Raw genomic sequence first — 215,426 nt, 5'->3', positions numbered from 1 at the left:
TGGTGTCGATAGCCACCTTGGATGGCTTAGTAAAATCTGGGGTTGCAAGAATTGGCTCTTTTATCAAAATGGCCTTTAACTTCTCAAGTGCCATTTGACAATTCGAACGTCACATTTTCCCTTTAACAAATTTGTCAATGGAGTGACTACTGTGCTGAAATTAGGGACATATTTCCTGTAGAACCCACACATACCCAGAAATCATAACACCTTTTTTTCTTGTCTTGGATATAGGAAAATCTATTATCGCCAGAACCTTAGCCTCTTGCAGTAATACTTGACCTTGACCCATGGTATGTCCTAATTAAGCGACCTTGGCCTTGGCCATCTCACTTTTTGCCAGGTTTCTGATAAGGTTAGCTTTGGCCAACGGGTCAAATAGAGCTCTCAAATGTATGACATGATCATCCCAAGTGTCGCTGTACACCAAAAGGTCAACAATGTACACAAAACAATTATTCAACATGGCAATCACTTGATTGGTTAATCTTTGAAATGTAGCTGGTGCATTTTTCATACCAGATGGCATAACGTTATACTGGAACAGACTATCTAGTGTCACAAGAGCAGAAATTTCTTTGGCTTGGTCGGTCAAGGGGACTTACCAATATTCCTGAAGCAAATCAATCTTGCTAACAAAGGCCAAGTTCTCCACCCTTTCAATACAATCCTCAAGCCTTGGGATCAGATAGGAGCCCATCTTAGTTATGGCATTAATCTTTTGGTAATCAATACAGAATCTTTGAGAACCGTCTGGTTTTGGAACCAGAACAACAGAAAAACTCCAACTACTTTGACTGGGTTCAATTATAACATTATTTAACACATACTGAATCTCCTCCCTGACTTTGCCAATTTGCTGGGATTGAGTCTGTAGGGGTTTTGTTAATTGGTTTAGCATCCCCTACATCAATCTCATGAATAGCCGGAGAAGTACAACCTGGCTTATCTGTGCATACAGGCTTCTCTTGATCTGGGGTTTGCTCTGCCGACGTGCCTTTCATCCCACTCCACTATCACTAAGCTCCTGTTCCTCCTAGTGTCTGATTTTATCCCAGTTAATATTAGGGCAGTTGAAATCCCCTACAATTACTTCCCTCTTGTTTCTGCATTTCTCAGCAATTTGCCTACATATTTGCTCTTCTATCCGCCTCTGATTGTTTGCAGGTCTATTGTACACCCTAGCATTAACATCTCCTTTTGCTTTACACCATCATCCCTTTTGTTTTCACAGTGTTCAGCTCTGTTCACATTCTGATCATGCTAGCCTACAGCCAGACTTGAATTAATTACAGTATTGGACTGAAATGTGATAGGCAACATCTACACCAATTAAGTTCTAGATAATAATCATCTTGAATAAGAGAAAGCCCAGCATCTCCTCTTGACCCTCACAGGCACAATTACCGAGCCCCCACCATGAACATCTTATGGGTCACCATTGACTAGAAGCTGAACTGGAATAGCCAGAGCAACACTGTTATGACAAGAACAGGAGAGAGGCTAAGTACTCTTCTAAGTAACTCTCCTCCTATTTTCAAAGCCTCTCAACCATATGCAAGGTTCAAGTTTACAGCTCACCACCACCTTCTCAAGGGAATTAGGGATGAGCAAAAATGCTGGCATTGTCAGCGATGCCCACTTCCCATAAAAGAATTAAAAAATGTTAGAAGTGCAAAGGAATACTCACCATTGATCTATTACAGTGCAGTTTCAATAACACTCAAGAATTTCAACACCATTCTGAACAGAACAGTTCACTTAATGAGTGCTTTGGAAGTCAATATCCATCACCAGAACACTGAGGCTGCAATATATATAATCTACAGGATGCACTGTAGCAATTCATCAAGGGTACTTCGACAGCATCTCCTTCCCTGCAAACTCTATCACTGAGAAACACAAGAGTAGAAACATCATGCAAGCATCCATTACCCCAAGTTATCCTCCAAGCCACACACTATCTTGGCTTAAAACATATATCACCACTCCTTCATCATTACTGAGTCAGTGTCCTGGAAATCCCTATCTAACACCATTATGGGAGGCCCAATTACATAAGAACTGCAGTGGTTGAAGGAGAGGGCGCACCACCACCTTCGCAGAACATCAGGGATGGGCAACAAAGTAGATTTACCAGTGCCATGCAGATTTCAAGACAACATCTTAAGAATCTGCTAGTATAGATAAAATATATTTTACAAGAATCTCTCAATTTGTCATAAATAATACAATGCAATCTTTCTATAGTGATTGTTTTTCCTGCTGGGTTTTTTGTGCCTCAAAGGAATGTAAATTTGTTGCAAACTGTGTAATACTTCTTTAAATGCTCATCATTGCCTTTCTACTTTCTAATGTAGTCTCCCAATCTACCACAGCCAACTTGCCCCCATACCTTCATAGTTTCCTTTGTTTATATTTAAGACCCCAGTTTAGGATTGAACGACATCATTTTCAAACTTAAAGTAAAATTCTATCATATTATGGTCACTCTTCCCTAAATGCTCCTTTACAATGAGATTATTAATTAGCCCCTTTTAATTGTACAATACCATATCTAAAATAGCCCATTCTCTAGTTGGTTCCTCAACATACTGTTCTAGAAAACCATCTTATATACATTCCAGGAATTCAGCCTCCACAGCTTTAGTGCTAATTAAAGGCTTGCTCAGGTCTGCAAAGAAAAACCCGACCCTAGCCCGACAGAACCACATCTGACCCGAGCCCAACCCGGCCGGAGTCCTTCCATTTTTTTCCGTGCCCAACCCAACCCAATCGTAAGTTAACTTACCTTCCATTTTTCACTTTGTTGCTGATCTGCATAAGCTTAAAATAACTGTAACAAAACCACCTTTCAAGTCCAAAAATTAAATTAACAGTGGAGCCACTTACCTGTGATAGAGCATGTTCGACCCAGCCCGACCTGAGCCCAAATGCTGGACCTGGAAGTGCAACCTGACCCAACCTGAACCTGACACATGTTGTTGGGTCCCGTTGGGTTCGGGTCGGGGAGCAGGCCTTTAATGCTAATTCAGTTTCTCCAGTCTATATGTAGATTTAAGTGCCCCATGATTACCCTCGTAACGTGCAGCTCTAATTTCCTGATTTATACCATGTCCCACATTACCACTATTGTTTGGTGGCCTATAAACAACTCCTACCAATGTTTGCTGCCCCTTGCTGTTTCTTAGCTCTACACAAACTGATACCACATCTTGATCTTTCAATCTAAGATCCTCTCTCACTAATGTACTGATCTCAACTTTATTAACAGCACTATTCACCTCCATTAGCTTGCGTTGGTCAGTGATTGTGTCCCCTGATTTAGATTTGAGTGGGGTGATCTTCTTGATGGTTGGCCCAAAAGCTCTCTTAATGCCATCATACATTCCTCTGATGTTTCCGGTGTCAGAGGTCAGCTGAATATGACTGCATAGGTGTTGCCAGTAGTCATTTGCGCAGCGCCTGGCTGTTCTTTGTGCAGCGCTTCTGGCTGCTTTAAGTGCTACGGATGTTAACTCACTGGGGGCTTTCTTGTAGTTCAGCAGTGCAATGCGCTTAGCGGCTATGACAGGTTCCAGCTCTTCAAAGTGAGATTGAAACCAGTCTACATTCCGCTTCACACGTTTGCCAGGTGGTCATTGCTGAGTCATGGATGGCGTCTCTGACGTGGGCCCACTTGGTCTCTGCATCCCCTGTAGGAGTGTTTTGAAGGGTTTTTTCAAGTGAATTTAGAAACCAATGTAACAGCTGTGGATGAGAGATTCTGCTAGTGTTGGTGCGCGGGCGGACCTTCTGCTTGGAGTGATGCAGCTTCTTTGGTTTGAGTCGAACCTTGCTTCACACCAGGGACTGGTCGGTGTTGCAGTCCGCACTGTGGAAGCTGCGTGTGATCTGAACGCTGTTTAAAGAGGCTCGCCTTGTGACGATGAGGTCCAGCTGGTGCCAACGACGTGATCTTGGGTGCCTCCAAGAAACCTGGTGGCAGGGTTTAGTGTGAAAGAACGAGTTGGTGATGCAGAGGTTATGATAGGTACACAACTCAAGCAGTCTCTGTCCATTCTCATTCATCCTTCCAATGCCATAGCGCCCAAGGTAGGAGGGCCATGAGTCATGACCGGCCCTAACCCTGGCATTAAAGTCCCCCAGCAGGAACAGGTGTTCGGTATTGAGGATGCTACTAATGATATTATGGAGTTCCTCGTCGAGCTGGTCTTTAGCTTCATGTGGGGAGCAGAGTGTTGGAGCATAGATGCTGAGTAGGTGTACTGGACCAGAGGTGGTGAACAGTTGGATGGACAGTATGCGTTCCGAGCCATTTGAGGGTGGCTCTATCATGCTGAGCAAAGAGTTTCTGATGGCGAAGCCCACTCCATGCTGTCTTGGTTCTTCAAGATCCCTACCCTGCCAGAAGAAGGTGTAGTCTTGCTCTCTTAGAGATCCGCTCGCAGGGAGGTGTGTCTCCTGAAGTGCTGCAATGTCCACATTGAGTCTGCTGAACTCATTGTTAATGATGGAGGTCTTCCGAGAATCATTGATTTGTGTAAGGTCTACCGACAGGCCAGGACACATAGTTCTGACGTTCCAGCTTGCAAAACGAAGGGCTGACCAACGCAAGCAAATAGAACGCTGGGTGGAGCACTACCTAGAACTGTACTCCAGGAAAAATGTTGTCACTGAGACCGCCCTCAATGCAGCCCAGTCTCTGCCAGTCATGGATGAGCTGGACGTACAGCCAACAAAATTGGAACTCAGTAATGCCATTGATTCTCTAGCCAGCAGAAAAGCCCCTGGGAAGGACGGCATTACCCCTGAAATAATCAAGAGTACCAAGCCTGCTATACTTTCAGCACTCTACGAACTGCTTTGCCTGTGCTGGGACGAGGGAGCAGTACCACAGGACATGCGCGATGCCAATATCATCACCCTCTATAAGAACAAGGGTGACCGCGGTGACTGCAACAACTACCGTGGAATCTCCCTGCTCAGCATAGTGGGGAAAGTCTTCGCTTGAGTCGCTTTAAACAGGCTCAGAAGCTGGCTGAGCGTGTCTACCCTGAGGCACAGTGTGGCTTTCGAGCAGAGAGATCGACCATTGACATGCTGTTCTCCCTTCGCCAGCTACAGGATAAATGCTGTGAACAACAGATGCCCCTCTACATTGCTTTCATTGATCTCACCAAAGCCTTTGACCTCGTCAGCAGAAGTGGTCTCTTCAGACTACTAGAAAAGATCGGATGTCCACCAAAGCAACTAAGTATCATCACCTCATTCCATGATAATATGAAAGGCACAATTCAGCAAAGCAGCGCCTCATCAGACCTCTTTCCTATCCTGAGTGGCGTGAAACAGGGCTGTGTTCTTGCACCTACACTGTTTGGGGTCTTCTTCTCCCTGCTGCTCTCACATGCGTTCAAGTCTTCAGAAGAAGGAATTTTCCTCCACACAAGATCTAGTGGCAGGTTGTTCAACCTTGACCGTCTAAGAGCGAAGACCAAAGTACAGAAAGTCCTCATCAGGGAACTCCTCTTTGCTGACGATGCTGCATTAACATCTCACACTGAAGAGTGTCTGCAGAGACTCATCGACAGGTTTGCGGCTGCCTGCAACGAATTTGGCCCAACCATCAGCCTCAAGAAAATGAACATCACGGGACAGGACGTCAGAAATGCTCCATCCATCAATATTGGTGACCACACTCTGGAAGTGGTTCAAGGGTTCACCTACCTAGGCTCAACTATCACCAGTAACCTGTCTCTCGATGCAGAAATCAACAAGCACATGGGAAAGGCTTCCACTGCTATGTCCAGACTGGCCAAGAGAGTGTGGGAAAAGGGCGCACTGACACAGAACACAAAAGTCTGAGTGTATCAAGCCTGTGTCCTCAGTACCTTGCTCTACAGCAGCGAGGCCTGGACAACGTACGTCAGTCAAGAGCGACGTCTCAATTCATTCCATCTTCGCTGCCTCCAGAGAATCCTTGGTATCAGGTGGCAGGACTGTATCTCCAACACAGAAGTCCTCGAGGCGGCCAACATCCCCAGCATATACACCCTACTGAGCCAGTGGCGCTTGAGGTGGCTTGGCCATGTGAGCCGCATGGAAGATGGCAGGATCCCCAAGGACACATTGTACAGCAAGCTCGTCACTGGTACCAGATCCACCGGCCGTCCATGTCTCCGCTTTAAAGACGTGACATTGATCACAAGTCGTGGGAGTCAGTTGCCAGTGATCGCCAGAGCTGGCGGGCAACCATAAAGGCGGGGCTAAAACATGGCGAGTCGAAGAGACTTAGCAGTTGGCAGGAAAAAAGACAGAAGCGCAAAGAGAGAGCCAACTGTATATCAGCCCCGACAACCAATTTTATCTGCAGCACCTGTGGAAGAGTCTGTCACTCTAGAATTGGCCTTTATAGCCACTCCAGGCGCTGCTGCACAAACCACTGAACACCTCCAGGCGCTTACCCATTGTCTCTCGAGACAAGGAAGCCAAAGAAGAAAAAAAGTCCCCCCGTTTGAATGGCTTCCTGTACCATGGCCAGCTTGCTCATCTACCCTTCAGCCTTCGCTCTCATCCATATAAGCTGAAAGAATCTCAAACCTGTTGGACAATTGCAAGGCCTGAGGCTCCTCCACTTCTGCCTTCTTGACCCCTTACCTGCCTCACTTGCAGTCACATCCTCCTGTTCCTGACCACTGACCAAATCAGAAGATGCTATCCTAAGGGATGTGACTTCCTTCTGGAAAAAAAAGTGTCCAGGTAATTTTGCCCCTCCCTGATGCATCGCATTGTGTAGTTTGGCCTCCAGCTCATTGAGTCTGAGCCAAAGCTCCTTGAGTTGCAGACACTGCAGACGTGTTTGTCATGGATCACACCGTTGTCCACCAGCTCCCACATACTGCAGCTGAAACATATCACCTGCCCTGCCATTTTTATTATGTGTTTTCATTAATTTTTTATTAATTTATAATTAATAAACCCCACCATTACTAAGCCCCATTAACAAGCTTTACAACTGCTAGTAAGAGGTGCTCCTTTTCCAGCCTCCTATTACTATTACTAATAAAACCTTATTAATAAATTACCTGAGTCTCAGATGATTCTTATTCCTATTATTTCAATTAATGTTATACTAACTCCAATTAAAATTCCTTAGTTTAGATTAGACAGAAAGAGAAATTATTCACCAACCAATCGCTTACCTTCTTTGCTGTAATGTCACATGCCACTTTTCTTTGGAACGCTCTGATCCCATAGACTCACCACCCTAGCTCTTCCAACTCTCACCACTGTTTCTAGGTAACCCTCTATTCCTGGGAAGCAACTTACATCTCCTACAGCTAGCTACTGGAGGCTGGAAAAGGAGCATCTTTTTCCCCCTCTGCACCAAATTCCCACCTTCGCACTCTGACTACGTCTTACTCAGGCGAAGTCTCCTCTCTGTGTGCCCCTTAATTAAAAGCCTCAATTTTAAAATACTCATCCTTGTTTTCAAAAGCCTTCACTGTCATCCAGATGAGACATTAAACAGCTCTGTCAGGTGTGTGTAAAAGGTCCCAAGGCAGTATTTCAAAGAGGAGCAGGAGAGTTATCCTTGGTGTCCTGGTTAATATTCATCCCTCATTCAATGTCACTAAAAACAGATTATCTAATCATTATCATATTGTTCTTTGTGGGAGCTTGCGGAGTGCAAAATGGCTTTCCAGTCTCCTACATTACAACAGTGACAATTCAAAAGTATTTTATTAGTTGTAAAGTGCTTTGGGACATCTGGAGGTTATGAAATGTGCTATATAAATGCAAGTCTTTCTTTTCTTTTTGTAAGGCTTCACCCCTCCCTAACTCTGTTGCCTCTTCAAGCTCTAAGTCTTCCAGATTGCTGTGCTCTTCCAATTCTGGCCTTCTTGTGCACCCCTGATTTTAATCAACCCATCATTGGTGGAACACCTCCGTTCAGTCCACAAGCAGGACCCCGAGCTTCCGGTTGCTTGCCATTTCAACACTCCCCCCTGCTCTCATGCTCACATCTCTGTCCTGGGATTGCTGCAGTGTTCCAGTGAACATCAATGCAAGCTCGAGGAGCAGCATCTCATTTCCCGATTAGGCACACTGCAGCCTGCCGGACTGAACATAGAGTCCAATAATTTCAGAGCATGACGGGCCCCCCATTTTACTTCTATTTTTAGTTATTTTTTTCTTTTACCTTTTTAACAAAAAAATTTCTGTGTTTATTTTATTTCATCTTAGTTTGTTCAGTTTACTTACCCACTGTTTTTTTCATGTTTGTACTTGCGGCTGTTCAATTCTAGTCCGTTAACACCCTATCTGTACTAATGCTTTGTCTTTCAACACACCATTAACGTATTGTTTGCCTTTGCTCCACGACCTTCTGGTCATCTATTCTGTGACCTTGTCCTATTTACACCTTCTCCTTTGTTATCTCTTGCCCCACCCCCGCTTTACTTGCTTATAACCTTTTACATTTCTAATATTTTCTAACTCTGCTTCTCTCTCCACAGATGCTGCCAGACCTGCTGAGTATTTCCAGCATTTCTTGTTTTTATTCCATCATTGGTGGACATGCATTCAGTTGCCTAGGCCATAAACCCTGAAATGTCCTCCCTAACCTCTCCGCCTCGCTATCTCTCTCCTTTTTTAAGATGCTCTTTAAAACCTATATCTTTGTCCAAGCTTTTCATCATTTGTCCTAATAATGCCTTATGTGACTTGATGTCAAATTTTTGTCTGATAATCAGTCCTGTGAAGCACCTTAATGTTTTACTGTTATGTTGTTGTGGGTAGGGGTTTTTGTATTAGCAGCTGCTCACTTACCATTAGATAATGAGGGTGTGTCATGAACTGCTTTTACAGTTTCCTGAAATTTCCTCAATCATTTTTGCTTTTCTTGATAATTGTGGCATAATTACGAGGTTAGAAAGCTGGTGGTTGAGTGGGAGACTCCAGCGGAATTCAATGTCTGTTGAGAGCTAAGAAAAATTCCGATACTTAGAAACAAAGATTGGCAGGCAAAACTGTAATGGAACAATGGGCTGTCTTTAAAGAGGAAATGATTTGGGTGCAGTTGAGGTACATTCCCACGAGGAGGAAAGGTAGGGCAACCAAAGCCAGAGCTCCCTGGCTGACAAAGGAGATGTAGAGTAAGGTGAAGCAGAAAAAGGGCGTGTATGGCAGATGTCAGGTTGATAATCCATGTGAGAACCAGGCTGAATATAAAAATTTGAGAGGGGAAGTGAAAACAGAAATGAGAATCAAGGAGAGAGTATGAGGAGTATGAGAAGAGACCGGCAGCAAACATAAAAGGGAATCCAGAAGTCTTCTATATGCATATAAGTAGTAAAAGGCTAGGAAGGGGAGGGATGAGGCTGATTAGGGAATAAAAAGATGATTCATGCATGGAGGCATGGCTGAGATACTAAATGAGCATTTTGCATTGTCTTTAAAAGTCCTACTGAAAGAGGAGGTAGTGAAAAACTGGATGGGCTAACAATTGATAGAGAGGAGGTATTAGAAAGGCTGGTTGTACTTAAGTTGACAAGTCACCAGAACCAGATGGGATGAATCTGAGGATACATAACATAAGAAATAGGAGGAGTAGGCCATTCAGCCCCTCAAGCCTGTCCGGCCATTCAATAAGATCATGGCTGATCTGCCCCAGACCTCAACTCCGATATTTCAAAAACCTATCTACCTCCTCTTTAAATGTTTCAGTGTTATGTATCCTCAGATTCTAGGCTTTATAAATAGAAGCATAGAGTACAAAAGCAAGGACATTATGATAAACTTTAATAAAACATTGGTCTGGCCCCAACAGGAGTATTGTGTCCAATTCTAAGCACTGGACTTTAGGAAGGATGCAATGGCTTTAGAGTGGGTGCAGAAAAGATTTATGAGAATGGTTCCAAGGATGAAGGACTTCAGTTACGTGGATAGATTGGACAAGCTGGCATTTCAGAAACCCTCAATTCTTTTAAAAGGTACCTGGACATGCACCTGAAGTGCTGTAACTGGCAAGGCTTTGGACCAGGTGCTGGAAGGTGGGATTAGATTGGGCGGCTAGTTTTTTCAGCTGGCGAGGAAAAGGGCTGAATGGCCTCCTTTTGTGGGTGGCACAGTGGCGCAGTGGTTAGCACCGCAGCCTCACAGCTCCAGTGACCCGGGTTCGATTCTGGGTACTGCCTGTGCGGAGATTGCAAGTTCTCCCTGTGACCGCGTGGGTTTTCGCTGGGTGTTCCGGTTTCCTCCCACATGCCAAAGACTTGCAGGTGATAGATAAATTGGCTGTTGTAAATTGCCCCTAGTGTAGGTAGGTGGTAGGGAATATGGGATTACTGTAGGGTAAGTATAAATGGGTGGTTGCTGGTTGGCACAGACTCGGTGGGCCGAAGGGCCTGTTTCAGTGCTGTATCTCTAAATAAAATAAAAAACTTTCTATGGTTTTATGCTCTCCTTAGAGAAGAGGAGGGTGAGAGGAGATTTGATAGAGGTGGTCAAAATCATGAGCAGTCTAGACAGAGTAGTGAGAAACTGTTGCCATTGGCAGAAGGGTCAAGAACCGGAGGACACTGATTTAAAGTAATTGGCAAAAAAATATCGGTGATATGAGGAAAATCTTTTTTTTCCACACAGCGAGTGGTTAGGATCTGGAATGCACTGCCTGACTGTGTGGTGCAGGAAGATTCAATTGTGGCTTTCAATTGGATAAATAAAGAGAAAAAATTTGCATGGCTATGGGAAAAGGGGGGGGGGGGGGGGGGGAGTGGGACTAGCTGAGTTACTCTTGTAGAAATCTATCATGGACACAATGGGCTGAATATTACACCACAGAAGGAGACCATTCTATGATTCTTGATGCAGAATCCAGCAAACATAAACTGGGGGAAAAAAACCCAACCATACTGTATTCAAAAACTTGGAAAGGTTTTGGTGAATCCAAGTGTTGAATAATTTTGTCTCATAGTCAGCTCATACTTATCTAGAAAGCTGATGCCTGAAAGTATAAAATGTCTCATGCTACGTATGGGGATGGAGGAGAAAATTGTTTGTCAAATTATTTACAAAATAGTGGCATCTAGGTTTCCATTTTGACTACCTAATTACTTGTACTATGTGGAGTATACACTAATGGGAAAGAACTAGTCTAACATTTATTAGTTCATGAACAACAAATTGTTAAAAATGAAAGAATAAAATAGTTTTATCCTGTAACTTAATGGCTAAAATTTATTAAAATACAATCACAAGATTTGAATGGAAGTTTCCTGTTGATAGTGTCCACAGACAAACTTAACACAGTGGGACCCACTTACAGAAAATTCATACAGTAGGTCAATTTACACTGAAAAAATTCAACACCATAATTTATTTACAATGGAAATGAATGAACATGTAATCATTATTACAATGAATATGCACAGAAAATCCAAGCACCAATCTTCCATCATTCAGCCTATAAGTGGCAAAGTAGTTTTCCTCAGATCAATGGAAAATCAACGACTTCAGCCGAGTTTAATTTTGCTTTTCCGTTTAAAAAAATGTTTGCATTAGCTTAAATCAGAGGAGCCATTCATTGGATTGCAGTGTTTTGAAGAACTAAGTTTCACATCAGGATACTAACCCGAAGCATAATCTACCTTTTTGAAAGGTTTGATTCAGTGGGTCAGAACAGCAATCTCAACATTTCATCTTGGGATCTAGGTTTGATTCTAGGCCAGAGTCATGAAATTAAAATTTCCACTCTCTCTCGGCTGTAAAAGTCCCAAATAAGTATCTGTGTTGCTGGTATGTGTAACCACGGCACAAAAAAAATGCCCATTATTTGGCACTAATCTGTCAACATCACTCAAAGGCTATACAGACAGCTAGTGTGGGAAATGGAAAAATTTACACTGATGTATTTAAGGTTGGCATTAAGGCACTTTGTTTTGAGCACAATAGCATGACCTTTACTCTTAGTCAAACTATGCTGTACCTCATCTGGAAGTACATGAAACCAAAAGTGAAAGCTCCAACTTCAACACTAAATGCATCATATGCAAATATAAATGTTAAAAAGTCTCTTGTCTGTAACTAACTTATTTATTTCAGTGAAACAGCCACTCAATGTTGCAGACAGCAATAACCTGCCACAGCAAATATGATTTGTTTATAAAAGGATTCTATTGAACTGCAATATGATTGAGAAAAAGGCCTTTTGTTCACTATATTGCACCAGACATCTGCTGCTAATTACCACATTTCCAAGCAATTTAAAGCTTTCTTCTAAATTTAAAGAGTAAATTGTGTAATTCTAGATACAGTTCCTGTACAAAGTCCAATCTCAATAACATTTTAGCTAAAGGAGGAGGATGTTACTGGGCATTGTATTCAAGAATCTGCAGTGATACTTTTCCAATTTCGGGAGCCATGACCATTCCAAGCAACCTAAATAAATTGTACTTCAACATATTAACAAGTGTGAAACTATTCCATTAGATAGGCAGAGTAGTGAACAATACATGATATGGTCTTCCTTTCTCATTGAAACAACTTCAAATTGAGCACAGAAGTGAGACTGATTATTGCACATTATAGGGAAGGAGAATTATTTAGGGACAATGCCCTTTCAAGAAGTCCTAACCAAAGCATTGTTATTTTGGTCATGTACCTTCCACATTCCATTATAAGGTTTCAACTGAATCACAGCTAATGCTGTAGAGGAGGCAGAATTGAGATCTTGAGAAAAAAGTAAAAAAAAAGTGAAAGCAGGAGTAACCAGAAAACAAATCAAGACTATTTTGACTTTTGGAATCCAATGTTTCCTTTTATCCATTCAACTTGTAAATAGAAATATGAGTATGACAAAGCAGCATTGAAACTAGTGATGGCTGTAATTATCCCTCAAATATTCCAAGTGGTACTGCCCGGAGATGAGATCTCAAGGATACATATTTTCATGTAAAGGATATTAACCATAAAAATTGCAGATGAATTAGTCATTATTTTCCAAAGATGGTGAGATTCATGAATGGGACCTTTAGATTGGAAAATTGAGAATAGCGCTCCGTTATTTAAGGCTTGTTGGGGGTGGGGTGGGGGGAGCGAGAAACAGGAAAATACACACCTGTTAGTTTAATATCAATTGTGGGGAATTACTGGAATCGATCATCAGGATTAAGGATAGATCGACTGAGCATGTTGACAATTATCAGCTGATTGATAACTGAGCATGGATTTACGAAGGGTAGGTCATATCCAACTAACCTGACTGAATTTTCTTTTTGAGGGCAGTAGCAGAGCGGTTAGGAGAGTTTCTATGGATGTTGTTTATATGGACTTCCAGAAAGCATTTCTAGCAAAAACAAGAACAGAAGGAATCGGAGGTAACCTTCCGACATAAGTTGGTAACTGTTGGGAAATAGGAGACAGTACAGATAAAGGGAACATTTCCTAATTGGAACAATGTGGTAAGTTTTGTTTTTAAGGGATCTGCACTAAAGGCTGGAATTTTATGTTGGGCAGGAGGCCCCACCTACTGGCCAAAAGGTCAGGGGTGAGCCCGCCTCCGCCAGGCCTGGGGAGCCACGCTGGGATTTTTCGCTCCTCAGGCCCTTAATTGGCCTTGGGCGGGACTTCCACCTCCTTGAGGCAGGAAGTCCCGCCTAATGGAGCTGCTGACCAATCAGTGGGCTGGCAGCTGTTAATCCCAGCAGTGTCACCGAGAGCGGTGGCCACTGCTGGAACTACACCCAGCCATCGGAAACAAGAGGAAGGCTGGCCTCGGAACGACAGTACGTTTTTGGGACCTCGCTGGGGACAATCGGCCGGGCCCGGTGAGGTCGGCTCTCCATGGGGCACAGGGTGCCCGATCAGGAGGGCCTCCCCGCAAGCCTGCAAGAAGATAGTCACCAGGTATTAACTGGCGCCATTCTTGAGGCCTTTGCCATCCGGCCACGATGGGTAAAATAACAGCAGCAGCAGGAGGAGGCCCTTAAGTGGCAGTTAATTGGCCACTTAAGGGCCTTGATTGGCCTGGGACAGGCTGGCCATTTGTCATGCCGCCATGCATAAAATTGCAGCGGGGGAGGGAAGGCTTTGGGAACAGCCCCCCTTCCCACCAATCAGCTCACTGGTGAGGGGCTTCCGGCCAGAGTCTCAAATTTTCACTTTCTACACATTAATGACTTGAATGAAGGGAGAGAGTTGTACATTCAAGTTTGCTGACTATATCGAGTTAGGGGGCACAGTAAGTTGTGCAGATGGGAGATGGAAATTACATAACATAGGCAGACTAAGTGAGTGGTGCACTGGTTAGCACCGCAGCCTCACAGCTCCAGCGACCCGGTTTCGGTTCTGGGTATTGCCTGTGCGGAGTTTGCAAGTTCTCCCTGTGACCGCGTGGGTTTCTGCTGGGTGCTCCAGTTTCCTCCCACAGCCAAAGACTTGCAGATTGATAGGTAAATTGGCCATTGTAAATTGCCCCGAGTGTAGGTAGTGGTAGGGATATGATAGGGAATGTAGGATTAGTATAAATGGGTGGTTGATGGTTGGCACAGACTCGGTGGGCTGAATATGCTGTTTCACTCTGAGTGGACAAAACTAAAGCAGTTGGAGTTCAATGTGGGGTAAGTGCGAGATCATCCACCTTGGATCTGAGAAAGGCAAATCAGATTTTTTTTTTTAATGATGCAAAAGTAGGAACTGTGGAGGAGAAAAGGGATTTGTGACCATCTCTGAACATCACTAAAAGCTAATGCACTGGGACAAAAAAAAATCAAAAAAGGCTAATGGAGTGTTAGCCTTCATCTTCAGGGGGCTGGAATTCAAAGCTGAGGAAGTCATGCTTCAGTTGTACATAGCCGTAGTCAGACCCCATTTGGAGCACAGTATTCAGTTTTTGGCACTGAACCTCAATACAGGCCTTCAAGGGGTATAACAAATTGACCAGAATTATAATTATATTGGGATTAAATTACAAGGATAAGTTGCAAAATCTTGGTTTATATTCTGGAGTTTAGAAGATTGAGGGATGATCTAATCAAGATATTTAAAAATGATAAAAGGGATTGGATAGGGTAGATGCAGACAAACTATTTCCTCTAGCGGGGGAAATTTAGAACAAGAGGGCATTATCTTAAAATTAGAGCTAGACTATTTGGGAGTAAAATCAAGATGATTTTTTAATGCAAAGGATACTGGAAGTCAGGAACTGCCAAAAGATGGTGGATGCTGGGCCAATTGAAATTCAATACAGAAATTTGTAGGGTGAGGTATGAAGTGATATGGAACAAAACCAGGTAAACGGAGTTGAGGTACAGATCTGTCATGACCGAACTGAATGGTAGACAGGCTCGACTAGTTGAATATTCCTATGTTGCACGTGAAGATTGAGCTACAAAATCTCAAGAATGCTTTATGAAGCATCATAAAAATGTTTGGCACAATCAGTCCCATAATCCACCTGGAATGTTATCCTTAGAATTAAGGGATGAGGAAAGAAGCTGTGGCAATGAAACTACACTCCAAAAATGGGTTCTTTTCTTTTTATAAATACATAAAGAGCGAGAGGATAACTAAAGAATAGGGCCAATTAGGGACCATAAGGGTAACCTGTGTGTGGAGGTGGAGGACATGGGTATGATTCTCAATTAATACTTTGCGTGATTTCACAAGAGAGGGACGATACAGACATTGCAATCAGGGAGGAGGAATGTGAAATATTAGATGAAATTACTATAGTGAGAGAGGAAGTATTAAGGGGCGTAACATCTTTGAAAGCTGATCAAAGCCCCAGGTCCAAATGAAATGCATCCTAAGATGTTAAGGGAAGCAAGAGAAGAAATAGCAGAGGCTCTGACCATTATTTTCCAAACCTCTCTGTCCTATGGTGCCACACCAATAGCCAGACAACATTGTTTAAAAAGGGAAAAGGGATGGACCGAATAATTACAGGCCAGTCAGCTTAACCTCAGTGGTGGGAAAATTCTGAGTTCAGGATAAATCTCCATTTAGAAAGACACTGACTAAACAAAGATAGTCAGCATGGATTTAAGGGAAGGGCATGTCTGAATAACATTGAATTTTTTAAGGAGGTACCAAGGAGGATTGATAAGGATAGTGCATTTGACGTAGTCTGTATGGATTTTATTAAAGCATTTGATAAGGTCCCACATGGCAGACTGGTCACTAAGGTAAAAGCCCATGTGATCCAAGACAAAGTGGCAAGTTGGATCCAAAATTGGCTCAGAGGCAGGAAACAAAGGGTAACATTCGATTGGTGTTTTTGTGACTGGTAGGCAGTTTCCAGTGGGGTTCCGCAGGTCTCAGTACGAGGTCCCTTGCTGTTTGTGGTATATATCAAGTATTTGGACTTGGACATAGGGGGCATGATTAAGAAGTTTGCAGATGATACAAAAAGTAACCGTGTGGTTGACAATGTAGAAAGCTGAAGACTACAGGAAGTTATCAATGGACTAGTCAGGTGGGTGAACAGATGCAAATGGAGCTCAGAGAAGTGTGAAGTAATGCATTTGGGAAAGACTAACAAGGCAAGGGAATACACAATAAATGGTAGGATACTGAGAAATGTAGAAGATCAGAGGGACCTTGGAGTGCATGTCCACAGATCTCTGAAGGTGGCTGTACAAATAGATAAGGTGGTCAAAAAGGTAGATAGGATTCTTGCCTTTAGCATCGAACAGAAGAGCAGGGAGGTTATGCTGGAACTCTATAAAAGACTGGTTAGTCCACAGCTGGCGTACTGTGTACAGTTCTGGTCACTGCACTATAGGAAAGATGTGATTGCACTGGAGGGGGTACAAAGGAGATTTACTAGGATGTTGCCTAGACTGGAGAATTTTAGTTTTGAGGAATGATTGTTTTCTTTGGAACAGCAGAGGCTGAGGGGAGACCTAATTGAAGCATATAAAATTATGAGGGGTCTAGATAGAGTGGATAGGAAGGCCCTATTGCCCTTGGTTGAGAGGTTCATACCTGAGGTGGGGGGGGGGGGGGGGGGGGGGGGAGAAAGGGTTGGGGTTGTAGATTTAGGGTAAGAGGTAGGAGGTTTGGAGAAGATTCAAGGGGACATTTATTCATCCAGAGGGTGTTGGGGATCTGGAATTCTCTCCCTGAAAGGGCAGTAGAGGCAGAAACCCTTTGAACATTTAAAAATTACTTGGATATGTACTTGAAGTGCCATAACCTACAAGGCTACAGACCAAGAACCGGAAAGTAGGATTCGGCTGGATGGCTCCTTGTTGGCCGGCACAGACATGGGCCAAATGGCATCCTTCCTGTAAATATTTATGATTCTATAAATGTAGCGGCTGATCTGGAGTTTAGTAAATCTTAGCTTCTCCAAAGATTGAAGACATGTTGAACTATTGTCTTTACTCTTATTACTTAAGACAAACAGGTTTGTCTGCATGATAAGAAAGGTACATTTAGTGTAAAAGTCCTCTCTCTTGTAGGTCAGTCTCCTGGAATCCAAACTAAAACATTAATATAAAGCAATTTAATAGATGTGCAGGTACTCCATTCTGAGGCACACTGCCTAAACCAAAGACAAACACACAGCTTGGACAAGGCCAAATGGCAATGCATCCCTTCCACATTAAACTGCGGGTATCCCCTGTGCAGTTTTATGATTACTATATTAGGATATGGATATATGAATGCACGTCAATTTCCTGAGCAAACTATCGGGATAATTTTAGCACAAATTATCTTCTAAAATAAAACATTTTAGCATTCTTAATTTCAGTACACGCTAGCATTTTTCTCTATTCTTCTGACCTGGTGGTGCCCCTTCCATACCTCTGACACACTGCCTCCCATTGGGTAATGGCCCTACTGTCCACACAGGATGGTTATCCTGAAAAAATAAACATTATTGTTTGGGACATCCGATGAGGTCCCATTCACACAAAGCCTGACATTTCCAATGATATTTACTGTTGCAATGACGATCATTATTGGAGTGGGGACGATGGGGTGAAGGGGGGGGGGCTACATAATTTCTTCCTGACCATCTCTTCACTGCCAACTATGCAGATTCTGAAATCAAGGGTCCCTTAGCCTGAAAGTAGATCTTTTAACCTTATAAATATGATATAAATCAAATGTGGTTCTGCTGGATTAGATTAGATTATACAGCACTGAAACAGGCCCTTCGGCCCACCGAGTCTGTGCCGTACATCAACCACCCATTCATACTAATCCTACACTAATCCCATATTCCTACCAAACATCCCCACCTGTCCCTATATTTCCCTACCACCTACCTATACTAGTGATAATTTATAATGGCCAATTTACCTATCAACCTGCAAGTCTTTTGGCTTGTGGGAGGAAACCGGAGCACCCGGAGAAAACCCACGCAGACACAGGGAGAACTTGCAAACTCCACACAGGCAGTACCCGGAATCGAACCCGGGTCCCTGGAGCTGTGAGGCTGCAGTGCTAACCACTGCGCCGCCCTCTTAAGTGTCATGCCTCCATTCATACATGTACAGTGCCTTGTATGTAGACATTTCTAGTTCAGGTAGCAATTTTCTGATACTTTATATAAGCTGCTTCCTACAACTTTTCACCTAAAATACAACTTCAAAGTCTTAAACCAAGTACATAAGTATAAGCTCCTCAGTTGCCATTAAACTCTATAACACCTAACAGACTTTGAGGTCACTGGTTTAGTTTTCACAGAATAATGGTCATAGATTCACAGAATGCGATTTCTAAAACCCTAGTAAAAATCCCAGAATCCCATTTAATAAAATCATCGCAGGCCAGTAGCCCTATCAATCAGATTTCAAAGCAATGAGCATTGTCCAGTACATGTCCATCAATTCACAGAAGGGATGAGTTAAAACCCAATGAACATCTGACCTGTCAATACAAATACAAAATCTAGAATAGAATCCTTGTTAGTATCAGTATGTTCTGGGACCAGCAGTCCTAGTTGAGAAGCAATGTTGCCACCGAATTCACAAAAGAAATGCAGTGTAAATGGGGCAGTAGATAATGCTGGAGGGGCCTTCCCTAATGGCTCAGAGATAGACATCAATTCAGACCCATGAAGAGCAGGGATCCCCATTTCAAACCTTGGTCTGTGGTAAGGTAGCTGTTCTCAACCAGGATGGTGCTAGGGCCACCCAAGTGGGAATTGTAATCGGTTTGTGAACGTGGAAAGTGAATGTCAGCAGGCTATTAGACTTTGGGAAGGCTTAACAGAGCTAGATTGTCCCCATCAGCCATTCATACAAAAGCACTTCCACTGGGGTCACTGGTTAGTGATGAGGAATAGGAAACCTGGCCAATTAATTTTCTTCCCTTAGACACTGCCCTGCCCAGTTGCTGAGGTGATCTAACTCAGCACAGGCCCAAGAATTAAATTGGAAACACTCTGGTCTGTGCAGCTCAGCAGCACACCACAATTATCCTCTGAGCTACCATGGAATGGCTATGAATTTCTGAGACAGTGTTCCTGGGTGATTTTTTTTTCCTCTGTGGAATTACAACAGTTCCTACCTTTATTTACTGGCTGAAGGAAAGAGAAGAATGACATCATTCATCCTTGGGTTTTTAATTTTCATTTAAACTAGGAAGTCATTTAATTGAACACAGTAAGTAAAAGAACACACGTCTGATTTTAATAATTGTTTTAGGGAGCTATATACATATGACCATAGAAGACATCTGAATTACTGAATACCTCAAAGACAATTCTTTTCTGTAATTCTCAATGATGTAAAAATAGTTTTATGATATCCCCACCAAAACTTTATTAAATCGGCACAATTAAAACATATCTAGTTATACATTTCCCCCTCCAAGCACATAACAATGTAGTAGTGATTCAGGCAATGATCACCTTTTTCTTAAAAAATACTCAAAGATTCTTACTAAAAGAAATATATTCCCTCACTTTAAAACAACAATTTTACAACTCTCAAAAATGAATAGGCAAAATTTTGTAGCTAAGGAACCACTTACATGGCAGATCAACCACTAGATGTCACTGTTACTCACCTGACAACACTGTTAGCCTGGTTGAAGATCATTGCATACAGTAATGATTAAAGTGGTACCCGTTGTTATAAATAATACCATTTTCAATACTTCTGTTGATGTGAAATGGTTCATGAGGAAATCCTTCACAGCAATGAGCAACATGACAAATATAATAAACCAAAGCAAAAATACAAAAAACAGCCACTCGACATCGCTATGCTATTTTAAATAAAACAGATTAAAAAGTGCAAGGAAAGATTCAAAGTTTTTGTTTTAGGCACATCCATTTGCAAGCTCAAAAGAACAAATTCCAGTTCAATTTTAATAAGTTTTTTTTCCGGAAATTCTTGAAAAGACAAGTTTTCATTCTCTGTGATGTGGAATGCTTGTTTCGCTCCAGTGCATTAGGTGTGTCTCAGTCTGCCTCTCTTTGTTTTAGCAGGTTTTGGTTTTGGGATGTATTGATTATTGACCTGATATTCTAGCTCTTTACGGAAGTAGTCAATTGTTTTGTTTAGGCCTTCTTCCAGGGGAACCTGTTTAGAAAAAGAAAGTGGGAGATATGTGAAAAATAGTGATACATTTCTTCCATTTATGCTTCATAATGAAACCTCAGAAATATGTTTTAAACAGACATCATCAAAACCACATACCTGTTGCATGTTACATCATTAAGGAAAGTAACATTTCCATTTATCAGAATTGCACTTCCCTTCCTGAAATTAAAAGATGCAAGTACAGCATGTTTTCTTGGAGTAGTGCGGTCAGAGGTCTTCTAGGTGTATGCTGCTGGCAATGGGGGAATTTGGGAACATGATCGAGATTTGTGGTAACACTTTATGGACAGCCCCTTATTCCTGTCTTTATTCATTCAGAATATTTCTATTCAATATCACAAGTTTTCCTCAACTTTCAACTATAAAACTGTACTTAGCTTTCCATCTTAAACTCCAACTATATATAAGCAATTCAGCGTGGTGAGGTGTATGCTGTGTATGAGCAGTGGATTTCTTGTCTTAAATTAATTGTTTGACGGTACTTTAAAGCAAGATCTCTAGGTTTAAAGTGCTAGATACCAGGTTAGGTTAGCTAGCTAGATTAGGTTCTAGCTCTAAAAGTTGGCCTATTTATAATTTTACATTAATTTAATGCCACTTTTATGGCAAGTAAGTTGCAACTTAAGACCTATTTGTTTCTACCTACAGTGCTACATTCTCCAGCTCTGTACTATAAATAATTTATAAACCTTTTACAGTGCCTGTATAAACCAGTTACACCTGTGGGTTTTCAATGCCAAGGGTGTTAACATCGACTAACATCGCAGAAACAGAGCATTCGACCCAACAGGCCCATGTCAGTGTTTATGTTCTTTATGAACCTCCTTCCATCCTTCTTCATCCAACCCCTTCAATATATCCTTCTATTGCTTTCTCCCTCATGTGTTTATCTAGCTTCCCCTTAAATTCATCTATTTCCATTCACCTCAAATACTCCTCGTGCTAATGAGTTCAACTCTAATCACTCTCTGGGTAAAGAAGTTTCTCCTGAATTCCCCGTTGGATTTATTAGTAACCATCTAACATTCATGGTTCCTAGTTCCAGTCTTGCCCACAAGTGAAAAAAAATCTTCTCTATGGCTACCTTTATCAACCCATTTCATTACCTTCAAGACTTCTATTCGACCCCTCAGTCTGCTCTTTTCTAGAAAAAAAAAGAGTCCAAGCCTATTCAATCTTCCCTGATCGGTATTAATCGCTCAGTTGTAGAATACTAGCAATTTCTTTTTTCACCTTCTCCAGCCTTTATATCCTTTTTATAATATGAAGACTAGAACTATGCACAGTACTCCAAGTGTAGTTCAACCAACATTCTATACAGGTTTAACATAACTTCACTGCTTTTTAGTTCTATTCCACTAGAACACGGTTGTCCAACATATAGCCCATGGGCCAGGATCCAGCCCGCCAAAGGTATCCACCAACCTGCGGCTGTTCCTCATCCTTGCCAGGGCTCCATGAGTGGAGATAGGAAATTTCGCTTTGTCGTCCTGCAGAGTGGCCTTTTTAAAAACATCGCGCTGTCAGTTTCACAGATGACAGCTGCTGAAGCAGGAACGTACTTCCCAAAACCGGACAGATTCAGGGTTTTCTGCCTTCTTTTAAAAGCCTGCCAGAATACCCCGAATCTGTCCGATGCTTCAGCAGCTGCCATCTGTGAAACTGACAGTGTGCTGACAGTGTGATGTTTTTAAACAAACCAACTAACTACTAAGCTGCTGTGCTGAACACCCCTGCTCAGTGCAACTGTCAGAGGGGAGGGGGGTGGAACCGCAGAGAGGAGGAGGGGGGTGGAACCGCAGAGAGGAGGAGGGGGGTGGAACCGCAGAGGGGAGGGGGAACAAAGAGAAAGAGAGAGGGAGGGAGGGAGAGAGAGAAAGAAAGAGAAAGAGAGAGGGAGGGAGGGAGGGAGAGAAAGAAAGAGAAAGAGAGAGGGAGGGAGAGAGAGAAAGAAAGAGAAAGAGAGAGGGAGGGAGAGAGAGAAAGAAAGAGAAAGAGAGAGGGAGGGAGAGAGAGAAAGAAAGAGAAAGAGAGAGGGAGGGAGAGAGAGAGAGAAAGAGAAAGAGAGAGGGAGGGAGAGAGAGAAAGAAAGAGAAAGAGAGAGGGAGGGAGAGAGAGAAAGAAAGAGAAAGAGAGAGGGAGGGAGAGAGAGAAAGAGGGAGGGAGAGAGAAAGAAAGAGAAAGAGAGAGGGAGGGAGAGAGAAAGAAAGAGAAAGGGAGGGAGGGAGAAAGAGAAAGAGAAAGGGAGGGAGGGAGAAAGAGAAAGAGAAAGGGAGGGAGGGAGAAAGAGAAAGAGGGAGGGAGGGAGAGAGAGAAAGAAAGAGAAAGAGAGAGGGAGGGAGAGAGAAAGAAAGAGAAAGAGAGAGGGAGGGAGAGAGAAAGAAAGAGAAAGAGAGAGGGAGGGAGAGAGAAAGAAAGAGAAAGAGAGAGGGAGGGAGAGAGAAAGAGAAAGAGAGAGGGAGGGAGAGAGAAAGAGAAAGAGAGAGGGAGGGAGAGAGAAAGAAAGAAAGAGAAAGAGAGAGGGAGGGAGAGAGAAAGAGAAAGAGGGAGAGAGAAAGAGAAAGGGAGGGAGGGAGAAAGAGAAAGAGGGAGGGAGAAAGAGAAAGAGGGAGGGAGGGAGGGAGAAAGAGGGAGGGAGAGAGAAAGAAAGAGAAAAAGAGAGAGAGAAAGAAAGAGAAAGAGAAAGGGAGGGAGAGAGAAAGAAAGAGAAAGAGAGAGGGAGGGAGAGAGAAAGAAAGAGAAAGAGAGAGGGAGGGAGAGAGAAAGAGGGAAGAAGGAAAGAGATCTCACTCCTGAAAGATGGACTTCTATCCAGAATACTCTGCAGCGCTATATCAGAGATTGACTACTCATACAAGTAAAAACAATGCCAGGTATGTCACTAAACCAGTTTTCAATATAGTGACGAGAAAGTCAGTCAACGAATTAGTCTTCTCATTTGTTGTTTTTATTCGTAAGATAAATTTCTAGTGCCTCTATCTTACAAAATTTGCTCTCCGGCCCCCTGGTTCTCCTTGATGTCTCTCTATGGCCCTCATATCGATGACAGCATCGTTGTCCTTCTCCTCACCCTATTCAGTCATCCTTATCTGAGGATTGGTGTTCCACCTTTTCCTCTGCCTGCAGAATGTTGCCATATCTAATTGCAAGGTTGTGTCACACACAGCAGACAACGATTAATCGTGATATCCTCTGTGGCGCATACTGAAGAGCCCCTCTAGACCGGTCAAAGCAACGGAATTGCATTTTCAGCATGCCAATGGTGTGTTCACTGATGGCTCTGGTGGATGCCTTTGCAGCATTGTAGCTCTCTTCAGCACCGCTTTGGGGATGACATACTGGTTTCAACCATGTACAAAGCGGGTAGATCTCGTCACCCAGGATCCATCCGTCCACTTCGGTTGGTTCCTTGAAAACTGCCGACAGCTGGGAGTTCTTCAAAATGTAGGAATCATGACAGCTCCCCTGGAAATGTGCACAAACATGCATGATTCTTCTCCTGTGGTCACAAACTAGCTGTACGTTTAAAGAATGGAAGCCTTGGGTGATTGACAATGACAGCAGGCTTGTCCTCGGAGCTATAATGGCCCCATGAGTACAGTCGATCACCGCTTGTACCCTAGGGAACCCAACAATGGTGCCAAAGGCTGCAGACCTTGCTGCCTGGTTGTCCTCGTCTACAGGCAAGATGAAGAAATCATTGGCACGCCGAAAAAGGGCACTGGTCACCTCTTTGATGCACCTGTGGGTCACAGATTGTGAGATGCCACATATGTTGCCCATGGATCCCCAGAAGGAGCTGCTGGTAAAAAGGTTGAGTGCAGCATTAACTGAAGGCAACTGGCATGGGATTCCCACTGAAGCTGAGCGGCAGCAGGTAATGCTGCAGGATCCTTCAAATTTCTGTGACCATTTCACGTGACATCCTTAGGCATCTGACATTGCCTCTGACATTTGAAGGTAATTTGTCCTTGTCCTGAGGATGTGATGACGTGACAATGCCTGTCTTTGATAAGGCTGTTCCTCGATGTTATCATTCGGAGCATCCTCACCTTCCTATTCTGTCTGTTGCTGCCGCTCAGGCATCATTGGAGTTGAGAAGGATGAGAGGTGATCTTATTAAGATATACAAGATCTTGAGGGGACTTGACAGGGTTGATGTTGAAAGGTTGTTTCCCCTCGTGGAAGAGACTAAAACTAGGGGTCACAGTTTAAAAATAAGGGGCCTCCCATTTAAGACAGAGATGAAGAGCATTTTTTTCCTCTCAGAAGGCCGGGAGTCTGTGGAACTCTCTTCGCTGGAGAGTAGTGGATGGAGAGTCATTGAATGTCATTAAGGCAGAGGTAGGCAGATTCTTGACAAACAAGGGAGTCAAGGGGTATCTGGGGGTAGGCAGGAAAGTGGAGTTGTGTCCACAAACAGAGCAGCCATGATCTTATAGACTGGTGGAGCAGGCTCAAGGGGCCAAATAACCTACTCCTGCTCCTAGTTTGTATGTTTACACGTAGCATGAGTTGACAGAAAAGAGCCCTTCTTACTCTCTCTCTCTCTGGTTCTTTTTCCCGCAGTACTAGACAAATTGGGTGCATGAGACCCATGTCGCTGTGGCTTTTCTGAATAAAAGAGCTGAACGTGGCAATTCAGCCCTCTGTTGCTAGTGAGCTGAAATACGAGGCAATAAACAGCTCCCTTATATCTGCCTTCAAATTGCAGCCGGGTACAAGCACACCCACTATCATTTGCCTCCTCTTGCTCTCCTTGCAATCCTTGACTGGCCACATGGTTTCCATTATCATTGGAGAAGATGGTGCGCGTGGAATTCAGGGCAAGATCCCCACCTTCCAACCTCCTTCTGCAACCTTCCAGCTTAAACCCATCAACCTTGATCCACCCAATGTTACCGTTACCTTCCTTCCATAACCATTGAGCTTCCCCCCATTACTGTGCACAGTGAGATCAATGTATTTCTGTCATCCTTCCCCTGTTCCTATCGACATGCCGACTCTTATCCTTGAACCTCCTCACATCGAACTGACAATTGTTGCTGAGTCCCGTTCCCCTCCATATGAAGCAAATACCCACCCATTAGTCTTGATCTTCCCCCTTACAGAATGCATTTGCCCCCACTGACTGTGACCGTTCCCTCTGCTAGCCAGTACCCTCAATTTGCCCCACAACTCCATGACGTAGACAGCACTCATCCCTCCCTTTAGGCCCTTGCCAAATTTCTTCACAGTACTGATCTAATCCACCCCACCATCCCTGCAGCTGACAAAACGCATCTTCACCATCAACATCCACTATTCAACAACCTGGATGCTCCATCCCACCCTTCCCTGCTCCTCCACACACCCGATCAACCCCACCCTTCCCTCCCCGACTACCCTCTCCTGCTCCTCCATGTACCCGATCAGCCCTTCCCTGCTCCTCCGTGTAGCCCCTGCCCATGCTGTTGCTGCCATTCTCTGCAATAATTCACCCTTGCTGGTGCCGAGCCAGGAGGCAAACATCCATTCCAATGCTGTCGTTAGTTTAGTGGCTAAGTTAAAGAGAGAAGAGTACAGTCCTGAGACTCAACTGCACAAATCCGACTGTTGCACGTCATGTTGAAACATTCGGGAATCGGGTAGCATGGGAATGTCATTCGTCATTCACTTAATCTGACAGGTAGGACTAAATCATAACTATAAGTAGGATAACGAATATTCATGTTATTTAAATGAATACAAAGCTGCAATCCGCCACTGGGCTGGGGGAACCCTGGAACGCTGCAAACATGCCGCCAACTTAATGCTTCGAAAATATCCTGCCTTCAGGAATCCAAAAAAGCACCTCTCTCCTAATTATATCACCCCACATGCCACCAAATCTGCCGCGGCGGACAGCATAAAGTTTCCCCCATGATTGCAAGGTTACCATGGCTGGGACCTGAATATTGTTACGACCAAGGTGGGAGGAGTGCACCGTCTTTTCTAGTTCCACTTTTCCACAGGACACAACATATATATATATATATATATATATATATATACATACATATATATACATATATGTTTACTCAGTTACCGATATGGTCATAGACTTTGCTCTATATCCCAGAATAAAATACATCAACCAGGTTTCTTTAACAAACAACAAAAATATTACTTTATTATAAAACAAGACTTAACCAGTAACAAAGCAAAGCAGTAACAGAGTGAAATATGAAAGTTCCCTTTTTACCTTAGCCCTATACACACGAACACCCACTCACAAAAAGGTTAACCGAAAAATAGAGATTTTCTCTTTAGAGCTCTGTTACAAAAAAAGAAATACTTTGGCCAAATACTTGCTAATTCTTGAAGGAAAAAAAAGATATGGAAAGACGTCAGTTGTCCCTTTTTGGTTTGGCGTCCGAAATACACATAGCTGTCACTGGGAAAAGAATAAATAAGTCTTTGTAGGTTACATTCCTTATGGATGAAGTATTCTGATGTGGAAATAGTCAAAGGCCACTTGAAGTCTTCACAAGGATTTGATGCAGTAGTCTCTTCTTAACAGGCTTCCAAACTCTTTGGCTGCAGTAGGTATTCAACAGTTCTTTCAGCAATACAAATGGTTTCTTGAGAAAAGGTTCTTTCTTTCTTTCTTTAGGCCCGTAGCTCCCTGTAGAAATTTTGCTGAGAGAAATGACAGCCTTCTTCTCTTCAGTAGCACACCTCGCTGTAAAATCTCTCAAAACTAACTAGTTTTTGCCAGTTTTACACAGTTAAGTGGAAACATTGAACCATGTGACCTCTCTCTCCTGCTGTCGCCTAGGGTAACAAGTGCAGCTGCTGGCACACTGTGCCTTAGAAACTCCAGAACTTACTCCCCTTAAAGGCACACTGTTTTTAAATCAGAGGAGAAAATAAATACAAGTCCGTGACACTAGTGTTTTGAACTTAAATAAAGGAAATACAAGGGTATGAAGACAGAGTTGGCTAAAGTGAACTGGGAAATTAGGTTAAAAGATAGGACAATAGAGAAGCAGCGGCAGACATTTAAGGAGCTATTTCATAATTCTCAGGAAAGTTATATTCCAGTGAGAAAGAAAGACTCTAGGAGAAGAATGCATTATCTGTGGCTAAGGAAGTTAATGATAGTATCATATTGAAAAAAAAAGAGTGTACAATTCTGTGAAGATTAGTGGTAGATCAGACGATTGGACAGATTAAGGGAGAAATTAGAGTATAAGAGAAAGCTAGATAGAAATGTAAAAAAAAGTTTCTACAAGTATTTAAAAAGGTAAAGAGTAACTCAAGTGAGCATTGGTCCTCTAGAGAGTGAATGTTGGGAATTAATAATGGGTAACAAGGAAATGGCAGAAGCGTTGAACAGGTATTTTGTGTCAGTCTTCACTGTGGAAGACACAAAAAACATCCCAAAGATACTTGAAAAACAAGAGGCAAAAGGGAGGGAAGAACTTAAAACAATCACAATCACCAGGGGAAAAGGGACTGGGAAAACTATTAGAGCTAAAGGCATTGATTGCAATCTTCCAAAATTCCCTAGATTCTGGAAAGGTCCCACTGGATTGGAAAATAACTAATGTAACACCTCTAATCAAGAAAGGTGGGAGACAGAAAGCAGGAAACTATAGGCCAGTCAGCCTAACATTTGTCATAGGGAAAATGCTAGAATACATTATTAAGGAGGTTACAGCAGGGCATTTAGAAAATCAATGCAATGCAATAAGGCAGAGTCAACATGGTTTGTGAAAGGGAAATCGTGTTTAACTAATTTATTAGAGTTCTTTGAGAAAGTAACAAGCAACATGGATAAAGGAGAACCTGTAGATATGGTGTACTTGGATTGCCAAAAGGTATTCGATAAGGTGCCACATCAAGGGTTACTGCACAAAATAAGAGTTCATGGTGCAGGGGTAACATATGAGCATGAGGAAAGATAGGTTACCTAACAGGAAGCGATAAATGGGTCATTTTTGGGTGGCAGGATGCGTCTAGTGGAGTGCCACAATGATCAGTGCTGGGGCCTCAATGATTTACAATCTACATCAATGACTTGGATGAAGGGACCGAATGCATGGTAGCTAAATTTGCAGATGACACAAAGATAAGTAAGAAGGTAAGTTGTCAAGAGGACATAAATAGTTTACAAAAGGGATACAGATAGGTTAAGTAAGTTGGCAAAAATTTGGCAGATGGAGTATAATGCAGGAAAATGTGAATTTGTCCACTTTGGCAGGAATAGAAAAGCAGTATACTATTTAAATGGAGACTGCAGAAACCTGCTGTACTGTGGGATCTGGATGTCCTGGTACATGAATGACAAAGAGTTAGTATGCAGGTACAGCAAGTGATTAGGAAGACAAGTGGAATGTTGTCGCTTATTGCAAGGGGAATAGAATATATAAGTAGGGAAGTTTTGCTATATAGCTGTACAGGGTCTTAGTGAGACCACATCGGGAGTACTGTGTACAGTTTTAGCTTCCTTACTTAAAGAATAAAATTGCATTAGAAGTAGTTCAGAAAAAGTTCATTTGACTGATTCCTAGGATGAAGGGTTTAGCTTGTGAGGAAACGTTGAATAGGTTGGGCCTATACCCATTGGAGTTTAGAAGAACGAGGGGTGATCTTATTCAAACATATATGATCCTGAGATGACCTGACAGGTTGAATGCTCGAAAGATGTTTTCATTTATGGGTGAGACTAGGACTACCATTTAAGATGGAGATGAGGAGTAATTGTTTCTCTCAGAGGATCGTTAGTCTGTGGAATTCTCTTCCCCAGTGGAGGCTGCATTATTGGATATATTCAAAGCTGAGTTAGATAGATTTTTGATAGACAAGGGAGTCAAGTGTTATGGGGGGCAGACTGGAAAGCGGAGTTGAGATCACATTCAGATAGCCGCGATCTTATAAAATGGCACAGTATGCTTGAAGGCCCAAATGGCCTAGTCCTGCTCCTAATTTGTATGTTCTTCTTTACTCATACCCCAATCCCTTAGTAAAAAAAGCTAACATACCATTTGCCCACCCAATTGCTTGCTGTACCTGCATATTAACTTTGTGACCCACATGCCACTCTGAATCCAAACATTTTCCAGTCTCGCACCATTTAAAAAATATTCTGCTTTATTTTTCCGATCAAAGTGGATAACTTAACACTTTGACACATTGCATTCCAGCTGCTATGTTCTTGCCCACTCACCCAACCTCTCTATATCCCTCTGCAGCCTCTGTGCGTTCTCTTCCCCTTATTTTCCACCTAACCATGTTTCATCAGCAAACTTGGATACGTTGCGCTCAGTCCCCTAATCTAAGTCATGAATATAGATTGTAAACAACTGAGGCCCATATACTGATCCTTGGGGTACCGTTAGTTACGGCCAGTCAACCAGAAAATGTCCCATTTGTTCCTACTTTCGGTTTTTTGCCATGAACCAATCCTCAATCCATGTTAATATATTACCCCCAATTCATGATTCTTAATTTTGTGTAGTAACGTCTTGTGTGACACCTTATCGAATACTTTTTGAAAATCTAAATTCACTACATTCACTCGTTCCCCATTACACATCTTACTACAGCATCCTCAAAAAAATTCTCAGATTTCTCAGACAATTTATCTTCCATTGATCCATATGGACTCTGCTTAATCATATTATGATGTTCTAAGTGCCCTGTTACCATGTGCCTAATAACAGATTCTGGTATTGTGCCTCCTACAGACAGACCTAACTGGTCTATAATTCACAGTTTTCTCTCTTCCTACTTCCTCAAATAGCAGGGTTATGTTTGCTACCTTTCAATCCTTGGAAACTGTTCTAGAATCTAAGGAATCTTGAAGATCCAAACCAATGTATCCACTATCCTTGCAGCTATCTCTTAAAATCCTAGGATGCAGGTCATCAGGTTCAGGTGATCTGTCATCACTTAGTCCTATTAATTTCTCAAGTATTATTTCTTTAGTTATATGGATTTCTTTAAGTTCCTCATTCTCGCTAAACCCTGGATTCCCCGTTATTTCTGGAACCTTTTATGTGCCCATCGTGCAGACAGATACAAAACATTTGTTGAATGTCTTTGCCATTTCCTTATAATTTTACTTGTCTCTACCTCTAATGGGCTCACATTTATTTTTATTAATCTCATCCGATTTATATACCTCTAGAAACTTAGACAATGGGCTGGATTTAAGAGCCCCCAAAATTTAAACAGGTGGTGGGCCTGTTGCCAAGCAACCTTACCGGGGGCAGGATAGACAGACGACAGCCTTTCTGCCCAGAAGTCAACTGAGGCCCTTAAGTGGCCTACTAACGGCCAATTAAGGGCCTCTTCCTGTTGTTGCTGGGACCTCATCAGCGGCGGGAGTGCGTCCTCCTCCATGAGCAATCTGTGTCCCTATGGAGGACCCCTGCTGGAACCACTTCACCCCCTGGGACACCCCCCTTCCCTGGGACTGCATGATCCCAACCCCCACCCCCTCAACTGGGGCCTTCTGGACTGAACCCGGCAGCCTCGCCTCACCTACCTATGGTCTGGGGTTCCAGCACTGGGCTCTCCACCCACCGCCACCTGTCCAAGACCTCTGCAGTACTGGCAGTGACAACCACTCCCTGTGGCGCTGCCAATACTTTGAGCTGCTGGAATTCTGATTGGCTGGTAGCTCACTGAGTTGGGATCACTCTGGGGGAGGTGGGTGGGGGGGGGGGGTGCTGGGGGGAGAGCAGGAAAAGGCCGAGGTGGGGTTCCCCCACCATTTTGGCCCGGGAGCCCCGCCTCCTACACAAAATCCAGCCAAATATGTTTTTATGTCTCTAGTTAGTCTATTCATATACTCTTTTCTCTTTCCTTCTCAATTTCTTGGTCCTCCTTTGCTGAATTCTAAAATCCTCCCAACCCTTAGGCTTACTATTCTTTCTCACATTATAAGCCTCTTCCTTTCATTTGATACTACCTTTAACTCATTAGCCACAGTTGGACCACTTTTACTGGGAGTTTTTTGTGCCTTATAAAGGTAAATATATTTGCAAATTATTTTTACATCATTGCTTATCTACCATATCTGTTTTATTATTCTATCAGATGTGGGCGTTGGCGGCAAGGACAGCATTTGTTGCCCATCCCTAACTGCCCTCGAGAAGGTTGTGGTGAGCCACCTTCTCGAACCACTGCAGCCCATTTGGTGCGGGTACACCCACAGTGCTGTTAGGGAGTTCCAGGATTTTAACCCAGCGCCAGCAAAGGAATAGCAATATTGTTCTAAGTAAGGATAATGTGTGGCTTGGAGGGGAATTGCAGGTGAACTTTCAGGTGGTGATGTCCCCATGCGTATGCTGCCCTTGTCCTTCTAGGTGGTAAAGGTCGTGGGTTTGGAAGGTGTTGTCAAAGCAGCAGTGCATCTTGTAGATGGTACACACTGCTGCCACTGTGCGTCGGTGGTGGAAGGAGTAAATATTTAAGTTGGTGGATGGGATGCCGATCAAGCATACCGCTTTGTGCTGGATGGCGTACAGCTTCTTGAGTGTAGTTGGAGCTGCACTCATCCAGGCAAATGGAGAGTATTCCATCTCACTCCTGAATTGTGCCTTGTAGATGGTGGACAGGGTTGGGGAGACTGGAGGTGAGTTATGCACCGGAGAATTCCCAGTCTCTGACCTGCTCTGGTAGCCACAGTACTTATATGTCTGGTCCAATTCAGTTTCTGGTCAATGGTAACCCCTAGGATATTGGTAGTGGGGGATTCAGTGATGGTAATGTCATTGAATATCACGGGGAGATGGTTAGATTTTTTCTTGATGGAGATGGTCATTGCCTGGAACTTGTGTGGCATGAATGTGACTTGCCACTGATCAGCCCAAGCCTGAATATTGCCCAGGTGTTGCTGCATATGAACACGGACTGCTTCAGTATCTGAGGAGTTGCGAATGGTACTGAACATTGTGCAATTAGCAGACATCCCCACTTCTGACCTTATGATGAAGGGGAGGCCATTGATGAAGCAGCCGAAGATGTTTGGGTCTAGGATACTACCTTAAGAAACTCTTGCAGCAATGTCCTGGGACTGAAATGATTGGCCTCCAACAACCACAAACATCTTCCTTTGTGTTAGGCATTACTCCAACCAGTGGAGTTTTCACCCAGATTTACATTGACATTAATTTTGCCAGGACTCCTTGATGCCATAGTCAGTCAAATAATGTCTGCCTTGATGTCAAGGGCAGTCACTCTCAGCTCCCCTCGAGTTCAGCTCTTTTGTTCATATTTGGACCAAGGCTGTAAATAAGATCAGGAGCAGAGTGGCCCTGATGGAACCCAAACTGAGTATCAGTGAGCAGGTTAATACTGCATAATTGCTGCTTGATAGCACTGTCAATGACACCATCCATCATTTTGCTGATGATCGAGAGGAGGCTGAGTAATTACCTGCATTGGATTGGTCCTGCTTTTTGTGGATAGGATATACAATTTTCCACACTGCCAGGTAGATGCTTGTGTTGTAGCTGTACTGGAAAAGCTTGGCTAGGGGCACGGCTAGCTCTGGAGCACAAGTCTTCAGTACTATTGCCTGGAAGTTGGCAGGGCCCACAGTCTTTGCAGTATCCAGTGCCTTCAGCCCTTTCTTGATATCACGTGGAATGAATTGAATCGAATTGGCTTATGATAGGCATCTGAGAGACTGGGGACCTTAGCAGGAGGCAGAGATGGATCATCCACTTGGCACTTCTGGCTGAAGATGGTTGCGAATGCTTCAAGCCTCGTCTTCTGCACTGATGTGCTGGACTCCTCCATCGTTGGGGATGGGAATATTTATGGAGCCTCCTCCTTCTGTTAGTTGCTTAATTGTCCACCACCATTCACGACTGGCTGTGGCAGGACTGCAGAGATTTGATCTGATCCATTGGCTGTGGGATCGTTTAGCTCTGTCCATTGCACGCTGCTTCCACTGTTTGGCATGTCTTGTGTTGCAGCTTCACTGGGTTGACACCTCATTTTTAAGGATGCCTGGTGCTGCTCCTGGCATGCCTTCCTGCACACTTCATTGAACCAGGGCTGATCCCCCAGCTTGATGGTAATGGTAGAGCAAGGGATGTGACGGTCCTCGAGGTTAGATTGTGCTTGAATACAATTCTGTTGGTGCTGATGGCCCACTGCTGCTAGATGTGTTTTGAATTTATCCCATTTAGCACAGTGATAGTATCTCACAAAACGATGAAGAGTATGCTCAGAGTGAAGGTGGGACTTTATCTTCACAAGGACTGTGCGGTGCTCATTCCAACCTATACTGTTATTAACAGATGCATCTGCGACAGGTAGATTGGTGAGCGCAAGGTCTAGTAGGTTTTTCCCTCTTGTTGGTTCTCTCACCACCTGTTGTATGCCCAATCTGGCAGATATGACCTTCAGGACTCGACCAGCTCAGTCAGTAGTGGTGCTACTGAGCCACTCTTGGTAATGGATTTTGAAGACCCCACCCAGAGTACATTCTGTGCCCTTGCCACCCTCAGCGCTTCCTCCAAGTAGCATCAACATGGAGTAGTACTGATTCATAAGCTGAGGGAGGGCAGTAGGTGGTAATCAGGAGGAAGTTTCCTTGTTCCTGTTTGACCTGATGCCATGAGACATCATGGACTCCTGGGGCAATTCCTTGCCAACTGTATACCACTGTGCCATTGCCTCTGCTGGGTCTGTCCTGCCAGTGGGACAGGACATACCTAGGGATGGTGATGGTAGTGTCCGGGACATTGGCTGTAAAGGTATGATTCTGTGAGTACGCCTATGTCAGGCTGTTGCTTGACTAGTCTGTGGGACATCTCTTCCAATTTTGGCACAAGCTCCCAGATGTTAGTCAGGAGGACTACCTTAGCCAACTTGCCCCTCATACCTACATAGTTTGCTTTGTTTAGATTTAAGACCCAAGACCCTAATTTCAGACTTAACTAAATCATTTTCAAACATAATATAAAATTCCAGCATATTATGGTCACTCTTCCCTAGAGGCCCCTTTTCTACAGGTTAATAAATTACCCCTTTCTCATTGCATAATACTAGATCTAAAATAGCCTGTTCCCTAGTTAGTTTTCTAGATCAGTATTTCAAGGAACTATCTTGTATACATTCCATGAACTCGTCCTCTACACTTTACTGCAAAATTGCTTTATTCAGTCTATATGAAGATCAAAGTCCCCATTATTATTGTATTACCCTTGGTACATGGACCTTGAATTTCCTGACTTATAGTCTGCCCAACACTAGACTATTTAATGCATTTCTGGAAAAAGGCTGGAGGTGCTGTAGCTAATCCAGTCTAACAATTCAAATCTAGTAAGATATGTTTTGGAGCACTTTGCTCAGCCAATAAAATCAAAATACTTGACAAAGAAAACATCTACTTTGATGTTATGTAATTTGGCATTCTATCCCATTGTAAATGTTGAGGATATAGTATGTCCTTACCACAGGCTCCCATCTCAACAATAGCTTGGCTTTCCTGATATCTGGATTTCTTCGTTGGGGATCATCTTGTGCTTCTGGCAGAGACAGGATTTCACTTTTGCTCCCTGTTGGACAGAAGAAGAAAATAATCTTTAAAACTAAAACAGAGCATCAAAGGATACGATAGATTTTGGATTAATAGAGTAGACTAGTTAAATAACCAATGGGCAAGAAATAAGGGAGAAAATGTGTGTCATTTATGGAGATGATTCCTTTTTAAACTTCATGCTCAAATGTTCTAAAACATTTTACAACTTTCTGCTGTTTTTTATTCCAAATGGTTTCATTATCCAATACCTAAACTCCCCTCTCCAAATGCTTGACATAGCTTTTACTGAACTTGCCATTATGTACACAGCCTAAAGTACCAACGTAATTGTCCACAAGCAACATAAGTCAAAGTCCATAATGATTCCTCTGAAATTTGTATTTGTATAGAAATTGCAGTAAAACTTACCGTTCGTTGAGAGAGAAAACCCTACATAAAAAAATTCTGGTGAAGAGATCAATCATACACTAAATTAGAGCTTTTCTCCCACCTTACACTCCATCATTGGCACCTGTGCCTTTAGCTGTCTAAGTCCCATACTCTTTCTCAATCTTTCCACTTCTTTAAGACACTCCTTAAAACCAGGATTTTGATTACTCCTCTTAATATCCTCCTTTGGCTTGGCATTTATTTTTGTCTATTATACCTGTGGGATTTTTTTAAAAAAAAAGTAGAGGTTATATACATGCAAGTTATTGGTGCGTCTTTGTAGGAGTGCAAAGCAATACCAAAGGAGAGAGTCAATTGAAACTTGATACAGCTAAAAGTTGAATTCTGTCCCCTACAAGTCAAATTGCATGGCATTCCTTTGTTTTGTAATAATTATCTTATAATGTGGCTTCTCATACAAGTCATGTCAACTGTACCTTGTGTAAGACTCCCAAGATTGGAGCATGTTACATTTTTCCCAGTTGTCAAGGAAGTGTAGTTTTTTCTGTTTAAAACAATGCGCCTTTAAGACTCTGTTTAAAAAGTGTGCCTTTAAAAACTAAGAGGCACAGTGTGCCAGCTGCACCTGTTTCCGAGGCCACAGCAGGAGAGGGAAGGTCACATGGTGTACTATAACTTTTAACTGTGTAAAAACCGGCTAAAACCAGTTTGAACTGGAGAAAAGCGAAGCGTGCTGTATACGGAAAAGAAGCTGTCCACATCTCAGCAGAGAAAATCTACATTGAGCTCAGACTGTGTTCGCCTAAGGAGGGGAAAAAACCCTGAAAAAAGAACAATTTGCATTATTGGAGGTAGTAAAATTCTGTTTAACTTTGACATTTTAAGAAGTTTGTTACAGAAGTAACTCTCTCTATTGCCTATTTGTGTCTGCTGGAATTCTCAGTAAAGCTTTTACCAAAAGACTGCCGATTTTAAAATCCAAGTAAACCTATTGCTGTACTTCTCTTTGAAAGAGCTGTGTGACACTGCAGCTGAAATACTTTGAATATCTATCTATTAAAAACTGTTTCGTCGAATTTGCCTGGAGACTTCAAGTGGCATCTGGTTACTGTACTATGGGATACCTCATCACCAGGACTTACAACCCAGCTCCTTATTTTATCCCTAAGAAATACGGTTTATAAAACTGGTTAACTATTAGTTTTTGAATCTACGTGTGAGAGCATGAGGGTTAGGTTAAATAAGAAGTTATAAGACCTTTAGACAAATTTATCTTAATAGTGTTAAGATTTAGTTTATTAATCAATAGTTAATTTGTTATTGTTTAAAGATACTTGGTTTGGTGTATTTATTCTGGGGGTTAATAAAATGTTTAATTTGGCTGATTTCCGGTTAGGTGGGAAAATTTTAATAATATGCTACGACCTGTGGAGTATTGGGACTGAATTGACAGTGCATTGCTCCACCTCGGTCGTAATAGTACATTTAGATTCCCACTAGCATTCTCAATCATGCTCCAATGCAATTTCCACCTAAAGGTATCCAGAACCAGTGGGATAATAGAAGATATATGCAGGCCTTTTAGTAACACAGGCATTACAGGAGTATCGTCACCCACAGATAAACAGCCCTCCATCATTTCCAGGCCAGAGTGCTAATATCCTTGATTTGAAGAACCAGTGGTACCAATTTACAAAAATGTTGATCTATGTTTCTGCAGTAGGGGAATTGTGTGGCTGCGTATGGTGGGTGGGTGAAGAAGAATGAGCTTTGCTTCTAAAGTAGAACTGCATTGTATTTTATTTGAATCAGCAGAGGGGCGTTATTGCTTAGGTAGCACCAGTGATGGGATTCCAATTGTGATTTGATAATCAAGTCACTGCTACATTACATTTTGTACTGGTATTGATAGTCCAACAACAGCTTGCATTTATATACCATCTTTAACGCAGTAAAACATTCCAATGTGCTTAACAGGAGTGTTACCAGGCAAAATTTGACACTGCCACATAATAAGGAATGTGACCAAAAGCTTGGTCTAAGAGGTAGGTTTTAACTAGCATTGTAAAAGGAGGACAGAGAGGCTTCTGTCTTCCCAATATTTAATTAGATATTTCTGCTCATTCAATACTGAATGTCAGACAGGAATAACAATGGAGTAGAGAGGGGTTGTGGTGAGGTAGCATCAGCATGTATGTGGAATCTGACATGTTTTTGGACAATGTAGTTAAGGAGCAGATGTAAATGAGGAACTGGAGGCAGCCAAGGGTAGATCTTGGAGGGACTCTAGAGATAATGGTGAGGGAGTGGAAAGAGAAGCCATTGCAGGAGAACCTCTGGTAATGACTGGAAAAATAAGAATGGAAGCAAGTGAATTAATGGGCGTTTGATGGGAATATGTAATGACATAAATGTACATCATGCATGCGTATACATGAAGTAAGCAAATTCATTTCTGCAGTATTGATAACAGCTTAGTCAAATCATCAGTCATTTGCCAAACGATTTACAAAGATTTCTATTGACCAGAGGACCCAATGGTACAAATTTTAACGGCTCTGGGATCTGGATTTTAATTCAACCTAACTTAATGGGACAACTGCTCTCTGTTGTTGCAGAGTCCTAAACAAGGGTGAAATCTCGGCAGTTACTAGTTGTGTCAAAATGCTCACACTTTGGAGTGGGTGGGAGTAGAAAAGCTCACAGATGTTAAAGATTATTTTCCTCTGAGGTCAAGTTTAAAGCTATATTGGAGAAAGAAGAGGATGTCTACAGCACAGGAGGAAGCCATTCACTTCATTATGTTTATGCCAGTGCTTAGCTACAGCAGTCCAAAATTAATCTTGCTGCTTTAGTCTCTCCTCAGATTCTTGCATCTTATTCTGCTTCAAATATTAATTCAAATGTTCTCTCAAAGATGCAGTGGTCGCTACCTGAACCATTCCTTTGGCAAAACCCTTTCATAATTTTAAGAACCTTTATTAAATATCCTTGAAACTGGGAGCATCCAATATGGAGACTGGTAGCTCAATGTAGAAAAATATGCAAGCATAAAATGCAAATAAGGAAAGAAAAAAGATGGAACAGTAAGGTGGGAACATTAAAATATCTAGATATGACAATAATGGAAGATAACTAAATGGCAGAACCACAAAGTGAACATTTTACTTTGGTTTTCAAAGCAGAACAGGATGATGTAATTCGTGAAGTGGAGGAAATTACAGGCATCAATACAAACAGAAAAATTGCAACGGATAAACTAATGAGATTGAAGCCACACAAATTTCAAACCCAAAAGAAATAGTTGAGAAAATGTTGTCGCCATAAGTTGGAATTTTCAAATGCTCACTATATTTGAGGATAGAACTAGATGATTCAAGGCAGAAAATATCTTTTCAGGATTCAAAAGGAGGAAGCAGGCCTGATGGGCCAAATGGCCTACACCTGTTCCTAAAGAAGTACTTCATTCCCCAGGACTGAGATCCTTTCCCTTTCCAGTTTACCAAAGTAAAAGGAAATCTTACCAACAAGGCTCCGAATTAATTTGGCAAATTCTAGAATAGTGTGTTCTTCTGGGTTTCCCTGTGAAAAGTAAATGCAGTTGGTTGGTATTAAACAGAATGGATACATTTTTAAAAAGTGCAGACACTACTGGTGATTTAGATTTGTTACAATATCAAAATTTGACACAAGTGGGATGTTTTAATTACTTTTTCAGTATACTTTTAAAAATGTTTAAACAAACATTTAAAATTATTATAGGATACAGAATCACAGAAAGGCTACAGGGAGGCCATTCGGCACATCATGTCTGCACCAGCTCTCTGCAAGAGCAACTTTCCCACTCCACCAACTTATCTGAGTAGCCCTCAAATTTTCTCCCTTCAGGTAATTATCCAATTCCCTTTTCAAAGCCATGATTGAATCTACCTCCACCACACTCTCAGGCAGTGTATTTGTGATCCTAACCACTCGCGGCATTAAAAAGTTTTTCCTCTTGTTGCCGTTGCTTCTTTTGCCATTCACCTTAAATCGGTGTTCTCGGATTCTTGATTCTTCTGCCAATGGGAAGAGTTTCTCCCTAACTACTCTGTCCAGACCCATCATGATTGTGAACACCTCTATCAAATCTTCCTGGGGAACAGCCCCAGCTTCTCCAATCTATCCACGTAACTGAAGTTCCTCATTACTGGAACAATTCTCAGGAATTTTTTTCTGCACCCTCTCCAAGTCTTCTCATCGTTCCTAAAGCGTGGTGCCCAGAACTGGACACAATACTCCAGTTGAGGCCGAACCAGTGTTGTATACAGGTTTATCATCACTTCCTTTTGTACTCTATGCCCTTATTAATGAAGCCCATAAATATGAATTCATCTCGACTGTTGTACTTTGAAGCACTGGTCACAGAATTATATGCACATCTCCATGTGTTGCTGCTCTCGGTAAGTCATAGGACACGCAGTTTCTATGAATGGCAACATTACACCATGTAAAACACAAAATATAAGTATGCAAATAAAAAGTATATTGGGAAGACCAAAATGTACAATGAACTCAGGAAGATCAAAACCATCATTTTTGCCCAATACCATAATCATTCCTTGCTACAGACTCCATTGCCCTCCAGTTAGTTGCTTGAACTGAACGAGGCTGTGTACAACCTGTGTTACATTTGACTCAACAGTGGAGCTTCAAATCCAACTTCATATTTAAACACATGACGACTTATTTTCACCGTAACAATTGCCAATTTTTAATCTTTACTCTCGCCAAAATCCTCATTTTAAAATTTCTGAATATAAGCATCACTTCAGTCACAAATTTGTTTCATGCATTGTTATCTGTATTATATTAATTGCACCAATTACCTTTTTGTACTGGGGTCACTTAAATGAGTGAGTAGACTTATAAGAAGGGTAGAACAACTTAGATTTATACAACACCTTTAAATGTAAATACAAAAAGTCCAAAGGCACTTCGCAGTGACATAAGCAGATAGAAATTGATGTTGAGGCAAACAAGGCGATCAAAAGTTGGTCAAGGAGGTGAATTTTTAAGGAAGATCTTAAAGGTGTACATTGAGGTGCAGCGGTGTAAGGATTTAGTGAAGGGAATTTCAGACCCCAAGACCTAGTTGACTGATGGCACAACCACCAATGGTGGGGAGAAGAGAATGACGATGCACAAGAGGCCAGAGTCAGAGGAGTGTGTTCTTTGGAAGGGGAGGGGAGAGTTTGGGAGCTTGTAGGAGGTTAGCACTACCTTTCGAAAGTAGAGGAACCAATGCTGAAATATCCAAATTGGGGAAGGAAACAATTGGATAATTTTGTTTCATAGTCAGAGTTATACAGCACAGAAACAGGCCCTTCGGCCCATCATGTCCATGCCGGCCATCAAGCACCTAGCTATTCTAATCCCATTTTCCAGCACTTGGCCTGTAGCCTTGTATGCTATGATGTTTCAAGTGCTCATCTAAATACTTCTTAAATGTTGAGGGTTCCTGCCTCTACCACCCCTTCAGGCAGTGTGTTCCAGACTCCAACCACCCTCTGGGTGAAAATGTTTTTCCTCAAATCCACTCTAAACCTCCTGCCCCTTACCTTAAAACTATGCCCCCTGGTTATTGACACCTCCGCTAAGGGAAAAAGTTTCTTCCTATTTACCCTATCTATGCCCCTCAATTTTATATACTTCAATCAGGTTCCCCCCTCAGCCTTCTCTGCTCTAAGGAAAACAACCCTAGCCTATCCAGTCTCTCTTCATAGCTGAAATGCTCCAGCCCAGGCAACATCCTGGTGAATCTCGGTTGCACCTCTCAGTGCAATCACATCCTTCCTATAGTGTGGTGACCAGAACTGTACAGTTATCCAGCTGTGGCCTAACTAGCATTTTATACAGCTCCATCATAACCTCCCTGCTGTTCATATATTCTATGCCTCGGCTAATAACGGAAAGTAACCCATTGCCTTCCTAACCACCTTATCTACCTGTGCCACTGCCTTTTGTGATCTATGGACAAATATACCAAGGTCCCTCTGACCCTCTGTACTTCCTAGGGTACTACTATCTATTGTATATTCCCATGCTTTTTAATCCTCCCAAAATGCTTCACCTCACACTTCTCAGGATTAAATTCCATTTGCCACTGCTCTGCCCATCTATATCGTCCTGTAATCTAAGGCTTTCCTCCTCACTATTTATGACTCCACCAATTTTCGTGTCATCTGCGAACTTACTGATCATACCTCCTATATTCATGTCTAAATCATTAATGAACACTAGAACAGCAAAGGTCCCAGCACTGATCCCTGCAGTACACCACTGATCAAGGCCTCCAATCATAAAAACAACTCTCGACCATCAACCTCTGCCTCCTGCCACTAAGCTAATTTTGGATCCAATTTGCCAAATTGCCCTGGATCCCATGGGCTCGTACCTTCTTGATCAATCTCCCATGCGATACCTTATCAAAAGCCTTACTGAAGTCCATGTAGACTACATCAATTGCTTTACCCTCATCTACACACCTTTTCACCTCCTCAAAAAATTCAATCAAATTTGTTAGACATGATCTCCCCCTAACAAAGCCATGCTGACTATCCTTGATTAATCCCTGCCTTGCCAAGTGGAGATTAATCCTGTCCCTCGGAATTTTTTCCAATAGTTTCCCAACCACTGATGTTAGATTCACTGGCCTGTAATTTCCTGGTTAATCCCTGCAACCCTTCTTGAATAATGGTACCACATTCGCTGTCCTCCAGTCCTCTGGCACCTCTCCTGTGGACAGAGAGGATTTGAAAATTTGTGTCAGAGCCCCTGCTCTCTCCTCCCTTGCCTCACATAACAGTCTGGGATACATCTCATCTGGGCCAGGGGGATTTATCCACTTTTAAGCCCGCTAAAACCGCTAATACCTCCTCCCTTTCAATGCTAATTTGTTCCCCCTCCCTGATCTCTACACCTATATCATCCTTCTCCAGTGAACACAGATGAAAAGTAATCATTTAAAACCTCACTTAAGTCCTCCAGTTCCACACGCAGATTGCCACTTTGGTCCTTAATGGGTCCTGCTCTTTCCCTGGTTATCCTCTTGCTCTCAATATACTTATTAAATGCCTTGGGATTTTCCTTTATCTTGCCTGCTGGCTTTTTTTCATGCCCCTTCTTCACTCTCCTAATTACTTTTTTTTGTTTTAAGTACCCCCCTACACTTTCTATACTCCTCTAGGGCCTCCACTGTTTTCAGCCCTCTGAATCTGCCATAAACCTTTTTTTCCTTATCCAATCCTCTATATCCCTTGACATCCAGGGTTCCCTGGACTTGTTGGTCCTACCCTTCACCTTTATGGGAACATGTTGGCCCTGAACTCTATTTCCTTTTTGAATGACTCCCACTGGTCTGATGTCGACTTTCCTACAAGTAGCTGCTCCCAGTCCGCTTTGGCCAGATCCTGTTTCGAATCATTTCTTTTATAAATAGCAGACAGAAGCTGTTCAGCTTATCGAATCTATACTAGCTTTCTGAAAAAGCTCTCCACTTAGTCCTATTCCATTGCACTTGCCAGTTCTTTTTTCAAAGTTACCCTTAAGCTGCATCTGAATTCTGCATCCACAATAATTTTTGATCAGGCATTCCAAGTCTTAATAACCTTTTGTGTGGAAGAAAAATCCCCAGCCCTTCTCCATTCTTGATCTCATTTATACTGATTCACTGGCCAGTGAAAAGGTTTTCCTGTTTACCTTACCAAAACTCTTGATAATTTCAAATACTTGCATCAGATTTCCTCAACACCTTCTTGGTTCTAAGGAAAGTGATCTTCTAATTGCTTTCGACTTTCCTCCTAAGAAAAGCCTCTCATCCTTTGTTGAATCTTGCATATCCTCTCCATGGTCTAGTCATTCTTCCAAAAGTAGCGTATCCAAAACTGACCTCATACGAACTGCAGCCCAATCAATTTTTTTTAAAACAAGTTCTGATTTTGTATTTCATATCCTTACTTAGTAAACCTAGGATCACATATGCATTTATAAATTGCTTTATCAATTTGTTCTCACTTTTAAAGATCTGTGCATTTGAACTCTTGGGCTTCTCTGCTCTTCTACTCCTTTGAAAGCTTTACTACTTATTGCACATTTCGATCAACTGTTTCTCCCAAAATGTATGAGGTTACTTTTTCTGCATTAAAATTTTCCCAACTTCAATCTACCCAATCTAATAAACCTGTCCATATCCTCCTGTTATGTCCTCAAAGAACTCAAATCAGTCAGCCACAGCTAACCCTTCATCGATCATTAAATCATCCTGTATTTTGGCCTCCAGAAGCTTATCCACCAACAATGTTGGATTGACTGGTTCATATTAACCCATTTTATCTTTTTTTGAACAGGTGTTTCATTGGCAACCCTCCAGTACTTGATCAGTACTCCATATCCAAGGATTGTGCAGGACTGGTTACAGCCTCTACTATTTCCTTCTGACATACCTCAGCATTCTAAGATGCATGTCATCAGGGCAAGGTGTCTTTCTAGCATTTTTATTTCCCTTAACTATAGTTATCCTCACCTCCTCCTTTTGTATCCTTTCATTCCCACTACCGCAAACTTCTGTGAAAATCAAGACAAGTATTCATTGAGTATCTCTGCCAAGATTTCATTCTCTGGAAAAGATTTCTTTTTCATTTCTAACTGGTACTACCTGGGTGTCCATATGGTGGCAGTCACACAATGCAAGATCCTACTCCACTGTAATCAATTGATTGTGTAACATTATGCTTACAGCGTCACCTTCAGGTGCAATGATACTAAAAGGAGACCATTCATTGTTTTTAAATTATAAATTACAAAACTCCTTATCAAGCAACTATTCAGATTTACATTTATGACAATGCCAAACGTACATCTGATTTTAAGTGTACAGTTTGAGCAGGAATTGCTAAAACACAGGAAGTTTACATACCACATTCACAGGACTGCTGACATTACTGTTCATCAAAACCACTAATCCATTCACAAGGTCGCTACAAGGAAAGTTAAAATATTAAAAATGAACATGCATTACATTTTCATATTTGGTCTGTGTTAACGATCTGAAAATCTGCAGTGTTACCTTTCAGTACAAAAACACATTTAAATTGAACATAAAAGCATTATAAAATTAAAAAACCTTCCATTTATATAGCACCTTTCATGACCACTGGATGTTCAAAAGCACTTTACAGCCAATGAAGTAGATTGAGATGTAGTCACTATTGTAATGCAGGAAACTATGTAAACTTGTGATCACACTAGTAAGAGGCTAACCAAGAAATTCAACAAATTCCATAACTACTCAATTCAGTGTAAACATCATCTGGCTTATTAACTGTAAGTGTGTAGCGACAATATAACCCTCTGTGACAAAAGTAATTGAAACTTCAAAAGAAGGAATAAAATACTTTTATAGTATAGTTGAGCCATTGCTTTCATCAGTTTAATCTTTTCCAGGAATTTCTAGGTTTAATTAAAATGGTAAATTCAGGTGAAATTTTAAATATTGCAAAAACAATCCCATACTTATTCACTTTGTCTCTTACTGATTAATATATATTATATAACCTTACTTTTAGCAATATACGTCCTATTAATTGCCAGTTACTTCCTGTAACACTTCCCAATCACTACCAGTTACACTTCTATTAGTATAAAACAGTAAATCTTCTGGCTCACCATGAGCAATGCCACGGGAGGCCTGTTAATTATATATCTATTATAGATTTAACATGACAGAAGGGTCACAACATTCTATTTCAAAATACATTGAATAAGCTGATCCTATTAAAAAAGTTTAACATTTACTTGCAATACCTCTCAAACATGCAGGTGGCATTAGGATAGGGGTCCTCAATGTTAACCTTTGCTATTGTAAGTATATCACTTCATCGCAGGATTAAACCTGCAGCAATCAGTGCCTATTCAGTAAATGAGGAATTCTTGCCTGTACAGGTACGCCCTTAAAAAAACAATTGGGGGTTTATCATCCACCCACTCCAAGAGGAACTTTTACAACACCCAACTTCCTGCTGAGGGACTTATTCAACTCTTCCCAATTGAGCTAGGTAGGTTCCTCCAACCCCACTGAAGTACTTTCCAAATATCCAACTGAGCTACTCCTCCTACTCACCAGCAGCTGCCGAGGAACTTGTCCAAACCTCGCCAATGAGACATTTTTTCCACTCTACAAGGTACTTTTCCAAACTCAGTCTTCCAAATTAACTTCCCAACATGGAGATACTTTCTATTCCCAGTGCCCTCCTCCAACCTTCCCCTCTCAGCACCCACAACACTATCCTCATATTACTGTCATTACCTGTGCCCTCCCTCTCCCCTCCCTACACTACTCTCTCCCCTTTCTCCTCTCCCTTTTTCCTACAGTTCTCCCTCTTAGGCACCTTATAACTCTTGTTCCCAACCCATTCCACACCTCTGCTACAAAACAATATCTGCAACATCACAGCATGGTTATTTTTTCCTCTCCCAGATATTTTTTAAAATGTAGAATATACATTTTCTTCATAAAAATTTTTGAAATTTGTCCTCTTATTCAAGTTATTTGAAGCAGAGCTACTAAGCAGAAAGTACTAGAAGCCAAAGAATAAATTCCATCAGTTGGCTGAATGGTATGATGTATCCTGGAAAATTACATACACAATACATGCGCCAAATGCACAATATTAACTTTGCTCAGTCACAGCATGGGTTAAAAAAAAATCAAGTCCAAGCCTAGGCTTTTATGGAGAGGATGAGGCCTTCAAGTAAAAATTTGAGATAAATGTCATGATATTGTGATGTATGCAATTGTTTGAATTTTCCACATTGCTCATGTTCTTATTTTGGACATTAGAAATTTTAGTTACTGAGAAAAAAATATGTGCATGAAAAAATTGTTTCGAAAACATTCAAGTAATTGAATGATCTGATTCTGGTAGCCATTTTCTTGCAGAATAGCTTTGATGTGCCCTTTTTCGGCGTCAAGCTTGCACAGAGCAAATGGCCCGGGCCCTATTTACGAGATTACCGAGAATGCCAATCTTATAGTGCGTGGATCTGTAGGAATCCCAATGCGTATATTGACCAGTGAAGGTAGGCTTGCAGTAGACAGTAGTAGAGAACCCTGTGGTTAAATTGCACAAACAATGATGAATTTACATTGGCCAAACCCATGATAAATATGGTGTTCTGATCCTGTATTTTGTTTTCAGGAAGAATGCGGTGTGCCTTTCAGGCTGGAAAGGGAGCAGTACTGCTTTAAGGCAACAAGCTCCAGAAACTGAGTCAAAGAATGCATTCTCGTTGCCCCTCGATACAGCCATTCGGAGACTATGATTCAAAGTGTGCATTCTGGTTGCCCAGGATACAGCCACTCGGACTGAGCATCGAGAGATACATAGTTGCTGATTAACATTTGAAACGAAGTGAAAAGCTGGCTTTTAAGAGACAGTTAACAGACACAGATAGACAGCTGGACCAGCAGGAACGGAACAGAGATCTCTGATAATTGAAACTGAAGGAAGGGAAGTTAGACTGGGACAATATTTTATCCCTCAAAAACTCTAAAGCCAAATTGATTCATTAAAAAGTGTTTGCAAGTTGTTAATTGCTGAAATTTATCTCTGGAGAAGGAAAGCATCACTTACTGCTGAATTAGACTACGGACTGTTCTAACGTTGAGGAACCTTTTCTTTTTCCCCCTCAGACGGCTTTGAGGACTTCAAGCAACTTGGACCATTCCACATTGGAAGATTTCACTTTGGCAGGAGCGTAAATATGCAAGGACTCTAATTTTTCTATTTTAAATGTTGTTTATATCTTAGTAGTGTTTAAGAATTTAGTTTTTTTTTAAATTAAACAGTTAATTCGTTGATTTAAAGACACCTGGTTTGTTTAGCCTCATTTGGGGGGAGTGGGGGGGGGAGGTGGTGGGGGGCAGTTAATAGGTGGTACTATTTGGCTGAGACTTTCTTTAATTTGGAAAGTTTAAAATGATATGTTAGGTGATCTGTGGTGGGACAGGATTGAATTAACAGTGTGTCTCTCCCACCACAATCAGAATCGTATATTTTGCTTGGGGTCTTTGACTTGAGTGGTGGGTCATAACAATGGGTGCAGAGATCTATAATGAAAACAAGTTGACGAAGAGTGTGACAAAAATGTAACACGTTGTAATGTTGCACAAGCAGACTACCTATATGTAAGCTTTTGATGCATCCACTGTAGATAGTTTTGGGGAAGTTAGAATTAGCTTCACTTTATTCTTTAATTTGATACTAACATTAGTTAAAAGAGTCAGTTAATATTTTATATTTTACACTAAAGTATTAAAAGTGATCAGTCACAATTAATCTTAAAATCTTGATTGTGTTATGTGTTTTATATACATTAAATTGTGTATGTCTTAATCATGTAGATTTAATAATGAAAATTTTTAAAGAATAATTTTCTGTAACTCACTAATACAAATATGTCAGCACAAAGGCATTGTGAACTGATAACATTCAACAGCTTCAGGCTAACAAAGAACAAGTCTTTGTACAAATTATATACCGTCAGCACAAGGAGATAAAAACTAAAATGAATACAGCTTTTCATAGTTTTTATTTTTAAAAATTACTGGCAGGCATCCTATCACTTAAGTCCCTACTACTCGAGTAGGCTGGTAATTAACATCACAAGGTCTGAGCCAACCATCAGGCCAAACACAAGGTGGCCAGATGGCCAGATAGCGTTAAAAGTCAGGGTCTATGATGCCTCGTTGTGGAGATTCCCAAAAAGATCCACAAAAAGAGAACTCCAGCATGTAGTGAAGAGAGGACAAAAGAACTGAAATGGTCTTCACATCGTCTGTGACCAAAACTCCATCAAAAAGTGTAACTGTGAAAGCTGTAAAGTTGAGAAATCTGCTAATGGATTCTTTACTACTGTTTACTGCAAACCTACCTTCACTGGTCAATATACGCGTTGGGATTCATACAGCTCCACGCGCTATAAGATTGGCAATCATAAATAGTGCCCAGGCTATTTGCCCACCGTACAAGCCTGATGCTGAAAAAGGACGCATCAAAGCTATCCTGCAGGAAAATGGCTACCCCAATCAGGTCATTGCTCATTGTGTATTGCGCATACTCATGAATACGCCTCAGGCTACCACTTTTGGATCTGAGAAGTGCCCAGTCTACCTCAAATTACCCTCGAAGGGCAAGGTATCTCAAAACATTGAGCAACAGGTGAAGCTAGACGGCTCACACTGCGACTATGCAGTAGCAACACAAGTAATATTTCCCACGAACAGGTTGCTGCCGCCAATGAGACAGGATTAATTAATGACCTCATGGTGAAGGTGCCCTCAGGCAGCAGTGAACAGATGATTGTAAAATCCTGGACTGAATGTAAAATTCAAAGCTCCCAAAGTCGAGCTCCACGGTGGGATGGACGGAAGATCGTCCCGGCAGTGGCCCACCACGGTACCAGACCCCCTGAGGTCCGGGCCCAATCTTCCCGGCAGCAACGAGGCTCTGTAGTGACTCCCCCACTGCTGGGTAACGGGACCTGGATCACCATATTCAAATTAACACTATGCATACATGAAATGAATTGAAAAGAAATCTTACTGTTGGGCTATCATCTTCTGAGCAGCAGTTGGCACTCACGTGCCATCACTTTTCCATCTGGGGAAAGCAGGCGCCACAGTGGTGGGGAACGTAAGACTTTTAGTGCGCGGGGGGGGGGGGGGGGGGGTGGTGGGGGGGGGGGGGGGAGAAATGGGGTCAAATTTACATCATTAGTGTAGGGGATGGTGGGTGACCTGAGCACTTTGTTCAGTTGGTGAGGTTGGTGGGGAAGGAGCGGAGAGTTCAAGTGCAGAAGTGTTTGTGGGGCGGGGTGGTGGTGAGGAGGGCAGAGGGCAAATAATGAATTTTATTGTTATTGAGGATTGGGAAAGGGACGGCAGATTTTGGATCACAACAATCGGGGGGTATAACTTAAAAAATGTAAAGTAGCCAGCTGCCCTTTAAAAATGCACCAGTGCCTGCACACAGGCAGCTGACGCCATTGCCAGCATTGGAGAGCCCATCTTCTCCATGTGATTGGGGGGGGGGGGGGGGGGGCGGAGCGGTCTGACCGGATCATTAGCATCGGCCGTCAAGAGGATGATCACGGCGACATGGCAATGCAGGGCCCCCACGTGCAGGCTGTCATTTTTATCGCTCACTGCTGCTCCCGGTGGCGGGTGCATAAAATCCAGCCCTCAGTATGAGAGACAGAAGAGTGGATCAAAGTATTTTATTTTAAACTTAAATAAGGGCAATAATGAAGGCATGAAAGCACAGCTAGCTAAAGTGAACTGGCAAATTAGTTTAAGGGATAAGTCAACTGAGATGCAGTGGCAGACATTTAAGGGGATATTACAGAATACACAGAATAGATACATTCCAATGAGAAAGAACAATTCCAAGGGGAGGACCCACCATCCGTGGATAACTAAAAAATTTAAATATAGCATCAAACTTAAAGAAAAAGCATATAATTGTGCAAAGATGGACAGAATACAAAAATCAGCAATGAATGACAGAGATTAATAAGGAGGGAAAAGTTAGAGTACGAGAGAAATATAAAAACAGATAGTAAGAGTTTCTATAGATATTTAAAAAGTTAAAGTGAGCATTGGTCCTATAGAAAGTGAGTCTGGGGAATTAATAATGGAAAATAAGGAGATGGCAGGTGAATTGAACAGGTATTTTGCATCAGTCGTCACGATAGAGGATATAAGTAACATCCCAGAAATAGCTATAAATCAGGCAGTGGAGAAAGTTGATGTGTTGGTTTTAATTTTACACAATTGCCTAAATTCGGGGAAGGTTCCATTAGATTGGAAAAGAGCTAATGGATCTCCTTTATTCAAAAAAAGGAGAGACAGACAAAAAGCAGGAAACTACAGGCCAGACAGCTTAACATCTGTCTTAGGGAAAACGTTAGAGGAGTTGGGCACTTAGAAAAATTCAAGGTAATCAGGCAGAGTCAACATGGTTTTGTAAAAGGGAAATCATGTCTATCTGATTTATTGGAGTTCTTTGAAATAACGTGCTATGGATCAAGGGGAACCGATGGATGTACTGTACTTAGATTTCCAGAAGACATTTGATTAGGTGCCACATCAAAGATTATTGCAGAAAACAAAAGCTCGTGTTGTAGGGGGTAACATATTGGCATGGAGAGAAGATTGGCTAGCTAACAGGAAACAGAGTAGGCATAAATGGGTCATTTTCTGGTTGCCAAGATGTAACGAGTGGTGTGCCACAGGGATCAGTACTAGGACTGCAACTTTTTACAATTTATATAAATGACTTGGATGAAGGGACAAAGGCATGTTTGCTAAATTTGCTGATGATGCAAAGATAGGTAGGAAAGCCAATTGTGAAGAGGACATAAGGAAGCTACAAAGCGATAGGTTACGTAAGTGGGTGAAGATCTGTCAAATGGTGTATAATGTGGGAAAATATGAAACTGCCCATTTTGTTATTAAGAATAAAAAGCATATTATCTAAATGGTGAGAGATTGCAAAGCTCTGAGATGCAGAGAGATCTGGGTGTCCTAGTGCATGAATCGCAAAAGGTTAGTATGCAGATACTGCAAGTAATTAGGAAAGCTAATAGAATGTTATCGTTTTGCAAGGGGAATTGAATATAGAAGTAGGAGGTTATGCTTCAGTTATCCAGGGCATTGGTGAGACCACATCTGGAGTATCGTGTACAGTATTGGTCTCCTTATTTAAGGAAGGATGTAAATGCATTGGAAGCAGATCAGAGGTTTATTAGACTAATACCTGGAATGAGCGGGTTGTCTTACAAGGAAAGGTTGGACAGGCTAGGCTTATATGTGCTGGAGTTCAGAAGAGTAAGAGGCGACTTGTTTGAAACATGTAAGATCCTGAGGGGTTTTGACAGGGTGGATGTGGAAGGTGGTTTTCTCTTGTGGGAGAATCTAGAACTAGGGGTCACTGTTTAAAAATAAGGAGTCGCCCATTTAAGACAGAGATGTGGAGAAATATTTTCTCTCAATGGGTCGTGAGTCTTTGTAGCTCTCTTTCTCAAAGGGTGGTGGAAACAGAGTTTTTAAATATTTTTAAGACAGAGGTAGATAGATTCTTGATAAGCAAGGGGGTGAAAGGTTATTAGGGGTAGGCGGGAATGTGGAGTCGAGGTTACAATCAGATCAGCAATGATCTTGTTGAATGACGGAGCAGGCTTGAGGGGCCGAGTGGCCTACTCTTGCTCCTAATTCGTACGTTCATATGTATGTTCATATGTATGTTTGTAGGTCAAGCCAAAAAGACATCTATCTACGACACAAGTCGTAGTGCCAGTGCAATGGCAGATATGTAGGCTGTATGTCCCAATGACTGGCAAATCGTATCAAACAGCATGTCCCTTTGGCTGTTCGCAATAGGCAGAGTACTGACTGTACTCAACGAGTTTGTACCCGCAAAATTCAGAACACAATGCCCAATGCGATTCCACAATTGGATAGCACTTACTGAACAATCCCAAATGTGCTAAGAATTATACTAACAACCAATTGAAGATCAGTCGGGCTTGCAATGTGGTTCACTTACGCTCGCCAGAAGCTGCATATATTCATACACAGGGACCTGTCCTCTGAAGACAAAAGGAACATGTCCAGATGGTGCACCTTTTTTGAATTAAAGAAAAACATGGGGGAACAATAGTCCCCTGGTGCATTCTCCACGGTAATGCCTTTACCAGACTGGACTTGCCAACCAATCAGCACCCTTTTCTCATGCAGTATAAATTGTTGCTCCCTTTAAAATTTGCCATTCTTGCATCTGTCCTGATGAGTGCTAGACAAAAAGCTTCAACAGCATGACTCTTTTCTTCAGCAATAACTGAATTTTAAGTATAAATTATTTCTTAATAAAGTTTTCCTGAATTACTACACCATATTGGTCATAGCCTTGTCAGGACAAGAGTTAAAAGTGAGAATGACTCAATAAAAAGTGAAACATCACCTATACCACTAAATGTTACAAATGGCATGCAGTCTCCAGATGCTATTGGTAATGTACCAGTAGGTATTGCTGTTAAAATAATGGCCTGGATTTTGCAGTAGGAATTATGATGAAATTATCAGCATTCACTGTCATTACTTCTCTGAAACTGGCAACAACTTCTGGAGTCCAAACATGCTCAGTTAAATCTAGAAGTTGCTGCCAGTGATTCTATGCTTCTCCAGAAGGTGTGCTCAAGTCCCCGTAGACGCTAATCAATTATTATGCTGTTAGTCTCGCTGTGAAAAATCTTGGGGAAAAAAATTGCACCTTGTTGAATAAGCTGTAATTGCATTTTAATGGGGTGTACTAAATTCATTATTAATGCTGAACAATCTCCCTGACCCTGAAAAACTAATTTTATATTTGTGGAATATCAAATTTCTTCATTGTGATGAAAATTCCACTTTTATAAATTTGTTTTAAAGTTTGATATTTCAGCTTCTGCCTTAATCTCATGTGTATGTTCCAATCTTTATTGTGCTCTCAGTAAAATGATATTAAAAACTCAAGGATAATCAGTGCTTTTAACTTACTGGTTTGCTGTCTGAGAAGTCTTCAATGTGATTGGCTGCTTACCCTGCTTGATGACATCATTGTTGCTAGAGACCTAGAAATCTCCTTGACTTTGTGCCAGATTCAAATTAACTTCAGGAAATCAGAGATCGCTAGATCCTTGCCAGTAGCTTTCTTCGAGGTCAGAGGTAAGCGTTATGCTTCGCTGCTGACTGCGAAATCCAAGCCAATGTTGAAAATAGGAAATAAAAACAGAAAATGCTCAGCAGGTCTGGTGGCAGCTGTGGAGAGAGAAATGCAGTTAACATTTCAGGTTGATGACCTTTCATCAGAACTCATAATGGAAGGTGATCGACTTAAAATGTTACTTCTGTTTCTCTCTCGAAGGATGCTGCCAGACCTGCTGAGCAGTTCCAGAATTTTCCATTTTTATTTCAGATTTCCAGCATCTTCAGTATTTTGCTTTTGTAGTAGAGTTGAAAATGGGAAGCTGCCCAATATTAAATAACAGCCTCAAACTAAACCCAGAGTAACCTTAATGGCCTTTGAGTAACAAAATCAAAGAAGCAACCAAGCCCAAAATGCCCCTCTCCACTAAGAGATCCATCCAACAACCCTCCCTTAATGCTGCTTACAACAGATGGTTGGTAACCTGAATTGTGCCAGATTGTTAACGTCACTTGCTTCCCTATCGCTTCAACCAAAAACCTGCGATCACAGGAAAATTAATTCTCTGTATTGAATTGGACATTGCTAATGCTCTTGAAGGGTATACTCTCCTCTAGCTAACTTTGGTATCAGGACCTAAGTCCTGGTGCAGTTGTTAGCACCGCAGCCTCACAGCTCCAGCGACCCGGGTTCAATTCTGGGTACTGCCTGTGTGGAGTTTGCAAGTTCTCCCTGTGTCTACGTGGGTTTTCTCCGGGTGCTCCGGTTTCCTCCCACAAGCCAAAAGACTTGCAGGTTGGTAGGTAAATTGGCCATTATAAATTTCCCCTAGTATAGGTAGGTGGTAGGGAAATATAGGGACAGGTGGGGATGTGGTAGGAATATGGGATTAGTGTAGGATTAGTATAAATGGGTGGTTGATGGTCGGCACAGGCTCGGTGGGCCGAAGGGCCTGTTTCAGTGCTGTATCTCTAAAAAAAAAACTTCCTTGCGTAAAATTGAAGCTTGGGAGGGGCATTTGTTCCCTCTTCCCCTCTATTCATTGAGAACAAATGAGCGGCCAAGATTATGGATGGGGTGGTTCCCCAAATCTCTCCACTTGAGGACCATTACCTACATACATTAACCGCACCTACCCACCTCAAAACCCCTTCCCTTGCTGTGATAATATTTGGCAGATTTTTCCAGTCTTTCATGTTTTTCAGTCTTTGCTTCCCTCTCTTCTCTCAATTTCCCATTCTCCCTCACCTGGATCTAATTATCCTCCCATTTTTCTAGGCTTTCTTGACCCAAATACCACACTTGGACTTGACTGCTCAATGACTCCATGGAAGTTTTAAATATAATCTGCACAACATTCTGTAAAATAGGTTTCATATATTAACTAGCCTATTATAGATCCAGACAAAATAATCTGTTCATGAAGACAAAGCTAAGTGTGAGTGCATGTAGGAACATATCCAGTCACACATCTTACCTCACATATTGGAAAGACCTAGTCTGCGATCCTGAACCATAAACCTGTGAAGACAGATGAAGTAAATTTAAAAATATAACACATAAATTGTAAAGTACAGTAACCTGAAGGCATTTCACCAGCCAATAAGAATTTAGAAAATATGTTACTGCACTGTCATACCACAAAAAACCTTGGAACAATATTATCCTGGTACTTAATGTTATGTCTGAGATATTAGGAAGAATTATCCACTTCACACTCTGGAGAGGATGATGAGGGGAACTTGATAAAAACTCTAAGATTTATACAGATTAGAGAAATTAGACCCAGGAAAGTTAGTGCCAGGTACAGGAGTTGCGGACTAGGGGATACAATTTAAAAGTGTCAAAAGAAAATAGAAAATTTAAGCAAATCCTTCTTAAAAGGGTGACGGAATTGTAGCCTTTCATAACAAAAATCTTTTATGTCCGGTTAACCCCAGTGAAATCAAAAATGAAAGTGCGGGAATTGCACATAGCCTTTGACTTCAGTTGGAAATTGTTTGGAGGTTTGGAGACAGAGAATGGCGATAAAGAGTATGTACTCAAATTGCCAAGTGGTGTTCCTCAGGTACTTGTTCTGCTGCTTCAATTTTCACCATGGCTGGGATTTTTCCCTTGGCCTCCGCCTGGCCTGGGCATCCGATCTGCATTTTGTGGTTCCCAAGCCTTTAATTGGTCTGAGGCGGGACTTCCACCCACTTGAGGCAGGAAGACCTGCCTAAATGGAGCTGCTGGCCAATCAGCGGGCCAACAGCTCTTAGTCCCAGTAATGCCACTGGGAGAGGTGGCCATTGCTGGGACGGCAACACAGCTTTGCGATGAGGATGTCGGGGAGCCCGGAGAACTAAGGTAAGTTTTTGGTGCCTCACTGTGGTTGGGGGGGGGGGGGGGGGGGGGGGTGATCGGTCGGGCCCCGGCGAGACAAGGGTGGTCAATTGGGGGGACAGGGAGCGTGTTGGGTGCTGGGGGTGGTTGGGTCAGCAGGGGCGGCTTTCCGTTGGGCACAAGGTGCCCGATCGGGTCACCCTCCCCAGGCCGTCAGAAAGCTGCCTGCTTTTGTCAGCCGACTTCTCTCGCACTTGTGCTGCCTGATCAACCATGAGTAAAATCCCCGTGGCGGCGGGCGGAGGCCCTTAAGTGGCCTTCATTGGCCTAGGGCAGGCAGGCCGTCTTTCGCCGCCGCTGTCCTGTGTAAAGCGGCGGTGGAGGCGGGAGCGAGTCGGGAAGAGCACACCCCACCCCCACTTCGGCAGGAGGCGTAAACTTCCGGCCCTTATCTATTAATGACTTGGATGAAGGAATGGAGAATTGCATATCCAAATTTGCAGATGGTACTAAATTAGGAGGAACAGCAAGCAGTACAGATAGGAGGAGTAAGTTGCAAAGGGACACAGACTGTTTAAGTGTGTGGACAAAACTATAGCAGATGGAGATTAATGTGGGCAAATGTGAGGTCATCCAGTTCGGACCAAAGAAAGATAGACCGGAGTATTTTCTAAATGGTGAGGAATAGGAACTATGAAGGTGCAGAGTGATTTGGGAGTCCAAGTAAACAAATAACTTAAGGCTAATAGACAGGTACAAAAATAAATCACAAAGGCTAACGGAATGTTGGCCTTTATCTGAAGGAGGCTGGAAGAAGTTAAGCTTCAGTTATATACAGCCTTGCTCAGACCCCATCTGGAGTACTGCATTCAGTTTGAGTACCACACCAGTTGGACTGAATGGCTTATTTCTGTGGTGTAAATTCCATGAGCGGTGTGAAGTGAGGGTGGAATGGTTAATATTGTTGAAGGAAACATATAAGATAATTATGCAGAAGCAGAAACACAGTAAAAAAAAATTAGTACAATACTTGGTTGCACAATACACAAACCGTTCCAAAAATAAACCAAAATCCTGAATCTTCATAATTTTAAAGACCTCTAATAAGACACCCTTCAGCCTTTTTCCAGAGGAAAGGGCTCCAAGTCTGTTCAATCTTTCATGGTAGTTATAACTTCTCAGTTGTTCTAAAACTCTTGTAAGTCTTTTTTTTGCATCTTTCCCAGACTCTCTATATACTTTTTGAAATAAGGAGACCAGACCTATACACAGTACTCAAGCGTGGTCTAACTAAGGTTATTACAAGTTTAACGTAACTTCCCTCCTTGACCATTCTATTCCTCTTGAAATAAACACCAGAGCTTTGTTTATGATTTTTAAAAAAAATTACCTTTTGTTTCGGCGGACAAGGGGACTGCTGGGTAAGTAAACCTATACATTCGGGCAGTTTAAAATAACACCTTTTGTTGCAGCAGCTTTTTCTGAAGCAGCGATAGTGCGAGCGAGGGGTCAGCTGGGAAGGTGAGTTTCAGTTTAAAATAACTTACCTTTTGTTTCGGTGGACAAGGGGACTGCTGGGTAAGTAAACCTATATATTCGGGTAGTGGCTAAACCCGAAACACTACACGTGTAGTGTCTCCCACCCATCATCCTCCTCTAACCAAAAAAAAAGGACTCTTGTGTGGAGGGTTTGGTAAGGTAAGGTTTTCCTTTTTTTAAAAAAAATCTTTGTCAATTTAGTGCGGAGGGGATGGAAGCTAGGGCAGTTGCATGCTCCTCTTGCAGGATGTGGGAGGTGAGGGTCACCACTTGTGTCCCTGCTGACTTCACCTGTGAGAAGTGCACCCAGCTCCAGCTCCTCACAGACCGCGTTAGGGAACTGGAGCTGGATGAACTTCGGATCATTCAGGATGCTGAGGGGGTGATAGCGAGCAGTTATAGGGAAGTAGTGACACCTAAGTTACAGGATAAAGGTAGCTGGGTGACCGTCAGGGGAGGGAAAGGGAATAGGCGCACAGTGCAGGGATCCCCTGTAGCCGTTCCCCTCAATAATACGTATACCGTTTTGGATACGGTTGGGGGGGGCGGGACCTACCAGAGGAAAGCCACAGTGGCCAGGTCTCTGGCACTGAGCCTGGCTCAGAAGGGAAGGGGAGAGAATAGGAGAGCGATAGTGATAGGAGATTCAATGGTTAGAGGAACAGACAGGAGATTCTGTGGTCGCGAACGAGACGCCCGGATGGTATGTTGCCTCCCGGGTGCCAGGGTCAGGGATGTCTCGGATCGAATCCACAGGATTCTTAAGGGGGAGGGGGAGCAGCCAGAGGTCGTGGTACATATCGGTACCAATGACATAGCTAGGAAAAGGGATGAGGACCTGAAAAGCGAATATAGGGAGTTAGGTTGGAAGCTAAAAGGCAGGACGAGCAGAGTAGTAATCTCAGGATTGTTACTGGTGCCACGTGCTAGTGAGGCTAGAAACAGGGAGCGAGTGCAGCTGAACACGTGGCTACAGAACTGGTGTAGGAGGGAGGGATTCAGATATGTGGATCATTGGGATACTTTCTGGGGAAGGTGGGACCTGTACAAGAAGGACGGGTTGCATCTGAACTGGAGGGGCACCAATATCCTGGGCGGGAGGTTTGCTAGAGCTCTTCGGGAGGCTTTAAACTAGTTTGGCAGGGGGATGGGAACCGGAGCCACGGATCAGTGGATGGGGTAGCTGTTGAACAGGAAGATACAGAGTGCAGAGAGTCTGTGAGGAAGGTTAGACAGTTGACAGGGCAAAGTTGCAGCCAGTATGATGGGTTGAAGTGTGTCTATTTTAACGCAAGAAGTGTCAGGAATAAGGGTGATGAACTTAGAGCTTGGATCAGTACTTGGAGCTACGATGTTGTGGCCATTACGGAGACGTGGATATCACAGGGGCAGGGATGGATGTTGGATGTTCCGGGGTTTAGATGTTTCAAAAGGAATAGGGAGGGAGGGAAAAGAGGTGGGGGAGTGGCATTGTTAATCAGGGATAGTATCACAGCTGCAGAAAGGGAGGTCGCCGAGGAGGGTTTGTCTACTGAGTCAGTATGGGTGGAAGTCAGAAACAGGAAAGGAGCAGTCACTTTATGGGAGTTTTCTATAGACCCCCCCATAGCATCAGAGACATGGAGGAACAGATTGGGAGGCAGATTTTGGAAAGGTGCAGAAGTAACAGGGTTGTTGTCATGGGTGACTTCAACTTCCCTAATATTGATTGGAACCTCCTTAGTGCAAATAGCTTGGATGGAGCGGTTTTTGTCAGGTGTGTCCAGGAAGGTTTCCTGACTCAATATGTAGATAGGCCGACTAGAGGGGAGACTATGTTGGACTTGGTGCTTGGCAACGAACCAGGCCAGGTGGCAGATCTCTTGGTGGGAGAGCATTTCGGTGATAGTGATCACAACTCCCTGACCTTTACTATAGTCATGGAGAGGGACAGGAGCAGACGGGATGGGAAAATATTTAATTGGGGGAGGGGGAATTACAATGCTATTAGGCAGGAACTGGGGAGCATAAATTGGGAACAGATGTTCTTGGGGAAATGCACGACAGAAATGTGGAGGTTGTTTAGGGAGCACTTGCTGCGACTGCTGGATAGGTTTGTCCTGATGAGGCAGGGAAGGGATGGTAGGGTGAAGGAACCTTGGATGACAAGAGATGTGGAACAGCTAGTCAAGAGGAAGAAGGAAGCTTACTTAAAGTTGAGGAAGCAAGGATCAGACAGGGCTCTAGAGGGTCACAAGGTAGCCAGGAAGGAACTGAAGAATGGACTTAGGAGAACTAGAAGGGGACATGAAAAAGTCTTGGCGGGTAGGATTAAGGAAAATCCCAAAGCGTTCTACACTTATGTGAGGAACAAGATGATGGCCAGAGTGAGGGTAGGGCCGATCAGGGATAGTGGGGGGAACTTGTGCCTGGAGTCAGAGGAGGTAGGGGAGGTCCTAAATGAATACTTTGCTTCAGTATTAACTCGTGAGGGAGAGCTGGTCGTTTGTGAGGACAGAGTGGAACAGGCTGATATGTTCGAACAGGTTGAGGTTAAGAGGGAGGATGTGCTGGAAATTTTGAATGATATGAGGACAGATAAGTCCAGACGGGATATACCCAAGGATATTACGGGAAGCGAGGGAAGAGATCTTTGCGTCTTCACTGTCCACTGGAGTACCACCGGATGACTGGAGGGTGGCAAATGTTGCTCCCTGTTCAAGAAAGGGAATAGGGATAACCCTGGGAATTATAGACCAGTCAGTCTTAAGTCAGTAGTGGGCAAATTATTGGAGAGGATTCTGAGAGACAGGATTTATGATTATTTGGAAAAGCATGGTTTGATTAGAGACAGTCAGCATGGCTTTGTGAGGGGCAGGTTATGCCTCACAAGCCTTATTGAATTCTTTGAAGATGTGACAAAACACATTGATGAAGGAAGAGCAGTGGATGTGGTGTATATGGATTTTAGCAAGGCGTTTGATAAGGTTCCCCATGGTAGGCTCATTCAGAAAGTAAGGAGGCATGGGATTCAGGGAAAGTTGGCTGTCTGGATACAAAATTGGCTGGCCCATAAAAGTGGTAGTAGATGGAAAGTATTCAGCATGGAGCTCGGTGACCAGTGGTGTTCCACAAGGATCTGTTCTGGGACCTCTGCTCTTTGTGATTTTTATAAATGACTTGGATGAGGAAGTGGAAGGCTGGGTTAGCAAGTTTGCCGATGACACGAAGGTTGCTGGAGTTGTGGATAGTGTGGAAGGCTGTTGTAGGTTGCAACGGGACATTGACAGGATGCAGAGCTGGGCTGAGAAGTGGCAGATGGAGTTCAACCTGGAAAAGTGTGAAGTGATTCATTTTGGAAGGTCGAATTTGAATGCGGAATACAGGCTTAAAGACAGGATTCTTGGTAGTGTGGAGGAACAGAGGGATCTTGGGGTCCATGTCCATAAATCGCTCAAATTTGCCACCCAAGTTGATAGGGTTGTTAAGAAGGCGTATGGTGTGTTGACTTTCATTAACAGGGGGATTGAGTTTAAGAGCCGCGAGGTTATGCTGCAGCTCTATAAGGCCCTGGGTCGACCACACTTGGAATATTGTGTTCAGTTCTGGTCGCCTCATTATAGGAAGGATGTGGAAGCTTTAGAGAGGGTGCAGAGCAGATTTACCAGGATGCTGCCTAGACTGGAGGGCATGTCCTACGAAGAAAGATTGAGGGAGCTAGGGCTTTTCTCATTGGAGCGAAGAAGGATGAGAGGTGACTTGATCGAGGTGTACAAGATGATGAAAGGCATAGATAGAATGGATATTAAGAGACTTTTTCCCCAGGGTGGAAAGGGCCATCACCAGGGGGCATAATTTTAAGGTGATTGGAGGAAGGTTTCGGGGAGATGTCAGAGGTCGGTTCTTTGCACAGAGAGTGGTGGGTGCGTGGAATGCGCTGCCAGCGGTGGTAGTAGAAGCAGATACATTAGGGGCATTTAAGCTACTCTTGGATAGGTACATGGATGATAATAGAATGAAGGGTAGATAGTTAGTTTGATCTTAGAGTAGGTTAAAGGTTCGGCACAACATTGTGGGCCGAAGGGCCTGTACTGTGCTGTACTATGTTCTATGTTCAACTTGCATTGCTACTTTTAATAATTTGTGAATGTGTATCCCTAGATTCCTCCAACCCATATAGACTCTTATTTTCCCTGGATTATTCCTCCTACCAAAATGCATCACCTCACACTTACCTACATTGAAATTCATTTACCATTTATATACCCATTTTGCAAGTTTATTAACATCTTCTTGTATTTTATTACATTGTTCCACAGCACTAACTACACCATCCAATTTGGTGTCATCCCCGAATTTTGAAATTGTACTTCTGATTCCCAAGTGGTCCCAGCCCTGATCCCAATGGAACACCACTGCCTACATTCCATCAGTCTGAGTAACTCTCTTCCATAGATTACCCGCAATTGCTCATCCCTGTACTTGTTAACCTATATTGAGTCCTGGTCTAGCAACGCCATCAAGTTAAAATTCTCATCCTTGTGTTCAAATTGCTCCAAGGGCTTACCATTCCCCATTTCTGAAACCTCTTCCAGCCCAACAAGCCTCTGATATCTCTGCGCTCCTCTTACGCAACCCCAAATTCCAAAGCCATACCTTCAGCTGCCTCGGCCCCTAGTTCTGGAATTTCCTCCCTGAACCTCTCCATCTCCCCCTTTAAAATCCTCCTTAAATACTACCTCTTTGACCAAGCTTTTGTCCATCTGCTCTAATATCTCTGTGGCTCAGCGTCAAATTTTGTTTTTGTTTGCTAACACTCCTGTGAAGCACCTTGGAAGGTTTTACCGTGTTAAAGATGCTGTATAAATGCAAGCCGTTGTTGTCACAAAGATTGTTTTTGTACATCTCCAATATTGCCTGCCGCATCTTCTACCTCTTCTCCTCAGTCACTGCAATCCACTCTATGCTATTGTTACCTTGTGGCTAGACTTTACAATGTTCCTTTCTGGTCTCCACTCTTCCACCATTCATAAACCACAGTTATGCAGAATACATAATTCAATCCCCTCAGCAAGTTCCCAGTGTTTTAAGAATTTCATCCTCACCTTCAGAAACCCTTTGGCCTCACCATCCTCTCATCCATGGCCTCTGCTAGCCCTGTCATGGCACCTACCTGCCAGTCTTCCAACATCCGATGGATGTTGCCTGACCTGTCGGGTGCCTCCAGTGTTTTTTGCTTTTGTTTCAGATTTCCAGCATCCGTAGTATTGTGCTCTATATTCTGTTCAGAAGGTGAACAGCATGCTGAACTCTACTTGGAACTGTTCCTTCGATGAAATCTTGCTGTGCATGATTAAACTCAAATAATTTTTACTTTACAGGGTATTTCTACAATCCAGTGTTCAGACAATATACCTTGGATAAACAGCCCATGAATTTCCACTGGTTACTTTTTGGACATTTCCCCCACACTATCTTCCAACAGAAAGGATTGAGAAGTTATCAATTTTAAATGTGTCAATTTTAAATCAAGTTTATAATTAAGCATTGAGATGATAGGTGATTAAATTGTGAATCACATAAGCCATTTGATGTTTCCCCAAAGGTTCCAGAAAAGTAAGCTATTCATTCATCTGTCTCAGCAAGCAACAAACACTGCACACCATTGCATTGGAAAATTTCTGTTCCTTTCAGGCTGTTTTCTTTAAACCTCCCTCTGTTCACAATGACAGGTTTTGGAAACAGAAAGTGGCAAGGTCAAGCTTTGCTCAGGTCCAGAAAAAAAATCTCGGGAGATTTGTTAGGAATTATTTTGTTTAAGTCAACTAAGATGATCCACTGATGTGGGGAAGCATGGCAGGCACTATAAGGGCTCAGAAAGCTAAGGTTTACATTTTCAATCTCCAATAGCACATCAAATATATGTACAAGATCAATAAAACAGCCTATGAGAACAGGGAAGCGCTCCAATTTTCCAAGAACAAGGATCTGCAACCTGTGACTCCGGAGCATATGCAGTGGCTCCCAACCTTTCAGTTCATCACATCAACATGAAAAAAGCCTTAAAAAATTAAGTCAAGAAAAGTACTGTGTTTTATTGAGGGGATAAAAATTTAATCATTATGCTGCATTTTGTGGTTTCAAATGATTATTTTAACAAAAACATCACCGTGCTCTAAATAAACCTGTTCAAATGGTATAGCCATAGCATGGTTACAGATAATGCCTTTGGTTGGAGGAACAGGTTTTGTGGTTGCGATCATCATTGTTTCCAATAAAGCTGAATTGATACATTCTAAGTGTGCTTTTAGAAGCTGATCATCATGAGAAGCAACAGTAGAAATCTTTTAAAATTCTACTCATTTTAAATTAGTTTGTTTTAAAGACGACTATTGACAAAATTATAGTTAAGGTCAAAAAACATGATAATTCAAGGTTAAGTCTGTTTTAATTTCAATTTTCTCCCATTGATACATAAATTCGATACATGTATTCTATGTGCAAATTATGCATTCTACCAGAGACACTTGGAAATTTGCCAAGTATTCAGTTTAGCCGAATTTTCATCTTGTGGCACCCGATTGTCTTAAATAAAAACTATTTTATGTTTCTTTTAAAAACTCTTCAGGTAAAAGGTTGCTGACCCCCTGTCCTTGAACTAGAGGTTATGTAGAGAATTTGGGTGACTGAATACATAATAAACATAAACAAGAAATGCTGGTTTCACTCAGCAGGTCTGGCAGCATCTGTGGAAAGAGAAGCAGAGTTAACGTTTCGGGTCAGTGACCCTTCTTCGGGTCACTGACCCGAAACGTTAACTCTGCTTCTCTTTCCACAGATGCTGCCAGACCTGCTGAGTGAATCCAGCATTTCTTGTTTTTGTTTCAGATTTCCAGCATCTGCAGGATTTTGCTTTTACATAATAAACATAGTTTTTCTCCATACACCATACTTCTTTCTCACAAAGTAATACTCGAAGATATCTCTCAGACTCTCTAATGTACAATCTGGAGCTTAGAAATCATAGCTGCACTGCTGACATAGCACTGACAAGGGCCGAACAACACACACAGAATCGTTACAGTGCAGAAGGAGGCCATTCGGCCCATCGTGTCTGTACCGGCTCTCTGAAAGAGCAATTCACCTAGTGCTAATCCCCCACCTTCTCCCCGTAACCTTACAAATGCTTCCTTTTCAGATAACAGTCTAATTCCCTTTTGAAATCTTCAATTGAACCTGCCTTCAGCACACACTCAGGCACTGCATTCCAGATCTTAACCACTCGCTGCATGAAAAAGTTTTTCCACATGTCGCTTTTGCTTCTCTTACCCATTACTTTAAATCTGTGCCCTCTCATTCCTCAGAGCTCTGCTCACCAGTTGGTTTAATTGTCATGTTTGAATTGTTACGACCGAGGCGGGAGGAGTGCACTGTTTATTCTAGTCCCACTTCTCCACGGGTCACAACAAATATTTAAATTTTCCCACTTACCGATATAGCCAATCACATACTCTATTTTTCCCCAGAATAAAAACACACCAACCAGGTTTCTTCAACAAAAACAGAAATATCAGTTTATTATAAACCAATTCTTAACCAATAATGAAGTAAAACATACACACATACGAAATATTAAAACCCCTTATTTATCCTTGTCCCTCACACACAGACATACATACACACCAGTTAACCAGGGAAATAAAAGAGATTTTTGCTTAAAGCATAGAATAAAAAACAGAAGGAAAAAAAACCACAGGCTGAAAAGAAGGTATGGAAAGATGTCCTTTGTTTTGGTTTGGCGTCCCAAATGCGTATAGATGGCCGTCAATGGGATCTTCCTAGAACAGTTCTTTCCAGGTGATGTTGACCATCAGTTTGGGTAGGCTTTCCAAGAGGTGCAGCTACAGAGGCTCCAAATAGGTCTTACAGCAGGAATGCAGCAACAAAGGTTTGAGTTCCAGCACATCTGATGCAAAGATTCCTTCAAACATGTAGGGTTTCTTCAAATTCAGGAGGAAATAGGAATTTGAAACACTGGATGCAGGATTTCTTTTCAAGAGAGACAGCTGAGCTGTTTTTCTTCTGGCAGGCAAACATCAACTGGCTTTTTTTTTTTTAAAAACAGTTCAAATCGAAACTGAAAACATTCCAGAAGTCAAGTCTCCTGACATCCATAAATTTTGGCCTCTCACTCCTTTGTAAACATCTCAAGTCAAAAACAAACCCTCCTGGGTTTTTTGAAACCAGGTGCCTTCCAGTAACTGTTTGCAGTTCAAACTCAGTCCAAACCTTTTGGTGACCTCCCTTAAAAAAACACCCAAAGGTCCAGCATCTATGGAATCCTTTGCCGTTTTAAAACACAAATTCTCAAAATTTAACAAAAAAATGGAAACACGCGTAACAGAACAGAGGCGACTTTTTTGGGGAATGTGGTCCTTAAGAAGGGTGGTAAGGATAATCCAGGAAATTATAGGCCGGTGAGCCTTACGTCAGTGGTATTAGAGAGGATTCTTCGGGACAGGATTTACTCCCATTTGGAAACAAACAAACTTATTAGCGAGAGACAGCATGGTTTTGTGAAGGGGGGGGGGTCGTGTCTTACTAATTTGATTGAGTTTTTTGAGGAAGTGACGAAGATGATTGATGAGGGAAGGGCGGTGGATGTTGTCTATATGGACTTCAGTAAAGCCTTTGACAAGGTCCTGCATGGCAGACTGGTGCAAAAGGTGAAGTCACACGGGATCAGAGGTGAGCTGGCAAGATGGATACAGAACTGGCTCAGTCATAGAAGACAGAGGGTATCAGTGGATGGGTGTTTGTCTGAATGGAGGGATGTGACTAGTGGTGTTCCGCAGGGATCAGTGCTGGGACCTTTGCTGTTTGTAGTATATATAAATGATTTGGAGGAAAATGTAGCTGGTCTGATTAGTAAGTTTGCAGATGACACAAAGGTTGGTGGAGTTGCGGATAATGATGAGAATTGTCAGAGGATACAGCAGGATATAGATCGGTTGGAGACTTGGGCCGAGAAATGGCAGATGGAGTTTAATCCGGACAAATGAGAGGTAATGCATTTTGGAAGGTCTAATGCAGGTGGGAGGTATACAGTAAATGGCAGAACCCTTAGGAGTATTGACAGGCAGAGAGATCTGGGCGTACAGGTCCACAGGTCACTGAAAGTGGCAATTCAGGTGGATAAGGTAGTCAAGAAGGCATACGGCATGCTTGCCTTCATCGGTCGGGGCATAGAGTATAAAAATTGGCAAGTCATGTTGCAGCTGTACAGAACCTTAGTTAGGCCACACTTAGAATACTGTGTGCAATTCTGGTCGCCACACTACCAGAAGGACGTGGATTGTTTTCACTGGAACGACGGAGGTGGAGGGGCGACATGATAGAGGTTTACAAAGTTATGAGCGGCATGGGCAGAGTGGATAGTCAGAAGCTTTTTCCCAGGGTGGAAGAGTCAGTTACTAGGGGACATAGGTTTAAGGTGCGAGGGGCAAAGTTTAGAGGGGATGTGCGAGGCAAGTTTTTTTTTTTTTTACACAGAGGGTGGTGAGTGCCTGGAACTTGCTGCCAGGGGAGGTAGTGGAAGCAGATACGATAGCGACGTTTAAGAGACATCTTGACAAATATGTGAATAGGAAGGGAAGAGAGGGATATGGGCCCCGGAAGTGCAGAAGGTGTTAGTTTAGGCAGGCATCAAGATCGGCACAGGCTTGGAGGGCCGAATGGCCTGTTCCTGTGCTGTACTGTTCTTTGTTCTTATTCAGAAATGCAAAAATTCATACAATTGTCCCAAGGTAAAGATCAGAATTTGTACTCCAATCCAAAACAAATTATAATATGGCAGAGTGTATGTGGATTAATGCACATTTCAACTTTACAGGTATGATTAAAGGTTAACTCACATATTAACTATTGATCTGGTGTAATAGGTTAGCCTTCCCTGAAAACCTCATTTGTAGATTAAGACTGATAACTCTTAATAAATGCTGTCTGGAGGTAGCTGACGAGCACCTTGTTGCAGAAAGAAAAGAGAAGGCTAGATTTAGAAAGCTTTTGCCCTGTTCATCTAGTGGTTATGTTCCTGAGTAATGATCTATTGACATGAGTTCAAATTCCAGCACGGCAGCTGGGGAATTTAAATTCAGTTAATTAATTATATAAATTTGGAATAAAAGATGATGGTGACCAAGTAACTATCGGATTATCATAAACTATCTGGTACACAAATGTCCTTTAGGGAAAAAGAAATGTCAATCTTTACAAGGTCTATCCTATATGCAACTCCAGACCAACAGCAATGTGCCCTCTGAGATTCCCTAGCAAGCCATTCAATTGTACCAAAATGCCAAGACAAAGTATAAGAATAAAACTGGATGGACACCTGGCATTGATCTAAGCATCAGATTCGGACATGACAAAGGCATACCCTGCAAAGTCTTCCTCGCTAACGTCTGGGGACTTGCAATAAATTTGGGAGAGCTGCACTACAGACTAATCAAACAGCAGCCTGACTAGGTCATACTCACAGAATCATAGCTTTTAGCCAATATCTGGTCTCCAGCACAATCCCACCGTCAGGATAGACCCACCAGAGGTGGCGGCACAGTCAGAAGGGAGTGCTCTGGAACTCAACATCGACTCTAACCCCATGAAGTTTCATGGCATCAGGTCAAATATGGACAAGGGAACCTCCTGTTGATTACCATCTACCAATCTCCCTCTACTGATGAATTAGTACTCCTCCCTGTTTAGCACCACTTGGAAGGCGACCTGAGGGCACCAAGGGTACAGAAGGTACACTGGGTGGAGGACTTCAATGTCCATTACCAACAATAGCTTAGTAGCACCACTACTGACCGAGCTGGCCGAGACGTGAAGGGCACAGCTACCAGACTGGACTGGACCAGTGGCAGGTGGTGAGAGAATACACATGAGGAAAAAACCTACTTGACTTCAACCTCACCAATCTATTTGTTGCAGATGCAGATGTCCATGACAGTATTGGTAGGAATGACCAATGCACAGTCTTTGTGGAGACAAAGAACTGTCTTCACACTGATGATATTCTCCATTGTGTTTCTGGTATTACCACAGTGTTAAATGGGATAGATTCAGAACAGATCTAGCAGCTCAAAACTGGGCATCTATGAGGCGCTGTGAGTCAGCAGCAGCAGCAGAATTGCATTCCAGAACAATTTGTAAGCTCATGACCGGGCATATCCCTCACTCTACCATTGCCATCATGCCAGAGGATCAACACTAGTTTAATGAGAACTGCAGAGGAGCATGCTAGGAGTAGCACCTGAAGTAGCTAAAAATCAGTTGCTACCAGGTGAAGTTATAACACAGGACTACATCCATGCTAAAAGACAGAGCAAACATGCTATAGACAGAGCTAAGTGATCCCACAACCGATGGATCCGATCAAAGCTCTTCAGTCCTGTTATATACAGTCATTAATGGTGGTGGACAACTAAACAACTAACCAGAGGAGGAGGCTCGATGAATGTTCCCATCCTCAATGATGGCGGAGCTCAGCACCTGAGTGCTAAAGTCAAGGCTGATGTATTCACACCCATATTCAGTCAGAAGGGCCACATGGAAGATCGATGTTGGCCCACTCCCAAGGTCTCCATCATCTGAGAAACCAGTCTTTAGCCAATTCAATGCACTCCACATGATATCAAGCAAAGGCTACGGGGCCCCGACAACATGCCAGCTGCAGTAAAGACTTGTGCTTCAGAACTAGCTATGCCTTTAGCCAACCTGTTCCAATACAGCTACAACACTGGCATCCAACAAAGTGGAAAATTGCCCAGATGCTTCCTGTCAATAAAAAGCAGGACAAATGCAATTTGGCCAATTTCCACTGCATCAGTCTACTCTCAATCATCAGAAAAATGATGGAAGGGGTGTCATCAATTACCTGCTCGCCAACGCTCAGTTTGGGTTCCAGCAGGACCACTCGGCTCCGGAAAAACGTACATACCGATACGTACAGACGAATTAGGAGCAGGAGGAGGCCATTTGGCCCCTCGGGCCTGCTCTGCCATTTGATAAGATCATGGGTGATTTGATTGTGACCTCAACTCTACTCTCCTGTCTACCCAATATAACCTTTGACTCCCTTGTCAATCAAAAATCTATCTAACTCAGATGTCATTATAGCCTTGACTCAAACATGGACAGAAGAGGCCAATTATCTTAACCCCAGGACATCGGAGCAGGAGCCCCTTGGGCAGTGTCTGAGGTCCAACCATTTCAGCTGCTTCTTAAAAATGACCTTCCCTCCATTTTAAGGTCAGAAATGAGGATGTCTGCTGATGATTGCAGTGTGCAGTTCCATTCACAGCTCCTCAGATACTGAAGCAGTCTGTGCCTGCATATAGCAAGAACTGAACAACATTCAGGCTTGGACAGTTAAGTGGCAACTAACATTCACACCATACAAGTGCCAGGCAATGACTGTTTCCAACAAGAGTGTCTAACTACCTCCCCTCGACATTGAATGACATTACCATTGTTTAATCTCCCATCATCTTAGGGGTCATCACTGACCAGAAACTTAACTGGACTAGCCACATAATTACCGTGGCTACAAGAGCAGGTCAGAAGCTGGGTATTTTGTGGTGATGACTCACCTCCTAACTCCCCAAAGTCTTTCTACCATCTACAAGCTGCAAATCAAGAGTGATGGGATACTCTCCGCTTACCTGGATGAGTGCAGCTTCAATAACACTCAAATCTTGACACCATCCAGCACAAAGCACCACCTTAAACATTCACGCCCTCCACCAACGGTGCACTGTGGCTGCAACGTGCATCATCTACAGGATTCACTGCAACAACTCACCTAGCCTTCTTCGATAGTACCTCCAAAATCAGCACCCTCTACCACCTAGAAGGAAAAGGCAACAGGTGCATGGGAACACCACCACCTGCAAGTTCCCTCCAAGTCTCATGCCATCCAGACTTGGAAACATAGCGCCATTCCTTCATCAGCACTGGATCAAAATCCTGAAACTCCCTCCTAACAGTGCTGCAGGAGTACCTTCACTGCACGGACAACAGTGGCTCAAGGAGATGGCTCATCACCATGTTCTCAAGGACAATTAGGGATGGGCAATAACTGCTGGCCTTGCCAGTGATGCACACATCCGGTGAATGAATAAAAAAATTATATAATCATGTCCTTAAACTTTTTTTTGGCAATGGAAGGTACTGAGAGTGGTTCAAAACAGAGTGCATTGTAAACACAGTGCAAAAGTTGGGAATTTGGAGCCTTCTGCCTCCAACACTTATGGCCTTGTTACAGGCAAACATTTAATTTAATCTAACTATATTTTAAATAGGATCAAGTAATTTGTAGGTTTCCTCCCACAAGCCAAAAGACTTGCAGGTTGGTAGGTAAATTGGCCATTATAAATTGTCCCTAGTATAGTTAGGTGGTAGGGAAATATCGGGACAGGTGGGGATGTGATAGGAATATGGGATTAGTGTAGGATTAATATAAATGGTTGGTTGATGGTCGGCACAGACTCGGTGGGCCGAAGGGCCTGTTTCAGTGCTGTATCTCTAAACTAAAACTAAACTAATTAGTTAAAAAATAAGCTATGTTAATTACATGCATAAACTTTAAATAAATATAGCAAGTTTATATACGGACAGCAGTGCAGGTGGTGTGTTGCAGCTGTAGCATGTGGGAGCTTGGAGCTTATGGACAGTATTGCTATTCCAGACAATTACATCCGCAGTAAGTGCCTGCATCTCAAGGAATTTCATCTTAGAGTAGTAGAGCTGGAGTCTGAGGTGCAGACATTGTGGGTCATCAAGGAAAGGGGAGTTACCTGGACACTTTGATCCAGGAGGCAGACACACCCCTTAGGTTAGGAAATGGTACAGGCGGGTGTGACTGCGAGTCAGGAAGGTAAGGGGACCCCATGTGCAGTGCTGGAGAAGCCACAGCCCTTGCCATTATCCAATAGGTATGAGGTTCTCGCCGCCTGTGTGGATGAGGGAAAAGTCTGAAGGCTGGATGAGCAAACTACCACACACTGTGATACAGGAGGCCATTTAAATACAGGAACTGAAAAGGAATATGGTAATGGTAGGGAACAGCATAACCAGGGATAGATAATAGTCTCTGCAGTCGCAACAAGGAGTTCCGAAGGTTGTGTTGCCGACCCGGTGTCAGAGTTATGTCATCTCCTTGTGGCTGGAGAAGAACTTGGAGTAGGAGGTGAAGAACCAGTTGTCATGGCCCACATAGGAACCCAACGATATAGGTAGAATGAGGAATGACAGCTTGCTGAGGGAGTTTGAAGAACTAGGGTCCAAATTAAAAGCAGAACCTTCAAAAAATGATAACCTCTGGATTACTACCTGAACCACAAACAAATTAGCATGGGATTAAACAGATCAGACAGTTGAATGCGTAGCTCAAAAACAGTGGTGTGGAAGACAGGGTTTTGACTCAGGGAGCACTGGCAACTGTTCTGGGGAAAGGTGCTCTGCCACTGGGACAGACTCCACTTAAACCAGGCTGGGACCAGGCTAATCAAATAACTAGGGCTACAGATAGGGCTTTAAACCAAAAGTGGGGGCAGGGGGCAGGGGTTTGGTGGGGAGGTTCAGAACATTTATAAACCTAAAGAAAAGATTCAATGCCGCACAGCACTGGAGCGATTTAAGTAAAGATAAGTAGTGTGTGACAGGAAGTGATCGAGTTTAGTGGTAATAGTGCAACGAGAGGTCAAGTCAGGGAAAAATTGTAAAAAGTTAAAATTATATGTCCTTTACCTGAATACACAAAGTATTTGTAGCAAAATAGCCATTACAGAGACATGGAAGCATGGTGACCAAGGTTGGGAACTAAATATCCCAAGGTACTTGACATTTTTGAAAAAACAGAAAATAGAAAAGGGTGGGGGATTGGCCTGATAATAAAAGAGGACATAAAGATTACAATGAGGAAGATTAAGAAGTAGAATCAGTATGGGCAGAGATAAGAAACAAGGTGCAGAAAACACTGGTGGGAGCTAACAGATACCCTCACAGTAGTTATACTGTTGGGTAGAATATTAATTAAGAAATTAGAGGAGCTTGTAACAAATTCAATGCAATGATCGTAGGGGACTTTAATCTTTTTATAGACTGGATAAAACAAATTGGCATTCATGGAATGTGTTCAAGACGTTTTTCTACAATATTATGTTGAGACGATTTAAAGTACTTGGTAGGAGGATTAGAGGGGAACTGAGGAGTAATTTTTCACCAGAGGATGGTGGAGATCTGGAACTGACTGCCTGAAAGAGTAGTAGAGGCAGAAACCCTCATCACATTTGAAAAAACACGGATAGGCATTTGAGGTGCCATAATCGACAGGGTTATGGACCAAGAGCTAGAAGGAATTAGGCTGGATACTTTTTCAGCTGGCACTGAGACAATGTGTCATAAATCTTTTTATGTTTCTGTGTTAAGAGGCTATTTTAGATCACAGCTTGATTACTGAAACAGGATTAATAAGTAATCTCATAGAAAGGGATCTGCTGGGGAAGAGTGATCATAATATGAAGAATTTCGCATTGAATTCAACTTAGGTATGAAACTAGAGTATTAAACTTAAAGAAAGCCAATTACATAGGTGTGAGGGGCAGGTTGGCTAAGTTAGATTGGGAAATTAGATTAAAAGTTATGACAATAGATAAGCAATGGCTAACTTTAAGTGAAATATTTCATAATTCTCAACAAATGTACATTGTTGAGAAGTAAAATCTCCATAGGAAAAATGATCCATCATGCTTACTGAAGAGGTTAAGGATAGTATTAGATTAAGAGAGGCTGATAATGTTGCCAAAAATAGTAAGCCTGAGGATTGGGAGACTTTTAGAAACCAGCAAAGAATGGCCAAAACACATATGAAGAGACAGAAAATAGAATGAACACAAACTAGCAAGAAACACGAAAACAGATTGTAGGCGCTTCTGTAAGTATGTAAAAAGGAAGAGAGTAGCAAAAGTAAACATGGGTCTCTTAGAGGCTAAGAGGATACATTATAATGGGAATGAGGAAATGGCAAAGATATTGAACAAATATTTTGTGCCGTCTCCATAGTTGAATACACAAAAACCATACCAGAAACAGTGAGGAACCAAGGGTCTAATGAGAGAGAAGAACTTAAGAGTAATTAATATTGGTAAAGAAAACGTACTGGAGAAATGAATGGGACTAAAAGCTGCAAATCCCCTGGATCCGGTGGCTAACATCCAAGGGTTCTAAAAGAGGCGGCTGCAGAGATAGTGAATGCACTGGTTGTGATCTTCCAAAATTCCCTCGATTCTGGAATGGTTCCAGTGGATTGGAAGGTAGCAAATCTAAAACTGCTCTTTAATAGAGAAGGGAAAGAGAAAACAAGGAACTACAGGCCTACTAGCCTGACTTCAGTCATCAAAAAAATGCTGGAATCCCTTAAAAAGTGGTAATTAGCACTTAGAAATTCATAATATGATTAGGTGGAGTCAACATGGTTTTAAGAAAGGGAAATAGTGTTTAACAAATTTCTTAGTATTTTGAGGATGTAACTAGCAGCTAGATAAAGGGGGAACAAGTGATTGTTTGGATTTTCAAAAGGCATTTGATAAGATGTCACATGAAAAGTTGTTGCACAAGATTGGGTTGGAGGTATGAAGGACAAAAAAAAAGGGTCAATTTCAGGTTGGCAGACTGTTACTAGTGGGGTGCTGCAAGGATTAGTGCTGGGGCCTCAGCTATTTACAATTTACATTAACGACTTAGATGAAGCAACCGAGTTTAACATATTCAAGCTAGGTGGGAAAGCAAGTTGAGAGGAGGGCAAAAAGTGTCTGCAAAAGGGATATAGATAGGTTAAGTGAGTGGGCAAGGAGGTAGCAGATGGAGTATAATGTGGGGAAACTTGAGGCTATTCACTTTAGTAGGAAGAATAGAAAAACAGAATATTTTTAAATGGCGAGAAACTATTAAATGTTGGTGTGCAGATGGATTTGGGTGTCCCTGTACATGAAACAGGGACAGCAAGCAATTAGGAAGGCAAATGGTATGTTGGCCTTCATTGCAAGGGGGTTGGAGTACAAGAGTGAGGAAGTCTTGCTGCAATTGTACAGGGCTTTAGTGAGACCATATCTGGAGTATTGAGTAGTTTCGGTCTTCGTACCTAAGGAAGAATATATTTGCCTTAGAGGCAGTGCAATAAAGGCTCACTGGTCAATATCCTGGAATGCCCCAACTAACACTATCATGGGAGAACGACTACCTTAAGGACTTCAGTAGTTCAAGTATTTTGTGGATTTTCAGGGAAATGATAATAGGGTAATAAAAGTAGTCTCACAAGAGTTGCCTATATCCTGAGAATAAAATAAATGCCAACTTAAGGAATCTGGGAAGCAATAAATGCCAGCCTTGCCAGTGACACCCACATTCCAAGAATCAATAAAAAATGCTCCTCCAATGATAACTTTGAGGGTACAACACACCAACACAATGACCTGATTAAAACTGCCAGAACAATTTGAGATGGCATTCTAGTTTTTTTCCACTGTCCAGCCAACTGAATTGTCATTAACAGAAGACTAGCAAATACAAACATTTACTTCTCCATTGGCATTTCCACAACAGCTGCTAAAAACTGAAGGAGTATGTGATCGGAGCATTTATTAGTCCTTTAGCAGGTAGTTTAACATGTGTGTGACTTGCTCTTGCCTCAGCATTGTGCCACTGCTGACAGACTTGGCCTCAGCTGCGGGGATATATTTGCTCAATATACACAACAGGTTTGGGTTTGAGTTAACCATGTGCACAGTTTTTGTCTTGTTCTAGCCCAGTACCCTGGGGGCTATCAGTGCTGTGAAACTGACCTCAGCACCATGCTGGGCAAACCACAGAAACAGAAAGGGGGTGGGGAAAGTTGCCAATGACACTTACCCGCCAGGTCTGATGGTGCCTCAGTCCTGCGCCCCCAATGCTGCACGTGAGTTGGCACCTATGCCCACAGAATCAAATTTAACTTCCCTTGTTGGAAGGTGCAGGAGACAGAGGGCTGAAAAAGAGAGGTGGCCACCTAAACAGCAAGTGGGAGAAAGGGGTGTTTATTTTTAAGTGGGCAGAACTTCAGCAAAATGGATTATTCAACATGTTATTGTGGCAGTTCAGCAAAATGTATTGTTTATATGAAGGATTTTTTTAAAGTTGGAAAATGGACTTTAGCGATTACTTTGTTAATAGGATAGCCCAAATATCATTCCATTCACTAAAACAAAAATTTGAAAAAAGTTCATTCTAAAATCTCCAGATCTTGCAAAATACTCCTTAGCATTGTGCCCTGAATGGTTCCGATTTCCCTAAAAAGACTCAATTACCACTAATGCTGACATTAAACACGCATGTCTATTTCTATTAGTTTACACAGTGCCATATTGGCAATAAACAGTTCATATTTTTAGAAGTGGTCAGTACTTTAGATTTGGCAAGAGCTGTAAAACCAGGTTACTGTCAGATGAAAAATTGCTCAGTTCTAATCTGAACTAAGATACAAATGGAGCAGAAACCTAGTACCTTCTATACACCTTTGTACTATGAAAGATAACAGACACCTGGAAAAGAACGACAGTAATTCAATAATGCGTTCAGATAACACTCCAAATTGCAAGCATAAAGCTCAATACATATTTCATATTTTGAAATATGCAGTTTAAAAATATTGACAAATTGTACTCACTGTCAGACCTTCTCCCTGGAGAGCCTGCAGAATGAAGTTACTCACTACTCTGCCATCATTCATATGCATTCGAGGACCAAATGTATTGAATATTCTTGCAACTCGAACTTCTACTCCTTCCTGCAACAAGCAGATGTAGAAGATCATGTGCTTTAAAAGTCAACATATTATCAAGGAAATAAGATTAAAGCACACCATATAGATTGAGCAAAATTCATTAAATCTACAGTAGCTTGTTTGGATCAACTATCAGTTAATTTATGGATGAGTTCATAAACTAGACACCAAATAACCAAGCACAACTGCTGCAAGGAAAGTCACATTGCAAATCAAATGTAAAAAATAATGTGAAATGCCAGAAAAAAAACTGAATGAGTCATGACACAGTTGAAGGATACATTACGACTTTAACTAAAGGGGCTAAATTCTGTGAAATATTTAGACAGTCTTAAGTGCTCTGAAGGCTGTGTATTCCAATTTCCAATACCCAGAGTTACACCTAGGGACAAAATACTAATCTAGTGTTAGTTAAAATTATTCAAATCCTCTCCCTCAACCAGCAGTAACAAAGCGATTGAGATTTCTGAAGCAAAAGAAATTTTTCCCTCCTAAAAATGTAAAACGGCATGGTTGAAGGAGTTCTCTTTCGTGGAAATGGGGAGTAACAAGACTTCAATGCTTAAAACTGCACACTAGCCCATTCACATTAGCAACCATCTAAAGATGTATATGCCTGGAATCACTGGTGTTATATGAACGTAGTTAGATTATTAGTCTAATATCTTTAAATGCCAGTGGCATTTGCACTGCCAAAGTTCTATGAACTTCAGTGTGAAGGTGAAATTATCTTCAATGATGGTTTTTGAAAATTGTGTAGCAGAGAAAGCAATATGAACAAGAATTTTTACAAATGCTTTCCAAAATTAATCTTCAGGGTTCTAAACTTAAACTCCATCAAAATGCCATTAAAAACATAAGTTAAAATAGCACAGAGCCTTCTGAATTATCTATATGGACTTTAGTAAAGCCTTTGACAAGGTCCCGCATGGCAGACTGGTACAAAAGGTGAAGTCACACGGGATCAGAGGTGAGCTGGCAAGACGGATACAGAACTGGCTCGGTCATAGAAGACAGAGGGTATCAGTGGATGGGTGTTTGTCTGAATGGAGGGATGTGACTAGTGGTGTTCCGCAGGGATCAGTGCTGGGACCTTTGCTCTTTGTAGTATATATAAACGATTGAGGAAAATGTAGCTGGTCGGATTAGTAAGTTTGCAGACAACACAAAGGTTGGTGGAGCTGCGGATAATGATGAGGATTGTCAAAGGATACAGCAGGATATAGATCAGTTGGAGACTTGGGCGGAGAAATGGCAGATGGAGTTTAATCCAGACAAATGTGAGGTAATGCATTTTGGAAGGTCTAATACAGGTGGGAGGTATACAGTAAATGGCAGAACCCTTAGGAGTATTGACAGGCAGAGGGATCTGGGCGTACAGGTCCACAGGTCACTGAAAGTGGCAACGCAGGTGGATAAGGTAGTCAAGAAGGCATACAGCATGCTTGCCTTCATCGGTCGGGGCATAGAGTATAAAAATTGGCAAATCATGTTGCAGCTGTACAGAACCTTAGTTAGGCCACACTTAGAATATTGCGTGCAATTCTGGTCGCCACACTACCAGAAGGACGTGGAGGCTTTGGGGAGGGTACAGAGGAGGTTTACCAGGATGTTGCCTGGTCTGGAGGGCATTAGCTAGGAGGAGAGGTCGAAAAAACTCGGATTGTTTTCACTGGAACGACGAAGGTGGAGGAGCGACATGATAGAGGTTTACAAAGTTATGAGCGGCATGGACAGAGTGGATAGTCAGAAGTTTTTTCCCAGGGTGGAAGAGTCAGTTACTAGGGGACATAGGTTTAAGGTGCGAGGGGCAAAGTTTAGAGGGGATGTGCGAGGCAAGTTTTTTTTTTGTTTTTTTTTTACACAGAGGGTGGTGAGTGCCTGGAACTTGCTGCCAGGGGAGGTGATGGAAGCAGATACGATAGCGACATTTAAGAGACATCTTGACAAATATAGGAATAGGAAGGGAATAGGAAGGGAATAGAAGGATATAGGCCCCGGAAGTGCAGAAGGTGTTAGTTTAGGCAGGCATCAAGATCGGCGCAGGCTTGGAGGGCCGAATGGCCTGTTCCTGTGCTGTACTGTTCTTTGTTCTTTGTCAGAGTGAATACCTAGCACCAGGATACCTAACTGTTAAATAAGGGTTAAGATCTACAATCATACAAAATAAGAACTCTCATTATCAAATCACTCACGAAGTGCTTTATACTTATTTGTTTAAAAATAAATTCTTAAAATGTAATGCCCAGAGTTCAAAATTTAACAAGTACATTACAACCTAGTTTGCTGGTCAGCTAAATGTATATCTGAGGTATGCACTAACCTGCTTCATGTAGGCATAACACATAGTTTCAGCTACTCTTTTGCCCTCATCATAGCAGGCTCTCGGACCAATTGGATTTACATGACCCCAGTAATCTTCACGTTGTGGATGAACTTCTGGATCTTTAAATTTTAAAAAAAGTAGCCTTTTAATTTAAAAATAGCATAATAACCAGAAAACTTTATAACAATTGAGGTTAAGTTCACACATATACCGAACAGAAAGCTCTCTCCTGGACCTATGCTCTTGTGAATGACCCAGGCACTATCAAGGAAGTTGAGCAAGCTTCTGTTTGGCAATAAGGACCATAGTAACTTTCCATCTGACTTAGGAAACAGCACAGGCATGTATCCAAGCAACGACAGGTAGTCCATTCGACCTGAAGCCCTTAAGTAAGTTCAAAGAAATGACCTTGAAATAGTGCAATAAGAATGTGCAGTCAATCAGCAAGGGTCATGTAGAAGAGTACTGTGCGTTGTCATGCAGGCCCCCACCTGCCAAGAATGGGGTACAGATATTTTGCCACATGGACATTAAATTTTAAAATTGTTGCTGGGAAGAAAAGGCGGCCTATTCAAGGGGTTGCCAAGTCCCTGACTGGAGAGACATTTGCATAGTAACAGACAGTACTTGGAAAGGACAAAGGGGCCACCCCCTGCTCCAATTTAATCCACAATGGACTTTTGATTACCAGACGTTGTAGGTGGAGAGGCTAGCATTCCAGGTTAACTACTAAGATGGCCGAATACACAAACCGATGTGGTCAGACCAGTTTAGTCACATGACTAACTGGCTGGAGTTTTTTTTTAATTTGATCTTGCTACAGAGAATTTGAACTCAGAAAGCTCTTTGCTCCTGGACTAAGAACATCTCTCTCCTGTTTGCTTTCATCTCGCTCTCACCAGCTTCAGAAACCATTGAAGACATACGAAACGCGAGACAGAAAAGTCTCCTACAATGAACAAGGTTTAAGAATAATACTGGGCCCCAACGAAAAGCAAGAACTACCTAAAAAACGACTACAGTGAGCTCAAAGCACAGTAACAAGAAACTCTTCTTATATTGCCACAAACCTCTCCATTTTTTCTTCTGCTCTTCTCTGTCTCTATTTGCATGTGCATATCGCATATGCATGCTAGCGTGGGGCACGGCATGTATCCGTAGGCGTTAACCGAATTAGAGTTTAAGTTTAAGGTTTAATAAATTTCACTTTTCTTCTTTAAACCTAAGAAAGCCAGTTATATGCTCATTTCTTTGCCTTCTAATTGGAAAGTGGTGAACAAGGATTCACAAGGGGGAGCTCAAAACACTGTTTAGAATTAAATCCTGTTACAATAAGATCAGGTGAAGGCTGAAAGAGACCCCTGGACACCTTTCTCACCTGTCGTAACAGCATATTCTAACTGTCTTCTACACACAGGCACTTTGTAATTCACTAACTTAGCATGGACTATAATGTCATGATAAACCACATTTATCAGTGAAAAGTCACATTTGTTAGAGTTATGCGGATTCTGCTATAATATTCACTCATTTTCCCTTACTATAGTGTTCTGAAGGAGCCAGCGGTAGCCCAACCTTTCACATTACAACCCACTGGCATTCACTCCAGATGCAGGAGGCACCCGCAACTCTTGGGGGAATTCAGTTTAAACTTTAACAGCGCATTAAGTGAAGCACAGAATAGGAGTGAAGGTAAGCAAAGTATTGACTCATGCCGAGCCAGAATGACGATAAATCCCAACAGCCATCGCAGAATCAACTGTGATGGCAGCAGTTGCATGCCACCTGCTGATCCAGAGAGATAAAAGTCTCTCTCTGTGCCAAAGACCAATAACATCCATCATTATTCTATCCTATTACCTTCTTTCATTAGAATTAGCATCCACAAGGAGCTCTAGTTTAGGCAAAACAGCCATAAAAAGCGAGCACCAAGGAAAATGCACTAATTGATAAACACTGTTTGGGAAATAAATTAATCCATATTTCTATTTTGCTCTGAGAATTCATTTTTACGAGGGCAGATTTCAAAAACAAGCATATTTCTATAGCAATTTTAATGTTATGAAATGTCCCAATGCATTTTGCAGGAGCATTATAAAACAAAAGTATGGCACTGAGCCACGAAAGGAGATATTCGGTCAGATGAAGTTGGTTTCAAGGAGTGTCTTAAAGGAAAAAAGTGGAGTGGAGGTGCAGAGGGGTGTAGGGAGGGCATTAGAGCTTGGGGCCTAGGCAACTGAAGGTGTGGCCAAAGATGGAGCGATTAAAATCAGGGATGCACAAGAGGCCAGAGTTACAGGAGCACAGATATCTTGGAGGGTTGTGGGGCTGGAGGAGATTACAGAGATAGGAAGGGCCGAGCCACGGAGGGATTTGAAAACAAGGATGAGAATTTTAAAATCAAGACATCACTTGACTGGGAGCCAATGTAGGTCAGTGAGCACAGAGGCAATAAGGGAACGGACTTGATGCGGATTAAGACACAAGCAGCAGAGTTTTGGATGACCTCAAGTTTACGGAGAGTAGAATGTGGAAGACCAGGCAGGAATACTTTGGAATAGTCAAGTCTAGAAGTAACAAAGGCATGAGAGTTTCAGCAGCAGATGAGTTGAAATGGGGGGGGCGGAGGTGGGGGGCAAAGTCGGGCCATGTTACGGAGGTGGAAATAGGCAGTCTGAGTGATGGCACAAATGAGGTCCGAAGCTCATCCCTGGGTCAGATATGACACCAAGTTGCAAACAGACTGGCTTAATCTTAGACTGCCGCCAGGGAGGGGGATGGAGTCGGTAGCTGGGGAATGGAGTTTGGAGCAGGGACTAAAAACAATGGCTTTATTTCTGCAGATGATTGGAAGGTAGATGAGGTCACGAAGAATAATGGTGGGCATCATCGTTGGCTGTCCCTCGACTTGAGGATGACTTCTACTCAACGTCGACAGCTTCTGTCATAGCTCTGCAGGTGACTGAACAGGCAGATTCTCGACCTGCAGGTCTTTGGGCACGTGTGGCAGGACGTCCCATGAAATAGTGGGATCCGGAGTGCAGAATTTGCTTCCTTTTCCTTCTTTCTTTGCCGCCGCTCTGCCACATCATTAAGGTATTTGGACTCAAAGCACGATGCAGCTTGATGGACAAGTTGTCACCATTCATCAATGTCAATGCTTCCGTGCTACAAGACAGCTTCAAAGTGTCTTTGATATTTGTTCTTTGTCTTCCCCTGGAACGCTGGCCATGAGTGTTGAGAAAACAGGACCTGGCGGAGCAAGTCGGTTTTCAGCCATCCGGACACAGTGTTTAGTCTATCAAGGTTGTTTTTGTAGGAGTTTTGCCTGAATGCTTGTGGAGCTGGCTTCAAGGAGGACACCAGCGCTTGTTTGACAGTCCTCCCATTGAATCTGGAGGATGTAGCGGAGGCATTGCTGATGGAATTTCTCTAGCACTCTTATATGTCGCTGATAGAGTCCAGGTCGCACTGCAGTACAGGAATGTGGTGACAACTGCTCTGTACACTAGGACTTTTGTTGACTTGCAGAAGTCATTGCTGTCAAATACTCGCTGCCATAGTTGGCAGAAGGCCGAGATGACACAGCTGATCCGGTGTTGGATCTCCTAGCCAATGGTGGCCTTTTGAGAGAGGTGGCTGCCGAGGTATGGGAAGTGCTCAACATATTCCAAAGTTGTTTCTTCAACATATATGGGAGGTGGAATATTTGGCTGACCAGGTGTGGGTTGATATGAGTTTTGTTTTGGCATGGAGGTACAGTCTCTTGTATGTAGAATTGAAGAGATTAAGAGTGGCTTACAAATTTGGTGTAGAGTGGGCAATGACACTGCAGCCATCCGCAAACTGCGGATCACGTATGTCTATGGTCGTCAGTTTAGTTTTGGCATGGAGGTAACTGAGGTTAAAAGAGTTTTCCCATCTAGGTGGTATTTAATACTCACATCAGAGAGCAGCTGATCTTTCAGGTGAATAGCCACTGTCAGGTAGATCATAAATAGTATGAGGGCTATCACACAGTCTTACTTGACCCCGGTCCAGATTTTGAAGGTGTCCGTTTCAGATCTCCCACTCAAGACAATTGCAATCATATCAATCTGGAGCAATTGCAGGATTGTGGTTTAGTTTCTTGGACATCCAAATCTTTGGAGTACAATTAACACAGCCTCATGATTTACTCAGTTAAATGCTTTGGTCAGGTCAATAAATGCAAAGAGATCCTGGTGTTGATGGGAGCAAAAGCCCACCAGTTTAGAAAACCTCAGCTGGAATAGCATCGGGGTCGCAGGCTGTGTTGTTTATCATCTATTTGCTTGTTGCAGGTCTCCCATCGATGGTGGTTCATCCATGAATTCTGCCACAGGGTACTGGGTGATAGTCTGGAGAGCATCAACTGCCACTGTGGATTCACAGTTAAGGGGTTGTTGAAAAATGTTTTTTCTAGCGTTGATGGGGGGGGGGGGGGGGGGGTGTGGGGTCGGCATTGTCTTTCTTCAGAGAGACACCATCCTGTGAGCGAAGGGGATTTTGGTCTATAGACGGCCCTGGTGGCTTCAAAAAGCTTCACGTCATGATGGTCAGCATATTGTTGGATCTCTCAGGTTCTCTCTTTCCACCACTTGTCCTTTATCTTCCAATTTGTTTTGGTGTCAGCCTTGAGCTGTTGGAATGCTGCCTTTCTGACTTGCGACCTTGGGTTTTTCTGCCAGGCAATGAAGGCTGCTCGCCTTTGTTCCACGAGGTTACATGTTTCAGCATTGTTTTCGTCGAACTAGACCTGGTGATGACGATGCTCGAAACCAATGGTCTGGACATAGGAGTCCAGTACAGCTGACTTTATTTGTTCCCACTGTTCTTAAATTGAATTGGATGCATGAAAATTTTCCAGAGTGGTTGTGAGCTGTACTTGGAATTTCTCTCTTCGGGCGGGCTGTTTTAGGGCTGAGACACTGACCTTCGTCCTTTTGGACTTTTGGATCTTGCGATGTCTTGGTGCTAGGTGGATGCTCATTACCAATCGAAAAAGTCAATGATCTGTCCAGCAGGCATCAGTTCCCCGCATGGATCAAGTGATACAGACATCATTCAGATCTTTGACTCGAACAATGACATAATCCAGAGGTGCCAGTGCTTTGATCTAGGATGCCTCCATGTGGTTTTGTATTTGTCCTTCTGGTGAAAGAGGGTGCTTGTTTATAATAAGGCTATGCGGAGTAGCTGCAGGACACAATTTGCATTGGCTTTTCCTACTCCATTTTTCCCAATGGTTCCTCTCCAGACATCAGAGTCACAGCCAACCCTGGAGATGAAGTCCCCCAAAAGGATGATCGTTTCTTCTTTTGGGATGGCAGTGAGGACTTCAAGTCAGAATAGAACTTTTCCTTAACATCTTCATCGGAGTCAAGGGTTGGGCATAAGCACTGATGACTGTGGCATATTGATTATGGCTGAGCTGAGTCTTAGAGAGTCAGCTTAGGGTCAGTTCATTAGGAATTTTTTAATTCTTTTATGGGATGTGGGCATCACTGGCAGGCCAGCATTTGTTGCCCATCCCCAATTGCCCTTGAACTGAGTGGCTTGCTAGGCCATTTCAGAGGGCAGTTAAGAGTCAATCACATTGCCGTGGGTCTGGAGTCACGAAGGCCAGACCAGGTAAGGCCAGCAGATTTCCTTCCCCAAAGGTCATTAGTGAACCAGATGGGTTTTTACGACAATCAATGATAGTCTCATGGCACCATTACTGAGGCTAGCTTTCAATTCCAGATTTGTTAATCAATTAAATTGAATTTATTAATTAATTGAATTTAAATTCCACCAGGTGCTGTCGTGGGATTCGAACCAGTGTCCCCAGGGCATTAGCCTGAGCCACTGGTGACTAGTGACATTACCACGATGCCACTGTGCTGCGATGCTTCTGCAGGGGTAAACTTGCCATTTAATTAAATTCCCAGATTCATCTTCCTGGCTGCAGCTCTGATTCATTGTTACTGTTTTCCTCAGCGACAACCTGACCTTCCTCTTCACTTGCTGCATGATGACTCTTCTCACAAGTAAATTATGCAGCAGTTAACACACCAATAACATTTTGAAGACTTTTGGGAGGAAGTGTATAGAAGGACACATTCAGATCTGTCCAAGCAACAGAATCTATTTTTGTTTGCCATTAACCGGAAGTATTTTAATCTTTAATGCGTAGGCCTCACTCTTGATGCAAGTTGAAGTTAATCAGTTTTATATTGGCAGACGAGCCACATCTCAAGATGGTGTCATTTTTCCAAAGGACCTATCCATCTCGTCAATTTTATATTAAATAATGCTGACAACACAGACTAGCACAGAATTAATACTTTGAGACAACTCTCAGCTATCTGGCATCCATCTGCACAATATGATGCAGGCTATCAAATACAATTTGTATGTTGACTGAATGGAATCCCTTTTTAATAAAAATTATTCCATGAATGAAAGATGACTGTAAAGCTTCACAGCTCCATTGACAATTTCCTGCCCTCTTGGAAATCAAGACATCCTAAACAGAGTCCAAAGTGTTGGCAGAAAGCATTTGGAAAAGTTGAATAATTTGGTCTGGTAAACAAGGCTTCAGATGTTTGTAGTGGTGCACAGCAAATTGACTGCTTGAATGATAGTTGCTCAGAAACTCAAGGCAATAGTGACTTTCACAGCCACTGGAAGAGAAGTCCCAGACCAAGTGAAGTTTGCAGGTCAGACTGCAAAAGATAGTGCTACGACTCAGAATTTGGGAAAACTGAAGATGATTCCATGTATTTTCTTTCCACTGGCGTCATTGAAAGGACACTGAGGGGACTTGGTTTGTAAACAACCCTTACTGGAAGTCACTCCATCGTCAGATAAATACCCAGCAGCAGCATTTTGGACTAAGGGGACATGTTTACAGAGAAGTGACAGGTCGAGATTTATAGGGGTCAAGAGGCTTGACCTTTGAGATGTTATTTTTGGTTTCACTTTGGACAGTCAGTTGGGATTTGGACAGTGTTCTGAAAGGAATTTAACAATCAACCTGCCAAAGACAAAGCCCCAGCTCAGCCTTTTTTCATCTCTTTGAGAAGCTCTTTGAAGTGAGTGTAAGAAATAGAGAAATTGATGCTGCATGCCTCCTGAAAAGCCTACCAGAAACCCCTGTTGCCGCATTTCTTCTGGAAAGCCTGCCAAACTGATACGCAACGTCGCCAGAAAAGAACTACTCTCGGAAGATCCCAGAGACAGCAGTCTATGCATATTTGGGACGCCAAACCAAAAGGGGACAACTTACATCTTTCCATATCCTTTCTTTTTTCTTCAAGAAGTAGCAAATATTTGGCCAAAGTATTCTTTGTTGTCTTTTTTTTTTGTAACAGACCTCGAAAGAAAAAATCTTTGTTTTTAAAGTTAACTGGTGTATGCATGCGTGTGTGTATTTGAGAGAGGCTAAGGCAAAAAAAAAGGGAACTTTAATATTTCACTGTGCATTAATGCTTTGCGTCATTACTGATTATGTCTTGTTTTATAATAAACAGAATTTTGTTGTTTATTGAAGAAATCTGGCTGGTGTATTTTATTCTGGGATAGAAATAGAGTCTATGATGGACTGTATTGGTAACTGGGTAAACATTTAAATATACGTTGTGACCTGTGCAGAAGTGGAGCTAGGAAAAAAAGTGCACTCCTCCCACTTTGGTTGCAATAGGTCTGAGCATAGGTCTGAGAATGCATCTTTGACAAGAGGCGGCAGATAATCTCAGATATGCCAAGTAACTGGCAGAATCTATAGACATTTGCTTGGGCAACAATGGCTTGGGGCACATTGCCTCAGAGGTAAGTGGCCAGCTTTAGCACATTCTTTTAGAATACCTCCTTTTCTTCGACTTCCCAAATGGTAAGAGAAATTTCCAAGGGAATGCCCACCATAGCTGTTTAGAGAGTGCAAATTAAGAGTTCTACTCCAGATAGTGGGAAAGAGGTGATAATGAGATGGGGAGGGGGCAGGGAAAAAGCAAACTGCAAAATAAGTCTAAATTGGAAAAATAATTGTATCTAACTAAGTGAAAGAAAACAAAAAAGACCAAAAACAATGCCATTACTCCCAAATTAAATCAACAATTGTTTAAGGAGAAAAGTTATTCTGAACGTCTAAGAAGTGAAGTCTGGAGTGTGCCTGTTTGCGTACTTGCCTGGAAAGATTAGGTTGCTTTTCTGTCTCTAATGTAGCTGAACTAGAATCAAGAGGCTCCATTGTCAGCAGTACAGTCCACTGGGCAAACAAACAGTCTGTACAATCCTGGTGCCGAGTAGGCACAAGGCGTACTTGAGGGATTTGCTGCCTGCGATATTTACTCATCCCGAATTTTAATATGTAAATTATGGAGAATGATCACACATTTAAAATTTCAAGTTTGACATTTTTCTTTTCCCAGCCTTCTTTACCTCTGCAATCTAATACTTTTCTGTAAACTCTTAAAAGTCCACAGTATTCCCAAAGATTTCTATGGTTCTGCAGGGTATCTTTGAGCAGAGGTTCCAGGAAACTTAATATTTTTGCAGCAAAATAAATCTTTGGAACAGACCAAAAACACAGCCTAGTTTTGGACAAAAGTGCCTCTCACAAGAGAGGAAATTGAAGCAGCAAACGGCAGAAAAACATGAAAAAGGACACCAAATGCATAAGATGGCCACGTTAGTTCCAGTACTTGACATGAATGGAAACTTCTACCCATAATTCGCCATCTCCATCCATATCATGGGGAGGTGCAAAGTTCGATTGAAAATCTCCACTTGCAGACCTCCTCTGACTAACAATCCAAATGCACAAAACAGGGTAAAATGAGGGCATTGAGAGACACCAAGTGTACAGGTATCTTTCTTTAATATTTACGATTAGCAGACAATTCAAAATAATTGAATTCTCCTTCAAGATTAAAATATAATTGGATGAGTTTATCCATGACTGCATAACATGGTATTCTGATAATACCGAACAACACCATGATTCAACCACTGAGGATGGCATTACTTGAAGGACAAAAGCCTGATATTGCAGAATTAAACACACATTTTACATAACTGTAGTAATCTATACCTTTTTATGAAGACAGAGCAAAACAGCAACTATAAATTGGATCTTACCTCCATACACCTCAGAGGTGGAAGCTAATAGGAGGCGTGCACCAACCCGCTTTGCTAATCCTGTGAAAAAATAAAGCCCATTCTTTTATTCTAATAATTGCCAAATCAAATAAAATGCAGAGAACATTGTTGATTACGACTGGCTTTACTTTTTATATTCAGGAAGACATTTAATAATTTTTGCCCAACTCCAATTTTACAAGTAAATTTACAGGATATTGGGAAGGAATGGGCATAGTGGGACTAATTGGATAGTTGTGTCAAAGAGCTGGCACATGTATGATGGGCCAAATGACCACATTCTGTACTGAGATTTTATGACTAATACAGGAGGTCACTACAGATTTTCATTTGCTTTGAAACAGTTAACTTTACAGATCAAGATTAAACATGACAATAGTATGAAAATGGTCAAGAATCTAAATGTGCTATAATTTTTGATTCCCCTTGTCAATTTTCCCCTCTCCACCTTTTCTGTAGCCATTAGGTTTTTGCTAGAGTACAGTTCCATAGGTGATGGCTATCTAAGCAGTCAGGTATTAAATGTCATGTTGAGCTTTGACAGTAAGTTGGCAGGCTGCTTGACAGTGAGAGGGATCATAGCCAAACTTCAGCTGGTCTTTGCCTGTTTCTATGAATGTGTATTTTAAGAGGTTCCTGGAAGATTTTCCCAGCCCTAATTCTGGGCTCTATGTCAACTGCAGCATCCCTTCTGCCACAATGGCTGAGATCAGTTAATTCTATGAAAGAGGAGATTGAACCATTGCAGGAGTTTATCTCTTTTCTTTTGGGCCTCCTTATCTCGAGAGACAATGGATACGCGCCTGGAGGTGGTCAGTGGTTTGTGAAGCAGCGCCTGGAGTGGCTATAAAGGCCAATTCTGGAGTGACAGGCTCTTCCACAGGTGCTGCAGAGAAATTTGTTTGTTGGGGCTGTTGCACAGTTGGCTCTCCCCTTGCGCCTCTGTCTTTTTTCCTGCCAACTACTAAGTCTCTTCGACTCGCCACAATTTAGCCCTGTCTTTATGGCTGCCCGCCAGCTCTGGCGAATGCTGGCAACTGACTCCCACGACTTGTGATCAATGTCACAATGTCAGGAGTTTATCACAGTCTTAAAATGTGTCGTACCTTAATGTATAGTTATTTAACATTTGAAATTAAAGTTTAGTGCCAAATGGACCATTTTGCCATGCTGTGCTTGACAAGAAAGATTTCTCACTTACATAAATTTGATAAAAATAAAGTGAATACTTCAAATATTCAATTTTTTTTTAAAAACATATTTTCGACCAGCAAATAGGATATTCAACACTGCCATCAACCTACTTCGACATTTGACCAAATGTAATGCAGTCATTTTATTGCTGCATTGTATGACATCAATCTAATCATAAAAAATCCAAAATCGTTTAAGAACATAAGGAATAGGAGTAGACCATACATCCCCTTGAGCCTAATCCGCCATTCAACACAACCATGGCTGATCTTCTGGCTTAACTCCACTTTCCCACCTGCTCCCCATATCCCTCGATTCCTGAGCGATCGAAATCTATCTATCCCAGCCTTGGATAAAACTCACAACCCTCTTGGGTAGAGAATTCCAAAGATTCACAACCCACTGCGAAGAAATTTCTCATCTCCGTCCTAAATAATTGACCCCTTATCCTGACCTGCCCCTATGTTCTAGATTCCCAGAGAGGAGAAACAACCTCGGTGTCAAAACTTGTAAAACCCCTTCAGAATCTTGCATATGTCAATGAGATCACCCCTCATTCTTCTAAACTCCAGAGTACAGACCCAATTTACTCAGCCGCTCACAAAAGGACAACCCCCTCATCCCAGGTATCAATCTAGTGAACCTTCGCTGTCCTGTCTCCAAGGCAAGTATATCCTTCCTTAGATTATGGAGGCCAAAATTGCAGACAGTACTCCACATATGGTCTCACCAAAGCCCCACGCAATTTTAGTAAGATTTCCTTGTTCTTCGATTCCAATCCCCGAGCAATAAAGGCCAACATGCCATTTGCTTTTCTAATTGCTGGCTAATTTTGTGTTTCTTGTACGAGTACACCCAAGTCTCTCAGAACATGAACGTTTAAAAGTTTCATACCTTTTAAAAATATTCTGCTTTTCTATTCTTACTAACAAAGTGAATACCCTCACACTTTCCCACATTATCATACTCCATCTGCCATGTTGTCGTCCATTCATTTAACCTGCCTATTTCTCTTTGCAGCATATCCCCACTTAGCTTTGTAGTAAGCTTGGATATATTATTCTTGATCGCTTCATCAAAATCATTAATATAGATTGTAAATAGCTGAGGCCCGAGCACTGATCCTTGCGGCACTCCACAAGATACTACTTGAAAATGCCCCATTTAGCCCTATTCCCTGCTTCTTGTGTTAGCCAATCCTCCATCCATGTTAATATTTTACCCCTATCCCCATGAGCCCTTATGTTGCGTATTAACCTTTTGTGTGACATCTTATTAAATGCCTTTTGGAAATCCAAGTATACTGCATCTACTGGTTCCCCTTTAGCCATCCTGCTATTACATCCTCGAAAAACTAATAAATTTGTCAAACATAGCTTGCCTTTCGTAAAACCACACTGACGCTGTCTAAATTTATTAATAAGAGATTTCAGCATTTTCCCGATGACTGATGTCATGTTAACTGGCCTGTAGATCTGAATTTTCCAGATCACAGGGCGACGGGCTTGGAGATATGAGGGGTGGGGGGAAAGGGAGGAGGGTTGCTTAGGAAGATAATCACATTGGGATGGCTCCCCGACGCATTCCTGCTACCGTGGAGGTTTCCCAGCAGCAGGCAGGGGGACGGATCGGCTTCCTGCAGAATGGAGGGCAGCCAACTTACATGCTTAAGGCCCCAATTAGGGGCAATTTAAAGGGCCTGCCAGCATTTTGCCGCTTAATGGAGGTGGCTTCCCTACAGCAGTGTGAGGTCCGTGCCCCAAAGAGGCGGCCATGGGCAGGAAAGGTAGCACCCACGGCCCAAATGAGCCATCTGCAGGGATCTGATCCAATGGGCCTGCCTGCTTAGCTCTCCAATTTTATTTTCAACTTACCCCTCCAAGAGTACCTCCATGTTGAGGCGCCCTCATGATCCCTGACCTGCCTCAGCAGCGCCTAACTTTCCAGTGGGGCTGCCGAAGCTTCAGAGCTGCCGGCTCTGATTGCTGCCAGCAGCATCGGGAGCCCGCCCACCATCCTTATTTGGATGGCGAGCTTGGAGGCTGCCAGTTAGGAAGCTGCCACCGAGAAAATTGCTTCGTCAGTTTGGCTGCTGACAAGTGCAGGCTTGTGACCTCCATTTGGTCCCGACGCCAGGCTCCCGAAGGCCACGGGAAAATTCTGCCTGTAGTTCCCCGTTTTCTCTCTCTCCCCTTCCTTTCTTGAATAGCTGTGCTACATTTGCTAACTTCCAATCTGCTGGGACCATTCTAGAACATAGGGAATTTTGGAAGCCAGTGCATCCACTATCTCTGAAGCTACCTTTTTTAGAAACCTAAGAGGTAGCCCATCAGGTCCTGGTGCAAAAACAAAATATTAACCTTATTTTAACACTTGATCAATAACAGTGATGAAAAACCAAAGTCTTACCCAACATGTTTAATGTCCCAATGGTATTTGTCTTCAGTGTCTTGATTGGGTTATACATATAATTTGGAGGAGATGCTGGTGAAGCCAGGTGATAAATCTGATCCACTATTTTAAATAAAAACAGAAACTGATCATTGTAAAGCAAACTCAAGTACATAACTAATGCTACAGATCTCATTTTTAAAAATCTAACTCTATATTGTATTTTGCTCATGTGATCTTTCCCTAATTATAAGGCCACCTTCTGAACTGCATGGTGACTTTTCCCAACTGAAAATCAAACATAAGAGCAATGCCACAAAAGCTGAAGAAATCTCGAGCAGTATCTGGTCAGAAATGGAAGCAAATGATGTGCTTTGTAAATAAGATTGACCATCCTTAAAGAATAAAGGCAGTTCATCTAATAGTTCCTTCATTTATTCAAGCTCAGTTAAACAGAGCAATATCAATGTGGTGTAGAAATTGCAGCGGGGCTTTGAAAGTCTAGATGTTTTCAATGGGCAACAGCTCTGTAGCACCAATGTTTTGTCATCTCGATTTATCTGATCAAGATAGGAATCCTTGGTGAAACCGTATAAATTATTCTAGGTAGCTGCCTTATAGATGCTTTCAGAGAAATAAATACTTGTATTTATGTAATACCTGTCAAAATGTTATGAAGCACTTTATACTCAATTACTTTTGAACTAGTGACTGCTGCCATTTTGGAGCTCAATGCTCCAGCTAACGCCCTCAACCTCACACAGCTGAACATTTGTTCAGCAACAGGAAGGACACTCCCCCAACCAGGGTTATTTAAAGGGATTATTAACTACTTACAGGTTAGCTGCTGATTGATTGCTACTGACTCTTGCTGTGATTGTAGCAATGTTTGGTGGTTTCTACAGTTGTTTAAAGTTGCTAAAGTCTTCAGGAAGTGGGGTGGCATGTGCTGCAAGGACTTGGTCCTGACTTCAAGGATTCTGCACAAACCACTTGCTCTTAGACATGGGTGCAGTAGTATGCATTCCCCTTGGACTACAGCATAACAATGAGAATGAGCAGAGACAACATAGAGCAGGACAAGCTGCTGGAACAGGGGAGGAGGTTGTAGGGGAGAAGGGCTCTCAGCAGGAGGCCACAGCTGCCAAAGGTGTTCAGGATGCAATGCATTTTTATTTTTATTATTCATTCATGGGGTGAGCACCGTTGGCTAGGCCAGCATTTATTGCCCATCCCCAATTGCCCTTGAGAAGGCAGTGGTGAGCTGCCTTCTTGAACCACTGCAGTCTTTGGGGTGTAGGTACACCTACAGTGCTGTTACGAAAGTAGTTCTAGAATTTTGACCCAGTGACGGTGAAGAATGACTATATAGTCCCAAGTCAGGATGGTGTGTGACTTGGAGGGGAACTTGCAGGTGGTGTTCCCATGCATCTGCTGCCCTCGTCCTTCTAGATGGTAGAGGTCTCGGGTTTGGAAGGTGCTGTCGAAGGACCCTTGGTGAATTGCTGCAGTGCATTTTGTAGATGGTACACACTGCTGCCACTGTGCGTCAGTGGTGAAAGGAGTGAATGTTGAAGGTGCTGGATAGGGTACCAATCAAGTGGGCTGCTTGTGGACTCCTGACTTGTGCCTTGTAGATAGACAGGCACTGGGGAGTCAGGAGGAGAGTTACCTGCCACAGAATTTCCAGCCTCTGACCCGATCCTCAGCAAAGAACAGTGTGTCAGGCGCCTACAATTCATTAAGGACATTCTCACTGAAGTCTGCCACCTGTTGCAGCCATAGCTACACCCTCAAAGTAGGGCAAGGACAGCATTGGCAATGGCTATGAAGATAACCGTGATCAGGAAACTTGTGTGTCTGGCACCTTCCAGACTGCTGTAAGTGATATTAACAACATCTCCCAGTTTGCCACCCATTGTGCATAAGGGACTTCACTGAGGTTCTGTATTCCAAGAGAGCTGTTTACATTTATTCTCTTTCTAGAGAGAAGCAGGTGGAGCAAACATGTGGCTTTGCAGGAATTTCAGGCTTTCCTGTGGTGCAGGGTTTCACTGACTGCACAAGTGTGGCTTTGAGGGCACCGCATGTCAACCCTGAGAAAGTACCACAATCAAAAGGGATTCCACTCCCGTATCATCCAACTATGTGTGATCGTATGGAGTGCATCATGTGAGTCAATGCCGAGTATCCTGGCAGCAGTCATGATGATTTCATTCTCGGCAATCTGCTGTGACATCTGCATTTGAGCCACCATGACAAACCAGAGGATGGCTACTGGACGACAAAGACTATTCTTTGATGACATGGGTCGTGACTCCAGAGTGCAACCCATGCACACGTGGGCAGCATGCATACATACCATGAAAACCATACTGCCACAAGAAATGTGATAGAGCAGACCGTCGGGGTGCTTAAATGATGCTTCTGCTCCCTGGACCATTCTGGAGGAGCTCTGCAGTACTCAGCAGAGCGCGTGTCTAAGATTTGTGGTGGTCTACCGCACAACCTCGGCATCATGAGGGAACAGCCCTTTCCACCAGCTACAAGGCAGCAGGCTCAGCAGGAGAAGAGGGAGGAGGAAACCATCACAGCCCCTTTTCTGGCTGAGCTGGATTCCCCCATGCTCCTCGACATTGACCAGAGACTTTCTGGCAGGCTTACCAATGCACCAAGGATTCCATTGTGCAGACCCATTAACCTTCTTCTGTACACTGCTCCGATGAAGTCCTCATCTGAGTCCCCTGAAGCAGAACTCATGTGCGACCTCACCCTCCGGCAAACAGGTATTTGTGCTACCATTTCTCCCTGCTTTGGCTGCAGGCCACATATGCCCAGTGTTTCACCATGTGGAGTTCTTGCCTGTAAACGAGCCTCTAAAGTGCAGTGTGTCAGTATCTGAGCTGGTGGCTGCGAGTGAGAGAGGGAGTGACTGTGTCCCATCTTCATCACCATCTTCTTGCTCTTCCACTTCCATCCCTGCCAGCCAGGTGGCAGTTCTTGGGTATCTGGAAGGAGAAGGGCAGGGTTGAGTTGAGGGGAAAACCACGAGGTGTGTGTTTCGACCATCTGCAGCTTGTATATCAGAAGAGATTGAGGAATAGATATTGATGTTTCAGTACAGCCGCTGGCCATGGCCTCAGTTATAGCATTCCCAATAATGGCCAGCACTGTTTCCTCCACTGGGGTTGGACATGCAGCAGTGTCTGTCCCCGACCGGTTAGTTCCTCCTGCCTGCAGTTGTGCACCACCTTGTCCTGTCAGAGAAAGGGATGCATATCAGTGGTGTGGTGATGTCACTGCCATGGCTTAATAGCTGACAGTGTGAGGGATGTGGCTGTGAGGCTTGCAGCAATGCCAAGTATGTGAGGGTGAGGTGAAGCTAATGTATGTGAGGTGTGATTCGTAAAGATTGTTGGTAGGTAAGTGATGATGGTGTGGAGCTGTGAGCAGTGAGACTCGTGCTGCAGTTGTGGGATAGGATATTTGGAGATACATTCACTGACTTTGACCATTCAAAAATGAACTTTTTGTGATTCGGCGTCCAGGTCCTTAGGGCTAGATACCTATCATTGACTGCTATGACTATCTGGTCCCATTGCCTTTGCAAAGTTTGTCTGGAGGACCTCCTGGCCCCTCGTGGATAGATCACATCTCTCCTCCTCTCCATATCCTGTAACAAGACCTCCAGTGCAGCATTGGAAAATCTTGGAGCTCACTCTCGACCTGTTATACCATTATTGGGTGTCCCCCAGGTCAAAATAACTTTTAGAACAACTTCCAGCACATGCTCCAGGCACAGTGCAGCTCCCCTTTAAGAGGTGCAGACTGACTTTAACCGGTGCTAGCCTCTCATGATTTTGCATCCCCAGGCATGCAGTCACTTAACAGTGCGCTTAAAATGATTGCAGAGTGCAATTAGCACTAAGTTAGCAGGTGGCACAAAGATTGCATGCTGCCTGCAAAAGAAGCAACAGACGCGGGGCAATACCACATCACGATCCCCGCGCCCCTTTTCAGGCCCTGTCCAGTTTTGCCCACAAAACGCTTGTGTTCATCTGATTGGGTTCTGGATACAGATGCTTCACAGCGTGCCCAAATATCACTGTTGAATTATAAGAACATTCATCTTAAAGTTCACAATAGTTTACAATTTAATAACACATTTATCTAGGTATTAGTCAGAAAGACATTCAGGATACTTGTACAGATGCTCAGTAAAAGGTCATATCTTAAAATCTAAATTAAAAAAGAACCATGCAATATTGGATAATTTTTAATTACATTTGATCCATCTATTATTTCCATGAAATGTCAAATAAAAATGTAATCTTTGGTCATTTTGTAGTAAAGTAACAGACTGAAAGACACTGATAAATGGTTTCCTTTTGTTCATTCCTGTTACCTGGATATAAATAAGCCATCTGAATAAAATGTACTTCAAAATTTTTTTGCATGGAATGTGCATGACACTGGCAGGACTGCATTTATTGTCCATCCATAGCTGACCGGAGGAGATAGTGGCACTTCTTGAACAGTAGTCACTGTGATGATAGTGCTCCCATAGTGGTATTATTTAGGGAATTCCAGGATTTTGACTCAGCAACAATGAAGGAACAGCAATATATATCCAAGTTTGGGAGGGAAACATGGAAATATCTCCATGATATTCATGTTCTTGTTCTTCTCTGTGGTAGAGTTTGTGAGGTGCTACTGGAGTAAGCTTTAGCAGTGCGTTCTGTACATAGCATTGTTATGATGCCTGTGGAGACCAGCAACAAAAAAAATCAAGTCCACTGACTGACCCCAACTTAGGAAACCAAAAACCAAATGGAAGAGATTTCACATTTATAAATTTTACTGTAACTGTCAGGCAAACCCCCCACTTGCAAAGACTGAGGCAAACTAACTGGAGTCATACCTAGCGTAAAGGAAGATGGTTGTGGTTGTTGGACGTCAATCATCTGAGCTCCAAGACATCACTGCAGGAGTTCCTCAGGGTAGTGTCCTAGGCCCAACCATCTTCAGCTGCTTCATCAATGACCTTCCTTCAATCATAAGGTCAGATGTGGGGATGTTCGCTGATGATTGCACAATGTTCAGCACCATTCGTGACTCCTCAGATTCTGAAGCAGTCCGTGTAGAAATGCAGCAAGACCTGGACAATATCCAGGCTTGGGCTGATAAGTGGCAAGTAACATTCGCGCCACACAAGTGCCGGGCAATGACCATCTCCAACAAGAGAGAATCTAACCATCTCCCCTTGACATTCAACAGCATTACCATCACTGAATCCCCCACTATCAACATCCGAGGGGCTACCAATGACCAGAAACTGAACTGGAGTAGCCATATAAATACCGTGGCTACAAGAGCAGGTGAGAGGCTAGGAATCCTGAGGCGAGTAAATCACCTTCTGACTCCCCAAAGCCTGTCCACCATCTACAAGGCACAAGTCAGGAGTGTGATGGAATACTCTCCACTTGCCTGGATGGGTGCAGCTCCAACAACACTCAAGAAGCTCGACACCATCCAGGACAACGCAGCCCGCTTGATTGGCACCCCATCTACAAACATTCACTCCCTCCACCACCGACGCACAGTGGCAGCAGTGTATACCATCTACAAGATGCCCTGCAGCAATGCACCAAGGCTCCTTAGACAGTACCTTCCAAACCCACAACCTCTACTAACTAGAAGGACAAGGGCAGCAAATGCATGGGAACACCACCACCTGCAAGTTCCCCTCCAAGTCACACACCATCGTGACTTGGAACTATATCGCCGTTCTTTCACTGTTGCTGGGTCAAAATCCTAGAACTCCCTTCCTAACAGCACTGTGGGTATACCTACCCCAAATGGACTGCAGCGGTTCAAGTAGGCAGCTCACCACCACCTTCTCAAGGGAAATTAGGGATGGGCGATAAATGCTGGCCTGGCCAGTGACGCCCACATCCCATGAATGAATTAAAAAACATTATTTCGCCACATGAACATTAAAACTTAAAATTACAAGCCCCTGACTGGAAGGACATTTGTATAGTACCAGCACAGTTGGAACAATGGGGACCTAGTTGTTGCTTCCCCAATACACAGAGGTGGTCAGACCAGTTTCATAGTCACATGATTAACTGGCTGTTAGAGAATTTGCACTTCCAACAAAGGATTTGTGCTCATGGAGTAAAGATCTCTGCTTAAACTGAAGCAAGAAGACCTCTCTCCTGCCTGCTTCCATCTCCTGCCCACGGAACTGAATCTTGTGAAAACACAATGTCTGCAACTGAAGAGAGTTGCTCTATAAGCCAGGGTGAAGTAACTTGGGATAAGTTAAAAGCACTGTCCAAGGAGGAATTGAGGAAAATGGCTGAACAGTGGGGGAATCACTGTACGTGGCAAGGCTAGGAAATTTGAACTCCTAAGGCTAGTGGCCCACCATTTTTCTGTTGAATCAGACGAAGCAGAAGCAGTGTTAGAAACAGAATCAGGCAGAGTATTGTTAGAAAAGATACAACTGGAACAAAGGCAACTTGAATTTGAGGAAAGAGAGAGGGAGAAAGAGAGGGTCTTCCAAAAGGAATGTGAAGAAAATGAAAGGCAGGAGAGTGAGCGAGTGAATATTCCAGAAAGAATGCGAAGAGAGAGAGTTGAAGCTGCTTGAGTTAACTAGGGGGCGACAGAGTAACCCCAGTGAAAGCACGGCCAATATGGAGGAACACAATTTAGGACTGTGTACAAGATTGCCAAAACTCGCTCAACTAATTCCAAAATTCAACGAGGATGATGTGGAGGCATTTGTTGTGTCCTCTGAGAAACTGGTAAGGCAGCCAAAATGGCCAGCTGAGATCTGGCCTCTTTTACTGCAAAGCAAACTAACTGGAAAAGCCTATGAGGTTTATTCTTTGCTGCCAGATTAGAGTTCATCAAATTATGAACTGACCAAAAATGCTATCCTCTGGGCATATGAATTAGTACCTGAAGCCTATTGCCAAAAGTTTAGAACCCTCAAAAAGCAAGCCAATCAAACTTATCTGGAGTTTGAAAGCAAGGAAGCAGCTGGCTTTTGATCAGTGGCTGAGGGCTTTAAAAATACAACTCAGCTATGAGACTCTCAGAGAAGTAATCCTGTTAGAGGAATTTAAAAACTCTCTCCCATTCTCAATAAAAGTCCACGTAGAGCAGCAGTGGGTTCACGGAGCCCAGCAAGCAGCCGTTCTGGCCGATAAATTTGCCTTAATTTACAAGTTGGTTTCCCAGGGGAGAACCTTTCCTAATCACCCCCACAAATCTGAAAAGGACAAATGGTGGGAAGGAGATCTCTGCCTAGACAGTCCTGGAAGAGAAAGGAAAGCAGGAGACAGGGGGGGCCCACCTCCAGTCAAAAAGGAAGATGCTGTGGGCAAGAGTGAGACCCGGAGACCTGTGTGCTTCCATTGTAATAAAGCAGGGCATTTAAAAGCTGACTGCTAGAAACTAAAGAGGAAACTGGTAGGGTTAATCAGGGCACACCCACTCAGAGCAGACGGGACTCTGAGAAAAGGCCGTGCGCGCATGGAGTAAAGATCTCTCCTGGAACTGAAGCAAGAAGACCTTTCTCCTGCCTGCTTCCATCTCCTTCCCAGGGAACTGAATCTTGTGAAAACACATGAAACTCAGAGAAAAGTTTCCTAAGTGAACACTGTTTTATGACGAAAACTGGGCCCCAACGACAAAAGCAAGAAAACTTACAAAAAAGACTAAACCTTGAGTTCGAAGCACAGTGATAAGATATTGCCTCAAACTGTTCCACTTACCTTTTCTGTCCCTATTTGCATGCTAGCGTGGGTGCGTCACATATCTGTCGACGTTAACCATATTAGAGTTTAAGTTTTAAGTTTTAATAAAATTTAATCTTTCTTCTTTAAACCTGAGAAAGCCTGTGTGAATTGGTTTCTTTGTCTTATAATTGGAAAGCTGTGAACAAGGATTCAGATAAAGGGGAGCTCAAAGCAGTGTGTTTAAAATTAAACCATGTTACAGTAAGGCCAAGTGCAGACAGTAACAGACCCCTAAGACACCTTTCGCACCTAAATCGAAACATACATATATACAATATATACATCTTCAAGGTTACACATTAATTAGCAAAAGCATCAAAGACAGTTCTTACGGATCTTCAGAATAGTCTTATTTGAACTGTCCCACAATACAACAAAATCAGGATCTTCCTCAGTTAGTTCTGCCCTCCAAAATGCAAATATGGAAGCAATCAGGTCCCATCGATAGCAAGTGATGCAATCTCCCCTTTAATGGTTCAGTCTCGTCACCTCTCGATCCACCTCGGCTTTGCCTACTACCATCCTGATGGCACTGATGAATTTTCAGTCACCGAAGACAACTGCCACAAGTCATTCACCAATGGTTAGCCATTAGCCAAGCTATTTCAACCAATTGCTTTGTAGTTGGATTCTCTAAAAGCCCAGAAACTTGAAGCTCTCAGCCTGCCTCCTTAAAACAATCTGGCTGTTCTTCCATCTACTGCAGTCATTTTCAATTCTCCAAAAGTCGTCTTTTTTATAAAACACAAAGCAGCCTCGAGCTGGCTTCCACCTTTGTCAAAAAACTTCCTGTAAAACACACCCAACTTTCCTTTTAACTGACTCATGAGTCTGTAGAGTTTTCTTGACAAATGAAACTAAACCTCCAGGTTACATGACTTTGGCAAAAAAAAAATACAAGCAGTTTGTTTTTCCTCAGTCACAAAACTGCTGGTTTGTCTAACCTGGGTTTGACTCCCCAAAACCTAGAAACCTTTCGTTTCAATTTCAAATCAGGACTGTCTCAAAAAAACACAATCACAAGCTGTACTGCATCACTGCACATACTGCACTGACAGTATGTTGATGATGGTGGGTGTGGATTCTGATTTCAGTGGTGGGGGAGAAATGAACTGTTTTGTCCTGTATGGTGTCAAGGTTCGAGTATTGTTGTGGCTGCATCCATGCAGACAAATAGTGAGTATTCCATAACATACCTGACCTAAGCCTAGAGATTTTGAGGAATCAGGAGGCGAGTTACTCAGAGTACCCAGCCTCCGCCTTGCTCTTGTAGTCATGTCGTTAATACAGTTGGTCTTTGATGAAGTAACGGAGGGTCGATGAGGGTAGTACAGTTAATGTTGTGTATATGAACTTTTAAAAGGCATTTTATAAAGTGCCAATACACCAGTTAGTAAAAGTGAAGCCCATCAGATTAAAGGGGCAGTGCTTGTGAGAATACAAAACTGGCCAAGGAACAGAAAGCAGGACCAGCAGAGAACAGCTGTTTTCCAGTCTGAAGGAAACTGCAGTGATGTCTCAGAAGGGTTATTGTTAGGATCACCGTTTCTTTTGATATGTATTAATGATCTGGATACACAGGGCATAATTTCAAAAGTTTGCAAACAAAACTCAAATGTAGCAGCGAGGATTGTAACAGACTTCAGGAGGACATTGAAATGGCAGACACATGACTAATAAAATTTACTACATAGAAGTGTGAAGTGATTCATTTTAGGTAGGAAGAGCGAGAAGAAGCAAGATAAACTAAACGGTACAATTTTAAAGGGGGTGCAGATCAATGTTCCCTCTTTTTTTGTTCTGCGCAGCCTATTCATTTAAGTGCATTGGCCCTTTAAATTTTTTGCCACAGCAGTGCTTACATGGTAACTTAAAGGAGCCAGCTTATGCTCGGTCTGAGTGGGAACTTCTAGACTGCTGTGCAGATGCTTAGAGGGAACATTGGTGCAGATACACAAGTCTTTGTAGGTGACAGGATAAGTTGTGAAGGCCATTAAAAAGGAATATGGGGTCATAGGATCATAGGAAATAGGAGCAGAGGTAGGCCATCGAGCCTACTCTGCCATTCAAACAGATCATGGCTGATCTACCTCCACGCCATTTTTCCTCACTATCCCCATACCCCTTGATGTCATTAGTATCCAGAAATCTATCGATTTCTGTCTCGAACATGCTCAATGATTGAACTTCCACAGCCCTCTGGGGTAGAGAATTCCAGATTCGCCACCCTCTGAGTGAAGAAATTCCTCCTCATCTCAGTCTTAAATGGCCAGCCCCTTATCCTGAGACTGTGTCCCCTTGTACTAGACCCACCAGCCAGAGGAAATATCCTATTCACATCTACCCTAGAAAATGTGCTGGAAAATGGGATTAGGGTAGGTGCTTGATGGCTGACACAAACACGATGGGCCAAAGGGCCTGTTTCTGTTCTGTACAACTATGACCCTATCATGCCCTCTAAGAATTTTCTAAGTTTCAATGAGATCACCTCTCATTCTTCAAAACTCTAGCGAATACAGGCCCAGTTTCTGCAATCTCTCCTCATAAAACAATCCTGCGATCCCAGGGATTAGTCTGATGAACCTCTGTTGCACTCCCTCTATGGAAAGTATATCCCTCCTTAGATAAGACAACCAAAACTGTACACAATACTCCAGGTGCGGTCTTGCCAAGGTTTTATACAATTGCAGCAAGACATCTTTACTGTGTACTCAATTCTCCTTGCAATGAAGGCCAACATACCATCTGCCTCCTTAATTGCTTGCTGTACCTGCATACTAGCTTTTAGTGACACATGAACAAGAACACCCAGGTCTCTTTGGATATCAACACTTCCCAACATCACCATTTAAGAAATACTCTGTCTTTCTGTTTTTTCTACCAAAGTGGATCACCTCATACTTATTCACATTATATTCCATGTTCTTGCCCATTCAATTAGCCTGCCCACAGCCCCTTGGAAGCCTCCTTGCATCCTCCTCACAAGTTACATTCCCTCCTAGTTTTGTGCCATCAGCAAATTTGGAAATATTACGTTGGTCCCCACATCCAAATCATTTATATGGATTGTGGACAGCTGTGGCCCAAGCATTGATCCTTGTGGCACCCCACTAGTAACAGCCTGCCATCCAAAGAATGACCCATTTATTCCTACTCTCTGCTTTCTGTCTGTTAATCAATTCTCAATCCATTGCAGTATATTACTCCAATCCCATGTGCTTAGCTTTACAAAACAGCAGTGTACAAAAGCAAGGAAGATATGTTAAACCTTTATAAAACACTGGTTAGGTTCCAGCTGGAGTATTGTGGCCAATTATGGGCACCACACATCAGGAAGGATGTCAAGGCCTTTGAGAAGGTGCAGAAGAGATTTACTAGAATGGTACGAAGAATTAAAGACTTCAGTTATGTGGAGAGATTACAGAAACTGAGGATGCTCCACTGGGTGCGCAAAAGGTTAAGGGATATTTGATAGAGGTTTTCAAAATCATGAAGAGTTTTGATAGTTTCATTTAGATTTAGAGATACAGCACTGAAACAGGCCCTTCGGCCAGAGTCTGTGCCGACCATTAACCATCCATTTATACTAATCCTGCACTAATCCCATATTCCTACCACATCTTCACCTGTCCCTATACTCCCCTACCACCTACCTATACTAGTGGCAATTTATAATGGGCAATTCACCTATCAACCTGCAAGTCTTTTGGCTGTGGGAGGAAACCGGAGCACCCGGCACAGTGGCGCAGTGGTTAGCACTGCAGCCTCACAGCTCCAGCGACCTGGGTTCAATTCTGGGTACTACCTGTGTGGAGTTTGCAAGTTCTCCTTGTGTCTGCGTGGGTTTCCTCCGGGTGCTCCGGTTTCCTCCCACATGCCAAAGACTTGCAGGTTGATAGGTAAATTGGCCATTATAAATTGCCCCTAGTATAGGTAGGTGGTAGGGAAATATAGGGACAGGTGGGGATGTGGTAGGAATATGGGATTAGTGTAGGATTAGTATAAATGGGTGGTTGATGGTCGGTACAGACTCAGTGGGCCGAAGGGCCTGTTTCAGTGCTGTATCACTAAAACTAAAAACACCCGGAGGAAACCCACGCAGACACAGGGAGAACTTGCAAACTACACACAGGCAATACCCGGATTTGAACCCGGGTCTCCTTTTTCCTGTATGTCAGCTGTGGTTCAGTTGGCAACACTCTTGCTTGTCCACTCGAGGAAATGAGCACAAAAATCAAGGCTAACACTTCAGTGCAGTACTGAGGGAGCGCTGCACCGTCAATTGTGCCGTCTTTCAGACGAGGCATTAAACCGAGGACCCGTATGCCCTCGCAGGTGGACATACAAGATCCCATGACACTATTTCAAAGGAGAGTAGGGGTGTTATCCCTGGTTTCCTGACCAATAGTTACCCCTCAATCAACATCACAAAAACATTGCTGTTTGTGGGAGCTTGCTGTGAGCAAATACTTCAGAATTTAGCTATATCCTAATTTACCAACCTGTTTTAATTGTGTACCTGGCACCCAGATATTCCGTCACTTGCGTTTTCTTCTACATCCACTAAAGTGCTCATACAATCAATTGCCTTGAAATGCAGTGATCTATGTAGCCATTTTGCATACAAGTACCCATAAACAGGGATGAATGACAAGTTAATCATAACTCACCTTCAATATATAATGGTTCTACAACATCATGATTGATTAACTCAAAGTTTTCGTGTCCAATCCAGTGTTCCACATTCCTTTTCCGGCCTGTGAAAAAGTTGTCAACGACAGTTACTTCATGACCATCCATCATGAGTTTATCAGCAAGATGAGAACCTACAAATCCAGCTCCTCCAGTTATCTGCAATAGAAAATGGAACGTATAACTTAAAATAATCACTTTCAGTTCAATTTGTTCCCTACCCACCCCCAGTCCAATAAAAAAAAAGGGGGTAGGTATATACTATATTCACAATACAAAATTGTGGAGCACGTGTGAAGAGGAAGAGACTCAAGATCATGGGGATGGAAAGGTGCGACAAAAGTACAGAAAGGAACTTTGCCCCCCTGATGTCAAGATAAATGACATCAATAAACATAGAGGCAAATTTCTGAGAGGGTTCAGTGAGCAACCGTTGCTCTTATTCTGTGATCATTGCGACAGAAAATTAGGAAGGAATAGAATGTAAAAGCAAATAAAGCAATTTGAATAGATCATCGTTGTAAATGAGAAAAACATTAGGAACAAAAAGGTAGGGAACTGTTGTAGGGTATTCCCAAGCACATAGGCACCTGCAGTAAATATCATACTGTTTAAATGTTATTTGATTAAGTAGATTCATATAAATATATACACACACACACACACACACTCATATACAAGTTGAAAGTATAGCCACATATTGTTACAAAATGGAGTACTCACCCAAGGCACTGTGGGAGCAAAATTGGCTAAGTCATATCCCTGAGAATGGTACTGTGAGACACAGACAGTTAGGCTGACCAAGGAGGCCCTTCATATCAGTGTATAAGACAGCTGCTTTGTGTAACTACAGACAGCATGAAGCAATCAGGAATGCAAGCTTGATAAAAGTAAAAGGATTCATTGTGAAGACTCAGGGATAGTTGATAAGGGGGTCTGGGAAACATCACAAGATGATCAGGGGGCTTGCATGAGATGATCACGTAGCCACATGATGCCTAATGAGTAATCTAATTGGTAATATGTGTAATGTATGTAATCAATAACCGTTATGATTGGATTATGTCCAGCCAGGATGGGCTGAGTAACTGTATATCCGTTGTGGATTTTCCTTTGTTCGGTGGAGAGGCATCTGGACAGACCTGCTCCCCGCTGGCGTAATAAACTGTTTGACATTGGAGCAGACCTGAGTGTCGAGTGATTCTTCTAGATTCATTCCCGCTAGCAGAACTATATAGGGGCATGGCATTCTGTGACAAGGATCGTGAAAGATTTAGGCAGAGAGCTCACAGTATTAACAGAATTCTAATAGTTGTCATGGTCCTATAGTTTTTTTTTCCCGGGAATATGTGGTTTGCCTTTAAGGCTTGCAAAGGATCAGTATTGCTTTAAGAACCAGCAAGCTTCAGGAGTTATAGGAAGGTGCATCTTCATCGCCTTAGAAACAACCATTTGGAGACTGTGATTCAAAGGGTACATTCTCGTTACCATAGATACAGCCACTGGGAGTGAGTATCAAGCGATACATTTGCTACAATTCAATTTTGAACTGGCTTTTTAATTGAAGACAGCTTGTTCTAACAGAACACAGACAGCTGTGGTGATGGAACTTGGAAAAAGAGCTTTCTACCATTTAAACTGAAGGAAGGGAATTTTAGTCTGTTCATTATTATCTCTCAAAATTCTAAAAAAAAAAGTCAAGCCAAAAGAAAGATCTCTGGTAATTTAAAGTGAAGGAAGGGAAGTTAGACTTTGACAATCTTTTATCCCTCAAAAACTCTAAAGTCAGATTGATTCTAATAAAATTGTTTGCAAGTCGTTAATTGTTGAAATTCACTGGAGAAGGAAAGCATCACCTACTGTTGCATTTAGACTACGGACTGTTCTACTGTGGAAGAACCTCTTTTCCGCATCAGACGGCTGTGAGGACTTCAAGCAACATTGGACTGTAAATTTGCAAGGACTCTTTTTTTCTATTTAAAATGTTGTTTATATCTTCATAGTGTTTAAGAGTTTAGTTCTTCTAATTAAAGAATTAATTTGTCGATTTAAATACACTTGGTTTGGTTAGCCTCATTTGGGGGTTAATAGATGGTACAATTTGGCTGTGTCTTTCTTTAATTTGGAAAGTTTTAAATGATATGTTAGGCAATCTGTGGAGTGACGGGATTGAATTAACAATGCGTTTCTCCCACCACAATCAGAATTGTATATTTTGATTGGGGGCTTTGACTGGAGCGGTCAGTTGTAACATGGTAAAGAAAAGTAAGCATCCTGAAGGGAGTACATTTTTCAATCTAAGTAAAAATAAAAATAAAACCAGCATTAGACTGGAAATTAGCTAACTTTAGTGGCATAAAAACCCAGCCTAGATTAACAGGCATAGGAGTTGGTGGTGGTGGGGGCAGGGAGGAAAGTAGACAAACAGTACGAGATATTTAAAAGAGATGGATAAAGTACAGACTAATTCAACTAAGTAAAGCACTCTGTTAAAAGCTGACACAGTCAATAGACCGAGACCAGAGCAAAAAATTAGCTTGAAAAAAAAGAACGTTAAAAATATAGAAGAGACATCACAAAAGAAAACCGAGAAGTATTGAGACAAGAGAAAGAGAAAGGGGTGAGAGTGGAAGAGCGAGACGGGGGCAGGAGAGAGACAATGCCTGGCTTATGATTGGTGTTCAAACTTTAATTGTTTTTGGAAATGGGGAGATGGCATTTCTCCCTGTGGCTTCTGTATGAAGAGGCATATTATTTATTGCTCCTATATGCATTTGCAACTTTTTCTGGATCCAACTTTTACATTTTACACTGTTAAGGCCATGTCATAGCACCATCTGGAGTCAAGAAAGATATTGCAGGTACACATGCATGCTTATATAATGGGTTCTCTCATTGAGATGGAGGATGTAAATTTATTTTAAAATGCACTTTGTAAAAAAACTATGGTAACCCACCTAATGGACTTACTGTATAATAGATGAATAGATATACAAGAATGGGAAACTTTACTGCAAAGGAATCTACTTTAGTGAGGAAAATACAACTAGACTAACATCGATGCTTCAAAAAGGTTCAATATCAGCTTTTTCAATAAAACCTAGCTTTAAAAACCAACTTCAGCAGCCCAGTCTAGTGGATTAGTCAAACACTCATTTTATATGGGTGACATTTGGTAGAGGAATCTGAAATATTTATTTTTATTTAGAGATACAGCACTGAAACAGGCCCTTCGGCCCACCGAGTCTGTGCCGACCATCAACCACCCATTTATACTAATCCTACATTAATCCCATATTCCCTACTACATCCCCTCAATTCCCCTACCACCTACTTACACTAGGGGCAATTTACAATGGCCAATTTACCTATCAACCTGCAAGTCTTTGGCTGTGGGAGGAAACCAAAGCACCCGGCGGAAACCCACGCAGACACAGGGAGAACTTGCAAACTCCGCACAGGCAGTACCCAGAATCGAACCCAGGTCGATTTTGGAGCTGTGAGGCTGCGGTGCTAGCCACTGTGCCACTAAATGTGCCACAGGAATTGAATATTGTAATTAGTATATTACAATGAGGTTGGTGCTGGTCACTACTGCCAGACTCAATTTGCTTATAGGTTTTCTTCACCATAAATGCATGCATTCTGAGTCTGGCCTGCAAGTCTGATTTCTCAAACCGAACTACTGCTGAATCCCTGTCAAATCTTTATTGCCATTGATATCCTAAACAATGAACCACTACTGCCTCATATGGACTGACCTGCCAAAACCCAGTTCCTGACCTGCCAACTGCAGCTAGCACTATTCAACAAGCTTCTCAATCACTGCCTCTGGTTACAGCCTGTCAAAACTGGATGCCACCACAAAACCCCACCCCAAATCAATGATGCACTACTCAACATCTTAAAAATAAGGGGTATAATGTTAAAAGATCGGAATATAATTTTGAAGAATGTAATGTTAATCAACAGGTTTTTGTAAGATTGATTTTTATTGGGTAATGGCATCAAAGGATATGGTTCAAAGGGAAGTAAATGAAGTTGAGGTACAGATTAGTTATGATCTAGTTAAATGGCAGAACAAGCTTGAGGGACTGCTCCTATGTTCTACACTGGAACCATGCAATTACACAGATGACGACTGTGGCCAAGATGCCAAAATATCACACGTTATGTAAAGTCAGAATAATGAATTTTATTTCACCTGCTCTCGATTGAGTTATTATTCATTAAGTGCAGGTTTTTGCACCATCCTCATGTTTGCACTTCACATAGAAATTAACTGTTTACTGGAAGCTCACTTCAATTCGATCAAGAAGTATTCAAAGTAAACGATGTTCCTGCAGTTAGTGTTTTCCAGTTAATTATGGCAGTTTCAGAAACTCCTGAATTAAATTATTCATATTATTGATGTAATGCTCCAGACTGTACAATTATAAATGCAGTGAACCTTAAGGAGTACAGAACCCAGAATAACAAAGAATTTTGCAATCTTATGATTAAGACCTAATGAATTATACTAACATACGAATTAGAATCTACCAATTAATCTGCCACAATTCAAAGTCTTTAAATTATAGATGTCTGTTTCTTGATAAAAACATAGTTGCGTCGCACGCAGCATTAAATCTTTAGAATACAAACCGAATATTTATTCAGCTTTTTCCACAATAACAATGTTTTTTCTAGGAATCTGATTAACAGTCCCTCCTCAAAAGGATGGGCAGATTTTTTTTAAACTTTAGTTTTTGGTAAGACTTATTCATTGCACTTTTTCTGTTATCACAATCAAAGATAAATAACCTCCATTTGAATACTCAACACTTCTGAAAACTTCTCATTGTAAGGACGTGGATTACATCTCCCATGATCTTTTCTGCTGAGAAAAGTTCAAATCAGCAGAATCTCCACACAATTTAGGGCCCCAAAGTTCCATAAAGCACACTCGAGCAGATGAAAATATCTTTTTGAAGGTTGGGTTCCCAAAGCTGCAGATGCCATTTCAAATGGAGCTTCAACATAGCCAAAATAAGGCTGAAAGTGCTTGTTTTATTTGCAAATAAACTGCCACAAGAAATCTTGGATCTTAGCACTTGATTAGCCTCATTTTGTATTGACCTCCCCAAAAGCACTTACTTGCATCTCACATTTAATCGTGGTAGGTAAATACTATTACAACTGTTATAACTGACACCTGTATCTTTCAGTAGTAGTTACATCTGTTTCTTCTCATGTGATAAATTTCTTGAATGAGTTTGCTGCATAATGGTGATGGACGAAATGCTGCTGGTTTACATTGCATCAGGCTCATGGCAAACTTCAGAAACCATACTCTGGGCACTGGACTACCCAAACAATACTATGAGAGATCTACTAGCTAAATAGATATTAAGAATGTTAACTCAAACTTTAAAAGAGTTCCCCTGATGTGCACAAGCCTTACTCTTCCAGTATGTCGCACCAGCCATCCTTCTAAGATCTTCGTGACAACTCAATAGTTCAAAGTCAATCTGCATTGGACACTTGTGCGTTCTATGCCTACATCCACCAAGTGCTGGGTCGACACTTTCATTTTTATAGCTATCAACAACTTGCATTTATGGCTTTAATGTTAGAAATAAAACCTCAAGGAGCTTTACAGATGCATAACCAGACTAAATGATGAGATTATGTACGCTAACGATACTCAGCTCTACCTCACCACTTCTCTCGACTCCTCCGCTGTTGCTAAATTATCAGACTGCTTATCCGACATCCAGTACTCAATGAGCAGAAATTTCCTCCAGTTAAATACTGAGAAAACTGAAGTCACTGTTTCTGGTCCCCACTCCAGACTCTGTTCCTTAGTTACTGACTCCATCCCTCTACCTAGTAACAGTCTGAGATTAAGCCAGTCTGTTTGCAACCTTGGTGTCACATCTGACCCGGAGGTGAGCTTTCAAACTCAAATTTGCGCCACCACTAACACCACCTATTTCCACCTCTAACATCGCCCGACTTCGCCCATCTCAGCTCATCTGCTACTAAAACCTTCATTCATGCCTTAGTTACCTCTAGACTTGACTATTCCAACACACTCCTGGCTGGTCTTCCACATTCTACTCTCCGTAAGCTTGAGGTCATCCGAAGGTCTGTCACCTCCGTCTTAACTCGCACTAAGTTCCGCTCTCCATCACGCCTGTGCTCTAAAGGCCTGCTCGAGTCTGCAAAAAAACAGCCCAACCCTAGCCCGCCAGAATCACATCCGACCCGAGCCCTTTCATTTTTTCCTGTGCCTGACCAGACCATCAGTTAACTTACCTTCCATTTTTCACTTTGTTGCTGATCTGCACAAGCTTAAAATAACTAAACAAAACCACCTTTCTAGTCCAAAAATTAAATTAACAGTGCAGCCACTTACCTGTGATAGAGCGTGTCCGGCCCCACCAGAGCACGAATGCCGGACCTGGAGTGCAACCTGACCCGACCCCGACATGTCATCAGGTCCCGTCGGGTTCGGGTCAGGCAGCGGGCCTTTACTGTGCTCGTCGACCTACATTGGCTCCCGGTCAAGCAACGTATTGATTTTAAAATTCTCATCCTTGTTTTCAAATTCCTCCATGGCTTCATCCCTCCCAATCTCTAATCTCCACCAGCCACACAACCCTCCAAGATATCTGTGCTCCTCTAATTCTGGCCTCTTGTGCATCCCTAATAATAATCCATCATTGGTGGCCACGCCTTCAGTTGCCTCGGCCCCAAGCTCTGTAATACCCTTCCTACACCTGTCCTAATCTGTTGTGATGAAAGGTCACAGACCTGAAATATTAACTCTGCCTCTCTCTCCACAGATGATCCAGACCTGCTGAGTATTTCCAGCACTTTGTTTTTATTTCAGATTTCCAGCATCTGCAGTATTTTGTTTTTATATTACTACACCTGTCCAATTTGCTTTCCTCCTTGAAGACACTCCTTAAAACTCTGAGCAAACTTTTGGTCAACTGACCTTACATCTGCTTTTGTGACTCGGTGTCATACTTTGCTTTATAATGCTCCTGTGAAGCACATTCAAGGCGCTATATAAATATAAGTAGTTGCTGTATTGATACAAGGACTTTAAAAAAAAAAAAAATTTTTTTCATGGGATGTGAACGTCACTGGCAAAGCCAGAATTTATTGCCCATCCCTAACTGCCATTGAGACGATGGTGAGCTGCCTCCTTGAACTGCTGCAGTCCAGGTGGTGTAGGTACACTCTCAGTGCTGTCAGGGAGGAAGTTCCAGGATTTTGACCCAGTGACAGCAAAGGAGCAGAATGTAGCTCGAGGTCAGGATGGTGTGTAACTTGGAAAAGAACTTGCAGGCGGTGGTATTCCTGTTCATCTGCTTCTCTTGTCTTTCAAGGCGATAGAGGTCTTGGGTTTGGAAGGTGCTGTCGAAGGAGACTTGGCGAGTTGCTGCAGTGCATCTTGTAAATGGTACACACTGTTGCCACTGTGCTTTGGTGATGGAGGGAGCAAATATTTAAGGAAGTGGATGGGGTGCCAATCAAGCAGGTTGCTTTGTCCTGGATGGTGTCGAGCTTCTTGAGTGTTGTTGGAGCTGCACTCATCCAGGCAAGTAGAGAGAGTATCCCATCACACTCCTGACTTGCGCCTTGTAAATGGTGAACAGGCTTTGGGGAGCGAGGTGAGTTACTTGCCGCAGAATTCACTGCCGCTGACATGCAGCAACACAGTATTTATGAGGCTTGTTCAGTTAAATTTCTGGTCAATAGTGATTGACCCTGGATAATGATGGTGGGGGATTCAGCGATGGTAATGCCGTTGAATGTCAAGGGCAGATGTTTAATTCTCTTACTGAAGATGTTCACTGCCTGGCACTTGCGTGACGGGAATGTTAATTGCCACTTATCAGCTCAAGCCTGAATGTTGTCCAGTTCTTGCTGCATGTGGACACAAACTACTTCAGTACCTGAGGAGTTGCGAAAGCTACTGAACACTAAAATCATCAGTGAACATCCCCACTTCTGAGCTTATGATAGAGCAGCTGAAGATATTTGGAACCAGGACATTACCCTGAGGAACTCCTGCAGTGATGTCCTGGGGCTGAGATGATTGACCTCCAACAATCACAACCATCCTTCTTTGTGCTAGGTACGACTTCAACCAGTAGAGAAGTCACCAGCCCCCCTCGCTTCCACCCCCCCACCCCCAATTTCCACTGACTTCAGTTTTTCTAGATCTCCTTGATGCCTCACTCAGTCAAATGCTGCCTTAATATCAAGGGCAGTCACTCTCATCTCACCTCTGAAATTCAGCTCTTTTGTCCAAGTTTGGACCAAGGCTGCAATAAGGTCTGGAGGCAAATGGCCTTGGAGGAACCCAAACTGAGCATCAGTAAACAGGTTATTGCTGAGTGAATGCCGCATGATAGCATTGTTGACCACACCTTCCAACCTTTTGTTTATGATTGAATGTAGACCAATGGGCGGCAATTGACCGGATTGGATTTATCCTGCTTTTTATGAACAGGACATAACCTGAGCAATTTTCCAGTAGGTGTCAGGGTTGTAATTGTATTGGAACAGCTTGGCTGGGGGTTTCAGCTAGTTCTGGAGAACAAATCTTCAGTACTACAGCTGAGATGTTGTCAGGGCCCATTGCATTTGCAGTATCCAGCGACTTCAGCTGTTTCTTGATATCACGTGAAATGAATTGAACTGAAGACTGGCATCTGTGATGATGGGAACCTCAGGAGGAGGCTGAGATGGATCATCAACTCAGCACTTCAGGCTGAAGATGGTAGTAAACGCTTCAGCCTTGTCTTTTGCACTGATGTGCTGGGCTTTGCCAGCATCAAGGATAGGGAGGTTTGTGGAGTTTCATCCATCCATTAGTTGTTTAATTGTCCACCATACCTGACCGGATGTGGCAGGACTGCAGAGCTTTGATCTGGTCTGCTGGTTGTGGGATTGCTTAGCTCTGTCCATTGCATGCTGCTTCTGATATCTAGCATGCATGTAGTCTTGTGTTACAGCTTCTGATTTTTTGGTGTATCTGGTGCTGCTCCTGGCATGCTCTCCTACACTCCTCATTGAACCAGGGTTGGTCCCATGGCTTGATGGTAAAGGTGGAATGAGGGATATGCCAGGCCCTGTGGTTACAGATTGTAGTCGAATACAATTCTGCTGCTGCTGATGGCCCACAGTGCCTCAGGAATGCCCAGTTTTGAGCTGCCAGATGTGCTCTGAATCTGGCTCATTTAGCACAATGATAATGCCATACATGATGGAGGGTGCCCTCAGTGTAAAGATGGGACTTGGTTGCCACAAAGACTGTGCAGTGGTTACTCCTACCAATACTGTTGTAGATAGATGCAACTGCAACAGGTAGACTGGTGGGGACAAGGTCAAGCATATGTTTTCCCCTAGTTGGTTCCCTCGCTATCTGCTGCAGGCCCAGTCTAGCAGATATGCCCTTCAGGACTCGAACAGCTCAAAAAAAATTCAAAATTATGGTGAGCGGGTAAATATAGCACCCACTCAAACTAGATCACTAGAATAATGAATTGCTCTCTGTAAAGATGTATACAGCTACCTCTGCTCCCAACTAATGAACTGAAAAAAAAACTGAACTGTAAGCCCCTGAAATACACTGTTAAATAAGGAACAGTTAAATATTTGGAACTGTTTGGATGGATCAATAAGAAGCCAAGAATGACATACCAAAATTCTTTTACGATCCTTTTCAGACAGGAATTTCACTGGAGGATATTTTTGAGATATGCTGTTAGAAACAAAAAATATTTTTTGTTATCTCAATTAAGTAAAACATAGAATTGCTTATTGCCAGTTGCATTTGGATGAAAATACTTAAACATTTTAAACAGTATTTGTTCAATCAAGATTAAAGCTCAATTAACTGAACATTTAACTTTTTTTAAAAAAAACAGGCTTATATTCAAAAAAAAAGTAGACTAATATCAGCTGGTTTTGAATTAAGTGAATCTGAAACTCCCATTAGTGTTGTGAAGTTGAAATCTTCTGTAGGTAAATTCAAATCTACACTATGATAGGAGATTTAGATAAAGAATATCCATCAATATGTGAAACGTTTTTCTTGTAGCTGTAAACCACAATTATCTACACTGATCCTTTTTACAATGCAACTCTGTGGAAGAAGTCCAATACATTGTTTGCATTTAGATCTGGACACTTCTAAATTTTCTGAGGCAAGGGAAGGCAGGTTTTGGTGCTTACGGAGAGTTAAATCCCCTGAAGTGACACTGGGTCGCGATTCTACCCTCTTCCAGCTTTCCCTGGGGTGGGTTCCAAGGACAGCTGGGAACCCCCTTGCATCAGTCAGGAAAACAATTAAGACAAAAAGGCAAAAGGGTGCGAGGTGGTAAGTTAAATCACTGTTAAAAGGATAAACCCGGCTGTGGTCAAACCAGAGAAGGGGCAAAAGGGGAACCCGAGACCCCTTCCTCACCTGGTCGTAATACCATTAGTAACAAAAACACACAAAGTCACAATGGAGAGGATGAACAAATAGAATTTTACAATCTACTTACATCATAATTGTAAACTACATCGCCTTTAACAAAAATAACTGTTTATACCAAACAATGGTGCTGGTTGCAATAAAATTCAGTAGAACAAGTAAACTTGATCAACAAATTGCAAATCTAAATGGAGCTCAAATTTAAATTGCTGAAATTTTCAAAGTCAAGGCTATTTGATAACTATAGGAAGGATAATAGGGTTATGGAAAGCATATAACAGAGATTCAATAATCATAAGACGACAAACTCAGCATTAACACTAGGAGAAGAAAAACAAAACTTGCCTTAAAACATTACCCAGCTGCAGCAACAAAGTCAAAACGGCGATATCAACTGTGTTACTCATCCTATTTCCAATCAGCATTACCTCTAACATTAAGTGGATCTGCTTCACGAAAAGGCAACACCACCAATGGAGCAACTTGGATTTACAAAATGCCCATATTACATAGAATTTATAGTATAGAAGCAGGTCTTTCAGCACACTAATCTATGCTAGTGTTAATGCTCCACAGAAGCCTCCACCCACCTTACTTCATCTCACCCTACTTTATATAAAATTAATATAAGCAAATGGAAACACTTACCTTGTTTCTATTTCTCTAATTTTCTCTTTCAATGGTGCTATAGCCTGTAAAATGGAAGAACGCCAAGATCAGCTTTAAAATTATGCATTATGTCCCAGCTTGTGAAAACATGGCAATTTCAGAAAAGCAAACTATTTTGTTCAATCCTCTCCACTGTTGGCTAAAATAAATCAAGAAAAGCAGAAGTTGCGCACATTTCAAAGATACAGGTTTGCAAAATTTCACAACAGTAGGAGAGAATTTCCTCGATGAGTTATGTGAACCTATACACCCATTTACAGAGAACAGCTTTATGATTCTGGTACATGTAGTATCGAGAGAGCTTTTCCCCATTGTTTAGTCATAGAATTGAAAAAATTAAGGGAAGTATATTCAGCAAAAAGCACTTTCCATCTGTATATATTTTAAAAATCATGTGGATATATCTACAATCTTCCTCAAGGAACCTGGCATTTTGTGCTTCTTCTTGCACCCAGAGTCAATCCCATGACAATCCTGTGCCATGCCAGAATTTGTTCTGAAGCTGCTCTTTTGACTTATCCAGAAGTTCTGAAGGCATCAGGCCAGGAAATGTTAGTACAATGTTGAATGAAAGCTGTATTATTTTGAGCTTTACACAAGAACAGCTTCCCCAAAGTTATGAGAAAGCCATTTAGGGAATCCTCCCATGTACTTCATAAGCTGTGGGGTTAGTGCCACAATTGCAGCTTTTAAAGTATAATAGCAGGTGAAGGACAGAAAGAGGAATAGGCCATCTTGGGGTTCTACGGAACCAGGCTGCAGGCTGCAAAAAGGTCTCTTTGAAGGCTATATGGGGTGCGAATAGGAAGGGAGTGAAATTATGTAAAGAAATGGCCATCACAAGGCTCTGTAGTGTGAAAAGTCAATCTCATTGTCCGGACAGCACTTTCAGTTATTCAAACCTGTCCAAAACACTTATTCTAACTATATTCAATGAATCTGCTTCCAAATGATTGGTGCAGTACTAACAGAGAATCCATCAATACATTGTGGGGGAGGAGAATAAATTAATCACACTGATGCCAATATACTTTATGTTCTTTACTATCAGTAAAGGGTACTCAGTGCATGGTTATGATGCTGTACTAGCAACATAAAGTTCCCAAATTCAAATCTGACCATGCCAATTTGTGGAGCTGAATTCAATAAATCTGGTCATTTCTGGGCTAAGACCAGAAAAGTGACCATGAAAGCTGCCAGACAGTCATAAAAACACAACTGGTTTGCTTATACTTTTCAGGGAAGGGAACCTATCAGCCCTACCTAGTCTGGCCTACATGTAACTCCAGTTTCACCCTAGGTGGTTGCTCTTTAAACCCTCAAAGTAACTGTGTGGGACAATTACCTGGCGCGATCACTAACATTCCAAAAACAATTTAAAAAAGGGTTCTCCAGAAGAGTAAAACAAATGCGAAAAATAATTATCAGTCTCTTTGATCATTATGGCATCAGAATAGTTTCTTCATCACTTCAAAGATAACAGTAAAGCAAAATTAGAAAAAAAGCAGTTGGCTAACCTCTTCTATTTTCCTCTCAATTTTTTGTTCTCCTTCTTCTTGCAATGACCTGTGCAAAAGGGAATAGAAAAAGGTAAATACTACTAAAAAAAATTAACTGAAACCTCTATGCATTTCAACATAGGCCTCAGCTCTGATTTTTTTAATTAAATGTGATTGCAGTTTTTCCTGGATTTGGAAGATGCTGGTGAAATAACAATCCTCTCTTAACATGTTCAGCTTTTTATAACCAATTGCAATTTAAAGCCACATTTATACTGTCATTTTCATGTAAATGAACAATGGTTTTGAGGTTAAAACAAGTTGGAGCATAAACTAGGAATCGGGCCAGCAACTGAATTCAGTAAATGCAAGACCACCTCCAGAATGCAGCCTCTTACCAATTTGACTTTGCATCAAGTACAATACAAGTTCAATGTCCGACTGGTCTAAGTCCATATCTGTGTTAAAACATCAATTAGCCCATCTAACAAATGTCCATACTGTTCTATTCATCAAGTAATATCGTGAAAACCTGTGTCCCCATCAATCCAACAGAAGGCATCAACAATTTGGTCTGTAATCCTTTCATTACTCACAAGACAGTTTTATAATCAAAGCATATTGTGTCCACGTTATGCATCTGAGACTACATTACAGCGTCACTACCAATGGCAGCCTCAACTGTAGTACCAGCACTGCAATGTAAACAAGGTTTACAGATGCCACCAGAAACACTGAGAATTGAGTTTGCACATGTAAAGCTGTTTTTTTTAAAAACTAATTCTGTGATATAAAGGGTGGGGAATTAAGTAACTCACTTTACACACTGCTGTTCACATGCTCAAACACTGCAAAATGCATTATTCTTATTTTTAATTGATTCATATGGGATAATAAATATTACAAGTCTATAATTAGATTCAGTATTGCCACCCATGTTCCTATCCTGAAATGCTGCAATTTGGCTAATACATATAGAAAAAGTAGCTCAGCCTGCTGCAAGCAAGCACAATGCCCATTAGATAATTACAGGTTGAGTGACGTAAATCACTTCTTCTCATACTCAAGACAACAACTTATTAGTTAATTTTTAACCATTCACGTTTTATTCCTGGAAGACAGGAAATACAATCAGACTGATAGGTTTATAAACGACACAAACACTGCAGATTTTATTTATTAGAAATCAAAACTGAACTCACTTTTGTTAATTATTTCATCATTTTGTCTTGGAATCAAAAGACGATGTAAACTGGATTAACTGATTTTGGCTTGCTTGCCACCTTTCATCTTTATGCATAATTCACAAGGTTCTTGAATACGGTTTGAGAAATAGGCCAAAACTAAAACCACTGCGGTGCCAGGCATAGTAACCAAAGTCTACAATTTCACTTCAAAGAGAAATGCCCTGTGGCATGTGGGAAGTCATGGACGCACCATGTGTTCTAGACAAACACATCTGCAGAAATTGTCACCGGCTGCAGAAGCTTGAGCTCCGGGTTTCGGAACTGGAGCGGCAGCTGGAGTCACTGTTGTGCATTCGCGAGACGGAGGAAGAGCAGTAGCGATGGGGATTCATTAGTTAGGGGAACAGACAGGCGTTTCTGCAGCACCAAACGGAACTCCAGGATGGTGTGTTGCCTCCCTGGTGCCAGGGTCAAGGATGTTACAGAGAGGCTGCAAGACATTCTTCTGGGGGAGGGTGAACAGCCAGAGGTCGTGGCCCACATTGGTACCAATGACATAGGTAAGAAGGGGGATGAGATCCTGAAAGATGATTTTAGGGAGCTAGGAAGATTAAAAAGCAGGACCTCAAAAGCAGTATTCTCAGGATTACTCCCAGTCCCACATGCAAGTGAGAATAGCAATAGGAGAATTAAGCAATTGAGCACGTGGCTGGAGAACTGGTGTAGGAGGGAGAGCATCAGATTTCTAAGACATTGGGACCGGTTCTGGGGCAGGTGGGAGCTGAGCAAGATGGACAGGTTGCATCTTAGCAGGACTGGGACGGGAACCTGAGAGGGAGCTCAGATCGGAGAGAAGCAAAACTGGTAACTAGCCAGAGGTGTGGGAACCAGGAGAAAGTATTAGGGAGGAATACCAAGCAGCACAGAATATTGGGGGAAATAGATAGGAGAGTAGGGAACAGTATGTTATTAGGTGGGGTCAGAGTAAGGGAGAAAGTAATAAAGTCTCAATCAGGGTTAATGTTCACGTATGTGAATGCAAGGAGTGTGGTTAATAAGAGTGGTGAAGTAGAGCCGCAGATTGTCCTGTGGAAATATGATGTTGTGGCTATAACAGAGACCTGGCTCAAAGGGCAGGACTGGGTGTTAAATATTCCTGGATACAAGGTGTTCAGGAAAGATAGGAAAGGGGAAAAAAGGGGAGGAGTGGCAGTATTGATTAAGGAGAGCATTGCAGCGCTGGAGAAAAAGGATGTCCCAGAGGGGTCGAGGACAGAATCTATTTGGCTAGAGCTAAGGAACAAATAAGGCATAGTTACATTGCTCGGTGTTGTCTATAGGCCACCAGCTAGTGGGAAGGACATGGAGGAACAAATTTGCAGGAAATTACAGAGCGGCGCAAAAATTATAGGGTAATTTTAATGGGGGACTTAAATTATCCAAATATAGACTGGGATAATAGTAGTGTAAAGGGTAGTGAAGGGCAAGAGTTCCTAGGGTGGGTTCAAGAAATTTTTCTACAACAGTATGTTGCTAGTCCAACAAGAAAGGAGGCACTGCTAGACCTGGTTCTTGGGAATGAGGTGGGTCAAGTGGATCAATTATCAGTAGGAGAGCATTTAGGGGATAGTGATCATTGTGTCATAAGGTTTAGGCTGACTATGGAAAAGGACAAAGAGCAATCCAGGGTGAGAATACTTAACTGAGGGAAGGCCAACTTCAATGGGGTAAGAATGGAACTGGGGCGAATAAATTGGAGTCAAAAGCTGGCAGGAAAATCAGTAAATGAACAATGGGCTACCTTCAAAGAAGAGATAGCTCAGGCACAGTCAAGATATGTCCTCTCGAAGGGGAAAAGTACAGCAAACAAAACCAGAGCTCTCTGGATGACAAAAGAGGTAGAGATTAGGATAAAGAAGAAAAAGTATGCTTATGATAGATGCCAGATAGAAAATACTATTGAGAACCAGGCAAAATAAAGAAGGTCCAGAGGGGAAGCGAAAAAGCAAATAAGAGAAGCAAAGACAGAGCATGAGAGGAGACTAGCAGCTAGCATTAAAGGAAATCCCAAAGTTTTCTATAGGCATATAAATAGTAAAAGGGTGGTAAAAGGAGGGGTGGGGCCAATTAGAGACCAGAAAGGGGATTTACACATGGAGGCAGAGGCCATAGCGGAGGTATTAAACGAATACTTTGCATCTGTCTTTACCAAGGAAGATGATGCAGCACAGGCAATGTTGAAAGAGGTGGTAAGTCAGGCACTAGAGGGGTTTAAAATTGATAAAGAGGAAATATTAGATAGGCTGGTCTGAACTTAAAGTGGATAAAACACCAGGGCCGGATGAGATGCATCCAAGGGTGGCACAGTGGTTAGCACTGCAGCCTCACAGCTCCAGCGACCCGGGTTCGGTTCTGGGTACTGCCTGTGTGGAGTTTGCAAGTTCTCCCTGTGACCGCGTGGGTTTTTGCCAGGTACGCCGGTTTCCTCCCACAGCCAAAACCTTGCAGGTTGATGGGGCAATTTACAATGGCCAATTTACCTGAGTGTAGGTAGGTGGTAGGAGAATTGTGGGAATGTGGTAGGGAATATGGGATTAATGTAGGATTAGTATAAATGGGTGGTTGATGGTCAGCACAGACTCGGTGGGCCGAAGGGCCTGTTTCAGTGCTGTATCTCTCTATGACTCTAAGGACACGGAGGGAAGTGAGGGTGGAAATCGCAGAGGCACTGGCCATAATTTTTCAGTCTTCCTTAGACTTAGAGGTGGTGTCCGAGGACTGGAGAATTGCAAATGTTACACCCTTGTTCAAAAAAGGGTGTACAGATAAGCCCAGCAACTACAGGCCAGTCAGTTTAACTTCAGTGGTGGGAAAACTTCTAGAAAAGATAGTTCGGGATAAAATCAATTGTCACGTGGACAAATGAGAGTTAATTAAAGAAAGCCAGCATGGATTTCCTAAGGGAAAATCATGTTGAACAAACTTGCTGGAGTTTTTTGAGGAGGTAACAGAGGGCTGATGAGGGCAATGCTGTTGATGTGGTGTACATAGACTTTCAAAACGCATTTGATACAGTACCACACAACAGACTTGAGTGCAAACTTGTAGCTCATGGAATAAAAGAGACAGTAAGTAACAACATGAGGTACAAAATTGGCTGAGTGACAGGAAACAAAGAGCAGTGGTTAACGGATGCTTTTCGGGCGGGAAGAAGGTTTGTAGTGGAGTTCCCCAGGGATCTGTGTTGGGACCCTTGCTTTTCCTGATATATATTAATGACCTAAACCTTGCTGTACAGGGCACAATTTCCAAGTATGCAGAGGACATGAAATTTGGAAGCATTGTGAACTGTGAGGAGGATAATGTAGAACTTCAAAAGGACATAGACAAATTGGTGGAATGGGCAGACAGCTGGCAGATGAAGCTCAATGCAGAGAAATGTGAGGCAATTCATTCTGGTAGGAAGAACATGGAGAGACAATATAAAATAAAGGGAACAATTGTAAAGGGGGTGCAGGAGCAGAGGGACCTAGGTGTACATGTGCATAAGTCATTGAAGGTGGCAGGACAGGTTGAGAGAGCAGTTAATAAAGCATACAGTATCCTGGGCTTTATTAATAGGGGCATAGAGTACAAGAGCAAGGAATTATGTTGAACTTGTAGAAAACACTAGTTGGTCCTCAGCTGGAGTATTGCGTCCAATTCTGGGCGCCGCACTTGAGGAAAGAAGTGAGGGCATTGGTGAGAGTACAGAAGAGATTCACAAGAATGGTTTCAGGGATGAAGAATTTCAGTTATGAAGATAGACTGGAGAAGTTAGAACTGTAAAGCAAAGGAAACTACAAAGGTATGAAGCACAAGTAGTGGGCGGCACCGCAGCCTCACAGCTCCAGCGACCCGGGTTCAATTCTGGGTACTGCCTGTGTGGAGTTTGCAAGTTCTCCCTGTGTCTGCGTGGGTTTTCTCCGGGTGCTCCAGTTTCCTCCCACAAGCCAAAAGACTTGCAGGTTGGTAGGTAAATTGGCCATTATAAATTGCCCCTAGTATAAGTAGGTGATAGGGACAGGTGGGGATGTGGTAAGAATATGGGATTAGTGTAAGATTAGTATAAATGGGTGGTTAATGGTCGGCACAGACTCGGTGGGCCGAAGGGCCTGTTTCAGTGCTGTATCTCTAAACTAAGTTGTTTATGACGGACGGGAAATGTTACTTAAAGGGATGACGATGGATAGGCAATGGCAAACAGTTAAAGAGCGCATGGATGAACTGCAACAATTGTTTATCCCTGTCTGGCGCAAAAGTAAACAGGAAAGGTAGCCAAACCATGGCTTACAAGGGAAATTAGAGATAGCATTAGATCCAAGGAAGAGGCATATAAATTTGCCAGAAAAAAACCAACAGACCTGAGGATTGGGAGCAGTTTATAATTCAGCAAAGGAGGACCAAAGGATTGATTAAGAAGGGGAAAATAGAGTACGAGAGCAAGCTTGCAGGGAACATAAAAACTGACTGTAAAAGTTTCGATAGGTATGTGAAGAGAAAAAGATTGGTGAAGACAAATGTAGGTCCCTTAGAGTCAGAAACAGGGGAATTTATTATGGGGAACAAAGAAACGGCTGACCAACTAAATGCATACTTTAGTTTTGTCTTCACAAAGGAGGACACAAATATCATACCAGAAATGTTGGGGAACACAGGGCTTAATGAGAGAGGAACTGAAGGAAATCAGTATTAGTAGAGAAGTGGTGTTGGGGAAATTGATGGGATTGAAGGCCGATCAATCCACAGGGCCTGATGGTATGCATCCCAGAGTACTTAAGGAAGTGGCCCTAGAAATAGTGGATACATTGGTGGTCATCTTTCAAGATTCTATAGACTCTGGAATAGTTCCTACAGATTGGAGGGTAGCTAATGTAACCCCACTATTTAAAAAGGGAGGTAGAGAGAAAGCAGGGAATTATAGACCAGTCAGCCTGATGTCGGTAGTGGGGAAAATTCTAGAGTCCATTATCAAATATCTTGTAGCAGAGCACTTGGAGAACAGTGGTAGAATCAGGTACAGTCAGCATGTATTTACGAAAGGAAAATCATGCTTGACAAATCTACTAGAATTCTTCGAGGATGTAACTAGCAGAGTTGATGAGGGGGAGCCAGTGGATGTGGTTTATTTGGACTTTCAGAAGGCTTTCGACAAAGTCCCACATAAGAGATAAGCATGTAAAATTAAAGCACATGGGATTGGGGGCAGTGTATTGCGATGGATAGAAAATTGGTTGGCGGACAGGAAACAAAGAGTAGGGGTAAATTGGTCATTTTCCGAATGGCAGGCAGTGACGAGTGGGGTACCTCAGGGAACATGCTAGGACCCCAGCTATTCACAATATATATTAATGATTTAGATGAGGGAACTAAATGTAATATCTCCAAATTTGCAGATGACAGAACTGGGTGGGAGGATGAGCTGTGAGGAAAATGCAGAGAGGCCTCAGGGTGATTTGGACAAGTTGAGTGAGTGGGCTAATGCATGGCAGACGCAGTATAATGTGGAGAAATGTGAGGTCATCCACTTTGGTAGCAAAAACAGGAAGGCACATTATTATCCGAACCGCTATAAACAGAGAGGGGAATAATGCAGCAAGACCTGAATGCTCTCGTACACCAGTCGCTGAAGGTAAGCATGCAGGTGCAACAGGTGGTAAAAAGGCAAATGGTATGTTGGCCGTCATCGCGAGAGGATTCGAGTACAGGAGCAGGGATGTGCGGCTGCAATTATACAGGGCCTTGGTGAGGCCACACCTGGAATACTGTGTGCAGCTTTGGTCTCCTTATCTGAGGAAGGATGTTCTTGCTATAGAGGGAGTGCAGCGAAGATTTACCAGACTGATTCCTGGGATGGCGGGACTGACGTATGAGGAGAGATCGAGTTGGTTAGGATTATCTTCGCTGGAGTTCAGAAGATTGAGGGGGAATCTCATAGAAACCTATAAAATTCTAACAGGACTTGACAGGGTAGATGCAGGAAGGATGTTCCCGAAGGTGGGGGAGTCCAGAACCAGGGGTCATAGTCATAGGATATGGGTTTCAGGACTGAGATGAGCAGAAATTTCTTCACCCAGAGGGTGGTGAGCCTGTGGAATTCACTACCACAGAAAGCAGTTGAGGCCAAAACATTGCATATTTTCAAGAAGGAGTTAGATATAGCTCTTGGGTCTAAAGGAATCAAAGCGTATGGGGCGAAAGCGGGAACAGGTTACTCAGCTGGATGATCAGCCATGATAATCATGAATGGCACAACAGGCTCGAAGGGCCTACTCCTGCAGATATTTTCTATGTTTATATATTTTTCCTTGGAGAAGAGAAGGCCGAGAGGTGATTTGATAGATGTATTTAAAATCATGAGGGGTCTGGACTGAGTAGATAGAGAGAAACTGTTCCCACTCGAGAGAGGATTGAGAATGAGAGAGCACAGATTTGAAGTATTTGGTAAGAGAAGCAAAAGTGACAGGAGGAAAAACTTTTTCACACAGCGAGTGGTTAAGTTCTGGAATGCGCTGCCTGAGATCGTGGTGAAGGCAGGTTCAATTGAAGCATTCAAAAAGGAATTAAGACAGTTACATGAAAAGCAAGAATGTGCAGGGTTATGGCGAGAAGGCAGGGGAATGGAACTGAGGGAGTTGCTCTTTCAGAGAGCTGGTGCGGACACGATGGGCCGAATGGCCTCCTTCTGCATTGTAACGATTCTGTGAAATGTTTCAATTTAAATTTCAAAGCACCTGGCATCTGCTAGATTTACTACCACCAAAATAAATAGCGTTCGATAGAAGGTTGCAGGAAAAACTGTAATCCGTACATTACCTCATGCTGATAAAATTTCCCCAAACAGCTGCAAAAAAGAAAAAAATAATTATACTCCAGGAATAAAGAATATTAATGTTGACAAATGACACTGTAAAACTTGTATTTCATCATCTACATACAGAAAGCTCCCTAAGCACACTGATCCAGCAACTTTACAATTTTGAAATCTCTTAAATTATGCAACTGGCCCTTTACATTTACTGCATCAGGTCTTCTCGGTGGAAGTGATAATTGAAGGCACATGACGAGTAAAAGGATTTCCATCAGGTATCTCACACAGTTTAATGAAAAATCCAACTGAAGTCAAGGGCAAGTGGCACTTTTAAACCAAATAAAGCTGTTGTTAAGGAAGCAGATACTTTTGACTATTGCATGAAATGGAACACTTAGTTCTATGAACTCAGCTGTATAAGGATATGAGCCGTAAAGGGACTAAACAAAACTTAGATTTTTGGATAAATTTCTGATTAACTGTAAACTTTCGGGCATTACTGTTCTAACACTGGGATCATTTTACACATAGGTGTCTTGATGTATAAATGTAAGGTATAATCCCCGACATAGGAAATACTGTAGTTATTAAAAATATCAGAAAACCAAGAATATAACCTGTCACTAGGAGTTGGGGTAAAACCCTATCGAAGCCACTTTGTGGTGATCATTTGGATGCAGAAAAGCACACATTGGCATATATTGAACAGATAAAAAGTTACTTTCTAAAAATGTCAGAACTACAAAGATTGAACACAAGATATGAACAAAAGGCTTCCAAGATTTCACCATCTACTATTGCAACCACTTTGAAATTTAGAACTACATATGTATAGAATTTCTAACTAGTACCAATATATTGTTGCTATTCTATTGAATTGTGCACAGGTAGACTGGGATCTACAGCGTAGAGCATGGCTACCCGACCCAAACCTGACGACGTGTGTTGGGTTCAGGTCGGGTCACTCTTCCGGTTCGGCATTTGGGCTCGGGTCGGGTCGGGTACACTATCGCCACGGTACGTGGCTCCAATCTTAATGTACTTCCTAAATAACCTTTCAAGTCCAGTTACAGTTTTTGTTGCTTCTCTGCACAAGCTTAAAAAGTGAAAAATGGAACCTAGGTTAACTGAACATTCTGGTGGTCGGGTCGGGAAAAAATGAAAGGACTCGGGCCGGGTCGGATGTGGTTCTGTCGGGCTCGGGTCGGGTTTCATTTGCAGCCAACCACAGTTCTACAGCAGTCTAAACTGGAGAGGAATGCCTATTGTTGCAAATTTACTGAAGCAATTTATCACAATTGATAATGCAAAAAATATTAACCATGTCCATACAAATATATTTGTACTGAATTCTCAACCAACCACTTAGTTAATTTGAAGATGCGAGTAACTTAGCACTACCTTTCACAAAATATCTGCAATCAATGCATTTGCCCAATTAATTGATATAATACAAAAACTCCTCTCATCTAAAAGATACTTTTCCACTCTCTGATTAATATATACTTGTCAAAACTCTGGAGACTTTACCCAATGCTGAGTTATGTCACATAAATGTTATTGTTGGATGTATACATTGAGCTGTGAATAATGAAAATGGCTGCCAGAAGCAGCTTGGAAACATCGTTTGAGTACTGAGATTGGTTGGTTCAGTGTATGGCAGGTGCTTGTTCCCGATTGGTAACTTTGAAAAATAAAATGAGCGATTTTAGCTCTAACTTTCCATCATTTCTCTCAACTATAAGTATGCATGGAAACTGCCTGGCTGGCAATTAGTCATGGTAGAGATAAAATTTTCTCCAACTGAACAATGAGAAGACCGAAGCCATTGCCTTCAGCCCAAATCTTTTCTTCCTGGCCATTGGCTCTACCTCCATCCCTACTGAGGCTGAGCTACAACATCTTTAGTATTGTTAAAAATCCCATAGTGCTTCACAGGAATATCAAACAATCTGACAAAAAGCCACTTAAGGAGATGTTAGGACAGGTTACCAAAAGCTTGGACAAAGAGGGAACTTTTAAAGGAGCAGAATGTGGGGGGGGGGGGGGGGGGGGGGAAAAAGAGGGGGTCAAGAGAAAGAAAGTGCGCGAGAGCGAGAGACACACACACAGAGGAATCATCCAGTGAAAAATTGTTTAATAAAGTTTTATTACAAGCACTCTGTCCTTTTACTAATCTTAATTCATCCAACCAGATAGATGGGTGAAAGACTCTGTTGTCTGTAAGGTTTCTATCTGCAATGAGATTGGACACTTGGAGAGGCTTAAGTTAATTAAGAGCCAGCATGGATTTGTAAAAGGCAGAAGGTTTTTGGCTAACCGAATTGAGTTTTTTGATGAAGTAACAGCGAAGTTTAATGAGGGGAATGCAGAGGATGCTGTCCTTATAGATTTTAAGAAAGCATTTGACAAATTGCCACATCAAAGGCTGGTGAACAAAATTGAGGCTCATGAATAGGAGTCAGTGCTAGGACCACTGCTTTTTTTTTGATTTATGTAAATGGCTTGGATATAGAACTACAGAACCATAGAAAAATTACAGCACAGAAGGAGGCCATTCAGCCCATTGTGTCTGCACCAGCAAAAAAAACTGGCCGCCTAAGCTAATCCCACCTTCCAGTACCTGGTCCGTAGCCTTGCAGGTTACAGCAGTTCAGGTGCATGTCCATGTACCTTTTGAATGAGTTGAGGGTTTCTGCCTCCACCACTGTTCCTGGCAGTGAATTCGAGACACCCACCACCCTCTGGGTGAAAAAGATTTTCTCATGTCCCCTCTAATCCTTCTACCAATCACCTTAAATGTGTCCTTGTAATTGGCTTCTCTACTATGGGAAACTCTTGTCCTTCTTGTCCACTCTATCTAGGCCCTTCATGATTTTGTACACGTGAATTAAATCACCCCTCAGCCTCCTCTGTTTTTTGAAGGAAAACAACCCTAGCCGATCCAGTTCTTCCTCATAGCTGCAACTTTCAAGTTCTGGCAACATTATTGTAAATCTCCTCTGTACTCTCTCCAGAGCAATTATGTCCTTCCTGTAATGTGGTGACTTGAACTGTACGCAATACTCCAGCTGTGGCCTAACCAGCATTTTATACAGTTCCAGCATTACATCCCTGCTTTTGAATTCTATACCTCGACCAATAAAAGCAAGCAATCATATGCCTTCTTAACCACTCAATCTACCTGTCCTGCCACCTTCACGGACCTGTGGACATGCACTCCAAGGTCTCTCACTTCTTCTACCCCTCTCAATATCCTCCTGTTTATTCTGTATTCCCTTGCTTTGTTTGCCCTCCCCAAATGCATCACCTCACACTTCTCCAAATTGAATTACATTTGCCACTTTTCCACCCACTCAAACAAACCATTGATATAATTCTGGAGTCTACAGCTATCCTCTTAACTACCCGGTCAATTTTTGTGTCATCAGCAAATTTCCCAATCATGCCTCCCACATTTAAGTCCAAATCATTAATATATACCACAAACAGCAGAGGACCCAACACTGAGCCCTGTGGAAAGCCATTGGAAACCACTTTCCATTTGCAAAAACATCCGTCGACTACTACCCTTTGTTTCCTGTCACTGAGTTAATTTTGGATCCAACCTGCCATATTCCCCTGTATCCCATGGGCTTTCATCTTTCTGACCATGTGGGACCTTGTCAAATGCCTTACTAAAATCTATGCAGACCACATCCACTGCACTACTTTCATCAATCCTCCTTGTTACTTCTTCAAAAAAAATCAATCAAGTTAGTAAGACACGACTTTCCCTTAACAAATCCATGCTGACTATCCCTGATTAATCCATGCCTAAGTGGCAGTTTATCTTGTCCCTCAGAATTGATTCTAATAATTTACCCACCACTGAGGTCAGACTGACTGGCCTATAGTTATTTGGCTTATCACTCACACCCTTTTTAAACAATGGTACAATGGTCGCAGGCCTCCGATTGTCTGGCATCTCAGGAATTTAAAAATGGGAACTTATTCAGATTTCTATTGGAAATATAGAAATTGGGGAGAGAATACATGACTTTGAAATCGGAACGAATTACTTCTGGATTACATTTGGTTAACATTTTGTCATGAAAGTCAGCCTTGGCTCAGTGATAGCACTCTTGTTTCTGAGGCAGAAGGTCGTAGGTTTAAGCTCCACTCCAGGACTTGTGCTTATAATTTAGGGCCACACTTCAATACTGTACTGAGAAAGTGCTGCAATGTTGAAGAATAAGAGCTTAGACTTAGACTCTGCCTGCTGTCTCAGGTGGATATAAAAGACCTCATAGCATTGTTTGAACAAAAGGAGGAAGGTTCCCTTGGTGACCTGACCAATATTTCTCCTTCAACCAACATCAGAGAGGTAATCTTGTCATTTATCTCATTGCTGGCTGTAGAACCTTGCTGTGTGCAAATTAATTGCTGTATTTCTCTTCAACAGTGACAGTACTTCAAAAAGACTTAATTGGCTGTGAAGCACTTTGGGATATCCTCTGAATGTGAAAGGTGCTCTATAAATGCATAGTAAAAGCAAAATACTGCAGATGCTGGAAATCAAACAAAAAAAGTGCTGGAAATACTCAGTAGGTGGGGGCCTGCATTACACCTCCACACCCAGGGGAATGAAATGCGATTTGAAAAAAAAAGGCGCATTTCATTAAAAGGTTTGAGAGAAATATAAGATACAGAAAGAAAAACCATGCATTTCTCTCATTCATTAATAATTCTTAAAGCCTATTAAAGTTGTCTTTCTTGGGTGTCAGTGCTGGTTTAATTTCACCTTTTGATCTCTGGGACATTCCTGCCTGCAGGTATTTGTGCAGACTTGACTGCAATCTCCTGTGGCACTTCGACTAGGTGAGGCATCACCCTCACAGTTTCTGTATCCCTAGAGGGGTCTCTACAGGTTCGCTAAATGCTGTCAGCAACTCTGGTGGAGTGCTTCTAGAGTTGGATTTTACATAGGGGGGGAGGTAGGGTCTAACTTTTCACATTTTCCGGGGTTGGCTGACTGGACAGTAGGGGTTTTCATCTGGGTTTCCTCCCGGACTTCCTTTAATCTGCCTTCTTGGTCACTTTTTCCCCTTCTCTTTTTAAACTTTTGCTAGCCTTGTGCCTGCCTGTCCCCTTTTGTTCTCGGCGGGGGTCCCTTATAGTTCACCAGCCCTCTGCTTGAGGGTCCTCCTAACACCGGTACAGGACTTAGGGGTGCAGGTTTCACTAGGTTGGAGTTTCCCCTCAACCTGGCACATGTGGCAACTCCAGCAGTACTCCACCACATCTTTGTGGAGTTTTGGCCAATCTAACTGCTGTCTTATGCAGGCTTTGGTCTTTCGTATACCGGCATGTACAGCCACTGTACTCTCGTGGGCCCTTCTTAATATTTCTCCTCGGTACCACTGTGGCATCACTAACTGGTGAACTACTGAACATTCCCTGCTCTCAGGTCTGTGAGGAGAACTCCATTTCCTGATTCTTTAAATAGTAGCAATCAGGGACTCCCTCTGCTTCACTTTCAGATTGGGCAGCCTGTGCTAACTCTCGCAATACAGGGTCGGCTTGCTGAGCCTCAGCTAGGGAAAATCCATTTAATTCATTCCCTGGGTCTTCTAACTTTCCAAAGAAAGTCTCGGACAGGCAGACCTCATGATCATCTGCCTGCACTGCCAATGCAGTCTCCTCTGGGGGAGCTGATTTGATCATGGCCTGATCCACTTCACATTCAGGGAAACTGCAGGTCACCATCTCCTGCCATGGCCCTGTCTCCCTGACCTCCTGCAGTCTTTCTTTCACTACTGGAGGGAGGGGCTACCACCTTCACCCCACCCCCACCAGATTACCTAGGAGCAGGTCAACCCTGTCCACAGGCAAACTAGGGACAATCCCGATGGCCACCTGTCCCGAAACTAGGTTGCACACCAGGTGTACCCGGTGTACACGTACAGGCATACGCTGCCCTCCAATACCATTCACCAACATTTTGGTGTTCACTGCACTCTCTTGTGGGGGGGGGGGGTCAAACCTTTTCCCAGTAAACGGAGTACAGTGGCCCGTGTCCCTGAGAATCACTATGGGCTTGCTTGCTGCAGTCAAGGGGTATGGGATTACTTTCCCTTCAGACATAAAACGGTGATAAGCTTCAGGAATCCTATTAACTTTTCGTGCACTGGCCGTAGCAAGCTCCCTGGGTTGCACTCTTACTACAGTTAAAGTCACAGCTTGTTCTGTGTTTTCCATCAGGGCCTCAGCTTCACTGAGCAGGTGTGCCCCAATTAACCCTACAGGTTTTCCCTTTAGTTTCGAGCAGTCAGCTTTTAAATGCCCTGCTTTATTACAATGGAAGCACACAGGTCTCACTTTTGCTCACAGCACCTTCCTTTGTGGCTGGAGGAGAGCCTTCTGTGTCTCCTGCTTTCCTTTCTCTCCCAAGACTGCCTGGGCGGAGATCACTTTCCCACCTTTTGTCCTTTTCGGATTTGAGAGAGTGATTAGGAAAGGTTCTCCCTTGGGAAACCGACTTATAAATTAAAGCAAACTCATCGGCCAGAACAGCCGCTTGCCGGGCTCCCTGAACCCATTGCTCCTCTACGTGGGTCTTTATTGAGAGTGGGAGTTTTTAAATTCCTCTAATAGGACTACTTCCCTGAGATTCTCATAGCTGAGCTGTATTTTAAGAGCCCTCAACTACTGGTCAAAAGCCAGCGGCTTACTTCTATCAAACTCCAAATAAGTTTGATTAGCTTGCTTTTTTAGGGTTCTAAACTTTTGATGGTAGGCTTCCGATACTAATTCATATGCCCTGAGGATAGCATTTTTGTTCAATTCATAATTTGATGAACTCTCATCTGGCAACAAGAAATAAACCTCATGGGCTTTTCCGGTTAGCTCGCTTTGTATTAAGAGCTGGCCATTTTAGCTGCCTTGCCAGTTTCTCAAAAGACACAAAAAATGCTTCCACATCTCCCTCATTGAAGTTTGGAATTAGTTGAGCAAGTTTGAACAATTTTGAAGCCAGCCCTGAATTATGCTCCTCCATATTGGTCATACTTTCACTGGGGTTACTCTGTCGCCCCTACTTAACTGAAGCTGCTTTAGTCCTCTTTCTACATTGTCTTTCTGGAATTCACGCACGCACGCATACACATACAAAGTGTTAATCGTGGAATAATGAGCAGCTCTGACTATGAAAAGCAATTGCTTGCCATTTCAACACTCCCCCTGCTCTCATACCAACATTTCTGTCTTTAGCCCGCTCCAGTGAACATCAACACAAGCTCGAGGAGCAGCACCTGATCTTTTGATTAGGCACTCTTCAGCTTTGCGGATTGAACGTGGAGTTCAATAACTTCAGAGCATGACTGGCCTTTTTTTAATATTTTATTTTTTAACCATGTGTCTGCTTTTCATGTAGTCGAAGCTGCTCATTATTTCACTATTAACAGACTCTCTCTAGACTAATGCTTTGCTTTGTCTTTCACCACAAGCATCAACACACGCTTTGCCCTAACACACACCTTTGTTCTCTTCCCCCACTCCCCTCCTCTTGCTTAAAACCTAATTCTTTTCTAACCTTTGCTTGTTCTGATGAAAGCTTACAGATCTGAAACACTAACTTTTGCTTCTCTCTTCAGATGCTGCCAAACCTGCTGAGTATTTCCAGCACTTTTTGTTTTGTTGCTATAAATGCATATCCTGGTTCATTATCCAACTCTCCACCCTCACTTCATTTGAAGACTATACTTGGCCTCGACTCTCCATACACACCTGCTGGGTTCCCTACATTACAACAGTGACTACACTTCAAAACAAGGCAGTTTATTGGCTCTAAAGTATTTTGGAACATCTTGGGGTTGTACATAAATAAAAAAAAATTTTAATTTACTATTCAGAATTCAAATCAGTTATCACCACTAATCACTGGTGTCATCCCAGCACGCTTTGCAATGTAGAAGAATTAAAAGTCTATGTGGCCTTTTACCAAGTACAATATCAGATGACAGAAAATGGGTCGTTACTGGTCTGCATGCTTCAGCTACTGTAAGCCAACAGGTAAGCCAGTCAAATTATAAAAGTGAACTCTTAATTCTTAGAACTGACCAAACTACTTCAGGTCCCTGCATTTTCCACAAGATTTAAAAAAAACTACAATAGCAAATGATTAAATCTACAGAAGTGTTTATCAACTTCACAATTGTTAATCATGAATATTAGTTGCCAACAACACTGAAAACAAAAACATTATAAGCATATCAAAGGGTTGAAAAAGGTAGTGCAATTGATGTTGAATATGTGGACTTTTTAAAGACAGTTGATAAGGTGCCACGATATATTTGTTAGTAAAACTGATGGCCATGGGATCAAAGGGACAGGAGCTGTATGGAAACATAATTAGCTAAGGGACAGAAGGCAGAGAGAAGTGGTGAGCGGGTGTTTTTCAGAAGGTGGAAAATATACAATGGTGTTCGCCAGGGATTACTGGGATGACTGCTATTTTTAAATATATATTAATGATCTGGTCTTGGGTATACAGAGTATAACTTCAGACGATACAAAACTCAAATGTAATAAAACAGTAAAGGAGGTTATAACAGACTTCAGGAGGATATAGGCTGCTGAAATGGGCATAAAATGACATAAAACGTAATGCAGCATGGTGTGAAATGATTCAGTTTGGTAAGATGAATTCGGAAAGACAATGTAAGCTAAATGATACAATTTTAAAGGGGTTGCAGGAATAGAGAGACCCGGGCATGTATGGACACAAATCATTGAAGGTTGCAAGACAAGCTGAGACAGCTATTAAAAAGGCATACAGGATCCTTAAATTTACAGAAGCAAGTATGTTATGCTTAACCTCACTGATTAGGCCTCAGGTGGAGTATTGTGACCAATTCTGTGCCTGACACTTTAGGAAGGATGCCAATGTCTTGGGGAGGATGCAGAGATTTACTAGAATTATAACCAGCATGAGGAACTTTAGTTATGTGGAGAGACTAGAGAAGCTGGAATTGTTCTCCTCAGTACATCACAAATTAAGGGGAGATTTAAGAGAGGTATTCAAAATTATGAAGGGTTTTAATATAGTAAGTAAAAAGCATCTGTTTGCACTGGTAGGAGGGCTAGTAACAAGAGGACATAGATTTCAGCTAATTGACAAAACAACCAGAGCAGACATGAGAATCTTTTGTTTATGCAGCAACTTGTCATGATCTGGAATACACTGTTGAACGGATGGAAGAAGCAGATTCAATAGTAACTTTCAGAAGGCAATTAAATATATATTGAAAAGGAAAAATTTGCAGGGGTGTGGGGAAAGAGCAGGTGAGTAGAACAAATTGGATAGCTCTTTCAAAGAGCTGGCACAAGTACACTGGGCCAAATGGCCTCCTTCTGTACTGTGGAATTCTGCATTAAATATAAAGGCAGAACATGAAATCATTATAATCTAATTAGATGCTCATTAAGCTCCTTAACACATTTATGGGGGTAGGGTACCTCACAACTTGTTTTAGAAAACACAACAGCATATTTATAAACTACATATTCTACAATAAATTCAGGAACCTTCACAAAATGCCAATAGCCAATTGAATAATTTAAGTTCAGTAATAACAAAGTTCCACTTTATGGACTCTGAAAGGAAATGCAAATTATAATACACACTTGTCACAGAAACAGAGAGAAACAACCACTGAAATTAAAGCAGCTGTATTGGAGTGAAAAATTACATTTGTGGGTTCAGTATTCCTTTACAATATACATTTATTTTTGCTGCTATTGTATTGAAAGAAAAAGAAAACTTAATAAGCTTTTCACCGTGCATTATTTTGAATCTATAAACACATCCACTCAAACTTTACAGCAGACATCCCCAACACACAAAATTCAAAACAAAATATTACCCATTGAAAGTTGAACCATAACCATAAACTATAACCATGAAACATTATAAAAGATGGACCAAGATTAGCAATCCTATTTAAAGTACCTCCCCCTGCAACTTCGTGCCCTCTACCCTGCAGCCCTACCTTCTATTCTCTACCCCCCAACTACCCACTGCTCCTACTCTCCAGCCCCCTGCCCTCTACTCTCTACACACCAGCCCCTATCCACGACCCCTGTACCCTCCAGCCACATGTTCACTGCCCCTCTACCCTCCAGTCCTCTGTCTACTACCCACTCTACCCTCCAGCCCCCTCTCCCGTCCTCTGGGAGCCAGCTCTCGCTTTCCTCTCTCATTCACACATTTACAGTAACTTTAAAGCGCACGGATGTTGTTCTACAGGCCGATCTCATACTCACAGACTAGGTAAGCAAGCAGTGCAAGTGCAATCAAGAACTTCATAATCCTTCGGTTGATGCCACTGATTAGAGCCGCCAACCGCTTCTTTACCATCCTCCGCTGCCCCAGCCACCTTGTTTCCAGGTGAGCCTGCTGCGCATGTGCATCCAGCCGCCGTTGCCGCGCAGGCGTCCCAAGCACGACCACACAGCATTATGGGATAGCATTAGTCCTCCCAAAACTGCAACTTATCATGATGTGTGATTAGTAATCGTCGAAAGGGAACTTGATAAGATTGCAACAGGACACGTCAAGGATGCGGCTTATAATGATTGCTGTTGTATTTCAATTACAGCACGTTGTGATAGTCATTCATTGTCATGCTTTACACGGTAGCATACACTGTTTTTGGAAGGGATAGATCATTAATACATCAAGCCTGCCTTTCCAAACCATCCATGAATGTTCTTAGTCATTCTTCAACTAAAGTCCTGCATCCCCTTTTTGACAGGCATTCATCCAATTCATTTTTTAAACTGCAAAGGCATTTTATTCCATCAGTCCTGCTGACAATATGCCACAATTCTCTGACTGAAGAAAAAAGTTGGCTAAGTTTTTTGATATCCAATATGATTTCCATCTGTGGGTAAAGTTTTGCGTCCCTTTTGGGTAGTTCCATGAAAATCGTAGAACAGTTATACTCCAGAAGGAAGCCATTTGGCCTGTCTTGTCTGTGCCAGCTCTCTGGAAGAGCAACTCACCTACTCCTCTGCCCTTTCCCTGTAGCCCAGCAAATTTCCCGCTTCAGATAATTATCTAATTCTGTTTTGAAGGCCTTAATTGCATCTGGCAGAGCATTCCAGATCCTAACTATGCACTGCGTAAAAAATTTTCCTCATGTCGCCATTGCATCTTTTGCTGATCATCTTAAATCGATGTCCTCTAGTTCTTGACCTTTCCACCAACTGGAACTGTTTCTTCCTATCTACTCCGTCCAGACCCCTCATGACTTTGAAAACCTCTATTAAATCTCCCCTTAATCTTCCCAAAGGAAAACAGCCCCAGCTTCTCCAATCTATCCGCATAACTGAAGTTCCTCATCCCATTCTCTTGCATCTTTTTTGCACCTGCTCTAATGTTTTCATATCCTTCCTAAAGTATGATACCCAAAATTGGGCGCAATATTCCAGTTGAGGCAAAACTAGGGCTTTATACAGGTTCATCATAGCTTCTGTCCTCAGCCTGCTGCAGTGTTTGAATGAAGTTCAACAGAAGCCCGGGGAACAGCACCTCATCTTTTGACAGGGTACTTTGCAGCCTTCTGGACTTAACAATGTGGTTCAATCACAATGAGGTTTAAATCAAAATCTCTGCCTCAATTTTTTCTTCATTTTATTCCTTTTTCTTTGCTGGTTTGTTTTCACGCTTCTCCCCCCCCCCCCCCCCCCATTTCTTAATCCCTTGACTTTGTGTTCCGACACCTGCTAACCTGCCATTTACACTTCATCCAGACACATCTTTTGTTTCTTTACCTGTCCCGTTACCACTCCCCTTTGCTTTGTACCATGTAACCTTTTGTCATTTAATCTCTCCTGCCCTCCACCATATCACAGCTTTCCCTTTTGTTTTTCTTCCTCCCCCTTTCATATGCTCAAAACCTATTGTATTTCTAACTTTTGCCAGTTCTGATGAAAGGTCACAAACCTGAAACGTTAACTCTGTTTTACTCTCTACAAATGCTGCCTGATCTGCTGAGAGTTTGTTTACAACATTTTCTGTTTTTGTTTTTTTATCATAACTTCCTTGCTTTTGTTCTTTATGCCCCTATTTACAAAGCCCAAGATCCCAAGACTTTATTAACCACTTTCTCAACCTGCCCTGCTACCTTCAATGATTTGTACACATATACGCCAGGTCCCTCTGCTTCTGCACCCCCTTTAGAATTGTACCCTTTATTTTATATTGCCTCTTCTTGTTCTTTCTACCAAATGAATCACTTCACATTCCTCTGCATTAAATCTCATCTGCCACTAGTCTGCCATTCCTCCACTTTATCAAATGCCTTTTGGAAGTCCATCTACACCACATTGACTGCATTACCCTTATCAATCCTGTCTGTTACCTCATTAAAAAACTCAAGCATATTGTTTAAACATGATTTGCCCTTAACAAATCAATGAGCATGGCTTTCCTTAATTAATCCACATTTATCTAAGTGACTTGTTAGTTTTCTCCTGAATTATTGTTTCTAAAAGATTTCCAACAACGAGGTTAAACTGATTGGCCTGTCGACTCTGGGCTTCTCCTTACATTCTTTTATTGTGAATTCAGCCTCATTTACAGCATCACTTTCGCATCATATAAAACAAACAACCACAGTTGCTAGCTACTGCAGGAACCGTTGGAGTGAACTTGAAAATAGCTGTATTTGTAGGATTTCCAGAAGCCCTATTCTTGAGAAGAAATTACAAGTAACAGTCCCACAACACTACTTATCCTAGGAGAAATGCTTATGGGAACTGTGCTTTATTAAGGAAGCCAGCATAAATAAAAACCAAAACTGCTGGCTCAGCAGGTCAGGCAGCATCTATGGAGAAAGAAACAGAGTTAACAGCTGGAATTTTATCAGCACTGTATGGGTGCTGAACCAAATGCAGGTCCCAAGCCTGTGTGGGAAAGTGGTGGACTACAGAGGGAATTTTATTGGTGGCAGCCAATAAAGAAGCTGCCATCAGGACCACCATCTCATTAAGAATCGCAGTCTGCCTTTCTGAACTGACGGTCCAATCGGAGGGCCAGCAGCTCGGCTGCCTTAGTAGCACCACTGATAGAGGTAACTGCTGCTGAGGCAGCAGTTGATCGAGAGCCAGTGTAGGTCAGCGAACACAGTGGTGATAGGTGAGCAGGAATTGGTGAGAATTGAGACACGGACAACAGTGTTTTGGATGACCTCAAGTTTATGGAGGGTAGAATGTGGGAGACCAGCCAGGAGTGCATTGGCATCGTCAAGACTAGAGTCAGAAAACGCATGGATGACGGTTTCAGCAGGAAAGGAGCTGAGACGGGGCAAAGTCAGGCGATGTTACACAGGTGGAAATAGGCAGTCTTAGTGATGGTGTGAATATTCTATGCCATAAATGAATATTCTGTACTTGTTGGTCAGAATCAAGGGCCGAGGCTTCGCCATCACTCCATCCTGGATCCCCATACCTCCTGACTCACAGTCACACCCTTCTGTCCCTGACCATTTACCAACTCTAAAGTTCTAGTTAACCGAAGTGGTGTGACTGCCTTTTGGAACAAAATGTCCAGGTAAATATCCTCTTCCCTCATGCCCCACAATGGAGCTCAACAACTCTGCGTTCAAGCTACAGATACTTGCCACAGATATGGTGGTCCGTGCTTGCAATGCTTTCCACAAACTCCCACATATTGCAGTCATAGCTCACCACCTGCCCTGCCATGTCTGTCTAGCCTTATTTATTTACTTGATTAGTTAACTAGCTATCAATTTAGTAAAGCAATAGCAAGTTATAGTCTCCTGGCTTAGAAACAAAACAAAAACACTCACCAGTTACTGGAGGTAAAACAAAAAGATAAAAAGCAGCACTTCCTTTCCTCTCTGCACCTAATTCGTTCTTACACCAAATTCCCAACTTTAGCACTCAGTTTATGAAACACTCTGTTCCACGACCACTGGCTCCACACAATGGTAATGCTGTTGATTGTCAAGGGGAGATGATTAGACCCTCTCTCTTGTTAGAAATGGTCGTTATTTGGCACTTGTGTCGTGCAAGTGTTATTTGCTACTTTTGAACCCAAGATTGAAAGTTGTCCAGGTCTTGCTGCATGCCAGCATGGACTGCTTCATTATTTGTGAAATTATGAATCGGAGCTGAACCTGCAATCATCAGCGAACAGCCCCACTTCTGACCTTATGATAGAAGGAAGATAATTAGTGAAGCAGCTGGAGATAGTTGAGCCCTGAGGAATTCCTGTAGCAATATCTAGGGGTTAGATGATTGGCCTCCAACAACCACAACCATCTTCCTTTGGGCTTGTTATGATTTCAGCCACTGGAAATTTTCCCTTAATCCCCATTATTTTCTGTTTTACTCAGGCTTCTTGGAGCCAAATTCGGTCGAACGCTGCCTTGATGACAAAAGCAGTTACCCTTTCCTTATCTCTGGAATTCATTTCTTTTGGCTATTTTTAGAACAAAGTTGTAATCAGGTCTGGAGCCCAGTGGTCCTCGCAGAACTCAAACTGAGAATTGGAGAGCAGGTTATTGGCGGGTAAGTGCCACTTGATAGCACTGTTAATGATACCTTCCATTGCTTTGCTGATGATTAAGAGTAGGCTGATTGGATGGTAATTATTCCAATTGAATTTGTCCCGCGTTTTATGGGCAGGGTGCATCATGACTATTTTCCACATTATCAGGTATATGCCAGTATTGTAGCTATACTGAAACAGCTTGGCTACAGTAGTGGCTTGTTCTGGAGCACAGGTCTTTAGCACTACATCCTGGATATTGTAGGGACCTGTAGTTTGGTGTGGTCTGCACACTCAGCTCTTTCTAGATATCATGTCAGATAAGTTGCAATTGATCTCTATAGCATGCTAGTCAGCCTGCACTTTGAGTATTGTGTCCAGTTCTGGTTGTCAAGAAACAAGGGAGACATTCAAGTGGCGAAGACACTGTAAAGCAGAATCAGATTTATGAGGCCAAGCTGGAGATACTTGGATATCTCAGCCTGTAAGGGAGACATCAGAGAGATGACCTTACAGAGATATATAAGATAGTTAATGTTGTGAAGAAGTTTAATGTGGAATTCTACTTTAAATTAACTTATGGAAATAGGAGAAGAAGGCACTGTTCAAACTAATAAAATGTAACTTTATTACTGATACCAGAAGGTTCTTCTTCATACAGAGTCATTAACACTGGAAATGGATTTCTGAGCAGAGTGGTGGAGGTAAAACCCTTGAAATCATTTATGGAAAAAAAATAAGTGCAATGTAGGGTTTTTCTGGATGGATGTATGAAGGTGGGCCAAACTTCCTTTTCTTGCAATCAACCATTTCATCTAATCCCACTCTCTTGCTTGCTCACCATATTATTTTCCTTTTGTCAAGCAATTCATTCCCTTTTATTTAAAAAAAGATGAACTCTGCTTCTACAATGGATTTTGTCAGCCAATTACAAATTCAAAACACCCTCTGTGCATAAAAATCTTTCCAATCTCCCCTTTAGTTCTCTATGATAACTATTAGTACAGTACACAAAGAGATTGCACTATTTCAGGTCACAGAACATTCTAAACTGCTCCATGACCTGCGAGTAATGTTTGTGTGGTTAATCTTCAGTTTAAGTATCCAGTTATTTGTTTTGAAGAGCTGTACTTTCGTGGGTAATTTGACTTTAGAAAGTTGAACCTCATGGAATTTCTAACAAGAAGTTTTATTGTGGTCCAAATATTTGTAATCAGGATTACACCCCAGAATTAATATGCCAAACCAAATGCAAAGTCCGAAGTGAAATATTTTATACTTTCATCAGAGACAAATAAGCTTCTGTGGTAATGCTCTTTCATCAAGCTTCTCCTCTTTGAGGTAGTAATTAAACTAGATGTGTACACAATTATTTGTCTAGTGAACCAAAATTGTTTCAAAATTGCATGTCAGTTCTTGTGCGACGGTTCCCTCACTGGACATGTTGACTGACAATATACTTGCATTTTATTTCAACGTATGAATTCACATTCACACTGGCAATAGGGGGTCAAATCAAATCCAAAACATCTTGAAAACCAACCATGTATCAATGTAAGTGCTGCAAATTGTATTTACAATCACTGCCAGCTTCTGATCAAATCACATGAGATGTTTTTTGCTAGCATTGGCTCAGAGGAAATGACTGAACTCCTGGTCAAATCCACTCCATGCACTACATTTGCTGTCTGCTTTGTTTTGCCTGCTATGTAATCTGTCACTGGCCTAGATTTTACCCATCAATAACCAATGGACATAAAGTCTAGTTTTTTTTGACTATGAAACAGTATTTAATCCAGGTTGGGACCACGTACATGACTGCCATCATGACTACCCTATATTTATTCTTTTCCCTTCCTGAGCCCCCTTTTTTCTTCAACTGTTGTACTCATATCACACTGGCTGGTGATGCTATATTACAAGTGCCTCTTTCCATGATTACAAGGCAGTAATTTATTGAAGGTTTATGTATTATTGCATAATTTATTAATGTAAAAAGAAAACCCTCCTCCTGTATAATTCCCATTTTCTTTGGCTTCCATTGGCTCCCTATCCCAAACACATTTAATTCACAATCCAAATGCTCATTTACAAGTTATTCCATGATCTTTCCCCTTCCAACCTCCCCTAGCCCTACATGCCACCTTGTGGGCTGCAGCTTCTTACTTGGCCCTTGTTTACATATCCCACTCTCTTCCCACATTGGTAGCAGAGCCTTGACCCATTCAGGCCCTACACGTTGGAGCTCTCCTGCACCTTTCTGTCTCTCTCCTCACTTTCTTCTGATACCTTTTCAAAGCATATCTCTTTGACTATGCTTTTAGTAACATCTATTTCTTCTCGTTGACTATTCCCATCTCTGTAAAGTGCCTTGGGTTGTTTACTATGTTAAAAACACTCTTCAGCTGTAAACTGTTGTTATTACTAATTTTATATTAATGGTTTTTGGGAACACCACCGCCTGCAAGTTCTCCTCCAAGCCACACGCCATCCTGACTTGGAACTATATCGTCGTTCCTTTACTGCCGCTAGATCAAAATCCTGGAACTCCCTTCCTAACAGCACTTTGGGTGTACCCGCACCAGATGTAGTGCAGCGGTTCAAGAAGGTGGCTCACCACCACCTTCTCAAGGGCAATTAGGGATGAACAACAAATGCTGACCTTACCAGCGACATCCACATTCCATAAAAGAATTAAAAAAGGGAGTTAAAAATGTTTTTATGGTGTTAAAAATCACAGGATGACCTGCTTTAATCATTATTGGAAGTCTGAGATAAATAGCTTTTAAATCTCTCTTGGTACCTTTTTTGTTAACATCAACTATTAAATTGATATGATGTTTTATTCAGCTTGGAAGCTGTTTTTGTGGCTTCAGGTCCTGATGCTGTCTGTGCGCTTTGCGTCATTTCTAAAAATAAATCAATACTAATCTGTGTTTTTTGGTCAGGTTGAAGCTACAGCCTTGAATTTACTGTACTAACCTTATTCACGAATTAACTGAGTTACTAAACATTTCTGCGTGTAACAAAGGCTGCTGATTTACACACATTACTCTTTTTGGGATGTAATATGGACTAAATCTCTCACAGTGAATCAGCCAATGGAAAAGAGAAACACTAATCTTTTTAATCAGCCAAGAACTGCAGTTCAGAGGAGAATAAGAACTTGTAATTGCACTCAAATAGCAAAGAAAGTTGTTTAGTGAGCAGAATGGGGAAAACCAGTTTTACAGGCCATAGGAATGTAGGAATAGGAGCTATTCAGCCCCTTGAGCATTTTCCACCATTTAATTGGATTGTGGCCGATCTGCAGATCCTAGAATGGCTTCCACAAGGATCCAAGAAGAGAGACACAATTTAATAGACTGATGGCTACCTCCCAAAACTGGAAGTAAGTGACTGAAAAGATGCAGCAGCAGTCAGCTACTACAGCCCTAAATAAGGCTGACTCACATGGAGGGCTTCTTTTCAGCCACTTCCTTCCACTTCTGGGAGGTCTGGGATCACCAAGTGTGTAATGGAAACCAATGCACTAAATTCAACAAAAGCCAACTAACTCATACTCAGAAACCAGATATGCACATCACTTGAAGAGAGACACAGAGTTAACATTTCAGTCATTAGCTTTGTCTCTGTCCCCAAAGATGCTGCCTGACCTGCTGAGGATTTTCTGTTTTTATTTCAGATTTCCAGCATCAGAAGTGTTTTGCTTTTGTAATCATATCTCTTGTTGCTTTAGGATATGATGTAGCTGAGGCACTGCTTGGAAGACACTCATTCCAGCTGTATTGTTATCACTGCTGCTCATTCCTCATATGCATTTTCTGCCTCTTATTCTGATAAGTTTTTGTCAGATTGGTTTTCTATGAAATCCTGCAGTCAATCTGCAGACTTCTTTCTTCAACAAGGAAATCACTAAAAAGGAGTGACAGGATAGGCATAGATCTGAAGCAAAGCACAAGCACCAAAGATGGCACCATGTCAAGTCAAGTTGCCAATGTTCACAAAAAAATAAATAAATATAATGTACTTGGATTAAATTGTACTGAGTAATTTAGTTGCCATTTAGTTGTTTGGGGTGGGGAGTGTGGAAAAGGACTGTAATGCTACCTGCAATTGACCTTCATATGTGAAGTGTTGCTTCTTGATAACAATAATTTGTTTGATAATTCCAATGTTTCCATCCATTAAGATGGCACATAGTTGTTTTGAGCTACAGCTGCAGACTACTTTTGGTTTCCCTAGAGCCATTCTTCTATTTTCTGTCCTCTTCAAATTAGAATGATACAGATGAGTACCTTAAAATGAAGACATTGTGAAAGTTCCTTGTGAAGCATGCATTCATCTGTATGATTCTGTGCTGATAATGATGTTGTTCCTATTTGAAGTGGAAGATCAGCCATGATCATATTGAATGGCAGGGCAGGCTCGATGGGCTGAATGCCCCACTCCTCCTATGTTCATATTTGATGCAACATAAAGTAGATGCTGAAAAAGGTTTATTACAGCTAAACTATTATGCACAGTACAGAGCAAACTATTTACAGAACCTTCCTCTAGGTGTTACAGTTGCAGAGTGACTCTGGCAAGTAGTCACATGACTGAATCCTGGTAGTTAACGCATTAGCATACTAAGATCTTAAAGGGACATCACTCTTAAAGGCAATCATACAACACCCCCTTTCTTTCCAAAGATAAGTCTTGTATGCTATAAGTAAAAATACATAAAATTAGATAACATCAAAATTAGTTATATGGGGTAGAGACTATAACATTTATAATTATGGGGATGAGGATTGTGAAATTTACAAGTGCAGAGGCTTAAAAGTCCATATATTCTTTCAGTGGGTTGACAACTCTTGCTCGGAGAATTTGAGTCTCATTTGTTGCTGTTTTTTCTGAAGTTTCTCCCTCTCTGCATTCAATTTCTGTTGCTCTGCCTTAAGTCTGCTAATATACTCTGTTGCTTTTCTCAAGATGACTACTTTTGAGGCCTTGTAATTCTTGTGAAGTTTCGGCACCTCATCTCGAAGAGCCAATAGACAATGCTTCAACTCATTCCTCCTCTGCCTCTTCAGGACATTGCATGTCCTTCACCTGTCCTCATCCTCCATGTCTGAAGGCCTGGGCTCAAGGTCGAGGACTTGCTGGGGAAGAATTACTTGACCTCATAGAGGTACCTCTCTGTTCTGGCTCGTTGTGGTGCTAGCTGTTCTCTAGAGAGCAGAAGTAAAGGTGCGGCATAGTTGTGCTGTTGCTGGATTTCCAGACTGCAGCATTTGATGCTGGCCGGTGTCTGTGAGTGGGTTCTGGTCCTTGGAGATGTCCCCTTGGCAATGTTCCCCACTGCCAACCTTTGATTTTTAGTAGTGACAACGTCAGTCTCTTTTTCTGAGTTGCTGGAGTGCAGAGACACACTGCATGTTGACAAAGAGCTTTCACCATCTGAGTTTGGATCTTCATTCTCTCGGTGTGGCGTCTCTAACAAGGGGCTGATACCTTCCAAATCAGAATCACCGAGATCCTGGAGGGACTGTGACTCAATGCAGATACCCTTGGTCTCTTTTGCTGTAATGGGTACCTTGGTGACCTCGTGGATATTTATGATGTTGAGGTCCTTACATACTGGTAGTCCTGCCACTGCTGGTCCACTCGTGTCTACCCGGTAAAATATTTGTGGTTTCCATGCTGACTTGCCATAGCTGCATTGCATTATTAGTGTGCCATTGCAAGTGATGGGTGACCCATTATATGCAGATAACTGTTCAGTTGTCGGTTGTATCATTGATTTCCAACTACTCTGGTACATATCCTTCAGGATTCGGATTGGTAAGATATTTGCACAATCTTAATCCTGAGTGTGTGTTTGCCAGCTTTCTTTGGGCAATTAATGTTAATGGTGGCGAAAGCTTCCAGTTGTTTGACTTCAGCAACATGATGGACTGGATTTTGTGCTCCCCCAGGCATCAGGTTCCGTGACAGGGGGTTCCTAAAGATGGCTGCAGATGAGAACCGCCACACACCCCAGCCCAATCCTCCCGGTCGCGGTGAGGCTCCGTGGTGCCCCGCCGCTGGGCAACTGGAACACAATTTAAATATTCAAACAAATAAAATTAATAAATTTACATAGACATACCTGCAATCTTGAGGGCCCGCCGCGATCCCGCGCCTTCAGATCCCCGTCCAGGGAAATGTGTCACCACACTGGTGAGGAGGGGGAAGGAGTTAGATTTGTCATTGCCGGGGAGGGGGGTCAAATATATGTAATGGGTGTAGGGGATGGTGGGTAGGGTTGAACAGCCTTTGTGCAGTTTGTTGGGGGAAGGTCAGATGTAAAAGCTAAGTGTTTTGTTGGGGAAAGGGCATTTAGTTATTGTAAATGTTATTGGGGGGGGGTGGAAAAGGGGCATTAGAAATTTATTTATTTAATATTGGGGGGTAGGATTTAAAATTTTTTAATTGGGCAGCAGGGCAGCCAGCCGTTTAAAAATGGCGCCAGTGCCTGAGCACAGGCAGCTGATGCCATTGCTGGGGAAAGACAGCCCACCCCCTCCACAAGATTGTGGGGGCGGTGTGGGCCACCCTGGCTATTTAAATGAGCCACTGCGCTTGAGATTGGGGTGGCTGTTTGGCCTGTGGCCCGCACGGGCAGGCTGCCATTTTTTGAGCTCGCCGCCACTCTTAAAGTCCAGCCCAATGTGTCAGGGTCACAAAGTGAAATGCCTTCTCCACTGAAAATTGCTTCTCTGAGCCTTGACTCAGGTCTGTTTCACTGTGGACTTCATGTATCGGCTTGCATTTATGTAGATCTCTGGCGGTCTCATTGCTGCTGTTGCCCTGTTGCTGTGCCTGTTCTCCGCTTGCTTGTGTCTTAGTGTGACTTCTGGCTGCGTCTTTGGAGCCAGATTTCTTGCATAGGTGGGCCCAGTGTTGTTTTGCACCACAATGCCTTGCAGAGATCTTGAACTGCAGGACAACTTTGCGGTCACTGGGACCAACCACACTTATCACACAGCTTCCTTGCTCTTTCCGACCTGATTGTCATACCGATACTGTTGGCTGCATCTCGTGCTTGCAGGTGCTGTTGTCCAGCGACAATGGCTTCATATTTCCTGTTATCTTCTAGCAGCGCATCAATGCTGTGACCTTTCTTTTTCCCCAAGCAGTCTCTCTGAAATGCTTCAATGGGTGTGAGACCATCACCAACTCCATTAGTTGCTCTGACTGCACAATTTCTGAGAAATGGCATTCGTTGCCCTTGCTATGGCATCTACTGATGAACTGGTCTATTGATTCCTGTGGCTTTTGCCTATAGGACATCAATTCCAGGTGGTGAATTAGAAAATTCACTCTTAATCGGACTTGATCTTCTAGCACTTTCCATATCTTTGCAGGATCTTTTTGGTCCTCTTCAGATAAGCCAGAGGTGTTGATTCTGTGTAATCCCTCATTTCCAACTGCTATCAGAATTTTTACAGCCTGCTTCTCTGGTTCTGTAACAGTATGGTCAATGAAGCATACCTGCATTTTTTGTTTAAAAAGTTGGAACTCAGATAGGATATCCATGGACTTCCAGTTTATGCTGGGAAATTTGGTATCCATCTTCCTGCGTTTCTTTTGCTTAAAACGCGCTTTAGGACTTGTTCTATAACGCTGCACTGTTTCCCCTTTAAGAAATTCTCTGTTGTTTATACTAACTGCTTGAATTGAGAGGAGCACGTGTTTGGCAGTGCTCTGCGTTTATCTTGCTTGCAGCACTTGAGCTTGTCTGTTTACACAGCTGTGCAATAGACAGTTCAATTTTATTTTACTACAGCTTTTTTGGAGCACTTAAGCTTGTCTGTTGACACAGCTGTTCAATAGCTCTTTTAACAGTTTGTTTATGTTCTTTACGCTTGAGTGATTTAATGTTTTTTTAAACTGTGGCTTTGTGAATGGAAGCGCTTCTTCACACTCGAATGGTTTCATGAGTCTTAAAAAAATTGGCTGTGTGGATGGAGGCTCTGCAGTGATTGGAGTTTTCCTGTGCTTTTTGCAATCATGGGCCTCCTGTAATGGCACCAACCTCGATCAGCCTGGGAAAGGAGTCAGGTCTTCCTTTTTTTTAATGGAGTCTTTGAAAAAGTATCAACCTTTATAAGGAATTCAAAGCTTGTTTTTTTTAAATCAGTATCCCTCGACCTTTGGCACATGACTCACCTGATTTACTTGCTACCTGTCACTCAAAGCTCTGTCTTCCACAGCTGGAGGTGAGTTCTTTTTTCTGTCCACTGTTTGGGACAGTATTTCTCTTGAACGTTCTCTCTATAACTCTATGACTCTAGTGGCTGTAGGAATGGTCGTTTTTACAGCTGTTTTACCTGTGGTCTTCAATCTTAGACTTTGTCTTTTCACCACAGCTGCCACCGTATGAGTTTTTTTATGTTGTCTGATGAAACATAAATGAGATGCTTGGAGACCAGTTATGTTGAAGATCTCTAGCCAGTTTATTACAGCTAAACTATGATATACAGTACAGAGCAAACTATTTACAGAACCTTCCTCTAAGTGTTACAGTTGCAGAGTGACTCTGGCATGTAGTCACATCACTGTATCCTGGTTCTTAGTTCATTAGCATACTAAGATCTTAAACGAACATCACTCTTAAAGGCAATCATACAACAAATTACACATCAGATCCACAGAAAAATCAATAAAAGTAAAATCCCAACAGGATCAATGTGGCATAGCATTGGTCTGATGGCCTTTTAGGTTTTGTGAAGTTAGCTGTTGTGTAGAACTGTTTTTCCTTGGCGCTTTTCTGTTGTCAGCTGTGGCAAAAGTGATGAAGTCATTGGCCCTACTGAATAATGCATCTGTGCTGTCTTTTATAGATCTGCAGGCAACAAACTGGCTGACACTGCAGCTGTCCCCTCGGCGAGCTGGAAGAAGTCCCACATGTAAAAATTTGAATGCTCTTCAACAAGAGAGAATCTAACCATCTCCCCTTGACATTCAATGGCATTACGATCGCTGAATCCCCACCATCAACATCCTGGGGGTTGCCATTGACCAGAAACTGAACTGGAGTAGCTATATAAATACTGTGGCTACAAGAGCAGGTCAGAGGCTACAAACCCTGCAGCGAGTAATCACCTCCTGACTCCCCAAAGCCTGTCCACCATCTACAAGGCACAAGTCAGGAAGTTGATGGAATACTCTCCACTTGCCTAGATGGGTGCAGCTCCAACAACACTCAAGAAGCTCGACACCATCCAGGACAAAGCAGCCTGCTTGATTTGTACCCCATCCACAAACATTCATTCCCTCCACTACCAAAGCCGGGTGGTAGCAGTGTGTACCATCTACAAGATGCACTGCAGCAAAACACCAAGACTCCTTTGACAGCACCTTCCAAACCCATGACCTCTACCACCTAGAAGGACAAGGGCAGCAGATGCATGGGAACACCACCACCTACAAGTTCTGCTCCAAGCGGCACACCATCCTGACTTGGAACTATATCACCATTCCTTGACTGTTGCTGGGTCAATATCCTTGAACTCCCTTCCTAACAGCACTATGGGTGTACCTACCCCACATGGACTGCAGCGGTTCAAGAAGGCAGCTCACCACCACTTTCCCAAGGGCAATTAGGGATGGGCAATAAATGCTGGCCTGGCCAGCAACACCCACATCCCACGAACAAATAAAAAAACATATGTTACACGTTGACTAGCCTCTTCCTGAAGAAGATAACATCACTCTGTCACTGTCTCCCTGCTGAAACTCAGCTTCTTTAGGCAAATTTTAATTGTCATTGGTAGGTAGAGAGACCTGTACTGGAGATCCACTGATGTGACAGGACTTGATGGCATGTCTTGCATGCTACTTAATAGCAAATGCAGCCTTTTCTTACTGTTGCTGGTGCTATTCTGCAAAATTCATTGCTAGTTTGCAAATATTTAGAAGGTGAAAGGAAAATTTTCATCTGTTCACCTTTTAAATGAAGACTGTCACATTTACACTGCACCCTGTCCAGCAGTGCCTGTTTTACTTGAACAATATGAAATCATTAAACCAAGTTCTCAAACTGGTGTCCAAAGACCCTTAGCTTCCATAGAGATTTTCCTGGGATCCACAAAATAATGAGCAGTGGCCGGAGTCAGGCTTGGTGTGAGCCACGAGGTGGGACCAGAGGACAGTAGCCACACGTGCAGTGCAGAATGGGCTGCCTGTCTTACTTAGGAAGTAAGCATCCATGGAACAGAGCTGAGAGCAGAACAAGATTGTCAGGTAGACATGTAGGCTTGAATTTTATTCTCCTGCTGCTGCTCCAGGTGGTGGCCTGCACGTGCAGGCCATGCTGCTGTGATCTAGCGTACAATGGCTCATTATAATATGCAGGCCAGCCGCCGCCCCCCCCCCCCCCCACTACCCCCAATCACGTGGCGGGTTCTGCGATGCTGGCAATAGCATTAGCTGCCTCTGCGCAGGCACTGCTGCCATTTTTAAAGGGCTTCCAGACCTGCACAGTGGAACCCCGTAGCCCCCTCCACAATACACTGAAAATTAATTTCTGACTCATCCCCCACCCCCCGCCAATGCAATGAAAATAAATGGACGCCCTGTTGCCCCCGCCCAAAACACTTACATTGTTAATTTGACCTCTCCCCCCCCCCCACCCCACCAACTGTATGAAGTGAAGAGGTCACCCCTTCCCCCCCCCCCCCCCACCTCCACTGCACTACACATGCAGATTTGACTCTATTTCCCCATTTCCCCCCCCCCCTGCACCCAACTACACTAAAAATCCTAAGCTTCCCCCTTCCCCATCTTGGTCGCGCCAGCTTTACCCGGATGAGAATGTGAATGCGTGTGAGTGCTGGCCGCTGCACAGAAGAGTGCGAGCAGCCAGCAAGATTGTGGTGAAAGATATGTAAATGTATGCATTTCCTTTATTTAAATATTTGAAATAGGCTCCCATCACTGAGTGGTGGGGCTGCTGCCATGGAGCCTTGCCGCTGCCAGGAGGATTAGGCCCCGCAATCCTGGTGTCGGGCTCCATGGTGGGCTGCTGCCGGTACGGTTTTATAGCACCCCCCCCCCACCACCCCTCCACGGAGCCCGACGTCGGGAGCTCAACAACATCCAGCCCGTAGTTATCTAGGCTTGTGGTGGACACCAGGTGAGTTCAGCCTTTCAAGCATTATTAAACACCCTTTAGTATTTCTGAAAATAAAGACATGTTGTCGAAGCTTTTTGTCTTGCACTCATCAGGATGCTCGCAAGAATAGCCAATGTAAGGGAAAACAACAACTTATACTGCATAAGAAGTGAGTGCTCATTTGCCAAGCAATCAGCTATTGAAACACTCTTTACAAGTGTTACGCCCAGTAAAGACATATCATTTTCCTAACTTTTAAGATACAAACTTTACTCAATGTGGACTCTTTGAAACTGACTTTTCCTTTTAAAAAGTGGACAGTGTGCTGCAGAGATGGCCACCAATGGTCGATGATCTGGTCTGTGTATTCAGAAACTGCCTCACTGTCTTGAAATGACAAAAGGATACATTCCAAACTAAGAGGTGTCAACTACACCCATCCTGAAATCATCAAGAGACATTCCTGAATTGAATGGGTTGCTTCTGAGACAAAGAAGGACTGAAGTAGCAACATCATAACAGAATGGTACCCATCCAGACATCAATAAATAGCCATGGATTCCACATCCTAGTCCATTGTATGGTTACACCTGGGAAGAAGACCACGTGTTAACTAACAGGAACTCTAATGTGATGGATTTTGACCTTAAAATGTAGCCCTCTGGAGAGAGAGGAGAGATTCAACAACATCACAGAAGGCAGTCTAGTGAGAGGCTGTGGAAAGAGAGCCAGGCAAACAAGGAAGAAGCCCTATTGCTAATTCTACACTTCAGCTTGCTGCGGCAGTGAATTGAAAGTGACCGCCACCTCCAGTCTGAAGTCTTAACCACCGGAAATCTACAACACCTCAACAAGTTCAAGACTACAAGCACTGAGGCCTGCACCTTTAAAAGACACTTCCCTCCTTAATGATTCATCAAGTTTACCATGAATCACAAACCCCTACTTCTCTTTAAACCGCTTACCCTTTTCTCTGTCTATTCTTGTGTATGCATGTGTGAGTAAATGTGTGCATGAGTGAGGTTGCGACCATTTTGGGAATTGTGTAAAAATAGCTTTTTTTAACCTACAGGGAAACCTGCCATTTTATTTGATGCTAAAAAACACTCAGAGAATAACTCATTGTTTTAAACAAAACACGATTGTGGTCAGTTGGAGGTGAACAGTGGGAACCACCACACCCCTTACCACCTGTCCGTAACACATGCAACACTGTCATGTAATGAGTATTATGTAAAATTATAATTTAGAATGGTGGCCAGGAATGCTAATTCATTTGAAAAGGGGTCTTTCAACCAAAGATCAAGCAAGGTAAGCAACCAATCATGTTAAAGTATTCTCACAGACAGAAAACCAGGAAGTAAAATGCACCAATTATACCTCACTTATTATAAACTTTATAGTGAGCAAAATAAATAATTGGGACATACCCATTAGACCTGGAAATATTATAAACAAACCTTAAAAATAACTTCTTATATTAAAACATGGCATTTTTCATCAGAAAGGAAAAGAATTATATTTCACAAATATGAAATTAGTTTTCCAGGACCAGAGAGGTTTTTCAGCAGTAGTTATGACTCAGCACAACTTTAAAAAAAATTAAACCTTGTTTACATGGTGTAACTTTATTGGGGGTTGTTAACTGCAATATTACAGCATAAGTGGAGAATTTCCCATCAGTTCAGTGATTGCTAAATGATTGCAGTCTGCGGGGACTTCAACAGCACACCTGCTGGAGAAGTGTAGAATCACTGACAGCAACTTCTGGATTTCAAGAACTGCCCATGTGTGGACTCCAGAAGTTAGTGTCATTTTCAGAGGAGTGATGATGTTGAATGCTGACAGTTTCACCATCATTACTACTGTAAAATCCTGGCCTTATAGACTTAAAACGAACATGCCTGGAATTTCTGCTGCACTTCTTGTAGCTTATAAGCATAACTTTGGCAGGAGATTGATGGAAAATCGAGAGAAAAGGCATACATGGCCATTTACACAGTTTATGCTGAAATTGCACTGAAGGTACAGTTGAGAGATCAGGAAGTTTGGAAGTTCTACTCCTGAATGACTTACTTGCACTTTTAACATCAAATACAAGCTATGGAAAAAAGTTTCAAATGTAAACTTCATCATTAAGATGTTTGAAATTATTTGAATGCATTTACTAACACATAAAAATGTGTCAAAAATGAAGTGTGGTCATAAGAGCAAGAACAATTTCAATACCTACTCAACACCACTATTGTTACAAGGGATCTAAAAATAGTACACGTTAAAGATTAAATAAAACACTTCTTATGACCATGCACATTTATCCATGTCGCAAAGCAATACACTGCATATAATTCTGTGAGCAGCTTCCATGAAGAATCCATACTCTAAACCTTATACGTGCAGTGACAAATTAATTTCAACTCTAAGTAACTTACGTTCTCCTTTGAAATTAGGACTGTTAAGTTGTCCTTGTATCTTATGCTTTTATTGAAGAGCTGCTTATCTGACATTTGATGAATATTAAATTAAATATTACAAATTATATCTGGCATAGGGAATGTTATCAATGTGTTGCTCCATGTCCTTGTGGCTGTGAGTTAATCATTATATTGATGGCCATGTAATGCAGAACAAAATCCAAGATTTAAGACATAGAATAATGGTCTCAATCATCATTATTTCCAAGAGAAATACATTCTCTAGTTTGTAAATTAAACATAAAGCACGGAAATGTTCAAATGTTGGGTCACACTTCTTTTATGCCTGTAGGAAAAGGTTTGTGGCCACAGATGATCTGGAGAGTTTATTACACAAAACCTGTCAGTGTTAGTTCATTTGCATTCCTACTGAGGTTGTGATTGGCATTGGATGTAAAATGAGTAAAATCTGTTGGGCTTCATGGAAATTAGGGGATAAACTTTGTTGCAGTAGGCTCGGCGAGCAGCAAATAAGTAAAGGACATAGTTGACTGTCACTTAGCTTGACTGCATGTCTAATGATTGTTTTTGTGCCATTTATCCAAGAATGTCGAACATATAGAAGTAGCTGGCACCAGAATACAAACAAGGGACTAGGACATGGCACAGAGACAGAAAACCAAATACTCCAATGCTGACATGGAAACGGACCTGCAAACCTTCCTGAATGAAATTGAGCTTAGGAGACAGATTTCTGGGCGTGTGTGACAAAAATGGCACTTCTTTTGGGCCTCCTTATCTCGAGAGACAATGGATACGCGCCTGGAGGTGGTCAGTGGTTTGTGAAGCAGCACCTGGAGTGGCTATAAAGGCCAATTCTAGAGTGGCAGACTCTTCCACAGGTGCTGCAGAGAAATTTGTTTGTCGGGGCTGTTGCACAGTTGGCTCTCCCCTTACGCCTCTGTCTTTTTTCCTGCCAACTACTAAGTCTCTTCGACTCACCACATTTTAGCCCTGTCTTTATGGCTGCCCGCCAGCTCTGGCGAACGCTGGCAACTGACTCCCACGACTTGTGATCAATGTCACAGGATTTCATGTCGCATTTGCAGACGTCTTTAAAGCGGAGACATGGACGTCCGGTGGGTCTGATACCAGTGGCGAGCTCGCTGTACAATGTGTCTTTGGGGATCCTGCCATCTTCCATGCGGCTCACATGGCCAAGCCATCTCAAGCACCGCTGACTCAGTAGGGTGTACAAGCTGGGGATGTTGGCCGCCTCGAGGACTTCTGTGTTGGAGATGCAATCCTGCCACCTGATGCCAAGTATTCTCCGGAGGCAGCGAAGATGGAATGAATTGAGACGTTGCTCTTGGCTGACATATGTTGTCCAGGCCTCGCTGCCAAAGAGCAAGGTACTGAGGACACAGGCCTGATACACTCGTACTTTTGTGTTCCGTGTCAGTGCGCCATTTTCCCCCACTCTCTTGGCCAGTCTGGACATAACAGTGGAAGCCTTACCCATGCGCTTGTTGATTTCTGCATCTAGAGACAGGTTACTGGTGATAGTTGAGCCTAAGTAGGTGAACTCTTGAACCACTTCCAGAGCGTGGTCGCCAATATTGATGGATGGAGCATTTCTGTCGTCCTGCCCCATGATGTTCGTTTTTTTGAGGCTGATGGTTAGGCCAAATTCATTGCAGGCAGCCGCAAACCTGTCGAGACTCTGCAGGCACTCTTCAGTGTGAGATGTTAAAGCAGCATCGTCAGCAAAGAGGAGTTCCCTGATGAGGACTTTCCGTACTTTGGACTTCGCTCTTAGACGGGCAAGGTTGAACAACCTGCCCCCTGATCTTGTGTGGAGGAAAATTCCTTCTTCAGAGGACTTGAACGCATGTGAAAGCAGCAAGGAGAAGAAAATACCAAAAAGTGTTTGTGCGAGAACACAGCCCTGTTTCACGCCACTCAGGATAGGAAAGGGCTCTGATGAGGAGCCATCATGTTGAATTGTGCCTTTCATATTGTCATGGAATGAGGTGATAATACTTAGTAGCTTTGGTGGACATCCAATCTTTTCTAGTAGTCTGAAGAGACCACTTCTGCTGACGAGGTCAAAGGCTTTGGTGAGATCAATGAAAGCAATGTAGAGGGGCATCTGTTGTTCACGGCATTTCTCCTGTATCTGACGAAGGGAGAACAGCATGTCAATGGTCAATCTCTCTGCACGAAAGCCACACTGTGCCTCAGGGTAGACGCGCTCGGCCAGCTTCTGGAGCCTGTTCAGAGCGACTCGAGCAAAGACTTTCCCCACTATGCTGAGCAGGGAGATTCCACGGTAGTTGTTGCAGTCACCGCGGTCACCTTTGTTTTTATAGAGAGTGTTGATATTGGCATCGCGCATGTCCTGGGGTACTGCTCCCTCGTCCCAGCACAGGCATAGCAGTTCATGTAGTGCTGAGAGTATAGCAGGCTTGGCACTCTTGATTATTTCAGGGGTAATGCTGTCCTTTCCAGGGGCTTTTCCGCTGGCTAGAGAATCAATGGCATCACTGAGTTCCGATTTGGTTGGCTGTATGTCCAGCACATCCATGACTGGTAGAGGCTGGGCTGCATTGAGGGCAGTCTCAGTGACAGCATTCTCCCTGGAGTACAGTTCTTGGTAGTGCTCAACCCAGCGGTCCATTTGTTTGTGTTGGTCAGTGATTATGTCCCCTGATTTAGATTTGAAGGGGGGCGATCTTCTTGATGGTTGGCCCAAGAGCTCTCTTCATGCCATCATACATTCCTCTGATGTTTCCGGTGTCTGAGGCCAGCTGAATATGACTGCATAGGTGTTGCCAGTAGTCGTTTGCGCAGCACCTGGCTGTTCTTTGTGCAGTGCTTCTGGCTGCTTTAAGTGCTGCGGATGTTAAATCGCTGGGGGCTTTCTTGTAGTTCAACAGTGCAATGCGCTTAGCGGCTATGACAGGTTCCAGCTCTTCATTTTGAGATTGAAACCAGTCTGCATTTCTCTTCGCACTTTTGCCGTAGGTGGTCAAAGCGGACTCATAGATGGCGTCTCTGATGTGGGCCCACTTGGTCTCAGCATCCCCTGTGGGAGTGTTTTGAAGGGCTGTTACAAGTGAATTTAGAAATTTTTGTAACAGCTGTGGGTGAGAAATTCTGCTCGTGTTGATGCGTGGGTGGCCCTTCTGCTTGGAATGATGCAACTTCTTTGGTCTGAGTCTAACCTTGCTGCACACCAGGGAGTGGTCGGTGTCGCAGTCCGCACTGTGGAAGCTGCGTGTAGGGATGTGAATTGAGTGGAAACTCCCTTACCGCATGCAGGTCAGCTCCATAAAAAATTCAATGACCTGACCAGGGCAGGCAGCTTCAGCCATTCTGCCTTTTCTTCCCTGTGTGCTGTGGGCACCAGCACGCTCTTCACCCTTTAAAGGTAACAGCTGTACACCTAACCCTTCACAATGGACTATGGCCTTGGGATGTTAAAGCATGGCTACCCATTTGAACTAACAGCAATTACTTGCATGCAGAACCCTGTATCCACTTCCTGCACTCTATCAGGGTGATACCATCACATCTGTTATTTCAATTCTCTCCTGACATTTGGCACACATTCCTCATTTGCTACCTTTCACCTAATTTGCTCATTCTTTTTGCAGGAGAAAACGAGGACAATTGCTATGACAGCAGGTCACAGAAGGGGGTATCCTCTACCTGAAACACTTTGCATTTTATGAAAAGACATTCAAACTTTTCTCTTGCTGCGGGAGGTTGCAAGAAGCATATATCTAGCACCTAGATAGTGACCGAATGCCGACACTATGGCTTTGGCATTGCCGAGAAGAAACACACAAGCTTCCATCCCATTCCGTCCCTTTAATCATACGGGATAATATTCACCCATTCTTAGCATGTGACTTCCTTTTCTGAAGATTCACCACAGTAACAGGACAGAGATTGAGGAAGATGGTGATGAGGAGCAGCATCAGCAGTGCATTAATTTCTTTCCTTGTTGTCTATATCAATAATGATGATAAGGAATAGAATGACAAGGACCAGGCAGCACAGTAGTTGCAAGAGCATAATCCTACCTTATGTTCTTCTGGCCTTTCAGTGTTACTCCTGCATCAGTTGCTTTCTCACTCCCAAGCACCGTATCAGATACTTTCACAATTGGGGAATGAGGTAATGCCAGTGGGGATGTGGCACTGGGTGAGTCACCAAACACAATGGAGTTGGAAGAGTCAGGAGTAGGGAAAGATGTGCCTAGCTAGGAACTTGCCTAGCTGCTTTTTGAATATTTGTAGTGAACCTGCAGTCACTACCTGTGCCAGTAACATAATCCAGAGGTCGATGACTTTCATTTTTTAATTTGCTAATGGGATGTGAGCGACCTTGGCAAGCTCAGCTTTTACTGCCCATCTCTAATTGCCCTTAAGAAGGTGGTGGTGGGCTGCCTTCTTGAACTGTTGCAGTACACATGGTGTAGGTACACTCACAGTGCTGTTAGGAAGGGAGTTTCAGGATTTTGACCCAGTGACAGCAAAGAAGTGGCAATATAGTTCCAAGTCAGGATGGCATATGCCTTGGAGGGGAACTTGCAGATGGTGGTGATCCCATGAGTCTGCTGCCCTTGTCTTTCTAACTGATAGAGGCTGCACATTTGGAAGGTGCTGTCAAAGGAGGCTTGGTGAGTTGCTGCAGTGCATCTTGTAGATGCTACACACTGCTGCCATTGTGCACCTGTGGTTGAGGGAGTGAATAAGGTGATGGATGGGGTGCCACTCAAGCAGGGTGCTTCGTTCTGGATGGCATCAAGCTACCTGAGTGTTTTGAAGCTGCACTCATCCAGACAATTGGAGAGTATTCCATTACACTCCTGACTTATGCATTGTCGATGGTGGACAGGCTCTGGGGAGGCAGGAGGTGAGTTACTTTCTATGGAATTGTCAGTCCCTGACCTGCTCTTGTATTCACAGTATTTATGTGGCTGGTCCAGTTCAGTTTCTGGTTAATGGTAACCCCCAGGATGTTGATTGGGCGGGGGGGGGGGGGGGGGGGGGGGTGGGGGTGGGGGCGTTCAGCAATTGTAATACTGTTGAACATCAAGGGAAGATGGTTTGATTCTCTCGCTGGAGATTATCAATACCTGGCACTTGTGTGGCATGAAAGTTACTTGCCACTTATCAGCCCAAGCCTGAATGTTGTCCAGGTCTTGCCTCCATGTGGGCACAAACTGCTCCAGTATCTGAGGAGTTGCGAAAGGTACTGAACGCACTGAAATCATCAGTGAGCATTCACACTTCTGACCTTCTGATGGAGGAAATGTCATTGGTGAAGCAGCTGAAGATGTTTGGGTCTAGGACACTACCCTGAAGAGCTGCTGCAGTGATGTCCTGGGACTGAAATGATTGGCCTCCAACAACCACAACCATCTTTCTTTGTGTTAGGCATGACTCCAATCATAGGAAAGTTTTCCCCTTGTTTCCCAGTGATTTCAATTTTCCTAGGGCTTCTTGAAACCACACTTGGTCAAATGCTACCTTGATGTCAAGGGCAGTCACTCTCACCTCAGGAATTCAGCTCTTTTGTCCATGTTTGCACCAAGGCTGTCATGAGGTCTGGAGCCATGTGAACCTGGTGGAACCCAAACTGAGTGTCAATGAGTCAACGACACCTTCCATCACTTTGCTGATGATTGAGAGTAGACTAATGGGACAGTAGTTGGCCGGATTAGGTTTGCCCTACTTTTTTGCAGACAGGATGTCCCTGGGCAAGTTTCCACATTTCCATGTAGATGTCAGTGTTGTGGATGTATTGGAACAGTTTGGCTAAGGGCATGGCTAGTTCTGGAGCACAAGTCTTCAGTACTGCAAAAACAAATAACCTAGTTAAGATACTTAAGATGCTTTCAGAACTGATACATCCCCTGGCCCTCCCACCACATCTGACTCAAATAGTCTATCCACTTGAATCCTGTGTAATAATTTCATTATTTAAAAAAACCTCAATTAAAACTCCTCAACGCCTATAGTTTTCTAAAACAAATAGTTGCGGGGTCTGTATATTGTCTACCATGTGAGGAGATTAAATCTGATTCTAGGTGTGACCTGAATAAAGCTGTATACAGAGAAATGATAGTATTTCTTGTTTTATACTTAATTTCCCTGGCAATATATGCCAACACCCTATCTTCTTCTGTAATAGCCACGTGGCACTGATCGTGAACTTACAATGACTTGTGCACCATGAGCATTGGCTCCTCTCTCATACCTTGAGCACAAAACCCTACATTCTGTGGAATATGATCCTACACAAGTACGCCATGCCACGTTATCGATATTAAAAGATGTCTGCTAGATACAGGCCTGTACCTTCTATCCTATCTGGATCCACCCAAGCTAATTTTTATCATCTCAGGTCCTGATAACCAAACGGATGCTCCTGTCATCTGTGACCTTGTAGACCGTTCACTGGATGCCTTCATCAAAAGTGTTAAAAATTATGAAGAACAATAGCTACAGCACCAATCTTTTTGGGACTCCACTAGTGACCCTATGCAGAATCTCTTCCATAAATAAGTTTCTGTTCAGAGACAGAAACAAATGAGTTCCATATCCAGTCCAAAATCTGTCCACTAATCCCAAAATGCTCAACCTTGCTTCAAAGCCTTTTGCGTTGTGCTTCTCAAAGTCTTCTAGAAATTAAAATATACACAATATCTACTAATTTTACAGCATCCAGAAATTAAATATCAAAAATAATACTTCTGAAAATAATTTGGCATCTTTCAGGGGACTCATTAATTTCTGATGAAAGAATTACGTGATTACGGCCAGACATTTCCTCAGAGCATCTCCTGTTTCACCACTGCAACTTCAGCAGATGTTTCGCAGAAACCCCATTTGCGCATGCATCAAATTCCATTAAAGTTATGATTGTGGAGTGGGAAGAGACGCAATGAAATTTCCACTGACTTAGTCTGAAAAATTGGAGCCGTTTGTCATGTTTTGCAACTGAAGTACAATAACTTGCATTTGAATAAAACCTTTAACATAGTAAAACATCCCAAGGCGCTTCAAAGTATTGTCTTAATCAGCCAAAATTTGAAGTCGAGCATTAGGACATTAGGGCAGGTGACCAAAACCTTGGTCAAAGAGGAAGATTTTAAGAAGCAACTTAAAGGAGAAGAGGTGGAGAGGTTTATGGAGGTAATTCCAGAGCTTAAAGCCTAGATGGTTGAAGGCATGGCTGCCAATGGTGGGGCGAAGGAAGTGGAAGATGCACAGGAGGCCGGAGTTGGAGGACTGTAAAGATCGCAAAGGATTTTAGGACTGGAGAAGATTATAGAGATAGGTCGGTGCCAGGCCAGGGAGAGGTTTGAACATGAGGATAAGAATTGTAAAATCAATGTGGGCTATTGAGCACAGAGATGATGGGTGAATGGGACTTGGTGCAAGTTATGATAGGGATAGCAGAGTTTTGGATGAGCTTAAGTTTATCGACAGCGGAAGACAGGAGGCCAGCAGGAGAGCATTAAAACAGGTAAGCCTGGAGCTAATAAAAGCATAGATAAGGTTTTCAGCAGCAGATGGGCAAAATTACGGAGTTGGAAGTAGGGGATATTTTTGCTGGAGAGGATATGGGGTTGGAAGCTCAGCTCAAGGTCAAGTTGCAAACAGCCTGGTTCAGCCTCAGACAGGCAGGGGGAATTGGTAGCTAGGGAACAGAGTATGTGGTGGAGAAAAGGAGTGGAAAAAATGCAGAAAAATCAGCTGTGACACGAGCAAGTCCCATAGTTCAAGGAAAAGACCACTAAAATATCGCTGCAGCATGTATAGCAGAGGTTAAAAATTGGATAAAGCCCATCAGTGTGCGCAGGGATCACAATGCATGATTACCCAATGCCCGATGGAAGTGATGCAGGCAGTATGCAAACTTCATGCTGCCTGCCCATCTCCCTAATTGCACTGTGCAGGCCAGTGCTGAATATGCTGCCGAGTGGCTGCATGCTCAACAGGGGCTCCAGGTTTGTGTCAGGCTAGCACCAATTAAAGCAGGCCTGCACTTCTTAAAGCCAGCCTGCACCTCTTAAATGGGAGATGCATTCTGTCTGTCGGGGCCGCACTGGCTGTGAATGTGTTTCCCAGAGGAAGAAAGAGGAGCAATGATGCAGCAGACTGGAGAGAGAGCTCCCAGGTTCTCCGATGTAGCGCTAGAGGCCTTAGTGCAGGAGATGTAAAGTGTCATGGTCCTGTAGTTTTTTTTCGGAATATGTGGTTTGCCTTTAAGGCTTGCAAGGGCTCAGTATTGCTTTAAGAGCCGGCAAGCCTTAGCAGTTATAGGAAGGTGCATTTTTGTTGCCTTAGAAACAGCCATTTGGAGCCTGCAGTTCAAAGGGTGCACTCTCGTTGCCACAGGGAGTGAGCCTGATGCGATACATTTGTTACAGTTCAGTTTGAACTGGCAGTTGGTAAGACAGTTTGAACACACAGACACAGAGTACACAGCTGTGATTAGCACACCTGAAAAAGAGCTCTCTACCATTTAAACTGAAGGAAGAGAATTTTAGTCTGATTATTATTATCTCTCTAAATTCTAAAAACATCAAGCAAAGACTGAGATCTCAGGTAATTTAAATTGAAGAAAGGGAAGTTAGACTGTGGCAATCTTTTACCCGTCAAAAACTCTAAAGTCAGATTGATTCTGTTGAAAGTGTTTGCAAGTCGTTAATTGTTGACATTCTGCGGGGACGTCGAACAACATTCTGCGGGGACTTTGAACAACATTCTACGGGGGACCTCGGACAACATTCTGCGGGGGACTTCGAACAACATTGGCCTGTAAATTTGCAAGGACTCTAATTTTTCTATTTTTAAATGTTCATAGTGTTTAAGAATTTAGTTCTTCTAATTAAAGAGTTAATTTGTTGATTTAAAGACACCTGGTTTGGTTAGCCTCATTCGGGTGTTAATAGATGGTACAATTCAGTTAGATCTTTCTTTAATTTGGAAAGTTTTAAATGATATGTTAGCCGATCTGTGGAGGGACGGGATTGAAACATCAGTGCCACCACAATCAGAATCGTATATTTTGATTGGGGGCTTTGGACAGGAGCAGTCGGTCATAACATATTTATTGGGGGCTCGTCCGGGATTTGAATAACATATTAATTGGGGGCTCACTCAAGATTTGAATCATATATTGCTTGGGTTTCTGGATTTGAATCATATCTTGATTGGGGCTTGCTCGCAGTTGAATCATATTTAATTCGGTGGCTCGCATCTGGGATCAGAATCAGACTAATCTGGAGGGCTCACATTTGGAATAATAGTAATTACTCGTCTCTGGGATAACATATTTAAATTGGGGTCTTGCGTTTGGCATCAGATTAATTGCTCTCAAGTCAGATCTTATTAATTGGAAACTTGATGATTGGGATCTAAATCTGACAGCTATTACAAAGAAATTAAAAGAACCAGGTCTCTTGTATAATAAGGTACAGTCCATACCATTGTAATGGTATTAGTGGTAGCAGCAGAGTTTTTGGGAAAGCAGAATGTTTCCCTGAGTGACTTGATAACTTTAACTAAGAACAAATTAAAGGAATTGGCAGCAAAATTGGGGTTGGAATTGAAATCAGGTGCCAAAAAAGCAGACATAATTGACATAATAGCTGAACATCTGGAATTAGTAGAAGAAGATGATGATGAGGATGATACAGATGTGGGGCAATACGAGGAACAAGAAAGCGAATACGAAAGACATGAAGGTAATAGGTCCGAGAGTGATGCAGTGTAATTGGCTAGGATTCAGTTAGAAATGAAAAAACTGGAGCTTCAGCAGGAAAAAGAATTAAGAAAATTTGAATTGGAAAAAGTAGAAAGGGAGAAAGAGAGGGAATTTAGGCTAAAAGAGATGGAACTAAGACAAAGGGGTAGTCTGAAATCCAGGGAAAATTTTGGTCAGGAAGAATCTGAATTTAGATCAGGACCCAGCGAGAAGTTGTTTAAATTTATACAGGCTCTTCCTAGGTTCGAGGAAAGGGACGTAGAAGCATTTTTCATATCTTTTGAAAAAATAGTCAAACAAATGAAATGGCCGAAAGAAAGCCGGACATTGCTTATTCAGGTCAGGCTGGTAGGCAGGGCTCATGAAGCTTATACCATGCTTTCTGAAGAGGCTGCTGCAGATTATGAGATGGCAAAAAAGGCTATTCTCATTGCATATGAGTTAGTCCCTGAAGCTTACCGTCAGAAGTTTAGGAACTTACGGAGAATGACTGGGCAGACATATTTAGAATTTAAGAGGGTGAAGTAAATGAATTTTGACCGTTGGATACGGGCATTAAAGATAGAAGCCACATATGAGAACTTTCGAGAATTAATTCTCTTAGAAGAGTTTAAGAACTCCATTCCTTCAGTAGTGAGAACTCATATAGATAACCTGTAAGTTTTGAAAGCTGGGCAAGCAGCAGAGATTACTGATGATTTTGAGCTTGTGAGCAAGCCAACCTATTTTGTCCGTCATCCCCATAAACCTGAGAAGGATAGAAAGTGGGAGAGTGAAAGGAAGGCAAGTAGCCGGGGACAAGAAGGAACAGCTGGGAATGCCCCAGGATCACCTCCTCTGGTCAGAAAGGTAGGTGTTGAGGGTAGAAGTGAGGTTTGCAAGCCAAAGTGTTATCATTGCAACAAAATGGGCCATCTTTGTTCAGAGTGCTGGAAATTATGAGGTAAATCCATAGGACTTGTTGGGGTACGCAAAGTTAGTGCAGAGGAAAAGACTAACTGAGAGTATAGCAGACCAGGCTATAGCTTTAACGACAGCTGTGAATGTGAAACCAGATACTAAAACTAAGAGGAGTGTAGAGGTTAAGAATAAACTACCTGAGAGTTATAATGAATTTTTGTCAAAGGGGAGAGTAACTCCGTATCCTGTAAGTTTTAGATTAGATTAGAGATACAGCACTGAAACAGGCCCTTCGGCCCACCGAGTCTGTGCCGAACATCAACCACCCATTTATACTAATCCTACACTAATCCCATATTCCTACCAAACATCCCCACCTGTTCCTATATTTCCCTACCACCTACCTATACTAGTGACAATTTATAATGGCCAATTTACCTATCAACCTGCAAGTCTTTTGGCTTGTGGGAGGAAACCGGAGCACCCGGAGAAAACCCACGCAGACACAGGGAGAACTTGCAAACTCCACACAGGCAATACCAGGAATCGAACCCGGGTCCCTGGAGCTGTGAGGCTGCGGTGCTAACCACTGCGCCACTGTGAGGCAGGAAAACCTATCATTATACTCAGGGATACAGGAGCAACCCAAACACTCTTGCTGGGGAAAGATATAAGGTTTCCCCCAAAAAGCGCCTTGAACGCTAAAATTTTAGTAAATGGAATTGGCAGGGTGTCTATACCCATACCTTTGTATAAAGTACGCCTAGAGAGTGACTTAATATCTGGGACAGTAACTATAGGTGTTGTCCACAGTTTACCAGTAGAGGGAATTGATCTACTCCCAGGAAACGATTTGGCTGGATCAAAAATATCAATTTCTCCTCTGGTTACAGAGGAACCAAGTGAAATTAAGGAAACGGAGCAATTACAGGAGCAAGTTCCGAGAATATTTCCTGCGTGTGTAGTTACCCAAGCAATGGCTAAGCAGGATCCGTTGTCGGAGGTAAAAGGGGCACCACAAATAGATAATCAGGCATCTGAAACCTTATTTGGGGATTTAGATAATCCAGATGAGGTATTTAACAGATTGTCTATCATTGCACCTCAGCAAGCTGATCCAGAGATCTACCAAATAGCACAGACAGCTCTGTCAGAAGCAGAGGTGAAAGGAGTTCCGGAAGACTATTATATGGCAAATGGGGTTTTGAGGAGGAAATGGAGACTGCCTCATAGACCTGCTGACGATGACTGGACAGTTGTTGAACAGATAGTGGTACTGCCTAAATATCGCCAAGGATTATTAAAGTTAGCACACGACATTCCTTTTTCAGGACATAGGGGAATTTGGAAGATCAAATCACACATAAGCAAGCATCATTACTGACCAGGTCTTACAAAGGATGTGAGAAAATTTTGTAGGGCAAGCCACACCTGTCAAACGGTGAGAAAACCACAACCTACCATAAAACCAGGGGATGAGGTATTAGTGTTGTTACCATCACAGGGAGAACCATTAAAAGCACGGTTCAGTGGCCCACATAGAGTGATCAAAAGAGTGGGTAAGGTAGATTATTTGATTGAACGCCGGACGAAGAACCGGTTGTGTCACATTAATTGGCTCAAACCATATTACCGCACAGAGGAGGATAAGCCAGTACAGGTATGTCAGGTAATCGGGACTGTGGAGAAGGAAAAGGATAGTGAGGATGAGGCAGAAGTAGGCCTAGGAAATTCTCAGATTGTACCTCCAACTATCCAATTAGCGAATGCAGAATGGCTAGGAAAATTAAACAATAGGCTTTTATGCTTAGAGGCAAAACAGCATGAAGTCCGAACCAGGGTTTTCACAAAGTTTCAAAAAGTTTGTAGGGATAAGCCAGGATGTACAACCTTAGCCACACATGATGTGGGTACAGGGGATCCATTCCTTTAAAACAACATCCTTGTCACTTAGGTCCAGACAGACAGGCCCAAGTGGAAGCAGAGGTACAATGCATGCTGAAGGGCAGCTTAGATGAACCTAGTCAGAACGCCTGGAATTCGCAGACGGTATTGATGACTAAACCTGGTGGGACAGCTCAAACTTGCATAGAGTCTAGAAAAGTCACTGCGGTAAAGAAGGCGGACTCCTACCCAAATTCTCATTTAAAGGACTGTAAGGACAGAGTGGGCAACACAATGTGTCTTAAAGAGACCGATGTGGAAGGATACTGTCAAATTCCTTTGACAACCCAGGGTAAGAAAAAGTCAGCTTCTGTTACACTGGACAGGGTTTTCCAGTGTCAAGTGATGCCACATAGGTGAAAGGGGTACTCGAGAAACTTCTCAAAGGATAGTGAACCCAGTAGTGCTCAGTGCTCCTAGCTGTGCAGCTCACCTGGCTGAGGTGATGGACAATAGGGACACTTGGAAGGAAAACACAAAACAATTGCAAGACTATGCTTGGAAATTTAAAATGGGTTAACTGGAACAACCTTTTGAAAATTTAAAGCCAAAATGTTCTGGTGGAACTTATTGCTGTAGTCTAAACATTTTTTTTTAGAAATGTGTATATCTGTAAATGCATGAAAAAAATGTTAGCATATTTTTTCAATTTGTATTTGTTTTACCCATTGTAATGAAACGCATTTCAGGAATGGCGTTTCATTCCGCTGGGGCGGAGGTGTCATGGTCCTGTAGTTTTTTTTTCAGAATATGCGGTTTGCCTTGAAGGCTTGTAAGGGATCAGTATTGCTTTAAGAGCTGGCAAGCCTTAGCAGTTATAGGAAGGTGCATTTTCATTGCCTTAGAAACAGCCATTTGGAGACTGCGATTCGAAGGGTACATTCTCGTTACCATAGGTATAGCCACTGGGAGTGAGCCTGGTGCGATACATCTGTTACAATTCAGTTTGAACTGGCAGTTGGTAAGATAGTATGAACACACAGACACAGAGGTCACAGCTGTGATGAGCACACCTGAAAAAGAGCACTCTACCATTTAAACTGAAGGAAGAGGATTTTAGTCTGATTATTATTATCTGTCAAAATTCTAAAAGTATCAAGCAAAGACAGAGATCTCTGGTAATTTAAATTGAAGAAAGGGAAGTTAGACTGTGACAATCTTTTATGCCTCAAAAACTAAAGTCAGATTGATTCTGTTGAAAGTGTTTGCAAGTCGTTAATTGTTGACATTCTGCGGGGACTTCAAACAACATTCTGCGAGGACTTCAAACAACATTCTATGGGGACTTCGAACAATATTCTGCGGGGACTTCGAACAACATTCTGCGGGGGACTTCGAACAACATTCTGCGAGGACTTCGAACAACATTGGACTGTAAATTTGCAAGGACTCTAATTTTTCTATTTTTAAATATGCATAGTGTTTAAGAATTTAGTTCTTCTAATTAAAGAGCTAATTTGTTGATTTAAAGTCACCTGGTTTGGTTAACCTCATTCGGGGGTTAATAGATGGTACAATTCAGTTAGATCTTTCTTTAATTTGGAAAGTTTTAAATGATATGTTAGCCGATCTGTGGAGGGTCGGGATTGAATTATCAGTGCGTTTCTCCCACCACAATCAGAATCGTATACTTTAATTGGGGGCTTTGGACAGGAGTGGTCGGTCGTAACAAAAGGAAATACATCATGGGCAGGATTTTGCATTGGGCTGTGGGACTCGGGTTTTGGGACCAAATAGGGGTCACAAGCCCACATTTGCTGGCAGAAACGCAGGCATCGCATTCTTCCCAGAGGCACCTCCTAATTGGCTGTCTCTGAGTTCACCCTTCAATTAAAGGCGGCAGGTGGGCTCCAAATGCTGCCGGTCCAATCCAAGGGCTGGCAGCTCTGGAGCATTGGCAGCCCCACCGGGAGGGGTGGACGCTGCTGAGTAAGGTCAGAGACCACGAGGTTGCCTCAAAATGGAGGTGCCTTTGGAGGCATATAGGTAAATAACAAATTCAGAGGAGCGAAACTGGTAGGCCCCTCTGAGCAGAGAGAGATGCAGCACTGAAACAGGCCCTTCAGCCCACCGTGTCTGTGCCAACCATTAACCACCCATTTATACTAATCCTACATTAATTGCTTTCTCCCGACCACATCCCCTCAATTCTCCTATCACCTACCTACACTAGGGGCAATTTCCAATGGCCAATTTACCTATCAACCTGCAAGTCTTTGGCTGTGGGAGGATACCGGAGCACCTGGCGGAAACCCACGCGGTCACAGGGAGAACTTGCAAACTCCGCACAGGCGGTACCCAGAACCGAACCCGGGTTGCTGGAGCTGTGAGGCTGCGGTGCTAACCACTGCACCACTGTGCCGCCCTCTGGCTGCATTATATGGGCCGTGAGTGTGGCATTTCCTGATGCTGCATGCCCTTGATTGGGCCATGAAGCCTCTGCCAGCAAAATTACAGCAAAGCTGCAAAATTGCCCTGAACTGGAGCATTAACTATGTTAATTGGCTCCCCGTCTCCATGCACTGGGCAGCCAATCTGCCTTCTGAACATCCCCAGAAAACTTCCCCAGTAGTGGAAATGCATTGGGAAGCCATCCCAAAGTGGCTCCCCACTATTTTCTTGGTCCCCCTGCCACCACATCCTGGGCAAATTCAGCCCTAATTTTTGCAGAGGACCAGGAGGCCCTCCTCCAGGGACTTGGAAGGGAATGGGAGCAGGTAGTCACGGAGGTCAATGCAAGGAATCTAGCCCCGAGGACTTGGCTGCAGTACCTGCAAAGATTTGACATGAATGATTAAGGACAGTGAATGCATCTTCCAATGCCATATCTTACCCACTGCACCACCAACCTCACACACATCTCAATGCACCATAGCCCCGAACGCTCACCCAGCAACAATCTCTATCAATCAGGACTCAAACCTGACATTCATATGCTCCAACTCACCCTCATACATGTTCTACTGCTAAAAGCCTCATATTCACATCTCGCAGCTTCCACATACTTCCAGCTAATTAGCTATGCTAGATACATCACCCAAATACATTGCAACAAACATACTAACACTCTTCCCTCTCTCTTGCAGGACAAGGTGGCACATAATAGGAGAGAGCAGCAAAGAACCAGAGAGTGACAGGCCTGGCTGCATCTCCTCAGCCCCTTGGAGGGGATGGTACTCTGAATTATTGGCACGATAGTTACTGAGGCCATTGCAATGGGCGTCACTGAAATCATTGTCATGCCAATGTGTTTTGTTGAATGATAAGTTTCTTTAATTCACTGACTGGAGATCTGAATTTATATTTTTGAAGAAATTTAAAAAGGAAACAGATAAAAGATGACTTTGCAAGTAGCTTAAGATGGTCACCTAATTTACAACACTGTATCCTACATTGCAAGGCCTATGACAGGGAGACAAAATGTCTGCTCATCCCAGCAAGAACCAAGACCCAGGAAGTTTAAGGGAACTGCTTGTTCTTTTTCTATTAGCAAGAAGCAATGCTGCTAGCGACTATGCTTGAATCACTGAGTGACTGTCATGTGACAAGCCCCACCCCATCTGTGGTTTTAAGCTTGTGTTTCTCTGCAGCAGCGAGGAGAAGCATCTGGACTCTGACACGTGCAGACCTAAGTGGGATTCTTCCCTCCCTCTCTCTCCATTTCAGCTTGCAAGCTACAAACCCTGCCTGTTGACTGACCATATTGCTGGCTACAATCAGAAACCCTGTTGGAGAAGTCATCCACATCACTTTCTCTAAGGGACCCACCAAATCTGTCAACTATCTCTCCAAACTAAAAACCTCAGGACTACTGAATTCAACTAGAAGCCAGCGTAATCACCAAACTCCACAGACTGTATATCCTTTTTTTCTATGGATTCTAACTTGACCAATTTACCCTTCCCCACTCTGTAACCTATTTGTGTGTGTGTGAATCTCGTGTGTGTATGTGTGTGTATGTGTGTCTGTAAATTGGCAGTTAGTTTATTATTTTAAATTAGTTCGGTTTAAGTTGAATAAAGCTAACCTCTTTCTTGGTTAAACTCAAGAAAACCTGTCCGATTGGTTCTTGTGATGATCATAGCAAGTAAATAATCAAACACCCACTGAATTTCCCAGTACATCCAGTTTAAAAAGAATTAAACCTGTTGGGGTCAAACAAAGAGAGGGAAAAGAGAGAAGCCCTTCTACCCCTCTTCACTTGACATTAACACCATCCATGTTCCTGTCTTATGCAACTTCTCAAGTCCCTCTTCACTCTGATCATACTATCTGTTATGAATTACAAGCTGCACCTATCCCAAACCTCCCCTGTTGCATTTTTGCTTTCAGATACCCAAGACCTGCTGCTTGGCTAGCTAGTGCAGTCTGAAAAGAAGGGCGAGAAGAACAGCATGCCTCTAAAGAAGAAGCTTCATCACTTGATCTGACACTGGCAGCCACCAACTCAAATACTGGCACTACACGTACTTTAGAGGGTAGTATAGATGCAATATCTGCATGTGGTGAATCACCTGGTATAAATAGACAGAGCCAGGTCAGAGGGAGAGGATAGCTCATGTGCTAGCTCCTCATAGAGTTAGGTTGTAGATAGGTTCTGCTGCAGAGGACGCCGATGAGGACTTTGATGAACAGCGTACAGGAAAAGACTGATCAGCATGTACACCAAAGTGCACGGTGCACTGGCAGGCCCATCAGAGAGCCTCATTCATTGCTAAGAAGCATGGAGGCGTCCAGCTCCAACTTGGCATAGGGCTTCATGCAGAGCTTGGGGCCCATCCTTTCCAGCATGACCAACTCCATGCCAGTACTTGTGGAGCCAGATGTGATGCAGCATCTGATATCTGATGTCTCAGCTTCCATTGCAGCACACCTAACAGAAGCCACCTAACATTTGAGTACTGCAGAAGAAGCTCAGACTGAGGTCATGAGATCTCTGTTTGTTGCCATGCAAGCCCAGCCTGGTGTCATGCAAACTCAAACTGCTGCCTTCATGGCAGCAGATAACAGTGCTCCAAAAGGCTTGCAGGATCCCACTGTAGTTCAACAATCCGTACTCCAGCAGATTACTAGGATTGCTGAGGAACCACCCCGGGGGAGTGACAGTGGCTGCTTGGCACACAAACTTGTTGTTCTCTCTCAGGATGATGGTGTTCATGCTTCCACCACTGCCACTCTATCAGTGCCCTTGTTGTTGCCTCTCAGCCAACCAGCCCAGACTATTACCACCCATGCTGAGGTGGTTCAGTCTGAGTAGGGCCCACAGGCCTAGAGTTACTCAAGGGCATCCTGAAAGACCATCTACAGTCCCCCCTACTGGAATTCAGCAGCCCCCTACCAGCCAGTGCAGCAGGCTCTGGGGTAGTGCTGGGTAGGAGTATGAGGACAGGACAGGCACCTGCAAGACAGGCACTAAGGGAAGGCACAAAGGTGAATAGTTCAGTATTGTATTGTTACAACCGAGGTGGGAGGAGTGCACTGCCTTTTCTAGTTCTGCTTCTCCACAGGTCACAACATATATTTAAATGTTTACCCAGTTACCGAAAAGGTCAAACATAGACTCTACTCTTTATCCCAGAATAAAATACACCAACCAGGTTTCTTTAATAAACAACAAAATTATCAGTTTATTATAAAAGAAGACATAACCTGTTTCGAAGCAAAGCATTAACGCACAGGTTGAAATCTGAAAGTTCCCTTTTTCCTTAGCCCCCTCACAAAAGCGCACGCGCGCACACACACACACACGGATTAACCAAAAAATAGAGATTTTCTATTTAGAGGTCTATCACAAAAAAAAACAGAAGAAGAATACTTTGGCCAAATACCTGCTAATTCTTGAAGAAAAAAGAGAAGAAATGGAAAGATGTTAGATGTCCTTTTTTTGGTTTGGTGTCCCAAATATGCGTTGACGGCTGTCACTGTGATCTTTCTCTGCAGCAATTCGTTCAGGCAGCATCGAGGATTTATCCAGCAGGTTTTTCCAACATCTCAGGAGAAATGCAGCAACCGGGGTTTCAGGGAGGCTTTTCAAGAGGAATGCATCATCAATTTCTCTATTTTTTACACTCGCTTCTAAGAGCTTCTCAAAGAGATAGAAAAACTGGCAAGCTTTTCAAAGAGGTGGAATAAGCTGAGCTGGGGTTTTGTCCTTCAGTTTGATTTTTAAAACTCCAACTGACTGTCCAAAGCGAAACCAAAAACAATCTCAGGAGTCAAGCCTCCTGACCCCTATAAATCTTGACCTGTCATTTCTCTGTAAACATCTTCTCCAAGTCAAAAAGCCCCTGCTGGGTAATTATCTGAAGACAGGTAACTTTCAGTAAGGGTTGTTGACAAACCAAGTCCAAAAGACCTTATGATGACCTCTATGGAATCCTTTTTCCTGTTTTAAAACACAAGTCCTCCAAAATTTAACAAAAAAATGGAACTACCTTTGTAATAGTATGTATTATTGGAAGAGTTATTGGATCAATCCAGTATGGAATGGTTGGTTTACGGTGTTTTTTATTTCAGGACTTTGGCCAAGAGGACTCTGTGATGGCCTGTAGTTGAGTGATGGATAGGTGGGGAATTAGGAAGCAACAGTGATCTGGGGATTTTTTCACAGGACCAGAGTCTGATGAGATACTCACAGAAAGCCATCTGGAATGATGATGTCCTGGATGCCTCTTCCATTCTTTCTTTTCCTCCTCTTTTGTTCCTCCTCCTCTTCTGCCTAAGGTGGTCACTGAAGGCCTGCTAGTGAGTTGTGCCCTCATGGTTGTCAGGTTGTGGAGGACGCAGCAAACCACCACGAATCCGGAGACATGCCCTGGCAAGTACTGAAGGAAGCAGTCCAGGCAGCAAAACCATTGTTTGAGGAGGTGATGTTCTGCTACACGATGTTCCTGGGCACAGTATGGCTCCCATCAAAGGAGCACTGTCCATTGGTGTTGGGTGGTGGAGGAGGGTCAAGAGCTACCTGTACAGCCAGTAGCCCTTGTTGCTGAGCAGATGTGATGGCTCAAAGACGGCAGGTAAGGCTGACTAGCACAGAATAAAATCAGCATCTCAACTGCCAGGACAACGGGAATTCACTCACATGGTAGCCTGTGCGTGGTTGCACACCAACTGCATGTTTAAGGAGTGGAACCCTTTGCAGTGTCAGTACATCTCCCCATTGATAGGTAGCGCCCATACCCCACAGAGACGTGTGTGCAGTCAGTGGTTGCCTGCACCATTGGGAATCCTTCTATCCTGGCAAAGTTATGTACTTGCTCCTCCTGCTTCTCTTTGCTTAGAGAGAAGACAATGAAGTCCCCTCTCCTCGCATACAGGGCTTTGGTGACCATCCTGATGCAGTTACGCACAGCGAACTAAGAAATGTTGGTGATGTTGCCTGCTCTAGCCTGGATCCTGAGGTGTAGAAAGTGAGGATGACAGTGAACTTGATGGCCACTGGCAATTCTGTCCTCACCCTGCTCTGAGGCTGCAGTTGTGGATATGGGTGGCAGATTTTAGCGAGGATGTCCTGGGTGAAACAAAGTCTGCCACGTTTTTCCCTTTTGAGGTTCAGATTGCTCCCTGAAGACCCTGGGTGGAAATGGCCTCCTGTTGAAAGCCTTCTTCCCTGCCCTCCTCCTATTCCCTCTTCCAACAGCTTGCCCTGTTTTGTGTCACCTTTGCTTATTCTCCCTGTCATGCTGTCATCCAAGGAGGATGCTGTCTGCTGCACTTATGGAGTACTGCAAGGATCAGTGCTGAGGCCTCAAATATTTACAATCTATATTAATGACTTAGATGAAGAGACAGAGAGTAATGTATTTAAGTTTGCTGATGATATGAAGGTAAGTGGAAAGGTAAGCTGTGGGGAGGTCACAGAGAGGCTGCAAAGAGATGTAGACAGTTAAGTGAGTGGGCAACAAGATGGCATATAGAGTATGATGTAGGGAAATGTGAAGTTATTCACTGCGTTCGTAAGAATCGAAAAGCAGAATATGTTTTAAGCGGTGTGAAACTTGTAAGTGTTGATGTTCAAAGAGACTTGGGTGTGCTTGTACAAGGAACACAGGAAGTTGGTATGCAGGAACAGCAAGCAGTTATGAAGGCAAATGGCATGTTGGCCTTTATTGCAAGGGGATTGGAGTACAGAAATAGAGAAGTCTTGCTACAATTGTACAGGTTTTGGTGAGACCACATGTGGAGTATTGTGTGCAGGTTTGGTTTCCACATTTAAGAAAGGATATACTTGCATTGGAGGCAGTACAGCAAAGGTTCGCTAAATTGGTCCCTGGGATGAGGGGGTTGTCCTATGATGAGAGGCTGAGTAAATTGGGCCTATATTCTCTGGGGTTTAGAAGAATGAGAATGAGATTCTAAAGGGGCTGGATAGGGTAGACATTGAGAGATTGTTTCTGCTCTAAAATCCAAAACACAGGGGCACAGTCTCAGGATAAGGGGCCAATCATTTAGGACTGAGATGAGGAGAAATTACTTCATTCAAAGGGTTGTGGATCTTTGGAATTCTCTACCCCAGAGGGTTGTGGATGCTCCATCATTGAATACATTTAAGGCTGAGAGAGACAGATTTTTGGTCTCGGGGAATCAAGGGATATGGCGAGCAGGCGAGGAAGTGGAGTTGAAGCCTAAGATCAGTCATGATCTTATTCAATGGCGGAGCAGGCTCGATGGGCCATATGGTCTACCCCTGCTCCTATTTCTTGAGGTCTCATGTTTAAAAAACGCTGGAAACCACTAAATACCTACGATTACATCAAGAGCCAGTAGAAATCACCAGCAACTAACCTGAAAACCGTTGATCTGACACCTTTAACTAGCACTCGTGGGCATCATTCCTGCTCCTGAACACGAGTTCAGCTGTGCGAGGTTAAGACAAGCATTAACTGGAGCATTGGAGTTCCAAAATGGCAGCACTGGCATCAAATCGGCCCACTCTGCATACCTGTTTAAGCACTAACCCCCCTCACCAAAATGAAGTCCAGCGCTGCTAGCACCAGAAATGTGCATGCAGTCCATAGATGACATTTTGAATGCAAAACGGCAGCCATAGCGGTGAAAAATTGGCCGCTACAGGGCCAAAGGTTTGTGATGTAAAAGTGTCCCATCGAGCCTCTTCCATGTCTTCATTCTCCTCTGTTTCATAGCTTAAACATTTCTCATTAGGAAATCCATACACCAATACAAAGAAATACTTTGAGCATAGCTGAGTAAACCTAACAGCAAAATTCCAGATTAAACTCCAATCTACTTCACTGAAGTGTCAATGCTTTTGTAATCATCATCGCAAATTGGAGAAAGTCAGGTATCAATTACATGATATGTTACAATTGTGATATTCTTAACTACTACTGCTCAACACTCTGCTAGCCATATTATTGAGTTCAATACGTCTAATGCGAACAGAATATTTGCGCTGGTTGCTGCGACCTTATGGAAGCTGGTAGTGAACAGAGAAAGGAGGATTTTACAGGTTTATAAGCCAACAATGTAAACAAAAACAAACACCTGCCTAGTCACCTACTCCCACTCCACTGTCAAGGGCTCCAAACACACCTTCTGGTTGAGACCGGAATGCATGAGCAGAGTTAGTGATTAAAGTAGAAAGCATCAACATTTAAGAATATGTTAGATCGGTGGTTGACGGATAATAGGATATGGGAACATGGTGGGAACATGAAATTAGGATTACTACTTGTTTGGAGGATAAACATCATCATGGACTTGTTGGGCCAAACTGCCTGTAGATGTGTTTTTGTTTTTGTTCTGGAAAATAACATGTGTTTAAGTTCAGCACAGATATTCTGACTGAAACCAGTTACATGCTAAATGCCGTCCAACATGGCAGAAAGTTACGAAGTTTAATAAATACTGTTTCTGAGCAGTTTTTCTAGACTTTCCCTTCAGAATTAACAATCTGAACAATCAATAATATATTACTAATGATTTTTGAGACAGTTACATAACTGACAATTAAGGGGTCATGCTGTAGAGGTGACCCAATTACATGAATGGTTATGCAACATCATTCAATTCACATTATATCTAGTAACTTACTTCTACATATATTTTATTTATACTTTGAATAAAATCTGAATAAAGCCAGAAAGCTACAAAGTACAAAAAAAAACACTGTCACAGATGCCATGTCTGCTGCGTTGCAGGCTCATCCTGGCAGCAGAGTATTCTTGGTTCTTTCTGAATCCTCCAATCCTCAATGTGCAGTATGTTTAAGATATGAACAGATGAGGCTCTGCCTAAAGGGAAGTATACAGTGTTGCCTTATAGGCTAGCTAACTACTGTAAGACTATATGGGTAGGAGTGAACAGTTCATGCTACTGAAAACTGCTGTACTACATTGCTATGAGGTAATAGTGCCTCAACGTGCCAATCCTGATAGGGGTCATTGATTTTTTTCCAGCGCTGAATGTAAGACTTCTATATAGTGTTACACACATCGACACAATAAGCACTCTCCTGCCAAGTCCCTTAACCCACCATTCTGAAGACCTTGTAAATCAGATGAGATTGTGGAATGAGCGGGAAGTGGGGTGTGGGATGGAGGATTAGGTATGAGCATACCATCACCTTCGATTCTTTCAGCCCCACACTGACCACAGCCTCAGCTACGGCAACTCCAATGATGGCAACCACCATCTTTTTCATGGGGTAAGGACAAGTACAAGTAAAAATTGTCACTTGATGATCAGAATCTGATTTAATATTTGATACAAATTATTGTTGATCAGTTGTCATACTGACAAACCTGTGATCTTATCAAATATCTTCAAATAATACAGCAGATGTCACAAGTGTCTCCCTGACGATCGCACTATTGAATTTAATACCATTGAAAGTATCAAGATGGACTCGCAATTCAATATTACATTAAATATGGAACTTGTTATCTTTACATTAAGTCGTTTCCTCCTCTTTCTCCTGGAAAAGTACAAGACAGCAGGTCTTTAAGTAATTTTATGCTTTTAAGAGTACTTTATCCATCTATATGTGGAGAAAGTATTTATTTTATATTAAAGTAGAGTTTGGTGTATTGATTTCCTTGTTGGTTTGGCAGCTCAGTAAATAAAATCTGCAATCCCATTGTCAAGTATCTTGATATTCAACACATTCATATTGAGCAACTTATGTCCATCTGCAGGGACAGCAAGAACATGCTACATTTCATGGCTGTCCTGGAATGTCTAAATACACTTCAGCACACAGCCAAAATGTACTAACTAACTTTACAGCGCAAGCAGAATAAAGCAGATTAACTATATAAATATTTTAATCCATGTCACAATTTCGCCTCGTTTACAACACATGGGTGTCAAGGGTTAAAAACTCAACAAGTTCTCGATTATACTGTGCACCATCAGGCAGAAATATAGTCGAAACAATGAGTCGCACGCGCAGTTTCTTTCTGCGATCCAACAAGTTTTCAAATGTACATGCTTGTATGCTGAACAATTTTCATATGAGCACTATGACTCAATGTACATTTAATTTAAGGCTCCTGCCAGCAAATAAATAAGTCAAACAGATCCTGATGAAAGGTTAACAACCTGAAATATTAATCCTGTTTCTCTCTCCACAGATGTACCCTGACCTACTGAGTATTTTCAGGATGTTCTGTTTTTATTTCAGATCTATTTTTATCAGAGAAGGGTAGATCTATCCAGGATAGAAGTACCAAGGAACAGTATTATAAGCACAGCAAGCCACGTGCTAAACGTCAACCTTGCTGCTTGATAGATGAGTTTTATTTTGTCTGGATGCAATCATGCTGCAGCTGCCTCGGACGCGAGAACTGATTCTACAGTTTGGAGTCTTTGACACTTGTAAATCTTTACTCTTTTGGGATTTGATTGAATCAGAGAATTGGCTTCTGATTCCCTGCTTTTCAGTCAATCAGAAGGCAATTTTTTTCAAAGTTGCTCCCAGCTATGGAATACACAAAAAATAATAAACAAAAAGGTTGGACCAGATTTAATAATTAGCAAAACAGGGGGCCCTCAAGGCACATACCAAGGAGGGACTAGGAGGAGGGGCCCAGGAAGGTAAATTCCCAGAGTCTGGCCCTGAGGCTGCAGTGCCAGAAAAAGGTCAATGACCTCACCCAAGTGGTCAACATCATACGTATATATAAAATTCTTAATGGGCTTGTTAGGGTAGATGCTGGGATGATGTTTCCCTTGGCTGGGGAGTCTAGAATTATGGGTGACAGTTAAGGAGTCAATCATCTTCAAAATGTGGTGTGAGAATGTTTGGAGGGAAATTCAATCGTGGCTTTCAAAGGGGAATTGGATATTTATCTGAAGAGGAAAGAATTGCAGGGCTATGAGGAAAACAAGTTCTTCATTATACTGTGCACCGTTCGGCAGAAATACAGTTAATACAAGTCAACAGTGCACTCTTTTCTGCAATCCAACAAGTTTTCAAATGTACATGCTTGTATGCTGAACAACTTTCATGAGTGCTATGACTATGCAAATTATCAGAATCAATTCTGAGATAAGATAAACTGTCACTTAGAAAGGCAAGGATTAATCAGGGATAGTCAGCATGGATTTGTTAAGGGAAGGTCGTGTCTTACTAACAACTTACTAACTTAGGGGGAAGGTGGTGACGTAGTGGTAATGTCACTGGACCAGTAATCCAGAGCCCAGGCTAATGCTCTGGGGCCCTGGTTTCGAATCCCACCACGGCAGATGGTGAAGTTTGAATTCAATTAATAAATCTGGAATTTAAAAAAAAAATGCTAGTTTAATGATGACCAGAAAACTATTGTCGATTGTTGTATAAACCCATCTGGTTCACTAATGTCCTTTAGGGAAGGATATCTGCTGTCCTTACCTGACCTGGTTTGGCCTAGTTGTGACTCCAGACCCACAGCAATGTGGTTGACTCTTAAAAATGCCCTCTGAAATGGCCTAGCAAACCACTCGGTTCAAGGGCAAATTAGGGATGGGCAATAAATGCTGGCCGACCCAGTGAGGCCCACATGCCGCAAAACGAATAATATATAAAAATAAATTTTTGAACAAGTAACAAGGAGGATTGATGATGGTAGTGCAGTGGATGTGGCCTACCTGGATTTTAGTAAGGCATTTGACAAGGTTCCACATGGTCAGACTGGTCAGAAAAGTAAAAGCCCATGGGATACAGGGGAATGTGGTGAGTTGGATCCAAAATTGGCTCAGTGACAGGAAACAAAGGGTAATGGTCAATGGATGTTTTTGCGAATGGAAGGTGGTTTCCAGTGGCATTCCACAGGGCTCTGTGTTGGGTCCCTTGCTGTTTTTGGTATATATTAATGATTTGGACTTAAATGTGGGAGACATGATTGGGAAATTTGCAGATGACCCAAAAATTGGCTATGTAGTTGATAGTGAAGAGGATAGCTGTAGACTGCAGAATGATATCAATGGTTTGGCTGAGTGGGCGGAAAAGTGGCAAATGGAATTCAATCTGGAGAAGTGTGAGGTGATGCAATTAGGGAGGGCAAACAAAGCAAGGAAATACACAATAAACAGGAGAATATTGAGTGGGGTAAAGGAAGTGAGAGACCTTGGAGTGCATGTCCACAGGTCCCTGAAGGTGGCAGGACAGGTATATAAAGTAGGGAAGAAGGCATATGGAATGCTTTCCTTTATTGGTCGAGGTATAGAATACAAAAGCAGGGATGTAATGCTGGAACTGTATAAAACACTGGTTCGGTCACAGCTGGAGTATTGCTTACAGATCTGGTCACCACATTACAGGAAGGACATAATTGCTCTGGAGAGAGTACAGAGGAGATTTACAAGAATGTTGCCAGGGCTTGAAAATTGCAGCTATGAGAAAAGATTGGATAGGCTAGGGTTGTTTTCTTTAGAACAGAGGAGGCTGAGGGGTGATTTCATTGAGGTGTACAAAATTATGAGGATCCTAGAGTAGACATGAAAGTTCTGTTTCCCCTAGCAGAGAGGTCAATTACCGGGGGCACAGATTTAAAGTGAGTGGTAGAAGGATTTGAGGGCACATGAGGAAAAACTTTTTCACCCAGAGGGTTGTGGGTGTCTGGAATTCACAGCCTGGATCGGTGGTGGAGGCAGAAACCCTCAACTCATTTAAAAAGTACCTGGACCTGCACCTGAAGTGCTATAACCTGCAAGGCTACACACCAGGTGCAGGAAGGGGGATTAGAATGGGCGGCTAGTCTTTTTTTGCCAGCGCAGCCACAATGGGCTGAATGGCCGCTTTCTGTGCTGTAACTTTTCCATGGCTCTGGTTTTCTATGAAAAAGGCAGGGGAGTGGGACTAGCTGAATTGCTCTTGCACAGAGCTGCCATGGACAGGATGGGCCGAATGACTTTCTCCTGTACTGTAAACATTCTGTGATTCTATGATTCTATAAAAGGGTTGTGGATCTTTGGAATTCACCACCCCAGAGGGCTGTAGTATGTCTCAGTCTATTCAAGACAGAGATCTATAGATTTTTGAGTAATAAGGGAATAAGAGGTATGGGGATAATGTGGTAAAGTGGAGTTGAGGTAGAAGATCAGCCATGATCGTATTGAATGGCGAGGCAGGCACGCCTACTCCTGCTCCTATTTCACAGACAATCTTCCCTCTCTCTTGCAGGACTAGATCGCAAATAACAGGAGGGAGCAGGAGAGAACTGGTGGGGGACAGGCACACCTGAACCACCTGAGCTCTTTGGAGGAAACGGTGCTCTGCTTTATAGGGTATCACTAAAAACATGCAGTATGACGGTATGTTCCTGGCTATGCATCTTCTCAAATCCCACTTCCCTCATCCTGCTATGTGACATGGGGCTGAATTTAGTGAGCCTGTCGCACGTCCTGGTGGCAGACCCAGAAGCGGGCACCATCACCGCTCTTCACGTGCGGCTGGCCCACTGCAATCATGCGGCGGGTGTCCAATTATCATAATGGAGACCGGGACCCTTAAATTACGTGATGAGGGTGGGCGACGAGGCACCGATGGTGTCATTCATGGATACGACGCAGGTGCTGCCACCATTTTTAAAGCGCTGCCGGCTCTGCTTAAACTGTTGCTTCACTGACTGACTTTGCTGCTGATTTGCCTTTGATGCTGCTTTGCCTTTGCTGCTGCTGTACTGCTATGTTGCTGAACCCCTGCTGCCTGGATTCCCTCTGCTGCGATGCTGTGCTGCTGACCCTCACCACCCACCCCCCTTCCTGGATTCCCTCTGCTGCTGTGCTGCTGACCTCTCCTCACACCCCTCCTGCCTGGATTCCCTCTGCTGCTGTACTGCTGTGCTGCTGACCTCTCCTCACACCCCTCCTGCCTGGATTCCCTCTGCTGCTGTACTGCTGTGCCGCTGACCTGTCCTCACACCCCTCTGGCCTGGATTCCCTCTGCTGCTGTACTGCTGTGCTGCTGACCTCTCCTCGCACCCCTCCAGCCTGGATCCCCTCTACTGCTGTACTGTTTGTTGTGATACCACTGTAACAGTCTGAGTATTTCACACATCATCACCGGAAGTGACATCAACCAACACATGATAGCTCAGTTGGAGTTGTGTCAATCATCCAGTCACATGTGAATTATAGAGCTGTCTCGTAAACCTGTTACTTTATAATAAAGAACCCACTCCTTGATTACCTTTCAACTCAAGATTGTTTGGTACGTTATTGCTGAAGAAGCCAGCATGGACCATGTTAGGTGGAAGACACTGGGTGAACCCATGGTTCAGTGATGACTCCCTGGAGATTCTCCTCCAGGCTAGAAGGGAAAGGGGGGATGTCCTCCTTCCAAGAGATGGCACTAAGAGGTCCTACCGCCTGACCAAGCGATCTTAGATGGAAATCGCAGAGGAGGTCAGCAGCCGTGGGGGTCACCTAATGCAACTAGCTCCAGTCAGGAAGACAGTCAATGACCTACTTCATTCTGCCAAGGTGAGTGGTCCATATCTCTCTCCTCTTTGGAGCTTGCATATGGCTATGTTGGAAATAGCATGGAGGGAATCATGGGCGGCACAGTAGCGCAGTGGTTAGCACCGCAGCCTCACAGCTCCAGCGACCCGGGTTCAATTCTGGGTACTGCCTGTGTGGAGTTTGCAAGTTCTCCCTGTGTCTGCGTGGGTTTCCTCCGGGTGCTCCGGTTTCCTCCCACAGCCAAAAGACTTGCAGGTTGATTGGTAAATTGGCCATTATAAATTGTCCCTAGTATAGGTAGGTGGTAGGGGAATATAGGAACAGGTGAGGATGTGGTAGGAATATGGGATTAGTATAAATGGGTGGTTAATGGTCGGCACAGACGCGGTGGGCCGAAGGGCCTGTTTCAGTGCTGTATCTCTAAACCACAAAGGCGATTGGAAGGGGTGTAAGCATCACCACATCCTGGCAGATGCATGGATGCATCTTGGCCACAGGCCACCTATTTTCACAGCTCAGCCCAAGACTTCCCCTGAGAGCCGGCATGGGGAAGAGCCATGTAGGAAACCCCATCAGGGGGCGAGACACTGCCACTAGCAGAACTGTTATCTTGCTCACCCTGAAAAGTCTTACCATGTCCCTCAATCCACTTGCAGTACAAACGGGCCCATAACAACAGGGAGACCTCAAGGACTGGTAGAGGAATAGCCAATATCCAGCCTCTTTCCACAGCTGAGGAGAAGGTGCTGAAGCTAGTGGGGGGGCCCACGGCGTCCACTCAATAGTTAATGTTGAGACTTGAGTCTTCCACAAGAGAGTGAGGATTGTCTTCATTCGACATCTACCACACTTCTGGAGACCCACATCATGCTTGGTTGGCATGACAAGATCTACACAGCTTAACCCACAGATGTTTGTGTTCTCTCATGCAGGTTGGCATTCACAGGAGGCTGCAGCTGAAGGGGAGCAGCTGTCAGCCTCTGTGGAGGAGCAGGATGCACCATCACATGAAACTCCTGCACCTTCTACCAGCATTGATACTTTCACCTTGATGGGTTTGCACTTGGCCTTAGAATCAGGCTTACAAGCTGGTAAGAGCACTGCACACTCATCTGAGCAGATGGCTGAGGCTGTGACAGCCGAGCACACTGGCAGTCAGAGGACTGTGGGTGGCCAGGCCCATGCTAAGCCCCAGGATGATGACGAGCCTCGGGTATCGACAGGACAAGGCATACAGGATTTGCAGAGAGAGGTAAGGCAACATCAGGCAGAGATGCCAGAGGCCATGCGCAACCATAAGCGGACAATGGAGGAGTCCATCCATACCATGTGTGCTGCCATGTGTCAGGCGTTTGAGCACATGGCTTCCTCCATTGAGAGGTTGACGACCCTCATGGAGAGCCAGATCCCATGATTGTGCACAGACTGCACACCATCGCCTTGGCAATGAGTTTAATGCAGCAGTGGCATGGCGTGAGAAGAACGAGGCGCCTGGAGTCAACGGCCAGAGATCTGAAGGCACGTGAGGTAAAGGCCAGCTACTCGACCCGAACCCGATGGGACCCGACGACGTGTCGGGTTCGGGTTGGGTCGGGCCCCTCTTCTGGGTCTGGATTTCGGGCTCGGGTTGGGTCGAGCCGAGTCCGTGTCGTGCTCTTGTTGGGTCTGGCCGGACACATACAGTAAGTGCTCTGCTGGTAAGTATTAAAAATAAAAAACTTCGCTGAGCTGGGAGTCCAGGACGAAACTGAGTCTGCGCAGTGAGCGAGTGACGTCACTATGACGTCATCACGCATGCGCTGCAGCTTCATGGAGCTTCCCAGTCGGAAGTTAAGTAAAGGGATGGTTGGGTCGGGATGATTGGTATCGGGCTCAGGTCGGGTCGGGCTTGGGTCCGCTGTGGATTGGTCAGGTTCGGGTCGGGTTCTTTCTCCCGATCTAAGCAGGCCTTTAATGTGAGGGCCGTCCATTGTCAACTTAATTCCAAGCCCCGCCATTGAGTCATGATCAATTGCATCAATTGTATTATAACTAACTGTTCTACAACTTAAATTGCACTTCCGTCGCGTTGGTACGGCGACAACACCTTGTTCCTATTCTGGTTCAAGGTCGTTCTGCAAGGCCACCTGCAGTCTCCCACTGTGGAAGTCAGCAACCTCCTACCAGCCATGCTGCAGCCACTGGTTAGCACTGTGTAGGATCACTAGGCCATGCAAAGGCACCAGCAAGACAGGCACTAAGGGAATGCACAAGAGTGAATAGTTCAGTTCATTATGTATCATTGGAAGTGGTATTGGGACGTTGTCATGAAATAGGTTTTTGTTGGTGTCTTTTATTTTAGAGCTTTGGCCAAGAGGATGCTGTGATGGTTGGTAGCAGAGGGATGGAAAGTTGGTGAAATGTGGAGCAGTGATAATGTAGGGATGAGATTTTTGGGGAACCAGAGTCTGAGCAGCTGCTCATGGACAGTCTGTCTGGAGTAAAGGGGTCCCAGATGTCTCCTTCCTTCCTTCTCTTTCTCCTCCTCATCTTCTCTTCCTCCCAAAGTGCCCTCTGAAGGCCTGGTGGCAAAGGCTTCACCCTCATGACAGCGAGGTTGTGGAGGATGCAGCAGACCACCACGAATTTGGAGACACACTCTGGTGAGTACTGGAAAGCTGCCTAGAGGAGTCCAGCCACTGGAGCCATGGTTTCAGAACACTGATGTTTTGTTCTATGACATTCCTTGTGGCAGCATGGCTCTCATTATACACACACTGTCTACACATGGTCAGATGGCAAAGGGGAATTATAAGTCAGGTGTTACCCAGCAGTCAGTCTCTGGTTCATTGTGGCAGCTCAAATATGCAGCTATGGCTGACTGTCACAGGATGAAATCATCATGGCTGCCACCAGGATAGCGGGCATTTATCGACATAATGTTCTGTGCATGGTCGCACATCAACTGCACGTTCAGGAAGTGGTACCCTTGCAGTTGTAGTATAACTCACCCTTAATATGTGGCGCCTGCAGAGCCACGTGCATGCAGTCATTGGCTCGCTGCACCATTCACAATCCAGCTAGTCTGGCAAAACTATGTGCCCCTCCTCCTGCTTCTCTCTGATAAGAGAGAAGACTATGAAGTCCCCTTTCCCAGCATACAGGGCCTCCATCACCTCCTTGATGCAGCGATGCATGGCGAATTGTGATATGTTGGCAGTATCGCCTGCTGCTGCCTGGAAGGATCCACTTGCATAGAAACTGAGAACCACACTGATCTTCACAGCCATTGCAGCACCATCTTTGCCCAGCTCTGCAGCTGCAGGCCCAGTTGTAGATAGAAACATAGAAAAATAGGAGCAGGAATAGGCCATTCGGCCCTTCGAGCCTGCTCTGCCATTCAATACAATCATGGCTGATCAGCCAAACTCAGTAATCTGTTCCTGCTTTCTCCCCATATCTCTTGATCCCATTAGCCCTAAGAACTATATCGATCGATGGTGGCACAGTTCAGCGATCACCTCCTTGGTGAAACATAACTGCCTCAGACACTGTTCCTGGCTGAGGTGGTGGTAGGACAAGTGCACCCTGAAGACTCTTGGTGTGTATGGCCTTCCATTAAGAGTCCTCCTCCTCCCTCTGGATACAGCTTCCCCTCTCTTCTGCCTGTGTTCCATGTCCCTGTCGTGCTGCAGCCCAAGAGGAACTGCAATTATAGCCCCCATTAGTGACAGCAGGCTTTTTGCTGACAGGCCATCAAATTCCACTCACCTCCTTGGCAAAGTCCAGCCCCACTCCCTAACAGCAGAAGAGATTCAAAAGCATTTCCCCTGAAAGTCCCATGCTGATCCCTTTAAGTAGTGCTAGTGGTGGGGTGCGGGGGGGTGGTGGGTACCAGGGTCCCTTATGTGTTTAAACTGTACGTGTTTAAGAGCGGAAGGGAGCAGGATCCGTGAGATCTAAAATGGCAGGTCGGGCACCAAATCAACCTTAGATGCCATTTCACCTCACGATCTGCCACTTTGTATGCTTCTGGTGCACAGCATGTTCACTCTAGTGCCCTGACAAGCATGGCACACCGCCTGCCAGAAATGGCCAGGAGTGGTTTGGCCAACACTTTACGAGTCTTGGACTGGTGCCACACTTTGGGGATGAATTTTGTAGCCCCGGTGTCTACAAAACTGGAAGAAATTGATAAGAGATGGAGTCATCGAATTAAATTACCAAGGGCAATGCTCCCATCCTGAAGCGAGTTTACAAAATTTAGTAAAAAAAATGTTAAGGCTAAATCTTAAAAAATGTGCAAAATTTGACATGATGGCTGAATTTTTCCAAGATGGAAGAAATTGTACCGCCAGAGCCAAAAGTGGGAGCCGACCCTGCTCTGGAAGGCAGTGGGACCCTGGGGCGGCATTTTACCAGCGGCAGCCAATTAACAGGCTGCCACCAGGACTGGCGTCCAATTGAGGATGGTGACCCGCCTCCCAGAGCTGCCAGCCCAATCAGAGGTAGCCAATGCTGAGGCTGCGGGACACGGTTAATTTGAGTTAATTTTAAACAGCGGGGGGCAGGCAGGCAGGACCCCGCTCCCTGCCCAGGAATCCACTGGGGGGCCATCAGAGTAGAATGCTGGTGGGAGCAGGAGGTAGCACATCGTGGGCCGAAGGGCCTGTACTGAGCTGTACTGTTCTATGTTCTATGTTAAAGTGGCGCAATTGGCACCCGGCAGGTGGCCGCACCTCTCTGATCTGGTAATATGCCATGGTGGTGGAAGAGTCGGGCCCCCCTCCTGACACCTTCTCTCACCAAATAACCAGCCTGCCCGCCTCCCAGCCTCTCTCCAAAGGGCTGGTAAAATTCAGCCTGATGAATCAAAGACAGTTTAATGAATGGGAAGTTTTTGAAGTATCATCATGGCTATTAGAGATCAGAGTTGCAAAAGTGAAATTATGTGGAAAAACTAGATTTCAGGGCAAATCTACATTATTATTTTCTTGAGTGGTATTAACTTATTTAGTTTGAAATTATTTTCAGGACACCACAGATGAAAAAGAAAGTGGCTATCTGGATAAAAACACTCCTATTTTGGAAGTGACCACAATAGTGGTGTTATCAACAGTTTATAATTCTTTGAAGTTACCAATATTTAGTACATGTTTATCACTTTGATAGTTAAGAAGAGTTTCTGATATTCTTCACGCTTTCCCAAGAGTAAACTTTATCACAAAGAACAGGTTTTTTTACATTAATATATAATTAGTCGAACAACTCTACTGAGGTTGTCACTTCTACTAAATCCTAAATTACTGACCAAAATGATGACATTTTAAAGTTGAAGTGACTTAACATTCTGTTTTGGAGAGCAAACCTTAATCTGAATGTACTACATGTGCACATTGGCCATGTGTTTTAGATAGGCGAGTATGGGAAGAGACATCCCAGTCTCTTTTGACCATCTGTTGTACCATTTATTTGAAGAATTAGAAGACAATCTCATCACTATCCTTTCTGCTTTCAGAAGTAGGGAGTTCTCAGCTCTCCCCTTATCATACATCTCAAGTAGCTGAATGGTGACTACATTGCAATAATGGCCCATAATGTATAGCCAGCTGTAAAGCAGATGGTTCTATAGTAAGTATGTCTCAGGGGTGGGGGACGGTGGGGGTGGGTGTGAGGGTGGGTGGCGCAGTACTCAGATAGCACTTTTCTCAGACACAGCCACGGATTAATCAATTGATACTGTCTTTATAATGAAGAATGACCTTTCCAGCATACAAAGGTTACCATCCACTGGTCTATTGTTGGAGAGCTGGGCAAATGCTCACTAATTTCCTTAAAATTATCTCACTATTTTAAGATTATCCAAAAGGCCACCTTGACCTTCACTCTTGGTTTCAGATTAGGTATTATTAGATTACCATACTATCATATGGTCTTGGCTCCAAAAGCGCAAGATTATAAATTGTATATTATATATTGGGGCGGCACAGTGGCGCAGTGGTTAGCACCACAGCCGTACAGCTCCAGCGATCCGGGTTCAATTCCAGGTACTGCCTGTGTGGAGTTTGCAAGTTCTCCCTGTGTCTGCGTGGGTTTCCTCCGGGTGCTCCGGTTTCCTCCCACATGCCAAAGACTTGCAGGTTGATAGATAAATTGGCCATTATAAATTACCCCTAGGATAGGTAGGTGGTAGGGAAATATAGGGACAGGTGGGGATGTGGTAGGAATATGGAATTATTGTAGGATTAGTATAAATGGGTGGTTGATGGTCGGCACAGACTCGGTGGGCCGAAGGGCCTGTTTCAGTGCTGTATCTCTAAAAAAAAAAGCAGACAATTAATGTGATGCAGGCACTACTCCCTTGATGATGATCATAATGCTCTGCAGCAGTTATCTTACTGATAAGCTATTTTTACATCTTACTATTTTATCTATATATTATCAAAATTTTGTAATTCCTTTCCAAAATATTATTTCCTGTAACACTTTTCATGTCAACACTTATAATGGGGAATCATTTTATAATAGGAAAAATTTATGTAAAAAGTTACCTGTTATGTTTTGTCAAACCAAACCAACTAAGTTACTCAAACTGCTGTTTGAAAAACATTTTTGTGCTAATAGTTTCAAATAGATAGCTGAAATCTTAAATATACAAGATTTTTTTTTAATTGTTTAAAACATAACAGCTTTATCTTCAACTGCACATTTTATCTCACAACAGTTGAAGAGATCAATCAACCAATCAATCAATCAACTGTGCATTCTGATTGTGTGCAGTTTCTAAAATTTGCCAGTATGTAATCTGGACATTAATAAGAATTGAAGAGTAGAAGGATATATCCCCTCATCCTGTGAGGATTCTGGTTCTTTGCTTTTATCCAAAATAATTTGAAAGAAACTGCAGATAGAATCCCCAAAGCTTTATTTCAGGCTAGTCATTTAACACATGCCGATTTCTATTTTTGAACTACTTAAACTGAAAATGTTTCTAAACATTAGCACCTGTGGTTAGCAGCTTCTGTCATTGTGGTTTCTTTGTTGACAAAAGGCTTTTTTTCGTCATTGAATGATTTATTTTAATTGTAAATGCTGTTAAAAAATGTATTTTCTGAACCATTTTTCTGGCTTAAGGATTTTTAATCTAAAAACTTGGAAATTGCATAAATGATAAACTTTTGAGTATTTTATAAAGTAATGCTCTTTCTATATGGAAATTTATGTTTACTAAAGACTGCAGGGGTGAGTTTTAAATAGTGGGCACAAACTGGGGTGAGATGAAACATGCAGCATTTTGAGGTGTGTGCCTCATTTTCATAGTGAGGGTGCACTTTCAGTGCTTCTCATTAGTAATTGGCATCTTGCTGATTGAGAGTTATGGGAAACCCATGGCGCCTCAACTTATTCCCTGCAGATGGGTGCAGAGTGCCCAACCAGATATCCTGATAATAGCATGCAGAGTAGTAGAGCACGTGAATGCCAGGTGTTTGACATGACGAACCTGGCAGGAATGAGAGACGAAATTCAATGAACTGACCAGAACTGCACCTAATGCAGTAAATTAGTGACTCTAATTATATAGCTTTGCATAACTCTCCTGGTCTCATAACACATCCATCCACTGCAAGTGACACCATGGGAAATATGCTAGTTACTACTAATTGATTCTGTTCCTAGAGCCTGGAAATACTTTTGGTGATATTAGCAAATACATACTTAACAGAAGTATTAAAATAGTGGTCAGATAAATATCAATATTGCCAACAGCCATTTCTCGGTTGACAACACATTGCTGTATAACAAGAAGCAATAGTCAAGGAACAAGTGTATTATTTTACTTAAGGATTACTCAGGAGCAGTTTACCAAAACATACTTAATTACCCATTATAGTTTTTAATTTAACATTTTAGGGTATATAGTCTTATATTAAGTTAATTCTTAAATTATTGTTGTTCAATTCAAATTGTCTGTTTATTTAGTTTTAACCCTAAATTTCTACTTTGCAGTCTTGTTAATACATCCTAATTTAACTTACTGGATAATTTATTTTTTGGGTGCTAAAGTTTACTGAATTATCAGGTGTAGATTATATATCAATGTTTACGTACACGTAAAAAAAGGCCTTCGGCAAAATGCTGGAAAAAGCTATAAATCAACATTTGCTGGTGAAGCATACCCCTGTTCTTTTTATAGATGAAGAGCAGCCAAGGATTCAGCAGGGGAGCTCTTATCTACAGTCTCCATGTCACTCAGCACGAGTACCATACATTTACTAGGTGAAGAGCCTAGCAATAATGGAATGGAGGCATGATGAGGAGAGAACTCATTTTGACCTCAGGCTCATAGTTTCGGAGGTTTGTCTGGCTATTTAGGAACATAGGAGCCCATCGAGCCTGCTCCGCCATTCAATACGATCATGGCTGATCGTCTACTTCAATGCCTTTTTCCCACACTATCCTCATATCCCCTTATGTCATTTGTATTTAGAAATCTGTCAATCTCTGCTTTAAATATACTCAATGACTGAAATTCCACAGCCCTCTGGGGTAGAGAATTCCAAAGATTCACACCCCTGCAAGTAAAGAAATTTCTCCTCATCTCTGTCCGAAGTGGCTTCCCCCTTATTTTGAAATTGTGTCCCCTGGTTCGAGACGCTGCAACCAGGGGAAACATCTTATCTGCATCTACCCAGACTATCCATTTAAGTATTTTGTAGGTTTCAATGAGATCACCTCTCATTCTTCAAAAATCTGGAGAATCTAGAATGCGGGGGCACACTCTCAGGATAAAGGGGCGATCATTCAGGACTGAGATGAGGAGAAATTACTACACTCAAAGGGTAGTGAATCTTTGGAACTCTCTACCCCAGAGAGTTGTGGATGCTTCATCATTGAATACATTTAAGGCTGAGATAGATAGATTTTTGGTCTCGCAGGAAATCAAGGTATATGGGGAGCAGGCAGGAAAATGGAATTGAATCCCAAGATTAGCCATGATCGTATTGAATGGCGGAGCAGGCTTGATGGGGCAAATGGTTTACTCCTGCTCCTATTTCTTGTATTCTTGTGTTCTGCCACCCTTTGATTCAATTTTCTGGATCAGATCCTTTCTTACACTTTTTGCTTTTCAACTCTAGTCAAATATGTTCTGTCCTTGTCCCCTCAAGGACATCCTCTCTTTCCGACACTAATCAGTACTGCCACGCCACTTGCCTTTTTTCCTTCACTATCTTTTCTGAACACTTTGTATCTATGAATATTAAGCACCCAGTCCACACCATTTTTAAGCCACGTTTCCATTATTGCCATTACATCATTCTCCCACATGGTTATTTGCACCATAGCTCACCAACCTTATTCACCACACGCTGTGTGTTTACATACATGAATTGTAAACCTGTCTTTGTATTCCTCACTGTTCTTCTTAGTCTGCTCCTCTCTAATATGGGACTACTTCCTTATCTAGTACTATCCAACACCCTCACTCCTTTATGCACCTTGTTCCTCTTTTCTACTTCTATATGTTGGTGCCCATCCCCTTGCCAATTTATTTAAGACCCTCTCCAACCACACTAGCGTACCTTCCCATGAGCACATTGGTCCCAGTCCTGTTGAAGTGTATCCCGCTCCTTTCGAATAGGTGCCTTCTGTCCCAGAACTAGTCCCAATGCCCCAAGAATCTGAAGCCCTCCCTCCTTGGCCATGCATTGATCCTCTTTATCTTCCTATTTTTACTCTCGCTGGGACATGGCATTGGGAGTAATCCAGAAATTGCTACCTTGCAGGTCCTGCTTTTTAACTTCCTCCCTAACTCCTGAAAGACTGACCGTAGGACCTCAATACCTACCTTCTCTATGTAATTGGTACAGATGTGTAACATAACTTCTGACTCACTGCCTTCCCGTTGCAGAATATCCTGCATCCTTTCCATGATGCCTTTTACCCTGGCACCAGGGAAATAATACACCATGCAGGACTCATGATGATGGTTGCAGAAATGCCTGTCTGTCACAGTATCAATAGTATCTTCTATAACGATTGCATTTTTACACTTTGCTGTTCCCCACCCCCCCACCCCCGTGCAGTCCCTTGCTTACTGCTGCCATGGTCTGGACTGCACTCCTTCAAGGTGTCATCAATGTTTCCAATGCCGAGTACCGTTTTGAGAGTGGTACATGCCCTGAAGACTCCTGCATTTCCTGCCTCTTCCTACTCTTCTGGATTTCCACTCATCTACTATCCTGAACTCTACTGCCTGTGGGGTGACCACCTCCTGGAATATATGGTCCAGGAACTCTCCAGTTCCCTGATGCTCAGCAGTGACTACAGCTGCCCCTCAATATGGAAAAGCTGAGCTCAAGCTCGGCAGTTGGAGACACTTCCTACACACATAATCCCCCAAGACACATGAAGTGTCCTGAAGTTCCCACACGGTGCAGGAATTGCAAGCAACAGGTTTTAGTTACCCCTCAGTGATCTAAAAAAAAATGCATTCGCTCTTTTAGAATCTAGTTAGTACCTTGTTTAAACTATTAACTTTAATTAATTTCTCTTGACCTCTGCTCTCAGGTCTCTTTGTCTCTGCTTCACCTCCCGCACTGCTCCTTTTTTAATATAATACCAGAACGGCACCTCTTCCCTCACTGCACAAAATTTCCTCACTCACCAAATTTTCTCAGTTTAGTACTCTGTAGAAGCAGTACTCGGTAGAACTGGACTCCATGTACTTACTCCGTACATTAGCAAAAGACTTCTGTATTCATACTAGCAAAAATTCCATTGAGCAGGAAGACATCAATGAGGAGAACAGGAGAGGAGATATGGGGTAGTTTTTCTTCTCTTATTGGCCTGTGGAATATTCAATTCTCAAAAGAAAGGAGAAAGAGATCTTGCACACTGGCTTTCTGCCCCCTTTCCATTGCCCTAGAAATTTCCCCAAAGTGGGGCAGAGTACCATTTAACTAATTTTCCTTCACATTTGATGACTGGGTACCCAAACACAGAAGTGGCTTTAGCTTTTGTGTCCAGTCCTTCATAAAAACAAATTGCATGAGAGGGGCAAACTGTATAGCCAGGAAGCCTAAAAATATAAATGCCACCTTTATTTCCACACATCTCCAATGGATCCTTAAGACTCGAAGCTTCCTGGCTGTTTTTGGACATCAGCCACAAGACCCTGTATTCAGCAGTCGCTTCCTCCTCCAATCCTGGCACACAATCCTGGATGCAAGTTCACACCAAGATAAAACTTATGCACATGTTGCTGTTCAGAGTTTGTATGGATATTCCAAAAAATCAGAATAAGTATTCAAAACATTTAACACACTGTTAATACCAGTGGACAAAAGCTTAAGACACTCATATTTTAGCAGACGTATTAACCTATTTAAAATAATTGGGCTAATGCTGCATTAAAATAGCAGACTAAGGGGCATGGTACAAATGTATGAAACACTTGTTCAGTATTACTGTTGACAGTAATTTCTACATTTTAAGCCCTGATAAAATAGACACAGCAGTTACATTTCATTGTTTTTGTATTTTGAATTATATCACAAAAACATTTTTCGCCATTACACTGGAACTATATCTTAATTTCAAAAGGTATGACCAGCCTGGAAAATAATTAGAATTTATTATAAATTTTAAGATGTAGATTAGGAATGAAATATCACACTTTTTCTAGTTATTCTGTGATGATCATTTTTCATCTACTGCTCAAAACTGTAATGATATGGATGGAATGGGAATGTTAGAATTGTAACTTTTACTCTATCTGTCCCAGATTTTTGGCCACTGCTGCCCTGCGTAAAATGGTGGCGGAGACAGAAGCGCATCAGGATGGGCCCTCCGAGCCTCCCGCTCCACTTTACACACCGCCCCCCCCCCCCCCACTATCAGGAATCCCACCACTGGTCCTTGATGTCTCCCTGGTATAATGGGTTTGTTTCTCCTGCAAGTGGAAAGAGGGACACAGACATCGCACAAAGAGCAACAAAACACTATAGCTAGTGGCAGCTTTCGTCCCCTCACGGGGTCTCTCAAATGGCTCCTCCTCACTTCCGCTCTCACGGGATGTAGTGGAGGTGAGCTTTGAAAGAAGGCAGACTGTCACTGGGATGCAGCTATGTATCTGAAAGGATGTGCTGATGCCTCACCCCCTTGCCACTTCCTGGTTGAACACTCCCTCCCCAAGTAGTGCTCCCTCCTGCGTATCCACATGCAAGCCCCAAAGAGGACATGGGTATGGAGGACTCACCTTGGTAGAGCGAAGGAGATCATTGACCCTCTTATAGGAGCATAGGAGCAGGAGTAGGCCATTCAGCCCATCAAGCCTGCCCACCATTTACTATGATCATGGCTGATTATCCACTTCAATGCCTCTATCCCACACTACCCTCATATCCCCTTATGTCATTTGTATTTAGAAATCTGTCAATCTCTGCTTTAAATATACTCAATGACTGAGCTTCCACAGCCCTCTGAGGTAGAGAATTCCAAAGATTCACAACCGTCTGAGTAAAGAAATTTCTCCTCATATCTCTCCGAAGTGGCTTCCTCCTTATTTTGAAATTGTGTCCCCTAATTCTAGACTCTGCAACCAGGGGAAACATCTTACCTGCATCTACCCTGTCTATCCATTTTAGTATTTTGTAGGTTTCAATGAGATCACCTCTCATTTTTCGAAAATCTGGAGAATACAGGCCCAGTTTCCCCAATCTCTCCTCATAGGACAGTCCCGCCATCCTGGGAACAAGTATGGTGAACCTTCCTTGCACTCCCTCGATGGCAATAATATCCTTCCTAAGGTAAGGGGACCAAAACTGCACACAGTACTCCAAGTGCTGTCTAACCAAGGTTCTATACAATTGAAGCAAGACTTTACTACTCCTGTACTCAAATCCTCTTGCGATAAAGGCTAACATACCATTAGCCTTCTTAATTGCTTGCTGCACCTGCAAGTTAGCTTTCAGCGACTTATTGACAAGGACACCAAGGTCCCTTTGTACATCGAAACTTTCTAATCTCTTATCATTTAAGAAATACACTGCACATCTATTCCTCCTACCAAAGTGGATAATCTCACATTTTTCCACATTATACTCCATCTATCACATACTTGCCCACTCACTAAGTCTTTCCAAATCCCCTTGAAGCCAATTTGCATCTTCCTCACAAAATACATTCCCGGCTAGTTTTGTGTCATCCGCGAACTTGGAAATACTACATTTGGTCCCCATGTCCAAATTATTGATATATATTGTGAACAGCTGGGGCCCAAGTACTGATCCTTGCAGTACCCACTAGTCACGGCCTGCAATTTGTGAGAATGACACGTTTATTCCTACTCTCTGCTTTCTGCTTGTTAACCAATCCTTAATCCATGCCAGTATATTGCCTCCTATCCCAAGTGTTTTAATTTTGCTAACCAACCTCCTGTGGGGGCCTTCATCAAAGGCCTTCTGAAAATCCAAGTTTACCACGTCCACGACTCCCCTTTATCAATTCTGTTAGTAACGTCCTCAACAAACTCCAATAAGTCCATCTTGTGGCACTGGAGTTGACCTCCTCTACGATCTCCGTCTAGGCTTGCTTGGTCAGGCAGGAGGATTTCTTCTTGCCATCCCCTGGAAAGTGCACCTCCTGCCTTTCTCTTACAGCCTGGAGGGAAGGCATCGTTAAACCGTGGGGCCACCTGGTCTTTTGCTTTGGACATGGTCTCAGTTAGCTCCCGGTCCATCCGTTGGGTTCTGTCCTGGCACAGGGGTGCAGAGGGGTCCAGCAGCAACTACAGCAGTGGGAGTGCCCAGCAATAGCAGCAGCTATAGAGGCTTGTCTAGCAGTAACAGCAGCAGTAGAGGGGAGTCCAGAAGTAACAGCGTTAGAGGGATTAAGCAGAACTCCAGATTCACTGTATCAGTGAAAGGCAGCAGTACAAGCAGGGCTGGCAGTGCTTTAAAGATGGCGTTAGCACCTGAATTTTTGGCATTTGGCACCACCATCAATGCCTTGAAGCCCACCCCAGTCCTGCAATAGGACAGGCCCTGTGTCTCAATTATGGTAATTGACTGGCTGCCACGTGATCGCTGTTGGCTGGCCGCAGATGTGACATGTGGCGACAGCACCTGCTTCCGGTGCTGCCACTGGGACCCATGCCTGGCTGACAAAATTCAGTCTGGTGAGTGGATTATTGGGAAGCTGTGGGTGCATAACCTGTGAATTTCTATCCACCAAACAAATATTGGGACAAATAGGCTTTGGCAACCATTACAAAGTAACACCTCAGGAGGTGATCGCGGGGGTTCTGGGGTAGATCATGTAGATGGGTAGAGGATTTACAAGTTAGCTTGTTGAGCCTGGAATAAGCACTCCATCACATCCTGGACCACAAGCCACTATGTAAATCACAGTATCATAGAATGGTTACTGCACAGAATGAGACCTTAGTCTCTTTGTGTCCATGCCGGCGCTCTGCAAAAGCAATCAGCCAGTCCCTCTCTTGCCCTTTCCCCATATTTTTTTAACTTCACATGCTTATCCAAGTTCCTTTTGAAAGCCCCAATTGAATCTGACTCCACCACCCTCTCAGGTAGCGCATTTCAGGTCCTAACCACTTGCTGCGTAAAAATGTTATTCCTCATGTCGCCTCCGGTTCTTTTGCCAATCACCTTAAATAGGTGTCCTCTAGTTCCCAACACTTCTGCCAATGGGAACAGTTTCTCTCTATCTACTCTGTATGATCCCTCATGATTTTGAACACGTCCATCAAATCTCCTCTCAACCTTCTCTAAGGAGAACAATCCCAGCTTCTCCAAACTATCCACATATCTGAAGTACCTCATCCCTAGAACCATTCTCTTAAATCTTTCCTGCACCCTCTCTCAAGTCTTAAGTGCAGCCCCCAGAAATAGACACAATGCTCCTGTTGAGGCCGAATCAGTGTTTAATAAATGTTCATCATAACTTCTTTGCTTCTGTACCCTTTGCCTCCATTTATAAAGCCCAGGATCCTATATTTCTTTTTAACCACTTTCTCAAACTGCCCTGCCACCTTTAACGATATATGCACGTACACTCCCAAGTTCTTCTGTTTATGCATCCCCTTTAGAATTATGCCTTTTATCTTATATTTCCTCTCTTTGTTCTTTCTAAAATGTACCATTTCATGCATCTCTGCATTAAATTTCATCTGCCACTTGTCAACCCATTCCACCAGCCTGTCTAAATCCTCTTGAAGTCAATCACTACTCTCCTCACAGCTCACAATACTTCCAAGTTTTGTGTCATCCACAAATTTTCCAATTGTGCCCTGCACTAACTGATAGATCCAGCCCTTCTCACCCTTTTTACCTGTTGGGTTTCGCAAGGCGCAGAAAACCCGGCCAACATGGGCTAAAATTAGAAATTCTGTTAAATTGGAGGCATGGTCTCTTTATAAGCTTTCAATGAAAGATGAATCAGTCAAATTTTCAACACATTGACTGAGTGTTACTTAGAAAAGATTGTATAAAATGAAACGCTAACTAATCAGTAGGTGCTGCTCTTTCTCAGTGTTATATTGGGCCAAATTTTATACAGGCAACAGGGAGACCCAGTGGTGAGCCGGAAGCTGGCAGGGGGAGAACCCACCTCGGCCCTCCATCAGACCCCCGTAACTATTTTACAGCAAGCAGCCAATTAACTGCCCACTGTTGGGAATGCCGTTGCTCTAAGGGATGAACTCCCGTCTCCAGAGCTGCTGGGCAATTGGAAGGCTGGCAGCTGTGTAGTACTGACAACGCCACTGGAGCAGTGGCCACTGATGATACTGCAGGAGGCTCTACAGTACTGAAAAGAGAAGACCCTGGGAGAGCTAAGTGAGGTTGGGGTCACCAGGGCCATTCAGGCAAGCCCCGGCGATGGTGGGGGAGGGGAGGGTGGGTTGTTGATGAGGGTGTTTTTCCCGGGGTGCCCTGGGTTGTCCCCAAATGAGGGACCCCCCACCCGACACCACAAGGAGGTCACCAAGTGAGATGTGGCGGCGAGCCCCTCTGCTTTCAATAAAATTGAGATGGAGGGGGGAAGAGGCCTTTAAGTGGCTATTATTGGCCTCAATTATCCTGGAATGGGAACGCTGTCCCCAGCTTTCTCCACCCGAGACAAAATGACAAGGGGCACGGGTAACATACCCGTCTCTAAGGGCAGGACAAAATTCAGCTCATTGTATTTAGGTAAAGAGCAGCACCTACTGATTAGTTCATGATTCATTTCATACAATCTGAAAAATCACACATAAATAGTACAATACATCCTCAGTCTGTAAGCACTTGCCTGAATTTTCTGTCTTGCTTATTGGAGAATGTTTCTATTGAAACATTTAAAAAAAACCTTGTCTTTGCTTCATTTATTTTCAGATTAGAAGCTGAAATGTTTCAATTGCTTTGACAGCTTCAAATCCTTACACAATTTTGTTCTTTTCTTCTATGTGTAAAATTTAATGACAATGCTTTTTTTTATCAAACTGCTAATTGTCTATAACTTTCATGCTTGTTCAGTTGGTTTTTGTCTAATAATAATTGTTGTTTGATCAGTATTATTCTCTGATTAAAAGATAATCAGATTCAAACTCAACTGAACTGATGACGCATAACTAAATTGAAGATACCATTGTGATACCATGTCTGTACTTACCAGAACCCATAACAATTCAAGATGACAATGGCTCTATTTTTAATGATCGATAATTTAGAACACTTTTTCTTGCTGCTAAAATTGCAACTGAGAAAAATAATAGGCATAAGTAGGTAAAAAGATGGTCGCTACAGGAAAATGCTGTGATCTTGTCCTTGTGATTTAGTACAATCAGTTTTTTTGTAATTCCTTGTACAATTGCTGATGGCTCCCATGAGTGTGATATGTTACAGTTGAGTCTCTTTCCATTTAAGCTTGCACTTGCAAAACTTGACCAGGTATTGCAGCTGAACAAGATTAGCAGGATGTATATTTTACTTTACTTAATATATAAGTATTAATTAATGGTGTGTTTGTGGACAACGCAACCACTAGATGGTGCACTACTCACACATTCATAAATGCAGTGTCATTGAAGCATCAGTAATGTCTCAGGCAGCTGCCTATAATGCAGATGGCACTGCTCAATCAAACACAGAAAAGTGAATCAACTCTGCATTGGCAAATTCCCCTCGGCACGTATTGAAGTCTGAATGTCAGGTCGAAAAAGCGCAACCCTCCCTTCCCCCTCCTCAATGGCTGCTTCTACCCCTGCCCACACCCTCCAGCTGGACTCGCTGCTTCTCCCCCGGCTCCCTCCCATCTAGACATGCTGTCTAGAATTTTACGTTGGGCGGGTGTTCCCCGCCGCCAGCCAAAAAGTCAGGGGCGAGCCCACCTCTGCTGGGCCTGGGGAGCCACACCAGAACTTGACACTCCCCAGGCCATTAATTGGTCTCGGGTGGGACTTTCGCCCCTCTGAGGCAGGAAGTCCTGCCTAATGGAGCTGCTGACCGATCAGCTGGCTGGCAACTCTCAAGCCCAGCAGCGCCACCAGGAGCAGTGGTCACTGCTGGGACTGCATCGAGCCACAGCAGGATCGTGGACGCCAGCCCGGAAAAAAGGTAAGTATCTGGGGCCTTGCTGGGGATAATCGGCCAGGCCTCGGTGAGGCAGGGGAGGGTCAATTGGCAGGGGGGGGGGGGGTGGTGGGTGGTAAATGTTGTGCAGTGGGGGCTGTTGGGCCACAGCGTGCCTGATCAGGAGGGGCCCCCCACCAGCCCACAAGGAGGCCGCATGGTTTTCTTGGTGGCTACCTGGAGGGCCTGAGCCACCCCCACTGCCACTGGCAAAATACTAACGGCAGTGGGAGGAGATCCTTAAGTGGCAGTTACTTAGCCACTTAAGAGCCTTGATTGGTCTGGGGCGGGCGGCTGTTTCTCGATGCCGCTGCCCTTCATAAAATTGCAGTGCGTGGGGGATGGTGTCAGGAATGGCACTCCCTGCCTCCCACTCAATTTTACAACCCCTCCTCCCCCCACCACCAACCTGCTCCTGCAAGACGGGTTGGGGGTGGGAGGGAGTGTAAAATTCCACTCACCGTTCCCTACCAGCTGGTCTTGCTGCCTCTCCCCCCACTCCCTCCCTTCTGGACTCACTGCTTCTACCCCCACTTGCTTGATTCCACCCCCACCCCCCCACCCCCCGCACGCTCCCTCCCGTCATGCTCTGAAATTATTGAACTCAGTGTTCAGTCCGGCAGGCTGTAGTGTGCCTAATCGGAAAATGAGATGCTGTTCCTCGAGCTTGCGTTGATGTTCAGTGGAACACTGCTTCCCTGCTTTCTAGATTCCCTGACCAGTGGAAACAATCTCTCAGCTTCTATCGTATCGTATCAAGCCCTTTTAGAATCTTGTATGTCTCAATTAGATCGCCTCTCATTCTTCTAAACTCCAGAGAATGTAGGCCCAATTTACTCAGCCTCTCATCATAGGACAACCCCCTCATCCCAGGGACCAATTTAGTAAATCTTCGCAAGTATATCCTTTCTTAAATGTGGAGACCAAAACTGCACACAGTATTCTAGGTGCAGTCTCACCAAAGTCCTGATTTTTATGGAGAAGGGGGGAAGGGTTCAACTGTTCATGTTTTGTATGGGAAAGGGGGAAAGGGTTCAATTCTGCATGATTTGTATGGAGAAGGGGGAAAGGTTCAACTCTGCATGATTTGTATGGGGAAGCGAGTAGAGGATCAACTCTGCATGATTTGTATGTGGAAGAATGGGGAAGGGGTCAACTCTGCATTATGTTGAACTGTTTGCACGGCTAGCAGTCTTTTAAAAATGGCGCCAACACCTGCTCCTTCATCAGGTGATGTCATGAACGGCGTTGCCAATGCTGCCCCCACCACCTGATTGGATGGGGGGTGGCCACCGTTATGTGGCTGCCTGCAGCCTAATCGCGGCAGTTTGGCGGCGTGAGTTCAGTGCATAGCAGCCACCATTTTCTGTAACCGCTGTCGCTCCCAGTGGCAGGACAACAAAATCAAGCCCAAAGTATTTGTTTAGTTTTTCTGCCATTTCCTTATTCGCCATTATAAATTTTCGACTCCGCCTGTAATGGGCCCACATTTGTCTTTGCTAATATTTTCCTTTTTATATACCTATAGAAGCTTTTGCAGTCTGTTTTTATGATTCTCGCTAGTTTACTTTCATATTTTATTTTCTCTTTCTTTATCAGTTTCTTGTTCCTCCTTTGCTGAATTCTAAAATGCTCCAATCCTCAGGCTTATTACTTTTTGGCAACTTTGTAAGCCTCTTCCTTTGATCTAATGCAATCTTTAACTGCTCTTGTTAGCCATGGTTGGATCCCTTTTTCTGCTGGGTTTTTGTGCCTCAAAGGAATGTAAACCTGTTGTAAACCATGTATTGTTACGACCACATGGTGTGGCATGGGTGGTTCCCACTGTTCAACTCTCCATCTGACCACAGCAAATGTATTTGTATTAAGAGTTTAGCCCCTTTGTGTTTTATTTTTCAAATAAACAGATAGTGACAGGTTTCCTTGTAGGTTTTCAAAAGCAGAAAATCAATTGTTTATTGCTCAATATGCCTTATCCTGAACTTGTCACAACCTCATTCACTCATGCATTCACTTGCACGCATAAGAAGAAACAGAGGAGGGAAAGAGGTAGGTGAGTTTTTGTAGGGGAGAGAGTTACGATAACCCTGTTGAATTCTTTTGAGACTCAAAGTCCAGATAGTTGCAGGCCTGTTGTGATTGTAGATTTCTTTCTTGATTGAAGGTTCTGTTGAAGTTAGCTCTCTCTCGGCTGTTTGATATAGATTTTGGACTTTTTCCAGCAAGGTATGTGCTTTCTGGTTCTTTGGAATGCCATCAATTACAAGTAGCTTCACCTTCTGAGTCAGTCTCTCTCTCTCTTTCTGACTGTCTTTTTTTTTAAAGGTAAAACTGTCACTTTTCAACTCCGGTTAGGAGACATTCTCATTTCTCCCATGGTGATTGCACAATGGCCCAGGACTTGGCTACTTCACACCCCCTTTGCTTCAGAAGAAGGCATTCATTTCTGGAATTTTGCATTATCACCTTTTGGCTTTGAAGATTTGCCCTTTGTCTTTGTCATACTATTTGAATATACAAAATGCCCTTTTCTTCAGTGGCCATTTTGGAACCTCATTCACTTTTTTGAAATAAAGGTTAATTTTTTAAAGAAAAAAGTATTTTTTCATAGTACTTCAGCGTTACTCCATGAATGTTGTATCATCACATCGCCGATGTGCTGGACAGTATTAATTCTTTAACTGCTAGCCATTGCCTATCTACCATCATACCTTTTAATGTAGTTTCCCAATCTACCACGGCCAACTTGCTCCTCATACCTTTGTAGTTTCCTTTGTTCAGATTTAAGACCTTAGTTTCGGATTGAACTACATCACTTTCAAACTGAAAATAAAATTCTATATTATTACGTTCGCTCTTCCCTAAAGGGTCCTTTACAATGAGATTATTAATTAGCCCTTTCTCATTGCACAATACCATATCTAAAATACCCCATTCTCTAGTTGTCCTCAATAAACTGTTCTAGAAAACCATCTCATATACATTCCAGGAATTTGTCCTCTAGAGCATTAGTGCTAATTAGGTTTAACCAGTCTATATGTTGTTATGACCAGGTGAGAAAGGTGTCTCGGGGACTTTTACTATCTTCACCTGGTCTTATTGTAACAGGGTTTAATTTTAAAACACACTGTGTTTTGAGCTCCCCCTTTGGTGAATCCTTGTTCACAGCTTTCCAATTACAAGGCAAAGAAATGAGTACAAACAAGCTTTCTTAGGTTTAAAGAAGAAAAGTGAAATTTATTAAAAACTTAAACTTAAACTCTAATACGGTTAGCACCTATGGATATATGACGTGCCCACACTAGCATGCACATGTGATACACACATGCAAATAGGGACAGAAAAGAGCAGAAGAAAAAAATAAAGTATAGAGGTTTGAGGCAGTCTCTAAAGGAGGGGGGGGGGGTCTTGTTACTGTTTCTGTCTTTCTAGCTTGCTGTGGAATCCTTGATTGGAGACAGCTCTTACTTTTCGTTGGGTCCCAGTATTCTTCTTAAACTTTGTTCAGTGTAGGAGACTTTTCTCTCTTTGAGTTCATGTGTCTTCAGTGGTTTCCGAAGCTGGTGAGAGCAAGATGAGAGCAAACAGGAGAGAAGTGTTCTCAGTACAGGAGCAAACAGCCTTCTCATCTCTTTCCCTGATGGAAGTTCAAATTCAAAAAAACTCCAACAGTCAGTCAGTCATGTGACTAAAACTGGTCTGACCACTTCTTCTGTGCATTGGGGAAGCAACGAATGGGTCCCCTTGTTCCAACACTGTCTGTTACTATGCAAATGTCTTTCCAGTCAGGGGCTTGCAATTTTAAGTTTTAATGTTCATGTGGCGAAATATTGGCGGGAATTTTATGCCACCCCAATGAGCTGAATGGTGGTGGTGGGGGGGGGGGGGGGGGTTGCAGGAGGTGTGGTGCAAAATGGAGCGGGAGACTCCGGGAGGCCTTTCTGACCCACTCCCACCTCTGCCCCACTTTACATAGGGCGGTGGGGGGTGGGGTGGGGGGCGAAAAACGGGCTGCCCACCCCAGGCCTGACCAATTACCCCCAGCGAGGCAAACCAAACCTACCTTGACTCCTGGCTCCATGTCCTCAGCTGGGCTGCAGTCCCAGCAGTGGCCACCGCTCCCAGTGGTGCTGCTGGGACGAAGAGCTGCCGGCCCGCTGATTAATCGAAGTCCCGCCTCAGAACAAGTAAAGCCTGGGGACCCATAAAATGCGGGACGGATCCCCAGGCTAGGCAGAAGCGGGTTCACCACTGACTTTTATGTCGGTGGCCATCTCCTATCTGCCCAATGTAAAATCCAGCCCAATGTGTGCCTCACGTTTGGCAGGTTTGCCTTAGAGGCATAGGGCAAGGCTAGAATACTTAATGAGTACTTTGTATCAGTATTTACTAAGGAAGAGGATGCCAACAAAATATCAGTACAAACAGAGATGGTAGAGGTAATGGATGGGGTGAAAAGAAAGTGAGAGAGAGAGAGAGAGAGAGGGTGAATTCTCTGTTCCAGCCTCAGTTGCACACTGCCTTCTGAATTCCAACGGTTCTGTGGCTAGTTCAAAAAAACCTGGACCAGCCAGTTAGTCATGTGACCAGCTGGTTTAACCAGTCCTGGCTGTGTGTATTATATCATCTTGGCAGGCCCTGGAATGCGCTTCCTTACACCTTCAATATCTGGTGATCAAAAACCATTTGGGTTAATTGGAGCAGGGAATAGTCCTTTGTCTCCACAAGCAGCATCTCTTAGTATACAAATATCCTTCCAGCCCAGTGTCTGGTGATCTTCAAACGAGTCATTTCTTCACTTCAGCAACAGTTTAAAATCAATGTTCATATGACAAAATTAATATGCCTCATTCTTGGCAGCTGGGGGTCTACATGACAGAATACAGATACATAAATCGCTAAAAATAGCAAAACAAGTTGATAAGGCCAGAAAGAGTGCATTTCTGCAGGAACACAATACGGAGCAGGGATGCATTGTTAAACTTATATTGAACTCCGGTTATACTGCACTTGGAATGCTGTACTCAGTTTTCATCTCCATACTACTGATCATATCAACAATTATATAGTGACAGTGTTCTCTCTATGTGTTGATATGATCAGTAATATGGAGATGGAAACTGTGTACAGAAATCCAAGTGTAGTATAACCAGGGTTCAATATAAGTTTAACAACCAGAGGTTGCATTGGGCAATAAATTGTAGGAAATTGCTTGGAGACAAAGGCCACACTCACCCTTCCCCATCTATAAATATCGGAGCAGACATTGAAATAGGTAGTACTGTTTTAAGAAGGTTAACTTTTGGTGCAATATTTGGTGTCGAAATCGCTCAAATCAAATCGCTCCATTTTACTGCCTGATCACTGCTTCTGAACAGGCAGCAAATTGAAGGAATATAAACCCAGGGAGTCTCTACAGCAGCAAAAATTGAAACAACTGCAACATGTGTTCTTTTAAAAATGATTTATTTTTTAAATAGATGGAATAATATTTTATGTTCTTCTTTCCTGCACTGGGTGATAAAAAGAAAACAACTATGTAGAGCATTATAGCGGAGAGGTCAAATTAGGTTGATTGGTAGAAGGATTAGAGGGGACATGAGGAAAAACTTTTTTCCCAGAGGGTGGTGGGTGTCTGGAATTCACTGCCCGGATCGGTGGTGGATGCAGAAACCCTCAACTCATTTATAAGGTACCTGGACATACACCGGGAGTGTTGTAACCTGCAAGGTTATGGACCATGTGCTGGAAGGTGGGATTAGATTGGGCGGCTAGTTTTTTCAACTGGCGCAAACACGATGGGCTGGGTGGCTTCTTTCTGTACCGTAAATTTTCTATGATTCGATGATTTTAGTATCAGACTGTTCATCAATTTGTGCAAGGCCACTAAAAAATGGGAGTAATTTGTGAACTACACCTTAATAATACTATCTGAAACTTCAAACCATCAGTCAAGCGCTTTTATAAAGCAGGGGTTTTCTGGAGAAAGGCACTCAGAGTCAGTTAAATTAAAAGGTGAGAGCTCAGCAGCCCTTTTGCCCAATCTTTACATGTACATCATGCCCTATACTGACCAAGACTGAACTTACTCTACCACTTCATTGTTCTAGCTATCCATAACTTCAAGCTTCACAATGAATCACCTGCATTATTCATCTGCAGAAATAGGCATTTTAGGAGTAATTTGTGTCCAGTTGTTCTTTCTCCCCATTACAATGACAGCCAGGTCAAGGTTCCAAAATATGTAGGTTGGGATTTCACGGGGCCTCAGGGTGCAGGCAGAAAGGTGGGGGTTGGGGGGGAGGCAGGAAATTGGGTATGAGGGTGGTGGGGGGAGTGGCGTGCCTGTTGCCTTCCTGCCGCCATTGGCATTTTACCAGCCATAGAGAAGGGGGTGGATGACCCTCCCACCCAGAGGCCAATTGAGGCATTTAAGTGGCCAAATAAGGGCCCCTTTGTGCCACTGCGGGTATTTTATCAGTGGCAGGGGGCCCTCCACCATGTGTTGAGACCACCAGATAAACCCTGATGGCCTCCTTGCGGGCTTGGGGTTGTGGGGGGGGTCCTGCCGATCAGGCACCCTGTGGCCCACAGAGGGCCCCCCAGTGGCAGGGTACTACCCCATGCATGCACCCTATGCCTGTCCTCGCCAACCACCGCCCCACCCCTTGATGTCACCTGCCTGACTGGCCCTGGCGACCCTGACACCACTTAACTGGGTTCCGGGGCGGTGCCCATGATGCTGCTCCAGCCTGGTTGCAGTCCCAGCAGTGGCCACCGCTCCTGGTGGAACTTTGGGACTGAAGAGCTGCTGGTCCTCTGATTGGCTGGCAGCTCTTGGAGGTGGGACCTCATCCTTTATAAGGACAGGAGCCCCGATGCCAGGCAGTTAATTGCCTGGTGCACATAAAATCTGGTCAGGGCTCCTAGAAATGGCCGAGGCAGGATTACCCCTGACTTTCCAGCTGCTGGACAGGGCCACAGCTAGCCCAAAAAATCACGGCCATAGCTTTTGTTTAGCATTTTTAGGACTTTTTAAAATACTAAGAATTTTGTATGTTTGAATGAGATCCACCTCTCATTCTTCTAAACTCCAGAGAATAAAGGTCAAATCTATTTTATCTTTCCTCACAGGACAATCCCTTCATCCCAGGAATTAGTTTGGTGAACCTTAATTGCACTTTCTCTATGACAAGTATATATTTTCTTAGGTAAGGAGACGAAAATAGCACACAATACTCCAAGTGCGGCCTCACCGAGGGTCTATATAATTGCAGTAAGACATCTTTATTCCTATACTCAAATCCTCTTGTAATGAAGGCCAGCATACCATTTGCCTTCTTAATTGCTTGCTGTACCTGCATGTTAGCTTTCAGTGACTCATGAACAATGACACCCAAGATCTTTGAAATTCAACATTTCCCAACAAAGAACAAAGAACAGTACAGCACAGGAATAGGCCATTCGGCCCTCCAAGCCTGCACCGATCTTGATGCCTGTCTAAACTAAAACCTTCTGCACTTCCGGGGACTGTATCCCTCTATTCCCATCCTATTCATGTATTTGTCAAGATGCCTCTTAAACGTCGCTATCGTACCTGCTTCCACCACCTCCCCTGGCAGCAAGTTCCAGACACTCACCACCCTCTGTGTAAAGAACTTGCCTCGCACATCCCCTCTAAACTTTGCCCCTCGCACCTTAAACCTATGTCCCCTAGTAACTGACTCTTCCACCCTGGGAAAAAGCTTCTGACTATCCACTCTGTCCATGCCGCTCATAACTTTGTAAACCTCTATCATGTCGCCCCTCCACCTCCGTCGTTACAGTGAAAACAATCTGAGTTTATCCAACCTCTCCTCATAGCTAATGCCCTCCAGACCAGGCAACATCCTGGTAAACCTCTTCTGTACCCTCTCCAAAGCCTCCACGTCCTTCTGGTAGTGTGGCGACCAGAATTGCACACAGTATTCTAAGTGTGGCCTAACTAAGGTTCTGTACAGCTGCAGCATGATTTGCCAATTTTTATACTCTATGCCCCAACCAATGAAGGCAAGCATGCCATATGCCTTCTTGAATCTCTCACCATTTAAGAAAAACTCTGTATTTCTGTTTCTCCTACCTAAGTGGATAACCTCACATTTCTCCACATTGTATTCCATCTGCCAATTTTTTGCCCATTCGCTTAGCCTCTCCAAATCCCCTTGAAGTGTCTTTGCATTCATCTTACAACTCACATTCCCACCTAGTTTTGTGTCATCTGCAAGCTTGGAAATATTACATTTAATCCCCACATCCAAATCATTGATAAAGATTGGGAATAGCTGGGGCCCAAACACTGATCCTTGCGGTACCCAACTAGTCACAGCCTGCCAATCTGAATATAACCCGTTTATTCCTACTCTCTGTTTTGTGTCCGTTAACCAGTTATCAATCCATGCTAGTACATTCCCCCCAATCCCAGGTGCTCTAATTTTGTTTGCTAACCTCTTATGTGGGACCTTATCAAAAGCTTTCTGAAAATCTAAATATACCATATCCATTGGTTTCCCCTTATCTATTCTGCTAGTTACATCCTCAAAAAACTCCAACAGGTTTGTCAAACATGATTTCCCTTTCATAAATCCATGTTGACTCTGCCCAATCTTACCATTATTTTCTAAGTGTCCTGTTATCACATCCTTTATTATAGATTTTAGCATTTTCTTTACGACTGGTGTTAAGCTAACGGGTCTGTAGTTCCCCATTTTCTCTCTCCCTCCTTTCCTAAATAGTGGGGTTACATTTGCCACCTTCAGATCTTCAGGAACCATTCCAGAATCTATAGAATTTTGGAAGATGACCACCAATGCATCTACTATCTCTACAGCCACCTATTTCAACTCTCTGGGATGTAGATCATCAAATTCAGGGGATTTATTTACTTTCAGTCCCATTAATTTCTCTCATACTACTTTTTTACCAATATTAATATCTTGTAGTTCCTCATTTATACTAGTCCCTTGATTCTCCATTATTTCTGGGAGGTTTTTAGTATTTTCCTCCGTGAAGACCAACACAAACTATTTGTTTAGTTTCTCTGCCATTTCCTTATTCCCCACTATCAATTCTCCTGACTGTGCTCACATTTGTCTTTGTAAATCTTTTCCTTTATACATACCTATAGAAGCTTTTGCAGTCTGTTTTTTATGTTTCTCACTAGTTTACTCTCATATTCTATTTTGCCTTTCATAATTTTTTTCTTGCTTTTCGTTTGCAAAATTCTGAAATGCTCCCAATCCTCAGGCTTACCTTTTTTTAACAACTTTATCCACCTCTTCCTTTGTTCCAATACAATCCTTGATTTCTTTTGTTAGCCACAGTTGGAACACTTTCCTTGCTGGGTTTTTGTGCATTAAAGGAATGTATTTTTGTTTTAAACTATGTATTAGTTCTTTAAATGTTAGCCATTGCCTGTCTACAATCATACCTTTTAACATAGTTTCCCAATCTACCATAGCCAATTTGCCCCCATACCTTCATAGTTTCCTTTGCTTAGATTTAAGACCCTAGTTTCTGATTGAACTACATCATTTTCAAACTTAATGTAAAATTCTATCATATTATGGCCAATCTTTCCTAAAAGCTCCTTTACAACAAGATTATTTATCAGCCCTTTTTCATTGCACACCACTAGATCTAAAATAACCCGTTCCCTATTTGGTTCCTCAACGTACTGCTCTAGAAAATCATCTTACATACATTCGAAGAATTTTTCCTCCACAATATTAGTATGAATAAAGTTTACCGAGTCTATATGTAGATTGAAATCCTCCATGATTACTGTATTACCCTTGGTACATGCACCTCTAATTTCCTGACTTATATGGTGAATTACATTACCACTGCTGTTTGGTGGCCTTTAAACAACTCCGACCAATGTTTTCTGACCCTTGCTGTTTCTTAGTTCCATCGCTGCCAGAGTCAAATGCGGGAGGCAATCCTGCTTAGGCTGGCAGCAGGACCCAGAGAGGCATCTTCCCGGCAGTAACCAATTAAGGATGGTGACCTGCCCCAAGAATTGCTGGCCCAATCAGATGGCTGGCAGCTCAGCAGCCTTCACAGTGCTACCACTAGCTGGGGCTGCACCTGCAGAATGAGAGCGCATCAAGGCCACGCTCCCTTGAAAACAGATGCGGGCCCTGGGGACATCGGGGCCAGGCAAGCAGGCCGCAGCAATTTGTGGGGGGCGGTGGGGGTTTTTGAGGGAAAGCGGCACCATTACTGTGGTGGTGGCCATTGCTACTGGGGAGGCCCCTCCATGGGCACTGACTGCCCAAAAAGAAGGGTGCCCTCCCCCCATCCCTGGAGCCTGCTGAGGGCCACCTGGTTTCACTGGACGGTGTCCCCACTTGGCAGCAGCAGCCCCCCCACCACGGCTGGCAATATGCCAGCAGAGGCGAGAAGTGGCCTTTAATTGGCCAATTAAGTGGCTCAATTGGGCTCCAGGCTGACAGCCAGTCTGCCACATTTCCTGCCTCTGGCAAAAAGGCACGACAGCAGGAAGACGTCGGGCTCAGCTCCCCTGATCTCATAACACTCCCAGCCCCAATCTCTTAGCAACTCCTGCAACAATTCTGACCTCACCCCCCAAAATACTTCAGACCCCCATGATCTTCTTCCCTGACTTCTGACAGCTCTCCAATTGCACTCCGAGGCTGTCATTCGACCTCCAGATTCCCATGATCTTACTGAATCACTTACCTGAAAATTAGCGTATGAATCTGTGCAGGCTCCTATTGCTGTGCCATCTACATGATAATGAGGTCCAAGGCCCAAATTGTTGGGCTCCTTGGACCTTCCTATTTGAGCGTGGGCTGTCAGCACTCCGCGGGTAAGGCACCCTAAAATAGAGGCTACTGAATTTCCAGGCCTAGCTCTCGAACGCCATAATTCTTGCTTTAACATTACTGATTAAAGACAGTTTTCACCACTTTATCCCTCTATTATATCTGTTCCCAGTGTTTTGGGAGAATTTCAATTGCTTGGTTGATATACATAACTCAAGAGTATTGCACCAGCAGTCCTGATGTCCCTATGAAGCAACACTGGATTCATAAGTCTTTGTAACAACATTTCAGTGGCACTTGAATAAATTGGTAATGGCAGGATTAAAATGTCTTATTTATTTTATCATGTTGCATGGATAGTCTACATGAATTCTATATCAAATGTAAAGTGTTATTTTTTATTTGAACTGGTTGGCAAGATCAAAAGGACTGCAGCCCGTTGAAGAGAATACCGTGTGCTTTGCATGGTGATTACCACTGTGGTATTTTTTTTACTTTGCTGGATGCCTTATGGAGTTCTAGCACTACTTGCAACCTTTGGTAAACCAGACTTGATAACACCAGCAGCCAGTATACTGCCAGCCATCCTGGCAAAATGCAGCACTGTGTACAACCCTATTATCTATATCCTCATGAATAAGCAGTAAGGCTTAAGTGTTATAGTTCTATGTAAAGTAGGCTGTCCTTAAATAAGCATATAATGAAATTTAGCATAATTTTATCAACAGTATACCTTTAAAAGATACTGTGCCAAAAATGTTGAGCTTTAGAAAAAACAAATTTAGTTGAAAAAAATCATACCAGAATTGGGATGGTTGGATTGGGTCTGCTGCCAGGAGCTTGCTGAAAGGGAGATATGGGAAATCATCACAGCTCCAATTCTTAGAGGGACTGCAGCTATCAGCAAAAGGGGGTATATTTTGTTGGTAACAGGAACATCACAAGCAGCAGGTGTGCATCACTGGATAGTAATGTTGCAGCACCTGCAAAGATTAAAGCATAGAAATGTAGAAAATTTACAGCAGGGAAGGAGGCCATTTGGCCCATCATTTCTATGCTGGCCAAAAAAGAGCTATCCAGCCTAATCCCACTTTCCAGCTCTTGTCTGTAGCCCTGTAGGTTACAGCATTCATTTTAAATGCAATGAGGATTTCTGCCTCTACCATCCTTTTAGGCAGTGGGCTCCAGACCCACCCTCTGGGTGAAAAGAATTTCTCCTCAACTCCCCTCTATTCCGTCTGCCAATAAGTTTAAATCTATGACCCCTGATTATTGACCTCTCTGCGAAGGGAAATAAGAATAAGTCCATCTTATCGACTCTATCTAGGCCCCTCATAATTTTATATATCTCAATTAAATCTCCCCGCAGCATACTTTGTTCCGAAGAAAACAACCCTAGCCTATCCAATCTTTCCTCATAGCTAAAGTCCTCCATTCCTGGCAACATCCCATAAATCTCACCTGTATCCTCTCTAATGTGATCACATCCTACCTGTAATGTGGTGACCAGAACTGTGCACAGTACTCTAGCTGTGGCCTAACTGTTCTGTACAATTCTAGCATAACTTCTCTGCTCTTATATTCTATGCCTCAGCTAATAAAGGAAAGTGTCCCCTATGCATTCTTAACCACCTTATCTACCTGTCCTGCTACCTTCAAGAATCTGTGGAGATACACTCCAAGGTCCCTCTGTTCCTCAACGCTTCTCAGTAGCCTACCATTTATTGTGCCTTCCTTTGCCTTGTTTGCTGTCCACAAATGTATAATCTCACACTTCTCCAGATTGAGTTCCATTTGTCACTTTTCTGCCCACCTGACCAGTCCACTGATAATTTCCTGCAGTCTACAGCTTTCTTCCTCACGATAAACCATACAACCAATTTTTGTATCAGCTGCAAACTTCTTAGGCATGCCCCCTGCACTTAAGTTCAGGGATGATATTTTAACTCCCTCAAAACACATCCCCTTGTACAGAGTTAAAATCAGGGTGTAAATCATTGATATACAACATGAAAAGCAAGGGACTTAATACTGAGCCCTGTGGAATCACACTGGAAACAGCCTTCCAGTCACAAAAATGTCCGTCGACCATTACCCTCTGCTTCCAGCCACTGAGACCATTTTGGATCCAACGTGCCATTTTCTCTTGGATCCCATGGGCTTTTACTTTTCTGACCAGTCTGCCATGTGGAACCTTGTCAAAAGCCTCGCTAAAATCCATGTAGACTGTATCAAATTCAGTACCCTCATCGACACTCCTTGTTACCTCCTCAAAAAATTCAATCAAGTTAGTCAGACACAACCTTTCCTGAACAAATCCATGCTGACTGTTCTTGATTAATCTGTGCCTTTCTAAATGATGATTTACACCGTCCCTCAGAATTTTTTCTGATAATTTCCCCACCGCAAGATTAGGCTAGCTGGCCTGTAATTATTCGGGCTATCCCTTCCTGCCTTTTTAAATAACAGTACAATGTTAGTGGTCCTCCAGTCCTCCAGCATCATGCCTCTAACCAGAGAGAATTGGAAAATAATGATCAGAGCCTCCGCTATTTTCTCCCTTGCTTCTCTTAGCAGCCTGGGATACATTTCATCTGGGCCTGGTGATTTATCCACTCTCACAGGTGTTAAACCTCTTTAATATTTCCTCTTTACACCATCCAATATTTCATACTCCTCCTTCTTAAGTGCAATGTCTGCATTGTCCCCCACTTTTGTGAAGACAGATGCAAAGTATTCATTAAGAACCAGGCCCACATTTTCCGCCTCCACACACAAGCTACATTTTTGGTTTCTAATCAGCCCTCCTCTTTCTTTAGTTATCTTCTTACTTCTTTATGTACTTATAAAACATCTTTGGGGTTTCCTAGATTTCACTTGCCAATATTTTTTCATGCTCTCTCTTTGATTTCTTAATTTCCTTTTTAATTTTACCCCTGTGCTTTCTATACTCATCTAGGCTTTCTGCAGTATTGAGCTCTTGGTATCTGACATAACTTTTTTTTTGCCTTCTCCTACTCTGTGGGCCGAATTTTATTTGGGCACGCGCTGCACTGCGGCGTATTCAGCGGCCGCCGAGGAGCCCCCGTGATATTTTGCGCGGGGGCTCAGTTAAATAGTGGGGGTGGAGCGCCCGCCCCCGATGACGTGTGGGGGTGGCCGCCACGTCCCTGGCAACGGTGTCCGGCGCCACCACACAGGCGCCACTGCCATTTTTAAAGGGCTTTAAGCCCTTACAAATAATTATAATTTTTAAAGGGAAAATATAATTGATTTTTATTAAATATAAAAATAAGTGATGGAGGCCCTTCCCCAACCCCCCCCAATGGTCATTTCATTGTCTAACTTTCCCCCCCAACCTTTAATCTTTTGCCCTTGAACCCTTTCCCACTATCTCTACATCAAATAAAAATTGATTTCCCCACTACTCCACCCCTCCTGCCCTGAAAATTGTATTCCTCCCCCCTCCCCACCAGGTTCTCGCCTCGGAACTCCATGCAGAGTTCCAAAAGAGCGTGAAGGCTGAACGGAGGCCATAAAATCGGCATAGGATGGCAGGTAGGTTATTTTGCATACATTTATTGCCAATCTGCATACAGAGATGAAACGCCGACCGCCACACCAAGGTCGCCTCGCCGCCGGCGATATGCAGTGGGACCTTGTCAATGTCGCGAATCGAGGCGGGCCTCTCCCCGCATAATTTTACCAGCACCCATGCTGCGACCCACATGTCGTGGGGCTGGTAAAATTCAGCACTGTATCTTCTTTGGCATCCAGGCAGGTCTAGATTTGGGAGTCCCGCCCATTCTGTTTGAAGGAACATATTTGTTCTGAATCCTGTCTATTTCTTCCTTGAATACCTTCCACTGCTCTGACACTGATTTACCTTCAAGTAGCTATTTCTAATCCACTTTTGCCAAATCACATCTCATCTTAGTAAAAGTGGATTTACCCCAATTTAGAAGTTTTACTCTTTGTCTATCTTTGTCCTTTTCCATAACTATACTAAATCAAACTGAATTATGATCACTATCACCAAAATTTTCTGCCACTAATACCCCTTTCACCTGTCCAGCTTCATTTCCTAAATCTAAATCCAGAGTCATAGAGAGATACTGCACTGAAACAGGCCCTTTGAGTCTGTGCTGACCATCAACCACCCATTTATACTAATCCTACATTAATCCCATATTCCCTGCCACACCCCCACAATTTTTCTATGACCTATCTATACTAGGGGCAATTTACAATGGCCAATTTACTTATCAACCTGCAAGTCTTTGGCAGCAGGAGGAAACCAGAGCACCTGGCAGAAACCCACACTGTCACAGGGAGAACTTGCAAACTCTGCACTGACGGTACCCAGAACTGAACCTGGGTCACTGGAGCTGTGAGGCTGTGGTGCTAACCACTGCACCACCGTACCCCTCCTTCTGTTGGACTTGCTATGTATTGGCAAAAATGTTCTCCTGAATGCATTTTAAGAATTCTGCACCCTCTAAACCTTTTACACTGATTTATCCCAGTTAACATTAGGATAGTTGAAATCCCCTACTATTACTGCCCTATTGTTTCTGCAATTCTGAACAATTTGCTTACATATTTGCTCTTCTATCTCCCTCCAACTGTTTGAGGGTCTAGAGTTTACTCCCAGCTGTGTGACTGCCCTTTTTTGGTTCCTCAGTTAAATCCGTATGGCCTCATTTCCTGATGTTCCTCACATATCATGCCTTCTCACAGCTGTGATTGTTCCTCAACCCAATATTGCGTCCCCCCACACCTTTTTTTATTCCCCTCTCTAGCTCATCTGAAAACCCTGTAACCAGGAATGTTCAACTGCCATTCCTGCCCTTTAAGCCACGTTTCAGTAATAACTATGGTCTCATACTTTCAAGTGTCCATCTGTGCCCTCAGCTCATTTTCCTTATTCACTAGACTCTTTGCATTGAAGTATTGCACTGAAGTATATGCCACTAATTACTGAACAACTCTTTCATTGACTATTTTTTACTCTTTGTTTTCTCTGCCCTCCATACTCACTTACTCATTTTCTGCCTTCCATTTGCAGCTTTACTTCTCTCCCTGTTGAATCTACGTTCAGGTTCCCATTCCCTGCCAAGCTTGTTTAAACCCTCCCCAACAGCACTAGTAAACCTCCCTGTCACAATATTGGTGATATCTTAGGTCCTTGCACAAGAAAGGTTGCCTTACTTGGCACTGAAGGGCACTGTTTCCACAGGAGAGCCATCCATCCTGTGTGCAATGGGTGGTACAAAGTGTTGAACAGTGTCCTACTTTCAAAGAACCTGGAGGAAGATGGGGGGAAATTTGCCAGCCTTTGAAACTCAGCCAAGGTAAGACTTACCTTCAGTAGATGACTGAAGTATGCATGCCATAACAATTTCCTTTATATTACAACTTGGTTGAAGCCACATGCAATGCACTTAGTCAGTTGTCGGCTGTGATTTTGTGCTCTGTAGTGCTACTGTTGCCAACGCTACAGAAGCTTCAAAGCCATAAAATGGCACTGGCTGCGCTGCCGACCACTTCTGGGGAGTCACATACGGTGCCACATGCTGGGCAGGGTGCTAGCGCAGGTGGGCCTTGTGTGAGCCGGCAGTGTAAGGATAGATCTGATTGTTATGTCTATCAGACATATGTTTAGCAGTATCAGGGACCCTCCACTAGTGCTATTTAATGGGCCAGGCATCCAACTTGCAGGTGAGGTGCTTTTGACTTATTTCAGCTGTGGTAAAGTTAGCAGAAGTGCTGTGGCTTGTTTTTGGAGGCTTGATGGTGCGCTGCTACATACATTCGAGGTGGCCAAAGGATCTGGTGACTCAACACTCCAAGAGGTATGGGTGCTGTGGTTGCAGTACGTCTGGGTCTGTAACATGACCGAGAAATGGAACAGAGACTGCATAGAATCATAGAGTTATACAGCACAGAAACAGGCCCTTTGGCCCATCGTGACTGTGCCAGCCATCAAGCACCTATCTATTCTAATCCCATTTTCCAGCACTTGGTCTGTAGCTTTGTATGCTATGGTGTTTCAAGTGCTCATCTAAA

The 215,426-nt window shown here is 43.0% G+C and overlaps 1 protein-coding gene and 1 long non-coding RNA gene across 3 annotated transcripts; one reads left to right on the top strand and one right to left on the bottom strand.

Annotated features, from left to right (window-relative positions):
* Nucleotides 1–19,627: 19,627 nt before the first annotated feature.
* On the bottom strand, nt 19,628–134,711 carry uxs1 (UDP-glucuronate decarboxylase 1). Of its 2 annotated transcripts, XM_068033805.1 has the most exons (15): nt 134,566–134,711; nt 124,266–124,293; nt 116,242–116,290; nt 114,704–114,747; nt 113,278–113,338; nt 103,551–103,731; nt 91,085–91,189; nt 87,461–87,520; nt 78,317–78,438; nt 75,877–75,996; nt 54,748–54,791; nt 44,444–44,504; nt 39,012–39,069; nt 35,010–35,113; nt 19,628–20,546 (listed from the first exon to the last, which is right to left on the bottom strand). In XM_068033805.1, the coding sequence occupies exons 1-15, from the start codon at nt 134,657–134,659 to the stop codon at nt 20,415–20,417; spliced, it is 1,263 nt and encodes a 420-aa protein (XP_067889906.1). In that variant the 5' UTR covers nt 134,660–134,711; the 3' UTR covers nt 19,628–20,414. The 2 variants fall into 2 exon arrangements, with proteins under 2 accessions (XP_067889906.1, XP_067889907.1); XM_068033806.1 differs by lacking the exons at nt 19,628–20,546; nt 35,010–35,113; nt 39,012–39,069 and adding exons at nt 42,105–42,264; nt 44,051–44,091.
* Nucleotides 36,216–47,406, top strand: LOC137371351 (uncharacterized). The gene is made up of 3 exons (XR_010975208.1): nt 36,216–36,338; nt 46,466–46,605; nt 46,725–47,406. It is a non-coding gene; the product is annotated as an uncharacterized lncRNA (long non-coding RNA).
* Nucleotides 134,712–215,426: the final 80,715 nt, after the last annotated feature.

Source organism: Heterodontus francisci, chromosome 6, assembly GCF_036365525.1.
Source record: "Heterodontus francisci isolate sHetFra1 chromosome 6, sHetFra1.hap1, whole genome shotgun sequence".
Lineage (NCBI taxonomy): Eukaryota > Metazoa > Chordata > Chondrichthyes > Heterodontiformes > Heterodontidae > Heterodontus > Heterodontus francisci.
The sequence above is the reverse complement of the archived record's forward strand: the minus strand, read 5'-3'. Positions and strand labels throughout refer to the sequence as shown.

Coding starts and splice junctions, on each gene's coding strand:
- uxs1 (XM_068033805.1), bottom strand. CDS start 134,659: ATGGTAAAGAAGCGGTTGGCGGCTCTAATCAGTGGCATCAACCGAAGG. Junction 91,190..103,550: donor AGAACCATTATATATTGAAG/GTGAGTTATGAT, acceptor TATTTAAAATAG/TGGATCAGATTTATCACCTG. Junction 87,521..91,084: donor TGGGACATTAAACATGTTGG/GTAAGACTTTGG, acceptor ATTTTTTCACAG/GATTAGCAAAGCGGGTTGGT.